Here is a 241,170-nt window from a genome sequence, read left to right on the forward strand (position 1 = left end):
TTCCCTGAGCCCATCACTTCCCCTGCTGTCTTCCTGTCGTGCTACTGGCCATCTTGCTTCCCTCCAGCACCTTCCAGCCACTTCTGTCCTCTTTTCTTCCAACGACCCAGACCCTTAGAAGTTGACACCATCGGACTTATTCCTCCCAGGTATGCTCACTCTCCTGCTCTTCAAAGTCGTGGTTTCCTCTCTTCTGTTTCCCAAAGCCTTCTCGGGCTCTTCCCTCTCTCGTCCCTATCTTTCCACACCACTGCCCCCATGAAACCACCCCCAGCAAGGCTACACTGGTCATGATGTACAACCTGGCCACTCAAATCGTAGTCTTTGGACTAGTATCGTCTGGGAGCTTGTTAGAATCCCAAAATATCTGGTCTCATTCCAGACCTACTGGACCTGAATCTCTAGGTGATTTGTGAGCCCATTAAAGTTTGATAAGCCCTGGTACACAACATAATAAGGCTCCCTTGATGACCCCCAAGGATTATACTGCATCCCCAGGTGTGGCAGTCTGGGACTCAGCTTCTACTTCACTGAGGAGCAATTCTACCCTCCCCCCATGCCTTCCTGCCTTCCAGAAGACCGACTCGCCAACAACGGCCCTCCCCCCCTTTTACTATGGATGGAGTTCCAGCTCTTTCCAAAGACCAAACCCTTTCCCCATTCTCAGACCCCATTCCCTGGGGCCAAATAACTGTAGAGCACTTGCCATCCCCATGACAGGGTGCAAATGTCAGGGCCAGTGGCCACAGCACAGAGGTCACTGGGAGTCAATGGGAATCCATGCCATCTCATAGGACAACGGAGAGCCTCCAATCTGCCTCGAATCAAGGTTTTTTGACAAGATCAGCTGTTTGCAATGTGAGATTCCAGCAGGAAGAGTTCCTGAGTCTTCCTGGAGGGTGCGATGGGTGAAAGCTGAGCTCTGTGATTTCTGTGGGCCAAGCAAAGGAAGGGTGTGTGAGATTCCGAGGCCAGAGTGTTCAGGGTAGAGGGCCGCCAGTGCTGAAGCAAGGCTTTACCGTTCTTCACACCAACCCCAGCACTCATCTCTCACTTAATTGCTCAAGGTCAGGAATATGGTGATGCTCCCTTTTCACACCTCCTTGGTCCAAGAGTGCTTCCTTCGCATCGCTCCTGCTGCCACTTCCAAGTTGGAAGCAGCAGGAGGAGAGATAGGGAGGAGTATGTCTACACACAAGCGGGCCAGGACAATCCAGCAGCGAGTGAAGGCAGGAAACGAAGTCTCCCCTTCTCAGCAGCGAAAGGACTTGGAGCCCTGGCTCCCACTGGAGAAATCAAAGCAGCATTGTTCCCGAGAACAAAAAAGTCCAGGAGAGAACAAAGGTTTTGGCAGCAATCCCGCTCCGGCAGAAGTCGCTATCAGAGGCGCTCCACCCTACTTAGATAAAGCCAGACTGTGTGGCACTAGAGAGCAACGCACAGGTTCATTTATTCCACTCACGCTCAAGAGCGGGGATCTTTCAGCAGTTTGACGAACGCTCAGTACCTTCACTATTGTAAAAATGAGAACAAAATCTGTTGAGTAAGAAGAATGGTTTCTAAGAAACCACCACCTTCACAACGTACAGACGCACAGTCAGGCGGCACACAGGGTGGCGGGCACCATGTCCGTGAGGGGCACCTGGACTCACACCAAATGGCTGCCAGTCGCAGGTCAAAGGGACACAGGACTCCCACACAATGAATTTGCTAAAACTTGTTCCAGAGACCTCAGAGCAGAGCCCTGTCCTTTCCCGCAACATCCAGAATTTTAAGAACAAAAGATAAATGAGTACCTACTTCTTGCCAAATCTTAGGTTCGGCTCTTGGAAAATAGATGAAAAAGAATCCCTGCCCTCGAGTTCACTCGCTGGTGGGGGCATATGAAGAGATTATTTCAATCAATATACTCTGAGGTTGTTCAGGGCAAAGGTGAGCAGCCTGACATACCTCACTTTCTGTAGGAGCAGATGACAATAACAGGACGCTGGATCATCAAAAGAGGGGTAAATACCTCACTTAGCAATATCATATGCGGGATGGAGAGAGGTGCAATTGAGAAAGAGTATACAGGCAGCCTCTGGTAGGGGCAGAGATATTATGTTCATATTTACTACATTACACCTTCTTCTGCATGCGTGATAAATGAATGAATGAAGCAGAGTTTTTGACAATCCTGTCATCTGACTGAACTGTCCCTTCCTACCTCCCACCCCCACATGTCCAGCACAGGACACAATCATCTTAATTTTCAAATCAGTCTGAAATAGCGTTTTCTATGGTTTATCACCCAAAACATCCTAACTGCAAAGGACTATAGAATTCAGCAAATTCAGTGTTTTCCTCACTTATTTGGGTATAGAATTTTTCTTTAAGGAGTCTCTTTTGGGACTAGTGTCCCAACATGCTGGGGGACACACTGGATTAGAGATTTAGGAGACAGAACTGACAAGAAGGTGAATTTACTAGTTTAGTGACTTCTGGATAAGACACTTCAAAATCCAGCCCCAATGTCTTGCACCTAGTAAGTGTTCTCTTCACTACCTAGCTGCGGACCGCATGAACAAGTATGGATCTGCCCCTGGGGGGCTATAGTGGTGGCAATCTAGAATACATCAGCCAGGTCAAGGAAAATGCATGAAAAGTTGAGATATTTTCTAAAACTCAGTATGTTCAGAAGGACAAATGTTACAAAACATTTTGGCTGTAGTAAACAGAATAAAGAAAAGCAAAAATCAAGAGCGAATATATATAGTTCATATGCAAAAAATATAATCTATCTGTATCTATGCAAAAACTAGGCGTGAAATAGCAGACATCGTTTCCAATTCCTTGGAACGAAAGACCTCAAGTTACTCAGGCAGTTGCAGTAGACTAGACAGTCTGTTCAAAATTCTCTGCAATGACCCTGGACTGCTTAACTTAAAAGGATCTCAAACAACCTAATTTTTTTTAGATTTTATTTACTTATTTGGCTGAGAGAGAGAGAGAGAGCGCATAAGTAGGCAGGCAGAGGGAGAGGGAGAAGCAGGCTCCCCGCCAAGCCGGGAGCCCGATGCGGGGCTTGATCCCAGGACCCTGGGACCATGACCTGAGCCGAAAGCAGATGCTTAACTGACTGAGCCACCCAGGCACTGCTCAAACAAGCTTATTTTATAGACAGGGATACTGAGGCTGCAAAGTGTAGTGCTTTGTCCCATCAGTGTGTCAGAGTCGGGCTAGAAGCCAGGGCCTGATGCCAAGTGAGGCCCGAAGACAGTCTGTTGGTTTGCTCCTCCCCAATCAGTGGATGCACTGAGGTCTAGATGAACTTGATTTGCCGGCAGTACCCTTCCCTGTGTTCCTGATGCAACATGGCGAGCATTACGAAGGACACTGCACAGTGCTAACACTCCCAGAAGACCAAAGCATCAGAAACTACCTTTAGGAAAAACCACACTGGGCTGTGCTCCAAATTCTGGTTTTAGAAGCGGATACAGTCTCCTTTAAAAGGTCTACCTTGACTCTATTGGGTACTTACTCTCCCAGGGAAGAAATTGTTTGTGAGTAGAATCAAAACAAGGGATACTTAGAAAGCTCCAGGAAAGTCACATTTCCTGGAGATTAAAAATATTTTTCTTCAGGGGCGCCAGGGTGGCTCAGTCGGTTAAGTGCCCAACTTCTGATTTCAGCTCAGGTCATGATCTCGGGGTCCTGGAATCCACACTACATCGGGCTCCATGCGCAGCCCCTTTTTCCCTCTGCCCCTCCCCCTGCTTGTGCTCTCGATCTCAATAAAATCTTTAAAAAAATATTTGTTTCCAGAGGAACTAGGCAGAAGAATTTTTTAAAGGATGATCTATGAAAGAGTAACTGACCTAGTCCCCACTCAGCCTAAACAAGGATCAGCTGTTTGCTTGGCAAACAGTACAAGACATTCAGACCCAATCAGTCACAGGCAGGACTTTCCTGGGAGTTCATCACAGGCCGGTCACTGAACCTGCCTTCATAATCCTCACAGCAATCCCAGGAGTTACGTACAGCCTTTCACTACAGTGGCAGAGCAGCCCACTTCAGAAAACTCATGCTATAAAAATAGCAATTTCAGCAAAGGAAGTGATCGAGTTTCAGTCAGAATAATGAAGTGGGTTTCCTTGCCTAAACTTAAGCAAAATTTATTTTAAAGTTTAATAGCTCCAATAGTTGTGGTACTTGGTCTAGTTCTGAATTAACTTGAAGGCCAAGGCAAATCACATTCTCGAATTGTGACAGATCCATCTGAGGCCCTCAAAACTTACGGTGTAGGAGGGGGTGCCTGGGTGGCACAGTCGGTTAAGTGTCTGACTCTTGACTTTGCCTCGGGTTATGGTCTCAGGGTCGTGAGATCGGGCCCCCTATTGGGGGCCCTGCCATGAGCATTGCACAAGGAGCCTGAGAGTCTCTCTCCCTCTCCCCACCGCGCATGCTCTCTCTCAAATAAATGAATTTTAAAAACAAAAACTTATGGTGTAGAAATGGCTTGTTTTATAAAAGGGAGAGTGACCCAAACAGGGAAGTAACTTGCTCAAGGTCACATGGCTTGTCAGTGTCACAAAGTGGGATTCCACTGGAGGACACCTGGGTTCCAGTATCTGTGCTCACAACCAGCTCTCCCCGGCCGCCTCTCCCGCTGACACCCACCGCACTAGGAAGTGGAGGGCTGAGGTGTGTGTTCCAGACGGTGACATGGGAGGATCCCGAACTCACGTCCCCCCATGGACGCACTGAATCTACAGTGAAAAAAAACAAAACAAAACCCAAACCAGCAGAACGACCCCTTCACATCTAGCACATGAGAAAAAAAAAAAAATCACAAAGTGGGTAGAAAGGCTGAGAAATCACCTCACCATTAACCGCCCCACGCCCCTACCCCCTCACCTCCCCACCCCAACCCTCTCACCCCCCCAACCCCCTTACCCGCCAACCCCCTCACCTCCCACCCCTCAACAGCAACCGACAATTGGGAAGGAACTCAAAAAGCCAGAGCTTCAACCTGAGTTGGTACCCCATACTGAGCACCCCAACTTTAAGACCCACTCCCGAAAGACAAGCCCCTCAGAACAGCTACCTTTGAAAACCAATGAGGCTCAAGCCCAAAAGACCCGTGGGGCTGCGGCAAACTGAGAAACAGCTCTTAGAGAACGCACACGTGGACTCACTCGCCCCACGCCCAGCACAGAAGCGGCCTTTGGAAAGTGCTCGGTCTTTCTGTGAGAGAAGCTCATTTGCTCATTTTTTAAAAAGCGTGGGCGGGCAGGGGCCTGCTGGGATACTCTCTCGGGAGGAAACCGGCAGGCGCTCTCTTTCTGCTGCCTCCTGGGCATCTTCGGGGCGCCATCTTCGCGTCCCCCCCCCACCCCGCCCCGACCCGCTCTGCTCCCCAGAGACAAGCTTCTACCCACCTCTGGTGCCTGGTTCTTACGGTGACCCGGTTTTTGCGCCCGTAGCCCAGGGGATGCCCCTTGATCTCCTGGCTCTGGGCGCCGGGGGGCCGTGTCCCCGGGTCCCACGGGACTGTGAGCGCGGAGCCGTTCCGGCCACTGCATAGACAGCACACTGCAACATAACCCCGTCTTGCTGGGCAAGAGGCCTGCCTGCTCGGTCAGGAGCTTCGGCCTGGCCACTGACTGGGGTCTGCGGAGCTGCACGCAAGGAACGGAGGCCGGTGGAAGCAATCTTTGTACTCTTGGCCGGGCTGCAGCTGTCTGATAGCTTCAATAGCTACCACCCTCGGGGCACAGCAACAGGCAATGGACCCAGAACTCAGTCTTCCTGTGAAAGGGACCTGTTAGCTAGTCATCACTCCTGCTGCCCGAGGCTCTGGCTTCCAATCAGCCTGAACCTAGGTGTCCTCTGGGACACTTTGGGACACTGACAGATCATGGCACACCCTCAACCACTGGGAGCTATGAAAAATAAAATAGGCGGCTTGGACAATCAGAAAGGTTTGAGAGAGAACCAAGAACTAGGGAAGGATTGAATGATGAGTTTCGAGTCACCGTGCATAGTTAACATTTTTTTTTCTTGTGATTGTAACTTTTAAGATATATTCTCTTAGCGGCTTTCAAATATGCATTACAGTAGTATTGACTCTAGTTGCCAAGCTGTCCCTGACATCCCCATGATTTATTTTGTAACTGGAAGTTTGTACCTTTTGAGTCCCTTCACCTAGTCCTCCCTAACCGCCCACCTCTAGAGACCACCAATCTGTTCTCTGTATCCAGGAGCTTCATTTCATTTTTTAGATTCCACAGATAAGTGAGATCATATGCTTTTTTGTCTTTTTTCTCTTATTTCACTTAGCATAATGCCCTCAGGGTCCATCCATATTGTCCCAAATGGCCAGATTTCATTCTTCTTTATGACTGAATAATATTCCATTATGTGTATGTAATGGAATATATCTCACATTTTCTTTATCCATTCATCCATCCATGGACACTTAGAATGTGTCTATATCTTGGCTCGTATAAATAATGCTGCAGTGAACATGGGGGTGCATGTATCTTTTCAAGTTAGTGTTTTCATTTTCTTCTGACAAATACACAGAAGTGAAATTGTTGAATCATATGCTTGTTCTATTTTTACTTTTTTTGAGGAACTTCCATACTATTTTCCATTTTTTGTCATGTGTGGTGATGGATGTTAACTAGACTTACTGTGATTATTTTGCAACATATACAAATATCAAACCATTATGCTGTACACCTGAAAGTAATAAAATGTTATCTGCCAATTATACTTCAAAAAAAAGAAAAAGAAAGAAAAAGAAAGAAAGAAAGAGAAAGGAAGGAAGGAAGAAAGAAGAAAGAAAGAAAAGGAAAGGAATCAAAGGCTGATCCTGAGGGCAGTGGGTGGCAGCAGAGCAGAGGCTTCTTGTCAGAAGGGCCTCCCCCTTCCTCAGTGGGGCATTGCCCAGTTCTTGATCATTTCTGCCATCTCCAGGCTCCCAACTGTGGCCAGAGGGGAGTCATGCCAGAAGAAACCTCGCAGCGGCTACTGATGTGGGCCCCGTGGCCAGAGAACGTTGCTGCTCGGCTAATCTGAGGGCACACCTGGAAGAAACACCCATATTGAGGTGGAACTGCTCCAAATTAGAAATCAGAACATGTACTAAAAATCACCTTTGTAGCCAAAACCTGAAGCAGTGAAACAGCATTATGTTAAATCCCTCCTCCATAAATAGCTCTCCGAAGGACCTTCTACCAACTTGCTTTAGTTACTGTTTGATGTTGAGCCTTCGGTTGGGAAACGTTTTTAAACTTAGATTCTTATCACTTGGGGATTAAGTAGTTCACCTCAGTATACATGACATATTGGAAGGAGCAGAGAGACCTGGATTCTGGTTCGAATCTCATCTTTACTAGCAGCATGAACTTCTGAATCTCAGGCTCTTCATCTTTCAAAGGCAGAAATTCACATTGCCTCTTACATTCTAGTTCCCAGAGTTGCACGCGCGCCTCCCACGGCCTCAAACACCCTCCCTTGACTCTCCACTTGCCCGGTCCCTTGAGTTATTGAAGGTCTCCCGACCTTCAGGAAACCTTGTCTTGACTTCAACCTCCCTTCTGCACCCACCACCTGTGCAAACGTTACCGTTTTCACACCATAGGGACAATGAACTTACTTCTCCATTATATTTTTGGCAGGAAAGACATTTTATCTCTGCATTCTCAATGTCTAGTATGATACTTATTGACTAAATTAATTACAGCTTTTTAAAAAAGGTTTTTATTTTTTTTTAAAGACTTTGAGATCAAAGAGTGTGTGTGTGTGAGAGACAGCATGAGCAGTGGGCAGGGGTAGGGGGAGAGGGAGAAGCAGACTCCCTGCTCAACAGGGAGCCCCATGTGGGGCTCGATCCCAGGATTCTGAGATCATGACCTAAGCCAAAGGCCTATGCTTAACTGATTGAGCAACCCAGGCGCCCCAAAAGGTTTTATTTTGAGGGAGAGAAAGTGTGAGGGGAAGAAGAGAGGGAGAGAGAGAATCTTAAGCAGGCTCCACGCCCAGTGTGGAGCCCAACATGGCGCTTGACCTCACGACCCTGAGATCATGACCTGAGCTGAAATCAAGAGTCAGACACTTAACCAACTGAGTCACCCAGGTGCCCCTAAGTTAATTACAGCTTTATGAACCGTACAGTGCAACATAAAAATGTTATTCATAAATTAATCACTGAATTACCAAAAACAAAGTAGTATTTCTGAAATTAGTACTAGTATGTACCTTAAAAAACCCCCACAAATCTATAAGGTTATTATAAAAGTTTTAGGGCGCCTGGCTGGCTTGGGTCAGTGGAGCATGAGACTTTTGATTTCCCGTTGTAAGTATGAGCCCATGTTGGGTTTAGAGGTTACTTAAAAATAAAATCTTTAAAAAAAATGGTAAGTTTTGAGTAAACAACCTTCAGCTTAGTTCAGGTTCTTCCAAGTATTTGCATAGTTGGTTTATGCTCAATTTTCATATACAAATGTATTGAGCAAATACAAAGGACACGATGTTACCCATAAAAATTGGTAAAAGAATTTTATTGTGTGGCTTATGTAGGTCTTTGCATTCTACTAACAGAAAAGCATTTTTCCACATCTTATCGACCTAACAGATTATGTATCTGTGGTCTTATCTACATGGCTGCAGTATTACACTACATTGAAGAAAACCTTCCTTTGACTTGTACTTTGGTGCAATTATACAGTAGATCTCTTTTCGTCCAGAAAATAAAAATATTCTCAATCTCAACTTAAAATGGAACAAAGACATTAATACCAAGTTTCTTGCACCACTCAGTAAAAGATTGTAATAAAAACCAAAACGGTATGCTGCTTAACATACAAGATGATGAGACATCTGCCAGTTTCAGTCAAACCTCTGTAGGAATGATTTAGCATCTGGGTTTATTTTTACTGCTGTTTTCACATATGACAAGTGGAATTGTACCATAATGAAGAATAGTCACATTCTTCATTTGCTCAAGAGACTCAAATATTGGACTCTAGCACAGGAAATATCTCTTGGGGCTTATAATATACAAATGGGTAGGAAAAAAAACTGCCTTAGGAAAAATTTCACAATTGTTTGACTAAACATCTGAAACGTTTTTATCACAGCTTTCATATATTAAAAAAGTTTCCTCCAGAGATGAAGCTTATTTATGACATAAAACCTAGTCGCTATCATCTGACCCATGTTCTGAGCCCCGATCCGAGGCCTCGTTGTTGGATCCCTCTGGTTCAGATTCATTGCCAGAGCCGTGGCCAGAGCCCTCATTATCTGAGCCTCTCTCGGAATCGTGATCAGACTCGGCGCTCGGAGAAGCTGGGCGGGAGTCCATGTCTGAGCCTCCAGAGCGGCTCCTCCCGGACTGCACAGACTCATTGTCAGACTGGTCAGAACCCGAGGGCCTTCTCTTTCTGGCAGGCTGGTCACTGTCTGAATCCTCATCTGACTGCTGTCTGCGGGGCCTCCGGGGGCTGCCGGCCTCGCTGCCAGACTTGTTCTGGTTCTCATCAGAATCGCTCTCCGAGGAGGCCCCCTTCTTCCGCCGCTCACCCTCGTCCGAGTCGCTGTTGCTGTTGCTGGTCCGGTGATGCCTGGTAAAGACAAGGGCGGGTTAGACCGGTCAAGAGGAGCTCGACGAGCACAGAGTGCTTTCAAAAAATGTCAGGGCATTTACTGTTCTATTTCTTGACCTGGATGGTGTTGACACAGGTGTTCATTTTGTGATACTTGTGCCGTGTCCTGTTTTGTAAATTTGATCTATTTCACAGTAAAAAAAAAAAAAAAAAAGGATTGAAAGGAAAAAAGAATACGGCACTTTGATTGTAACACAACATTTAAACAATAAATGAAGACTCTCATTGGCTTATATCAGGCACCTTTCATCAGAATGAAGCACTTCTCAATTTCATACATAAAATTATGAAAAGGAAGGGATAATTTATTTCTATAAACAAATTCACAGCAGCAGAGGTGAAACCCAGGATCTTGCTTGGCTGTAGAGGAATTAACCCTCTACCAAGGCTGGATGAGTGGGACTTGTCCCCGTCCTATCAGACACCTGAAGAGCAAAGGCACTGTTTCTAACCATGACCTGCACTAGGGCCCTCCACCAACACGACTTACTTAAGAGAAGAAGCTGGAGCTAAAAGGCTTCTGTAGCTTGCTTACTCCTGCTCTGAGGTCCCCTCTACTTATCAGTTGATGGGTTAAAGGGAAGGGGACTTGCACCTATGCTTGGAATGGTGGTGGCACCCAGGAAATCTTGGCTTCCCGGAGGCTCTGGGGGAAAGAGCATTCCTGTAACTGCTGTGACAGTGGCTCACAGCCCAGAGCTTTGGACAGGAGGACATACTGCTCCTGTGGCATATTCCTCAGTTTTGGTCTCCATGACAAAGATTCCAGGAAAGGAATATTAAATCCCACAGGGTTCAGTCTAAGAAGAGAGAAGACGATGAAATATATTCCTCTGTTCGGATATGAAACCATCTCTGCATGACTAAAGAAAGGCTCTTTGTGCTTAAATCTGAAAGAAGAAACCCAGACATACAATACGCAACTCAGGTCACCATGGCTGGACATGAAGAGTGACTAAGAAGAGGACACTGTATATTCATTCTGTTCTGTGTATCTGCTAAAGGCCAGGGGCCTCCTGGGATCTAATTCCCACCATTCTACCTGGCCAAATAAGCAAACACTTCGTGATGGTCAGGACCAAGTTTAACTGATACAAGTGGCTCAAATCAACATGGTCTTGACCTCAGATATAGTTTAGCAGTAGCTCAGCCTGTCACATGGACCCTTCTGCCTACACATTTTAACAATGCTCATTCTAAAACCAGACATCTCATTGCTCTGCTCGTGCATGCCTCTCACCACTGGCCAGGGTAACACTGTGGGCAAAGGGCAAAGCAACCCCAATGTATGTCAGCTAGTGTCTTCAGAGAAAAGGGGACTGCAAGTCTTTACAGATGGTTCCCTAAAGCTTGCTACCTATGAGGCCAGCACCCCCGCCAGCACCCTTAGCTCCCTCGACATGCTAACCAAGACTCAACTCAAACAGCCTTCCTTTTACAAAGCCTGTCTCCTACAACCCTCCTCTCAACTCCAAATTAGGTATAGTCCCTGGAGAGCAATAAAGGAAACCATAAGTGATAACACTTATCTCACAATAACGTGGTTTTTGGTTTATCTGTTATTCTCCACTGCCTCTAAAGCATAAACTCCTTGAGGGCAGAGTCTGACTCTTTCCTCTGTATCCCTGGCACTCAGCACACTGTCTCACAGAATTCTCAGTGGATGTTCAAGTGACTGTGGAATGAATGAATGAAATGATGGCCATCAGAAGAAATACACAGTGTGGTACAGCATTCAGAGTCCCAGTCTGCAAATCTAAGTTGGGAGGAACCTCCAGCTTGAGGGACAAGTTTAGGACAAGAAAAATCAAAGACTACTTTTCCAGGTGCGCCATGAGCTAAAGGAGAGTACTGGACAAGCGGTCTAGGAAAGCCCTTTCACGGAGCAGGCAGAGCTGAGTCACCACTGCCCCACAACGGAGGAAATGGTCAAGAAAGTCCCATCCCCACGTGAGCAGGATCAGTCTCCTCTAACAGTTTTAGCCGGTCTGGCAGTGTAGCAAAGTGATACATTCCATTTAGAAGGATGCCATCCAGAGCTAGAGCATATTAAGCTAAGTGAAATAAGTCAGTCAGAGAAAAACAAATACCATATGATCTCACTCATATGTGGAATTTAAGAAAGAAAACAGATGAACATATGGGAAGGGGGGAAAAGAAAAAAAGGAGAGAGAGATGCCATAAGAGACTCTTAACAACAGAGAACAAACTGAGGGTTGATGGAGGGAGGTGAGTGGGGGATGAGCTAGATGGGTGATGGGCACTAAGGAGGGCACTTGTGATAAGCACTGAGTGTTGTATGTAAGTGATGAACCACTGAATTCTACTCCGGAAACCAATATTGCACTGGATGTTAACTCCCTAAAATTTAAATAAAAAAATAAAAAAATGAAATAAAACAGCAAAAAACAATAATAATAAAATATAGTAAAATAAAAGCAAATTTCACTATTGAAAAAAATAGAAGGATGCCATCCAGGAAATTTCAGCTAATATCCACAGAGAAATAAGATTTCAAAATAGGTTTTCTTCTCTGAGGGAAAAACATGTGACAGGACAAAATGACAAGGTTAGAATAAGATGTGTGTTGAGGTTTCTGCCAGCTCTGACATTCTAAGAAGCTGGAGGGAAGACATTTGGCAGTGACCACTTTTATCTTTCATTAGAAGAATACACTAAGGGAACAATTCCTACCCTTCATCAGCAATTTTAAGTTTATCTTCGTCTGAAGAATCATCACTTGACGATATTATGGCTTTCGATTTTATTTTGCCCTTCATTGAAGGAGGCAGACGTTCTGGCTTGGGCTAAAGAAAGAAGACCAAACATAACAGATTATTCAAGACTCTGAGGTTACATCACATTAGGACGTCTTGTTAAACTAAGTTTGCAGTGTAATGATAACAATCAAACAGCAGCCCAATACACTTCAAAAAGAAGCATTTGTACTTGAAGGAACGTGCAGGGAAAGAATGTATTCTGGTGTAGTGCAACCCTTCCTGCCGACAACGGGGATGAAAACCACAGGAGTATAAACTTACAGCCTTCTTCTTCTCCGCTCTTGGGGGACGGCGCTTTTTTGGTTTGGGGCCATTTTCGGTTTCCTCATCGTCAGACCCTTCTTCTCCCTTTGGAGGTCTTACATAGCGGACATCAAGGGAAAGTCTGTCAAGATTCACTCATACCTACAAAGTCTAAGACTACTTTGTCGACACATTTTTTCTTTTCTTTTCTTTTTTAAGATTTTACTTATTTATTTAACAGAGAGAGACACAGCAAGAGAGGGAACACAAGCAGGGGGAGTGGGAGAGGGAGAAGCAGGCTTCCTGCCGAGCAGGGAGCCCGATGTGGGGCTCGATCCCAAGACCCTGGGATCATGACCTGAGCCGAAGGCAGACGCTTAACGACTGAGCCACCCAGGCGCCCTGATCAACACATTTTCATTCTGAATACTATTCTCTACATGTGCTCTCAACCACACTGTCCCTCCTCAAGGGCAAAGGCCATCATTTACAATTGCTGCACACAGCTCAGGAGTCCGCAAACACCATGGATTTCTGTGATGTCTACCAAATAATTACGTCTCTGTCAAGTCCTCTTATTAATCTAAGGTAAGCTTGAATCTTGCACTTGGTGGAGGGATAGAGGATGGGACAAAAGACCCAGGCTGCAGCCCTTACATCTTTCCTCTCCTCTTCCTTCCTTCCCAGCTACTCATTCCGGGCCTCCTGAGGTCCTATCACAGCTTCCATTCTACAGGTCTGTGTCTGAATGAATTCACTGGGTTCTTCCCTCAGTAGAGGCAGCAAAGGGCTGGGAAGAACAGGTCTCGCTGAGACAGCCAACTATAGGTTCCGGGACAGGGGAGCACCGTGAGACAGGAACAGGATAGCTCAGGGGCACCTCCAGATGAGGGCCGGGCAGCACACCACTTATCGTAACAGCGAATGGCCTGGAAGATTCAAAGGCCCTTCCTGCAGCTCTCACAGGAAGCTGTGGAGAGGTGTGGCAGACTCCAAGTACTCAGGGGATTTGGTGTGGAGGGGTCTTTCTTAGGATTATTACGATTAAAGTTAGGAAGAGTGGGGGAACAAAAGGCTTCACTGTCTGCAAAGATCAAGTGATCACCAGGTTTCATGAATTCTAACCCAAGAGAGATTCAGGTGAGAGGTTGTCTGTCACCTTCATGAGGCTATTCACAACACACTGGTAATACCTTCTCCTCTTTTTCTTCTTCCTCTCACCACTCTCCTCTTCTTCGCCTTCTTGTTCACTACCACTGCCCTTTCTTCTCTTCTTCTTTTTGGATATAGGCAGGTCATCGTCAGTATCATCATTGACAAATTCATCAAACTCGCCTCCCTTTTTAGAACGCTGAAATCCAAATGAGACTACGATCAGTTCTCTCCTGGCTGGTGGAGTGAGGCCATATCCTATCAGTCATTTAACAAACAAAGTGTCTTTTTTTTACCAAGTTGCAAGGAGGGGCTTGATGAAGCCCAATGTTAAAGACTTCTAATTAGGGTAAATTGCTCAGATATCAAAAATCATCAACTACTCAGGACACTACAAGGTACAGCGTACTGGACTAACACTGCAATGAATTTCTAAGGATACGACTGAAAGCACTGGGTTCAGAAACTGTCTCTTAGCAAAGGAGGAAGTCAAACTTAAGAACTAAGCACTGAGTAAATACAACCACTGATATCCGCTTCTGGGAGTCAAACGACAGGGACTGCGGCCACCAGTGTCAGCAGGAGTCCCATCTTACCCGTCCACCACCACCACCTCTTTTCTTTTCTTTTGTTGCTTCAGTCTCTCCAGTAAACATAAGAATATTTTTGGTCTTCTCTACATACTGGGCCCGCTGTTCCAAAAGTTTCTTTTGCTCTTCCTTTTCTCTGAGACGTTTCTCTTCCTAGGAGGGAAAAAGAGTAAGAAAACACTGCATCAAAATGTTATGTGAAAAAATATCATGACGACCATCAGAAGGACTTCTTTCTTAACATACAAGGTGTATGTATGCACACAATTCTTTAGTTCTAGGATAACTGCAAACACAATAAATACCTGTTCTTTAAGAAGTTTCTGCCTTAACAGTTCCTTTTCTTGCTCTTGTTTGGCCCGTAACTCCCTTTCTTCTTCATCTTGTTTACGCGCCCGGGCCACGTGGTACTGGGCCTGGCTCAGTAAGTCAGAGCATTGCCTACAACATTCCAGATTCAGAGAGACATGAATGCAGTTAGTATTTTGTTCAAAAACTCAGAGCATCTGTTTTCCTTACACAAACTAAAAAGTCTGAAGCAGGATCATTAGCTGATATCTAAGGGATATTTTAATTAGCAAAATTAACTTAAGTTTCTCAAAGTCAAGACTGTCAATTACAGTAACTTTCCAAATTATAAATATAAAGATTTTCAACATTATCTTCACATGTGACTCAAACAGTCAGGATAGATAGGAAAGTATTTTCTCCACACAACTTAAATACTTGTACTAAACTGACTTTGTCATATTCCCTGAAAGGACCCTTAGAAAAAAGCCTTGACCCAGGCTGGGGAGTCCCACAGAGGAGTGGGAAAGACTGACCCCTGGAAGGCTACCCAGTGCACATTGATATCACTGCCTCACCCAAAGTCACCTTTCAGAAGTAGTAACACTACCTGGCTTCTGTAGCAGCAAGGGCCAAATCGAATCTCATTTTGTCTCCCACTTTACTCAAGTAACTGAAGTATCTAAATGGAATGAGAAAATAAAATACTTCACTTAAAAAAATTCTAATGAAATAGGCTCTTTACATTTTTAATCTGCTCTACAAAACAGTCAGTCTGAGAATAGGTTTACTGACTTACATGAACCTGTTTGATACATGAAAGGCTATCATCTCAATATAATTATATATGAAACTCACTTAAAAAAAGACTCTCATCATTATAACACTCAATATGTTTAATAAAAAACAATTTCACTAAGTAGTCATATTTAATATTATCAGTAAATTCATAAAGAACCAAAAATCAGCTCAAGCAACAAGTATTTACTAACCACTGTATTTACTAAATATGTCAGCATGGAGTTTAGGAGGTGTAGGCCATGAAAACACAACTAATGTACCAGGGAAGGCAAGGAATGCTTATATAAGAATTTAAATAAGGTTGGACAAAACCTGAAGAGATGTCAGGCTTTGATTTCACCACAAACTGAATTACCAAATAAATCCTATGAAGGTACATAAATTTTGAGCTAAGTCCAATAAACCTATTCAATATTTATGAGGATAGGCCTTAATAATCTTAGCCCTATGAAAATTAGTAACCCATGAAAGACACACCAGTATAAGTAGTAAAACCAATATAAGTGAAGCCTAAAAATTTCAAGTGTGTAAAATGCTGGGTCATTTTATTGTTAGATTAATGAAAATCTGGGGCAAACTTGCAAAGCTAGCCAGCCAGTTCTAGGGGACGCTACATGATCCAAATTTGGCAGGAACCTGGCCACAGTTTGGCGCCACCTGGTGGCACTGTCTGCTTTGGCTTAAAAATCACTGGAATGCTTCTAATAAAAAATGATTCTCTTGAGGGAAGTGATTTTCAGCACCTTTTGAGACAAATGTTTTTAAAGAAACTAAACATTTCAAAAGTTGTTTCTACAAAATCTTTACCTATGTGCAAGCTCCAGTTCTTTCACAGCATTAAGTACTTCCTTCAGATTACTCTTTTCATCTTTCAGAACAGAGGTAGCTAATCTTTGCAGGACCAAGGCCACATTAAACATAAGTACTGTATCACTGGGGGCCACATGCCTAGCCTATAAATAAGAAACAAAGCAAATACTTCATATAATTGAAGACGTGAAAAGGATTTTAGCCAAATAGAGTGTTAGATGTATAAATATATATATTATATATGAACATGCATAAAATAGAATTAAAAAAAAATACAATGCAGCATAGAACTAAATGAGAATAATGAATTTTCCTTTTTACCTTTAGCAAAGTCTGCTTGCACTCCTGTAACTTGCCACACTTGAAGAGGGCCCGGGCCAAATACAACACAACTTCAGTGTTCTGGTGCTTATAGAATTTTCTGAGACAGTTTTCATACTATAATAAAAGAAAAAGTTAGTTAAAATGCAATAAGGATTAAATAATGTTGTCATAACAAGATTTCAAGTGATTTTAAAGCTATGTGAAAAGGTGTTTTACCTTTTGAGTGGTTAATTTTAAAGAATAATTTTAAGAATGATTTTTGACATTCTCCAGGATACATTTTCACAACATGAAAATCTGATAAAAAAAAACCCCAAAACCCACAACTAGATACTCAAAATAGTTTTTCCATTTGAAACTCGGACCAACACTGAAAGGATAAATAGACTGGACGGTCTTTTTCGTATCTCTAGCAATACTATCTAGAATCAGCTGACAATTTATTAAAAGTGACACACCTGGCTCCTTTGGGTTATACTCTCTACCACCTTTCTTTAGGATTGGTGGAACCTACTGGCAACTCACAGTTCTGGTTAACTTCTTGGTAAAACCAATATATAGCAGTCCTGGTGTCAATTTTGCCATGAACACTTCACTTTTTGACCATGGAACCTCTTCTGTCATAGGTATGATCTTTTTCAAGGAAGGTGGCTAAAGAGTTTCCTCTTGAATATCCCCAGTAATTAATTTGCATTTTTAAAAGGCAACATTATCATTCTGGAGTTCGGGAAGTCCCACCTCCAAAAACACCACCTCTGAGTCTACCATATGCAATCTGGGTTCTATAAATCTTTGTGACTGGTGCCTTTCAAATATTCTGAATTTGAAAACAATACCCACCATTCTTAGAAAAAAGGTTAACCACTTCCAGGAGCCTGACTGCGCTTGTCTTCTACCTCTGGTAAGAACCTTGTTTTTTCTGGGCTGCCTGGGTGGCTCAGATGGTGGTTGGGTGTCCACCTTCGGCTCAGGTCCTGATCCCGGGGTCCTGGGATCAAGTCCCACATCGGGCTCCTGGCTCAGCAGAGAGCCTGCTTCTGCCTCTCCCCCTGCTCATGCTCTCTCTCTTTCTATCCCTCTGTCTCAAATGAATAAATAAAATCTTAAAAAAAAAGAACCTTGTTTTTTCTGACCATACTATTTCCCATAGAGCCTAAGAATTTTTTACATTTTAATATGCTATACATGCTATATATATATAAAAGATTTTAAACTCACGACCCTGAGATCAAGAGTCACGGCTCTACCGATTGAGCCAACCAGACACCCCTATATCCTAAATATGACTCTTTTACTTCAAGTTCAAGCACTCCACAAATATGAAAAGCCTAACAAAATTCTATAGTGATGAAAACTAATCCCCATGGAGTTTTTCTCTTTCCAAAATGTCATTTAATCTGAGAAAGAAGAAACAAGGAAATAAATATTAAATCCTCCTATCTTCTGGGGATTTACTGATACACTAGGCATGTTAGTGACAAGTTTGGTATCCAGTCCTTTTCATACTGGATCCTCATACAATTCTGTGAATTTAAGGTACATGATCTCCATTTTACAAATGGGGAAACTGGCTCAGAGAGGCTGTCCTCTGCCCAAGGCATGTGATTAGGGGTAGAACCAGGACTCAAATCTCTGTCTGGACACCAAAGACTGGCCTTAACGTTATATAAGTCTCTGAACAGACCCAGTATCACACAAAATAGCACACAGCTCCACAACAGGGTCAGAATGGTTAAGAACACATTTGCTCAACAATGAACACAATATAAAAATTCTTGAAAGATAAGCTATTACCATCTGAACAGCACTGATATACTGCTTCTGTTCCACGTAGATGTGTGCTAGGTTCAACCACACATCACTGATATCTGCTGTTGCTTCTCTTACTTGGGCAAATACATCACGAGCTTCACGAAAATACCCTTTGTGGGCCAAAACAGCTCCTAAAATTATAAAAAGGCTTACATTTAAGAATTTTCTAATTGTAGCCAGAAAAACAACTGGAAGTCCTGTTTTAAAACAACTATGTTTATTACACTTAGGGAGAAATTATGATCTACAAACATTCCTTTGAAATCACTTATTTCACACTACGATGTCCATGTCTTATAATCACCTATGCCATTAGCAGCATACAGATTCTTTGCATCATTTCTGAGTACTTGTTTATAGATGGCCAGAGCACGATCTTGATGACGCTTCTCCTATAAAAAGAAATAAACATTATAAAACAAAATTCAAACAGGAGTCAAGTGTCAGTTTTGTTTTAAAGGGACAAAAAGAAATTACCTTTTCTCGATCTCGGGTGGGCTGATGCAAAGTTTGGAGCCAGACGTTGCCAAGGGCCAGCATAGAGTAAGTATCACTCTGCGTAGATGGTTGTTTTAATATCCTCTCAAATTTTTTCTGTCCTGGACCCCATTCTTGTTTTGCTAAATGAAGATTACCAATCAAAGACCAAGCATCTGGATGGTCCTGAAACACACATGTGTAAAGAATCAAAATCTGTAATTTGGATTCAGAGACATCGATCACTTTTCCATGATAGCTGACTGCTGAAGAGGTTTACAAGCTACATTTACAAATTTAGAGTGGAGATGGAAAAATGAATTGTAAAATCAATTTAGTGTGTAATTATCAGCATAAGAAATGCAACAGAATGGAATATAGGAAGGTCATCAGTGTACAGCACAAGGCAACGGCACATAAAGATTTCAACACTTTCGTTTTAGTTGTTTGTATACACTCGTTGTGTGTACTAGGCTATGATGTAAAATCTATTTCTGTGGGACACAATCAAAAAGTTTAGATGACTTCTACACTCTAGTATCTTTCACAAGTAAAAATTAAACAGGGAGATGTCAAGATACTAGAAATATGATAGACATTAAAATGAAAAACTGGGGCGCCTGGGTGGCTCAGTTGGTTAAGTGACTGCCTTCGGCTCAGGTCATGATCCTGGAGTCCTGGGATCGAGTCCCACATTGGGCTCCCTGCTCAGCAGGGAGTCTGCTTCTCCCTCTGACCCTCTTGTGCTCTCTATCTCTCATTCTCTCTCTCTCAAATAAAAAAATAAAATCTTTAAAAAAAAAATAAAATGAAAAACTGATTTACTAGGAAGAAAAAGGTGAGAAAATTGTTTTTCAAACCTAAGAGTTCATACTACCAACCTGATTAATTTGAAGAGCTTCCTTAAACCAATCTGAAGCCTCATAAAAATTTCCTTTATCTCTAGCCATGGCTCCTAGGCGCAAATAGCCTGAAAACATACATTTAAAAGTTATGTTTAAAATATTAGCTATAAAAGATCATACTTTTAAAGTCATACTTTCAAAATGACTGCATTTTATTACATTCATACAATGAACAGAAAAATCCCACAAGTGAAAAAATATTGAGCACCAAAAAAACAAATAATCTAACAAGTTAAAGAACAACTCTGTCACCATGAAGTCTCACTGCCTGAAATCCAATGATGCCAAAAAACATTTCTATGAAAAAGATCTATCTCTGCCACTCTATTTCCAAGGCTAGCACCCTGGTTCAAGTCCTCATCTCCACCAAAGTTACTTAAGAAGCTTGGAGCAGTTCTGTTTCCAGTTTCTCTCTGATGCATAGCACCGTCACTTTTTCTTAAAAAGCTGCTTGTCATATGGCAAAAGAGTGAAAGCAGAGACTACTAGGGATTACTAGTTAGAAAATCTGGGCTCTAACTCCACTTAAAGAACAGTAAGAAAGTGTCACACAAATTTAAGTTGTTATTTTCTCCAGAAAATGTCACTCTCCTCAGGCAACGAACAATGGCTTACTATTGCCTATCAAACCAATTCAAGTTTAGCCTGGCATTCAATTAAAATCGTATTTTTTTTTTAAATCACTTCTGCATCCATAACAGCATGAGCAAGGCCAAGTTAATGGCTCCTGATTTAACCAGAGTCAAAATATCATAGCTTTAGGTTCTTTTAAGGGAAGTACAGTATTGTAAATTATTTTTAATTAAAAGCTTTCCGGGGCGCCTGGGTGGCTCAGTGGGTTAAGCAACTGCCTTCGGCTCAGGTCATGAACTCAGGGTCCTGGGATTGAGCCCCGCATCGGGCTCCCGACGGGAGGGAGGGAGCTCCTCGGCGGGAGGCCTGCTTCTCCCTCTCTTACTCCCCCTGCTTGTGTTCCCTCTCTCGCTGTCTCTCTAACATAAAAAAAAAAAAAGAAAAAAAAAAGCTTTCCAAATTTTACAATGTCTAGTGTGTAAACTCAAGGTAGGATATTTTACTAATAATTATTTCAAAGTAAAACAATGCTCTTTCTTACTATTATAAACATTGCAAAAATGTTAATACAAAATCAGAGCAGGAGCATCATAAAGGTCCATCCATCACCAAATAAGTCAAGGAGTTGTTCAAAGTCTAATAAAGGTAGCTGACCCACTGAAGATCACCTACCCTATGAAATATATGGTTCAACTGGTTTTTAATTATTTCTTTTAGTTTCTAGCATAAATTTAAGTGAAGCTGCATTTTTTTTTTAAGGCCATAAATTTGCCTCAAAGGAAAAGGGGACATTATAACCTTCACATTTTTTTACTCTTGGTTCTAAGAAAGATTTTTTTTCAGGCTGAATTTTTGCTGCTGTTGTGGGAATTTTAATTCATAAAAAAAAGTTTATAATTCTTGGGGCGCCTGGGTGGCTCAGTCAGTTAAGCATCTGCCTTCTGCCCAGGTCATGATCCCAAGGATCAAGCCCCGCACTGGGCTCCCTGCTCAGTGGGGAGTCTGCTGCTCCCTCTCCCTCTGCCTGCTGCTCCTCCTGCTTGTGCTGTCAAATGAATAAATAAAATCTTAAAAAAAAAAAAGTTTACGATTCTTACAGTCAACATAATTAGGATGTTCCCGTAAGATGTTTTTATATAGTTTTTCTGCTTCATGGAATTCACACATTGCCTCATACAGCCTGGCTAAATTATATGATGTTGTAACAGAAATGGCATTATAATAATGTTCATCATGTTCAGCTTCTGCCTTTGCACGATCCAATGATGCCAAAAAATATTTCTATGAAAAAGAAAAGAAAATTACATTGTTAAAAGACAGATGATATATCTAAAAAAGTGTGCATTCAATTTGACAGTATGGAAGAAGGGGATATTTCCAGTTCCCTACCTTTGCCTCCCCTAGATTTCCAAGTCTAAAATGGAGGGCACCCACATTATTCAGAATCTCTGGCGGGACATCGGCCTGCACTTTCTCCTGAAGGATCCGTGTAGCTGTTCCATAGGCTGAAAGGGCACCCTGTATTTTCATGGTGGAGACAATAAGGGGTAAGTGAAAATGAAAGGGAGAAACATGACACCACGCTTTCAAAAAACACTTTAGGTAGAAGACCAAACACACTGCTAAAATACCTGTATGTCAGGGTATTAAAGAGGGCACGTTCAGCGTGGAGCACTGGGTGTTATGCACAAACAATGAATCATGGAATACTACATCAAAAACTAATGATGTATGGTGATTAACATAACAATAAAAAAATTAAAAAAAATACCTGTATGTCAGTCTGTTCTAAGATTTGTGCCAATTCAATCCATGCTTCAACGTCATCAGGATACTGTTCTGTGACTTTCTTCAAATGGCCCTGGGATAAAAGAAGTCATTAAGCTGACGCAGGCTTAATTCAGCAACTACAGGCTGTCAAAGTAAAAAGTGGTAGCTACTCTACCTTGTTTAATACGTCAACTGTTCGTTATTTCAACTGGAACAAGCTCGGCTAACAAAACTGCTTCCATCATATCTCTACTAGCAATAACAAGAATGAGGCATGACAGTCTAGTGATAACTATGAGAAAATAGCTACAATTTTTTAAAAGTACCTTGGCAATATCTCGTTTTTCTTGATCTTCTGAGGCAGCATATAGCGAGCCAAGAATTTTCATAGTTTCATAATTATTAGGATAAGCTTTCAAAACTTTCTCAAAGCACTGAGATGCATTTTCTTTGTCACCTCGATAAATGTACATTTGTCCCAAACCAAAAAAAGGCAGCACAAAAGAGGATGAAGCGAATTGTGTGGCTTGATAGTAGTACTGGAAAGCTTGGTCATAATCTTCCTAAAAAATGAAAATAAAACAAGACCAACAGTGTATACAGACGTTTATTTTCTTTTTCATGTACAAAAGTTTTTAAAAGACTTGAAACACTATGAAACAAAAGAATTAGATATTCAGAGAAGGTTTAAAATGATCTTACCTGAACGTGGAATGATCTAGCCAGCTGATAACAACTTTCTGCTTGCATAGCCTCCACTTCTGTATTATGGAATGCATGGAGAGCCAAGTGCTGGACTTTACTATAATCCTGAACAATGAGATCCAGAAATCAACTGAGTCAATTCAAACAGCTCTAACAGTCTCAATTATAAGGCTTCCTCAAATTTCACTTTTTAAAATGTGTTCACTGAATTACCAATAACAGTGCCATACGCAGAATTATGAATCATTTTTCTCATTCCCCTTGCAGATAAATTCATTTACTTAGAACTTAACATCTACCCATCACATCTATTACTTTATTTAATCCTGCAACAATCCTTTGAGGTATCAGTCCTATTTTTGTGATGAGAAAATCTGAGAGGTTAAGTCCCTTATTACTAGTAGAGGTAGCAGTTACAATTTATTGAGAACTATTATATACTAAGCACTGTGGTAGGTATGATACTTATAATTATTCTAGCCTCAGTCAAAAACCCTGCAAAGAGTATCATTATTACCATTTTATTGATGGGGAAATGGAGGCTTAAAGAAATAAAGTATGTTGTCTTAGGTGGAAAAGTTAGAATCTGGATTTAATTTTTTTCTGACTCCAGGGAAATGTTCTAACACACGAGGGTAGCAAGATTAAGTGACTGGATTTGAATTCAGCTCTCTTCGAATGCATGGGTCATGACTTTCCCATTAGACCTGACTTAATTTGGATTACAGAACTAATCTCCGGAGAGTCTCAAAGTCAGAGTTCATACATCAGGGGTGGAAAACAACTTTCTGATTTTAATAGGGACGTTTTATCCATTTGACTAGTAATCTGGTCTGGAGAGCCTTTGTTTGGTCAATGGTCAGTTTCAACTTTTTTTTTTTTTTTAATTAGGAATAATAATGTGACTGCTGTTTTATTTATTTATTTTTAATATTTTATTTATTTGACAGCATGAGCGAGCACAAGCAGGGGGAGGGGCCTAGGGAGAGGGAGAAGTAGATTCCCTGCTGAGCAGGGAGCCCATGTGGGGCTCAATCCCAGGACCCTGAGATCATGACCTGAGCCGAAGGCAGATGCTCAACCATCTGAGCCTCCCAGGCACCCCGTGATTGCTGTTTTAAACAGCAACTGTTTTTCATTTGGTAAGTATTTAATATGCACATGACATTTAATCCTAACTGCCACTCCTCAAATCCTATAAAGTAGATATTATTACTGTTTTACAAGTGAGGAAATTAAAGTTTAGGGAAATTATTTGCCCAAAGCCACATAACTATATAATGGTGGCACCTGAATTTGAGCAAAGTGATTCAAACTCTACAATTGGAATTATGTTGCACAGCCTTTTAGCTAAATTTACATATTGCTCCCTGGGATGAGGTAAAGGTCAAATGTTGGGTTTGGAATATACTTTAATTTTTCTATTTTTATTATTCTTTGACTCATGACACATCTTTTAGGGAATAAAATGGTTCCATTTTGAAATGTATTAGAGATTACAGTCCATTTTAAAATCCTGATTCACATCTCTTTGGTTCCCCCTCATGCTCCAATTTTTGTCCCCAGTCCCCACTGCATTTTTTTTTTAAAGATTTTATTTATTTGACAGAGACAGACAGCGAGAGAGGAAACACAAGCAGGGGGAGTGGGAGAGGGAGAAGCAGGCTTTCTGCTGAGCAGGGAGCCCGATGCGGGGCTCGATCCCAGGACCCTGGGATCATGACCTGAGCCGAAGGCAGATGCTTAACGAATGAGCTACCCAGGCGCCCCTCCCCTCTGCATTTTAGCTGCTTCTCTTTCTAATCAAAATACCAAGCTCAATTCCCAGTTTTTTCTGGAAGTCTGTGTTAATTGCTCCAGGAGTCATCATAGCTCCGACCTCTAAACCCACTTTACTACTTAATTACTGAAGTGTCTGGGATGTTAATTAATAATACCTTTCTTCCCAGGTAAATGATTCTTCTATAGGGGAGGCAATGTAGTGTGGTGGGCAGAGAATTAAAATATTACATCTCAACTGTACTACCTGCTAGCTGAGTAATTTTGGCAAGTGATGTTACTTAACTTTGCTGAGTCTCAATTTTCTTTATCCATAGAAAGGGAAACAAATATCCTGCCTACCTCCTAGGGCTGCTCTAATGACAGATCAAGAAAATATATGTTAGCATGCTCTGTAAACCTTTAGTACATATATTCACTGCCAAGATGACTTCACAGTGCTGATCACGTATCAGGTGTTCAGTAACACTCAAATAGATTGGCTTGATTTACATATTTCACATACACAATCTAAAAGGTTTTGAGTTTGTTAAAGCCAAGACTTTATCTTCAGTAGTGGAAGGGTGATTAGCATTGAAAATTAGAAACTGAATAATTTTCATTTGGTTCAAGGAAGCTGTCCTAACAGCTGTGAGTAATGATTATTAAATATGTACTCAAATATTTAGGATTATTAGTCCTTTGTTTTTCTTTTCAGTAAAAAGCATACTTGGGTAACTCTTTTATCTGAAACAGTAACACTTCAAGTACTTATAAGATACGTTTCTATCTTCTCCCTAAATAGTTGCCTTTCCCTACTATAAGAGTTACAGCATAAAGCTTAATTAATAATTCATTAGGAATGGGGAGTATGCTTCTATAGCCAGAGGGAATAAAGCATCATGGTTAATAGCTGTATGACCTTAGGCTATTACCTCTGCCTCAATTATTCATCCACAAAATGGGGATAATATTAACTACCTCTGACTATTCTACAAATTCATGGAATACATTTTTTTTAAGTTTTATTTCAGTAATCTCTACATCCAACATGGGGCTCAAACTCACGACCCTGAGATCAAGAGTCATATGCTCTTTTGTCGGAGCCAGCCAGGCACCCCCATGGATTTCATTTTTAATAATACTTGATATTTAGTAAGTATTAACTGCATATTAATAGCAATAACAGTGATATGCTATTATAAATAAGAATTGATACAGTCCTGTGAACTTTTTAAATTAAATTGCTATTTAATTAAAGTTCCTAGTACAATTTAGTACTTCCATAGGGGAAGTAAAACTTTTGTACTTACTGTATAAAAACTTTGCCAATGAAATCTTGGATTTAGTATTCAAGAAATCTAAAATACCATTGCTTCTACGGAATTAGTGGCAACTTTAAAAATTACATCTTGATCAATATGCAAAAATAAACAAAAACTTTAATGACTTCTTGGTTGCCTACATAAATAGGTCCAAACTCCTTATATCACACAAGTGCCCCACTATCTGGACCCAATGCATTATCTAGCATGAGCCCACCATATGCCATGCTTTTACTAAACCAGAGACTATTCTACATCTGTGCCTTTCCCCTTTCAACTACCTAAAGACCTCCTCCTAAAAACCTGGTTCAAGAGCTTTTCCTTCTTGGTGAAAACCCTTTTTAACCACTTGGTTACTTCCTCTTTCGTTTCTCTATCACATCAAGATAGAGACCTTTATTTCTATATTTACATTTGTTTACACGTCTGTGTTTTCTACGAAGTCGAACCGAATGCAGAAACCATACTTTACTGGTCTCCACATGTCTACTGCAGTGTTGGGTACAGTATGAAGGGTCAATAAATATTAAATGAGTGAACGAACAAACATACCCACCCCCAATTAACTATACAAATTTTAATTTGAAAAAAACTCTTGACATTTTCAATTTTTTTCCAAGTTAAAAAAATAAAGTATCAACTGCAGAAAAGAAAAACAAATCAGGATTTAAAAGCAAACAACTTTAATAAATTGGCTTCTCTGACCTTTTTGAAGAAAAAGTGATTTGCCAAGTGGTTCAATACCATGGGGTTGCTGGGATCAATAGTATAGGCTCTGGAAAGAAGCTGGACACCATTTTTTATGGAATCAGCCTAAAAGAAAAACAATGACAACAGGGTCATTACTCAATTAGCATTTTTTCTGAAGTTTTCTTTATAGTCTGAAGAAATAAGGTTACAGAAATCTAAGTTCAGACACCAAAATATAGCTCTTGTTTCAGTTAACCTTCAGCAGGGATAAACAAATTTCAAATAGTGAATTAAACTGTTAGAACTTCCCTCACAAACAGTCACCTTTGGTATTTTTATAGATCCTGGCTGTTTTCTTGATGTGGCAGATGTCTGTGGATTACCCAACAGCCAGTTTACCCCCCTTACTCTGTTTAAATAGAGTCCAGACTTCACAGCTTGTGATCTTTTAATTTCAGGAAGGAAAGTTCCCTTCTCCTCTTCTCAAGCCCCAGGGGATGAATGATGATTGATCTAAACCAGTCATGATAATCTATTCCCCTTCTCTGGGGATAAGTCTAAGGCAGTGGTTCTAAACTGGGGGCGAGGTCATTTTTCATTATCACAACAGGGAGGACATGCTGGCATTTAGTAGGCAGAGGTCAGGGATGCTGCTGAACATCCTACCAATGGGTAGGATAATTTCCCACAACAAAAAATTATCTAGCTCAAGTCAATAGTACTAAGGCTGAGAAACTCTGATAACCCTGTCTAGACAATTATATACAAGGGGAAGCGTGATGGGGATAGAACTGCTCTAAGAGAAAGCCATTTATCCTTTCCCTTTCCTCCCTCTATATAAGGTTGATGAAATAAAGAGAGCCTTGGAGATACAGCAGCTATCTTGCAACTATGAGGTGACAGACACAAGGAGGAAAATCTACATACTAAGGAAGGACAGAAAGATGTAAAATTCTGGGTTTGAGGATACTGAGGTGCTAAATCCAAGACCTTAGATAGCTGGTTTAGTAGACGATAAAAACCCTCATGTTTAAGTCACCGCAGTAGGCTTTTTGTTACTTGCAATGGAAAGCATTCCAAACTGACATACATTGCACAGGTCTTTATGTGAAATTCTGAAATCCAAAAACTTCTTAAAAAACAAGTTTGGTAATCTTAGAGCAAGCTTACATGGGGGCAAAACTTTACCGGAATTGTGAGGTTATCCTATTAGTGTGAACAGTCACTCATTCTGACAGAGAAATATAATATTATATTTTATGGTCAGTTTCAACTTTATAATATTTATATTATATTAGGACACCACCATTGGGGTGGTGTCCTAATACCTGGGTGTTATAAATTACACAGTGCAGACATCATATTACATTTCTATTATCTGCAATCTTGACCTCTAAAACACTCTGGTCTCAAGAGTTTTAGAAAAGGAATTGTGAGCCTGACAGATCAGTCACAAAAGAATTTTTTCATTCACATACCTCTTTATTGTTAAGTTCTAGTACAGCCAGTCCAACCAATGCTCCCACACATTTGGAATTGAGTTCCAGGGCTCTGCTGAATGCCAGACGAGCTTTCTCCAGTTTGTTGAGTTTCACAAAGCAATGGCCCATTCCTAAACGAACTTCCGCTAAAAAAATAGTCAATCTGTCAAACTGGGGCATTTTTTAGGGTTTGAATTAAACAAAATGCTTAAACATTCTCTATGAGTTGCAAAATCTCAAAATTAACCTCAGTATAACTACACTATAAAATCTTTTGGTATATCACAAATTTGGTTTCAGTGGATATTATACCACAGCGCCCACCCCTTCCTCACCATAAACAGAATACCTACAATACTGGTATTTTTCCTGCACTGCTGCCTATACTGTACCTTCAATATCTAATTTTCAAACAGCAATTTTTAAAGACAGCAAAAAGTTTCACAAAGGTCTTCAATATTGTGACTGACTACGTGCACCTACTGTCATTCCCTTCGGAGCTGGGCTTATATTTGCTCCCCAACTTCAAGGTCCTGCCAAAACTCCACCATGTTCCCATGAAGGGCCAACCTCCCCACTGGTTACTGGATCTTACCCTTCTCATCTATTTAAGGACACTGCTCCAGCAACCCTCTCCTATTTTTCCTGCATCATCAAATTTTCTCCCTCTACTACATTTTTCTCATCCACATACATTCTCCCATCTTAAAAAAAAAATCCTCTCTTGATTCCATTTCCCTTTCCAATTGTCAACCCTCTCCTATTCTTCCCTTGATAGCAAAACTCCTTGAAAGATCTATCTATAGTTGCTGCCTCTCTAACTTTCCTTTTCCATTTTCTGTTAAATGTATCCACCAAGCATCTCACCCCCACCATTCCAGTAAAACTGCTTTTATCAAGGTCACTAACGATTACTATGCTACTGAATTCAATGATCAATTCTGGGTTCCTATTTTACTTGAAAGAATGTGACAGTGTCTGACCCTGTCCTGGAAACATTTTACCTCTGACTTCAAGGACATTGCTCTCACTCTCTTTTCCTCTTACATCTCTGGCTGCTCCTTCTCAGGCTCCTTTGTTGGTTCTTCTTCATTTCCCTTCTACAAATGTCACAGTGCCCTAGAACAACATCCTTGAACCTCTTTTCTATCTCTACTCATTCCCCTGGTGACCTCATATTTTCACGGCTTTATGCACCATCTATATGTTGATGACTTCCAAATTAATTACTTCAGCTCAGACCTCTTTCCTGAATGACCGCCCTCCTGACCTCTCCACTTGTAGGTCTAAAAGGTATTTTAAAATTTTCATGTCTATTTTTTTTTTAATATTTTATTTATTTATTCATGAGAGACAGAGGGGGAGAGAGAGAGAGAGAGAGAGAGAGAGAGAGAGAGAGAGAGAAGCAGAGGGAGAAGCAGGCTCCCAAGGAGCAGGGAGCCCGATGTGGGACTCGATCCCAGGACCCTGGGATCATGACCTGAGCCGAAGGCAGACGCTTAACCATCTGAGCCACCCAGGCGCCCTAAAATTTTCATGTCTAAAACTAATTCGTTTTGAATTATATTTTCCAGATGTACTGAAATATAACTCTACTCTTACAAGGAGTTACCTTTGATTCCTCCTTTGTCTCATACATCACATCTACTCCATCAGTTCTTCCTTCAAAATATACATAGATTCTGATCATTTGCACCTCTACTATTACCACCCTAGTGCAAGCCACAATCATCTCTGACCTACATGACTGCAACAGCCTTCTACCTGGTCTCCCCATTTCATCCTTGCCTCACACTAGTCTCAACCCAGAAGCCCAAATGATCCTTTTAAATATAAGTCAGATCATTACTTACTCCTTTGCCCAAAGTCCTCAAATGGTTTCTTATGTCTATCATAGTAAAAGCCTAAGTCCTTATAATAACCTATGATGCCTTACATGACTGGTCCCTGGTTCTATCTCTGACCCAATTCTTACTACTTTTCCTCCTCATTTTCTCTCTCCATTCCAGATATACTAGCTTCCTCACCGTTCTTCAGACTTGCCAGACCCACGCTTTCCTCAGGACCTTTGTACCTCCTATTCCCTCTCTCTGGGAATAATCTTCTTCCATATATCTACAGGTCTATTATTTTAAGGTCTTTACTTAATTGTTACTATTCTCCTGGTCAACCTTCTTTTGGGGGGGGGAGGAGCAGAAGGGGACAGAGAGAATCTTTTTTTTTTAAGATTTTATTTATTTGAGAGAGAGACAGAGCATGAGCAGGGGGAGGGGCAGAGGGAAGAGGGAGAAGCAGGCTCCTCACTGAGCACAAGCCCAATGCAGGGCTTGATGTCAAGACCCTGAGCTGAAATTAAGAGTCAGATGCTTAACTGACTGAGCCACCCAGGCTCCCCAAGAGAGAGAATCTTAAGCAGGTTCTATGCCCAGCGCAGAGCCCAACGCAGGACTTGACCTCACAACCCTGAGATCATGACCCAAGCCAAAATCAAGAGTCGGATGTTTGACTGACTGAGGCCCCCAGGAGCTCCCTGGTTAACCTTTCTAAGCAATCTCCCAATTCTTCTCATACACCTTTTCTGCTTTACTTTCCTTTTACTGATATCTTATGTAGTATATATTTTACTCATTTTATCTTCCACACTGCAAAATGAATTCCATGAGGGCAGGGATTTTTTATTTTTATTTTTTTAAGATTTATTTATTCATTCCAGAGAGAGAGAGCAAGCAGGGGGAGGGACAGAGGGAGAGGGAGAGAATCTCCATCAGACTCCCTGCTGAGCATGGAGCACAACAGGGGGCTCAATCCCATGACCCCAAGATCATGACCTAAGCCGAAACCAAGAGTCTGATGCTCAATCCACTGAGCCACCCAGGCACCCCAGGGCAGGGATTTTTGTCTCTTTGGTTTACTGCTGCATTCCTTCAGTCTAGAACAATGCCTGGCAAATCCTCAATAAGATTTGCTAAATGACTGAGATTTTCAATAGAAAAATAGTATAAAGCAAAAAGATTATAATATGATCTGCTCGGAATGCCTGGATGCCTCAGATGGTTAAGCTTCTGAATCTTGGGTTTCAGCTCACGTCACGATCTCATGGGTCATGAGATCGAACCCTGCATCAGGCTCCATGCTCAGCAGCGTGTCTGCTTAAAGATTCTCTCCCTCTCCCTCCCACCCCCACTCATGCATGTTTTCTATCTCTAAAATAAATAAATCTTAAAAAAAAAATAAGATCTGCTATTCAGCTTTTGGATCAAACATAGTATTTTTTTTAAAATTTCAATTCTGTCATTTTAACAACCCTATAGCATCTTTTCACAACTAACTTCAGAGGCAATTACCAAATCTTCAATATTTTCACAGTTGGATCATATAGAGCTTAGACTTCAAATAAAGTTTTTTCTTACCTGGACATCCTGGGTTAGTACGCAATGCTTTCTTATAGTAAGCAAGAGCTCCTCTGTAATCCTTCTTGTTGAATGAAATGCAAGCTTTACCTATAATAATTTTTAAAAATAAACATGCATTGACTAAAGAACACAAGTCTCATATGTCCTACATGAACTCACCTAAATCAAACACATCTCTGAGTAAGAAATACTTGAAAATGGTGAAAATGATTTCATACTTAAACTTGTTTTCCATAAGGATATATTAATTTATGCCTATAAATAAAACAGTCCTGTTAAATGGTATAAAACAATTAAAATAGCTTATAGTTGTCCAAATAGACATTGCTTATTGACTCTTTAGAAGTGGATAACAAATTATTCTTAACTGGTATATTATATATATATATTATATATACAATATTTTGAAGTGACTTTAATGGTAAAGGAAGTTCTTTCCTTTTTTAAAATTTAAATTCAATTAATTAACATATAATATATTATTTGTTTCAGGGGTACAGGTCTGTGATTGTAACTGCAAAAGAAACAATGATCTATTACAGATAGTTTCATTTTTATAAAGTAAAGCTCTTCTACATTGCTGTCCAGCCCAGTCAAAGAAATATATTACAGGCATATGATGAAAGATACAGTTTCCTAAGATGGTTGCCGCAAATGACTTACCAAGAAGGGCTGGAATATTATTTGGAGATTGGTTGAGTACAAAATGAAACTGTGCATCAGCCTGATCCATTTTGTCACCTTCAAGTAGACAGAAGCAAGCTCTTCCCAACAAGTGATTCTGAGAAAGTAATATATCATCTTAGACTTGACTTTACCAAGGAGCAACCACAATTTAACAGTAACACTAAAATGAAAACCATACAGGAAGGAGGTGGAGTATCACACAAATTCCTCTGTCAATTATAATGTGTTTAAACTACCAACGGGCAATTCTTAATTACAAATCAAGAAATTATGCAGAAATGCAAGTCTTCTGTGCCAGGAACAAGGTCAAGTTCATTCTTCCACAATAGCCAGAAGATGGAAAGAACCCAGATGTCCCTCGACAGATGAATGAATAAAGATGTAGTGTGTATACAGACACACATATATATGTCTATATATACACAATGGAATATTACTCAGCCACCAAAAAGAATGAAATCTTTCGATGATGGAACTAGAGGGTATCATGCTAAGTGAAATGAGAAAGACAAATACCCTATAATTTTACTCATATGTGGAATTTAAGAAACCAAACAGATGAACATAGGGGAAGGGAAGGAAAAATAAAATAAGATGAAAACAGAGGGAGGCAAATCCTAGAAACTCTTAACTATAGGAAATAAACTGAGGGTTGCTGGAGGGGAAGTGGGTGGGGGGAATGGGGTAATTGGGTGATGGGCATTAAGTAGGGCACTTGAAGTAATGAGCACTGGGTGTTATATGCAACTGATGAAACACTAAACTCTACCTCTGAAACTAATAATGCAGCACATGTTAATTAAATTGAACTTAAATAAAAAATTTTTAAAAATATACTTGAAATTCACCTGGAGATGATGGAATTAGTGACTCAACCTGTGGATAAGTTTTATTTATTTATTTATTTTAAAGATTTTATTTATTCATTTGAGAGAGGGAGCAAAAGCACAGAGGGAGAGTGAGAGGGAGAAGTGGACTCCCCACCAAGCAGAGAGCCCAATGTGGGGCTTAATCCCAGGACCCTGAGATCACGACCCAAGCTGAAGGCACACGCCTAACCGACCGAGCCACCCAGGTGCCCCTGGATAAGTTTTATATATGCTAAATTTGCCCACATTACTTTCAACAGTACAACAACCAAAGAAATTCCAATTTTAACAGAGAATTCTTCTTCTTTTGATATTTTTATCATCAACCATGTTATTTTAAAAAAAATTCTTTCCAAAAAAAAAAAATCTGTTGCCTATCAAACACACAGTTTACTCTCATGTGGTATTTTTTCCCCTTTCATAAATTCAAAGAAATCTGACTTATTTACCTGATCATACATAATAATTTTATCAGCCATGGTATACAACAGGGTTGCCTGTGTAATAAGATCTTTCTTATTGTCCTTATTCTTTTCCTTCCGAGCCTGTTGTACATAATAGGCTGCCAATGTATCCAAGCAAGTCATCTGGTCTTTTTCATGGTCTCTATAGTCCAAATTGCCATCTATACGTGCTGCTTCCAACAACTTTACAAACTCTTCTGTTTTTCCTTGCTTGTAATATTCCAGCTAAAAGATAAAGAATCAAATTAGAATTATTAAAGCATATGTCCATACAAAAAGCTGCACATAAACATTTATAGCAGCTCTATTTGTAATAGCCAAAAACTGGAAACAACTCAATTGTTGATCAACAGGTGAATGGACAAACAAGTTGTGGTACATCTGTACAATGGCTGCTGCTCAGCAGAAAAAAGAACCACTGATACATGCTACAATGTGGGTAAGTCCAAGATAATTATGCTGAGTGAGAGAAGCCAGACCAAAAAGAGTACATACTGTAATGATTCCATTTGTATAAGAACTCTAGAACATGCACTCTTTAGAAACAAAAAGCAGATCAAGGATTGGCTGAGCACTGTGGGGTGTGGGGAAGAGTTTGGTGGAAGGTTTGGGGGTGATGGTTATATTCATTATCTTGATTGTAGTGATGATTTCACAGGTGTGAAATATGCTAAAACTTCTCAAATGGTATATGTCAAATATGTGCAGCTTACTGTAGGTGCATTATGCCTAATAAAGTTGTTAAAAAAGTGATAATCACTATAAATGTTGCCAAATTACTACTTACCTAGCAATAGTTGATTTCAAACTAAATCAGAGCCCAAGAGAAAAAGCAATAATGAGGGGGATATAGAATTCTAAACAGAAAACTTAGGTTCTGGTTCTAGATCTATCAAAATTATCCATGACTTTGGGCCTGCTAAATAACTTCCCTGGGCACGTTTCATTTATTAATACTAAAAGGAAGATCTGCCATTTATTACCCACCTACTGTGGGCCACAGATTATGCCAGGAACTTTATATACTTATTTTGATTCTGTACAATCACCCTTAAAATGAATGCTAACATTCCCATATTTTAGATGAGAAAACAGGCTCAGAAGGTAATCATTTGTCTAAGGTCACACAGCTAGTTAGCAGCCAAGTGGGAATTGGAACAAAGGCTTCTCTGATCCCAAAGCCTACACTCTTTTCTCTGTAACACTCTACAGCCCACAATGTTTCATCATTTTTACCAGAGGTGCCACACTGATCTTTCAATCCTTCATTTTTTCTGTAAGTGCTGTTAAAGGAGACATTTGTACTAAAGAAAACCTAAACTCCCCCTCTGGCTTTAAAAACTGTGTGACAACATTAATGGCTTGTTCTCCATAGACCAGGAAAACTTAACACTTCAGAAAGGCACTACTGTCACTAAAAGTATTTCTCCATAAATCCTTATCTAAGAAATTCTTTACCGTTAGGCTTGAGCACTGGATATAAGCCCAACTGCAGATCGACTTCTCCTTTCAAGATAATAGGAGGAGCCTCCTACGTATCTTTACACAAAAGTGACCTGGGCACACTTGCTTAAAAAAATGATTTTAGTATATGCTAGATTATATTACCAGAATAATTTATTATGATGTTCTCATAAAAAGGAAACATGAGGCAGTTGGTGCTGGGGAGAGTGAAGGGTGTTAGAATTTTAGGCTGAGGTGACTCTCCTGAGAATCTCCAGTAGAGTTTATGTTATGGAAGGGACCAAACAGGACAAAAAACAAGCCTGAGATAAACTTCATCCAAAAGGGCTTTTGTTAGTTAGCCTGGAATATAATCACCTTCTAGACTATTTTATGGAAAATGTTTTATTGTTATGGAAAACAATGCTAAGTAACAATGTTTACATGGTGGCACCTTGTTTTTTCTCAGATTATCTACAAAGCATAAACCAGTCTTCACTGAGTGATTAATAATCAAATACACAGTACAGAGTCCTATTTAACTTAAATGAATTTTGCCTTTACCAACATATATTAATTTACCAGTGGAGTAGTATTTAGGAAACTGGCCTTCTTGTGCTACAAATGGTAATACAATTAACTTCCATACATATGGTACTATTTATTTATCCTGCTCCCAAGCTGGCTATTACTATATCTGAAAACAGAAACCAAATATTTCTCCCAGTCAACATATAAAAAATATTTGTTACATGAACACTGACCGCCAAAGCAATCCATATGTGCAGTTGTGTGTGTTCCTGTTTCAGAATACTGATAACTTCATCTCCCTCCGGTAACTGATCGAAGTCAAGTTCAATGACCTAAAACACAAAATGCAGTTTTGACTCATATTTCTCCTTTAAATTCACATTTCTTCTTTGCTGCTTTTCAGAATATACACCAATATGGATATACATAGGGTTTGTGTTCACTCGCAATAGGGCTGAGCAAGTATATGTTAAGACGTGTTTAAGGCACACATGTCAAAATAGGTCATATGAGAATATTAAGGTAAAAGCATAGAGAAGCAAACAAATACTGCTAGTTGTCTTCAAATCACAAGAACTATAAAATGTTACAAAAGCTTTGCTTACTCAAAAAGAACAATACAAAACCCTGTCTAACATATAATCCAGGTGAAGTGCAGATAAGCACCCCAGAGACTCTGATGCCACAGGCCTGACAACTTGAGAAGCACAATCCTAGAGGCTATGTGAACCTGAATGCCACTGTACATTCATCAGGGAGACAGCATTTGTGTGTCACAGACACTCCTGAATGTGGGCACAAAATTTAACAGTAGGCAAATGTTCTGGAATTAGATGGTGGTGATGGTTTACACAACTTTACAACAATACTACTGAAAACCACTGGATTTTATGCTAAGTCAATTATATCTCAATATTTTATCTCAATCGAACAAAAATGAGAGTATGAGATTATACTGGATATAGACAACATCGATGCTGAGGGCTTTACTCAGACAAGCCACAGGCTACCCATGATGAGGCTGGGGAAGGGAGAGAGGGCTAGTTCTATCCGCACATCGTGGCGGCTATATCTCGGAGTCTCTATTTCACCGATGGAGCCGTGTGTGGGGGACACTGCACCATGACAGACTCGAGTTTCTAAGGGATAAAGGGCGACATCCTATGTATTCTCAGGGAAAGATAGTTTGAGCAGCAGAGACCACGGTGACATCAGCGCCCACCTCTTTTATCTGCGAGGCGCCTTACAATTTATCCGCACTCTCGAACCCCTGCGCCCGACAATTAGGAAGAGAGCAGAGTACTGTCACATACGAACAGGTAGGAAAGGAACTTTCAAGAACTCCTCGGCGTGGCCCCAAGGCTGCGGGGATGTGATGGTGCCAGCCTGGAAAGGTGCAGGGGCTGGGAAAGGAGGTGACTGGGGCTTCGGTCGGGGATTTCGACCTGGGCTCCTGGGGGAGAAGGTGCTTCCGCTTCGGAGGCGAAGTCGAAAGAAGGGGGAAGGAAGGGATCATCCAAGTTCAAGGCCCCCACCCTCCCCCATACTCGATACTTACCTCGTCAGTGTCCCGGAGGGGAATCTCGATGGAGCCCCGCGACATGATGAGATCAGAAGGCGAGCGGGTGTCTCGCCCTTCCGCTCCGCAGCCGGTACGCCTCTCTTCTGGCTCGTCGAGACGGTTAGCGGCGTCCCGGGCTCAGGTCGTGACTGCCGCCCCGCGGCGCCGCCGGAGCTTGGGCTTCTCCTTCCCGTCAGCCGCTTAAACAACGAAGAGCAGACGGCGTCCGGTCACTTCCGGCAGCCCCGCCCCCTGACCCGGAAGCATTCCCGGCTGGAGGGCCTGTCAGACGGCAGGCTCAGCCTGTGGTTCTGGCGTTTCCTCGACCGTGGAACCACGACGTCGAGGTTTTCGTTAGCGTGTCAGCCCCTCGGCGGGTCTGCGGCTTCTGAATCAGGCCCGCACTGGCGCAGCCTGAATGAAAACGCTGAAGGCGTAGCCGCCCGAACCCCGCGGTGGGCGGGGCGACGAATGAGGCATGGGTTCTGGGCCTGGCCACTGACTGACGTGGGACCTCCGGCCAATTCTGGCAGTCGTGTCCGAGCCGGACTCCGCCTCCGCGCCCCGGACTTGGCGGATCTTTTCTGCACAAGATTGCCGTGAATAATTCAATCATTCATTCCTCAGCCCAGACAAGGGCTCCTCGTTTAGCAGATGTGAGGTGCAAGTCATACCTGTGCTACCTTTGTGATCAGTTTAAATATAAGGTGACAATGAATTGTGTGGGTGTGTGTGTGTGTATTTTCGGTTCTTAGAAGGATATGAGAATCTGCTAGATTTGTAACCTTGCGATAGTTCCTGAGGTGTGTGTGTGTGTGTGTGTGTGTTTTCGGTGCGTGTGTGTGTGTTTTCGGTTCTTAGAAGGATATGAGAATCTGCTAGATTTGTAACCTTGCGATAGTTCCTGGGGTGTGTGTGTGTGTGCGTTTTCGGTTCTTAGAAGGATATGAGAATCTGCTAGATTTGTGATTTTAATAAAATTGTTGAAGAATTTGATTAAACCTGTAATCAGTGTTTTGATTAAATTATATAATTTGATTAAATACATTTTAATTACTGTTTTCATTGTAGAAAATGATTAAACTGTAATCAGTGTTTTGATTCAGTCGGATAATCTGATTAAATAAATTTTAAAACTTTGTCAGTTTTATCTCCCAAGTGTCTCTCAGATGTATCTTCTCTTCATCTCGCCACCTCCATTCTAGCCCAAACCAATATTCTTTTCTGCCTGGTTTACTGCAGTAGCTTCCCATTTTACCAAACACTCCAGTCACTCGCCCTAAATTCCCATCCAGCTTCAGCATTTTACACACTTATCTTTTTTTTTTTAAAGATTTTATTTATTTATTTGACAGAGACATAGCAAGAGAGGGAACACAAGCAGGGGGAGTGAGAGAGGGAGAAGCAGGCTTCCCGCGGAGCAGGGAGCCCGATGCGGGGCTCGATCCCAGGACTCTGGGATCATGACCTGAGCCGAAGGCAGACGCTTAACGACCGAGCCACCCAGGCGTCCCTACACACTTATCTTTTAAAAATACCAATTTGATGTTTGTTATTTCCTCCCGCTCCCTCAAAAACTTTAACTGGGCACTTTGTAAGCCTTTACGTGGAAACTTTGTTAAATTTATGCTTTTCATTAGTTGAGTAACTTCAGGAGCTATGCTGTCCAACATAATGTTAACCCTGTAATTAGCCATGTAATTTAAAATAAGCTAGGTGATTTAAAGTTTTCTATTAGCCACATAAAAAAAGCAAAAACAAATAGATGAAATTAATTTTACTAATGTATTTTATTTAACCCAATATATCCAAAATATAATTTCAACATGTAATCAATATAAAAACAGATAATTTATATTTTTTTCATGCAAGTCTTGGAAATCCAGTATGTACTTTACACTTATATACTTTATTCTTTTTTAATTTTATTTTTTAAATTTAAATTCAATTAACATATAATGTATTATTGTTTTCAGAGGTAGAGGTCAGTGTCTTACATAATACCCAGTGCTCATTACATCACATGCCCTCCTTAATGTCTATCACCCAGTTACCCCATGCCTCCACCCCCCTCCCCTCCAGCAACCCTCAGTTTGTTTCCTATGATTAAGAGTCTTATGGTTTGTCTCCCTCTCTGGTTTCGTCTTGTTTTATTTTTTCCTCTCTTCCCTTATGCTCCTCTGTTTTGTTTCTTAAATTCAACATATCAGTGAGATCATATGATAATTGTCTTTCTCTGATTGAGAAAACTTAGCATAATACCCTCTAGTTCCATCTATGTACTTTATTCTTAATGGCTTAATTTCAATTGGAAATACTGGAACTGTATTAGATTTCATAAAATTTACAGTTGAGAAAAGATAGATTCACATACTTGAGTTTTTCCAAATGCACTTAAAAATTTCCAGTCACTGAAGAAATTTTCAGCTTTAAATTTTAATTAAAAATAAAATTAAAAATTTAATTCCTCACTTGCATTAGCTATATTTCAAGTGTCAATAGCCACGTGTGGTTAATGGATACTGTTTTGAACAGTATTTCCAGGAAATACTGTTTACTACATACTAAGGTTTATATAGTGAGCTTTAAACAAAAGTACACATAGTGGTGAGTGTTCTCTATGCTCAAAACTCCCTGGCCTTAAAGACACTAGCAATACATTTGAATTAATTTTTGAGTTACTGACAACCAAAGCCATTCTAACTTATAATACAGACACTCTGACTGATTGAATAATAGGAGTATTGACTTAGATTGGGATTTGGAGGAAGTACATTTAAGTTGCAACTGGGAAGATGAGTAAAATTTGGCTGGGTAAAGGTTATAAGGGGAGTGTGTACCAGAGAGAAGGAATACTGTGCTAGGGAAGAGCTTGTGAACCTGAAAGAAGGCCAAGCGGCTGGAACATAGAAATGAGGGGGAGAGTAGCATAAGTTGAGGATGAAGACATAAGAAGTAGCCAGATCATGCCCAGATTTATCTTTGTAAAGCAAAATCGGCACCTTGTCCTGCTTCCAATATGAATAAGTATAAATGTCACATACCACAGTTAGGAAAAACAAAACACTTTGTGCTCCGAGGTAAGCCAAAAAAGAACAGTGTCATAATATCCGTAGTTTCCAAAATGAATGAAACTTGTAGCCTTTCTCACATGTTTCTGATTCCTTAACAAAAACAATTTAATCACTGGCTTTTATAATGCCGACTTTTGTCTTTTATAAGTCTGGTGATACACAATAATTTGGGGGAGTATGGCAATCATATGAGAAAGTTATTTTTTCCATCATGAACCATATAACCTTGGGGTGTGTGTGTTTTCTGAACCAGTCCTTCTAAAGTTGAACTCAGGGGCTCCTGGGTGGCTCAGATGGTTAAGCGTCTGCCTTCAGCTCAGGTCAGGATCCCAGGGTCCTGGGATCGAGTCCCACATCGGGCTCCTTGCTCCTTGGGAGCCTGCTTCTCCCTCTGCTTCTTTCTCTCTCTCTCTCATGAATAAATAAATAAAATCTTTAAAAAAAATAAAGTTGAACTCACTTGTAAACTTTTGCAAGTGTTTTTCTATGAAAACTTATTTTTTCTCTAAATGCTTTTGTCTCTGAGACTTCTTTTAACATAGGATATGTTAAGGAATTTGGATTTTATTTTAGGTGCAATGTAACTAAAAAGTTTGAAATGATGTTTATATGTTTCAATCAGTATGTGTGTGTGAAAGAGAGAGAGAGAATTGGTTCTATGGTTTTAAAAGATTGTTCTGGCTACATTGTAGAGAATGGATTAGAAGTATTTGAGAGGATGTGGGCAGGCCAACTGGGAAACTAGTCCTGGTGACTGTCCAGGTGACACATGATAAATACCTAGGAATAGCTTTAGGGTAGTGGAGGTGGAGAGAGATATATACTGTATCTCCATTTCTCTCCACCTCCACTACAATCAATCAAGCAATAAATAAATCTTAATCACTAGGTCTTAATAATGCATTGGATATATGCGTCATTGAAAAAGTGGTGTCAGGAAGGGCTTCCAGAGTTCAGCCATGAATTACTGGGTGAATGAAGTGTCATTTTCCAAGACAGGAATGATTATAGAGGAGTAAATTAGGGCAAGGCTAGATCACAAGTTGAGTATCAGAGGTATGTCTGAGACAGATCTCAGGCAGTTGGATATACAGATCTGGAGGTCAAAAGACAGTTTCTGAGCCGAGAAATGAGTCTGAGAGCTGCTGACTTATAAATGAAATTTAAAACGATGGAATTGTATGAGATAATCTAGAGAGAGTGTGTAGGGTGACAGGACAAAGCCCCGGACCAAGCTCTGAGGCATTCTAGCATATAGCGGGCTGGCAGGGGAAGAGGGTCTGCAAAGAATCAGAGGATTGGACAGAGAAAAGCCACCTGACAACAGTCAGGATGGAAACTGCAACTCAACTCTGCTACCTATAGGCAGTTCTTTGTATTTCCCCAACTGTAGCAGATCTGGATGAAATTAGGCATTTTTGAGCTATAACATCCAGTTTTCGAGTGAGTACAAAGATTTTATTTCCGCTGACGTGATCGTGCAATGTCCGTTCACAAAATGCCATTCTCCACATTGGGCTTGAGTGCACCAGATCCAGGTAAAGCAATTAGTGTATTTGGTCAGTGTGGGCTTTTTTGAATACATACAAAAGACAGCTAAGATTCCTTAGTTTTCTGTTATTGATATTGTGGTTGGTTATAGTGTTGGTAAATACATATGTTTAGGCAATCCAAAGAGTAAGCTATTTTTTTTTAAAGATTTATTTATTTGAGAGAGAGTGCGTGAGCAGGAGGAGGGGCAGAAGAGAGGGAGAGGGGAAGCAGACTCCCCACTGAGCATGGAACCCCAGAAAGATCTCACGACCCTGAGATCATGACCTGAGCCAAAACCGAGTCTGATGCTCAACCAACTGAGCCACCCAGGCACCCCCAAAAAGTGAACTATTTTATGTTGATACAATATGCTAATTATTAAAAAGGAGTAAAGAATATTTTCTCTTAACAAAGTACGTTTGAGACCTTAAATTAGATATCTTTTATTTATTTTTATTTATTTATTTATTTATTTTTAAGATTTTATTTATTTATTTGACAGAGAGACACACAGCGAAAGGGAGAACACAAGCAGGGGGAGTGGGAGAGGGAGAAGCAGGCTTCCTACAGAGAAGGGAGGGAGAAGGGAGCCTGATGCAGGGCTTGATCCCAGGACCCTGGGATCATGACCTGAGCCAAAGGCAGATGCCCAATGACTGAGCGACCCAGGCGCCCCTAGATATCTTTTAAATAGAACACAAAGGGAAGTATTTCAAGTAGTTTGTCGACATTAGTGAGAAAGAATTGGCAGCTGTATTAATTTGCTAGGGCTGCCATAGCAAAGTACCACTGACTGTGTGACTCAAACAACAGGAATTTATTTTCCTACAATTCTGGAGGCTGGAAGTCCAAGATCAAGGTGGTGGCAGAATTGGTTTCTTCTCAGGCCTCTCTCCTTGGCTTGTAAGTGGCCCTCTTTTCCCCATGTCTTCCCTCTGTGTGTGTCTGTGTCCTAATTTCTTCTTCTTATAAGGATACCAGTCGTATTGGATTAGGACCCACCCTAATGACCTCATTTTAACTCAATTATCTCTTTTAAGATCCTGTCTCCAAATATGGTCACATTCTGAGATAGTGGAGGTTACAAGTACAGCATATGAATTTTGGAAAGAGAATTCAGCCCTTAGCAGAGCTGATCAATAGAATAAGTCTTTGCAGGTGAAATTTTAAAATTGTGCTTTTCCCTTTCTCTCTCTGACAAATAAATAAAAATCTTTTTTTTAAAAGATTTTAAAAAATGGGACATCTGGGTGGCTCAGTCGGTTAAGCATCTGCCTCTGGCTCAGGTCATGATCCCAGGGTCCTGGGATCGAGTCCCGCATCGGGCTCCTTGCTCGTTGGGGAGCCTGCTTCTCCCTCTGCCTGCCACTCCCCCTGCTTGTGCTTGCTCTCTTTCTCTCTGACAAATAAATAAATAAATCTTTTTTTTTTTTAAAGAATCAATTGTGCTTTCCCCTGTAAAGTATTAAAGTAAGGCTTGTTTCTGAAATATTAGGATATATGATCCATAGTAAACCATTTTAGGGTTATAATTTGTCATTACATTTATCTGGGCAGTTGCTTTACAATTTATGCCATAGTTTCCTCTGGGTTTTCAACAAACATTCATCTCTAAAACATGAGCTTATTTTTAGGAGTTTAAAATTACATAAAACACTCCCTTAGGTAAGGACTGAGAATGAAAAAGATAAACAGGCCTAATTTGATTGTCAGTGAAAAACTATGATGGGAATCTTAGTTCTGGCAAATTGGAATAACCAGACAATCCTGCAGCTATAAAAGACCTAGATATGCTGGGTTAAAAACCAAAAAGAATAACCTAGTAAACATCCTTATAAATGCATAGCTAATAGATCTAATAATCTGAGTAACAGAAATTTAACCCTATATGAACACTACCCAATTAGTGGTGGGTACAAGAAGGATGTTGTTTTCCATTACTTCAAGGACTTGAGAACACTCACACAGAGACAGAATTAGAAGCTTTGGGCCTCTGCTGCAAGTCTTAAAAACTACACCCTCAGTAAAAGGGGCAGTGGGTAGGGTGGAACTAAAGAAAAAACCCTACCAAGACAGATGATGGTCTGGCCTCTGGATTTACAAGTTGCAGAGGGTGGTTGTAGTGGTGATGGAAGTGGCCAGGAGAGGGGTGGGAGAGTTTCCCTTGGGAATTTGCAACCACTGGTCTGTATCTCAGGTAGGTTTGATGTCTGACATTACCTAGTTGGTCTGGGAATTCCCAAGGCAAGACATTAGCATAGGAAATATCCCTAAGTGTGTGGTATCTTTGGGATGCCCAGGCAAATTACTTAATCTTCTTGATTGATACTTATTTCTCCTAGTGGGAATTAAATACTAGTAACTAACAGGTATTGAAAGATTATTGTGTCAGCACTCTACATGCCAAAACTCATTAATCTTTAGAACAACCCTGTGACGTGGGTACAGTAATCTGTCAATGGTGTGGGGCAATGAGGAGTGGTCATATCTGTCTTCTAGGGTTGGTGTGGAAGTAAGATGAGGAGTAATGGGAGAGGTCAATGCTTATGTGACTCTACTTTGGAAACTGTGACCATATGCTTTATCCCTTGGGGTTTTCTCACTTCAAGTAGGACACAGACTCTCAAACTCTTCTCTTCCTCCCTTTCTTGTTGTCCCCAAAGATAAGAAACATAAGATCCCTTCTTGTTTTAAGGATTTCATCATTGATTCTTGTTGAAGGAAGGAGAGAATTTGAGGTGGCCTTAAACGATGAGTGGAATTTGAATAGGCTGAATGTGGGACGAGTGTTTCAAGCAGAACAGAGAGTGAACAAAATCTTAACAGCAGGAATAATACTCTTTAAAGGCCAGTGACAAGTAAACACATCACAGCACTAAAACTTGGTAATTCCTAAAAACAAAAAGCAAAATATAAAACAAAACAAAAAAACAAAAAACCTTTGATAATTCCTTGATATCCGTCAGTGTTCTGTCTCCTCCCGGAAGCCTTCCTTTAAGATACTCTGTCCTTCCCATGTTTCTTATTGTCTCCAAAAGTAGCTTGGTATGGAGCTAAATTCAGTTTGGAAGAACAGTATATATATCACAGTATATTTAAACTACATTTTTTTGAATGTAGTCTTTTCTCCCCTCTGACTTTGCCCTTCCGGAAGGTCAGAATAGTTCTGGGCAATACTCCCTTCTCCTAGTGTAAGGAAGTTAGGAGGTGCTCAGTACATCAATAGATTTGGAATTGCTTTGTCAAAGTCACAGAAGTAAAGCAGAGGATATTGCTTCCCAAAGTAAACGTACTGATGGCATTTGTATGCTATTGCTTTGTGTAGACAAAGCTTTCTGTTTAAGTGTTTAAATAAATATTTTGAAGATATTTTCAGAACCTTGAAAAGTGAAGATTGCTCTTCACATTCATGCCTAAAAATTGTGGGAAGCATTACAAATTCAAGAAAAGATGGATTATTTTGACTGAATTATCTGAGGGTTTGTATATTAAAAGATCTTTGTTTATAAAATGAGTTTATTGCTGTTTAAAAATACTTTTACCTGATTCTTTATCTTTATGTATGTTCTAAACACATCACTGTGTTCTGGGACTTGTTAGGGCAAAGAAAAAATAATGTGCCCTCCAGTGAGAATTCTTTTTACTTAACCCTGTGGTGACTTTATGTGGAAACAAGTATGTTATAACAACTTAAGAAATTCTTTCCCAACTATCCTACCCACTTACTCACCTCTATAAGTGTGGAAAATCAGCTTGACTGTGTAGTTTATGATTCGTCAAGTAGCTTACACAGTATAACCAACCTTAGCCAATTTATCAGTTCTTTTGGCTGATGATGAGGCAAGGGCAGGTCAGACTCCTGCCTGTGAGGCCTGTTTACAAAGGCAATGGTGAAAAAAAAAAAAAAAAGACATTAGGATCAACATTTCAGCATTATTTTCATTTTAAAATAACTTAATTTCTGGGGCGCCTGGGTGGCTCAGTCGTTGAGCGTCTGCCTTCGGCTCAGGTCATGATCCCAGCGTCCTGGGATCGAGCCCCGCATCGGGGTCCCTGCTGGGCGGGAAGCCTGCTTCTCCCTCTCCCACTCCCCCTGCTTGTGTTCCTGCTCTCGCTTGTCTCTCTCTCTCTGTCAAATTGAAAAAAAAAACAAAAAACTTTAAAAAAATAAAATAAAATAACAATTTCACAGAGGAATAAAGGGAGAGCATTTCAAGTTTTGGAGAGATTTTCATTTTTGTATTTCAGAGATAGGACTATCCTTGGGAACAGTGCTTTTTAAACATTTTAGTGTAACAAGCATCACCCAGAGAGCTAGTTGAAACTCAGATTTCTTTTTTTTTTTTTTTTAAGATTTTATTTATTTATTCATGAGAGACACAGAGAGAGAGAGAGCGAGAGAGAGGCAGAGGGAGAAGCAGGCTCCCAAGGAGCAGGGAGCCCGATGTGGGACTTGATCTCAGGACTCTGGGATCATGACCTGAGCCGAAGGCAGACGCTTAACCATCTGAGCCACCCAGGCGCCCGAAACTCAGATTTCTGGGCCCCACCCCAGTTTCTGATTCAGTAGGTGTTATGTTGGGTTGGGGAATTTGCGTTTCTAATTTCTTAGGTGGTGCTGACGCCCTTGGTCCAGCGACTACACTTTGAGAACCACTGTTTAGGGAGCCCGGGATTAGAGAGGCCTAGAGTCAGAACTCCACAAGAAAAGTTTTACTTTCTTGAATACTTACACTATGCCAGGCCCTGTGCAAGTCACTTTGCATACATTTTGTATGACCAGACAGCAGCCTCACAAGCTGGGAATGAGTGTCCCTATTTTACAGATCAAGGAGCTGAGGCTCAGAACATTAATTAAGTAATCCAAGATCACACAGCTAGTAAGTGGCAGAGCCAGAGTTTGAACCTGGGCTTTCGGTCTCCAGGTGCATGGTACTCCTGCTAAAGTCTGCTTTTTCATCTGGATTAAAGTTCTAGCTCCAGCTCCTTCCTCATGCAGGAATAATTTCTCTAACATCTCGGAACCATGGTTCTTTGGCTTCTGGTCAAACCTGCCACAGGGGGCACTGGCTACTTCAGGAAGGAGGCCTCACTGGGGGAAAGCTAGTTTGCCTGAGATCCAGGGTGGGACTTTCAGTTTTAAAACGCAGACAGTACAGGGCTGCTTGGGAATAATGGGTGTCTCTGGGATGGCTCAAACCATTTCAAATACATTATAAATGAACCCAACCTTCTTTCCTATAGTTTCCACTTATGTTGCAGTTTTGTCTAACGGGGTCTTGTCCATGACAGTCCTTCAGATATTTGAAGACAATGGTCTTTCCAACAGTCCTGAAACTGTCTTCATTCCCCCAATCTTTCCCCATATAACATTGTTTACATAGCATTTACGGTGTGTCAGGAACTCTCCCAAGAGCGTTATGTATATGAACTAATTAAATCCTCACAAAAATCCTCTGAGGTAGGCATGATTATTACCCCATTTTATAGATGGGGAAACTGAGGCACAGGCAAGTACCCTCGCCAAGGCCACACAGTTATCAAGAGACTGAGTCAGAATTTTAACCTGCAGAGCATGGCTCCAGAATCCAAACCCTTAATCACTACAGTTTCCTGCTTTCCACTCATTCAACAGGGCTTTACCGAGCACCCACTATGCACAGAGTGAAGAGATACAGAAGAGAGACAGGGTCCTTGTCATCATGGAGTGTACAGTTTATCAGGAGACATAAGCAATAAGTAAATAAATAAAAGAAATAAAAGAATTGCAAATTAGAATGTGTGCTATGAAAGAAATGGGTATTAAGACAGAAAGTATGAGTGAAGCAGTTTGAGTCCAAACAGGCGACAGAAACCACACAGCAGGTAAAATGGGGGCAGTTTAGTATCAAGAATTATTAACTGTGATAAAAGAGTAACTACAGGGTGTAAGGACACTATCTGGGACCCTGGAGCTGATGGAGTATACCCAAAGGACAAACTTGGAAGGGATTCAGGTTTCATTAGGGAAGGTATGGCATTAGCTCAAGCTGCCATAGCAAAATACTATAGACTTGGTGGCTTAAACGATAGGCATTTATTTCTCACAGTTCTGGAGACTGAAAGTCCAAGATCGAAGTGCCAGTTGATAAGTTCTTTCGTGAGGGCTTTCTTCCTGGTTTTCAGCCTGCTGGGTTTTGGCTGCCTCCTCACAGTGAGCAAAGAGTTGGGCAGGGGGAGAGACAGAGACAGTGTTCTCTGGAGTTTCTTCTTATAAGGCGCTAATCCCATCATGACAGCCCCACCCTCAAGACCTCTTCTAAATGTAATCATCTCCCAAATGCCCCATCTCCAAATATTATTCTGTGGGAGGTTAGGGTTTAATATATGAATTTTGGGGGACACAATTCAATCCATAGCAGTGTGGTTCAGACATCTGATAGTAGAGAAGTTGACTGGTTTGGCTAGGCTGGGGCTAGTCTGGAATCACTGAACAAGCAGTAGGCCACCTTCTAGATGGCAGGAGGGGATGTAGGCCATCAGTACCTGGTGGTCTGGGTGGTCTGGGTGGTCTGGGGCCCAGGAGTGGGCAGGAGGCCATTAGAACATGTGGAGTGCATGGGGCTTAGTGCTTGTGGAGAGGCTGTGGAAAGGTTATCAGTGGGCTGAGGCTGCAGGGTTACAGAGGGATGGTGCTCCGGGCCCACGGCTGGTGTAGGCTTCAGCACGCATCCTCATACGCACACATCTGCCCCAGAAAACGGCAGGAAAGCCTTTTCCTCCAGCAACGTCCTTCCAGTGACTTCAACTGAGAAAGTTCACATCTTACTCCATTTAAAGGAGAAATGCATACCTTTATGGTTAGCACAGAGCGTATTTTGAAATGTGCATCCAGAGGTGAGAAGTCATAACATGATAATGAATGATTTAGTGCCAAATTTTAAAAAACTGTTGATATGTAAATCCAAGTAAAAAGTTTCAAGATCTTCCACTTTACTCTAGAAAGATACAAAATGAGAAGGGAAAATCTCACTTCTTCCCTTCATATCCCATTTTCTCTCCCCAAAGGTAAAAAGCAGTTTCCTGTGGGTCCTTCCCGAAAAAAAAAATGCATTTACTCACATACACGTCAATGTTATAATTTATACAAAAGGGATCATTTTCCTCAGCACTATGCTTTTTTTCTCTTAATATGTCTTAAAACTCTTCCCCCATCAGCACAACCAAGTCTCCTTTATTCTCTTTAATCACTGCACAGTATTGTGTCATGTGGAGGACATATAATTTACTTACTTTTAATAGACACTTTGGGTGTTACTTTTATAAAAATTCTGCCAAGAAGATTCTTGTACGTATATATGGCTGCATTTTTGCACGTATAACCATATGTAAATTCTTTGTTATGCAAAAGGTTATGTGCCTTCAAAACTTTGGAATTTATCACATTAACCTGCAGTAACGCACTGGTTTGTGGCCTCTCCCATCACAAGTGGGCAAGAGGATTCATTCCCCTCACAGTCCTGCCAGCATCAGGGAAGCCTTGTACCAGTCTGACGAGTAAAGAAAAAAATGTTTTCTTACTATTTTGATTTGTGTTTAGAAAATTATACACGAAGTAGTGCATCTTACCTTATGTTTATCATCTTTTGAATTTGTTTTTCTATAAACTATTTCTATCCCTCGCACAATTTTCTCCTGAGCTCTTCTTTTCTTAAATATTCATTTGTATCAACTCTACTTAAGGAAAAGAGCTCTTTGAGAAATCTGTTTTAAATGTATTTTCCCTGTTTTGGAACTTAGTCTTTTGATTTAAGCTTTAGGTGTTTCTTTTTCCTTTCTTTTTCTATATCAGAGTTACCTTGTTACTTAGATGAATTTATCAACTTTTCCCTTTATAGCTTTTGGATTTAAAGCCTTCTCAGAAAAGCCTCTTTTTTAGATTAGTGCTAAATTAATCCACATTTTTGGATATTTTATGATTTATTTTTTCATTAAATATTTGATCTATCTGAAATCGACTTGGGCATAAGGAGTGTGACAAGGCCCCGGCTTTGCTCTTACCTCAGTAGACATTGACTATTACAAGGTCACCGTTTATTTACTCATCTCTCTTTTCCCCAGTGATTTGAAATCTCACCTTAACACCTTTATGGCATACTAAATTCCCTTGTGCATTACAGTCTATTTTTGATTTTTCTTTGGTTCCATTAATTTCTTCTCTTATATCGAACTTCTTTATTGATTGATGTTTAAAAATATGTTTTGGTATCGGAGAGCCCTAGAAGTGGACATGCTTTGGACAAGGTGGACAGACAGGACCTTGCTAAGAGCTGACATTTGAAGAATGAGAAGTGATCAGCCTCATGGAGGTGGAGGCAGGAGCGGTCCAGGTAAAGGAAGCTACGTATCCAAATGTTGGCAGGCACAAAACAGCCTGGTGTGTTTCTAAAAAAAGACTAGTGTGGTGAGCACAGTAAACACAGGACAGAAAGAGGTGAGATGGGGTTAGAAAGATAGGCCAGATTTTGTTAGGAAAGCTTGGTTTTGTCCTAAGTACAAAGGGATGATGAGAATGGATTTGGAGTAGGGAGATGCCATGCTCCCATTTCCCAGAGCCTAACACCATCGCTCTGGCTGTTATGTGGAGCTGAGTGGGAGGAGAACAAAAGCTGCAGGGAGGAGGTCAGTTAGGGGGTCCTTGCAGCGATCTGGACCAGGGATGGTGGTAGGCCAGAGGGGCAGTGCTGCTGGGGACAAATGGGCAACTCTGAGACACATTCTGAAAGTAGAATCAACAAATTTGTTGATAGCTTGGGTATAAGGTAAGTCACAGGAAGGAATCACAGCTGATTCCCGGGGGCCTTCTTTTCATTTTGCACCTTTCTGGACCAAAGGGCAACTCTGAAAAAGTTGGGGAAGAAAGAGAGCCCTGGTCCCCGCTGCTGAACTCCTGGGCTGTGACAGCAAGGCCCCAGCAGAGGGCAGCAGAGGGCTGTGGCTCTGCTTCGCGGGCGTTGTGGGGCTGGTGAGGGGAGGGGCTGGGGAGCAGGCCAGGCAGCTAGATCGGATCCTTTCCATTTATTCGGGTTTGTTTGCATTATGGTGTCACCGCAAGTGGTGCCATTTGCTGAGATGGGGAAGTTTTAGAGGAGAGATGGGTTTGGGAAGGAAGGTGAGTGGGCTGCGGTGACAGAAAGAGTGTGGGGCTGAGATGTTCCGCTTGAGACGTCTGAGGAATCCAAAGCGGACAGCAAGTAGGCTGTTTGATATGTGGATCTGGAGCCAGAAGGAGAGGTCCAGGTGGAGCCACCACCCCACATATGAATGCTGTTTTGAATTGTGGGAGTGGGTGGGGTGATGGAGGGAGAAGAGAGAGTGGAAAGAGGAAAGAGAGCTAGGACAGAGCCTTGAGGAACAGCAACATTTAGAGATGGGTAGAGGAGAGGGAGTCAGTGAGAGACTGTGGAGCAGTGAGGGGTATGGTTGGAGGAGTGGGAGGACTCAGAACCCCACTCCCAAGTCTTTGATGGCTTCCACCGCACTGACAGTCATGCCCAGACTTCTTCCCACCCTCTGCGATGCTCTGCCTGCTCTGGCCAGTGTCTACTACCCCCACTGCAGCTCTAGCTACTCCCAACCTCAGGCACCTTCTTTGGGCCTCACAGTGGTCTTCTTGCCTCTCTGCTGGGGAGACTCAGGCCCCCCCTTATCCTGTTCTTGGTGTGTTGCTTCTTTCTCATCCAAGTAGCTTCCCCTTGTTATATTCCCCCCCAGCAGCTTATTTATTTCCTTTATGGGATGTTTCTTTTTTATTCCTTTTAGTATCCTTAGTGTCAACACGGTGTCTAGCAAATAGTTGGCATGTGATAAACGTTTGACTCATGAATGAATGCATGAGTACGCATTTTAATCTTCACTATGGCCCTCGAGGTGAGCGTTTTATCCTTCCACCTCTTTATTTATTCCTAGTTTTATAGTTGAGCATCTGACTAGCGATGCGTGGGTTAAAATACCGATATCTGTGCACCAGTGACTGGCCCAAAGGAGAAATCTGAAACATTTGGGGAGACGAGCCCCTGGTTCCTGTTGCAGAACTCCAGGGCTGTGACAGCAAGGCCCCAGCAGAGAGCAGCGGAGGGCTGTGGTTCTGCTTCATTGCGCGGTGGGTGTGCTAGAGTGGGGGTGGGGGTGGGGGGAGGGGAGAGGCTGGGCAGCAGGCCAGGCAGCTAGAACCGGAACTAGATTAGTGTCTGGGCAGAAGGGACCGTCTAGTCCTTTGTAGGAATCTAAAGTGCCCTGATGGAGGGCGTGAGGCAACCTTCCTGTTGTGTTTAGGTGGTGCTGATTCTTACCACTTTAAGTGTAAGGAAGCTGGGTATACTGTGGACTCCTTGCTGTTGGGAAGGGCAAAGGGTGTCCTAGAACCGTGATGGGGGAGGAGAAAGGGCCCCGAGTGAAGGCTGCAAGGAGTCGGGCCTCCTGGAGACTGTTCTGCAAAGCAGGGGAATAATGTGGTGCTGGTCAGTTAGAGCCAGGCAGAAGCTGGGAAGCCTCAAAGACAGCACTTTGGGGAAAGGAGATAGTTATTGGCTCAGCGATGTACCTTATCAGGAATAACTGTATGTTTCTTATGCTTTCTGGATTGATTTCCTTTCTGGCCTCCTTTTTTATTTGTAAAGATGTTTTTAAAATTTGTAACCTATCATCTGTGCTTAGGCGAAAAGGGATTTTGCACAAACACTGACCATAGGGTCAAAAGGGGAGCACAGTACCCCCTAGGGGCCAGCGGAGGTCAGAGTGAAAGGCCCCAAAAGGAAGGGATGCTTAATCTGGGCACATCGTCTTCCAACACACACACACACACACACACACACGCACACACATGCGCACGCACACACACACACGCACATACACATATATATACATCTCACACACATGCTCACACAGACACATTACATACACTTAACACACCCTCATACACACACACGTCTCACACACACTGACGAAACATAACACACCCACATCCCTACCGGATGGCAGCCATCACATTGTGTGTAGCAACAATGTGGTTTAAGTCTAGGATCAAATCAACTCTTGGTTTCAGGGGTAGGTTCTAATTGGCCTAATCATCAACATAATCCCTACCCCCTTGGGGCTCCCTTGGTTACTGGGGTTGTTTTAGGAGTGGACATACAACTACATCGACCCATTGGATGTGAATGAGTTAGCATGTAGCCAGCAGCCGCCCACCTCCCCCAGAAAAGGCTGGGTTAGAAAACGCTGATGGGGGTGGGTGGAGGTGAGAAACTCAGGCAGAGTTATAGAACCCAAAACATTGGGAGCCTCTGAACAACCTGTGCCAGAAACCCATACTACCTCTGAACTGAAGATTTCATGAACCGGTAAGTTGTCTTGGTTGTTTAAGGCCTGTAGGTTGGGCTTCCGATATCAGAAAACCTCAGAGTGGATTAACTTCTCACAGAACTCTTCTGCAGGAAGCCTGGAAGGGTTAAGCCTCTGCTTTAATAAGGAGAACTGTTCCTTCCTAGCTCTCCAAGAGGCCTCTTGGTCCTCAAAGTGATCACAATGGAGCTGGCACAGTTCTCAGAGCTTTCCACATATAATAGAGAAGAAGAAAATAATGTCCAAAGTCCATTGTAGCTTCTTTGCCTTCTACGGAAAATGACAAAATTGTAATCTATAGAGGAATAAGTCTCTAAATGGATCTCATCCTTTGCAGAAGCTAAGATGAGATTCAAGCCAATGGTTTTGAATTTCAAAGAGCAGACAAGCTTGGATGACATGGGAGATTTTATATATATATACTATCTAACCTCCCTGAGAGGTGAGCGTTCCTTACCATTTTAAAGATGATGAATGATAGTCAGAGAGAGTGTCACCTGCTCAGTGTCAAACAGCTACAAAGGGGTGGAGCTGGGCTTCCAACCCAGGGCTCTTTGGCTCTAAACTTCATGGCCTCCCTTCCAGGGTAGCATGCCACCTACCACACCCATGGCGGTCTCCTGTAGGTGATTGGGTCTAAGTGGGCTTTTTAGGGAGGAGGGTGAGGAACAGGTATGAAATTATCCTTGTATATTTCTTCTTAAAAGATTTTTATTTATTTATTTGACAGAGAGAGAGAGATAGCGAGAGCCGGAACACAAGCAGGGGGAGTGGGAGAGGGAGAAGCAGGCTTCCCGCCAAGCAGGGAGCCCAATGCGGGGCTCGATCCCAGGACCCTGGGATCATGACCCGAGCCGAAGGCAGACACTTAACGACTGAGCCACCCAGGCGCCCCTATTCTTGTATATTTCTTAACATTTCCTGGGTGTGGTGGTGGGAATAAGGAAGATAGAAAACCCCTTTACTAGGGTTCTGACTGTGGTAGGAAGGAGAAGCAAAGTGGACGTTTGAAAAATCAACCTGTGCTAGGGAGGCAGTGTGACATAGTGGTTGGGCAAGCAGCCTCAGAACCCACTAGTCCTATGTTCAGGCCCCAGGGCCATAATGTATTAGCTCTGTGACTTCAGGCAAGTTACTTAATCTGTCAAAGCCTGAGTTTCATCTCTAATAATGAGACCTACCTCCTAGGATCTTCATATGGGTTAAATAAGAAACCACAAGTAAAGCACTTATCACAGTGCCTCGCACCCCTGAATGGTAGCTGTTGTCTCACTACATTAAAGTACACAGTGCTCTGCAGACTCAGGGGACATTCTAAAGGCCATTCTGGTCCAAATCGCAATGCTCAAACATTGTATGATACAGAGAAGTCAGAGGGAGGCAGTTCATGTACAGTACTTTTCTTTTTGTAAAATTTTTAATTGTGGTAAGTTGCACATAACATCAAAATCTATCGTCTTCACTATTTCTAAGTGTAGAGTTCAGTAAAGTACATCTCGTTGTGCAACCGATCTCTAGGATTCTTTTCATCTTGCAAAACTAAAACTCTATACCCATTGCACTCCCCATTCTTCCCTCCCTCAGCCCCTGGCAATCACCATTCTATTTTCTGTCTCTATGAATTTGACTACTCTGGGTAAGTGGAATCAAACGATATTTGTCTTTTTGTGATTGTTTTATTTCACTTAGAATGATGTTCTCCAGCCACTGTTCATACATGTTGTAGCATGTGTCAGAATTTCCTTCCTTTTAAGGCTGAATAATATTCCATTGTATGTATACACCACACTTTGTTTATCTATTCATCTGTCAATAGACACTTGGGTTGTTTCTACCTTTTGGCTATTGTGAATAATGCTCCTATGAATATGGGTGTACAAATAACTCTTTGAGACCTTGCTCTCAGTTATTTTGGGTATATAGCTAGAAGTGCTAATTGCTGGATCATATAGCAATTCTATTTTTAATTTTTGGAGGAACTGTCATACTGTTTTCCACAGTAGCTGCACCATTGTACAAATGTTCCAATTTCTCCACATCCTCATCACTCGTTTTTTCCATCCTTCCCCCCTTCCTCCCTCCCTCCTTCTCTCTCTCTCTCCCTCCCTCTTTCTTTCTTTCTTTCTTTCTTTCTTTCTTTCTTTCTTTCTTTCTTTCTTTCTTTCTTTCTTTCTTTCTTTCTTTCTTTCTTTCTTTCTTTCTTCCTTTCTTCCTTTCTTCCTTTCTTCCTTTCTTCCTTTCTTCCTTTCTTCCTTTCTTCCTTTCTTCCTTTCTTCCTTTCTTTCTTTTGATAGGAGGCACCCTAGTGGGTGTGTGGGTGTGAGGTGGTATCTCATTGTGGTTCTGATTTGCATTTCGCTAATGATTAGTAATGTTGACCATCTTTACATCTGATTATTAGCATTTGTATATCTTCTTTGGAGAAATGTCTCCTCAAGCCCTTTGCCCATTTTTACAATCAGCTTACTGTTATTGATTCGTATGAGTTCTTTATGTATTCTGGATATTAATTCTGTATGAGATATATGATTTACAAATATGTTCTTCCATTCTGTGTGTTGCCTTTTCACTTTGTTGATTGTGTCCTTTGATGCACAGAAGTTTTAAATTTTGACGTCATTGAACTTACCTATTTTTACCGCAGTGCTTATCTTCTTTTTTCTCCCTTGAGAGCGAGTTAGTGGGAAGTGAGGTGACCTTAGCCATATTCTATCTCTGTTATTGGCCATTGGTGTGAAAAAGGAGAAGGAAGCTCCTTACTACAAAAGACAAAAGACCATTATCCCTCATGGAGACATCAGGACAGAGGGATTTAAATGCATCTGCTGAAGACTCCTGAGTTACAGAATGCTGGTGTAGAAGGGTTGGCTCTGAGAGAGCCCCTCTGACATCTGGCCCAGAAATCAAGCTGGAGGTGGCAGGAAATCTGACTATTGTGCTGGCCAGGACCTGTTTCCGGGACTGTCAAGGCCAGGGCTATGCAGGGGAGGTCTGCCTTGGGAGCGGGCCAGAACTAAGATGAAGTGAATGAGGTACTGAGGGCACTAAATTTAAAGAGACACTCACTTTCAGGTGCCAATCCCACATTCGCATAAGTCAGAGAGGGAATATCTCCTACAATTTTGCCCCCTGGGCACCTCCCTTGCCTCACCCCAGTCCTGGCTCGGCCTGGTGCCAAGGGGAAGGGGAGCCTGGCATCACAGCTTCTGTGTCTGAGTGAGGGAGACAGCTGTGTGGTGAAGGGCACACAGTGTGTGTGGCCCACATCACACGGATGAGTGCTCAGGCCAGAGTGTGCACCTGGTGGGCAGGCCCAGTAGATTCTGACTGTGAATAGACTCTCAGATATCTTCCCTTGGGTGGAAGATCAGACCTCAGAGTATGATGCAAAAGAGAGCATGTTCCTTTCTTCTCTTCATTCACAGAGCAAGCTGGCCCAGAAAGGGAACCCATGATACCGTGAAGGGAACTATATTAGTTATCTATTGCAACATAACGAATTTTCCCAAAACTTAGTGGCTTAAAGCAACAATATTTATGTTTTCACTGTTTCTGTAGGTGAGGAATCCAGGCACAGCTTACCTGGGCTCTCTGCTTCAGGGTCTCTCACAGTCTGGAATCAAGGTTTCACCTGGGGTATAGTCATCTCAAGGCCTGACTGAAGAAAGATCTTCATCTTAAGCTTGCTTGTATGTCTATTGGCATACAAATTTCTTCTAGCTGTTTCTTCCTAGCTGTTGGCTGAGGCCTCTGTCAGTTCCTTGCCATGTGGGCCTCTCCAGCATGGCAGCATGCAAGCCACCAAGCTGAGAGGGCAAGAGAGAGAGAGAATTCAAGTAAGAATTCCAGTATTGCAAAGGCTGGAAAGCTAAAAACCACATTTCCCAGACTCCTGTGCAATCAGGGATCCAGAGGTAAGTAAGGTAAGTAAGGCCCAACTACCAGATGCACTAGGAGAGCTGAGTGGAAGCCAGGCAGAGACCACACCTCTGCTGCTCCTGCTGCTTCTGCTGGCATTGCCATGGAGGGACTGACTGAGATTTCTCTGGCAGCATGAAGGGACATCCTAGTGTCCGGTCACTAGCCTCAAGGATGCTGGTGGCCTTGTGGCAGGGGCAGCACTGGTTCTGGAGTAAGCAGCTTCCTCGGTGGCCCAGATCTTCTTTGGGAAGCTTTTCTGAAAGCTCCACCCGAAGTCCTTTCTAAATTCCTCCTAGTAGTTCTATAAGACAATATCCTGCCATAAACCCTTTCTCACTTAATCTAGCTGGAGTGGATTTTGTTCTCTTCAACTAACCAGTACAAGTGGGATGGATGGAGAAACTTCAATTGCTAAATTGCTCTTGGAGAAAGCAGTGTGTGTGTGTGTGTGTGTGTGTGTGTGTGTGCTGGAAGGATACTTTGATAAGTGCTTGGAGAGGGTGTGGTCCCTCTCCCCACCAACTGTCACCTCATCCTTCCTGGGGCCAACATGTCAGGGGACACTAAGGCTCAGGAACTTTAAGAGTAGCTCCTGAAAGACAGGAAGAAAGGGACAAAAGTGTGGAGAGAAGGCAGAGGAACTCAGTGGATGACTGAAGGCCAGGTGCTGTATAACATGATCCCTTTACAGGACCCCCTTTCTCATGGTTCATAAAACTTGTGGTGTGACTGAATTTTTTTTTTCTGTGGAAACCAAAGGAGTGACTGACTTTCATGCTGGGGAGGATGTAGTATGGGGACAGAAGTGGTATGTGAGAAAGCCGGGATTTTGAGAGGTAGAAGGGCCAGGAGACCAAGGTCCCCACACAGAGCCAGACGAAATATTGGAGAAGGTGTGGAACTCCCTAGTCCATGGGATTCAGAAGTCCAAGCCCACCTCACTTGGACATCAAGGAGTGGAGGCCCTCAGCGGACATCTGGAGTACACATGAGTAGCAGCTGGGACTGGTTCCTTTCCGTTCTGCTTGGCCCTTTACCTTACAGCTTGATCTCTCCCTCAGGAACTCTCCAAGTCCTTACACACCACAGTCCTTCAGTGCTGATCATGTTCTCATTTATATTTATGTGCTTTTTTCTTTGTTTGTTTACCTTCTCTGTAAGACTGTTAGCTTATGGAAGGTAAAGGCCTGAGTCTAATTTATCTTTCAATATCTGAAGTTATTACATGCACAGTGTTGTGTGTACGTACCTGCATGCATTTTCCTGGGGGAGGGTACTCAGAGCTTTAACCATATTCTGAAAGGCATCCAGGACCTAGAAAATGTTTAGAAGCTGCATGAGGTCTTTTTTTGGACCCCCCTTTTATTGCTGCTGTTCAAAAAAGAGGCATTTTATGGATAAAGAAGATGTGATACACACACACACACACACACACACACACACAGGAATACTACTCAGCCATCAAAAAGAATGAAATCTTGCCATTTGCAACAACATGGATGGAACTAGAGGGTATTATGCGAAGCGAAATAAGTTGGCCAGGGAAAGACAAACACCATATGATTTCACTCATATCTGGAATTTAAGAACAAAACAGATGAACATAGGGGAAGGGAAGGAAAAATAAGACAAAAACAGAGAGGAGACAAACCACAAGATACCCTTAACTCTAGGAAACAAACTGAGGGTCGCTGGAGGGGCATTGGGTGGGGTAATGGGGTAACTGGGTGATGGGCATTAAGGAGGGCACTTGATGTAATGAGCAATGGGTGTTATATGCAACTGATGAATCACTAAGTTACCTCTGAAACTAATAATACACTATATGTTAATTAAATTGAATTTAAATTAACAAAAGAAAAGAAAGAGTCATCTTTCAAATGTCAAATTCATTTCATCCTCATGCTTGTCTTCCATCGAGGGTGTGTACCCATGGACATCCAAGGCTCATGGGCTATGCAGGAAATCTAGGCTTCTGGTTTCAAGATTCTGTCAATTAGGGCTTCAGCCAAGAAGTGTATGTTTATCGCCTCTTCCCCAGACGACACCCTTGCCTTGCCCGGCACTCAGAGAGGTTACAAGCCAGACGGACACCAGGCAAGTCCCACTGAGGGTGAGATCCATGGTTGTTGTGTGCTTTCCAGCCTGCTGTCTCTTAAGCTATATATTTACCAAGTGAGGGTGGAGATGGCAGTCTCCAGAGAGTGTCTGGGGTGGTGTGTATGTAGGAGGTGGTGCTGGGCAAGTGAGAGATGGGGGAGACTGCCATGTGATGCTGATGCATTAAAGATTGAAGATAAGCAGCTAGAGCCCTGCCCAAGTCAGTGTCTTCGCAACCCAGGGCGGGTGGCAGATGAGTCTGTACAACCTGCATATCTCAGCCCAGAAACCACAGGCAAATACCAGTGAAGCAAAGTTGGCTTCCCAGCACTGCTGAGTTTATAAACTTTCTCAAGTTCCCATCTTCATCTCTCTCTCTTTTTTAAAGATTTTATTTATTTGACAGAGAGAGCACAAGCAGAGGGAGAGAGAGGGAGAAGCAGGCTCCCTGCTGAGCAAGGAGCCCGATGTGGGACTCGATCCCAGGACCCCGGGATCATGACCAGGGCCGAAGGCAGCCGCTTAACCGACTGAGCCACCCAGGCGTCCCCCCATCTTTATCTCTTAAATGAAGCCAGCAACACCTCATATGGCTGGCAGCTTTGCCCGTGGGTATGTAGATGGGTTCAGTGAAGGAAACAGTAAAAGTCTGGAAAGGGCCAGATTAATTTTTTTGTTGTCATTTTATGGATTTTATGGAGTAATTAGTTGGTAAAATGAAATGGCTTCCCTCTCAGTTGCAGTGAAGGCTCAAGATCCTGGCCCTTTCCTAATTAAGATCACCTCTGAGTGCTTGCAACAGGGTGACCTCACACTTGCCTAAGAACAGAGAAAAGTTGAAGTTGAGGTGGCCAGAAGGAGGGGACACTGGAGGGAAAGTTTAAGGAAGCTGTCCATGTGCTCTGAGTCCTTCTACCCCAGCTCTAGAAGAGGCTCTGCAAGGCCTGAGAGTTTTTTACCCTCAGGAAGTCACCCGTCATTTGGCATATCTGCCACCGCAGAACCATCCTCACCAGCCACAATCTCATTAGCGCTTTTTCCCTGGATATCCACGAGCCTGTGTCTGAACACCGGGGCCACTGCCACGGGTGTCTCAGAAAAAGCAAACACTCCCATGGCAGGTTTGTGAGCAGAAATGGCAGAAGGGATGGGAGCTTAGCCCATGCCTGACTTCTCCTCTTCAAATCTTGCTTTTGTGCATCTTACTGGGAAATGTAGTTTTATCTTATCAGCTTCTGGAATAGGGGAAGGAGGCTGGAATGGGGTTCACTTTATCTAACACATTCCTACTCACAATCCAAGGCCCACATCAAATGCTATTCCTCTCAGAGACTCCTCTCCCGCTTGCCTCCCTTCCCCCAGTAGAAACTTCCTTCTCTGTGCTCCCAAAGCTTAGGTAAAATGTTGGTCTCCTTTGTTAAGCAGAAAGTTTCTTGAGGGCAAGGATTTTGTATGTCTCATTTCTATGTCTCTTGCACTTATACAAGGACTGTTAGGTAATAGCTATGCCCACAGATTTTTTGATACCTCTCTCTTCAAAAAGTGGAGCCTAATTCCCCTCTTTTTGAGCCTGGACTACAATGACTTTCTCCTAGAGAACAGAATGTGGCAAAGTGATGTGTGGCTTCTGAGACTAGGTCATAAAAGATGCAGCTCGATTGCTTTTGGATCCCTGGCTCCCAAGGTTATGACACTCAAGCAGCCCTAAGGAGAGGTCCAGGTGGCAAGGATCTGAGGCCTCCTGCCAACAACCAGCACTAACCTGCCAGGTGTTTCCTTCTTCCAGGAGGGAGACTCCCATCTGACCTGGGAAGACAATCAAGGACCTTCCCTCCCCAGTCCATTAAAGTGGTTAACAACCACAGCCTGTTGAGTTATCCTCTTTATTTCCTGTGAGGTGGGGCATGGTGGACAGAAGGCATTGAGACCAGACAGGATAGAAGTGAGGCTGGGAGGTCCCTGTTTTCACTCAGTGTTTCTGGTTGGCTTTGGCTAAGTCTGACCGATCCTGCCGAGAAGGGTGAGGAAGGGCACCTGCAGCTCAGGGTCCCCTCACCTCTCCTCATCGAAGAGGATCTTGTGGTCCTGGTGAACCCCAAGTTTCCAGCACAGCTCTTACCAGAGGAAGGAGAGCCACTCAAGAAGGGGTCTTTCAGCCAGGGGGCGGAGCAAGATGGCGGAGGAGTAGGAGACCTGGATTTCGTCTGGTTCTGGTCTCAGGAATTCAGTTGAATAGGGATCAAACCGTTCTGAACACCTACGAACTCAACAGGAGATCGAAGAGGAGAGTAGCAACAACTCTCTGAACAGAGAAGCGACCACTTACTGGAAGGTAGGACGTGCGGAGAAGTGAATCCGAGGCGATATTCAGGAGGATAGACGGCGGGGGAGGGGGCCTCCGTCGGCTGCTTCTGGCAAGTGCTAGAGCCGCGGAGCACAAAATCGGAACTTTTAGAAGCCACTCCGCTGAGAGACGTCACTGCAGTGGCTAAGCGGGGGGTGGAACCCTAGTGGGACAGTGGGGTCTCAGCACACTCGGGGTCACAGAAAGACCGGGGGTGCCTGAGTGCGGCAGAGCTCCCAGGTACCGGAGCGGGGAAGCCGGCTGCAGAGACGGAGCCGAGGCGTGGGCTCTCAGCTCGGGGTGGCCATAAACTGTGATCCGCGGCCCAGTTGGGCCACTGCTCCTCCAGCAGGGACCCAACAAGTGGCAGAGCCGGGGAGACTCCCCTTCCTCCCCCGGGAGGAGCGGCGCAGGAGCGCACCGCAGGGATCTGCTGGGTTTGGAGACTCCACACGGGGTCGGGGGCCAGAGATAGAAACGCTCGGTCACAGGCCGGGTGAGCACGGAGTGCGGCCGGAGACCGGGGAGACGGGAGTGACTGACTGCTTTTCTTTGGGGGCGCACTGAGGAGCGGGGCCCCAGTTCTCAGCTCCTCCGGGTGGAGATTGGGAGGCCACCATTTTCGCCCTGGTCCTACAAAGCTGTACCGAGAGCTTGCAGGGAACAAAAGCTCCTGAGAGCAAACCCGAGCAGCTTGCTTAGCCCGGACTCAAAAGGGCAGGGCAATTCCGCCTCCGGCAAAGACATTTGGAAACCACGGCAACAGGCCCCTCCCCCAGAAGATCAGCACGAACAGCCAGCAAGCCAAGACCAAGTTTACCGATCAAGGAGAATGGGAGAACTCCAGCGATAGGGGAATACTACACATAGAATTCATGGCTTTTTTTTTACCATGATTCATTAGTTCATCAAAGTTAATTTTTTTAACTGTTTTTTTTTTAATTTTTCTTTTTCCCTTTTTCAACCAACATCTTATTAATCCCCTTTTTAAAAAAAACATTTTTTATTTTTCATTTTTAGAGTCATATTTTATCCCTTCATAGTAGTTACCCTTATTTTTGGCATATATATATAAGTTGTTCTCTCTTTAAAATTTTGAGATACAGTTTCTTCTAACAGATCAAAATATACCCTAAATCACTAGTGTATGGCTTTGTTCTAGTCTCCTGCCTGATCACATTCTCTCCCTTTTTTCTTTTTTTTTTTAAATCTTCTTTCTTTTTTCAAACAACGTATCAATTCCTTTTATAAAATCTTTTATAATTTTCATCTTTACAGTCATCTTCCATCCCTTCATTGTATCAACCCTTATTTTGTACACATATGTCTTTCTTCCTTTAAAATTTTAGGAGGCACTTTTTCCTAACAGACCAAAATACGCCCAAAATCTAGTGTGTGGCACTGATCTATGCACTAGCCTGATCATATTTGATCATATTCTGCTTTTTTTGTATTGTTCTGTTTTTGTTTTTATCTTTTTTTCTCTCTCTTTCTTTTTTCTTTCCTTCCCTTTTCCCCTGGTTTCAGGTCTTTTCTGATTTGTATACAGTATATTTGCTGGGGATGTTGTTAACCTGTTAGCATTTTGTTCTCTCATTCGTCTATTCTCCTCTGGACAAAATGACAAGACGAAAAAAATCACCTCAGCAAAAAGAACAAGAGGTAGTACCGTCAGCCAGGGACCTACTCAATACAGACATTAGTACGATGTCGGACCTAGAGTTCAGAATCATGACTTTAAAGATACTAGCTGGGCTTGAAAAAAGCGTGGAAGTTATTAGAGAAACCTTTCTGGAGAAATAAAAGAACTAAAATCTAACCAAGTCGAAATCAAAAAGGCTATTGATGAGGTGCAATCAAAAATGGGGGCACTAACTGCTAGGATAAATGAGGCAGAAGAGAGAATCAGCAATATAGAAGACCAAATGATGGAAAATAAAGAGGCTGAGAAAAAGAGAGATAAACAACTACAGAATCACGAGTGCAGAATTCGAGAGATAAGCGATACGATAAGACGAAACAACATTAGAATAATTGGGATCCCAGAAGAAGAAGAAAGAGAGAGAGGGGCAGAAAGTATATTGGAGCAAATAATAGCAGAGAACTTCCCTAATGTGAGGAAGAAAACAGGCATCAAAATCCAGGAGGCACAGAGAACCCCTCTCAAAATCAATAATAATAAGTCAACACCCCGACATCTAATAGTAAAACTTACGAGTGTCAGAGACAAAGAGATAATCCTGAAAGCAGCTCGGGAGAAGAGATATGTAACCTAGAATGGTAGAAATATTAGATTGGCAACAGACCTAACCACAGAGACCTGGCAGGCCAGAAAGGACTGGCAAGATATCTTCAGAGCACTAAATGAGAAAAATATGCAGCCAAGAATACTATATCCAGCTAGGCTGTCATTGAAAATAGAAGGAGAGATAAAAAGCTTCCAGGACAAACAAAAACTAAAGGAATTTGCAAACACGAAACCAGCCCTCCAAGAAATATTGAAAGGGGTCCTCTAAGCAAAGAGAGAACCTAAAAGCAGCATAGATCAGAAAGGAACACAGACAATATACAGTCACAGTCACCTTACAGGCAATACGATGGCACTAAATTCATACCTTTCAATAGTTACCCTGAATGTAAATGGGCTAAACGGCCCAATCAAAAGACACAGGCTATCAGATTGGATTAAAAAACAAGACCCATCGATATGCTGTCTGCAAGAGACTCATTTTAGACCCAAAGACACCCCCAGATTGAAAGTGAGGGGGTGGAAAACCATTTACCATGCTAATGGACACCAAAAGAAAGCTGGGGTGGCAATCCTTATATCAGACAAATTAGATTTTAAAACAAAGACTGTAATAAGAGGTGAGGAAGGACACTATATCCTACTTAAAGGGTCTATCCAACAAGAAGATCTAACAATTGTAAATATCTATGCCCCTAACATGGGAGCAGCCAGTTATATAAGGCAATTAATAACAAAAGCGAAGAAACACATTGACAACAATACAATAATAGTGGGGGACTTTAACACCCCCCCTGACTGAAATGGACAGATCATCTAAGCAAAAGATCAACAAGGAAATAAAGACTTTAAATGACACACTGGACCAAATGGACTTCATGGACATATTCAGAACATTCCATCCCAAAGCAACGGAATACACATTCTTCCCTAGTGCCCATGGAACATTCTCCAGAATTGATCACATCCTAGGTCACAAATCAGGTCTCAACTGGTACCAAAAGATTGGGATTATTCCCTGCATATTTTCAGACCACAATGCTTTGAAACTAGAACTCAATCACAAGAGGAAAGTTGGAAAGAACTCAAATACATGGAGGCTAAAGAGCATCCTACTAAAGAATGAATGAGTCAACCAGGAAATTAAAGAGGAATTTAAAAAATTCATGGAAACCAATGAAAATGAAAACACAACTGTTCAAAATCTTTGGGATACAGCAAAGGCAGTCCTGAGAGGAAAGTATATAGCAATCCAAGCCTTTCTCAAGAAACAAGAAAGGTCTCAAATACACAACCTAACCCTACACCTAAAGGAGCTGGACAAAGAACACCAAATAAAGCCTAAACCCAGCAGGAGAAGAGAAATAATAAAGATCAGAGCGGAAATCAATGAACTAGAAACCAAAAGAACAGTAGAACAGATCAACAAAACTAGCAGCTGGTTCTTTGAAAGAATTAACAAGGTTGATAAACCCCTGGTCACACTTATCAAAAAGAAAAGAGAAATGACCCAAATCAACAAAATCATGAATGAAAGAGGAGAGATCACAACCAACACCAAAGAAATACAAACAATTATAAGAACATATTATGAGCAACTCTATGCCAGCAAATTAGATAACCTGGAAGAAATGGGTGCATTCCTAGAGATGTATCAACTACCAAAACTGAACCAGGAAGAAATAGAAAACCTGAACAGACCTATAGCCACTAAGGAAATTGAAGCAGTCATCCAAAATCTCCCAACAAACAAAAGCCCAAGGCCAGATGGCTTCCCAGGGGAATTCTATCAGACATTTAAAGAAGAATTAATACCTATTCTCCTGAAACTGTTCCAAAAAATAGAAATGGAAGGAAAACTTCCAAACTCATTTTATGAGGCCAGCATTACCTTGATCCCAAAACCAGACAAAGACCCCATCAAAAAGGAGAATTACAGACCAATATCCTTGATGAACATGGATGCAAAAATTCTCACCAAAATACTAGCCAATAGGATCCAACAGTACATTAAAAGGATTATTCACCACGACCAAGTAGGATTTATCCCTGGGTTGCAAGGATGGTTCAACATCCACAAATCAACCAACGTGATACAATACATTAACAAAAGAAAGAACAAGAATCATATGATCCTCTCAATAGATGCAGAAAAAGCATTTGACAACGTACAGCATCCTTTCTTGATCAAAACTCTTCAGAGTATAGGGATAGAGGGTACATACCTCAATATCATAAAAGCCATCTATGAAAAACCTACAGCGAATATCATTCTCAATGGGGAAAAGCTGAGAGCTTTTCCCCTAAGGTCAGGAACACGGCAGGGATGTCCACTCTCACCACTGCTATTCAACATAGTATTAGAAGTCCTAGCCACAGCAATCAGACAACAAAAAGAAATCAAAGGCATCCAAATCGGCAAAGAGGAAGTCAAACTCTCACTCTTTGCAGATGATATGATACTGTATGTGGAAAACCCAAAAGACTCCACCCCAAATCTGCTAGAACTCATACAGGAATTCAGTCAAGTAGCAGGATATAAAAATCAATGCACAGAAATCAGTGGCATTCCTATACACCAACAACAAGACAGAAGAGAGACAAATCAAGGAGTCAATCCCATTTACAATTGCACCCAAAACCATAAGATGCCTAGGAATAAATTTAACCAAAGAGGCAAAGGATCTGTACTCAGAAAACTATAAAATACTCATGAAAGAAATTGAAGAAGACAGAAAGAAATGGAAAAACGTTCCATGCTCATGGATTGGAAGAACCAACATTGTGAAGATGTCAATGCTACCTAGAGCAATCTACACATTCAATGCAATCCCCATCAAAATACCATCCACCTTTTTCAAAGAAATGGAACAAATAATCCTAAAATTTGTATGGAACCAGAAGAGACCCCGAATAGCCAGAGGAATATTGAAAAAGAAAAGCAAAGCTGGCGGCATCACAATTCCAGACTTCCAGCTCTATTACAAAGCTGTCATCATCAAGACAGTATGGTACTGGCACAAAAACAGACACATAGAGCAATGGAACAGAATAGAGAGCCCAGAAATGGACCCTCAACTCTATGGTCAACTCATCTTTGACAAAGCAGGAAAGAATGTCCAATGGCAAAAAGACAGTCTCTTCAACAAATGGTGTTGGGAAAATTGGACAGCCACATGCAGAAGAATGAAACTGGACCATTTCCTTACACCACACACAAAAATAGACTCAAAATGGTTGAAAGACCTAAACATGAGACAGAAGTCCATCAAAATCCTAAAGGAGAACACAGGTAGCAACCTCTTCGACCTCAGCCGCAGCAACTTCTTCCTAGAAACATCGCCAAAGGCAAGGGAAGCAAGGGCAAAAATGAACTATTGGGATTTCATCAAGGTAAAAAGCTTTTGCACAGCAAAAGAAACAGTCCACAAAACCAAAAGACAACTGACAGAATGGGAGAAAATATTTGCAAATGACATATCAGATAAAGGGCTAGTATCCAAAATCTATAAAGAACTTATCAAGCTCAACACCCAAAGAACAAATAATCCAATCAAGAAATGGGCAGAAGACATGAACAGACATTTTTCCAAAGAAGACATCCAAATGGCCAACAGACACATGGAAAAGTGCTCAACATCGCTCGGCATCAGGGAAATCCAAATGAAAACCTCAATGAGATACCACCTCACACCAGTCAGAATGGCTAAAATTCACAAGTCAGGAAACAACTGATGTTCGCAGGGATGTGGAGAAAGGGGAACCCTCCTACACTGTTGGTGGGAATGCAAGCTGGTGCAACCCCTCTGGAAAACAGTATGGAGGTTCCTCAAACAGTTGAAAATAGAGCTACCATACAATCCAGCAATTGCACTACTGGGTATTTACCACAAAGATACAAATGTAGGGATCCGAAGGGGTACGTGCACCCCAATGTTTATAGCAGCAGTGTCCACAATAGCCAAACTGTGGAAAGAGCCAAGATGTCCATCGACAGATGAATGGATAAAGAAGAAGTGGTATATATGCACAATGGAATATTATGCAGCCATCAAAAGGAATGAGATCTTGCCATTTGCAAGGACGTGGATGGAACTGGAGGGTGTTATGGTGAGCGAAATAAGTCAATCAGAGAAAGACATGTATCATATGACCTCACTGATATGAGGAATTCTTAATCTCAGGAAACAAACTGAGGGTTGCTGGAGTGGTGGAGGGTGGGAGGGATGGGGTGGCTGGGTGATAGACATTGGGGAGGGTATGTGCTATGGTGAGCGCTGTGAATTGTGCAAGACTGTTGAATCACAGATCTGTACTTCTGAAACAAATAATGCAACATATGTTAAGAAAAAAGAAAAAGAAGAAGACAGCAGGAGGGGAAGAATGAAGGGGAGTAAGTCGGAGGGGGAGACGAACCATGAGAGACGATGGACTCTGAAAAACAAACTGAGGATTCTAGAGGGGAGGAGGGTAGGGGAATGGGTTAGCCTGGTGATGGGTATTAAAGAGGGCACATTCTGCATGGAGCACTGGGTGTTATGCACAAACAATGAATCATGGAACACTACATCAAAAACTAATGATGTAATATATGGTGATTAACATAACAATAAAAAAATTAAAAAAAAAAAGAAGGGGTCTTCCAGACCCCCCCTTCCCCCAGACTACCCTGGTGCCCTGTGTGCAGGCGAGTGGTCTGGAAAGGCTGTTCTGTATAGCAGAGAGAGAAGGGCTCTTACCCAACAGTAACACAAGATCATTAAGCCAGCTCTCCAAGCGATGCCTCCAGCAGAGGGGCGTGTTTCTCAGCTTCTTGAGGAAGTTGGGGATAAGTGAACAGCTAGTCTAAAGCAAACCAGCTTAGGGTAAAAATTGGCTTCTCCAAGAAGGTAGAGCTTTGGTAATGCTCGGTGTGTTTTCCCCATGCTGGAATTCTATATCTTTTTTTTAAAACTTACATAATACATTTTATTGTAAAATAAAGTTCAAACTACTCCAATTATATGGAGTAAAAAAGAGAATGTTCCCTTTTACCATCCACCCCCTACCTCATCCTATTTCCTCCCCACAGGTAACTAACTACTGCTAAGAGTTGGGCATGTAGCCTGCCAGACCTCATGTAGGTGTCACATGTTATATACATTGCCCTGCAACTTGTTTGTTTTTTCATTTGATGACAAATCACCAACACCTTTGGTTATGTTAGTATGTACAGATCAAATTTGCTGTGTTTTCTAACAGCTATCTAATACACTGTAGTGAGAGAAAAAATGGAAGTATGCTAAGAATAACCACTTTGCACAGCCTTCCATGGAGTAGGGAGCAAGGATGTTGACAGGGTACCCAATGGGTTGGTGGGCAGTCAGGATTGAGTTGTGGAGAACTGAATTGCTCCTTATGAGAGCAGGGGAGGCACTTGGAGCCTGTGGCCACCTCAGGTAGAGAGGTGGGAAGGGGAGAGGGAGAGTGGGGAAGTAGGAGGTGTTGACCAGATGGAATATGAGGGCCTGCAAAGTGACCCTCTGTGCAGCCCTCACATCTTTAGCACATTTACTAAGTTCATGAACAGATATGTCCCCTATCTCTTGAATGTTTCCTTAGCACAACTTCATAAGCGTGCTATTACTGGGTCAATTTCTAGGAATTTCTTTATGGCTCTCGTGACATTGTTAAATTGTTATCCCAAAGGGCTGTAAGAACTATGCTGCTACTTATGCTGCTCCCCTTTGTGTGTGTGGGAGGTTGAAAGGAACCCCAGCTTAGGATGCACATTTCTTGAATCTGTCAGTTGAGATGCTCTTCACAAAGTCTGACAGATCAACATGTAAATATGGATGCCTGCTATGTGCCAGTCCCTGTGCCACACTATGATGCCACGGAGGCTGGGCTGGCTCAGGTATCCAGCTTGGCTCCTAGCTCCTAGCTCCACGGTGCTGACAAGCTTGGGGGTCAGGGCATGGTACAGAGGGTGGCCATAAACACTAGGGAAGCCACAGGCCAGAAGTAGTAAACGTGTGGCATCTATGCTCCACTCCCCATGTCCATACTTTTGTCTAATGATTGATCATGGATCTTTCTTGCTGATCCCAGGTGCTTCTTCAGAATCCTTCTCAACATAATGCTCCTCCAGGCAGCTACTAATCAATCAGAATGGATTGAATAGGACATATTTTCTCTCTCTTCTATAAGCTCAACCTAATATGGGATTCTGAAATTTTGTTTTTTTTCAAAATGTGTATTAGATTAGAATATACGACTAATGACATTTAAAGTGCTTATCCATGTCCCACCAAAGGTAAGTGTGTGCACTTGAGAAAATCCTGGAACGGTGTAAAGATGGGTGAGCAGAGGGGAAGCAAGTCCCCTGCTACCAACTTCCTGAAGGCCAGCCTTAGTCCCATCCGGTGAGCCCAGAAGCTCATATCTGAGACCCCAGACACTTGGGGAAGCAATGGTGGCTGGCTGATAGTTGCTAGGAAACACTCAGGAAGTGGCTGGGGCACATCTGCTGGGCCTGTTGGTACACTATCTGGTAGGAAGTGAGGGCTTGGAATCAGAAAAGAAAAGAGGAAGGGATGTTGTGCCCAGAGCTGTTAAAGGCCTTTCATGATTCTTGGACTCGAATTACAAATAACAGGGGCAGGGGAACCCCAAATGAAAGCCAGAATAGCTCTAAGTCGACAGCTGGGTGAACTGCCTTGCAGGAGATGTTTCCCATTTGCTTCATTTGCATGAGGGTACTTATTTTTCTGGTGGTTGGGCAAGAAGCCTCTTCTCTTCTCTCTCTTGTTCCCACTAAAGTCAGACCCATGGGAATCAGCTTCAGAGACCAGTTACTTCTGACCTTGGGCAGCATCTTCCCTGAGGGGCTCCTATGGCCACTCCCCAGCCCACCTTCTGACCAGCCCTGGGATCCCTTTCACCCTGAATTGAAGCCTTTTTGGTCTTTATGGGTTTCAGATCTTGCATTTCTCCCCCTGTCTTGTCCTTGTTCCTCTCCAGGCTCAATTTCACATAACTGCCCATCTGTTTCCTGCTTATCGTAGATTCTCATGGGCTTCTCTTAGTGCCCAAAACCACTCACTCTGTAGAACTGTGAAGGAGCCTGTCAGGTCCATGAATATTGGCCTTATCCTCTGGCCTCCTCTGCCAGCTGGGCCTCAACTGTCAGCCCTTACTGGCCTGTTAGCTATCCTGGCTCCTGAGTGGCCATCTGGGAGCTGCCAAATTGTTGTCTATCCTGTGTGGCATGGCAGGAAGCCCATTGTGTTGACAATAGTGAATTGAGTGTGTTCACACAGACATTAAAATAACCAGGCATAGCTCACATAAGCCTGGGACACAATATCCCTTCTGTCTGAGGCAGTGATGGATGGTATAGAAAAGAACAGGGATTTCAGAGTTAGGCAGCAGAGGTCAAATCTTGGCTCTGCAACTTAATAGCCTGGGCAGATTTTTTAATCTTTCATAGTCTTAGAGTCCTCATTTAGAAAATGAGGATATATAAAAGTACCTAACTCATTGGGTTGTTTTAAGGATTAACTGAAATTAGTGATCATGGTTTCTAGTGAGAATTTTTAAATGGTAAATGTATTAGTTTATTAGGACTGCCATAATAGAGTATCACAAAGTGAATGGCTTAAACTTTGAAATATTTTGCCTCACAGTTCTGGAGGCTAGAAGTTCAAAATCAAGATGTCTGTGGGATTGGTTCTTTCTGCAATCTGTGGGGGAAGGAGGTGTTCAGGCCTTACACGTTGGCTTGTAGATGGTCATGTTTTCCCTGTGTCTCTTTACATGGTACTCTCCCTGCATGTGTGTCTCTGTGTCCAAATTTCCTTTTTTTTTTAATAAGGATACCAGTCATTGGATTAGGGCCCACCCTAGTGACCTCATCTTAACTAATTACATCTGCAACAACCCTATTTCCAAATATGGTCACATTCTGCAGTACTTGGGTGTTAGGACTTCAACATGTGAATTTTGGGGTGGCACAATTCAACCCATAATAGTAAGCTATCATTATAAAGCCAGCCTGCCCTCAAGAATGACATTAAGGAGGAAGTTGCAGTGTCCCCAGGCTTGGCCACACCCCAAGGGCTCACTGTCCAAGCTACAGGTCATTATTTGTCAGGAGCTCTTATAAAGCCCTGATTATTGATGGGGTTTTAGTGGAATTAAATGGTGACCATTCAAACTTACGCAGTGAACCACAATCTACTTGAAATACCATTGTATCAGTCACTGGTAATGGTAGGTCTATGGGTGACCTCACAAGCCTCCAAGTTCATGTGTAGGAGCTAACTGTGAAAAGATTTTTGTTTTTCCTTTTCCCTAACCAGTGGTAGCAGTGGTCATGGGGTAGTGATGGTGGTGGTGATGGTAAACTCCCAAGTGTCAGACAGACTATACTTGAGCCTGGTGTCCATGTTGGATCTCTAGGGCTGAGGTCCAGGGCTAGCTCTTGACTCTGCTCACTTCCTCTTGTCCTACCTCCCACCCAAGTCAATATGAAGAAGCTCCATGCCTCAAAGCAAATTCCAAAATCATTGGGAATTCATTCCTTAAGAAGTGGAGGGGAGGGTGGCCCACCACTCTCCCTGTTCTGTAGAAAAGCTGGGCTCCTATGGAGGCAGGAGTACAAGCAGTACCCAGCAGCTGACAACTGGGCCTTCTTTATGCCACACCAATGGAAGTAGGAAAGCTGAAAGCAGAGGGATATTGAGGTTTGTGCAGAGTGGGATGGAAGACCTTTCATGACCTCTATAATCTTCGCACAAATATCCATCTTGGTGCTGTTCACTGGAGCCCAGTGTCATGGCTGATTCTTCCTATCCCTCCTCCAAGGGAAGCCATATTCAGGAAGTCCCTGCCCTGAGAGTGAGGCATGACAGCAGGGAGCGCAAGTGTCTGGCATGCCCACTTCTGGCATTAACATCTCAACCCCTCCACACCCCAGTGACCTGTAGCTTGGACAGTTGTCATGTCTGCTTCCCACCAGGTCAAGGCTATGCCTCTGAACATTGTGGTAGGATTTGTATGGCTGGAGATAGTTGTGAGCCCTTGGGGTGTGGCCAAGCCTGGGGACACTGCAACTTCCTCCTTAATGTCATTCTTGAGGGCAGGCTGGCTTTGAGGGGGACATGGGGACAGATCTCTATCTTTTCTCTCTTCTATTAACTATCTCAGAATTCCCTTTCTTTTTTTTTAAGATTTTATTTATTTATTTGACAGAGAGAGACACAGCGAGAGAGGGAACACAAGCAAGGGGAGTGGGGGAGGGAGAAGCAGGCTTCCCACCAAGCAGGGAGCCCGATGCGGGGCTCGATCCCAGGACCCTGGGACCATGGCCTGAGCTGAAGGCAGACGCTTAACGACTGAGCCACCAAGGCGCCCCTCAGAATTCCCTTTCTAATTTGATCTTCTAGCTCAGCTCAGTTTCAACAAATATTTATTGAATATACACACCATGCTAGCAATTCAATACATGGTACAGCCCTCAAGGAGATTAGTTCAAATAAGGGTTACAAAAAGGCAAGGAAAGGGGTGCCTGTGTGGCTCAGTTGGTTAAGCATCCAGCTCTTGGTTTCAGCTCAGGTCATGACCTCATAGGTTGTGAGATCAAGCCCTGTGTTGGGCTCTGCATTCAGTGGGGAATTTGCTTGAAGATTCTCTCCCTTTGCTCCTCCCCCAACTCTCTCTCTTTCAAATAAACAAATAAATAAATAAATCTTAAAAAAAGACAAGGGAAAATTAATTGGAACATAGGCAGAGAAAGGGATGGTTATTTTTATTTATTTATTTTCTATTTTTATTTTACTTTTTTTATTATGTTCAGTTAGTCAACATATAAGTACATCATAAGTTTTTGATGTAGTGTTCAGTGATTCATTAGTTGCATATAACACCCAGTGCTCATCACAACACATGCCCTCCTTAATACCCATTACCCAGTTACCCCATTCCCCTCCCTTTTGTAACCCTCAGTTTGTTTCCCGGAGTCCAGAGTCTCTCATGGTTTGTCTTCCTCTCTGATTTCTTCCCATTCAGTTTTCCCTCCCTTCCACTGTGGTCCTCTGCAGTATTCCTTATGATCCACATATGAGTGAAACCATATGATAATTGTCTTTCTCTGCTTGACTTATTTCCCTTAACATAATCACTTCCAGTTCCATCCATATTGATGCAAATGGTAGGTTTTCATTTTCATCCTTTCTGAACAGTAGGGAGGTTCCTCAAGATGTTAAAAATAGAGCATCCTCCCACCTGGGGGTGGGAGGATGGGTTAGCCTGGTGATGGGTATTAAAGAGGGCATGTTCTGCATGGAGCACTGGGTGTTATACACAAACAATGAATCATGGAACACTACATCAAAAACTAATGATATAATGTATGGTGATTAACATAACAATAAAAAATTTTAAAAAAACTAAAAAAAAATGGAGCTACCCTATGACCCAGCAATTGCACTACTAGGTATTTACCTCAAAGATACAGATGTAGTGAAAAGAAGGGGCACATGCACCCCAATGTTCATAGGAGCAATGTCCACAATAGCCAAACTGTGGAAAGAGCCGAGATGTCCTTCAACAGATGAATGGATAAAGAAGATGTGGTTCATATATACAAGGGATGGCTATTTAGATGATAAGTGCTAAGAGGCAGAGAAAAATGAGGATTTACTTCCAACTAGAAAGGCTTCATGGTGGAGGTGGTATTTGTCTTGAGCTTTGAAGAATGGCTAGAATTTCAATGGATGCAGTGAGGGAGAAAGGCTTCGGAGTGGAAAGAACAGATTGAGAAAAGATAGGAAGTTTAGAACATGTAGAGCATTATGGGAGAACAAGTGTTTAGGTGTGGCTTGAGCATGGGGTGGAGGGTTTATGTGGGAGTAGAATAGGAGATGAAACTAGAAAGTTGTGCCTAGATTGTGTAGGATTCCAGATGTCCTACTAAGGGACTTAGCTTTTGTTCTATAAGTGATGAGGATGTTCAGACCAAGTACAAGCTGATCCAAATTGTATCTTAAGAAGACTGATCAGGTAGCTTTCTGTAGCTATGGATTCATGTGGTAGAGGCTGTGGGTGGTGGAGGGCGGGGGGAGCACAAGCTGGAGGCTGCTGCAATGGTCCAGCAGAAAGATGGTTGGGCAGGTTTCACAGGTTAAAGACAGAGTGGATGAATGGTTACTTAGACTAGGATGAGCAGGAGAGGCTAGGGACCAGGACTGCCCCCTCTACCCCAAGCTGGGCAGCTGCTGGAGGAAGTGACACACAGAGGATTCTAACTGGCATAGGTGGTGAGCAAGGAGTAAGCAGCAATTGTCTCATGTCCTTCAAAAGCACGGGTCTAAATTAAGCGGGTGGTGAGCATGAGGACAGGAAAGCCCAAGTCCACAACAGCTGGACTTGGGCTGGAATTCTTGGCAGGTGCCCTGAAGCCAAGAGTTCTGTTATGGATCCTGCCTTGTTGTATGTTTTGACTGGGCACTTTCTCCATTCTGGCCCATACTCAGGACTCGGTCAGATAAGCAAGTATCTGGGCAAGCTTGTCTTCCATGTTTGCCCTTATTTGTTATTCCATGTTTGCCCTTGGACTAGAGTCCAAGAATTGCAAATTCCACCCTCTGGCCTGATCCCTATAGCCAGAGCTTCTTCCTCAAAGCCTCTCATATTTTCCAAGACTCAGCCTTCAGTTGTAAGAAAGATGTAATGAAAGTACTGGTTCTGTGCTCTTAGGGGTCTTCTGATATCCCTAGACATGCTTCTTGAGTCTCTTCTCACTTTTCCATTGCTCTTTCCATGAGATAGCAGAAATGGGGATTAGGGGCAAGTTTGGACAACCTCAGCAGACCCCTTATTACATCCCAGATGCAAGGTCCAGGCATGTGGCCCAGGCCAGGGCGGAGCAAGAGAACAACCACCACCTCTTCTCCCAGAGCCCAAGGCAGCTAGGCTAATACTCTCCCATGTTTACTAGTTAAATCATCGCTGGTTCTGCAGGAATGGCCCTATACTTGTTAAGTAACTTTAGCTACTCCACTTTGCAGGGATACCCCACTCCTCAAATGCTGGACATTGGATCAGGTCTTACTTTTTTTTCTTTTCCTTCACACTGTCTGGAATTTTTGCTGCTTTACTGACAAGCTACAATATAGAGAGGTCTTGATTAAGCCTTTGGCCTTCTCCTCACATAGGCTCTCCTGGGTTTCTGTAACTCAGTTGTCAGCTGGGGCTTCCTTAGTATTTGAGCTCTGGAAAAGATTGCTCCCAATCCTCAATTCCACAGTCCAGGGAATTCCAAAGTAAGTCTACTGTGAATTCTGGTGCTTCTGCTTCTGGGCTCTTGCAAGAGTCCACAAGAGATCAATTCAATGAATATTTGTGAACCTAGCAGAGGGAGAGGGGGCATATCCAAAACCTTCTTGTTGGTTCCTTTCTCTTATTTCCATCATGTCTTCCTCCAGAGTATCCAGAAGTCTCCTTTTTTTCTTTTAAATATTTTATTTATTATTTGAGAGAATGTGAGAGAGTGAGGGAGAGAGGACAAGAGGGGGTCAGGGAGGGGCAAAGGGAGAGGGAGAAGCAGACTTCCTGCTGAGCAGGGAGCCCAACACGGGGCTTGGCTCAATCCCAGGACCCTGAGATCATGACCTGAGCCAAAGGCAGATGCTTAACTGACTAAGCCACCCAGGTGCCCATCCTTTCTCCTTTACTGTGCAGAGCTGTCCCCCATCTGACCCTTCTTTTCCAGCTAACACTCAGATTTTTGACACTCTACATTCTACCCCAACAATTTTCCACGTTTTTCTCAACAAAGCAGTTCTCACCCTTGAAGGAATTCTAGTGCCAACTCTTACAATAATAAAAATTTTTCTGTCTGATTTCACATGTATCAAACTCAGAGTTGGGTTTTTAAAAGTTCCCTCTAGCCATTAGGATACTGTAGATGCAATTTAATAGAAACTTAATTCTAAGTGTCCTACATGTTAAAGACAGTTATTATGTCACAAAATTAGAAGCCCAGAGACAGGTTGGCTCCAAGCCCCAGGACCCCAGCTCTGCCTCTTGGTTTTGTCCCAAACTTGCCCTCAGACTGGTAGCAAGATGGCTACTGCAGTTCCAGGCATCATAGCCAGACCCCACAATGTGCAGAACAAGAAGGGGTGGTTCTCTTCCTACATCTTTTCCTTTTTATGGAGTACACTTTTCCCAGAAGCTCCTCAGTAGAAGTTACCTTCCCATCTAATTGGCTGGATTTGGTCACATGCCTAAACCCACAGCTGGAAAGGGGAATGGGATCTGTGACTGCTTAAATTAAGCAGAATCATCCCCTGATGATGAGATATGGTAGAGTCCATTGAAACATGAAGCTGTGTGGATGCACAAACAAAAGTGGGGTGCCTCCCGCACAGAGCACTGCTGTGGCTCTGCTTCCAGGTCCAGAATTGTGGCTAGCTGCTGTCTCCTCCCCCAGCTTCAGTCTGCTCCTACAACCCCCACCTGGAGAGGACACCTGGTAAAACTGAACATCTCTGCCCTAAAGCTATTCTTCTTCTGCACTGAGGACAAACCATCTCCTTGCAATAGAATATTCTTATGTTTCGAGGAATTATTCTCACTATTTCCTTGTTTAGAACATACTAGCAATCTTTTGCAAGTACTTGCATAGATTATTTTTTGAGAGAAGTTATAGGCATTTGGGGGATTCCAAACCTTCCATTTCACATGAGTTTGTTAGAATTGGTTGGGTTTGTGTGTGTGTGTGTGTGTGGGGGGGGTTCTTTGTTTTGTTTTGTTTTTTGCCTTTCACTAGTTAGAACAGTGGTTCTCAAATTTCAGTGGGAATTTCTTAGAAAGCTCATTAGAAATGACCGAAGTTTATATTCTACTACCTCCAACCTGGAACAGAATTTAGAAGCCTAATTAAAAGCAAGCATAGTAGGTGATCACATGTTGGGATTCACTACTTTAGGAGAAGGCATCCAGATATAAGCCTGCTTTGACAAGTTAATTGGAGGGGGCCACAATTCCAATTTCATGTAATTCTATTTTTATTTATAGAAGGGATTTTGTTGAATGAAAACCAAATGTAATATGAATTATAGGTCATTGGGAGACTTCCTTTAAGTACATTCACAAATCAGAAAAGAAAGCTCTCTCTTGGTGAAGTGTCTATCTAATTTTTGGTTCAGAGCATATGGTTACCCTTCTAAGGCTAAATGTTAGGATGCCATTTGTTCAGTTGAAATGGTGATTGCTGGCACCTGATGCCAAGTATGGAGCTGCTTGGACAGTCTGGACCTGGTTCTTGGAGAATTTTCAGTGTTTTAAAACTCCTGAGTTGTGTTCTTCACTGATAGGATTTGCTTCTTCTAGAAATGGAGACCTCTTCTTGTGAATTAGGACAAGTTGGCCTTGTTTGGAGCACTTGTTGCAGGGTCTCTCACTCCCTCTCTAACAGAGCTGGAAGCTCCCAGTGAGCGATGGACTTGAGGCAGGGAGGTGGCCATTCTTGGCAGATGAGGAAGGGGCATGAAATCCCGCACACTCCAGAGCAACTTTGACCTTTAGAGCTGGACCTGGGCAGGTTTATTTTTTGACTTTTGGGATATGGAGACAGAATGGGGGTCCTTCACTGGGCAGGATCCTAGCACTGTAGTAATAGAGGAAATGTCTAAGAGAAAAACAGACAAAGATATGAAATAGGAAATAGAGTCAAATTAGAAGAGGAAGAGGTTGAAGAGGCAGGTATCAGATCAAGGGCCCCAGAGGGAGGCAAGTGAATATTGTGATTTAGGGAGAATTCTGGAGTTATACAGATTTTGTTTTGAATCAGAATTTGGCTACCTGCTAGCCATGTATCCTTAGAAAGGATACTTTACCTTTCAAAGTCTTAGTTTCTGTAATAAGAAGGGTAATAATACTACCTTAAAACTTAAAAATTCTTGTGTGGATTAAAGTAATTCATATGAAGTGCTTACCAGTGCCTATCTAGCATAGTCACCATTGATTTACTCTATATTGTCATAACCATAGACTACCTTCTTGATTTAGTTTATAATCAGTATGAACTGCCTCCACAACTTGGAGTACAACTAAAATCACCTCTCTTAAATTTTCCAAGCACCCACATACCTATCTTTTAGCAGGATGTCCAATATTTTCCACTTGAGATATACACTCCCTTGAATTTTCTAATAACCTCAGTTGGCTCATTCAGTCCAAAGGGATAGTCAGTCCTACAGCCAAATGCTAGCCAGAGAAAGAACTCTAGAATCTCATTGGTCCAATGATGATGTTGTCACTATTTCTGTTGCCATCATATGGTGTCATAATTGAAAACAGGTCCCATGTAGTTGTGGATCATCGCGATGATATTGCCCTCATTGGTCTAAACTTTGTAGTAGATTGTCCTTACTGGGCCCTTCTTGCAAATGGATTGTATTTCTCACTCTACTGCTGTCCAGCTTGGCCCGATGACTTGCTTTGGCCAATGAGGTGGAAGTAACATGTGCTACTTCTAATCAGAAGTTTTTTGGGAGGGGTTTCTTTTCTTAAAAATTTGAATTAAATTAATTAACATACAGTGTATTATTAGTTTCAGAGGTAGAGTCCAGTGATTCATCAATCTTATATAATACCCAGTGCTCATTCCATCCAGTGCCCTCCTTAATGCCCATCACCCAGTTACCCCAACCCCCAACCCCCTCTCCTCCAGCTACCCTCAGTTTGTTTTCTATGATTAAGAGGCTCTTTAAAAAAAAAAGAGTCTCTTATGGTTTGTCTCCCTCTCTGATTTCATCTTGTTTTATTTTTCCTGGGTTTTTTCTTTTACTAACCAAAATCATGCTGTATGTATTGTTCTTTGATGTGCTTGTTGGAGATGTTCTCAATCTAGCACACTCCTTTTATCCATTATATATTGCACAGAATTAGTGTCACTATTTGGGCTGCTTCATTCTGCTCTTATAATTATGCCCACTTTTGTGCATAAACTTGAGCACAGGGGCTGGAATTTGAGGGGAAGAGTGTCAGTTTGAGCCCTTGTCAATCTGAGGTGAAGGCGTGTTGACTTGGCATTGAGCAGGTGGCAGGCTGTGCATGCTGACTCGGGCAGGAGGGCGGCTGGACTGTGAATTTGGGATCCACAGGCTGATGGCATCATGTGTGATGGGGATGTGGCTGGTTTTGCTTTTAACTTCTGTTTTTCTGGGAAACTCTATCTCTCCTTCTATTCCAAATGAAAACCTTGCTGGATAGAGTATTCCTGGCTGTAGATTTTTTTTTCCTTTTAGCACTTGGAATTTATCATGCTGCTCCCTTTTGGCCTGCAAAGTTTCTGCTGAAAAACTCACTGATAGCCTTATGGGGTTTCCCTTGTTATGTAACTGCTTTCCTTTCTTTTGCTGCTTTTAAAATTCTCTCTTTATCACTACTTTTGGCCATCTTATTTACTTTGTGTCTTGGTGCAGACCTCTTCGGGTTGCTTTTATTGGGGGTTCTCTGTACCTCCTGGATCTGGATTTCTCTTTCCTTCCCCAGATTCAGGAAGTTTTCAGCTATTATTTCTTCAGATAAATCTTCTGCCCCCTTTTCTTGCTCTTCTCCTTCTGGGATCCCCATCATGTGACTGTTGTGCTTGACAGTGTCGCTGAGTTCCCTGGGTCTATTCTCATTTTGACTATTTTTTTCCCTTCATCTACTCAGCTTGATTACTTTCCTTTACTCTGTCCTCCAGGTTGCTGATTTGTTCTTTTACTTCCTTTTGTTTGTTATTTATTCTAAGTGGTCTATTTTTATTTTCATTTAGTGAGTTCAATATCTCTAATTGGATCTTTTTTAGGTCTCCTATCTCTTGGTGGAGGGTGTCATGAAGGTCCTGCACTCCTTCCTCAATTCTAGTGAGTATCTTTATGAGCATTACTTTAAAATTCGCTATCAGACATATTATTTATCTCCATTTTGTTTAGGTCTCTTGCCATGATTTTGTTCCGCTTTTTCATTTGGGACATATTCCTCTGTCTCCCATTTTGTCTATTGCTGTGTCTGTTTCTATGTGTTAGGAAAGTCAGCTATGTCTCCCGCACTTGAAAGTAGTGGCTTTATAAAGAAGCAGGCTTATAGTGCCCCGCAGTGCAATGTCTCCTTTTCATCAGAAAATGGTGCTTCAGGGGTATCTTCTATGTGTGTTGCTACAGGGGTGTCCTACCATTGTGGTGGAGCTGTGTTTGCCTTCAGTCCAGTCTGCAATATGGCTCTCTGCCTATTGTAGGCAGAGTCTGGTCCCTGTGATGTTAGTGGGCTGGTCCAGGGTCACCTTGGTTTGAGCTGAGTCAGACTAGGTGTTTGCCAGAGATGAAGTAGCACCAAACTGCAGGACACTTTCCCTGTGTTGTCTCCTGAGAAGTTTTTGTTGGTGGGTGGGGCCTGCTGTCAGAACAGCTGCCTGTCCCCAGCCCACTGCTAGGGTCACAGTCAGACTGGCGTGTGGTTATCTTCCCCTCTCTCTGGAGCAGAACTCACTTTGGAGTGGTGTTGGCCCTTGTCTGCGCTGCTTGCAAACTGCCAGGCTTGTGGCACTGATTTGATGGGATCTTGCCAAGAGCGATCGGAGCAGGAGGATCCGCTTCACTGTGGCCTCTTGTCTACATCCGGCTGTGGAGAGCCTGTTCTGTCAGTCTTCAGGTTGCTTTCTGGGTTATTTATGCCACTGTGGGTGTTCTCTAGGTGGCCACATAGCAAGAAGTGAGCCCAGGGTCCTCCTACTCTGCCATCTTCCCCGCAGCCTCTGCTCTCTAATCAGAAGCTTTAAAATCCATCACAATCTGTCTTTTCCTCTGTCACAAAAATGGCACTGTCCCATGTAGGAATTACTCCCTCAGTTTGAGGCCTGGAGTGAAGAGTTCATGGAACAGAGCTATGGTCAAACCATAGCCAGCATGTAATATGATTAAGACTGTTTACTATTGTAAGCCACCAAGATTTTGGAGTTGTTTGTTACTATAGCATTATCTTCTTTACCTGGCTGATATACACACCTGGGTCACAGGAGAGCCTCATATTTAGGTTCTATAGTTATAGCTGTTTTAGTTCATTCATTCAACTCAGGCATTATACACAAAGCATACCACCATGCCAGGGTAGCTTAGTTGAGAGGGACCTCTAGCTTTACTACATGCTCTACCATGAATGTATATTCCTCCATGAACACTTAGGCTCTTATTAAAAGCTGGATTACCAGCCCAGACCCTTATGGTATATTCCCCTCTGGGGCACTAGTGTCCCTTCATGATTGCAGATTCCAATAGGAGCTCTCCAAATACATCAGTGATATTCTAATAATAATGTCCCTGCAAAAGGAATGGGTCAGGGGTCAATGCCCTTGTCTCCTATGCAGATTTACCCCAGTAGACAATTTGGCATACCACAGACATTTGGGAGAGCTAGTCTTTATCAGGCTCAGGAGTTTCTGTTACATCTCTTTCCTGTGTATGAGTGACTATTTACCTTATATTTGTTAGGGGAAGTCACTAGTTGATTTTTTTTCTCATAGTAAGTGCCACCTACTCCAGTGAGATTTGCTACTCCTACTTCTAAACATAGCAGAAATTTTACTTATTTTTTTTGAAGTCTACATTAGCAGCCACTCTGTTACATGTAGATGTTATATGGAGGCCTCAGTGAGAAGGTCTGGGGGAAGAATAAAGGGGTAAATGGGGGTAGATGGGAGGCATTCTACCCCACTCTCCTTTTTCCTCTTCTAAAAACCCGAAGAATAAGATTGAACCCCAAGAATTAAAAAAATATTTCAATACAAAATAAAATGAAAATGAAAGGCAGCATCAATCAGGCTTTTGTGATGGGATTTGATATTAGTACAAGTAGAGAAGGTATGTGAGGGTCCAAGGTCAGCAGTGGATCTTGTAAGTAGGAAGGAGGAGGGCTGCCTTTCAGAGCTCAGGGAGGTTTCTTGATGCAAGGAGTAGAATCCTTTCAGTCACTGGTATCTGGTCTCCCTCTGCCAGAGGGTGTAAACAACAGGACAGCACTTTGTAAGTACCTCTCTGGCTGCTATGGGGGGATTGGGGATAGAGGCAAGAGTAGAGACAAATAGACTAGTTAGGGGAAGTAGAAAATATACATGTTTATTGAGTGAATGAATAAATAAATTAATATTAAGCTGTGGATATTAAGCTGTGGCTTTGGGTCCCTGCTCTGTGGCATGTGCCATCTTCCTTAAGGACTGTGGTGTGTCTTCAGACTTCTGGAAGAATAAAACATTTCCCTTTCTGCTCTCCTCCACTGACCCTATAGATTCCCACTCCCTCCCTTCTAGGCAGGTACCTTTGGCTGTATCCCTGAGATCCTACCCTGTTTTTCTCTGAGTTCTTTGGGATTTTAAAGTTGGTCACAAGCTGGCATTGAGTTTGATTCTGTGCTTTTGTGCCTTCTACTTCTTCACCTCTGGTAGTCCAAGCTGTGTCTTATTTAATATTAGATACTATCTTTTCTCAGGGCCATTCTGGTTCACAACACATTTTAATCTCACCATAATCCCTAACATTCTACATCCACATTCAAAACACAGGCAGGTTACTTGTGGGACAGGGGATGACAACTTAGCTGCCAAAGGCTGTGTGCATTCTAGAGGGTTACCCATTCCACTGAGGCCCTTGCTACTTTGGGGGAACCCATCACCCAGGGTCTATACATCCACCACGAGGGGCCTGCCTTGCAGGTTTCCATTCCCAGAATGTTTTCATATTTATTTTAAAAAAGCAGACAACATTCCTACCCAAGAAAGATGAAGAAAGTCCCTAACATCGCTCAAAACTAGCTTTTGGAGAATCCAAAACAGGCTTAGATGCTTTAAGAAGATGTCTTTGGTTTTTAATCCAGAAAAAGGAAGGAAGAACACAAAGGAAGGGCTCGGATCCAAAGTGAATTCTTTTGTCTAGTACATGGTTTATTTTAAATGTGAAAGTTCAAGTGTACAAAAACAAATGAATTGGATGGGGCATTTGTGAATTTTGAAGCATAGACATTTCTCCATGTTTGGAGGATGTGCTCAGATATTTGTTTGTGCAATTTTTGTCATTGTTGAAATAAAAGAGGTACTGAGGCTGTGGAACACTGAACCCAGAATGCTGTGAAAAATAAGTAAATGATAGTATGGGGCCCAGAATCCCAAGGAAGGGAAGGAGAGGAAATACGGCCCTGGTTGGTATTATCCTCATGTGGTCCCAGGATGATTGAAAAACCTTTTCTGACATATCAACTCATAAATTGGATGAATTCACTGATTGAAGGGAATAAATTGAGCAAGTAAGCTGCTATCAAGAAGATAGGTAGTTATTTCTGCTTTTCTCCCATCCTTACCTATTTGCTTTTGTTAAAATCTCTTTTTATGAACTTGACTTTAGATGGCATTGACTTGATCAGGCAGCTTTGAGAAAGGGATTTCCTAGAGGTGGGGGAAAAGAGAATTCTTTTTTTTAAAAAAAAGATTTTATTTATTTGAGAGAGTGAGTGAGAGAGAGAGTACATGAACAGGGGCAGAGGGAGAGGAAGAAGGAGAAGCAGACTCCCCTGCTGAGCAGGGAGCCCAACATGGGGCTTGATCCCAGGACCCTGGGAACATGACCTGAACCGAAGGCGGATGCTTAACTGACTGAGCCACCGAGGCGCCCCTCTATTTTTTTTAAGATTTTATTTTATTTACTTATTTATTTTAGAGAGGGGGGGCAGAAGGAGAGGGTCTCAAGCAGACTCCCTGTGGGGTGCAGAGCCTGATGCAGGGCTCAATGGGATGACTCAAGGATCATGACCTGAACAGAAATCAGGAGTTGGATGCTTAACTGACTGAGCCACCCAGGCACTCTGAGAATGGAATTCTTCTTCAGCAACTGGATTGAAGGAAAGAGCATGGCCTTGAGATGTCAGGTCCAGCTCTTTCTTTTTTATTTTTAAAGATTTTATCTATTTATTTGTCAGAGGGAGAGAGAGAGAAAGCACAACCAGAAGAAATGGGAGACAAAGAGAGAAGCAGGCTTTCCGCTGAGCAAGGAGTCTGATGTGGGACTTGATACCAGGACCCTAGGATCATGATGTGAGCCAAAGGCAGACACTTAACTGACTGAGCCACCCAGGAGTCCCAGGTCCAGCTCTTTCATAGAGCAGCTGCGTGATTGGGGACAAGGTACTCTATCTCTCTAGGCTTTGTTCTCTTACTGGAAAATGCAGACTGGACATTTTTGGAGAGTATTTTTTGAGAATGAGTGATGTATAGAAATTGCTGTGTATGGTACCTGTTACAAAGTAAGTCTTAAAAGATGTAATCTAACTTATAATTGAAAAGAATCACTCTGCCTATAGACATTTCTCCGAAGAAGACATCCAAATGGCCAATAGACACATGAAAAATGCTCAACATCACTTGGCATCAGGGAAGTACAAATTAAAACCACCTCACACCTGTCAGAATGGCTAAAATTAACAAGTCAGGAAATGACAGATTTTGGTGAGGATTTGGACAAAGGGGAACCCTCCTACACTGTTGGTGGGAATGCAAGCTGGTACAGCCACTCTGGAAAACAGTATGGAGGTTCCTCAAAAAGTTGAAAATAAGAGCTACCCTATGACCCAGCAATTGCACTACTGGGTATTTACCCCAAAGATACAAATGTAGTGATCCAAAGGGGCACCTGCTCCCCAATGTTTATAGCAGCAATGTCCACAATAGCCGAACTACAGAAAGAGCCCTGATGTCCATCAACAGATGAATGGATAAAGAAGATATGGTATATGAGAAACAAGACAGAGGACCACAGGGGAAGGGAGGAAAAAATGAAGCAAGATGAAACCAGAGAGGGAGACAAACCATAAGAGACTCTTAATCTCAGGAAACAAACTGAGGGTTGCTGGAGTGGTGGAGGTGGGAGGGATGGGGTGGCTGGATGATGGACTTTGGGGAGGGTATGTGCTATGGTGAGTGCTGTGAATTGTGTAAGACTGATGAATCACAGACCTGTACCTCTGAAACAAATAATACATTATATGTTTAAAAAAAAGGAAGATAGTAGAAAGGGAAAAATGAAGGAGGGGGGAATTGGAGAGGGAGACAAACCATGAGACACTATGGACTCTGAGAAACAAACAGGTTTTAGAGGGGAGGGGGTGGGGGGATGGGTTGGCCTGGTGATGGGTATTAAAGAGGGCATGTATTGTATGGAGCACTGGGTGTTATACGCAAACAATGAATCATGGAACACTACATCAAAAACTAATGATGTAATGAATGACAACTAACATAACATAATATAATAAAATTAAAAAAGAAGATATGGTACACACACACACACACACACACACACACACACACACACACACACACACACACACAGGAATATTACGCAGCCGTCAAAAATGAAATCTTGCCATTTGCAGCGATGTGGATGAAACTAGAGGGTTTCATATGCTAAGTGAAATAAGTCAATCAGAGAAAGACAATTACCATATGATCTCACTAATATGTGGAATTTAAGAAATAAAACAGAAGATCATAGCAGAAGAGAGGAAAAAATAAAACAAGACAAAACCAGAGAGGGAGACAAACCATAAGAGACTCTTAATCATAGGAAACAAACTGGGGGTTGCTGGAGGGGAGCGGGTGGAGGGGATGGGGTAACTGGGTGATAGACATTAAGGAAGGCATGTGATGTAATGAGCACTGGGTATTATATAAGACTGAGGAATCACTGACCTGTACCTCTGAAACCAATAACACATTATATGTTAATTAACTGAATTAAAATAAATTAAAATAAAAATTTAAAAAAAAGAATCACTCTGCTTGCTATGTGCGGGGGCAGGAGAGCAGTTAGGAGTCAGCTGCATTGATGCCACTGCAAGAAGTCATGGCCACCTAGACCAGGGTGGTAGTGGTAAAAGTAGTAAGAGGTGCTCAGATTCTGGATGTATGTTGAAGATAGAGCCAAGATAATTTTCTGATGGACTCACTGTGGGGTGTGTGGGGAGCAGCAAGTGGGGAATCATGAATGATTCCTATTTTAAGCTTCAGCAACTTGAAGAATGGACTTGCCATTTACTGAGATGGAAAAGGCTGAGGGGAGAGCAGGTAGTGCAGGCTGGATGGGGTAAGCTGGAGAAGTCTATGACACACTGAAGAAGAGGTATTGAAACGGCAGTTGGATGTATGACTCTGGGGTTTGGGGGAGAGGTCCAGACTAGACATAAACATTTGCAAGATTATAGATAGTATTTAAGTATTTAAAGTCATGAACTTGGACAAGATCCCCTTGGGAGTGAGTGCAGGGAGAAGAGAATCCAGGTCTGAGAACTAAGCCCTCGAGCAGCTCAGCGTTAAGCTTCGGGGAGGTGAGGGGGAACAAATGCATCCCCCCGCCTTCCTCCTCATCATCTTTCTTCTTCTTTTATGGTTATGAAAGGGAACTGTTCTATTTAATTCAGTTAGCCTTCACTTGAGCAAAGCTGCTTACCAAATTTATTTTGGGTTTGGTCAAAAAGCGATATATGCTCTTTGCAACTTGAGAGTCTTTTAAAAAGGAAAAACACTCAACTCTGGGCTGTGGAAGTAGGCCTTGTTCGTGGTGCAGTCATCGAACCAGCAAGCTCAGTGCATCTGGACATCAAGTTCCTCTCAGGATTAGTGAAATCAAGCTTTTGTTAGCATTAAGTTAATGGTGGAATGTCAACTTGAAAACCTCAAAAATCCTTTTCTGCTTCACATCTCTTCCCCTTTTTTCATCCAAAAGAAAAACTATGTAAGGCCAGGAGGGAAAGTCTGAAAAAGGTTTGACTCTTCCTTTGGTGAGATAAACAATCTGTGTGTCATGGCAGCAGCACAGAAACCCTGTGTTTGAAGAACAGATTGAGATGACAGTGTTACTCAGGATAGTTTAGGAAAGGGCAAGGTAGGGTTAGTGATATAAATCTGGGAGTCTCAGTGGACCATGGGTTTTTTATGAGGCACATAATGACATGGTTGTTCCAGGAGCCAATATAATTGTAGGTTGAATTCAAAGCAATCTGGTGTTCTGGCCATATGAAATCAGAATCCCCTAAATAAAGAGACTGTTGGCTGGGTGACACTAGCAGCCCCCTATACTGTTCTGGGTTTTGTATTGTGAGCCAGACTTTGGCAAAGTTTGCGTTTTTTAGTGGCAAGAGGGACTGGCATGGGACAAGAGTCTAAAAAATGACAGGCTTCTGGCCTCAGCTGTCACTGTCTTCAGATATTGAAGGACTGCCAGGGTATGAGAGAGATTGCCAATCCTTTAAGCAGGATGGGCTGTAAGACTGTTTGACCTCTGTGGTGTTCTTAGACTAAGTTCACTGGTGCTAACTAGCTCCCCATTCCTTGGCAGAGTGGTCTGGTGGGAAGAACATTGATTTCAGAGTTAGACAGAACTTGGTTTAAATTCTAGCTCAGTTCCCTTCTACCTAAGTGACCCTGGGCCAGTGGCTTAATCTCTTTTAACCTCAGTTTCTTCGTTTGTAAAATAGGACGAAAGCTATCTCATAGGCCATTGAATGACATAACACAGGTCACCCAGCATGGGTTTTGGCTCATAGCAGGAGCTTGGTACATCTGTGGTCTTTTCCTCACTCCTTGTGCATGACATCCTTTGTTGCCTGTCCCACCCACAGCCTCTGAAGAGGGACACCGTATTTATCACATGGCTTCAGCTATGACTACTAGGTCAGACCAGGATACCTGCCCCTGGGGTAGTTAATGACTTATGAGACTTGGCTTAAACAGACAAGCTAGGCCAGTCAGAAGCTTTTGAGAGTCTGAAACAAGACAGTTGTCAGATGGTTGTGGGGAGGACAGGGCTGGAGCTGAGAGGCCATATGAGCCATAGCAAGAAGAGTATGCAAAAAAAAGAGAGAGGAGAAGGAGGAAGAAGACATGCAGAGAGAAGGAGAAAGAGGGAGAGGGGGAGAGAGAATCACATGGTTTGTGGGAGACAGAGGGATACAGACACAGAGTAGGGCCTCAAGTCCTGATGGCTCTCTGTTCCCTCAAGGCCGCAGTATACTTCCTTTCTTGTCCTTGGGTTCTGTGAGGGCTCAGTTATCATTGGCACAAGGCCCCTATACAGTTGAGCCAGCCAGAATGGGTTTCTGTTCTTTGCAACTTAAAGAATCCTACATTTAACCCATCTGTTCTGCCCTTAATTCTGCTCACACATTGGCCCAGCCTGGAATTCCTTCTTTCTCCTTGACTTTCCCTGTTCTACTCAGCACTTGAGGCCCAGCTGAATTTCCTACTTCTCCCACAAAGCCCTTCCTGAGCAACCCAGGCCCCAGAGGCCTCTCCTCCCCCTGAGCTGCTTCTTTGATGGATGTATGTGAGCTTGGGGCGCAGGGGAGCCCAGAGGAGGGGACAAACTCATCCAGACTTCTCCAAAGAGCAGTATTGCCTTCTCTGAAATCCTCCCCTGACCACCTCCCCTTTATGGGGATTTCTAAGGTCACCCTGGTATCACAGTCCATCCTTACCAACATCCACCCTCCCTCTTCCCACACACTCATGTGATCACTTGGTTGCTGGATGAATGAAGAACTGAGCAGTGCCTTCACATCTAAACCCCATAACTAACCTCTGCAAATTGGCTTCTGATCCCATCAGTCTATACACAAGGCTCTCTCAAAGTCCAATAGCTTGTTTACAATCTTCATGTGTGACTTCAAGCTCTCCTACAGATCCATATTCCTAAAATATATGTCACCAGTTGGGACCTCTCTCAAGCAACAATCTTGCAATCCTGCATTTCTAACCATCTTCTGGGCGTTTCCACCTGCACATTCCAGCAGCATCTCAAACTGAACTCATGTCTTCTTTAAGCAGTGTGCTCCTGCTCCTGGCTTCCCTGTGACATTAACATTCTCTCTACCTGTCCTGGGATGAAAACTTTTGAGTACATGATCCCTGCTTAGAAACCCCCTAGGGCTTCCAGCAGCTAGATCCAAACTCTGAAGCCTGGGGTTTAAGGCACCTTCAGAGTCTGACCTACTCAGCCAGCCCCATCACAGAACCCCTGTCCCTGCATTCCTGAGCACTTTCCCACTGCCATACTTAGGCCCACACCACTTCTTCCTCTAGGAACACCCTCCCTAACCCACTCTCCACCTCTTGAAACTTTGACCTCTTGAAACTTTGACCTTGCCTCAAATGCCAACTCCTGTAGGGAAGCAAATCTCCCTAAAGCCCCCACTTCTTCTTCCTTGGAACTCCTACAGCACTTGGTTTAAGTTCAATGACCTCACCCTGGCCCACCTATGTTCTTCCTTATAGAACAATTTTACTAATAATATCTCATGTAAGAGAACCAATGGATACTTTGCAAACCACTTTCACATACTTTCTATCACAAGTGTTACTTCCTTTCTCCAGTCTCATACCATAAGCTCCTAGAGGGCAGGAGTCATGTTTGGCTTACCTCTGTCACCTCACTGCCTAGCAGAAGCCGAGGCACAAGGTATGTGTGCAGTGTACTTCCTTGAAACAAATGGGTAAAGGCACGCTCTTGAGGCAGAGTGGGGAAAGTGGATGACAATTTTTCCAGCAGTTCTTCCCCCTAGGAGTGGCCTAAAGCAAAGTCAGGATGCCAGGACCCTTTCTCTTCCAGCTCACCCCAGGACCACTTGAGGGTTCTTATTTTATTCATGGGTTATCATCCTTTATCATCATTAGTTAACTGGCATATTGTCTTCGATTTGGCCAGTGAGAGCCCCTTTAGGTGGCCCTCTGTCCTTTGACATGTCACCATCATTCTGGAAGCAGTCCTTACTATTTGGCACAATCAGATGTTCCAGCTCATCTTGTACTTTCCCTATCCCAGCCCTACAAGTATTCATTTCTCTAAGGAGTCCTAGATCCTTTTATTGGAGAATGGTATTTATAAACCAATCTGTGTACAAAGTGTGCTCACTGCAACTGGAGCATGTTATTTCTGGGCCCTCTCAGTGGACAGAGCTAGGAAACAGATGTATGTCATGCACACACAACCATCTGTATGTATATAAATACATATATTTACATACACATGCCCACCCACTTATCTATCTAGACCTTCCCTCTCTCTCTCCCCCTCTATCTACCTACTTACCAATCTAGTCCATGCCAGTACCTACGGTTTCAGACCAGCACACATGGGTTTTTTGATTTTCCCTCCTTTCTGTGTTCATAGCTCCCTCCTCTCACAAGTGAGAAACTTGATTCTCATTATTAACAACATATTTACTAATATGCTCAGTCCTGGAATGCACAGGAAGTACTTTGAGAATTGATAATCCATATGAAAAAGAAATCTACCCAATATTTGTTTATAGTTCTTGTCTTCCCTTAGCCTGAAGGCATTTAGTCCAAATGCTATGTACAAAAGTTACCCAAGGTAGTTCCTTTCCAGCCCCTTCTCTCTACAGACTTTGAACCATCCGCTTGGCTCCATATCTCACTTCTGTATTTGTCACAACTGGCTCTTCAGGTACAGAGCCTTCCAGAAGCACCAGAGCAGTAGATCCCCTTCTCCATGGGTCTTCTACACTGGGCTGAGGCCGCCCCCTCCCTCCTTCATTAGGTTACCCTCCTCCCTCCTCTCGCCAGTTCCGGAAATGTCCTCACTCATGCCTCCTCCTATTCTCTTTGTGACTAAGATTTATTCCTTTTTAAGGAGTCCTTTGCTATCATTTCAGTGGGATCCTGGGAAGGAGAAAAGACGCCTTACGTTCCCATTCTGTTGGCTGTACCTTCCCCCAGGGACTCTAGAGTCAGGAAGATCTAGCTTTATAAACTGTGAGACATGGGCACACTCCTTGACCTCTGTGTGTCTCAGATTCCTCCTCTAGGATGTGAGGGTGAGAGGCCATACATCACATGGATTTAGTGAGGACTGAACTAGACCTTACATGTAAAGTGGCTGACACAGTGCTTGGCACCGTGGGCAGTAAATGGCACCTGTCATTGTCATCTGATTGACACCTGGGTACAATTCTCACTGATTGGCCACTTATTTGTTTGCTTACTCATCCCGGACCTACTAAGTGCTGGGCATAGTGGAGTCCCTGAGCATAAAAGGGGCAGGGAGGTCTCAGTTCCCATTGTGGTCACCCCAACTGCCAGTCTCTAAGCTGGCAGTGTTTTTGGCAAGATGCTGCTTCTCCAGGCTTGGCTTCCTTCAGTCCCAGGACAAGCTTTTGGTCTGGGACTTCTAAACTTCTTTCATGGCCTGGAGTCAAATGGTCTGTTGGGAGAGCTTCCCCCAGCTGTGTGCCAGTGTGCCTCCGCTGGGCACCACTTTTATGCTGAGGACATATGATTGTCTCTGATGGGAATGAGTGATGAGCTGAAGACTTTAGTAGAGTGAGGCCAAATCCCTGTGTGGCTCCAGGAATGAGGATAAAAATAGCCCGAGTAATTGCTCATGCTCTTTTAAGGATTAAAAGTCAGCTTTCAGGCAAGCTGTGAAGCTCCGTGACCAGGACAGCAAGGGACACGGTTCCTTTTTTAGAGGTTTGGTCAGCACTCCCTGTGTACTGCTGGCTCCTGGACTTCTGTGATGCTATTCTCACTTGAGTAAGGGGGTCACCTTCACTAGTCTACACTCCATGGGGGCAGGGATGCATCTGAGGTGTCCCTACCCAGGGATGGGTCTGAAGTGTCCCTGGTATGGGTCTGGCACACCAAAGGTGCTCAATAAACATTTTTAAATGAATTTATGAGCTGTGAGAAGGTTATATTTTAAAAACAGCCCTTAGAATAAGATCTGTAGTTGAGTCAATAGTAACGCACTGATGCCAACTTCCAGGTTTTCACATTGTACAACAGCCGTGCAAGATGTCACCACTGGAGGAAGCTGGGTAAAGGGTACATGGGACTCTTTGTACTATTTTTGCAACTTCCTGTGTGTCTGTAATTATTCCAAAATAAAAAATAAAAGCAACAAAAATAACCTTTAGTTACGCTCGTGTCAATACTCTTTGACACTTGGAGGAAGCCACGCTGAAAGATGAATTGATTAAATCCCTGTTCATGGCAATGCTTTTATTTCATTATTATTTTTGAATGTCAACATATGATTTATTCATATGATTCAAATTTTTGAATATATAAATGAGGTCTACAGTGGATATTCTCTGCCTCAGCCACTCTGTTTCCCTCCCCATTGGCAACTATTGTTAATGTTATTTGTTTCTTGTGCTAATTTTCCTGAGATTGTGTGCACACATACACACATGTACTTGTGAATATGTATGTGTGATCATAAGTATATTTGTGCACGTGTATATTTATATACTGTTCTGTTATTTTATTTTCCCACTTTCCCATCTTGGAGGTTTTTAATATCACTATACAAAGAGCTTCCTTATCATCTGTTATGGCTGTACCACATCATTATTTTTAGAGAGAGGGAGGGGGGAGAGGCAAAGGGAGAGGGAGAGAGAGAATCTTAAGCAAGCCCCATGCCCAGCATGGAGCTGGATGTGGGGCTTCATCTCACGACCCGAGATCATGACCTGAACTGAAATCAAGAGTCAGATGCTTAACCAACCAAGCCACCCAGGTCCCCCTGTACCCCAACATCTTTTATGGCCCCCCATTGATAGACATTCATGTTGTTTCCAATCCTATTGCTTGTATAGACAAAGCTGTAATGAATAATCTTGTTCACTTGTCACTTCCCAAGTGTGGAAGTGTGTTTATAGAATAAATTCCTAGAGGTGGAATTGGGTCAAAAGATCTGAGCCTTATAATCTTGAGAAGGCTAAATTGTCTTCTATAGAGCTTGTTCCATATTACACACCCATCAGTAATGTGTTTTATGAAATGCTTGTATTAATGCAGTGATTTTGAAAGGTATTTATTTGTGAGACTGGTGAAAGCTACGGACCTGGACCCAAGACAAACACAAATTATACAGTATTTCACATACAATTTCAATTGGCTCAGAAACTCCTGAGGGCTATCCATGAACCCTAGTTTAAGACACCCTGGCTGAGGGGGAAAGAGCTTTAGGGCCAACCCACCTAACTTCACCCCTTAACTCTACCATTTCCCAGCTGTGGAATGTCAGGCAAGTGCTTTCACCTCTTCATGTCTCAGTTTCCTTTTGGAAGGAAAAGTACAATAATCCTATTTCATAGGGCACTTGTGAGGATACATACATACTTTCGTGTAGAGCATCTAATGCAGAGGCTGGAATATAGCAGGTGCTCAATGGATGGTTTGTATACACAGCCACACCTTGCTCCCACACACACCCTCATGTGTACACAATGCCTTCTATTCCTTTTCAACCTAAGTTTCTAGTTGTCTCTGGAGTAACTCCTGCTAGATTCACAAGATCAACCCTTGGAGCATCATACCACCATCCCCACCAGGGGTCCTTAGACCAACTGCATAAGAGTCACCTGAGGGCCTTAATTAAAATGCAGATTCCTGGGTCCCACTGCAGTTAAACGGAGTTAGAACTTTTGGAAGAGGGGTTCAAGGAGCTTCATGCTTGGGGATTCTCATACACAATGAAGTTAGAGAAACAGTACCATACAGTTCGATAAATTCCTTCTAGTCCCTATACCAGAAATTCTAGTAGTTACCACGATGTGGCTTTGTTAGTGGGAGCCTATACCCAGCAAATGGATAGGTGTAGACACCTGAGAGAAAGCAGGACTAGTACGTGGGACAGTCTCTTCTGGTTCCATCTACAAAAATACTATTATTTATGGGTGTAACAGACAGCATGAACCTTATTCTCATCAGGAATCTTTGTCATAATAACCAGGACTAGATGCCTATGGTAAGGATTGGGATGGAGGCCCAGGGTGTCAGGTTTGGTGGAGAAAGCCTGCCATGGCTGGGGTGGCTGACCCATGGCCAGGAGCTGGGAATAGGACTGTATAAAGCCAGACAGTGGTCACCGGGAGGGCTTGAGGGCACAGGATTTGAAGTACCAATCTCTATAACTCTCAGAACGGGTGGATGATTCTGGGGTGGTAAGTGATGGTCTAGGGCTGGAGTTGCCAGATTTAGCAAATAAAAATACATGACGTGCAGTTCAATTAGAATTTCAGATAATTTCAGGGGCGCCTGGGTGGCTCAGTTGTTAAGTGTCTGCCTTTGGCTCAGGTTATGATCCCAGGGTCCTGGGATCGAGCCCCACATCGGGCTCCCTGCTCGGCAGGAAGCCTGCTTCTCCCTCTCCCACTCCCCCTGCTCATGTTCCCTCTCTTGCTGTGTCTCTCTCTGTTAAATAAATAAATAAAATCTTTAAAAAAAAAGAATTTCAGATAATTTCAAATATCATATATATAACAAGTATGTCCCATACAATATTTGGGACATACTTACACTACAAAAGTTATGTGTTGTTTATCTGAAATTCAGATTTAAGTGGGTGTCTTATATTTTATCTGGCAACCCTACCCAGGGCTTTTCTGAGCTGCCTCTAACCTCAGAAGAGGGCTGGAGCCCCCATGTGACTTACACAGAATCTAGAGCTTCGTGACTTTGGCCGAAGGTCAGCACTGCACCCAAGGTGGGTGAGGAGTAAGTAGGGTCAGCATGTGGACTTCCAGGAGGGAGACAGCCTGTCCTTGTCTGCGTCTGGGCAGGGGCAGGAAATGAATTTGTGCTGATCAACGCAATGAGACGCTGGCACTGTGCTAAACCTTCACTATGGTGTCCTTTAGCCCCCCTGCAACTCTTTGAGTTAGGTGTTATTGCTGTTATCCCTGTCTTAGAGATGAGGAGACTAGAACTCCACAAAGCAAAGACCACAGGACTGCTGAGTGCGGCAGCAGGGATTGAAGCCCCTGGGGCTGCTGCCAGGTCTGGAATTAGCTGAACCTCCTAGGCCCTTCTCTCTGGTAATCCCAAGGGTTTAAGGTGGGAGCAGCCCCCACCCATGAATCCCCGGGACAGGAAGTGTTCCCACTTTCTCCTGGCCTGCGGCCAGGGTCTTGTCCAGCCTCACATGCTTGCTGGGGATTCCAGGCTGGGAGGCGGATCTGCAGTTTCTTTGGTCCCCGTCTGGCCAGGACAGTGCCCAGCGGTGTGGGCTGCCCATGGGCACTGCCATCCACTGTGTGGGTGCCCATGGGAGGTACTCAGGGCTGGCTCCTGCCTCACAGGCCCACCCTGCCCTGAGTTCTGGGGCTGGCCTGGTCAGCTTCCCCTGCTGTTAGTCCCCTGAGTGGGACCAGAGGGGGCTCCCCGAGGAGCTCCAGGCTCCAAGTCCCAGCCCCTCTAGGAGGAGGCGGTGGCTGAGGCTCAGCAGCCAGAGGCTTCTCAGCTCGGAGCTCCAGAGCCAGATGTAACATTGACCTTAAATGGTAAAAGCTCCCCAGAGTGAAGAGAGGCTGGCCAGAGGAGGAAAGGGGAATAACTCAGTTTTAGGTAAGTCATTGCAATATCTAAGAATAACCTGCTCTTCAGCTGGGACGCGAGGGAACCCTTCTCCTCCTTAAAGGTACAGGGTGCTGGGTTGGGGGCGCTTGACTTTAACTTTCAGGGGAGTTGGCTTTGTTGGGTGCCATTTCAGCTGAGTGTTTTTATTGTTGCTGTCATGATTTTTAAATAAGAAGTGTATCTTGCCAGTCCTAACTTAACTAAACCGCGCTCTGTCTGCTGCTGTTGGAGGAAAGCATGCGCAAGCTAGGGTGAAAATGTGGGATCTGACTGGAGAGCCCACCCCCAGATTTCCTGTGCACCCCTCTAGGGAATAGTGGGTCCTCAGCTTATGTAAGCCCTCCGGGCAGTGCTTTCTCCCCATTGCCTGCTACCCTTTTCCCAGCTCGGCTCTGTGCTTACTTGTGCCTCCCTCCGCCCTCCCACCCAACCCTGTGCCGCAGCCCGGTCCACTTAGGACCCTGTGTGGGCCCAGCCTTGTCTCCATCCTTGACCTGCCCCTGTTTCTGTCCCTGCCCCTCCTATCCTGTGTTTTCTGGTCGCAGCCCCTGTTTTCATCTCTGTCTCTAACTCTCCTTCTGTGTCCAGCTTTGCCCCCTGTGCCCCTTTCCTCCTCCATTGAGGGAGTACCTGTGCCCAACCTGTGCCCCTAGCCATGCTCACCTCCAGGAGCTCGGTGTCAAAGCTATCCTACAATAAATGGCACTCAGACTGGCTTTCTCCAAAGGAGAGGCCGGGGCGCAGAGGGCAGAGAAAGGCCTAGCTGTCTTGCTCCCTCCTGCCCAGGAAATGTTTGTGAAATCCTGGAGATGCTCTGCAGTTTGGGTCAACAGAGTACAGGGTCTGGGATCTGTGGCCAGTGCTCCTGCCTCCCAGAGCTCAGCAGCTGGTGTCCTCTTAACACTCTCAGGCTGCTCTTTGGGGGTCTGATGGGTGGGAGGAGTAAAGCAGCCCACGGGCTTGTCTGAACTGGGTCTCCTGCAGGGGAAAGGAGGAAGCTTCCCAGAACTGTTATGGCTGGAAGCACAAGGGAGTCGGAGTCTCTGAAGGGTTCTACCATCCCCACCAGGGGGCAATGACATGCTGGTGAGACAGCTGGGGTTAACTCCCCTGCAACCTCACCCAGCCCTTTTCTGGGGAGGAAACACAGGTTAAATGACTTGCCTAAGGTTAGACCACTAAGGAAGAGCAGTTTCTAGGACTCGAACCCAAGTCTGACTCTAATGGCTGAGTCAACATAGTTGTGAGTGAGAGGGTACTCTTGCTTCTTGTGATTTCCGACCAAACGGACAATACAGTTGTCACCATCATGTTTGGTTATCCTTGATACAGTGGGGTGTGTGTGTGTGTGTGTGTGTCTGTGTTGGGAGTGACTATATTCACAGCTAATGTAACTTTCTTTATGCTTCTAGTCAGTGGGACATTCCTGCCTACTCTCAAAGGTCATCTGGGAGATACAATCAGGTGCTAATTGCTACAACACGATCAATGATCCCATAAAAATGTTTTCTGGAAGAAGAAAAAAAATAGCAAACACACCATTCTTAACGTGCATCGAACCCTGTTCTAAGCACTTCCCGTACAGTAATTCAGCATCCACACCCCTCTAGGGTAGGGATTATTGTTACATCCTCGTCTTGTAGATGGGGACATTTTAGCATAGAGAGGTCACACAGCTGGTGAGAGGTGGCACTGGCATTTGACCCCAGGCAGCTTGTCTCTGGAGGCTCTGCTCCTAACCACCACGCTCTGTTCGTCTCCAGTTGGTACCACGTCCTAGAGGGCCGTGGGGGAAGCACTGACTCTCTGTCCATGCTCTGCCTAAAGCTTTCCAGGCGGGATTTCTTGTGCTCTCCTCAGTAATGCTGTGAGGGTGGTATCTTTACCCAGTTTTATAGGGAGGACATGAGGACTAGGGGATGTTAAATGACTTGTCCAAGGCCACCCAGCCACCAAATGATGGAGCAGGGGAATTTAGTCTTGGATGAGGATAATTAATGCCTTCTTCTTGGCATTGATTGTCAGGGGGACCAGTGGGCTCATAGCTTCAGGATGAGGGGTTCTGAGTCCCTGTGAGAGGAAGCTGGATGCCTGGCCTGATGGGCTGAACTACAAGTACGGTTCTCAGCTTCTCAAATGGCCCTGCCTCCTTTCCCCAAGTCTTAGTAACGAAGGTGGCTGGATGCAGCTCACACCTCCAGCAGGAGTGGAGACTGAGCCCTGTGAGGGCAGAGACCTTGTCTCATTCTCCACTGTGTGTCCTGCATCCAGAATGATGCTGGGAGGTACTGAGTGTTCAGGATCAATTTGTTTTCCTTATGAAGAAATGGACATAATGCTCACAAGTGGGTTGCAGTTAAACGGGGCCCTCGTTTATTGTATATGTATGTATGATGATCAGATTCTTTTAGGCTGGCAAGTGTGGGTCTCAAGTTAGCCATCTCCCCTCACCCTGCCATCTCTTCTGGGTAGTCCCATGGGGCCACTGGGCTGCCTCTCAGCCATTCTCTCTGTGGTTCAGCAGTCATCTGAGGGCTTCTGACCAAGGAGGAGCAGAGACCTGGATGGGTGGTAGAGGAGAGATTTTGCCCCTGCCACTTGGGGAGCTCTTTGAATTAGTGGGAGGGAGATAGAGAACTGAGTTCTTGTGTAGTAAATGTACAAATTGATATAAATTGAGTCCCACTTGAGGTCCTTGTGCTGGGATCTGTGCTAGAACGTTATTTCACTTAATCCTTGTGATAGAGATGAGGCCACTGTGGTGGAAAGAGGTATAGCGATGTGCCCAAGGCCATGCAGCTGGTAGGTGGTGAGCAGGCATTCCAGCTCAGGCTGCTTGGGTCCAAAATGGGGACTTCCTGTGTTAGATGCCACCCTGCCTCTAGTTAGTAACACGCGTCTTGGGGAAGTTATTGAGTGCCACAGTCCAAATTATGGAAAAATCAAGAAAAGGGGGGAAAGGGATATTGTGTTTGCCCTATAAACCTTGGAGGCCAGAGCCTGAGGTTAGGGGACAGCTCAAGACAGCCTCACTAGATGGGATGCAGAGGCAACAGAAGCCCGTGACCTTGGACAAGCCCTGCCTTCTCTGCAAGGGCCTTCTCTAGAGGAGAAGGAAAGCAGGTGACAGCCAGTCAGCCAGAAGACCTCCCTCCCAGCGGGCCACAGCTGTAAAAAACAATTTTCAAAGGCTGGGGTTAATCAATTCTGGTTACTTTCTTCCTAGTACTTTTTATATGTATAGTTTTTTTTTAGATTTTTATTCATTTATTTCAGAGAGAGAGAGAGCGCACAAGAGGGGGGGAGGGTCAGAGGGAGAAGCAGACTCCCCGCTGAGCAAGGAGCCCGATGTGGGACTCGATCCCGGGACTCCAGGATCATGACCTGAGCCGAAGGCAGTCACTTAACCAACTGAGCCACTCAGGCGCCCTATATGTATAATTTTTATTCCACTTCTTTCCCTGGTAATAAAAGTAATATATGTTCTGTGCTAAAATTTCTTAGAAAATATAGAAATAGATATAAATAAGAAATACAGAAGTAAATGTGAAGAATTAAAAAATCCCTCCAGAATCCTGTCACTCAGAGATAAATATTGGTTTGTTTTTTGTTTTTTGGGTTTTTTTTAAGGATTTTACCCATTTATTTGACATTCATTTGAGAGAGAGTACAAGCAAGTGGCACAGGAAAGGAAGAAGCAGGCTCCCCACTGAGCAGGGAGCCTGACTCAGGGCTTGATCCCAGGACCCTGGGATCATGACCTGAGCTGAAGACAGACACTTAACTGACTGAGCCAACCAGGTGCCCCAAATATTGTTAATATTACAGTGTATTTCTTTCTTTATCTTTCTCCGTATTTTATAAAACTAAGGTCTTACTATATGTGATTTTCTAGTCCGCTTAAAAAATTGTTTTAAAAGATTTTATTTATTTATTTGAGAGAAAGAGAGAGGGGGTGGGGGGTGGGGAGGGGCAGAGGGAGAGGAAGTAGACTCCCCGCTGAGCAGGGAGCCTGACAACGTGGGGCTCTATCCCAGGACCCTGGGATCATGACCTGAGCTGAAGGCAGACGCTTAACTGACTGAGCCACCCAGGCGCCCCCGCTTTAAAAAATTTTTAAAGACTTTATTTTTCTAGGGCAGTTTTAGGCTCACAGCAGGAAGGAAGGTACAGAGATTTCCCACATACCCCCTGCTTCACACATGCACAGCCTCCCGCATTAGTAACACCCCCTACCAGAGTGGTTCATTTTTTACAACTGGCAAACCTACACTGACACATCATTATGACCCCAAATCCATAATTTACCTTCGGGTTCACTCTTGGTGGTGTTCATCTGGGTTTAGGCAAATGTATAAGGACATGTATCCACCATTATAGTATCATGCAGAGTAGCTTCACTGCCCTAAAGACGCCCTGTGTTCCAGCTACACACCCTTCCTCCCAACCCCAGCTCTTAGCAACCACCAATCTTTTTACTTTCTCCATAGTTCGGCCTTTTCCAGAATGTCAGATAGTTGGAATCACACAGTATGTGGCCTTTTCCGACTGGCTTCTTTCACTTAGCAATGTGCATTTGAGTCTCTTCCATGGCTTGCTAACTCATTTCTTTTTAGCACCGGATAATATTCTGCTGTCCTGATGTACTACAGTTTATTTATCCACTCACTTAACTGAGGACATCTTAGTTAGTCTGCTTTTTTTTTTTTTTTAACTGGATGTTCTATCACCATCATTTTCCCCTCTTATTAAAGATACTTCAAAACATGATGTTTTGATGATTGTATAGTAGAGTAATTTTAGCTGTGCCATGGTTTAATCATCGTTTCTCTTGTTGGGCATGTACAAATGTGGTTTTTCTTTAGGGACAGTCCCATGGGCACACACATGATGGCTTTTCTGTACATGTGTGACGTTTGGAAACTCAGGCGGGCTTGTGTGGTGGGGCCCAAGGTGTGGCTTATTCTGCAAGATGATAGTAAGTGGGATACTGACTCAGCCTGAAACACACGAACTCACATCACAAGAATGTTATTCCCTGGTCAGCTATTTCTAGTCCTTCCATGAAGAAGAAAGCCTCGATCTGAGGCTTACAGGACTTTTAGCACTAAAACCAGAAGTCCGAGGCCACTCAGGACAAGTTGTTCACCCTGGCTTGAACCGAGTGTGCCTTCAACATCTTTCAGACCCTGGCCTGTCTCCCTTCCTGACAAAATGAGAGCAAGCCTCAGGCCTGGAGCCTAGGTCAGGCAATAGCTCATATTTAGTAAGTGTTTTTACTTAATTTATTTTTATAAGTCCTCTCTTTGTGGTATAAGCAGTAGATTTTTTCCCTTTATGGTAGGGATATAAAGTTTCGTTTTTGGATAAATGTAATGACAAGGGTAGCTGACACTTACTGAGCACTTACTTTGTGCTAGGTGCTGTTCTAAGGCTTTACTGGCAGTGCCTCATTTCGTCCACCCAGCAACCCCCTGAAGTAGTTACTATGATTATCCCTGTTATACAGATTAGGAAACTGAGGCACAGAGAGGGCAAGGCGCTTGTCTAGCAACACAAAGCTGGTAAACGGCAGAGTCGGGATTTCAACCCTGGTTTTCTGGCTTATTGCTAAGGCAAATTAAAGAATGTTAAATCAATCAATGTATAGGTGGCACACGGACATGGCAAAAAATGTGAGGGTGGTGGGCAGATGACTCAAGCTTAGGAAACACTGGTGTGGAGGAAACCGGGGTTCTAGGAGCAGGGGGTACCAGTGAACGCAGGATGTGGGGGATGAGATCATACATTGCTCACAGTGAGGCTGCAGGCTGGCATGCAGTGCAGAGGGCATGGCAGCTGCCCTGGGAAGGGACACACAGAACCACATGGACTTCTGTCACTGACAGGCTAACTGGGAGGATGTTTACAGAAGGCCCAAGGTTCCTAGTTCATCAGAAGGAGAGAAAGCCTGAAGACACGCTTGATGTTGCTTATACATGTGTGGTCAAGAGTGTTGGCCCCCAGTCAGGAGGTGGGCTCAGTGTCGACCACGTCTTCCCTCATTATCAGAGTGGGAGATGTCATCTCGAGCTAGAGGCAGCACTGTGTTCTGGTGGAAAGTGCAGCCCCTGGAGTGATCGTGTGGCTCCACCATGGGCCAGCTGTCCATCTTGGCTGTACCTACTCCTGCTGAGCTTCAGTTTCTTCTCCTGTGAGATGGAGATAATGATGGTGCTTTACAGGGTGAAATCCCTTAGCCAGGGTCTGTTCTTAGCACCCAATAAACATTGGCTATTATTGTAGCTAGCCTCTGTCTGTCCTCTTTCAGATTCCATCAAGGAGATTTCTGTATGGGGTGTGAGGCTTGGCCCATAATTCTGGGTTCTATCCTCACCTCCGTTAATGCCTCAAGGACAGTAGCGAACTTATCCTCTCAATGACTGGCCACTGGCACCTGGTGGGTTCTCTAAGGCAGCCCAGTGAAAACACCTTATTCCTTCACTTAGGCTGTAAGTCTCGTGGAGAAGTCAGTCTAACATCTCCCTCATGACTGATAAGGCTGGTATTGGAGAATGGGGCTTATACTGGAAGGCAAGTAGGCTTTCTTTATTATTATTTTTAAAAAATTTAATTCCAGTTTAATTAACATAGTGTTATATTAATTTCAGGTGTACGCCCCACCCATCCTTCCACGCTCCTCCCCTCTGGTAACCACCAGTTTGTTCTCTATAGCTAAGAGTCTGTTTCTTGGTTTGTCTCTTTTTTTCTTTTTTGGTTGTTTTGTTTCGTAAATTCCATATATGAGTGAAATCCTATGGTATTTGTCTTTCTCTGACTGACTTATTTCACTTACCATTATTCTCTCTAGATCCATCCATATTGTTGTAAATGGTAAGATTTCATTCTCATTTATGGCTGAGTAATATTCCACTATATATACGTATATCACATCTTCTTTATCAGTTGATGGACACTTGGACTGTTTCTATAATTTGACTATTATAAATAATGCTGCTATAAATACAGGGGTGCATATATCTCTTCGGATTAGTGTTTTTGTATTCGGTAAATACACAGTTGTGGATCATATGGTAATTCTGTTTTTAAGAATTTTCCATACCGTTTTCCCTCATGCACTCCCACCAACAGTGCCTGAGGGTTCCTTTTGCTCCATATCCTCGCCAACACTTGTTTCTTGAGTTTTTGATTTTAGGCATTCTGACAGGTGTGAGGTAATATCTCATTGTGGGTCTGATTTGCATTCCCCTGATGTTAAACATCTTTTCACATGTCTGCTGGCCATCTGTATGTCTTCCTTGGAGAAATGTCTATTCGTGTCTTCTGCTCATTTTTAAGTTGGATTATTTGGGGTTTTCTGGTGTTGAGTTGTATAAGTTCTTTATATATTTTGGATACTAACCCTTCAATGAGTATGTCATTTGCAAATATTTTCTCCCATTCAGTAGGTTGCTTTTTAGTTTTGTCAATTGTTTCCTTCACTGTGCAGATAATTTTTATTTTGATGAAGTCCCAATAGTTTCTTTTTGCTTTTTATTCCCTTGCCTCAGGAGACATATCTAGAAAAATCTTGCTATGGCCAATGTCAGAAAAATTATTGCCTGTGTTCTCTTCTAGGATTTTTATGGTTTCAGGTTTCACATTTAGGTCTTTAATCCATTTTGAGTTTATTTTTGTGTATGATGTTAGAAAGTGGTCCAGTTTCATTTTTTCTTTTTTAAATTCTATTTCATTAACATATACTGTATTATTAATTTCAGGGATAGAATTTAGTGATTCGTCAGGTGCATATAATACCCAGTGCTCATTACATCAAGTGCCCATCACTCAGTTACCCCATCCCCCTACCCACCTCCCCTCCAAAAACCCTCAGTTTGTTTCCTAGAGTTAAGAGTCTCTTATGGTTTGTCTCCCTCTCTGTTTTTATCTTATTTTATTTTTCCTCCCCTTCCCCTATGTTCATCTATTTTGTTTTTTAAATTACACATATGAGTGACGTTATATGGTGCTTGTCTTTCTCTGACTGGCTTATTTCATTTAGCATAATACTCTAGTTCCATCCACGTTGTTGCAAATGGCAAGATTTCATTCTTTTTGATGACTGAATAATATTCCATTTGCATGTGGCTTTCCAGTTTTCCCAACACCATTTTTTGAAGAGACTATCTTTTTCCCATTGCATATTCTTACCTTCTTTGTCAAAGAAGTAGGCTTTTGAAAGTTGAGTTAAGCCAATTCACCCCATCCCTTTGGAGTGCCCTCTAGTGGAGGCAGGCCCCCCTGCAGGCAGCACATTCCCAGGAGAAAGGGAAGAGGAAAGGGCCGAGCTAGTCAGGTTGACCCTTGTCAGAACTCACTATCAGATAGACATTCTCCTGGCAGGTGGAGGTCTTCCCACGTGAATGAAACAATCATGTAGGAGAAGCATTATGCCCCTAATGGTACCACAGTGAGGCCCTAGCCCAAACCCTGTTGCAAAGCTGGTCTCTCAGGTGATGTACATTTGGCAGATGTGTCACACCCTAGTAACAGGTAGGGAGCTTTCAGGTTACAGGGGCTGCCACATAGTCCCAAGAGGGTGGACATCCCAGCTTCTCCCTTTTCCCCAGGGATGGAAAGGATGGAATCCCATCCTTTCTCTTCACGAGTTGCTCAGTGGGCACCTGTTCGAAGAACAGTCCTTCTGAGGACAAGACAAACATCCAACTAGAAGTGTGTGGTGTGAATTTGGTTTCATGCAAATTCCATTTAGGCAGCTCCAGTCAGAGAGCAAATGACCTCCTAATCACCCCTTCCTCTGGGATACTTTATATAGATAGACAATGAGAGGAGGGGTTCAGAACTACCATCGTTTGAGCATGCTGTTCATACCAGGCATTTTATATGTACTATTTTGTTAAACTCAGACCATAACCATCTAAGGGAGATATTTGTGAGCAACCAACTCAGGCCACTTATTCAAGACAACTAAGAGTAACTAGTAAGTAAAGAAAGGGGAATAAATTAAAAAGCCATCAAACCCCTAATCCACAGCAACTTCCATCTGTCTGGCTCATACACCCAGGCCATAAGGCAGAGTAAGAGTGTCCAGCCCCTGTCCCTGCTCCTGTAGTTGGAGCCCAGGAGGTCCTGGCACTGCTGCTTAGAGCAGAGGCTCTGAGCTTTTGGGCAAGAGTCTGGGCAGCTACTCTATTTAGCCTTCTCTGCTTTGTATCTCTCTTTTGTCTTCTTTCAGTATGTGACAATCTTGATCAGGTCTCATAACCTTGTCTACGGGCAAGCCCCTTCTTCTAGTAGGAAAATACAAGTTTAGAATCTCTGTTGCAAGAAATGCCACGTCCTACACTCTCCAACTCACCGTCTTGTGCCCTAAAAGATTACAGATCCTGCCATGGTCACCCAGTCTGCCTCAGAGGCAGTGTGGGGTAGTGGTTGGGACCTAAGCTTCTCAAATCAAATGACCTGAATTCAAGTCTCAGCCTTGCAACCTTCTGTCCGGCTTGGGCAAATGATCTAACCTCTTCTTACTTTCCTGATGTATAAAATAGGGCTGATGGTGACCACAATATATCTTGCTCAAAGACTGGTTATGATGATGAAATGGATTAGTGTATTTAAATAACTTATCTGTGTATAAGTACTCAATGAATAATAACTATTATTCAAGCCCAGGTTAACATTGAGCTCATGAAACTCCTCTATTCTGTGGCCCCAGATGGTCAGGTTTTTCAAAGGGCTGTCTTGTCATGATATTTTCAACTTGTTTGGGGCTTGGTTCCCTGGTAGAAAGAATATAATGTCTTCCTGGGCTTCTTACCTAAGACATCTTTTCTGTTCTCCAGCTGAAGTCAAACTGGTCCCTAATATAAGTTGGAAGGTGACGAGGCTAAGTATTGTCAGGAGGAATCTAGATGACTGTATGCCAAGAGGACCCTCTAAGAAACATCATGTTGGGGACGTTCCAAGGTCCTTAGACCTATCCCTAAGCCTGGTCAGTGGCCTGGAGTTGATTGTTCACATGGAGACTGACCCATGATAATCAAACTCATAAGAGACTCAAGTATCTAATTCTGAGCATCTGTGTGCCAATGTATGGTGAGAGATAACCCTTTCCAGTGACCAAAAGACCTGGAAGATGAAGATTTTGCTCAGAAGGTAGAAAATTCTGAGGAGTGTTTCACCTAGGCTATAATCTGGTCCGGTAGCCATCTCTGCCTACAACAGAGAGACTTTCCCAGAGCACAGGCTCCTGGAAGCCTTAGATAAGCATTTCTCTTTGGAGTCCCTTTTTATTTTGTAGAAAGATGGGGTTTGCTGGAAGGTAGTTCAGAGAATCAAAGGAAAAAGTAGACAGCTAGGTGTCAGGAAGATAATCCCCAGGGCAGTACTGGGGACCTTATAGCAGGAATTATCAACTGTTTTTCTAGAGCAAAGGTCTTCTCTAGGACAAAGGTTTTTTGATGGTTCATCTCATCAATTAAAAAAATTGTTTTAGCATGTACCTCCAATTTATGTTCATTTCTTTATTTTAAATCATATTCATGAGCTACATTAATATGCCAGTTATTTTATAAAACACACAAAAACAGAAATTTTTAAGGGTAGACAAAGATGAAATTATATATGAAAACCATGCTTTATTTTTTTAAACAGTGCCACCAGCTTTCCTTAAAAGAGTATTCCTTAGTGAGAGAGCTCATTAAGTTTTAAAATCTCAGCACTTTGGATAACCCCTGGCTTTAATGACTATCATGATAAATGAGATACTGTAACAATCAGTCTCCTAGCAAGGAACCAAATCCAACTCACCTGGCTCAAGAGACTTTAACAGAAGGATTATTTACAAAGGATGGTGCCTAGCTGGAAGGGGCAGGAGAAAAAAATAGTGAGGCCAGAATCCAGTGACATGGGAGCCAAGGAAGAAGGTCCCTCCAGAATGAGCTGTAGTTAAGGATAGATACAGCCATGCCAGAGAGGTAGTGCTGAAGCAAGAAGGAACAGGGAAGAAAATGTCCCAGCCTCTCCCTCGCTCCCACCTCTTGCTGGCCCACTGACCAATCTCAGGTAGCATGCATGGAAGCCCAAGTGGTACATCCTGTGGGTGTCATCTGAGAGCACGGGGCACAGAATGGATTGGGGGCGGCGGAGGCAAGGAGACAGGGAGGTTGGGAAGAGGATAACCAGCTCAGATAGCTGATGGAGAAGGGCACCTTTACTTACTGAATTGTAAGTAAAATTGTAAGCAGAACTTTCAGTTTGATTCACCAGTTTGCAAACACTGAGAGTTGTTGCTTTTGGTGTTAGTAGTATTGGTAGTGTCTTTATTCCACATTTTTTGCAGGAGGCTTTTAAGCCACTTGTCCATTTTATGATGGTTGGTTTGGTTAAACCTAGATAAATATATTTCACTAATCCATTTACTTGGGCACATACAAATTATGTCATACTTCACTGAAAGCAAATGAATACATGAGGGTGCTAGTATGTCAGTCCCTTAGCATTGCAGAGTTTCTCTTGTCCCTTCAGGACATCTTACAAACTGGATGTGACAGTGACCTTTCAACATAGGGACTGAATGAAGGCACCATTGTCAATCTGCTTATTTAGTACTAAGAAATTAGAAATGAGTAACAGGTTCCAGTTGTCTTCCCATTCCACAGGATTACCTTGCACATTCCCTGGGCACTCATACTCAGAGTGGAGTACAGATGTGGTCATGGAGAACCATCCCTTGTATATAGGGGTTCCTCCTAGAGAAGGGGAAACTGCCCAAAGCAAAATATTTCCAAAGGATGTCGTCACCTGCCAACTCATATTCGTCTTCCTGTCCTGCCATCTGGAGATCCCAGTCAAGCCTCTTTTTTTTTTAAAGATTTTATTTATTTAGGGGTGCCTAAATTAGGCTTGACTGGGGGCCACCTGGGTGGCTCAGTCAGTTAAGCATCCGATTTTTGATTTTGGGTCAGGTTATGATCTCAGCTTCTGGGATCGAGCCCCATGTGGGGCTCTGTGCTCAGCACAGAGTCTGCTTAAGAGATCCTCTCTCCCTCTGCCCCTCCCACCACTTGTGCATGCCCCCTCTCTCTCTCTCAAATAAATAAATACAATCTTTTTTTTGTTGTTTAATGGCTATTCATTTCATTTATTTATTTTTTATTATGTTATGTTAGTCACCATACAGTACATCATTTGTTGATGATGTACCATGAATCATGTTCCATGATTCATTTTGTGTGTAACAACCAGTGCTCCATGAAATACATGCCCTCCTTAATACCCATCACCGGGCTAACCGATCCCACGACCCCCTGTCTCTAAAATGCTCAGTTTCTTTCCCAGAGTCCATAGTCTCTCATGATTCGTCTCCCCCTCTGATTTCCCCCCCTTCATTTTTCCCTTCCTTCCCCTCATGTCCTCCATGCTGTTCCTTGTGTTCCACAAATAAGTGAAACCATATGATAATTGACTTTCTCTGCTTGACTTAAATAAATAAAATCTTAAAAATTATTTATTTATTTATTTGAGATAGAGGGACAGAGCATGAGCGGGGGGGAGGAGGCAGAGGGAGCAGGGAGCCTGACATGGAGCCTCGATCCCAGGACCCTAAGATCATGACCCAAACCAAAGGCAGACGCTTAACTGACTTAGCCGCCCAGGTGGCCCCCAGTCAAGCCTCTTAACCCTTCCACCACATTTACAGACAATTTATTGCATTACTTCCATAGATAACTAATCATATCCCTTGCATGTGGTTTTTGCACATGGTTGTATTGGAAGGCAGCCTCATTTCCCCATGTACAGACAATTCTGACAGGTCTGTGGTTCATAGGGCCTTACGCTGATAGAGGCAGACGGTTTTCTGGTCAGCTGGGCCCAGCAGAGAAAGAGGGGTGTGGGCATAGATCTCAAGGATATGGCGCATTAGAAACACTTGGCAAATTGTCCCTGTCTCATGACTCCTACAGTCTGTAAGATACCAAAGTTGCTCTGACACACCAAAAAGCAAGCCTGCCTTTTTAGAGTCCTGGAGGGGAAGATTCTACTTGCTGAAATCTCTAGGGGGCTTGTTTTGCTTGACAACAAGAAAAGTGATAATAATGTACTTATTGGTTACTGTAACAGCTATCATTTGTTGAACACCACCAGTTACATATTGCATTAAGTGCCTTATGTATATTCTCTCATATTTTTGTAGCACCCTGTGAGGTAGGTAATAATATTATCTCCAGTTTGCTGATGAGAAAACCAAAGCTTTCTGAGGTTCATTAGTTAACTCAGGATTTCCGTGGAAAGTGGCAAGGTCAAGGCTCAATTGCGCTTGGTGCAAAGTACATGCAGCCCATCAACAGATGGAATATCACACTTGGAGCTCTCAGGCCAGGAGGAGGTAGAGGCTGCACCAGTAAGACCTTTAAAAAGGTTAGGTCATCATGGATTTATAGAGTGGTATTTAGGGAAGCTAGAACCATGGCAAGTTCATAGCTGGTTCTTGGTGGATATTGAGTGAGTGAATGAATGAACAAACACTCCTAGGTTTGAAGACAGTGAATATCTTCCAATATCCATCCCTGGTGCTGAAATTAAGACAACATATAAGCAAGGGGTGCCAGGTTCTAGGCTTGGCTCTGCTTCCAACTCATTTTGTGCCCTTGAGCAAATTACTTCTGCCTTCCGAGGCCTTGGTTTCCTCATACCTCAATAGTCGTATGACTGAGGCCATCCTGGAGCACTGATTGTGTTAGTTGCTGCATCTGTGACAAGGATTGCAGGTGTGTTAGAAGAGTCAGCTATTATTGTCTGTTTTCTAAAAGCCCATGCAGTGCCTTTGTGGGCAGTCAGAACTGGCATCAGGTCCAGAGTAAAATGGAAGGCTGTATATGTAAGAAAACATTTGCTGCTGAAGGGAATGCTTATTCATTCTCTTTCTTATTAACAAGGCACTTGACTCATGCTTTGGACATTTGCTGTTCAGATCAGAGATGTGTTGTGTTTGTTGCTAACAAAAGCAGCCTCTGGAGCCTGGTTCCTCTTCCCTCACACTACAGGGTCAGCTGCTCCAAGCCCTTCGGCTCTGGGAGCAGCTGGGTGTGTACTATGGGATGGAGTTGGAGGCAAAAAGACTGGAAGTCCTTTGGAAGAGATGTAGGACACCAGAATTTGAGGACCTTCAGGAGATACTGGGTACCCCTTCAGAGCTCCCTAAGTGGAGGAGATCTTGGGAACTTGAGGAGACCCCCTAAAATGATTTGAGCAGCTAGCTACCCTCTGCAGAGCATGTTCTCAGACTGTATCTCAGGGGATCCTCCCAGAGGACCACACAGCCATATCTGTGTAACCTCACATGGATTGTCGGGATTTCATAATTTTATGCATTATATATAGCCCTGCCCCTATCACCTTACTTTTCAGAGCACAAAGGACCAACCTCATCATCATCACTTGGGAGCTTGTTAGCAATGCACACTCCCGAGTGCTGCCTCAGACCTACTGAGTCAGACTCTGCAGCTTAACGAGACCCTTAGGTGATTCATGTGAGCATCACAGTCTGAGACATGCCACCTGCTGCACTGTCCATGGTGCTACTGGGAGTATCTGAATCACAGGTCACACTGTTATTTCAAATTACAGCAAGAAGTTTCATGACAGAAAATCCCATCTGGAAGATATACCTGGCATTAAATCATTAAATGGCTATATAAAGGCCAAGAATTCCTGGATAGTCCTGTCTGCCCAAGCCCCTTTCCTTTTACCCATCTAATGCTTCCCACTTCTCCCCACCCCCATTGGAGAAATGACACTTAGGAGGAGGGGGCAATTTGTTTCTGAGTTGGTTCTTTCAGCTTTCCTGTGAAACAGGAAACAGACCTCCAGAGACATCTCAATAGAGGGAAGGGAGGAATGCAGGAGGCATGGCTCTCCATACCTCAGCCCAGAGGGGACGCATAGTCTCTTGGCCAGAGCTAGTGGCAGGGCCCCAACCACCTACAAGAGAGGCTGGCAATGCAGAAGAGCACAGGAACACTCAGAGAGTGCTAACCATCTCTGCCAGAGGCGGAGGATTAGTGAGGCCGGTAACAGCAGAGCCTGAGGCCTCCCACAAATGAGAAATTAAAATACCATAATGTGGCCAACCAGAGACTCTGAGTTTGCAGAGTCTTAGAAAAGCCGGGAGAATTAACTCAGGCAAACAGGCCTTACTTCTCCAAAAGGGGGAAGGGAGCACAATTGGGCAACAGAGGAGTACAGCTTTGGCAGCCAGGGTCATCCAGGGATTCTTGGCAACCACACACCCACTTATATACTCCACATGGGATTTTCTGTTATAGAATTTCTTGCTACAAGATGGAGGTGGGCATCTCAACTTGCATTAGACTTAACAAGATGCACAAAGACACTGAGATTTGGGGTCTGTTGCAGCAGCTAATGTTAATTATCGTTTTTTAAAAATATTTTATTTATTTACCTGGAGGGGCACAGAGGGAGAGGGAGAAGCAGACTCTTCACTGAGCAGGGAGCCCAATGCAGGGCTCAATCTCAAGACCCTGGGATCATGACCTGAGCCACCCAGATGCCCCTACTGTTAATTATCCTATTCACTACCCAAGCACCCTTGTCATAGGCACCCTCTCCCATTTCCTCAAAAGGGAACACACTTAACACCTGTCACTGGTGCTATCCTCTCCCTGCTGCTTTGCTATCCAACCCCTCTGCCTGCTTAGTGTTCTAACCACACCCTTCTCTGTGCCATGTCCTTGGATTAGAGCCTTGTTAATAGGGAAGGAAACTGTTATATGTTATAGGGAAGGAAACTTGAGATCCCATTGGAAAATGAGTAAGTTGTGTATAGAATCTAGGTTTTCTGAATCTTACGTGCCTCTCTGTAAGGGATTAAAAATGAAGTAGAAGGAGGTATTTGCGGCCATCAAGGTCAGGAAAGGTTACTCCTAGGGAACCATGGCTGGCTTTTATGGGGCTTCATGCCATCTTGGCTGAGAGGTTTCATAAACTGAGAGGATGCCGTTTGCTGGGGGTGGGGAATGCCAGGTACAGACTGCTGCTCCTGAGGGGATGTGAGGAATCCCTTTCTGCAAAGTTCATGAAGGATTCAAAACGCCAGCTAACACTTAGTGAGCACCGACTATGTGCCAAACACTGCTCTAAAAAGTTTACATGTATTATATAATGTACATGATTATCACCATCTGCATTTTACAGATGGGGAAACTGAGGCATGGACAGCTGAAGTAATTTGCCCAAGGTCACCCAGCTACTATGTGGCAGGGCTGGGATATGATCCCAGGCAGCTTGGCTCCAGTGCCCATGTGCACAACCACTCTGCTTCTCACCTCTGGGCCCCCACCAGTCCGAGAGGGCCTGGGGGCATCTTTGACTAGTGCTTTGAGGAAGACACACTGAGATACTCCTTGAAAAAACATTCATGGTCAAATATCCATTTCCCACGTTTGGGAAACATTCTATACTTTCTCTTCCTTTTGAAGGTTTATCCTGCATATTTGCTTCTAAAACCTGAGAAGCCCTGTGGTACAGAAATCTGTCTGGTGCTGATGTCTCCAAATGCACTGAAACACAGAAATCTTTATTTTCATAGCTACTAACAAAATCACAAAATCACCCAGAACAAGGGTTGCAGAGAACACACTTTGGAAAAAAGTGGCTAGGGACATCCTTGCTTGAGTGGACATGAGGTGGGGCACGTGGCATCTAGAAAGCCCTCACTACTTGTAGAACTGCCAGCATAGGTTCTAAGTGGGCCAGGTCAGCCCCAAAAGCTTCTCCCTGGGGAATCAGACAGTGACCAGAGTGGGTACAGCATGGACTCTGCTGGTTTCCAGTCCCGCTTGGACATAGGACATAGGACAGTAGGATGGGGGGCTTCCAGGGAGCAGTCTGGGGGTCATTGTGCTTTTTTTTTTTTTCTGCTCCAAAGAGGTCAGGGACTCTCCAGTCCAAGGGATAGCCTTCTCCTGGGAAGGGGAAGGAAATGCTCTTGGGTTGAACAAAAGAATAGGGAGGAAATTTTGAGAGCTGAGGTTGAGCTTATGGGACATGCTCAGATTTAGCTTCATATCAACATCAAAAGGGAGGATTAACTCAGGATTCCAAAAGGTTCCTGAAGACCTAGAAGAGCCAAAAGTTGATCTTCTAGGTACAGGCAAAATATTTAAATATAATGAAAAAACTGTTTTGATTATAAATGAAATGCCAACTGGCAGAGTGTGGCAGAAGTCTGTGCCAGCTTTTGACTGGCCTCCTAGCAAGGGGGCCTTTCTGAACAATGATGGATCTGAGAATAAATTTCAGAAGGTGATTATTTCTTACAAAGACCTTGGACAGAGAGGCTAATTGAGAGAGGGCCTCTGTGGTTGTATGGAAAGGGCACTGGGCTGGGAGTCAGCCTCAGCCTTGTCAGCCTCCTCATCTGAAAAACAGACATAATAGAATCTATTTTGTAGTGGTGTTGTGAGGAACAAACTAAAGAGAGGATCTGAAATAGGTAGACAATAGAGAGCTCCAAATAGTAAGAGGTTAATATTAAAGACTAGGAATGCCCTTTAAGGATTGCCATCAGGAGACAACAATCAAGATGAAATAGCTCCCTTCTAAAAAGCCAATGGACTCTTCCAAGATGAAGTCAGCCAAGCAGATCCAGGATGTTGATGAGAGCTGGAGATGGCAAGTGTAGGAGGCTTCCTGGTAAGTACAGAGTTCCCATATGACCCAGCCTTTCCACTTCTAGGTATACAAGAAAATTGAAAACAGGTGTTCACACAAAAACTTGTACATGAATGTTCATAGCAGCACCGTTCACAGTGGTCAAAAGGTAGAAACAACCCAAATGTCCATCAACTGATGAATGCATGAATAAAATGAGATATACCCTTGCAATGGAATATTATTCAGTCATAAGAAGGAATTGAAGTACTGATGCATGCTACAACATGAATGAATCTTGTAAACATTATGCTATGTGAAAGGAGTCAGACACAAAAGACCACATATTGCATGCTTCCATTTATATGAAATGTCCACAACAAGCAAATCCACGGAGACAAAGGGCAAACTAATGATTTTCAGGGGCTGGGGGAAAAGGGGAATGGGAAGCAACTGCTTGATGGGTATGAAGTTTCATTTTGGGGTGAAGAAAAAGTTCCGGAGCTAGAGAGTGGTAATAGGTGTACGACATTGTGAACGTACTTAATGCTACTGAATTGTACTTTTAAGATGGATAAAATTGTAGATTTTATGTTATATGTATTTTACCACAATTAAAAAAAGGTAACCTGGTGAAGAGGAAATGTGATTCAAATGTTAGGATCCTGCCTCCTAGAGTGGAGTTGAGGAGAGGATGGGGGATTGAGTTTGTGAGCAGAGAGCTGGGGTCTTGTGGCAATATATTCACAAGGGGCCTATGGCAGGCCTATGTGTGAGGGCTCCAGGAGGATCCAGAATCAAGTACAACATGTTCCCTGCTCTCAAAGTATATACATTATTCTTATGTAAGGACAGACTGATAGGTACTATATATTACAAGGGAGTAAATTCATGGGAGTGAGACATTTATTCTGCCTTGGCCATCTGTGAGGCCTTCTTGGAAGAGAAGATAGTTGAGTACGTGGGATTTTGGTAAATAGGTAAGAAGTGGAAAGTCTTCTGGGGAAATACACAGAGTGAGAGAGTACGGAAGCACTGCGGAGTAGGGGATTGGGTTGATGTCAATCAGGCGCAGCATGTGCAGAGCCATGGGAGATGGTTGTGAGAGATAAGCTCAAAAGGAATTAGGGTTGCTAAGAAAGTAGATCTTTTAAGGAGGGCATGTACTGCATGGAGCACTGGGTGTTATATGAAAACAACGAATCATGGATTACTACATCAAAAACTAATGATTTGGGCATCTGGGTGGCTCAGTTGGTTAAGCAGCTGCCTTCAGTTCAGGTCATGATCCCAGGGTCCTGGGATTGAGTCCCGCATCCAGCTTCCTGCTCAGCAGGGAGCCTGCTTCTCCCTCTCCCTCTGCCTGCCTCTCTGCCTGCTTGTGTTCTCTCTCTCTATCTCTGTCAAATAAATAAATAAAATCTTAAAAAAAAACCTAATGATGTATTTGTATGGTGACTAACATAACACAATAAAATTAAATTAAATTTAAAAAAGTAGATCTTAAAAGTTCTCATTGCAAGAAAAAAATTTTTTTGTAACTATGTATGGTGTCAGATATTAACTAAACCTCTAGTGGAGATCTTTTTGCAATATATACAAATATCGAATTGTTATGATGCACACCTGAAACTAATATAATGTTATATGTCAATTATACCTCAGTTAAAAAAAAAAGAGAGAAAACAACAGAGGAATTGGGGTCAGATTGTGGAGGGCTTTGAAGGTAGAGCTGAGGAAGCCAGGACTCGCTCTCCAGGCGGTGGCGAGTCAAGGAGTCCTCTAAGCTGAGAAGTAACGTGACTAAGCCTGTGCTGAGAATGATCAGTGTAGTGGAAGATGGACTGAAGGGAAAGAGACTGAGGATGGGGAGATGAGCTGTGGCAAAGTCTCTGCAGGGCTCAAGAAAGGCCCCTCCAGACCAATGGCAGTGGGAGGGGGAAGGGTGAACCAAATCGGGTGAGCTTTGCATTAGCCAAGATTCTTGTCTGCATGGAACAGAAACTTACTCAAATTAGATTAGACAATAACCAGAATTTTCTGGGTTACATAACCAACAAGTCTAGGGCAGGTTCAGGTGTAGCTGGATGCATGGGGCTCATTCCCTCTACCTCCCAACTGTCCTTGGTATTGGATCTCTTCTCAGGTGGCCTGTGCCTCATGGTGACAACCTGGAACTTGTGGTCCCCAGCTTACATCCTATCCTCTCAGAAACCCCGGCAGCAAGAACTCCCCCAGTCATTCCAACAAATTACTGAGATGAATTTATCATTCAGTCTGGATCATGTGCCCATTCCTTGATCACCAGGGCCAGGGCCACAGGGTGTCTGATGGGTCAGCCCTGTGTTACATTCCCACTCCCACGGTGGGGTCAACCACCCCCACCCCAAGCACAGGGACGATGAAGATGCTGCTGTTACCAGAAGAAGAGGAACCGTGGTAGAAAACAGGCAAAAACTGCAGGTGTTCCCCCAAAGCACCAACTCTGTGCCAAGTCGTTTACACATCTCATTTCATCCCGTCAACCATCCTGAGGTAGAAACAATTATCTCCATTTTGAGGGGATGAAAATCAGGCATAGACTACCTTGTCCTCCCTTCCTACCCTATGAACACTTTTTCTGTTCTGTGCTGCATGGGAATCTCTTAGAGAGGTCAAGAGTCAGCACAAGGGTCACAGCTAAGAAAAGGAGAACAAAAGTGCATGATCTATAAGCTGAGAGACACTCAAACTGCATTTCAGTTTGAAATTGCAGTGGTTATAGGTCCTGACCTTTTAATTGCTAGGAGACTAGAGGTCAGACTCCATGAAGCGGGGGAGATGCTCATGCCCTGCATCGCTCTTGTCCCATGGGCAAGGACCCGGGAATCAGGGTTGATCGGGGCTGGGAGGCCGGCATGTGTGTTCATGTGCGACTCTCCAGACATGGAGTATAACCTGGTGGTCATTCAGAAGCACTTATTGCAGACACTGTGCATGAAACAGAGTCAACTTTCCCTGTTGAGCTGAGATTTCCTCCCATGCTGTCAGCATGTCATACTTTCAGCAGTAGAGGAGCCACAAGACAGGGAAAATGGGCAACACATGATGCCTTTGTTGGGCCACGTCTGGATGGGATGGAAGCAGAGTAGGACAGAATGTGTTTTGGGAACTTTTCCAGCTGAAAGCCCAGAGGACTAGGGCTGGTGTGCTTGTAATAGATCACATTCCTCTCTGTTTCCAAAGCCAGTCCTTCCTGATGAAGGGGAAAGTGTAGGAGGAATCTCCAAACTGAGGGATGAATCCTTTCCTTGAGCCTCATTTTATAGAGACTTCAGTGTAAGAATAAAAGATGTCATTCCCATTTGTGCCCATCCTTGTAAAAACGCAACATATATTTGAATGTCTTTGCTAGCAGAATTCGAAATGCCTCAGGTGAGAAATGGTGCACCTTGCAAAATTGATTTGACTTTTGGGAATATTGCGTGTGTTGTGTGTGGTGTGAGTGTGTGTATGTGTGTGTGCACGTGTGTATGCATGCAAACTGTGTATTTCCAGAGCATCTTGAACTATGGCACCCTGGCTCTCACTGTCCATGCTTACAATTGCCTGATTGCTGCTGTGCTTCTAATTGCTGAGCTCAGTGCCTCGGTCTACCTGGTTTACTATTGAATACAGAGCTTGGCTTTGTAGGTCCTCAGTAAATTTTTGCTAAATGGAAAAATGGATGACTGATCTGCACATGCATTTTGGCAAGTTTCTTTTTGAGCATAGTCTTGCTTCTGTGTCTCTATGTATCTGTCTCTCTGAGCTCATGTCCCATGTCCCTTCATCTCTCTTTTAGTCTTTTTGTTGTCCCCTCCTTCATTTCTCTCCACATAACCCCATCCTAGACACATATACACAGATTCCATCTCTTTTCCCCAACCTGTTTTCTTAAATCATATATACTCAGGAATTTTAGAGATGGAAGGAAACTTAGAAATCAGGTAGCTGAATTTCCACATTTTCTGTTTGAGGAAACTATGTCCAGACAGATCTCCATGTATTAAGAACCAAAGGTAGTTTCTGTGTTGTTGTTGTTGTTGTTGTTTTTGAAGAAGTTTTATTTTTAACAGCTTTATTAAGCTATAGTTCACATGCCCTACAATTCACCCACTTAAAATGTATAATTCAATGGTTTTTAGCACAGAGAATTGTGCAGCCATCACCACTATTTCATTCCAGAAAATTTTCATTACCCAAAAAGAAACCCTATATTTATTAATAGTCACTTCCCATTTCCCCCATTCTTCCAGTCCTAAGCAACCACTAATCTACTTTCTGTCTCTACAAATTTCTCGATTCTTGACATTTCATATAAAGGCTATCATGCAGTCATACAACATATGGTCTTTTGTGACTGACTTCTTTCACTTAGCATAAAGTTTTCAAGGTTACCCATATTTAACATGTATCAGAACTTCATTCCCTTTTGTGGCTAAGTAATATTCCACCATATTAATATACCACATTTTATTCATCTGTTAATTAGCTGGACATTTCATTTGTTTTCACTTTTTGGCTATTATGAATAATGCTGCTATGAACATTGTGTGCATGTTTTTGTGTGGACACACATTTTAATTTCTCTTTGGTTTATACCTAGAAGTGGAATTGGTGGGCCATATTGCAAATCTATGTTTAACATGTTAAGGAACTGCCAGTGTGTTTTCCAAAGTAGCTGTATGATTTTACATTTCCACCAGCAATGCATAAGGGCCCCAAATTTTCCACATCCTTACCAATATTTGTTCTTATCTATCTTTTGTACATTTTAATGGATGTGAAGTGGTATCTCATTGTTGTTTTGATTTGTACTTCTCTGAAGGCTAATGATATTGAGCATCTTTTTATATGTTTATTGGGCATTTATGTATCTTCTTTGGAGAAACATTTATTTGATTCTTTTGGCCATTTTAAAAGTATTTGTCTTTTTATTATTGATTTGTAAGAGTTCTTTACATATTCTGAGTACAAGTCTCATATTAGATATATCATTTGCAAATATTTTATTATATTCTATGGGTTGTATTTTCATTTCTCAGTGGTATTATTCCCAGTGCAAAAGTTTTTAATTTTGGTGAAATCCAATTTATTTATTTTTTCTTTTGTTGCCTGTATTTTTGGTATTGTATCTAAGAAGGTATTGCCTAACACAAGGAAACAAAGATTTACTCCTACGTTTTCATCAAAGAGCTTTATAGTTTTACCTTTTCCATTTAGGCACTTGGTCCATTTTGATCCAATTTTTGTATATGGTATAAGGAAGGGATCCAATTTTATTCTTTTGAATGTGGATATCCAGTTGTTCCAGAACTATTTGTTGAAGACTGTTCTTTCCCCATTGAATTATCTTGTCACCCTTATTAAAATCAATTGACTATAAATATGGAAGAATCTATTTATGGACTCTCAATTCTCTTCCATTAATATGTATGTCTATCCTTGTATAGTATCTAGTGCCATACTGTCTTACTGTAATTTTATATATTAAGTTTTTAAATTGAGAGATGCAATTTATCCTTTTTTCCCTTCTTTTTTCGAGATTGTTTTGGTTATTCTTGGTCCCTTGCATTTCCATATTAAATTGAGGATCTATTTGTCAATTTTTGCAGAAAAAAAAAAGGCAGCTAGGATTTTAATAGGGATTGTGTTGAATAAGTAAATCAATTTGGGGGATATTTCTGCCTTAACAATATTAAGTCTTCTGATCCCAGGGTGTCTGGGTGGTGCAGTTTGTTGAGTGTCTGACTCTTGGTTTTGGTTCAGGTCATGATCTCAGGGTTATGGGATCAAGCCCCATGTGAGGCTCCAAACTCAGCTTAGAGTCTGTTTGAGACTCTCTCCCTCTCCCTCTGCACCCCACCCCTACTCTCTCTTTTTTTAAGATAGATGGATAAATCTTAAAAAAAAAAAAAAGTGTCTTCTGATCCATGAACATGGGATGGTGCTCCATCTTTTGAGATCTTCTTTAATTTTCTTAACAATGTTTTGTTGTTTTCAGAGTATACATTTTTAATTTCTTTTGTTGAATGTATTCCTAAGTATGTTAAGCTTTTTGATGCTAGTATTATGTCTCTTAATTTCATTTTCAAATTGTTCATTGCTAGTGTATAGAAATATAGTTGATTTTCATATATTAATCTTATATTCTGCAAACTTGTTGAACTCATTTATTAATTCAAATAGATTTTTAGTGGATTCCTTAGGATTTTATATACACAAGTTTATGCCATCTGCAAGTAATAGTAGTTTTACTTCTTCAAAACTAGAATTTTGGGGCCCTAATCCAGAGTATTTTTATTTCTTTAGAGGGTCCTGAAAGGAGCTTTGTGGTTGGCTTGAAAAATACTAAAGCAGTTATCCCCAAACCTGATACAGCCAAGAAATTCTATTAGTAGTTGCATTAGTTTGCTAGGGGTCCCGTAATAAAATACCATAAGGTATTTAAGTCTTAACCAACAGAATCAATTTTCTCACAGTTCTAGAGATGCCCAAGATCAAGATGTTGGCAGATTTGGTTTCTCCTGTGGTTTCTCTCCTTGACTTGCTAATGGCCACCTTCTTTCTGTATCAGTTAATGGTCTTTCCTCTGTGCATGCACATTCCTGGTGTCTCTCTGTGTCCAAATTTTCTCTTCTTATAAGAATACAAGTCAGATAGGATCAGGGCTCCCTCTAACAGCGTCATTTTAACTTCACTTGATCTTAGCCAAAAGGCCAAGAAGTGATCAGCCTCATTTTAACTTAATCACCTCTTTTAAGACCTATCTCTATATATAGTCACATTCTGAGGTGCTGGGGATTCGGGATTCAATATATGAATTTTGGGACACAGTTCAGCTCCAAACAATAGCCTATGGGTGTTCCTCTGAGAGATCTGATCTCTGGTTAGTTGCAACTAGGGAAGGCAGATTTGTTTAAATAATCCATTCATATGACCACTAAATTACATTGGCCTGCAGCCAGAACTAAAAGGCACTGCCTATAGTGATAAAGGATCCTCATGTGTGTTTTTGCATGTTCCCTGAGCTCAATTAGTCAATCTTCTTTACAGCCACATCAAGGAAGGTTAGTACCAGCCATCAGACATAGACATGCACATAACACCCAGAACCTCTATTTATACTGACTGCTTTAAAACAACAACAACAACAACAACAGGTGGTTCAGTCAGTTAAGCAACTGCCTTCAGTTCAGGTCATGATCCCAGGGTCCTGGAATCAAGCCCTGAGTCGGGCTCAGGAGTCTGCTTGTCCCTCTCCTTCTGCCCCTCCCCCCACACTTGTGCTCCCTTTCTCTCTCTCTCTCAAATAAATACTTAAAATCTTAAAAAAAAAAAAAAAAGCAAAAGTAATTCCAAATTGTGCTGTGTGAACAGTATGGTCATGGACTTGCATGAGGAGTCCTTCTGTGAGTAAAATTTGAAGTTCTTAAACAGAAAGACTCATGTGAAATGAACTTTAAACTTCTTAAAAAGTTCACTCTAATTTTGTTCTCTTTTGAGTGAAGGGTCAGTTTTGGAAGCTCAAGATGTAAGTATTCTTTGCTCTGTACTTTTTATAGTAGCCAAAAGCAAGATGCTACTGATCTCAATTGTATCAGTAGGAACTGAAAATCAAGATTTCCTCCCAGGTCATCTGAGTTAAGGCGTCATCCCACCTTGGCTGGTGGGCTTCTCTCCCTCTTTCCTTTGCACATTTTCTGCTCCCCTTTTTAGTCTTATTTTTAACTCTCTTGCCCTTTGAGTGTTTTTATTGACATCTGGCCATGAACTCTTTTAGGAAGCAGGCAGTTATAAATCATCCACAGAGAAATCAATAAAAACAAGTTCAATCCACAGTAAGACTGATTTGCCCCCAGATAACCAGGATCCTGCGGGCTCAGCAGTTATACCCATGGAGGTATCTAAAAGAAGGGTGAAGAATAAGGGGGCACTACATTCTGAGAGAGGTGATGAGCTGCCAGCTCCCAGAGGCTCAAGGAAGGGATGGACTTGGCTTCTATCCACACACTTCTCATCCAGCCTCAGGGGAGAGTTCTGTGTTTCCATTTCATCCAGCTCAGATTTTTCCAACCACATCAGTGGCATTTTCTTATCGTCTGTGGATCTGCTTCAGAGCTAAAGTCTCTTCTCTGAGCCTCAAGAAAGGGAAGTAGGAATGAATTGTATTTGCAGGGGATGGGGGAAGGAAGGTTACTGTAGCAGAGACATGCGAGAAGAAAGAAGTTCTATCAAGTTGTCTGTTGTCAGGTCACAGCTTTTGGTCACCATGAGTTGGGAGAGGCCATCCCTCCGGCCAGAACTCCAGAGATTCAAAAGTCTGAAAGTCACTGTACAGCAGCTGAAAGCTAGGCCCAGAGACAGGCATGACTGGACCAAGATCACAGAGTGGTTTCATAACCAGCTCACAAAGAAATGGCCCCACTGCTTCGAAATCCTAGTTCTCTTCCAAGAGGAGCTTTGCTCAGAAAATGCAAATTCATGGGGAGTCAAAACCAAAAAAAAAAAAAAAAAGTAAATCTACATAGAAAAAATATCAATCAGTTCATTTATTAAAAATGAGTATATCAAATTGCCCGCTATAAGTACCGTGAGGGTCATAAGACCATTTGGACCAACCATTTATGTCCTCTTAGAAAATGAGACTACACTAACCTTCGGAAGAGAATTTCCTATAAGGTGCTTTTCCTCTCCTCTCCATCAGCGAAAATATTCAAACTGCAAAGCCCAGGGTGCTGGGGTCAGGTGGTTGGAGACAATGAGACTGTTCATTGCACTGAGGGCAGGGCCTCCCTGAACCAGGAACTCAGAACCAAGGCTGCAGTGAAAATCTCACATCCCATGAAGGCCTGATTTTACTTCCCAGGTGTCTCTGCTTTCTCCAAGTTGTATATCTCTATTAACTCAGCCCAGGACCTACAGGAAGTCATGGCCCCTTTCCCCTCAGGGGCTTTTCTGGAGATGTGTGCATTTAAACTGGGTTAAGGAATTATTTGATTCAGTTCAACATTTGTCAAACACTAATTATGTATCAAGTGTCAGGGATACAAAGATGAGAAAGATTGGGTTTTAAAGGACAAGTAAGAGTCTGCCATGAAAACCACTGAGTTGCTATCAGTCAAGTGGGAAAGACCAACTTGCAAACAAATAATTGCAGTTAGAGCAGGGTTGGCAAACTTTTTCTGTAAAAAGCCAAATAGTAAATATTTTAGGCTTTATGAGTCAGATAGAGTCTGTCTCAGCTACTCAACTCTGCCCTTGTAATGCAAAAATGGCCATAGGCAATACATAATCAACGATTGTGGTTATGTTCCAATAAAATTTTCTTTATATAAAAATAGTCAGTTGGTCAGATTTGGTTCACAGGCCGTAGTTTGCTGAACACTGTGTTAGAGAAATGTCATAATAATATGCAAAACAAAAAATAATAACAATAGTAATTGTTAATTACTATTATTATTTTAATAATAATAAAAGCTACCATTTTGATAGCTAACTCTGCTAGTGACCCTACACCAGGCACTATCTCTATAATTCACATATATTTGCATACTTATTTTTCACAACAACTTGTGAGGACACTGAGATTCAACAGTCAAAGTCACAGAGTTAGCAAGTGACAAACACAAGGTAAAGCCCGAACCTGTTTGGCTCTACAGTCTATGTTCCCAGATAAACAACTTAAAATTCTGAAAAAAAATGGGCAGAAGGAGTTCATCTGGGGAGGATCATGAGGTGGTTCCTACAGGATGAGGAGAATCTTCCATGGAGGCAGAGAGAAGATATAGGTCTTTGAGGCAGAGAGCGGAACGGAGGTTTGAAAGCACATGGAACATTTTGGAAACAGGGGCATTAGGTGATGCTGGGGTGTGGGATACCTTGGTGGTAGTGGCTAGAGAAGAAACAAGAGAATTTGATAGCTCAGAACAGGAAGTCTGGCATACATGCCAGAGACCGTGGACTTTATCTAGGGACCAGGGATTTTCCAGCTCTAGTCTTCTAGATAGGCTGCATCAGACTCCCCTGAGGGACTATTAGCCGTACAGATTCCTGGGCCCTGTCCCCAGATATTTTGATCCAGTAGATCTGGGATGGAACCAGGAGTATGCATTTTATCAAATACCTCAGATGATTCTAGTAAGCATTCTTGGATTTAGGAATCAGTGCATGAAGAGCCAGTGAAATGTTTTAATCAAAGGAGAAATATAACCAAAGTTGCTTTAAAAAGGCCACTTCTACTTGAAAGATGGATTATTAGGAGAATGAACCTGCCCAGAGGTCCATTTCTGGTTAGTTATCAGCTTCTCTCATCTGGAAGTGCAGATGAGAAATTTCCAGAAGTTTCTGCATTTGCACAGGCTTTTAAAGAATAACTCAGCTTAAACCCTGGGTTGAACTCTATGCTGTTGACTAAACAGTTAATTTAAGGAGAGAGAGTATACAAATAACAAAATGCAATTTAGCAGAACATCTGTGATTCTGAGTTAAGGACAATACCTTTTCCATGATGAATCAAATGGTGAATCCTTAGCCAGAAAAACATCTTCTGGTCCTCTGGTCCCATGTCAATGTTTCTTCTGTGGCAGTGGTGGTTGACAACAGTGCTGCTGGGTTCTGTGTTGCCCTAGAAGCCTCAGCATGGTGTGATGAACAGAATCCTGGGCTTGGAGTCAGACTACCCTGAGCTCAAACCCTGTTGAAAGTGCTTAGTAATTGTGATGCGTGGAGCAAATTATCCTTTCTGAGCTTTAGTTTTCTCACCTATAAAATGGGAATAACAATTCCATGCAGGGTATTGTAAGGACTGAATAAGATGAAGGATATAAAGAGTCAGATTGAGCACCTGGTGCAATAAATATTGGTTCCCTTCTGCTGATGCCTCAAAATTGTTTTTATGCATTTCCCATCTTTCCATTGTGGAAAAATGACAACTCCCTGGAGAGAAATCCTCTATGGTTACTTCCTGTCTCATATTATCAAGCAGCCACTGTTGCACAAGCTTGTTTATGAGGAACACACTGAAATTCATGTGCCTCAGGCCACCAGAGTTTGCTGTTGAGAAAGCCGTTCCCAAGCTCCTGCCTTCACCTTCCTCAACACCATTTCACAACACTGTTTACCATAGTCTGTTCTCAAATGGTGTCTAAAGATTCAAATCCTGTGGCTATTTGCATAGATTTGGATGCCAAGGGAACTGCTCCACTTTACTTTCACACGTGGCTTCTTGTGGCCACAGCCTCTGTCCAGGTTCTGAGTTGACCAAACTGCAAATTCATTTCAGTTCAGATTCCCCTGATGACCCTGGCCGAGATCCACAACTGCTCCTATCACCTCCACTGTTCTCAGTGGGCAAGGTGTGAGCTTCTTCCTTGTCCTGTAAACTGGAGTTCTCACCCCAAACTGTGGGGCAAGGGTTCAGGGTGGCAAACCTGTTCATAAAGCCTCCCATTGCCCAGGTTTTGGAGCCTGCTCTCCTGGGAACAGTTAGCAGTCGGATCCCATCCAATGCTGAACTGAGGAATAGGTCGAGTGAGTTCCTGGTGGTCATCTGGAAGGAAACAACAATGTTGGAAAATCATTCGAAGGTTGAAATTTAATTCAATAAACATGTCTTTATATTCACCAGGTTATCTTTTAGGCAGGAACAAGGAGATTGGTCAAAGCTAGTTCCTCCTTTAGGACCTGAGTGTATGTTTAAATGTATACATGTATGGTGGAAGGTAGGGTGGGGGGCAGGCACTGTGGGGGTGGACGATTCAGAGGTTTGGGCTGGGGTTTCAGGGAGGACACTGATTCCATCAACATGGTCAGGGAATGCAGAAGGAGAAGCAGGTTCTGAGGAAAGGCACATGGTGATACGTTTGGGTTAGGGAATAACTTAGGGCAAGCTCATTTGCTCTCGATCTAAGCATTCCAGCTCAGACTCATGTTGGCAGCGGAGCAGCAAGGTGAGAGAAGTCCCTGGTGTCCAGAAAGACCCTTTACAAAGCCCACTTTACAAAGGCTAAGCTGTTTTTACCAGTAGGAATTCTTTATCACAAGTGTCAAAAAAGCCAACACAAACCAGTTTAAGCAAAAAGGGGTATTTGTTGGTTCTTGAAACATAAAAGGCTAGGGATTATCAGGCGATATCAGGCATAGCTTGATCAGGGCATAAGGTGACAACCTCAGGGCCTAGTTTCTAGCTCCTTGCTATCTTCTCTTTCACATTCATTCCATTCTTAGACCATAAGGATTCTGTTTCCACCCTCTTACATTTAAGATTTGCAGTTAAGACTCTCTTTTCCAGAAAAATCTCATTGTGTCTCATTGGCTCTAGGTAGGTCACATGCTCACCTTGAACAAATCCCTGTAACTGGAGGGATGTGATGCAAAGGTGTTCAAAGGTAGCCTCCAGCCCTGGGGTTGCCAGTTAGACCCCTCACCTCTGACTGATGACTGCTCTCCATAGACAACATGGATCCCCAAACTCATGCGGTAGAAAGTGGGGCTCAGGCTGGCAAATTAGTCCAACTCTCTACTGTGGAGATGGGAAGACTGAGGCCTGAGTGGTAAAGGAACCCACTGCCACACAAGTGGATGGCTTCACAGTCTGCTCTTTCCTCCCCCAGAAGGACCCTGTCAGTGAGCCTCTGCAATCCTTCCTTTAGCCTCCTGAAGTACATATTAGGCCACACTGTGCCCTGAAGCCCAGCACCAGGTTTTGGGCCCCTTTCCAAAGCTTCTGAGAGCTGGGATTCCCAGAGTGGAGATAAACAGGCAAGGAATTGAGCTGGGGCACTCCATCCCAGCAGGGAAGAGCTATCTCTTCTGCTTATCTTAGCTGATGCAGCTGCTTCCTATCTATTCCAGGGGATGCTGTGAGAAAGACTTTCAGTTCCGTGCCTCAGCCACAGTTGTCCTCGCTGGCCCTGACGTAGGGCTGTGATCTGGAACAATCAAGATTCCCCCCTAAGGAACTTTCTTCCGATATTCTTGTTCTGTCTCTGCTGAGGGTGGAGAAGAACAAGAATGGGTTCTCACTCAAGAAGGGCCAAAGACACCATTTTGGGTACAGGAGACTCAGGTTTTGGTATTGACTCTGTTTCTTGACTGTGTGATCTAGAGCAAGTCACTTTACCTCTTTGAGGCTTGGTTCACCTCGTCTGTAAAGTAGAGATATACCTTCCTCACAGAGCAGACAGGGTTCAAGAGCTAATATGTATATTGTGCTGGGAGTATAGTAGGCCATATGAAAAGTGAGGTTTGATTCCTAGAGTCTTTGCTTTCAAAGGAGGGATCCACCAGGTATTGAGCAATTGCTCTGGACCTATGCTATATTTCCACAGCTTGGGGCACAAAAGAAAGCTCTGCACCATCAGGCTTGGCAGAGGCGATTAATGTACAGGAAACAGAGACCACTGTGGGGCAGATAGGGGGCTGCTGCACCATGCTATCATAGACCAGAGAGCACACAGTATCCTGGAGAGGTCAGGAAAGGCTTCCTTGGAAAGGCAGCCTGAAGGACACATCTCAGAGCCCAGGGCCTAGCCTAGTACCTGACACTAAGGAGGCACCCACTAAGCATTTGTTGAATGAAAGAATGACTTAGGCAGGCACTGTGAAGGCCATCTTTTCCTTTGGACTTTCCAAAACCAGTTCCTGCATTTAGACCTCTATGGTCACTTCCCAGAACAAAGCTGGGAAGGGAGGAGAAGAGGGAGAGTGGGAGGGAAGAACTGGCAAAGAACTGGGAACTGGATATTTATTTATTTATGTATTTATGTATGTATTTATTTATTTATTTAGGTTGGGATTAGGGGTCTTTCTGAGTCAAGAAAGAAGTTTTATTTTTATTTGGAACAAAGTTCCCGAAGTGATAGTTTGCTGATCCTCGTTTTTCAGACAGGCTGCTCCTGGGTGGCCCTTGACACATCTCATGTCTTGGACAAAGCACCACTTGTCTTTCTCCATCCTTTCCTCATCCCAAGGAATGAATGTCTTCAGACACAGAAGCCAGAAGATCCAAGGAAGAGGTTGTTAGCTGAGATTTGGCCCCACTTTTGGCTTCTGAGAGAGTCTGCATGTGCAGTGTGGGCAGAACTAGCTGTTGCCGGGGTCCCATCAGGCTGACTCAATTCCTCTGGCCTTCTTCCTGAAATGAGACCACAGTTCTCAGAGGCCTGTTTCACAGGAGTGGAAGATTCTGGGTTCTGGATTCCCAGACCCCCAACATCAGAGTCTGTGCCCTCATCAGAGCAGGAGTTGGGCCATGTGTCCAGGTTTGGCTTCGGAGGCTATGACCATTTTGCCAAGCCTCATGGCTTAACTCTTTTGCAGGGGGGGCACGGTTCCAGAAGCGCCATGGCAACAGACCCTAGGGTGTTGACACATTTGAGTATGTGCCACTGGCAGCAATTTGGGGACTGCTTTAGCTAGTTCTCAAAGCGGAGCTGGAAGGGCAAGTGGGGCTGCTCTGTGGCTTCCTGCAGGATTTAAGTGAAAGCTGCCAGTCCCATTGGTAAGTGAATCCTAAAAGTCACTTTGCCAAGTACTCCTGGTCAAACAGAAGCATGTAGGTGGCAGAGGAGGAGGCCCTGCTCTTTGTGAGGTTTCAGTTGGTAGAATCCTATGAGGAAAATCTGCACACCTGTGTGTCAGAGAAGACAGGAAACCCACTTACATCACTGAGAGAGAAAACTCAGCTGTTAACCTGGGCAAGCTCCGTAGGAACGGGGCAGGTAAGGCCATCTACCTGCATATGCAGCTGCCCAGATGATGTGTGCTCATATCATTTAAGTAAGAAGAAAACGTCTTCTTTATCCATTCATCTGTTGATGGACACCTAGGCTCTTTCCATAGTTTGGCTATTGTGGACATTGCTGCTATTAACATTGGTGTACAACGACGTGGATGGAACTAGAGGGTATTATGCTAAGCGAAATAAGTCAATTATCATATGATCTCACTGATATGAGGAATTTGAGAACAAGACAGAGGATCATAGGGGAAGGGAGGGAAAAATGAAACAGGACAAAACCAGAGAGGAAGATAAACCATAAGAGACTCTTAATCTCAGGAAACAAACTGAGGGTTGCTGGAGTGGAAGGAGGTGGGAGGGAGGGGGTGGCTGGGTGATGGACATTGGGGAGGGTATGTGCTATGGTGAGCTCTGTGAATTGTGTAAGACTGATGAATCACAGACCTGTACCCCTGACACAAATAATACATTATATGTTAATAAAACAAATTTTAAAAAAAGTAAGAGGAAAACGGGGCTTTGTTTTCCCCACTTCTCACATGAGGAACTCCAAGGCCATGATGCGGCCATAAGTGAAATCAGCCTGGAGGGGTCATTTGACTTCCAAGGCTTCCTCAAAAACCAGGGTTTGAACTCTTAACAACTCTGTATCAGAGTCTGTGACATATTTTCTTCTGCTCTCTCACTTACTCATTCATTTATTCATCTATTCAAGAAATCCTGGCAGATGAATTCTATGCTGGCTCTGCCATCAAGGAGCCCACTGTTTAGAATATGATTCTTAATGAAGCGTGGCTGAGAAGGGGGAAGATGGATAGGGGGTGGAGGGGATAGTGCGCCCAATGGGGGGGCCTCATCAGAGTTCACTGGAGGACAATTCATGCTTCTGTACCCTGGAGATTTAGGCCCTGTTAGTTAATAGAAATTTGACATATACTTTAGGGGGACTGGGTAGCAAAAAGGCTAAGAACAGCCCGTGCAGTAAACAGATGATTGTAAGACAAGGTGAAGAGCCACAAGGCAAGGGAGAACGTGGGCCTGCCGGAGTCTAGAAGAGTGGCATCAGAAGAGAGAGTCAGGGAGATTTCCTGGTGGAAGTGACACTTGAACAGAGTACTAAAGGATGAACAATAGTTGGCCAGGGAATTCCCAGACAGGAGAGTCCACAAGAAGGTTCAGAACCTCAACCAGCACATGCTGAAGCAAGGACCAATAATGCCTAAGTAGTCCATGATCAGGCATAAACTGTCCTCTCTAAGTAATTTTTCAGGACAACAAAGAGACTCTTTTTTTTCCTTTAACAATTCCATCATTTATTATACAAGTAAGTCATGCTCACTGTGGGAAAAAAATGAAAAAATACAGAGATAAATATTTAAAAGGTGTTAAATTGATTTTATTCATAATTCCATTTGAAGATGACCCCTTTTAACATGTGGGTTTTAACCTTCTGGGCTTCCCTCCCTAATAGATAGCCATAATCTATCTATATCTATTTCTCATAAAAATATATATAATTTTGAAATGAAAGTACAATCACACCACCTGTTTTTGTCCCCCAATCAATATATTGTGAACAAAAATGATTATGTATAAAGTGTCAAACTATGCATTTTAACCATCTTGGATAGAAATGTTCTGAAATGGAACTTGCTCTCCTGTCTTTTCCAGGGAGCCAACATCAGAGCTTTGCTTCATTCATGCTCGCCAGCTTTGGGCTGGGCTATAAACCAGGGCTGAACTCAATTGACTAGGAAGGTGTCAGAGAGTGTGCCGAGCTGAGTGCTTGTATCCGCTCTTAAGAATGTGTCTGCTTCCTTCCTGCAGTCAGTTGTCCCTTCTCACTGCTTTTAAGGGCTGGCAAAGCAGAAAACCAAGCCTGTAAAGTGCATGGGAAGGAGTATACCTAGGTTGTAAGTGAAGGCCTGGGTGGCATGAAGCAAAGTGACTTTTGTTCATCAATATTCTCTTTCTCAGAGGCGAGTAAAAGAACATTTCCTAAGTATCTACTATGTACTGGATACATGCCTTATTTTATTTAAATCTCCTAACAACCCTTTGAGAGAAGTATCTTAGCTCCATCTTCCAAATGACAGCCTGATCCCAGAGAACATTCATTGCTTTGTCAAGGGTCACGGAGCTGTGAGGGCCAGAGCTCTTCTGGAACCTGGTCTATTTCACTTCCAAACCCCTGCTATTTTCACCGTACCATATCTCATGCTTGCTACCAAATCTTGTTCTGGGTTTGCACCGATGACATTGTCAGAGGCATGGCCACTGGACTGGTGAGATGCTTCTGTGTGGAGCAGGGCTTGGCCTCCCACATAATTTTTCATGACCTCAGAACTGAATACTAACTGCTCATTAGATGGCACCAGTACTCCCCGGCCTGCCACACTCTGTCTTCCATAAGAAGGGGCAGGACAGGCCAACTTTGTATGTTAGAGAAACTTCTCTGGCATCTTGTAGAGAGTGGTTGGAAAGGGCCAGACCAGAGGGAACGAGAAAAAGGAGGTTTTTGCAGTGACACAGGTCACCCAGATCCATGGCAGGGGTGGTGGCCAGGGGAAGGAGGGAAGCAGTCAAAGACATGTCTGACCTAGGACTGCCGGGACTCGGAGTCTAACTGATTGTGGGGGCAACGGAGAGAGAGGAGTCATGATGACTTCTGGGTTTTTAGTCTAAGTAGCATTCACTAGGGTACAGGAGGAGTGGGCTTGGGAGAAGGCAGGACCGGGGAGGGGAAGAAATGATGGATCTTGTTTGGGACATGGTACACCTAAGCAGCATTGTGCAAAGGTAACTGGCAATCAAATCTCTGTAATTCTGCTACCGTGGGGGTGGTATTAAAGTCATCTGCATTCCTTCCGCACCCTGGCAGGGGTGAGGAGCCGAGCCCAGGATGTAGAGGCTTAGTGGTGAGCTGGTAAATGTTTAACAGCTGGCTCTCTTGGACAAAAAGCCTTGATATGGAGCATTTGCGGATTTGCTGATTTCTGTGGCACCATGACCAATTTCAGCTACTAACTGCACATCACTGAATGTGAAGTTGGAAAGAGATGCACAGTAGCACATTATTATATAATGTTTTCCCCCCACAGATACAACAGAACTAAATCATCTCAAGAGTATAGATAACAATAAGATGTAGCAAAATAATTAGGATGTGATTATTGTGGGTATTTATTTCCTTTGTTTTTAGTGTAATTTAATTGTAACTTAATTCTTAATTAGCAATAATCATGCCTTGGATAAACCTCATTGGCTACAATATCCACTGCACAAAGCTATAATTCAATTTTTAATGATGTCTGTGTTTAACAACCAGCTCACAAAATTCTTGACAATTAGCACACCACTGGAGAAGCTCCAAGAAAGTACAAGTTGGAAGAGCTATAAATCCACCTCCTTGTCAGACCGGTTGAGGGACTCCCCAGGGTCACACATCTGGGAGGGCAGAGTCAGGCCCAGGACCTAGGAGGAGGCTCTTGGTCCTCCATGCTTCCTGTTGGCCCCTCAGTGCCCTGGTCAGCCACACAGACCCGGGGAAAACCGTGTGGTCCTTGACCCCAGGACGATGATTCATGTCACCCTGGAGTGAGTGACTCAGGGAAGAGGCTGCTGGGCAGCCTGGAACAAAGAGAACTGAACAAGATTTATTTCTGCTAGGAGCTAAATGGGAGGCTCAGATACTTTTCTGCTGTTTCCAGTGCCTTTGAACTGCCTCTGATTGAGCAATTGCACATATTTCCAAGAAGAGAAAATTTTTTCAAGTGGACTTATTTTTATAAAAGAATTGCTGAAGTGAACAAGCTGGGGAGGAAACCTGGGGAGATGTTTTGGCTGACATCCTGTTATGGCTGGGGGGTGGGATGGGCTGGAGTGAGGTCTGGCCCTGGCTTGACCATTTTTCAGGGTACTTAGAACATGATCCCAGGAATTTCAGGGTTTCACCAACCCTCTTCCTCCAAAATGGTACTCAGGGTCCAAGGAACTTCCCGAGTGCCAGGGACCTGGGGTGAAGGAGGGTGCGCTGGTGCCTGATATCATCTGTCCCGGCCCACTTTACAAGATGTCCACCATGCTTTCTGTGAGTCATTGGTCAGTAGGTGACCTCTGAATCAGCCTTCTCAAGGCACCTTCAAGTCTGGCAACTCTGCTGCTGGCTACACAGAAATGATTGTGCCATGTGCCCCCTGCCCTCACCCCTCCTCACCGCTGCCACCCCCCCCCCCCCAGCTCCGGAATGAGGAGTCTTGTGAGGCTGTCTGAAGGCCTTGTCTATCAGGTCATTCCAAACAACCATTTCCTCTCTTTGGGGTCTTTCCCTCAGGGTTCTGTCTGGGAAACGGGACCCAAGACCTCTCTGCTCTTAGAGTTCGGGACTTTCCCCCATCTCTCCAGAGAAGCAGGGCACAGGCTCTTTTCTAGTGCCTCACCAGAGTCCATACTCTCATTACTTCTATGTGCCCTCTCCTGTCTGCCCCTTGCCCCATAGTCTTTTACTAGTCCCAGGGTTTGGGGAAGACTTAACCTTACTTAGGATGCTTTTCCCAAATCTCTTTTCTGTACCCTGAGCCCTCTCTATTTCCCTAAGGGAGAGCCCTTCACTACAAATGAGGCAGAGACAGACTCCCTTTTCTCTACCCCCTGCTGCTATACCCTTCCCTGAGGCAATGAGCACAGAATGGCCTCCATGTTTGTGTGAAGGGAAAGGCAATGGGGGGAAAGGAGGTATGAGGGGAAGGGAGGGGTCAGTAACTATTTTCACTATCTCAGGTGTCCCTTACTCCAGCCCCCTGCTGAGCACAGTGGGTGCCGACTCTTGCAGTCTTCTTACTGGGGCTGACTCAGCCTCTCCTCCTGGATATTGTCCTGACACTAGTCTGAGCAGAAGCTGGTTCACTCCCGGGGCTGGAATGGGTCTGAATCAGGGGGAGGAAGGCACTCCCAGCCAAAGAACCTATAAGAGATCCTCAGGCCTGGAGAGCATGGCTAGAGGGTGCAGACCCCAGGAGGTATTGGGAAGTGCTCAGGACTAGCCTCCCTGAAGCACTGCCAGATTGCAGCCCCTGTGGTCTGCAGCCCCTGGAACAGAGGGGTTGTGTTGAGGGCAAGAAGTCATTGGGAAGTCCCATCCAGCCCCTCGTCTTCCCCTCTCTGTTGCTTCTTTCTTCTGCCCTTCTATATTCTACCCTTGCTCCCCTGAGACTGACCACAGCACAGATCTAGGGCTGACCACCATGTAGACCTGGGATGACCACAGAACAGATTTGAGATGACCACAGCACAGATCAATGGCTGACCACAATGCAGACCTGGGACTGACCACAGCATAGACCTGGGATGACCACAGTACTGTACCCTCTCCCTCTAACCCCACTGTCTGCCACCACTGGCTGCCCCACAGCAGAGTAAATGTCAGCAAGAGTAAATGTCAGAGTGCTTAGTTCCTGATGGGTTTAATTACAATCATGTCTGATGGCCTTTTATCTACTTGTTTATACAGAGAAGTCCTGGCCAGACCAGGAATATATCTCCTTTACCTGCAAGAAACAAAGCTGGAACTCTGCTATTCAGAATGAACGGCAGACTGACTGGGCCTGGTTGGATTTTTATGCCATGGCTCAGAGAACTCAGCTGCCCTATTCAGAGAGCGAGAAGGGAACTCATTGAGTACATACTGTATGCCAGCATCTTACATGTATTCCCTAAGTTAATCCTTACAACAACCCTAAAAGGGTCTCCATTTTACAGATGAAGAAACAAAGGCCAGGGGAGACTAATCCAGCAGGGAAGAGGCAGAAGAGAATTAGAACCCAATCTTCCAAGTTCCAAAGCCCTCTTGTAGCATCCCAAGGTTAGGAAGCAGGATGGTGTTCTCCTGAGTTGAGCGCTGCTCAGGCTTGCTTGTGGGATCTAGGACCCAGTTCTGCAGTTAGTCAGGCCCAGGGACCCACAGAAGAGCCTCTCAGCACTTTGACCTGATCTCTGATGCCGCAGATTTCCCAAGTGTGTCCAGGACTGCCCTGGGGTGAGATCAGGGACCAGGGAGCACCCTCTCTCTCCCATGAGAGTGACCACAAGGAGGAGGAAGATTGGGAGGCACTGCCAAAGGATGCCTGCTTTCACAGTATGGACACATTTGTTTATCATTTACCAAAAGCAAGCTGTTCAAAATTAGAGGCAGAAAGCTGATGTCTGTAGCAGGGCCTGGGGAATAGGGGTTCTGGGACTTTCTCTGACGGCCCCTCACTCACAAGTATGGCTTTGATTGAGTCTTTGTCCCTGTCTGGGCCTGTAAGATGGGAGCAGGAGGCAGGACTGGCTGAACTCCAGTGGCCCTCCCTATCATCTCTGAATTTGCAGAGGGACTGAGAGAGATGTGTGTGCAGTCACCCCAAACAATTCCCTTCATCAAATTCTTCATCTAGAGATAGACCAGTGGTATTAATAGCAACCTAATCTCTTTCAAATTCTTTGTGTTGCTAAAATGAAAGCAAAAATTCAAAGCTGGAAGAACAAAAACCCTCCCTTCTGAGAATTCTGAGTCACTCCAGAAAGGTCAGTGGAGTCTGGGTTAACCCGTTTTTTTTTTCCCAGGAGGGCCTCTGGCTCTTCCCTGGACACCCAAAGATTAACAAAGAAAATGTGAGAGCCGCTCAGCTTGTAGACTGTGCTCCTGGGACACTGTGGTTCAGAGAGGGGTTTGGTTTGCTCTGGGCTAGTTGCAAGTTTTTGGGAGAGGCTTCCTTGGGGCCATTATAAAGGCCACTGCTTGCCAAGACCACCACCCGTGAGCCGACGGGCTTGACCAGTTGGGGACTGGGGAGTCAGATAGACCTCATGGGTTTTGTGACTTTGGGTTAGTCTTCAGGGCTCTGTTTCTTCATTGTAAAATGGGACTAATAATGTTAATTATAATAGTACTTAAGAGGTTTCTGTAAAGGCCCTTGCTAAATAATGAGCCCTGATGATGCTTGCAGTGACACGGGCAACCCCCACAGGAAGCCAGGGCCCAGCCCACTGGCTGAGGGATGCAGGTTGGAGGTGTTCTGCCAGCTGTGGATGGGCATTCCTATGTTTGAATGGCCACTCCATCAGAGCAGTCCTCTCCTGCCCTCTTGCCCTCTCCCCACAGTCCACAGGGCCCTACAGTGGCTTTTCCAGGGGGCAGAGCCTGTGCAGCTGATCTATTAAGTGTGGGACTTTCTGGGGGTGAAAGTTTCAAAGGCAAATTAATGGACAGTTGTATGAATGGAGGAGTCAGAAGGCATGTGGGTGAATGGATAGCCTGACAGACAGATGGATGGGTGAATGGGTGGATTTGTCACCCTACAGTGGGGATCCTGCAACCTCAAACTGTGGGCCCACACTTTTGCCCTCATAAGACCCCTGTCTGACAAGCTGCTGCTTGCTCTGCCCTGCCCCCCCCCCCCATGGCCCCACTGGGAATGCACATTCCAGTTCTCTGTGGGGCAGGTTCCTATGTTGGGTTCTACTGCACTTTAGCAGAACTCCAGGTGGAGGAGGCAGAGGAGAGGAGGGGGAGATGATGGGTTTGGGGTCAGACTAGCCTGCGTTATAATCCTTGGCCTGGCGCTTATTAGCTGTGGGATCTCAAGCAAGTTACTGAACCTCTCTGATCCTAAGTTCCTTAATATGTAAAATGGAAATAATAAAACCCATCTCACAGGGGTTAAGAAAGATAGCACTTGAAATGCACCTAGCATGGTATTTGACACTCAGTAGGCAAACTAGAAATATCTAATGGATGAGAGAATGAAGAAAAGTATACTAGTTTGCTTTCTTTCATGAGCATGGCCAGGAGCAGATGAAATATTTAAACATGGATTAGAGACTTTTGGCCTTGTTAGTTACACAAATGATTGGAAAGTTATCCCAGCAGAGGCTTAAATCATTTGCACCAGGTACAAAGGTTACTGGATCTAGTTAAGTTGTTTCCCTCCTTTGCACCTCAGTTATCCTTCCCGTAAAATGGGCCAAACTATATACTTAAGCACTGACTGGGGACAGAATGAGTAGAATCCGAAGAGCTGACTGGCTCTTGACAATGACCCATCTAACCCTTTACTGACCAGGCTAAAGAGGTAGTTAGAAGGGCCCCGAAAATGGGTTAAAGAAGGAGCGGTTCAGAGACCAAACATTACTAAATACTTTTTCCTTTTATGGGTCGGTGCTCTAGATCACCACTTCCTGCAGATTATATTCCTAACTTTGTTGTGATGGATGCAAGGTCCATGTGCCCACAAGCGCCAGCAGAACCCAGATGTCACGCTGGGGGAAGGACTCTGCTGTTACCTTGCTATTTTAAGCAGGGAGTTTATATAATGGATGGGAGAGCAAGCAAATGGGGCAGGAGCAGCGTGGGAATGGCCTGGGAAGGCAGGGGCCTGGGGCTCCCCCTGAGGAGCTCAGGGTTCTGTCTTGTAAAGTGTGGGACCACAGACAGCCTCCACTCTGCTTTGTCCTGCAGCAGCTGACAGCTCTTAGTGCTTGTCTCACTTAATTCGTTTCTGTTTTGCTTTGCTTTCTTTTTTTCTTTTATTATGTTATGTTAGTCACCATACAGTACATCATTAGTTTTTGATGTAGTGTTCCACGATGCATTATTTGCGTATAACACCCAGTGCTCATTACACCACATGCCCTCCTTAATGCTTGGTGATAGGTATTTGCTTTGCTTTCTGACCGAGGGACTGACTGAGGAGCAGGAGGTGGAGGAAAGAAAGTGGAGGGTCAGAAAATGACAAATTTTTTATGTGACTTTGGGATACCATGATCCCAGAATCCTATGAGAGGGGACCATTATATTTGTGGTTTGTTGTGACTAAGAAGAGTCCAGGATTTCAGCAACTCCTAGAGTTAAAAATGGTCCCTGGAGTGGGTTAGGAATCCTGTGACCATTGCCCCAGCCTTTGCTGGAACTCTCCCAGGAAGGGGGAGTTTGTTACCCTAAAGAGTAGCCTGTTTCATCTCAAATAGTCCTAACCACTAGAAAGGATTCCCTTGCCTTGATCTGACTTTTCATTCATTGGTCATGCACTTATCCTTTGGGGACAATTGAATTAGAGGAATGACTTTCAAATATCTGAGAAGTGATTTTATTTTTCCCTGCACCATCTCTTCCAGGCTGAAGATCTTTAGTTCTTTAAAAACAAATTCTTGCTTCCTGCATATTGCTTCCCCTTTTTGGAACATGCCCCAATTTGTCTGAATCCTTCTTACCACTCAGAGTGCAATATACTTTGTGTAGATTAAGGTGGAAAGGAAAGTAGAACTGTCACCTCCCATATTTTGGGAACCATATTACTATTAAGACAGGCTGGACCTGCACATATATCCATCATCACTTAAGAGGTTTCAAGGGAAGTGTACCAATTTTCCCGGTAGAATTGGGGTTTGTGAATACTCTTTTGCTACTGTCAACCCCTGTGACCATATACTTTGTCCAGCACCACTGATGTCATTGCTGTTGAAATCCAAGTAAAGGTGATAGAAATTAATCACAGAGTCAAACTTTGGGTCAATTTGATGCTCATTTTATCCATACAGTTGGGATGAGAGACCTAGTATGCCTTGGCCCTATAACTCTCATTCCCAACAGACAGGTTAAATCTGTCCAGTAGGGCTTCTCCCTTCCTGTCTCACTGTTCCCTCTAGCTATTCTGTTCAGAGAAATTCCACTCAGCATTTCAGTATTCATGGCTCACCTCAAACACCATTTCTAACATGGATCTAGTCTAAAACTATATCTCACCTGTCCCAATTTCCATAGTTGGGGATCCTTTTCTGAGATTCTGTCACTTCTCACTTTCGAAGTCTTAACAGTTACACTGTTTTCATACTGCCTCCCACCACTGGACTCTGTGCTCCTAGAGGGCCAAGACCACATCTTCATCATCTTTAAGTCACCAGCACCTAGCACGTGTAAAGTGAGTGTGGTGAATTAATGAATGATTCAGTTCATGAATTTCCTACTTGAGATAAGACTTCTTGAGTTGACCAGCAGAGGTCACCCCAATTGTTTGCGAGCTGAATGGGGCTACCTTTCCACTGCAGAGATTGACAAAAATCAAGATGGTGGTCGCATTGACCAACCCCATGGCTAAAGTTCTCCAGTTCTTTAAATATAAATTAACAAGCATTTTTTGATGAATCTTCTAGTTATCTATGATGAATCAGACCCCTTGCCTTCCTCGGGGAGCTCAGTCAAAGGTGTGTGTGTTGGGTGGGGGCATCTGTCAGAGTTGTGGCTGATGTCAGATCTGAGCCTGCCCACGGCCCTCTGGCTCCAAGGCCCTCAGGCCTTTCCTGTGGGACCAGAATAATATCTAGTATCATGAGAGGTGGTGGGGCTTTCTGGCTTCCTCCTATAGCCTCCTGCAGTCAGCACCTTACATAGGACCTAGGACATAGTAGGTACTCAGTAAATGACAGTGTTCTTTGTTTCTCCTGTGTAGGTCCCAGTAGCCCCCTGGCTGTGGCTGAGGGCAGGGTCTGCATCTGGTGGTTTCCATCTGCTGACTAGCAGAGCAGCAACTCCAGGGAATCTCTGAAGTTATAGGATCAGGCTGGTTCTCCCACCCCATTAGGGGAAGGGGACCTGGAGGAGTTTAGTGGGCAAAGAGGCTAGGTAGAGGCCTTGGACTCTGGCCAAGCTTCCTGGGCTGTAGACCTCCATGCAGGTGGCCTCTGTGAGCACCTACTCTGTGCTTGGCGCTCTATATCATTTCATCCTTAGAATATTCCTGCATGGGAGGCATTCTTATCTCTGTTCCCCTGACAAGGCTCAGAGGTAAAGCCAACGTTCAAGGACACATAGCCAGTGAATGGCAGAGTGGGGACGCAAATCCAAGTATAAGGTTCCAAGACCTGTGTTCTTTCTACCTTGCTATCTTGCCTCTCCAGATTGAAACCTCACTTTTCAAAGAGGACACAGAGGGGCCAGGCCCATTGGTTCAGGTCTGTTGGAGAGATCATGGTCCTAGGTCTCTTGATTGGTGAGAAACATGAAAGAATAGTTACTAGTTACAAGTAACAATTGTTAGTAGTTACAAGTTAATATAAGTACTTACAAATTAGTAGTTATAAGTAAACCCAACCCAAACTGACTTAAACACTAAGAAATTTAATTGTTTGTATAACTGGCTAGTCCAGAAAGAATTCAGGCTTCAGGTGAACTTTGATCAGGGATCCACCTTCTTTCTGCGGGTGTCTTAGCTCTACTCCCCACCCCCCTTTATGTGTGTCAGTTTTATCCTCAGTCTGGACTTCCAAACAGAAACAAAATGGCATCAGTAACATTAGGTTTTACATCTGCACATTCTACCACCCAGAGCAAGATAAAGCACCTGGGTGCCAGAACACTACAGTGTGCTCATTGGTTTACACTGGACCTATTTTCTATCCCTGAGCCAATCACTGTGGTGCGATAAGTGAGATTATGATGACTGGGTCAATCCCAGCTGGGCCTCAAGGCTGCTATACCATGAGACAGGATAAGCCTGGCTTCTGCGGAAGCAATGAAAGGTTGCTCAGGGTGGGCACTGCAGAAGGTACACAAGATCCACCTTGGCTGAGCCTCCAGAATCACAGGCCCAGTAAGGGTTGTCCTCAAGTGAGAGAGCCCCACACTGAGGGTCAGAAAAGCTGTTGAAGGACATGAGATCAGCCATGGGGTAGAAAGTCAAGAAACATCCTCCTCTTCCTCAACCCAGGCAAGGAAGGCTATGTGGTAGAGTGAAAAGAGCCCTGGCCTCAAAATCAGAAAGATCTGGATTCAAATGCTTGATTCTTTGTATGATTTTGGCAAATGGCTACCACCCTCGGAAGCCATTCTCTCTTCTATAAAATGAGTATTAGTGCCTGCATCAGAGGTCATCATGAGGATTAAATTAGGTGATGTTGGAAATGCTCTTAAGATAGTGCCTGGCATGTAGTAGGCGCTTAATAAATGATACACAAGTACAAATCTGATCCCAATGGAGTGTCCTCCATTAGCTATGGCTTTGAGGAGTTTGAAGTACTTTTCTCCCTTCTGGGATAGCTGTGTTTACTGTAAGGACCAAATTAGATGGAAAATCTCTAAGGTCATCTCTGACTTTGTAAACAGAGCAAATGAACAGGAGGAAATGCAATTCCAAATACCCTCTCCTAGCCTAGTCCAACCTCTGGTGTTGATACAAACTCAAGCAGGCTTTTTCTGTGGCTCATGGCTCCTGGAAATGGAACCCAGCCTGGGTCAGGGATGGGAGTGGATTTGACTTGTCCTTTTGGCGTCTCCTCAGCCTGCGGAGCCCAGGCCTCTTGGAGCATCTTTGGGGCTGACGCCGCGGAGGTTCCGGGCACACGCGGCCACTCCCGCCAGGAGGCTGCCATGCCCCACATTCCCGAGGACGAGGAGCCCCCTGGAGAGCCACAGGCAGCCCAGAGCCCCACCGGCCAAGTAAGTGCCCCCTCCTTGCCTGCAGTTAGTCTGGCCGGGGCCAAGCCAAGTGCCCTGGGCTGGTGCCACATCGCTCAGCCTGGGTAGAGGGTTTGCTGACAGTCTGTTCAGGCTGCAGTGCGCACTGGGGGAAGGTGTGTGGCTACCACACTGAGGAATAAATACCCAGAGTCCATTTGAATTGGCCGAGCCCCCCCATATATCCTGAGAGCGGAACCTCCTATTCTGTGTCTGACTGAAGTCTCCTGGGAGGTCCAACCACCGTAACCCTGTAGATACCTTCCTAGAATGGAGAAAGACTTGGAGGAGAACTGTCAGCACAGAGGGCCTTGTCATGTCAGGGTTGTGGTAACCAGCAAAAGGCCATTTAAACTGAGTCAACTTAAAATGAAGATCAAAATTTTATAGTAAATAGTGGAAAAGATTTTCAGTAAAATTGTATTATAAAAAAGAAATGATGAAAAGAAATTAATTTAAAAGGTCTCATTGAGATTGTATTGTACAAATAAAATTATGAAAACAAATTATTTTAGCTAGACATATAACAAAAAATTGATTATACGCTACTTTTTTAGAAAGAACAAAGAATTAATTTTGTTGATTTTGGCATTGGTATATTTATTCTTTATACTGACATGATGATCTGTTCATATGAACCACATCCCTCACATTTTACTTTACAGCACCTCTGTTAAGAGATTGTGTGTTTAATATTTAAGGGCTTCATTCATTTTCCCAAGGACCTCTATGGATCCTTCAATATGCAAATCATTTTCATTTTTGGCCAATACAAATTATCCTTGTAATTTTTTCTTTGTTAGCTGCCCAGCTCCATATGCTCTTCACTGGTCCAAGACCGTGCATGTGAAGTTTTCCAACACTGTTTCCTTTGATTTCATGAACTTTGCACTGGTTTGCACTTGTACCACCCCATTATATCTGACAGATGTCTGAACTGACCTCAGCCCAAAGGGACAGACACTTGTTAAGTGAGGGAAGAATGTATGAGTGAGCATTAATTTGGTAAGCGGGCAGACTCTCAGTGAACATTTTCATGTTAGGATGACATTTGTTTTCTTGCACGTCATAACTGTGGGAACTCAGATAGTAAATACTTAGAAAAGAGTGGCTTCTTGTATCTCCCTACCCCAAACTCGTGGGACTGAGATGTTGCAGAACTTGGCACACTTGGGGAGCCCTTGAATTTCTAAGTGGGAGTGAGCCAAACCCCTATGCATTTGGCCACAGGCAGCCAGCTCAGTGTTTTATTGAACCTCTCTTCCAGGAATGTCATGAGCCTGGTGGATGCTACTTGTCAGTTGCTCTTTGTGGCTCTAGATTGTTCCTCTGCTCTTCTATGGGTGATGTCTGGTCTTCCCCAAACTGGGTGCTCTGCTGCTGCCCCCTTTCTACTGCTGCTTCTAACCAAGTGTGGACAATTCCCTTAAAACACTGGTAATAGTGGGTTATAAGTTTTAGCCAACAAAAAATTTGTTAAATTTGTTAATCCACTGAAAGTTTGAAGATTAAAGAAGGGAATGACAGCATAAAGCAAAACATCCACATCTGGATTCAAATGTGACTGCTCCCTCTCCTCGGTCATGACTTTCCCAAGTTCTGTCCCCTTAGCATCCTTACTCCCTAGCCCTGGTTTCCTTCTTACCACAGCCCTTCCTGACCCCTTCCACCTCACTAGTAACAAAAGTGTGCTTAAGTCAGATTCTGATGCAAAATCTGGCTCCTGAATCCTAGTCAGCTCCCCCAAACAGCTGTCATGCCATGCTCCCCAAGAATACAAGTGTTCCTAAAAAAAATAAAAATAAAAGATTGGCAACGCTACAACTTGATCGTTAGTGAAGAGATCCTTTTACACTGAGTTTAGTTTACCTTTAGTTCATCATCTCACCTCTCTAAATAAAAGAACCTTTAAGCCTTCTCAGGAGACTAAGACAAGATAGCACAAAAGCCTGCTGGCCCTTCTTACCATCACGACTTCAAACCACACCTAGGTGTAGCTCCACTGGGTCAGAGGTGAGTGTGAGTTTCCAGGTACAGCCAAGCCAGGGGAGGGAATCCATAAGCTAACCACAGACTTGAGGGTCAGAGAGCCCTAGCTGAACAGCAGGAGCTCCAGATTCCAGCTTTCCACAAGGTCACTCTCCTGCTGACCTTGAACCAGACCAGACTTCTGTAACATGAGGGGGTGGGCCCCCATGGCCTCTGAAGGTCCTTCAAATGCCATGATTCTATCTCTGTGCTTGTGGGAAGTCAAGACAATAAAGGGAATGTTTGTGGTACCGATAGCCTCTGCATTGCTGGAGCCCAGTAGGAGAAGGACCCATGAGGACTTTAGGTGAGCTGATGCCCTTAAGGGAGGACCATTAACACAGGATTTAAGAAGGTGGACTCTGGAATCAGACCAAGCTGGGCTCCTCCACATCCTGGTCAAAAGGCCTGTGAGCCTGTTAACTTTTCTGTGCCTCTGTTTCCTCATCTCTTCCTCAGGGCAAGTGTTAGTGGCTGCCTCCTAGACTCTGGTCGGCCCAGCCCTCTAGTACCTTTTTTGGCTTGAGGGACCATGGGGCTGGGGCAGGTTAGACCCTAGACTGAAGGCGACATCAGATTCAGTATCCTTTTATTCTCTGCCCTTACTGACAGGCACTAGGCCTCCTTGAGTTTTCCAGAAGCCCCCCAGCATTGTCCGTGAAGAGCACCTCCCCCTTTGCACCCATCAGACAACCGACATTGGGCTTGTCAGGCAGCCACAGCCTCAGGGGAGGGTCAGGCCTTGTGAACAGGGCTGGAGCCTCCAGGGGCTGGAGCCCAAGTCCCTGGGAGCAGCGGAAACCAGGCAGCCAGGAAAGCAGGATTGGTTAGGAGGATTTGGCTGAAATTCCCAGTACCGTGTGAACTCCCTCTCTGTGAGGCAGGCAAAGAACCAGAGCATCCTTCTGAGTTTACAGCTCCCCCGGGTCCAGCCCTACTTCTAGTTCCTCAAGCCCCAGCCCCCATTTCCCAATGCTAACATGAACACTAGCTGAGACCTTCTCACACAAAAACACAAATGCTGTAGACCTAGATCCTGTTTTCCTTTCTGCATGCATGTGCACACACACACCCTTGAGGTCCCTAATCAGAAGCTGTAATCAAGACCCACAAAGAAATAAAGCTTCCAGACAATGCACTCTGTGAAGTTGTGTCCTGAGTGTGTTTTCTGGGTTGGCCCTAGAACAGGGAGGGGCTCAAAGGAATGAGCTTGTAGCCAAGAGGTCTGGCAGGAATAAAAGCTATCAGGACACAAGCCTGGGACCTTAAGGGACCACAGAATGACAGACCATCAGAGTTAAGAGCTAGAAGGGATACTAGATCTCATCTAAGACCCTTCCCTCTCAGGCAGGCAAAGTTCTGCATAATGTGAGCCCCCAAACAGTTATCTGGAAGCTTGTTAAACCCGGATTCCTCCGCCAACCCAGGCCTATTGAATCAGAGTCTTCTGGGGTGGGTCTTGGGAGTTTATAGGAGTAGCTCCATACAGGGGAACCGCTCACCTCACAAGGAAGTCTGTGCTGTGGTTGGCCAGCTCGGCTTGCTGGTCAAGCTGGAACTGCCTCCCTGTGACTCCTCCTCACTTCTGCCCTTCACAACTGCCTATAGTGGGGTGAAAACCTACAGATGCAGGAAGGCAGTTTACACATCTTCCCAGAGTCCTCTTTCCTCTGTTCCTCCAGGCTTTGCTCCCAAATCTCTCCTCTGGGCACATACCCACCTATCTCCCCATAATCATGGGGCACCAGACCTGGCCCCGAGCCCCAGAGGCAGCGAGGCCAGGACATCAACTATTTCCTGGCCTGTGATCAGCAGCCATATCAGAAAGCTGACTCGTTGGAACAGCATGGCTTCCTGATAAGTGCTTTGCAAACCTGAGTGTGCAAAGAGGTTCAGGTCAGCTCTAACAGCTGGCTCTAGTTTCCACCCAGACAATCCCCATCCTCTTTCAGGGGTTTCTGGAAGCTCCCAGGTGTAGGTCAATGTGAACTCATGAGTAGGCCTCCATCTTTCACATCATCTGTTCCAGTAGCCCCCCTTCCACCACCCCCTGACCAACTCCCACCCCCATCTCCATTGTCCACAACACTTAATAATAATGCCAGGCATTATTCTACTGTATGAACTTATTTAACTTTCAGTCAACCTTATGAGGTAAGTATCATTATCCCCATTTCATAGCTGAGGAAGCTGAAGCACAGAGAAGTTAAGCAGCTTCCTCCAAGATCATATAGCTCATAAGCAGCAGGCCCAGGATTTGAACCCAGGCAGCCTGGCCTCAGAGCCCATACTCTTAGTCTCTACCCTGCACTAAGTACTGTTTGTCTCTGGGGCCCTCTATGAGAACCCTTGGTGCCTGAGCCAGGGGTATACTGTCCTGTGCTTCCAAAGTCCTTGTCTGAGATGGCCACCCTGGGCCCCTACAAATACACTGCCATGCACACTCCAAAGCATTGCAGGGTCTTATTTCTGCTTGCCATCCTCTCAGATGCCTAAGCCCATGGGGCCAGAAAATACAGTTCCGTGTCACACATCCTGCTGAGACACCGTACTGCCTATGCCTTTTTCATTCTTTTTCAGCCATCAGACAATAAAACAGGCCAACTCGATGCACACTGACTCCTAGAAACACAGATCACTATGCAATTCCTGGTTCAGGCTACACACGAGTTACTCTCTCTGTACATCTCCCTATGTGCCTACTTTATACTGCACTTTCTGATCCTCTAAACAACTTGATGCCTAACCGTGTTATACAGCAGCATCTTGTTGACTTAAGATTACCGCAGCACTCAACAAACCAGTGGCATCCCTGCTCCCATTCCTCTCCCTACCTCTAATTTTTAATTAACTGAAAATTAGGTTGGAATGTGCTCTGGAGAATCAGCCCTCTGTGTGTGGCCCTAACAGCAAGGGATCTGCTGTGGAGCTCCTAGAACCTCTGACCACAAAGCTGCTGGGCCTCCTCTTTTGGCTCAGAATTAGAGATCATCGTAGCTGCTGCCATGACAAATCTGGAATTCTCTCCTTGTTTGTGTCAGTGTAGTGAGGGACCCATCCTGGCTTACCAACATCAGTCAGCAGGCCAGACCCAGAGCTGAGCCTGCTCAACTGTCCTTTTAGAAGAGAAAAATACCAAGCAGCCCTCCCCAAGCAGCCAGGGAGTTCTGGAAGGGACAGGAAATGCTTCCATTTCATAGAGATGCAAGGTATAGGTAGTGTGGCAGTGTGGAAAGAGCTGGGCTTTACATACCTGAGTGGGACCTGGGGTGAGTTACTCATTTTGCCTGTTTCCTCATCTGCAAGCCAAGCCTGATAGTAATAGCTGCTAATAACAGTGAACTTTTAAGGAAACTTTCCTATGTTCCAGACATTGTGCTAGGTTTTTCGAACACTTTATCTCATTTAATGTTCAGAAAAATCTCTGTGGGATAGGTACTATTGTTACTCCATTTAGGGATGAAGACTTGAAGCACAGAAAAGTAAAATAATGTGTACTAGCTAATACAGCTAAGTCACTGAGCCTAGAGTCAAGCCCCAGGCAGCTTGACTTTAATTACCAGAATAATATATATAAAGTGTGAAGCAAGGTTCTCATCTGATAATAGGTCTCAGTCCCTAATACAGCACAAAACAGTTTTTAAAAATTTTTACAGGGGCGACTGGGTGGCTCAGTCATTAAGCGTCTGCCTTCGGCTCAGGTCATGATCCCAGGGTCCTGGGATCGAGCCCCACATCGGGCTCCCTGCTCAGCAGGAAGCCTGCTTCTCCCTCTCCCACTTCCCCTGCTTGTGTTCCCTCTCTCGCTGTGTCTCTCTCTGTCAAATAAATAAAATCTTAAAAAAAAGTTTTTATTATGTTACTGCAATTGATGTCCTAACCCCACTGTGAGGACAGCGATCATCATCCCCAGGGAAGTGGAAGTTCAGAGCAGTTAGGTATCATATCCAGATGCAGGGAAAGAAGCTAAACATGGGGCTCCTACCATGTTCTAAGCTAAACTCTTTATATTCATTATCTCAGATAACCTTCTTAATGCCCTATAAGGTAGCTATGACCATACCTAGTTTATAGATTAGGAAACTAAGGCTTGGGAGGTTAAGTCAGTTGTCTAAAGGACATAACATGGAAGCTGCAAGATCTGGATTCTACTGCCTCATGGCTGTAAGCTGAGGAAACAGGGCTAGAATCATTATTTTTTTTCTTTCTAGTCCAGAAACTACCCCACTATACCACAACAGAGTTTGAGCATACAGGGAAGGGATAACTATTCACTTACACATGATAGGAACCCAATAAATATGGTATTGAGTTGAACTTATTCAACAGAGTTGACCCTTGAACAATGTGGGAGTTAGGGACACCAACCCCGCTGCACAGTTGAAAATCCATGTATAACTTTTCAGTCTTGAAAAACTTAACTACTAATAGACTACTGTTGACTGGAAGACTTTCTGATAGCATAAACAGTCATGAACACATAGTTTGTGTGTTATATGTATTATACACTGTATTCTTATAATAAAGTTAGGTAGAGAAAAGGTTATTAAGAAAATCATAAGGAAGAGAGAATACTTTTACAGTACCATACTATTAAAAAAAAACCCCACATATAAGTTCTAACCCATGTTGTTCAAGAGTTAATTGTAAATATTTACTGAATTCATTCAACGAATGTTTATTAAGCACTAAGGTCCCACTTGCAAGAGAGTTCACCACCCCATGGATTTACAGTCTAATGACGACTTCTTTCTGATCTAATTTGCTTTGTGTTCTGCTGTGTTCTCTTCCCTGATCAGGAATTGGGGGATCCTTGGTGGTCTTGCTATCCCCAGGAATATCTAGAGCCTAACAACATGCTTTACCATGTAAAGTAAATTGCCAGCTTTTCTCTTCATTTTATCCTCCCTTGCCTGATCAGGCCCCGTCTTCACTGGCCAGCAGACTGGGGTTCAGTCTACATCTCCTCAGAGACCCCTTGAGAAATGTGTGAGAAAAAGGTTTGGGACTCAAAGAATCAATGGTCTGTAAGGAATGGGATGAAGACAAAATAGTGCACGTAAAACCCTGGGAACCTGGTGAAAGCTGTGTGGAGTGGGGACATGCCCCCACCTCACCCAGTGGGCCTCCTCATGCCAGGCTTCCTATGTAACAGGTGCTGCTCTAAGCACTTTACATGCAGTAACCTCACAACAACTCCAGGAAGTAGGTATGATTATCACAACAACTCTAGGAAGTAGGTATGATTATTATTCCACTTTACAGATGCGAAAGCTGAGGTAGGTAAGTACACTCTAAACACTAGAAACTGGCCAGTGCCTTGAATGTCCAATTGAGGGTTTTGAATTAATCCTCTCTGAGCTCATTTCCATTTGTCATTACCTTTTGCAAGAACAGCCTCAATTACAATCTTCAGTGAAATATCTTCAAGTGAATTATCAGTAAAACATTAGGATCTAATGTATGAGATATTGGAGCCATCTATTGGGCACCTGCCATGTGGTCTCATTCCCTCAAGGTAGATATTATTATCTTTACTTTATAGAAGAAGAAACTGAATTTCTACAAGGGTAAGTAATTGCCAAAGGCCACATAACTGTGCTGTGGTTGAGTAGAGATTCAAACCCGAGTTTCCTGCTAAAGTGTTTCTGTTAGCTTTGCCTCCTTTCTTAGCTCCACCCAGCAGTAAAGCCAGTGTCCTAGACACCAAAGGCCCTAGGCATGGGGGGCAGTTGCTTGATGCCCCATCCTTTATGGAAAAGAGGCTTAGAAAGGGCCAGGACGACAGTTCCACCAGTATGGCTTCTAGTGGTTCTGGTCACAGAGTAAGAACTTTGAGATTGTAGCTGTGGAAGTGCTGAAGAAAAAGCAGAAAGTGTTTTGGAAATGTTGATTGTTACAGAAGGTCAGAAATGTATGTTAAAATTATTTGTCTTTAGTTCCTACAATGATCAAAGGAGTAGCTTACCATTTTTTGTTTCTCTGATTCTCCATCTCCTGTCTCCTGTCTTATGTTACACATAAGCAACTTAGGTCAGGGGCTGTGTCTTTTATGTGTGTATCTCCAATTCTCAACATAGGCTCTAGTATGTGGTGGGAGCTCAAGGAAGGATGAATGGATGTGACAGATGGGCAGGTAGATGGATGGATGGATGGATGGATGGATGAATGGATGGATAGATGGATGATAGGTTGGGTGGATAATAACTGGGTGGATGGATGGATGGATGATAGGCTGGGTGGATAGGATGAGTGGATAACTGGCTGGATGATTAAATGCCTGGATTGGAGAGAGGAAGAAATGAAGGAACAGGAGGAAAAGAAGGGAGGAGGAGAAGTTAGATTTCCACTGCCCTCTACCCAGAATGAATGGCTAGCTGGGTGATACATGCTCCACTGAGTAGGACTAATAGACATTGCATGTATCCACACTCCTAGTGTCTGTTGGCATGAGAGTGAAAACAGTAATGAAGAGGGCAGGATAATCCAGTGGTTGTTGATCCCTGGCTTCTAGGAATACAGGAAAGAGGGTTCATCAGAGGCAAGGCAGGCTTTGGGTGCACAGGGTGATCCACAAGGTGGGCACTGGGGAGCTTAGGGGAGCCAGAACCTAGTCCTCAGTGCTTGATAGGGAAGAGCCCCATGTCCAGAAGTCTTCAGCAGAGGCATTTCTGCTCTCTCCCATGCACTTAGGACTTGCTGCTGGAATAATCATTTCCTCGAGAGTCCCCAGGGTCCTTTTATCCTATCACAAGAGCACCAACTTCTCTTTGTGGCCAGGGCCCCTCTCTCAAAGGCCGTCCCTGTTTGCCCTCCAGGCTATGAGAGAGGGACCTGGGGATACAGCCACCACAAGGCCCAACCTCTACCACTACCCTCACCATCATCATCATCATCACTATTGTTGCTTTATCTTGTCTAATCCTTAAACAAGCCTGGAAAATGGGGATTATTAGCTCCACATAATGTTTAGGAATATGAAGCTCAGAAAAGTTAAGTAAAGTACCCAAGGTCATCCAGGTGTGATTCTGGCTAGTGTTCCCCAACTTCATTACCCCACACTGGCTTCTAGTAGGATCCTTCTCTCCCAGGCTATCTGCCAGGGCCCAAGTGCAGGAGCTAAACTCCTCAGTCCTGCCAGGGCTGGAGCTGTTGCTTAGAGCTTCCTAGTCCAGGCTTAGTCATGTGACATAGGGGAAAGGAAGATAATATTCCCATCTATGACACTGGCCTATATTTATCCCTGCACCCAGGCAGTTAGGAAACTGTTGCGCATTCCTGGGAATTTATGAGTGAAATAAACATTTAAATGTTTCTATAAGGTTTATTTAAGGAGAACAAAATGTGACCTGCTGGCTTATTATAGGGTGAACTTGTGGGGAGACAGCCCAGGCTCCTAGTGCTTGGCTGACTCCAGGGAAGGGAAATGGACCCCTGGGGTGGCTGGGCCCATGGGAAGGTAAGGGGATGCCCATGCTATCTCTCTTCCAGCTGTATGTTCAAACTTGTGCTGGCTGGAGGGCTTCCTAGAAGAAGAGGTTTGTGAGGGAGGGGGCCACTTGGGAGAAGAACAGAGGAGTGTCAGAGTGTCCTGCACATACCAGGAACCAGGGGAGGTGAGACCAAAGACCAGGGGAAACAATTGTTAAGAGCAGCATGGTGGAGTGGGAAGGCCAACAAGCTTGGTGTGTTGTCCTTCTTGCCCACTATTTACCAGCTGTACAGCCCTGGACAAGTCTGTTTTTTCATTGGTAAAGTGGGGATTGAAGGGGAAAAAAGGGGGAGAGAAAAGAAATGTATCCATTGCCTATTCCATGCTCAGGGACTTCACTTTCCTCTTCACGATTTGATGACATCAGGGAGGCACGATCATCCCCCATTTGTAGATGGGTATCCTGAGGTTCATTCATAGAATTGCTGGAGAGGATGAAGTGAGGAACCACACGAGAAGTGTCTGGGACAGGGCCCCACACATAGTAGGTCTAAGAAAGGGTCACTGCCCTCTACCCACATTTGTTCCTTTGCTTCTTGTGCCTGTAACCCACAAAGGGCAGCTCTACTTGAGCTGAGGGGCAGACGGTGAAAGAGGAAGTGGAGCCAGGTGAAGGTGGCCTTGGAGGTGGGCTTCTCTGAGAGTCAATGATTACAAGACGACTCTGGGAGTCATTTATTACAAGACCATTGGAGCTTGTGTGGTCAGATGCCCAGGGGAGATGCTCTGTGGCTTCATGACCAGAAGGGCAAGGCCTTCCTAATTTAACTCTAGACGGTTGATCAGACTCAAAACTAAGAACAACAATCTCCTCAAAACCAAACTCCAAAGTAATTAATTCAGCCCCAAAGGTAACAATAACAGAATATAACATCTGACACTTAATGAGCATTTACTAAGTGCCAGGTGCTCTTCTATGAGCTTTCCATCTGGAGCTGTACATTTAGCAAATGAAAACACAGTTATGTCCATGCAATATTTGGGACACACACAACACTAAAAAAATTATTTGTTGTTTATTTGAAGTCCAAATATAACTGGACATCCCGTATTTTAACTGGCAATCTTATTTCTATATCAATCCATTTAATTATTGTAACTACCCTGTGAGATAGTTTTTTTACAGATGAGGTAACCAAGGCACAGAGAGGTGAGGTAACTTGCCCAAGGTCACACAGCTAGTAAGTGAGAAGCTGTGTCATGCATGAATTCCCGTGGCTCCCAAACCCGAGGCCCTTGAAGTCCTGAAGCCAGTAACTTCACTGGCAGACTCTGTGTTTGGACACGCTGCACTGCAAGCTTCCTTGAGGCCCTGTCTTCTGTTTGGCAGCTCAGGGTGGGAGCAGGGAGGAGTATTTACACTCATCACACACACTAAAATCTGGCAGAATTCACTCCAGGGGGCCCCTGGAATCTCTCACTCTCTCCTGGATTCCGGTCTCCCTAGTGCCTGCTGAACTGAAACAGCCCGCAGAAGACCGAATGTTCCCCGCAAAAACAGTTTTGCCCAGAGCTTGTTCAACCATTCTGTGTACCGGTTAGGGAAAGGACACTTTGATTTTATTACTGTATATTTTGCACACATCGGAAAGAGAGAGTGAGGAGCATTCCAGGACATTCCATCAGGGGATTAGAGGATTTCTCCCTGATTGCTTTATGCTTCCTGGTTTTTAAGCAGCTTTGAATTGTGTGTGTTTGTGGTTACATGCTTGGCACTTGCCACCCATGGCTTGTTTCTGCCTTTCTGTGTGAGCACCTCTGCCCTTCTCTGAGTAAGGGTGCCTACAGTCCCATACATGATAGCCACCTCAGGAGAGCTTTTCCTGAAAGTGGCCTTTAGCCAGGAGGCAGAGAAAACTTCCACCAGAAAGCAGTTCCTCCAGTGTGTTGCAGACCATTTATGTCACAGTCAACACTAAGGGCACCAGGCCCTGGGTGTTACCTGGGGTGGAGGGGGGCGGGGTTTACTTTCCTCACTCCCCATCCCACTGTGCTAACTGGGAAGCATTTCAGAGGCCTGCCTAGTTCACTTTTCTCTTCCCGGGCCCTAGCATAGACCATAGCACATAACAAGCATTCGGTGAGTTTGCTGGATGAATGAAGAGAATAAAGCGTAATAACGTGCGAAAGTGTACACAGTGACCTCTCGTAGACTCTAAGACTTTTGAAAACTGAGTCGATCATAAAAAGAAACGTTAGACAATCTGTACAATAAGTAAATTGATGGAGCTGGAAGAGTAAATTGAGGAGGGAGGGAGAGGAAGAGGGGCTTCAGGTGGGGAGGGTAAGCAAGTGAAAAGTCAAAGGGCAGAGGTGAGGGAGGATGGGAGTTAAGCATTCCATGTCCTTTGAGAGGTGAGAGTGAAGAATGGAGTTCTTTTTGTATTGCTTTTTTTGTCTGCTGAATAATTCTTTAAAGAAATCTTTCTCAGAGCCTAGACCACATGGATCACAGATTCATTAGGTTTCAAGTCCAACAGTTTAACCTCAGAGTCAAACCATGGATGGTTAGGAAAGGCATGCATTCCTCTTTATCTCCTGGGGATGTTTATATTTATCAAATTATCTCCCCATTTTTATAGCCTCCTGTTTTTATATCTTAGATTTTATTGCTGGTTGCTTCAAATTGCTTTGGGAAATAGGTAGTGTGTCAAGAAAATTAAATCAATAAATGAATTGTATTCTACTTACTCAGCTGCCTGAATATATGAAACTCTTGGAGGTATATACTATAATCCCATCAGCACTACCACAAATTTTCTTTCAGAATGCAACATGAAGAAGGTGATGTTTGGTTCTCCTGCCCCTCTTATGTAGACCTACCCTATCTGCATTAATGCCTGCTGGGAATTCATAAAAGCCCACCCTAAGGGATGGCAGAAACCATATGATATAATGAGCATGAAAATGATATGTTAGCCAAAGTGCATTTCTTCCTGTTCACTTGAGGATTCATAGAAATTCTCTAAATATGAAAAACATGAATAAGGTAATTTCTAGAGCTCAAACTGTCATGGTCAAAATAAACTCCACCCAGGGAAGGAACTTCAAACATACTGTAAGCACAGACAGTGTCTCAAATGGAATCCCCATGGTAGCAGTCACCAATGAGGCTGTATGGAAAGAAACCTCATCAAGATGATGTGGGAGTTATGCAAGATGAGTAAGTCCTAGAGATCTATTGTACAGCTTAGTGCCCAGAGTTAACAATACTGTATTGTACACCTAAAAGTTTGTTAAGGGGGTAGATCTTATAAGTGTTCTTATCACTACAACAGCAACAATAATAATAGTAGTAAATAAATAAGAAGGTAGGAAGAAACTTTGGGAAGTGATGGATAGGTTTATGGCATAAATTATGATGAGGGTTTCACAAGTGTATACTTAGCTCTAAACTCATCAAGTTGTATACATGAAATATGTATAGCTTTTCATACGTCAATCATACCTTAATAAAGTGGTTTTTAAAAAGGGTGTCACAAGTGGAAGAGGCTTTAAGCATAAACCTCTTGTGCTCCAGAAAACCATGACAGGTTAAGAATCATGCAGCACAGGGGCAGTAACTTGGATGCTTCAGGGCCAGGCAGGGAGCACAACTGATTGAAGCAGGCCAACAGAAGCAGACCAAGGTTCACTTTGCAGAAATGTAGACCCAAGATTGCTTGGTCAGGAAATCCAGAACTTTATGGGAACTCTTCCAATTATAAAATGTTGGCAACTAATATAAAAACTTATAAACACTACTCGCAGGAAATGGTCCTCCAGGTCTCTGATTTGTACCTCAGAGAATTTGTAGCTCAGAGAATAGGCTAATTCCCTAACCGAGATCCAAGAAACCACATAACAAGAAACCCTTGTAGTGACATGAAGAGAAGCCTCTGGAAAAATTTCAGCCCTTCTTTCTGCTCACTGGAGAATCCACACAATAGAAAACCTCCCCAATTCCTCCATCTTTACCCGTTTTCCCAGTAAAGAGGCACCTGCCCCTGGCCCTGCCTGCCCCAGCTCCAGCCCATGACCTGCCATTTTGACACCCCGATTCCCCTTTTGACCTCAGCAGCTCTTCTGGATACTGTTTCACTGTGTATCATCAAGCCCCACATCATGACCCAAGATCCTCCTGCTTCCCTCCTGGCCCCTTGGAAGGCCCCAGCCTCTCTGCTGCTTGCTGGCCTCCTATGAGGGGACAAAAGGTGGGAAGAACTGAGTAGAGCCATTGTTCATTTTAATGATAATTGTGATTAATGGGTATTTGTAGATCATATGAGACTTATCAAAGTGCAGACACATTCATCATTTCATTTTATTCACACAAACTTCTGAGACAAAGCAGGCCTTTGACGATTTTATAGTTATGGGACTAAGAGACAGGGTAACAAAAGGACAAAGCAAGTGACCATAAAGAGTGACCATCACTAGTCCATCACGCTTATACTATCCACCAAAGGAGCTGTTGCTTTTTGGGGAAACTTCCTGAGCATCTCTTACAAGAGGAGTCCTTGACAGAAAGATGGGTATCTGTGTTCTTGGAGGGACTGGAGCTCGGTAATTTTGAGGATAGATTGGCCAGTCCTGGTTCCAGCCGTAAGCATCACGCTGACTCCCTGTCACTCTACCTTGGCCAACTGTGGGTGTCCAAATGGAGAGTAACACAGCTCCAATTTATTGGAAGCTTCTCCAAATTCCTAGGAAGATGATGGATGCTGTAATAACTGGACATTTTCCATCATCTCAACCAATGTGCACTATGATGACCCATGAATGGATCTCCTGTCAAAATTTCTATGTTCTCTCTTTGGGTGGTCAAATTATTCCCAAACCTGACCTTCAGTATTCCCCATCTCCAAAACCACAAAGATCAAACTCACTGGGGTAACACCCAATGTCCATCAGAAGCTGGCTCAACCTTTTATGCTACTTCCATTATTTGCCTCTAAATTAGCTTCCTGGACCCAAGTCCAACATGTGTGTGTTTGTATGTTGTAGGATTCCCCTACCAAGAAGCGATTATTTGACACAAGCAGGGCGTCCAAGAACTCAGCTCAATTCTGACACTATCTACCTGGAGACAGACTCAGATCCACAGGTGAAGGATTCTGTCCTACTGCCTTCACTTCAGACACCAGTCACAAGTCCAGGTTGTCACCTGTGCCTCTGATGGACTGGCTAGAAATCAGAGGGTCCCATGATCTCCTCCTCAGGTGTGATAATTTCCTAGAGTGACTCACAGCACTCAGGAAAACCCATTTATTCACTAGGTCAATGATTTATCACAAAGGATATTAAAGGGTACAAATCAACAGTCAGATGAAGAGCTGCAGAGGGTGAGGTCCTGAATAAAGGAGCTTCTGTCCTTGTGGAGCTTGGGATGTGGCACAGTGGCATGTGGAAGTGTGCTGGTTCCCCAACATGGAAGCTCTCTTACCCCCCTCCTTTTGGGTTTTTATAGAGGTGTCGTTATGTAGGCATGATTAATTAACTCATTGGCCATTGGGGATTGATTCATCCTCTAGCCCCTTTCCTCTCCCAGGAAGTCAGGGGGTGGGACTGAAAGTTCCAACCCTCTATTCATGGCTGTTTCCCCTGGCAACCAGCTTCCATACTTAGGTGCTTTGCAAAAGTCACCTTCATTAGCATTAACCTAGTTGCGGTGGAAAGGGTTTGTTATAGATAACAAGCCACCCATTTCACCTTTATGGCTCTGAAGGGAGTTTAGGAACTAAGGACAGGAGACCAAATATTATAACAGAAGATTTTCCCATTGCTCTTATCGCTCAGGAAATTCCAAGGGTCTTGGGAGCTGTGAGCCAGGAATAAAGTGGATAAAGACCAAATGTCTATGAAAAATATATTTTGGTCATCTGAATGACCAAAATATATATGTTTTCTTATAAACCACAATACTGCAGCCCCCATCCCTGAACTTTCCTATCTTACATACCCCAGAGTCCATGCTCCGATTACACTGATAAATCCCTAATGCCCAGTTATGCCCTTTCCTAAATGCTGTTCCCTTTGCCCAAAACCTCTCCCCTAATATCTTTGTCTTACAAGCTCCCATTCACCCCTCAAGACCCAGCTGAAATGTCTTCTCCAACTCCCCTGAGGAATTTTTTTTTTCCTTTCCTTTGAGCTTTCACAGAATGTGGTCCATTTCTTATCAGCTTAAATTTATTATAACTATTCATTACTTCTCTATATCCCTTAAGCAAGGGATCTGTGAGGTCTTGAGGGTCTTTGTTTTTTAAGCTGCTCCTGACACATGATGGAAAACTAAAGTGTCTTTGTTGAATGAAAGAGAAAAGTAATCTGACAGTAATATAACTATTTATTGAAAACACCAGTCATGTGCTAGGTGCTTTCTCAATATTATTTTTAATCTTCACATCAACCTTGTGAGTTGGATTTTTATGATCATGGGGCACAGAGAGGTTAAATAACTTGCTCAAGGACACATAGCTAATGGATAATGAGCAGAAATCTGAGCATAGGTCTGTATGATTCTTACAAGAGGCAATGCTGCTTCCTACTGCTTCCTATCCAGCCAAAGTCCCTGTCCCAACTTTCTTTCCATGTGTCCAGGGATTCTGAGTGCTTCCTTCTCCTCCAATCCCTGCACCTCCCTCCAGTTGAAGAGGTCCTGGAACACAGGGATCTGGCATTCCCTGGTGGGACTCAGAGACACTTCTCCAGCTTACCCGGCCTTATGACTGAGGCCAAGGGAGGGAGGAGATACAAATGAAAACAGGAGGAGCTGGTTTCACTAAAAATTGTGGGATTTAAGAAGCTTACATAGCACTGTATGGAACCCACTTAACAAGTAATAATGTGAAAAGGAGAGAGATTCTCTTCCCCAGCTTGCAAGGAGTCAATACCTGCACACTAAGTGTTCAAGAACACAGTTCAGCCCTAGATCTGCAAGGGCAGCCCCCAGGCAACGGCTTCAGCAGGGCCAGTAGAAGTGAGAACGCTTATTGCCCAGAGGCTCCAGAAAGACAGCCCCCAGGGAACGTGGCAATGGGGACCTACTGCTCTGATGCTCCAGGAAGCCACTGCAACAGTGGGACCCGGTGTGACATGCTTGAGAGTGCTGGGAGACAGGCCTTGGCAGGGACGGTAGGGTGTTCACAGAGAGCCCTGACAACACACACCGGTAAGGATGGGCAGGGAAGAAGAGAAGGAAAATGATGAGGGGACATATGAGAAAACCCCTAGAGAGATTGCCAGACATACCTGGGAACAATTCTTAGATGGACATACTACAACAGTGGGTGGCAAAGAACTGGAGAGACTGTGTATTACTGTTACCTAGTCCTATTTTTATCCCCAGTACACTGAGGTGTGGGGAAATGCATGTTGATGTGCATCTTTATGGACCTTATTGTATATCCTATATTGCTTTCATTTTATTCTTTCACTCACTCACTCAATCAATATTTATTGCAGTCCAGATATGGTTTTACCATTCACATGGCCATCACAGTGTAATAGTACACCGATTTAACTACAACCTTACTAACCTAGAATGAAATGACTCATGTTTGCTATTAGTAGTTTTGTTTGTTTAGTGGTTTTGAAATACCTCAAAAATCTAAGGACTGGCTGATAACTTTTGTTCTAATTTCAGAAATGTGTATTTATTCAGATAAACATTTTTCAAGGTTACACAATTAAACTGCATATTCCATGACCCATTGAACACATCACCTTTATCGAAATGTCACAATTACCCAATGTGGGATCTCACTGTATCCCCACCCAATGTGTGGGTGCCACCACCTGTTCTCCTGGTCTTCCTCCTTCCCCAACCCGGCTGGCTGCAGCCTGGGGCCTCTGTACCATTCTTTTTCAAGACTGTTAGTGAGGATTAACCAGGGATGGCTTAGAGTTTCCAGAATCTTAGTTTATGAAAAGTAGGCCATGTTAAGCTCAGTGAATGTCTGCTGGGGAATGAAGTAGAAACTGCCTTTTTTCATTCTTTCTTTCCTTTTTTCCCCCTGAATAATCCAAATAAACCGTATTCAACCCTTATCAAGATAGTTTTGAGTGTCATAATACTGGAATAAATGCTCCAGCTCCTGGAAGCTTCCACCATCCTAAGCCTAACTCCATCTGTGTTTTATTCTGAACCGCCAGGGCCCTCACACTGCAGGAATATCCTGCAGTCCACCTACCATCATCCTGACTGGGGATGCCAGTTCACCGGAAGGAGAAACTGACAAAAACCTGGTCAACAGGTACATCTCATATGCCTAATCTTTGTGCTGTGAAGAACAATATTTCCTAGCACGTGAGGATTAGATAGCTATATATACTTTTTATAAATCTTCTTTCTTGATCATTTTATTGATGAAATAGAATCAAGCAGTTTTTCCAAATGAGAGCAAGAGCTTGGGACTTGTCCATTTTCTTCCCCCCCCCCCCAAATTATTTGTCTTTTCCTGGATTTGGTTCTTTGTACTTTGCTAGCCTTTAAGCACAAATCATAGCAGGGTAGTTTCCCATAATAACTGCCCAGATATTTGCAAACAGACCTGAGAGATAAGGGTCTTTGACTGGAGAATGCTGCCCCTGGTCAAAGTGGGTCCTGTGGGGAAGATGACCCCTTGGGAAGGACACTGGCTCACGTACTCAGGGATGTCACTGCCTCAGTGTGACACAGCACTAGCATATGCATTGGTCTTGCTGGAGTAAGACTAAGTACAATTTTCAAAAAGCTACAAGGATCATTCTCATACAAAAATATAGTGAGCATGTGTCAAAGATTTATTTAACTCATTGATGAGGAAATCATCCCGATGGCAAAGTCAGTTCAAAAGAGGATACAAGAAATGGAAATATATATATATATATATATATATATAATCAGTGGGGAGGAAAAGAATACTGGAATAAGATCACTAAGTTTGATATAAAATAGGTTAATGTTCCACAAGACAATGAAACCTTGTTTTTTATCTTTCTTCCCCAACAGAAATCATCTACATCTCTACCAGACAATTAGTCATATTTTATGAGTTTTCTACAGTTAGATGTTCACTCAGAGTCTGGGCCCTAATAAAAGTAAATAGCCAAAGTTACATTTCCTTAGGGCAGTTTTTCAAAAACTTTAGCAAGCATCAGAATCACCTGGGGGGGACATGTTCAATTACAGATGGCGGGGCCCCACCTCCCAGAGTTTCTGATCCATTTAGTCTGGGGTGGCACCTGAGAATTTGCATTTCTAACAAGTTCTCAAACTTAGACAAACTCGTAAGACGATGCTCTAGGATGACTTTGAAAGAATATACAGGTATCTGCCTATTTACAAGCTGTGGACAAATTTTCTTTAACAAGATGACTCTGTACTGTCTTTCAGAGCTCACAGTCCCCACAGGAGGCTTTCTCACCGACACTTGAAGGTTTCTACTGCTTCACTGACTTCTGTGGGTAAGGGCTAGTCCAATTATCTTATCTTATTTCTGCAACCAGAGATAGGGGTCCCTCTGAAAGTATGTTTGAGCAAGAAGACTGAGATCTGGCAGCTCAGCCCCTACCCCTCTTCTAATTCTCAGGCAGGTCTATACCTACGAGCCCAAGAAGGCAAAGTCAGTCTGCCCTTCTGTGTTGAGCCCAGGAGAAGTATGATATCTAATTTTAATTTATTTTGGTAAAAAACAAGGCCGGAGGGTGAAGAGAAAGATGAGGAAGTCAAAGAGACAGAACAGCAGGGTGAGGCTCAATTCTGGGGCACAGGGGGCAGAGCCCTCTACCTCCTGCTAGAAAGGCCCCCATCCAGGTAGGTATGTGTTTGAATGCAAGCATCTCTGACCCAAACACCAGCTCATTATCCAAATGATTTCTCAGGGTCTGTTCTGGACCATTGGAATACAGATACTATATAGACTTGGTCTCTGCCTTCATGTTGCTCATAGTCTATGAAGAGACTGAGAAGTGAACAGATATAATCAAGACACCGTACTATAAGGCCCTTTAAAGAAGTGTTAGGGAAACTGAGGCAAGAAGGAGACCAATTTTATCTGGGGAGGGGGAAGGCTGGATAGATATTCCAGAAGAGAGAGTATTTGAGTTGTGCCTTAGGGAGTTGGACAGATAGACAAAAGGAAGAAAAAGCATGCTGGGTGGAAGAAACAACATGGTGGGGGAGCAGGAACCATAACAGAGCAACTGAATGCTCTGCTGTGTGTATTAGTCAGCGCTCTTCCAAATGATGGAACCTAACTCAAACTATCTTACCCCCCAAAACATACATACATACATACATACATACATACATACATACATGAAAATAAAAGCCAGAGCTTGTGGTTTCAAGGAGTGCTGAATGCAGGTGCTCAAGTTAGGTCATTAGCAATTGCCTCATCCCATCTCTCAAACTTCCTTTCATGTGGAATCCTGATGATGTGAGGCAGGAAACGTGCAAGGTCAGATATGGCTCTTAGGGAGCTGACTCTGATAGGCAGTGGAAGATGGGAGGAAGGGGAGAGCGTGAAGGTAGAAGCCTAGGAAGCAGCTGTTGTAACTGTGCAGGTAAGATCTAACGGACAAGAATGGAGAGGAGGCACAGGTTCCAGAGATATGTCTCAGGTAAATTATGATCAGGACTTGATGACCAGTTGGTGGGATGTGAAGAGACTGAGGAAGGAGTGTGGAGCGACTCCCACGTTTCTGAGCAGCTGGGGAAAGTGGTGTCATTCACCCACTGAAGCGCTGCTGGAGAAGAGGCGGTTTTGGAGAAGGGTGGAGGTAGATAGTGTGAGTAGAGGAAAGAAGGGAGGGAAGGTGGCCATGATCTTTGGAGTGCTCTTTATCCACACATCTTAAGCTCCCTAGCTTGTTGAACGCTTGGAGACCTGAAAGAAGAACACACTAGGGAAAGATAGCATGGAGGTGGAGCTCCTGATGGCCTTCCCTAATGGCAGAGTTTAGGACAGTACTGGGAACCTAGGTGGCTTCATGACTATTTGTTACAGAGGACCTGCCACAGCCACAGGCTACAAACCTACTGAGGTAGCCCTATCTGTCTCCCTGGCCTGGCATTGGGCTGAAGTTTGGCTGGCTGAGTCCACTCTGGGCAGCTTCCCTGGGCTAAGGTGTGGGTGGCCAAGGATTCTGTGGTTCTTGCCTTGAGTTCACCCTCCCACTGCAGACCCTGCAGGGCACATTATTGACCTGGTCAATGACCAGCTGCCGGATATCAGCATCTCAGAAGAGGACAAGAAGAAAAACCTGGCGCTGCTGGAAGAAGCCAAGTCGGTGAGTGAACGATTCCTGACCCGCCGTGGGAGGAAGTCCAGGAGCGGCCCCGGAGACTCCCCGTCAGGTAGGATGTACAGGTGGCTGCCCTGAGCCCCTCCGAGGTGGGGTAGGGGATGGGGAGGGCCAGGACCCAGTTGTAGTGGGAGCCCTGCTTCCAAGGGGTGGCCTTTGACTTGCCTGCCCACAGGCCTGTAGGCACCAGGAGGACTGATACTTGTGGAGAGGATCTTGTGAAGACAGGGCATCTTACCCTATTTCAGAAGCTCTTAAAATACTGATGCAACTCTAGCCCAGAAAACTCTGCTTTTCCTTTTTTGGGCCTATTGTGTCTTTCTGTTTCACCAAGAAGTGTCAGCCTTTATGATACCCATGACACGGATTCCCCCTCCCTGAATCCTACATAGAGAGAAATCCCTGTATGATACCCATGTGCACAGGCTCCTGGACCACCCTGCATGGATGGAGTCCTCCTGCGGTAGGAGCCTTATATAGCAGTTCAGAATCAGCCCCTGACCTGATGAAGCAGTCCCAGTTCCCAGGGGTCAGAAATACCTGAAAGGATATCTTTGTTAGGCTGAAGTCGTAAACCTCCATGAATGCTGGCCAGTTTGTGTCTGTCTCCACAGCTGTTTCCTCAAACCTCAGCCCCGGAGCTTCTCCGACATCCTCGCAAAGCAACTCGCTTACTGTCTCCACGCCCCTTGGTGAGGTCCTGTGCCCCTGGCATTTCCTGTGCTGGCTTTTCCCTTTGGGTAGCAGCTGAGTCCGGACCCCTGGCCCCACCAGGATGCATCCCATCTTACAGGCTTTCTAGTCAGGACCCCTGTTTGGCATCCCAGCTAGGCCTGGTGGGGCTGCCTCTGAGGAGGTGGATGTACTTTCTGTTGGGGTTTTGAGCTAGTGTGGGGAGACAGGCCTAGCCCAGGATGAGTCTAGGTAGGTGAGGAAGGTTGTGGGAAGGTTGGAGGAGGCAAGGTTGTGGGAAAGGGGCTACAACTGGTGCTTTCTCTGCTAAGAGAGGACTCACAGAGAGGCCACCCCAGAGCTTATTTAGAAGGGCCTCTATTTGAGCCACTCTTTTCTTTTTGGTTTCTTCCCTTTCATTACACTGTGTACGGGGCCACACCCTCAAACCAGCTTGGAAAGGGGCATGGTGCCGGGGAGAACAGCCTGCCCTTGTCAGAGCTGTGGGGCAAGCTCAGGCTCTGACCAGTCAGCCTGGGTTCAGTTCGGAGTGCTGATACTTCCTGGCTGTGTGACCTTGACTTCCCTCTGCCTCAGTTTCTTCATGTGGTTTCAGCGCTGATTAAATGAGTGCTCACCATAGAACCTGACATGTGGAAGGTATTCAACATGTCAGGCGTTACTGGCCACCAGACCTGAGCGAACCAAGGGAGGGCATTCTGGGGAGGTAGATGTGTTTTTGCTAAAGGGACAGCTGATGGTCTGGGGTGCTGGACATCACTCACCAGTGTCTGGACCATTCCAGGTTTGGATGCATGCAGTGGCCCACAGTCCCCTTTGTCTGGAGCACCACCACAGGTAACAGGGGTCCTGATTGGGGTTTCTATGCCAACTGGTCTCTCCTCTTACCCCTTAACCCCTAAGAGGGTCTCCACGACCTATTGCGATGACGGTGCTGGGAGGGGAAAGCATCTACACCACTTTGAGGGTATTTCAAGAGGAGATAGGGTCTCTTCACATTGCTGTCTGACTTGTGTTCACTTTCTCCAGCAGAAGGGGGATGAGGCCGAAGTCTCTTCACCTCACCTTGGCGAGCCTGTGAGTGTGAGCTCTGCCCAAGTTGGATGATGTGGGTGTGGGAGACACTGTTCCAAAAGTCTAGGCTAGCCTTGGGCAGCCTGCAAGTTGGTGTACGTGAGTGGAGGGTCAAGGCTGGGGAAGCTAGAAGGTTCCTCTGTTCTATCATGACTGGAAGTCTAAAGTGGAGGGGGTAAGGCGGCAGTATTCAGTGGAGGTCACTTTCACTATAACGCTATAACCCTGCACCTTCGCTCAGGCCACTAGCCATAGACCAGGGGGACTGCTGGGCCTGGCAACAGGCAAGGCTGCTGCTTTTGTCACTCTAGTAAAAATTACGGTAAAGTTCCAGTTCCTGATTGGGATTCTTCTTGGGGGCAGCCTGGAAAATCTGGTGCTGATGAGCACTAGAAGGGTGCTCAGAGCAAAGTGCTCAAGGTGATGTCGAGGGCAGCATGAAATACAATCTCATCTAGAAGTGGGGCTAGGATAGAGTCCTCTGGGAGAGTTTCACCACTCACACAAGATAGCCAGACAAATGCTCCTCACAAAGTGGGTGTCCCTTGGGAAATGAAGTAAGAGTGCAGAATCTTAGAACTTCTGCATAGTAAGATATCACCTTTGTAAGAATCACCTGATCCAAAGATCCTTAGCCTCTTTTGGATCATGGAATTCTCTGAGAAATTGTTGAAAGCTACAGATTCTCTCCCCAGAAAAATACATACAACTTGCACATTTAAACACACATATACATTTGCAATAATTTCAGAGGGTTCACAAACCTGATGAGAAATCTGAGTCCCTAACAGTTAAGGGCCTTGCCAGGAAGAGTCAAGACTAGAAACTGGGGCAACTGAGTCAACGCCAAAATTTGTGACTGCCCCCAAGCTGTCCTTTATTCCACTGTCCTCCACAGCTCCTAGCCCTTGGGAAGTTCTTGGAAGATTGTGAATGACAGGTCCCCTTGTCCTGTCTGTTTTATAGACCTCAGACTTGTTTGCAGATCCCCTTTACTGACTCAGACTTGACTGAGAAGCCCTCCCCTTTCACTCAGTGCACACACATACACACAGGCACCTTAGCAGGTTCTGTGGGGACAGAGGCGCCACAGTGGAAGTGGACCCACCTCTTTCCTCTCCAGCCTGCTTCCAGAGTCCCAGTTCTACCTTGTCTCTTTCAGAATGTCTCCAAAGGGCTAGCTGACCGGAAGCAGAATGACCAGAGGAAATTGTCTCAGGGCAGGCTGACTCCTCGTTCTCCCACAATTGAGAAGTCCAAAGAGATTGCAATTGAACAAAAGGAAAACTGCGATCCCCTCCAGTGCCCTGAGGCCACACCCAAAGGCCCAGCTTCTGGCGTAGGCAGTGGAGGGAAAATGGCCCTGAATAGCCCTCAGCCTGGCCCTGCTGAAAATGAGCTGGGAAAGGCACTTCTGAAGACAGCCAGGGAAGGCAACCCTCTGCCTAGAGATCCAGCCCAGGGCTCTGGAGGGGTGGCTCCCCTGAGCCCCCAGGGCAAAGGTACAGCTGGAGAGCCGACAGGGTCAAAATTTGGCTCCAAAGCTGAGTTGCGGCCCCCTGCTTCGCGGCCACCCCTACAGCGGGGGGTCTCCTGGGACAGTGGTCCTGAAGAACCTGGCCCCCGGCTGCAGAAAGTGCTTGCTAAGCTGCCTCTGGCAGAGGAAGAGAAGCGTTTTTCAGGCAAAGCTGGCAGCAAGTTGGCCAAGGCACCCGGACTCAAAGACTTTCAGATACAAGTGCAGCCAGTACGGATGCAAAAACTGTCGAAGCTCCGTGAGGTAGGTTCCTGGGGGCCAGCTGGGCAGGGTGTGCGCTCCAGGTAACCCTGGGCTGAAGACCTCTGGGCTGAGCTGCTAAGCAGGGCAGCTGTGGCCTGGACTTGGGCCTTGTGGGTCCCTAAACTTCCCCACCCTGATAAATCAGGCCCACTGTGCAGCATCTTCTTCATAAATATGTTTCAGGTGATTTTACCACACTTACCAGGGTGAGGTCAGTGTGGGATATAGTTGCCACACAAAGCCACATTTTAAGGGGAAGGCAAGTGTATGGCGGGCACGTGAGCCCTCAGTACTGGGCTGTGTTTTCCCCTCCAGCCAGAGTTGGCAGCTCATAAACAGGAAGCCCTTAATAGAGTGCCTTGTCATGCCAAAGGATGGAATAGCTTTTCCCTTTGTCAGGCCCCGAACTTTTCTTCCTGATGCCTGTTAACAAAGGGCCCCAAATCCATCCTTAAGTATAATGACAGCCATGAGGGGCTGCTCCCTCTGTGGTGAATTTCTTCCAGTGTCCATGATGTCCCCAACTTTCACTGGCCATCAAACCAGGCACAGTAGTCTCCCATGGGGCTGCCACCCTATGCAGGGGGTGATTGGGAGTATCCACCAATGTAGGGGACAGAGACAGGGTGTGAGGGTGAGAAGAGATTAACAGGACAAGGAATCGTTATCCAGTCCCATTTCCCCAGAGGGCCAACCCAGGCTACAGGGGCTCCATGGGGAGGGACCTGGCACCCTCACAGCTAAAACTGGACAAGGCTCCCCTGGCTCCCCTACAGAATGCGTGTGACATGGGGAAGGAAAAGAGGTACCTTATAGCAGTAAAGCACAAGTGAGGAGGTTTCTGTGCTAGCAGGGACACATGTGTCCTATTCAGAAACCTCATTCCTATTCAGAAACTTTCTACAATTCTCTGAATTGGAGGCTCCGGGGAGCTGCTAAGGAAACAGGTAAAGGGCCCTGGCCAATTACTTCCATTTGAGCCATGAGCACCCTCTGCTGGCCCCTTCCTTTCCTTCCTTACCAGGGGGCAAACAACTCAAGTGGGCCCTGCTACGACTGAAAATCCCCTCATAAGCATAAGTCACAAGAGGCGAGGAGATCTGTCAGATGTTAGAAGTGCTGGTCTGGTGCTGACTGACCTGTGGTCAGCATCCCCATCTCTCCTGGGCTTTGACTGCTGAGGCCCCGGGCAGTATCGTGGGGCAGCAATTCGCAGGCCTCATTTGTCTGGAGAGTTTAACAACTCAAGGGGTGCCATAACCAGCCACTGAGGAAATGGGGGTAGGACAGGTCACAACTCCTGGAAATGGGCATTTACTGCCCTGAACAACAGGACAGGAAGCTCTAGCTAGCTTGAAGCACAGTCATGAGCTCACCAAAATCATTTCCAGCAGAAGCTCCATAACACATCCAGGTGACCACCCTATCCCCAGAGCCCTGGGCTCTGCTTCTGTTTGTCGTATAGCTCTCAGCCACAGTGTGGCTGGAGCTCATTTGCCCTGAGGCCCACAGCCTTATTTAAAAGGCAGACCATGCCGGGGCGCCTGGGTGGCTCAGTTGTTAAGCGTCTGCCTTCGGCTCAGGTCATGATCCCAGGGTCCTGGGATCGAGCCCTGCATTGGGCTCCCTGCTCGGCGGGAAGCCTGCTTCTCCCTCTCCCACTCCCTCTGCTTGTGTTCCCTCTCTTGCTGTGTCTCTCTGTCAAATAAATAAAATCTTAAAAAAAAAAAAAAAAAAAGGCAGACCATGCCAAGGACAATTCTTAACCCGAGAAATGTGGTGCTAATGGTGGGGTTTCAGGCAAGTTTATGGACTGGGAGAGGAGCAGTCTTCCAGGTGCCCTTCATATGTCACCATGTCATGACTGTCCACCCACCTTTGAGGCTGCCCCACTAGGGGCAGCCTCCCACATAAGGCTGAGTGGTCACAGAGCCATAAACAGAACAAGAGAAGAGTTCCGCCTGATGTTATCATCTGAAATGTTGTTTTCTTTTCCTAAAAAGGAGCACATCCTGATAAGAAATCAGAACTTAGTGGGGCTCAAGCTTCCAGAACTTAGTGAAGTGGCTGAGCAGGAAAAAGGTAGGTAGGGTTGGGGCAGATGCTCTCCTCAGGCCAGGGCTGGATTCATTTTTACCAGATAAAAGGAGGTGAACGTGTTAACACTAGACTTCTGTCAGGGTCTTTGTCCCAGTGGCGAGTGTGGACCAAACACACAGGAGGCCCTCAGTAAATATTTGCAGATAAATGAATGAATCAGATTATGTTTCCTGCCCACTCAGAGAACCTCTAAACTTGTCTCCTTCAAACCATCCCCCTCTTCCAGACCCTGCCACCCCTCCCTGAGCCTTGTTAGCACCTAGGAAGCCTGGAAGGGTGACCCGGGCCTCAACTTTTGACACTTCCTTTTCCTCTCACACCCAGGAAGTCACTCAAATAGAACAGTTCCTCTTTTCAAGACATCAGAGTCATCTCTTGCTTTCTAATCTGCTGTCACCACAAAGTCCAGACCCTAGCCCTTTCCTCCCTGGCCTGGCAAATCCCCACCCACCCACCCACCCTGCCAGACTCATCTTCAGAAAATAAGACTTTGGATCTCCTGCCTCCCTCCTGCCCCCCCCACCTCCTGGCTCACCTCTTCTATGGGTCATGCTACCTGTAGTCACTCTTAGCACAGAAGCCTTCTGCTTAAGGATTGTTGTATGGGCATGCCCACATGCCACCAACTATTTTGGAAGCCCTGATCTGAAATATAGTTAACTAACACCTATCTATTCAACATTAACAAGATTCCCAGAAGTAAAATTTCCAACTTTTTAAAACCTAATTAAAGAAAATTAACCATCTTTAGAGGAAATCTTTTGAAAAAAATATGATACACTTTTCTACTTTTAATTTTTAATGTGCAGCTTCAAAACACTAGGAAAAGATTTATCTTAAAATTTGCCCCACAACCCCATAAATTCTGAAAAAATGCAATTTTTATTCTTTCCAGTATTGACCTGCATTTGTAAGTTTTTCACAATTGATTTGTGTAGCTATAATTTCTTGTTTCTACTTTTTGAACTTCTTTCATAACTGATTCCATATATTTTGACGTCCTTTTATTTATCATTTAATGGGTGTATCTTTGCATTGATGAATTGATTGCTGGGTATTTCAGATGTTTACAGTTCTTTTAACCATGATTAACCAACCTGCCCTAAACAACTCTATACTCATAGTTTTTTTCTTTCTTCCTTCAAGTTATTCCCTTGAACAAATTCTCAGGCTTGAGATTCACTGGGTCAAAGTGTAGAAACATTTGCATTTACCAAATTGCTTCCAATGTAGACTGCTACCTGCAAAGACTGAGGAGTCTTTCTCCTAAGAACTACCAGCACTGGACTTTGCTTTGCTTTCACTCCTTATGGGCCAGAATATAGTTAGAATTAGATAATAAATGCCACTTTGTTATTACTTCAACTAATTTGCTAGCAAGCAAGTTCAAATTTAATCATTTTAAATATTTAATTACTCTGTTTTTTTCTTAGTGGGTAGATTAGCTTTTCATCTCTTTACCCAAGTGTCCATATGGGCCTTAGGTTTTTTGTTGGTTTATTTTTTGTTGGTATATATGTAAACTCTATAGATACTAACCTGTACTATACTTTTCTCTTGTAATTGATTTCTAGTTTCATACCATTACACTTGGAAAAGATGCTTGATGTAATTTCAGTCTTCTTAAATTTATTGAGAGACTTGTTTTGTTCCTGTTAACATGATCTATCCTAGAGAATATTCCATGTGCACTTGAGAAGAATATGTATTCTATTGCTTTTGGGTAGAATGTTCTGTATATGTCTATTAGGTCCATCAGGTCTGATGTGTCATGTAAGGCCAATGTTTCCTTATTGATTTTCTGTCTGGATAATCTATCCATTGATGAAAATGGGGGTATTAAAGTCCCTTACAATTATTGTATTGCTGAAAATTTCTCCCTTTAGGTCTGTTAATATTTGTTTTATATTTAGGTACTCCTATGTTGGGTGTGTAAGTATTTACAAATATTATATATCCTCTTGTTGGATTTGTGTTTTTCTCAGTACTTTTTCATCCCATCATTTTTTGCTTTTTAACAAAGCAAATGCTTAGTCCAGGACCTGGGATGCAGTGATCACTCTAGTTATAGCAATTGTGCTAGTTAGTCACTATAGTAATCCCTGTACCATTTTTTTTAGAGAAATTGTAAAGTTTTTATAATCATCTTTGCCTATCTTTTCTTTTGAAGTCTTCCATTATTTAAGTCACTATAAAAACATTATTTCTCCTTAATTGGGATAGCAAATCTATTTTCTAATAGTTTGTCTATAGTTTGATCTATTTATATTTATTTTGCTAATACCTGTGGCATTTATTTTAAGATATAGGTATTTGGAAATTTAAGATCCTGTTACCTCGATAATATTTTAATAGTATGTATATTTCTTATTATTTTGTGGCTTAGACAATCATATACTACATTCTTTTTTATATATACCAAACACTAGTTCTGAGCCCTTGATTCTCTTTTATTCTGATCAATACTGAAGCATTTTAATTACTGCTGCCTTATAATACAAAATTAATATATTATGTAAGGTTACTTCTCTCTCACTGTTCATCTTTTTCAGAATATTGATTATGTTCTAGATATAAAGATTCAATGTAAAATAATGGAAAGAGCAACTGGACAAAAAGTCAGGAGATCTGAGTTCCTGTCTCGGTCCAGGAACCAACTGAAGGAATCTTTAAATATGTTCTTCAACCTCTGTTCCCTCTTGGACTAGCTGACCTCAGAAGGCTCTTAGCTCTAAAATAAGACTCAAGGATTACAGGTCTTTTCTAATTTTGCCTCTTACCTACCTATTTCTCTAAGTGAAATTTATGCCATTTTATATAACATTTTAATTGCGATTGCTCTAAAGCTACACACTGGATTCAGAAGAACTGTCCCAGTGTTGTTTGTTTTATAGTTTATAGACTTTTAAATTACTAACTTTGAAAACATTTAGCTCTCATTCGGACACATGGTTTGTCCCTCTATTAATTTGGGTTTTCCTTTCCTTTTCCTATAAAAGATTGAGGTTCTTTGTACAGGTCTCCATATCTCTTATTGGGGCACATTCTGTATATTCTTACCTATTTATAAAGAAGACTCTTTTCATTAGATTTTCCTAGCTGACAATCAGTGGCATAGACGAATGCTGCTTGGTATTATACATGTTTCTTGTATATTAAGAAATGGTACAGGGATTACTACAGTGACTAACTAGCACAATTGCTATAACTAGAGTGATTACTGCATCCCAGGTACTGGTGTAAGCATTTGATAATATTTCACTTAATGCTCATAGCAAACCTAGGAGGTAGGCCTTACTATACCCATTTTACAGATGAGGAAATTGAAGACTGGGGAGGTTAAGTTCACATGGTTATTAATTTCTGAAGCCAGGTTTGGAACCCAGATGTGACCAAATCCGAAGGCTCTTGACCACCTTGCACAATGCCTTTTTCACGTTCATAATCTGTTATTTTTATTTTATTGAATTCACTCTTTGTCTTGGTTGTGTATTTGTGCATGTGTGTGTGTACTTCCCTTGTGTATCTGTCTATGTTTTCTACTTTGGCAACATTCTCTAATATGATAATGGTGATAAGGAGAACACTTGCCTTGTTTCTGTTTTTAATTGAATTGTTTTTGTGTTTTTATTTGAAGACTCATGTTGTGTCTGATTCTTAAATAGATGTACTATTTTATTATTTAATATTTTATATTACTAAATAGAAAAAGATATATGTAATAAGATAAAATATATAAAATATAAAAATATATTATTTCATATAGTATATTTATATATTTTATATATTTTGTTTATATATACTATATATTTTACATATATAGTATAGTATTTTATATTTTTATTATTTTAAGGAAATATTCTTGTCTTTAAAGTTTCAAGATTTATATTGAATTTTATCAATTTGCTTTGGGTATCTATTGAAGAATTATGTAAATTATATCATTTAATATAATAATAATTTTCCATATTTAGAAATAAACCCTGTGGCCCTGGAATAAAATTCATTTGGTCATGTTGTATTTTCTTTTATGTGTACTCACAAATTTTCTCCGTATTTCTTTTAAAGTATTCTGCAACCTTTCTGCATTAATTAAGATAAAATCTAAGTTGCTGTGACATAGAGGCCCTGAAGTATGATAACCTATAGGGTCGAGAAGAATGTCTCAGCCTTGAATAATGATTCTAAGGCAAGCTGTCAGGTTAGCAGGTGGCTCTGCTCCACATAATCATTCAGGGACCTTAGTTTCTTCTCTGCATTCCTATACATTCTCCTAGATGTATCTTTATAGAAATACATAAGTTTTGCCCTGGGATAATATCTTAGAAGTGGAACTGCTTGATCAAAAGTCATTATATTTAAATACATATACATATTGCCAAATTAACTTATAAAAATTATACCAATTTAGATATCTACTATGTGCCCTCGCTCTCGTTTTTCTCTCATTTCTAGGATCTGGGTGGTTAAGAGCTCAAGCTTCAACACTTAGCTGCATAGCCTTGGGCAAGTTTCTTAGTCTCTAGATGGCTCAGTTTGCTCATCTATATAATGGGTATAATAATAGTACTATAGGCTGATATAATGTTTTTATGTGATACTGGTCTTTATTCCAGCAGAAACCTGCCATGCATTTTAATTCCTATAATCGAGGTTGTAGAACTTTATCACACATGGGATGTTGTCCTGTGTGCTCCTCAGTACATGTAGGATGGTGCTGGAGATGTGGTGAGCAGCCACATGTGTTTGACTGATATCTGCCAAGTGGGGACTTCCTTTTCCTACATTCTGAACATTCTGAATCATCCCCTCTCATATCCAGGATGAAAGACTTTGGGAGCCCTCACTGAAAGCTAAAGAGGCTAGCTCTTTTTGCAAGCTCTAATTACAACAGTGTATATGAGCTCATAGGGAAAACTCGAGTCTCTTATGATGATTGTTGGCTGTTCCTTTGGGAGATGGGGGAGATCCTTATCAGAACATTCTGGAATCTTAAGAAGTTTGGCTCTCCTTCAGTTTCTGAAGATTGGTAGGCTCTTTCCTGCTGCATCTGGTCTTTCCAACAATCCAAAAAGTTCTCTTCACAGATCATTTGTAGGATGTTTGGGTCCTAGTCATTTGCAGGCCATTTCAAGCCAAAGATGTGAGGCTGACTGTGAGCTAGTTCCAGGCGGCATGCTGGGAATGCAGAGGTGAAAAAGACTCAGGCTCTGCCATCAAGAAGAGGGTCTTTTCTTGGCTGTCATTATTGGTTTCTTCAGCTACCTCAACAACCTCTGTCCCATCTCTCAGCACTCCTGACCTCCTCACCCAGCTCAATCCACTGTCCATACTCAGCCAGAGGAATCTTTGAAATTCAAGTCTGTTTCAGCAGCTTCAGGGGCCTTCATTCTGCTCTTCCCCTGTGTAATTAACCCTGTTTCCCTTTCCCACATCTTCAAGGGCCACTCTCCTCCCTCTCAATATCTTGGCCTTCCTTCAGCAACTCATTCCTCCTTCTTGGATTGGCACAGGCACAGAACCAGGAATGTTTTTCCTCTCATCTTCTTTGCCTAATGAACTCTCATTCAGTCTTTAGATTTCTGCTCAAATGTCACTTTTCTAGGGAACACTTTTCCAGTACCTCCAGATCCTTCTGTCTTTTTTTTTTATTATGTTCAGTTAGCCACTGTGTAGTACATCATTCGTTTTTTTAAATTTTTTATTGTTATGTTAATCATCATATATTACATCATTCGTTTTTGATGTAGCGTTCAATGATTCCTTAGTTGCATATAACACCCAGTGCTCCTCACAACACTTGCCCTCCTTAATACCCATCGTCCTGTTAACCCCTCCCCCCAGCTCCCGCCCCCACTGAAACCCTCAGTTTGTTTCCTGGGATCCATAGTCTCTCATGGTTCCTCTCCCGCTCTGATTTCTCCCCCTTCAGATTTCCCTCCCTTCCCCTATGGTCCTCCGTGCTATTGCTTATGTTCCACATATGAGTGAAACCATATGATAATTGTCTTATAAAATCTACCACGGTATGAAATGTGATGTTTGAGTGTTTCTCTAATTAATCTCTGTCCCATGAGGTAACAAGCTCCCAGAGGACAGTGACCTGTTTTGCTCAGCATTATATCCCTAGCTCCAAGTTCGTTGCCTGAATCATAGTAAGCACTCAATGAATACTGAAGAAATGAATGAGCTCACCTTCACCTTCTAGGAGAGGAAACACAAGGGTAGACAACGTCACTATAATACATTGTGTTAAGACTTTACAATACAAAGTACCTAGGAACACAGAGGAAGAAGCAAGCAGCTCAGTAGGGGTGAGTGTGTCAGGGCAGGATTCCAGGAGGAGCAGTTTTGAGCTGAGGGAAAGAAAGGCATCCTAGGCAGAGGAAACAGCAGGAGCAAAAGCACACAGGCACCTTCTGGTTCTCGTTACGTTTCAGGAATAGAAGGGATCCCATGTGAACTAAGTGTGCGTCACGTGTTTTAGAGAGATGGGCAGTAAGGGCGGAGTATAAGTGGGAAGCGGGGAGAGTGAAGGTTTTGAGGGACAATTAATGAGTTTGAACTTCATTCAGGACCCCTTGGAAAGCCAGAGAAACATGCAGATAAGGAAGCACCAGGATTAAAGCTGAGTTTGGGGATAACTCTTCTCAACAAATTATGAAAGCTGTCCTGAAATGGGAGAGGCTACAGGGAGACCGGTAAAAGGGTATGGAAACAGCACGGTGAGAGGTGATAAGGCTGTAGATTGAGATGGACAGGAGGAGACATAGGAGGGACAGGTTTGAGAGCTATTTGGAGGTCAGCTTGGCAGGACTTAGTGAGGAGACAGGTAGAGGGGAGGACCAGAAAGACAACCAGGTGTGTGTCCACATGGCCAAGGTGGGTGATGGTGTCATTAATGAGGATGGGGAGAAGAGGAGGAAGGAGCTCACCTGAGGAGGAAGACAGCAAGATCGGATTTGGATGTGTTGTGTTGAATGCCCATGGAGAGCAGCTTGGATGCCCCAGTCTGGCAGACCTAGTTTTGCATCTGGTTCTACCACTAATTAGCTGGGACAGTGGGAAATCTACTTAACTTAGCTGAGCCCAAGTTTCCTAGTTTACAGAAAATTGGCTTAGCAGTATTTGCCTTGCAAGGCTGTTGTAAGGAATGAATGAGAAACTACATCTAATGCAAGTTGATGTTCGATAATGGTGGCTGTTGAAATTGTTTTCATCATCTTGATCCAAGGGACAACGTCTAGAAAGTGGTTGGATATCTGGACATGGAGGTTGAGAGAGGTGTGGGAAGTCCCTCTAGACACCCCCAGTCTGAGCTCGGAGCCCTCAGATCTCAGACAGGGAAAAGGCCTCCTTGAGAAGATCAATCTGAGGAAAGTTTATCCCCGACCAGTAGCTTTGGCCTTTTGCGGGTCATCCTGAGTCTCAGAGCATCTTTAATCAGAAGTCCCAAAAGTTATTTTTCTAAGTCCTGGAGATTGCCAGAAACAAATGCTTTCATTGGAACGAGCTAATACCGGCAGATATGTTTAAAATAGTTCTGTTAAAATACCTCCTGCACATTATCAAAATATTCAACTAATAGTGCAAAATACAAAGAAAGTAAATATAGCTTCTAACAAATGCCCTCTTCCCCACAAATTCAGGAGGAAGGGAGGAAGGAAGGAGATTATGCTATATTGCTAGATGTACTTATTTTAGATAAAAAGTATGAAAATTTAATTGAACTTGAATTAAAGCAGAGTAAAACTGTGGGAATTACTGAGTTTTGGCAATTTCTTCCTCCAGAGAACAGAGATTAGTTTTTTTTTAAATTTTATTATGTTATGTTAGTCACCATACAATACATCATTAGTTTTTGATGTGGTGATCCACAATCCATTGTTTTCATATAACACCCAGTGCTCCATGCAGTACGTGCCCTCCTTAATACCCATCCCCGGGTTAACCAACCCCCCCCCCCTCTAAAACGCTGTTTGTTTCTCAGAGTCCATGGTCTCTCATGGTTCATCTCTCCCTCCAACATAAGGAATAGCATGGAGGACATTAGGAGAAGGAAAGGCAAAATGAGGCAGGGGGGAACTGGAGGGAGAGATGAACAGAGATTAGTTTTTAAAAGTTTTAAAATATACATTATGAAATGCATTAAGAGTTTGGAGTCATTGAGGTACTTTTTTTACACTACATGTTTCAAATTTGGATTATTGACTTCCTATGGGAAAAGATGAAAATGACAGCATTTCTTCCCACCTTCATATTTCTTCCCATCCTTCCATCTCCACAGATACAAATGATAAATTATTCTTTTTTTACTGTCAAGGCTTTAACATTTACATTCCATTCTGTAACTATAATTTCCATAGTTGGTTAGCCCTAAGCTTATATGTAAAAGGATTTAATGCTGACCGTCAGTCTCTTTATGATCGCTCACCATTCCCTAGTTTATGATTTTGATTTATGTCTTGTTTAGCTAGATTTTATTATCCAATAGTTTTCCTAGAAGGGCTCAGAGGTGCTGTTTCCTGAATTCTACTATGTTTAAAAATGCTATCTTTATTCCTGAAGGACAGCTTGGCTAGTTTTAAATTCTGGGTCATTCTTTCCCTCAGAACTTGGTAGATGCTACACTGTATTTAATGTTGTAGAGAAGTCTGAGACCAGCTGATTTCTAGCAGCCCTCAACCTCCACCTCTCCCGGTAGATGGGTTACTCTTTCCATGAGGGCAGTTGGAGAAGCACTTCTTTATACATATCCATTCCATAATATATATATATGGATATGGATATACATGTATATATATGGATATGGATATATATATGGATAAAGAAATATATATATATATATATATTTTTCCTTAACATGACATGCTCTTTCAATCTGCAAGTTCAGCTTTTCCCTCAAGTGAGGAAAATTTTCTTCTCCTGTATCTTTGAATATGTTCATTGTTCCTTTTGTTTTGTTCACTAGTTCAAAGACACCACAATCTGTAAATTTCTCACCAATATCTCAACTACAGGTCCATTATTTAATCTCTAAATACTTCAGTCTTTCTTCCTTAGTTGCCATGTAGTTGCCATGACATTGTTTTCATTTTATTTCTTTTTGATATGGATATTTTCACCTGGATTTTCTCTTTACCTAGATATATTGTAAAGGTCAATTTTCATTGACTCCTTCCTACTTTATCTGAGATCTCTGTCTTCTTGCAGTGCTTAGCTGAAGACTGGGTATTTTGTGTCTGCTTTATTACTGCTTGGGTAGTGGGGAAAAGGGGAAGTTCAGATGGAGCTGTGGGCAGTCGTGTTTGTGGGATTGGTTTCTACTCTTTTTCTCTAACTTTGTTCATACTCCAACACGTGAGTTTATCACCCCACAGTGTGGGCATATCTTATTCTTTTGGGTAAGCAGTAGTAGATTATAGATTATTTTCCCAATTCAGGGTAGAATTGTAGAGACAGTCAGCCCAGGTGTTTATTTTCCAGACTTGGCCCAACTATTCCCAGCAGCCATTCTCACTCCCCTGCCAGACGGAGGAAGGAAAAAGTAGACAAAATCCAAGGAGTTTGGTCGCTATGCTATTTTTCAAAAGTGGTGGTCAGGGGTAAGAGGCAGCTTCAACTGGGGCTTTCCATGTGTCTCCTGCCCGCACTTTATTGGATGGGCTTGCTTTATTTATTTTTTCTTTTGTCTTACTTTCTGGTAAATCCCTCCATATTGTTTGAGATAATCAGCTCTGGTAGAATGCTGTGCAATCATTCTGCTTTTCCTCTCCCCTCCTACTCAGTAAGAAAAGCAAAGAGCAGCACAGGCAGTTTTTTCCCTTGTTGGAGTATTGTTGTAGTAGCATGGAGAGCCTTCCTTTCTGAAGAAACTTTCTGAATTTCCTCCGGAGGCTGCCTGCTCACCCCCCCAGTCTACTTCCCTTCTCATTCTGTGGTATTACACTCTTGCCAGAATTCTTCCTCTTAACATCTTCCTCTCAGTAATGATCCTTTGAGGAAAGAAGAAAGGGCTGTCAAGGGTGGGAGCTCTACATTTATTCCTAGGAAGTTCTGTCTTCTCTAGCCATTGTTTTTAAAGATGATTGCCTTTTCTTATATTTGAGAGTTGCTGGTATATTTATGGTTGGTTTAAAATTTTTTGTAATTGTTGACTTCAGGAGGAGGGTGGCTGATTTAGGATCCACAAGTTCTAGGATCACCCTTCGGATAGCCATCTTATCAGAACTAGAAGGCCCAACTAGTTATTTTTTTGGTGGGGTAGGGGAGGCTCAACCTAGGCAACTTCTCTAGGCAAAAGCCCCTGTTATGGCTTTTACTTGATTATTATTTCTTCTATGGCTCAATTATATAGATTTCTCAGGAGTCCACTGCTTAATTATCTCTCTGCTGGGTGCCGTGTGGATACATAAAGGTATAGGAAGGCCAGAGGCACCACAAGGTTTATCATCTGTCACATGGAAATGTCAGAGAGCAGTAAGTGCCAGGACAGAACCCAAGAGATGACAGGTAGCTAAGAGAACATCTAATCCAATCTTATATCCAAAGAAGGATCACTGACTACCCCATTTCTGACAGATGGCCCTCCAGACATTGCCAGGATATCCTGAGTGTCAGCAAACTCCTGAACACTGTTCTGTTATTGGGAAATTCAAAATATTTAAATATTCTTTACCTTGAGCCAAACTATAACTCCTCTTCTCTCTGCATGGTCTCCTTTGGAGAAACTTCTAACTCACATGACTCCCAATCTTAGCTGCACTTAGATGGCTACCACAAGTATGCCTCTAGTCCCGATCTCTGGCCTGGCCTACAATTCTGGAAAATGACTGAGCTGGTTGGAAACCTGCCCATGAGAGATGGTAGAACATGGATAACTGCGGGATGAAGATACCTAATTTGGATCAAGTAAAAGATTTGAGGCTTTTAATCCTAAATGTACCATAAGCCCATAGTAAGGTACAGTGAGTCTACCCTGCATGGATAACAAAAGTTAATGCCAGGGACATTTGCCCACGTGTTCCTGAGTTAAGTGCTTGTTAGAGCATATCTGGCAACAACCAGAATGTGTGCAGGAAGGGGATGATATCTAGAGGGCACAGGCCATAGTGGGTGACAACCAGCAGTTGGAAAAACAAGGGTAAAGCCTGGAGAAGGGAAGCTTTATAGAGGTACAAGAACTGTCTTCAAAGAGGAGAAAGATTTATGGGAAAGAGAATACTTGGTTGGTTCTTTCTGCTTTCAGAGCACAGACCCAGGGTAGTTTTATGAGATAACAAAAGGCTGTTCATTGGTTCTTTTAGCTAGGAGGCACCTATTTCTGAGATCTGTAAAAGATCTAATGACCTTAGCTTTACCCTGGAAAAACACTGTTTCTATTTCTATGTTTGGGGATATGGAATCAGATTTCTAGGTAGGACACCGGTGATTGAACCACTAGGAAGAATAACTGGGCAACAGGCCTCCCGAGAAGCCTGCCAAAGAGAGGGGACTTTTCCAAATATTACAGCTAAAGAACAACTAGCTTTCAGTTGCCAGAAACCAACCTTGAACCCCAAACACGGGAGTCTGCTTGGTACTGTGGGGAGCAATGGGAAGAACTAGAATTTAAAGCAGATGAAATCGTCTGAAGTCTGACTATGCCAGTTACTAGTTTTATGACTTTAAGTTATTAACCTTGCTGAGTCTTGACTTACCTACTTGTAAAATGAGATGATTAAGTTCTAGCTCATTGGATCATTGTGAAGATAAGATAACAATGATGAAGGCCCTAGCATATAATTAGGTTCTTATAAACTGAAGCAAGGTGCCAACAGTGCTACTGTGGTTTCAGACATTTTATAAGTTAAGCACTTTGTTTTTTTTCAGGGCTCCCTTCTGAACTCTCCTCAGCTATTGAGGAAGAAGAGTCAAAGAGTGGCTTGGATGTCATGCCCAATATTTCTGATATGCTGCTGCGCAAACTGCGGGTCCACAGGTCTCTCCCTGGAAGGTAAAATTAGGGCATGGGTTGTATAGGACACTGTATTGGGTAGGCCCTGTGTTAGACTCTAGATGGGACATAGTGGAGCATGGGCCTTGATTTTTGACCCCAGAAAGGTCAAAGTCTAATGGTCCAGACAGGGCTAATGCTCCAAAATAAAAAGAATAACAAAGAGCCACATAAGGTGGTTCTAATTCAGAGCAGGTGGGTTTTATTGGTGGGCATAAGGTATCATCAGAGGCTCATGGCTGCAGAGGGTGGTGGACATTGGCCCAGGAGAAATGGTTTCAGTCCGAGATCTATCACTGACCCGTAACTAAGAGATTCTCGGTCTGATATCTGCATAAATACAGATGTAGAACATTTGGAACCACACGAAGAAGGATTGCTTGGAAAATCTACCAGGCTCTTCCACACATGGGGAGAAAGTGACTTCACTTGCCTAACATCAGCCTCCTCACCCATACAACAGAGGTTATAAGTGCGCTGTCATTGTAGAAGGCTGCACTAGCTAAAAGAGACAGTGTGCAAGCATGGTCTTAACCATGTCAGCACGATAGACCCTTGATAACTGGATTGAAAAGTGAATAGTTTGGAATATAAAGGAGAGAAGAGAGGGTACCACTAAGTAATAGGAATTGGGTGGGTGCCTGCAACTGAGGCATCCTGCCAAGCTCAAGTAACCTAGAGACTAAATTGTTGGGTGCCTGGGAAAGGCCATTAGGAGGAGAAATTAGACATAACAGAACTCCCTGATTTGGGGGAAAGGAAAACAAGTTTTGCCCAGGGGAGGTGATATTCAAACTGCCCATTATCATCACCTAAAACAGTCATCAGGGCAATACCCAGAGGGGCCTAGCAACTAAGCCAGAATCAGGAAAAGTGCCAGAAACAAGTCAGAAGCAGGTTGCAACCACAGCTGGAGGAGGGCATGGGTGGGGCCAGTTCATCTCAGGGAAGGCAGAGTGGGGCTGTCCAGAGGCAGGAAACTGAAGGAGAAGCATGGCAGCACACTGCAGGTTACAGAGCATGTTTACATGCTGTGCCTTTTGGTGTTTGTAACAACCCAGTGGGGCAGAAAAGGAAGATTTTATCTTCAGTGAGGGAAGAGAGGCAAAGCAACGTGCTAGTAAGTTACAGAGTCAGGAATTGAACTCAGGGTGGGCTGACTGCAGACTCGGTGCATTTCCATCTATACCAGGGGCCTGTTACAAGTAACAAAACTATCGCTGGTACTGTTTAGTCTAAGGAACAAAGCTGGTGAATAGTATTATTGGCTTCTTTTTCCTCAGTAAAGTTGAAGATAATTAGTATCGTTAGAGCTCACCTCCAGCTAATTAAATTCCCCCAGCTTCCCCAGGAGAGGGAAACTGAGCAGTTCTATCTTCTGTAAGTTAATAGCTACTAGCTACCAACCATGAGGTCAGACTGGGTCTGTGTGGGCCTGCATGGTCAATGAATTAAGATAAGCTTCTGAACCTGTGGTCCAGGCTCTCAGATTGAGGTCAGTGGCTCTCATGCATTGTGTCAATAGCCACATTGTCCATCCCCAAACTCCCTGCTCCAACCACTATAACAGGCTCCCGGCTCCTGGCCTCAGTAAAGGCTCTTTGCAGCTTAGGCCCTTGGCTGGGCCCAGAACTCTCTACCCCTGGTTTGGGGCTTGGGACAGATAGGCAAACAGTTGCCCAGCAGAAGGAAGCCAGAACTTCAAGATCCCTTCCCTTAGAAAAAATATGGGGAAATTACACTTGAGTTTTAATATGAAGTGATTGGTTTCATGGTCTATGGGGGCTATGTGAATTGGGACTGGACCATACCAAGAAGGAGCTCATAGAGTCAGCAAGTTGAATGAATTCAGTAGAAAAATCAGGTCTGGGGATGCCTGGGTGGCTCAGTCAGTTAAGCGTCTGCCTTCAACTCAGGTCATGATCCCAGGGTCCTGGGATCAATCCCACATCAGGCTCCTTGCTCAGCGAGGAGCCTGCTTCTCCCTCTCCCTCTGTCGCTCCCCCTGCTTGTGCTCACACTCTCTCTCTCTGACAAATCAATAAATAAAATCTTTAAAAAAAAAAAAAGAAAAAACAGGTCTGGAACCCAGATTAGGGACATGGTCAGTGGTTGATTAACAAGAGTGCAAAGAGGACTTATCACTGGATCAAACACCAATAGGAGCAATAAATACGCACTTAATCAATAAGTAGTCATTGAGTGCCTATTATGTGCCAGACATTAGAATGGAGAACAAGCAAGCAGACTGTTATTATGGCATTTACATTCTAGGCAGAGAGACAAATAATATTCAAGTAACTAAATGAACAATTCCAGATAGCAAAACTGCTAAGAAGACCATGAGATAGGCACATACAGAGAATGACACAGGAATGCAACACTGGGTAGAGGGTCAAGGAAGGCCTCTATAATAAAGTAGTAATCAATATGAGACATGCAAATGACAAAATGAAGCCATCCATGCAAAGATTTTGGTGAAGACATTTCCAGACAAAAAGCACAGTAGTTTCAACAAATGGTGCTGGGATGAATGGATGCAAAAGAGTAAAGTTGGAGTAACTTTAACCTCACACAATACACAAAAAATTAACTCAAAATGGACCACAGGCCAAAATGTAGAGCTAATGCTATCAAACTGTTAGAAGAAAACATAAGAACAAATCTTCAATACTTTGGGTTAGTCCATGGTTTCTTAGATATGACACTAAAAGCACAAGCAATAAGAGAAAAAAATAAATGAATAGCATTTCATCAAAATTAAAAGCTTTTATGATGCAAACAATACCATTAAGAAAGTGAAAAGACAACCCATGGAATGTGAGAAAATATTTGCAAATCCTGTATTTCATAAGGGATTTATTTCCAGAATATACAAAGAACTCTCTAACTTAATAAAAAGATAACTAATTTTTTTTAAGGGTAAAGGATTTAAGTAGACATTTCTTCAAAGGATATATATGAGGTGTCAATAAGCACTGAAAGGATGCGCAACGTCATTAGTTTTTAGGGAAATACAAATCAAAATGTTAATGAGATGCCATTTCACATCTACTAGAACAGCTACAATAAAAAAGGTGGACAATAACTAAGTATTGGTGAGGATGTGAAGAAACCGAAGTTCTTGGTAAAATGGTGCAGCCACTTTGGAATAACAGTTTGGCAGTTCTTCAAAAAGTTAAATATGGAGTTACCATGTGGCCCAGCAATTCTATTCCTTGGTGTATAACAAAGGGAAATGAAAATATGTGTCTACACAAAAACTTATACACAAATGTTCAAAAACAGCATTTTTCATAATAGCCAGAAAGTGGAAAAAACCCAAATGTCCCATGAATGGATAAATAAAATATGATATATCCATACAATGGAATATTATTCAACCATAAAGATGAAGTATTGATATATGCTACCACATGGATAACCTTGAAAATATTATGCTAAGTGAAAGAAGCCAGTCACAAAAAGCCACATGTTGTATGTTTCCATTTATATGAAATTTCCAGAATAGGGACATCCATAGAGTGAGAAAGTAGATTAGTGATTGCCTAAGGCTGGGAATGGGGGCTGGGGGAGATGGATCACTAATGGGTACAGTGTTTCTTTGGGGGTATGATGAAAAGTTCCAAAACTAACTATCGTAGATTGATGGCTGTATAATTCTGTGAATATATTAAAAATTGCTGAATTATAAATTATAAAAGGGTAAATTTTATGGTATGTGGACTATATTTCAAATAAAGCTTTTATGAAAGAAAGTGGGGATAAAAAAGGAAAGAATAGTAAATGCAAAGCCCCTGGGACCACAATGAAGTCTGTTTGAGGAGCAGAATGGTCAATGGGTCTGGAGAATGGGAAAAGGAAAGTCTGGTAGGGGCTCGTTCACAGAAGACCTTGATTTTATTCTAAGGTCTATTTAAGGGAGTTTAAATTCTGAGGCAGGCATTGCCATCCCAAAGAGTCTCATTGTACATCACCTGCTGGGTTCCGTCTTTTTTGAAGGCCCACGGCTCTGGCCCCTAGCTGTCTATACCAGTTCATAAGATATAGCTCTCTGCATCAGGAGCTGGCCATGTTATGTGGCTTTTTTTTTTTTTTTTTTTGAGTCCTCAGGGCTTCACACATTTGAAAACTCGTGCTCTACAGCAAAAAAGCAGAAAGTGAATTATCAAAATAGTAAGTTTGGTTAATAATGAAATCAGTATATTTCACATACTATCCAAATAAAGCTAGGAGTCAAAGGCAGCTTAAATTCGTTTAAGCAATATGTGCTCTATATGACAGTCAAGATTATGTTGGCTGACCCACAGAGGAAAGGTCCTGGCGGGTGGGGTTGTGACAAGCATTGTAATACAGCATCAAACATCTTTGCAGTTGTTTTGTCCCATGCTCTGTACTCTGCTGACTTGATGGCCATCAGGTCTTGTTGCCTCATCCTCACAGGAAGGCTCTCACAGTCCTTTGTCAGGGGTGAGAACCAGCCCCTTGCAGAGACAGCTGACCCCTACCTTTGCTCTTGGGGTCCCTCCACACCCGTCAGAGGGAGGAAGCTGTGTTTCCTGAGAATCTTATCGATGGCGCACTCTGTTGCCAAGTCCTGTGACGCTGGTGGGACCCCTCCCAGTCCTCCCACCCCAGCACAGGAAAGGGCCCATGCATTATTTACATTGTCTGGGTTCAGAACAGGACTAGCTTTAGTCAATAGCAAGAGCAGCAGTAGCAAGTGAGTGTGCAGATAAAAGGACTGCTAACTGTGGGAATCATACATGAAGAGGAACCTCTCAGAATGACACCTGTGTGCTGGCTGGGACTTTCTTGCCTGGTCTCTGATTCCAACCATCAGAGGAGGTTCTCACTATGGGGAAGAACTCTGGCCACCCTTTCCTACCTTGCATTCTCTGGTCTACGTGCACTCATGTCACAATCCTCAGAGACAGGAGGAGGGTCAGGCTTTACAGACCTGGGTAGCCCTGAAAAAATTATAAAGGCTACTCAGATGTGTACAGTTTATAAAGTATATAGCACATGCATTTTCTTACTAAGTCCTCACAACAAGCCTGTGAGTTAGTCATAATAATAGCTAGCATCTCCTGAATGCCTACTCAGTGTGGATGTCATGTATAATACAAATATGTACACACACACACATTTACACATACATACATAATAAATACGTGTGTGGATGTCATATGTGTATGAATATATACATACATGCATTTATACATATATATGTATGTATACATACTTATAATGCTCCTGCAAGGTAGATATTATTCCCATTTTACAGATGAGCAAACTCAAATAACTTGTCCAAAGTCACAGATAGTACAGGTGCTGATGGAGGACTGATGCCAAGATCTAATATTTTCCACCACCCTTTCTCTGTAGGAGTCAATATCTGGGCAAATATCTCATGGTTACAGAGCTCACACAAAGGGTACCCTGCATCTTTTCCATTTCACCAATTCTTCTTACTACATTCCTGGAAAGACATGGTCTGCTGGTTGTTCAAAGTCACTTTTTTGTTTATTTCATAGGTTGGATATAGTTCATTTGCATGTCTTTTCTTTTTCACAGTGCCCCTCCACTCACTGAAAAGGAAGTTGAGGTAAGTGATTCCAGTGCTTTATGAAATTTAGTGCCTGGGTTTGACTAGGTTTATTGAAAACATTCCCTTCTCTAGCCTCTGGCCCTGACAATTCTGTACAAAAACAAGAATGTGTGATTGTGGGGTAATATGGACATTGTGATCAGCCCTACCGAGATTGCTGAGATTCTCATCCCAGGTAATGGAAGATTTTGGCAGTTTTGGTCAGAGATGAGAAGGTAGCTGGAAATTCCACATTTCTTCAAGGATGGTTTATGCTCTTTAAAAGTATGACTTAGATACACAAAGTTAGCTGGGAGGCTGCAGAATTGAATTAAATTTATTTCAAAATTATTAACAGATGGTCAGATTTCAAGTTTTCAACTTTGGTCCAGAGGAAGAAGATTCTTTCTGAGGGTTCCAGACATAAGGAAGGTAGCTCAGCCAAGGTGGGAGGCTGTGCTGTTAGCTCACCAGCCTTCCCTGATTCCTCCATTACTCCCCTGGGGCCTCCTCCTTTCTGTAGAGATGCCATCCCTATGGGGTTGGTGAGTGAGCTGAGAGGAACATGTCTGTATTTCATTCTGGTGAAAGGGTAGGGTAGATGGACAAAGAGAGTGCATCCCAGGTGAGGTGGTGAGGACCCCAACACCAGCACTAGTTTGTTTCCAAGACAATTACGTTGGAGTTAATGGAAGGAAGGAAGAACCTGGATGAGTCCAGAATCTCTCTTTACTCCAGGTTGGGAGAATAGAAGGTTTTATAGTCTTTGTAGCATGGTTTGCCACTGATAATAAGAAAATGAACATGCCCTTTCTGAGACTCAATGGACTGGATAAGCAGAGGAAGACAATGTGAAATGTTTGCCACAGATAGTAATAATTACCTTGCACACAGGTATTGCACTTACAGTTCATCACACACTCATATCCATCCTTTCAACTGATCTTCCAAGCAGTTCAGAGAAATTGGTAGAGCAGGAATTAGAACAAAGGAGGAAACCAAGTGATGAACTAATTTACCCAAGGTCCCAGACCCAGTGCTTAGCAGAACCAACATTTAGACCCAAATATTCTAACTAAATACAGGACTCTCTATATCACACTGCCATGAAGGGGATAACTCAGGTATAGAAAAATAAACATTGAACATTACTGATAAACTTGACTGGACTGAGGCTTGGGTAGGACAGAAAATCCCCACCCACTGACACTGGTGAAGATGGGCTATGGGCAGTTTGTTTAATGGCCAGTTTGTTTAATGGCCAGCTCCTACCTGCAGATGTATACTGACACAATCAGTGCTCAGCATGGTGACAGTAGCACAGGGTTTAAAATCAAATAGTGTAAGGTTGAATCCTGGCTCTACTACTCCATGTCACCTTGAACAAGTTAATGACCTCTCTGGTCTCAGTCGCTTTACCCATAAAGTGGCCATAACAGTTCCTATTGCAGAGGCTTTTTGTGGGATTGAATGAGTCAAGGTGCACAGAACTCACAACAGTGCTAGCATATAGTAGATGCTTAATGAGGAGTAGCTTCCAATGTTGCCATCAATGTTGTTATTGGGTCAGCTCAAGGCCTTTAGTTCTAGCTGGAGATGTCTACCCACTGTGGGCCATATCACATGAACTCAGAAGTTCAGACAGAGTTAGCTCACGCCAAGGGTATAAATCTGCTACCACTTGACTCAGGGCAAATGAATGGTATAAAAATGAAGGCCATTGCTTCTTCCTGTGTAGAGTCCATCTGTCTATTTCTCCTCCCCAGTAGTTTCCTATCATGCCAGGAGTTTCATGTTTGCTCAGTCCACCTTGCAAAGTTTCATTCATGCATCCTGCATTTTTGGCATGGAATATTTGTTCCAGAAAACTTCTCCTAACAGAATCATACCTGGCCTTATTTAATCTCCTGGTAGCTTCTTAAAGCTGCTTTCTGTGTAGGATTCATAATACTCAGACAAGATGCTGGTTGAAGTTTGCTTTAAGTCAACAAGACTTACATTTTAAATGGAGTTTCTTTAAATACAGTGGTTCCATGCAAAACCTCCAAAACGCATGTGCAATAAATCCTAGCATGAATCCAAACTGCTTACATAATCAGCTATGTTGGCCTGAGTTTACCTAAACCTAAACACAGGATGCTATTTTCTTGAAATTTGGGAAAAAGCAAAGTGTTATTCTCTTATTATTTTTCAGTAAAATGCATTTGGTCTTCTGGTTCTGGAAAGGACCTAGCATGGACCTCAGGTTACTATTTCACCATCTTTTGTGTAGTTTGCTATGAAAGGAGAATTTCACTTGTACACGGCTGTTTTGGTGACTGGTTCCAGGAGCTGATGTAAAATGCTCATGCAAGAAACACACCTGTGACTTTGTTCCTTGTAATAACTCCTCCTAGCATCTCTCCTATACTCTTGTTCCCAACAGAATGTGTTTGTACAACTGTCCTTGGCCTTTAGAAATGACAGCTACACTCTGGAATCTAGAATTAACCAGGCTGAAAGGGAACGCAATCTGACAGAGGAGAACACAGAGAAGGAACTGGAAAATTTCAAAGCTTCCATTACGGTAATTGTGGAGCCTGATGGGGGAATCCTTGGAGGAGGGACTGTCTTCTAGGGCTATGCCAGATGTCCTGCTTTTCTCAGTCACCAAGTAGAGTACCCTGACATGAGAAATCAGGCCAGATAGTGTCTTCCTCAGAGAGCTCGGAGGAACTAAGGCAGAGACCTGAAGGCCTGGTTAACTTGGGGCTGTGAATAAGGACTCTTGAGTCCTTGGAAGCTTCTCAAGAGGAGGTTGGGTGACCTGGGATGGCAAAGAGAGCTCCTTAGGAACTAGAGACCTGGATGTGATTCCCTTATTTCAGGTCAGTCAGGTATAGTGTCCACATTGGGCTTCTCCAATCCCCAGAAGAAGGTATAGCCCAGACCCTGCAGAGGCCATTCTTTTCAGCCAGGATGGGGACCAGGGCTTGTCTGTGACAGCTCAAGTCAAGTCTTGGTATGTGAGGACCCCAGCTGATGTTCCTTCTCACTTCCCAGTCCTCAGCTTCACTATGGCACCACTGTGAGCACCGAGAGACCTACCAGAAGCTGCTGGAGGATATTGCTGTCCTGCACCGCTTGGCTGCGCGCCTCTCCAGCCGAGCTGAGATGGTGGGGGCCGTCCGCCAGGTAAGCCTCTTCAGCTCCCAGCCCTCTGACTAGCTCAGCTCTGTCCACAGTAACTAGGGCAATAATGTAAGCAATGACAACTACAGATCCTACTTACTGATGGCTTCTTCTGTGCCAGACATCCTATGTACATTATTATGTTTTACTAAGAGTATTTCTGGTGGACCTCTAAACCCTTGAGGTGTTTCCTGGAAAAAGCTTTCTGTGAACATGTAAGTTGGGAACTGCTATGTACTACCTTCCTTTCTTGGAGATTTCTAATACATACTGGCACCATCAAGGCTTTGAGAAATCTTATAGTGAAGAAGCCTATTTAAAACTACCTGTGTGTTTCCTAAATGCACTTGACTGAAGAACCATAAAATACCTATTTTCTCGTAAAATACCTATTCAACTCCCATGGAACTAGTATTTAGCAAACATGCTTTTAGGAAAAACTGCTTTGTTTCATTTAATCCTCCCAGCAACCCTGTAAAGTAAATATCTTTTCCCCACAACGAAGACAGGAAGCTTCAGAAAGGTAACAGCACTAGTGAGTGGCAGAGCTGGGGTGCAGGCCCAGGTTTGGCTCCCTCTCAGCCACTTTGAAGTCCTAAAGCACACAGGGCAGCGCCCTGATCCAGGATGGTGTCATGAGATCACACTGCCTGAGGCCTAATCTTGGCTCCACCAGGATTCACTGTGTGACCTCAGGCCAGTTATTGAGCTCTCTGTGTTCCAACTTCTCCAACCAATGCGGATGATGATAGTGTCTGTCATATAGGCTTACCATAATATTTGCAAAGCACCTAGAGTTATTATCACTGCTGCTAGCACTGTGTTCGCTTGTTATGCTGCATTGGTTGCATCAGCAGGGTGTTCCTGGGACAGAGCCTAGAGCAGTTCTTGTAGAATGAAGGAAGGACAAGCCACTGGGCTGTCCCACCCCTGTGTTCTTCCGGGGAAAGGGCACTGACTCAGCAGCACACCCAGGAAGTCACTCTGGCCGGGAGAGCAACAAAGGGAGAGCTCAAGGCAAGTGGCTACCTCCAGGAAGCTTCCCCATCTCTCAGCAGAGATGACTTTTCTACCTCTCATCTCCTGAGGCGTTGTGGTTGTGCTTGTTCTTGTCTTCCCTGAGTGCAAGTGCCGAAGCCCCCTCTCAGCTCACATCACAGACAGCAAACTCTTAGAGGGGAGAGCTGCATCTTTTAATTACGTCCTTTTAATTCTCCCAGCCCACAGGCTAGCTCAGAGCAAACAAGTGCCAACAAGTCTTTCCTCCAATTGCCCTGTGTGCTCATGCTCTCCTTTCCTGCAGGAAAAGCGCATGTCAAAGGCAACAGAGGTAATGATGCAGTATGTGGAGAATCTGAAGAGGACGTATGAGAAAGACCATGCAGAGCTCATGGAGTTTAAAAAACTTGCAAATCAGAATTCAAGCCGCAGCTGTGGCCCCTCTGGTAAGGAACTGGGCTTCTGCCCCCATCTTGGTCCTGCAATGTTGGTCCCTAGTGTCTGTAGGCCAGGATCACATCCATCAGTGCAGCCTGAGGAGTTCTAGTTGAGCAAGGCTCATTGTCCTGCCTAGTGCTGCCCATAGGGGCCTCACAGCAGCTGTTCTGGTGAGCCTAGGGACCTAGAACCAGGAAACATGAATAGTCCCAAAGCAACTCCTGACACAATTAACCAGAGCAGTTGACCACTGATATGAAGCCATAGGCTGAAAGAGCTCACTCTACTTTATGAGAAGGACAGACCCCAGACCTTATAGTCTTTGTGCTTTGGGGCCAACACATACTAAGGATTTTGGACTTTATTCTAGAAAGTATTAGGGATCCAACCAAAGATTTTAGTCAGGGAAATGACATTTCATATATGGAGTTTAGAACGTTCCCTCCGATTACAAGGTGGCAGCTACATTAGTGGGATATAGCCAGAGACAGGGAAACCCACAAAGCTGCTATTACAATAGTCCAGATGAGAGATGAGTCTGGGCAGTGGGGATGGCATGAGATCCTGGCTAAAGGAGATATTCCTGAGATAAATAGCAGACTCATGGGAAAGACAAATGTTTTAAAGAAATACTCTTTAAAAAATGGTCTATACAATTGCTATAGGAGCACAGAGGTGATTCTGCTTGAGGGAGTCAAGGAAGGTTTTACAGAGGATGGCATCTGGGCAATGTTTCAAAGTAAAAATAGGCATTCTCCAGGCAAGAGGGGGAAATATACCCCAGGTAGAGGAAACAGTGTGTACAAGGATGTAGGGTTGGAATGGAAAGGCTATGAAACAAAGGATTTGATGTGGTTGGAGTGTGATGATGACAGGTTGAAGGTAAGCCCCTGGTAGGCCAGGGCCACATGCCAGGTCATCCTAATAATTTGGGCCTTTGTCCTTGAGGCTATAAGGAGGCACTGGTGAGTTTATACCATCTAACATGGTCAGATTCTATTTTCAGAAGATTTGTCTGACTTCAGAGTGGGCAATACATCAGGAGAAGGTAGACACTGAGGTCTAGAGAGACAGGTCAAGAGGCACTTGCTGCAATCCTGGATGAGGAGGATGGTGCCTTGGACCAAGATCCCTCCTTGAGAGCCAGGGTGTAGGCTCTGGCTGATGAGGATGGTGCAAGCAGGAGAAAACAGACCTTTTAGTGACAGGAATCTCTGTGGAATGCAAACATCCGTGTTACCAAGAGCAGGAGGAGGGAAAGTATAACAGATGGAGAAACCTTTATAAACAGGAGGTTTCACAAGTTTCCTGGGGAATATCAGTGACACTTTCCAGAGTCCAAAGGCAGTGTACACATGCTCCAGACTGTCTGCTTTTGATCTTGGCAGCAAAACTCCTGACCCACATGCATCTGGGCCTATAGGAAACTAGTTTCTGTCAGTGTTGGGAGTTGGGGAAGTTGCCACTGAAGAAATCCTAATATGTGGGATCTTGCATTATTGTCCTGGAAGGTGCAAGGTCTCCTGTAAATTGCCCTATCCAAGATTTATGAAAGGAACAGTTACCCATGAGTTTCATTCATTCATTCTAAAGACATTTATTGAGCTCCTTTGTTGTGCCCCACATGATACTAAATATAGAAGTAAAGGGCACATGGTCACTGAGATCCAAAGGAACTCCCAGCCGGTGCAGAGGGCAGAGCAGTATAACCAGCCCAGTGACAAAAGTAAGCAGATTCTTATAGGGAGCATACCGCAGAGTCCCACATTCAGTCTGGGGACATAAGAAAGTGCTTACAATAAGAAGGGAGATGGTAGCTGAATCTTAAATGGTGACTAAATGTTTTTCAGACATTTGTTCCCATTCCACTGTTTCTCAGCCTGGGCTGGTGTAGAGGGGCCAGCATCCACCTAACAGGTGTGTCCATTGGATACTCTGTGACCATTCCCTAATAATGTTGGTTTTTAAGCCTTTACATGACTTCTGGAAATCTTTGTCTATGCCTGAAACTCTGAAGACTATAGTGAAATAAAAATATCTCTGATTTAAAGAAAGTTGATACACATTTTAAAAAATCAAATTTTTTCCTGAATATGAAACATACTGGCTGTCTACATTTTGGATTATTTCCTTAAGATGAATTTCTAGAAGTGTAAATACTGGCTTGGAGGAAAGAAATTTTTATAAGGCTCTTAAAGGAAACTATTTTCAAATAACCCATTGATATTTCCATTTAATGGGAAACAATAGCACTCAGTTCACTGTGCCATTGACATTCTTGTCCTTTCCTTTAAAACTATTTTTGACTTTGATGGGCCAAGATTATATCTCATCTCATAGTTTTAATTTATATTTGTTACCTTTTCAATTGTTTACTGGACCATTTGTAGTTCCACTTTTATAAATTCTCTAATTATATCTTTCGCCTGCTTGTAAGATCGGCATTTTATTCATTTGTATAAATGCTTCAACATATAAAAAATATTTTCTGGTTCTGCTATTTTGACTGACTGGAAAACTTGAAACTCCTTGACCACAAGTACTTAGACATTTCTGCTGGATAAAATAAAGCAAACAGTCTAAAAGAATAGCTGAATCTACAGGAAAAGAAATTGAAATACTCATATACCAGAAAAGAAAAGAGAACTGAAACCTGCAGCTTCCTTGGGGACACGAGTCAGCTTCAATTATCTGGGTGCTGAACTTTTGCACTTGCATGCAATCTGAGATATCTTGGACACCTATGACAGAGAGTTGACTTTGAGACTCCCATAGAAAGTTAAGATTTTCCAAGGACTGGGCATCTTTAGATAGAACTTGAACAAGAAAAAAAAACAGTTGCCAAACAGCAGAGACACAAATCAAGGAAGTCTGTTTCACCCTGTAGTAGGAAAAATACTTTCTGCTTTCTCGTAGGAAAAATATATGCCATGACAGAAGTTGTGGTGCAATATGCAGAGAATCTGAAAAGAACATCACAATAATGTCTGCAGGAACACTGTCAGAAACAAACATAAAGCCACTCTGGAGAGGCACATGCTTCACCCAGGACACACAAGATTCCTCTAACTGAAGCCTCATTAAAGATGATTTTACAGTATAAAATTATAAAATACACAAAACAATCCACCTTGAACAAGAATCATCAGACACACTAAACAATAGGATTATATCCTAAGGATTGCAGAAACTAAAACAATCTGATACTTTTTTTTAAAAACATAAAGGTATGTTTAAAAATTATTAGAGGCATCAGACAATGAATCAAAAACATGAGAATAAAATACAATTATCAAAAAAAGTAAAATAGAACTAGAAATGAGGAACAGAATCATGGAAATAAAAAACTCAGTAGTTTAGGTGTGGTAGGTACTATAGTGGTGGTAGTTACTCTAATGGAGATTCCAGATTTTCTCCTTTTGGACACACTTCTCCATTCCCTTGAAGTTAGGTGATGCCATGTGATTTGGCAAATAAAATGTGAACTGAAGGACATGTGTCACCTTTGAGTTGAGGCCTTTAAGAAACTAGTGTGCAGGGGCGCCTGGGTGGCTCAGTCGGTTAAGTTCTGCCTTTGGCTCGGGTCATGATCCCGGGGTCCTGGGCCCCTCACTGGGCCCCCTGCTCAGCAGCGAGTCTGCTTCTCCTTCTCCCTCTGCTGCCCCCCTGCTTGTGCTCTCCCTCTCTCTCTCAGATAAATAAATAAAATCTAAAAAAAAAAGAAAGAAACTGGTGTGCAATTTACCCCATGTTTCTTCCTCTTCACATGACAATCATCACTGCTCCAGAACAGTAGAAGCTCCATTAATATGACTCCAAAGTGAGGAAATGCAGAGCAGAGCCTGCTGCCAACTCAGAAGCAAATGGACATGTAACATAAGGAAGAAATAAATCTTTATTGTTATAAGTGACTAAAACTTTGGGGTTGTTTATTATGGTAGCATAACCTAGCTTATCGGTACAACATTTAAATCAGATTGGGCACAGTTGAGGAAAAAAATTAGTTAACGGAAGACAAATTTGAGGAAGTTGCCCACAATGCAGTTTAGAGGGACAAATTGATTAAAAATATGAAAGAGGGTGCCTGGGTGGCTTAGTCATTGGGCGTCTGCCTTCGGCTCAGGTCATGATCCTGGGACCCTGGGATCGGGCCCCGCATCGGGCTCCCTGCTCAGCCGGAGGCCTGCTTCTCCCTCTCCCACTCCCCATGCTTGTGTTCCCTCTCTCGCTGTCTCTCTCTCTGTCAAATAAATATAATCTTAAAAAAAATTTAAAAAAATAAAAATATGAAAGAAATGTTGTATTATAAGATATGGGATACAGAGTATCAAATGAGAAAGTTCCAAATACATTTATTAGCAGATCCACAAGAGGAGAAAGGGAGAGAGAAAATATTCAAAAAGATTTTCCGGAATCTGACAATTTCCCAGAACTAAAGAAAGACATGAATCACTGGATTCAGAAAGAACAGTGAATTCCAAGAAGAAATAAAAACACATAGAAGATGAAGTGAAAATTTTAAAAGTAACCAGAGAGAGAAGAGAGAGGATTTACAAAAGACTGACAATTCTCAATAGCAATAGTGGTACCAAAAGACAATGAAGTGGGGCAGGGGGATGGGGTAACTGGGTGATGGACATTAAGGAGGACACATGATATAATGAGCACTGGGTGTTGTATAAGACTGATGAATCACTGACCTGTACCTCTGAAACCAATAATACACTGTATGTTAATTAATTGAATTTAAAAAAAAAGACAATGAAGTTAAAGTCTTCAAAGAGCTGAGAAAAAATAACTATCAACCTGGAGAAAATATAACCAGCTAAACTATGATACTAGCTTGAGAGCTAGGTAAAGATATCTTGAGAAAACAACTGAGAAAGTTTACCTCTCACAGATCCTTGCCAAAAGAACAAGTAAGGGTGTACTTAGGGAAAAACAAAACTGAGATCAAATAAAGGAGCAGGATGCAAGAAGGAATGGTGATCAGACATTTGTAAATGTGGGTAAATCTAAACAAGTATTTATTATATAAAACAACAGTCATAATAATATCAGATTACAAATACAAAGTAAAACAAAAATACTGAAAAGCAATGTAGATTCGAGGGAGTTATTGTTTTAAGGTTTCATTAGGAAAAGAATAGAAATCTTGATTAATTTAAAATTTAAAGTCACGTAATATGTTACAAATTTAAGTGGGCACATTAAAGATTAGAACTAAAATGTATAACTTCTAAATCAATGTGCAGGGTGGGAAGGGTGGGAAGGAAAAAAAAAGTCAATGAAGTGAGGTATATAGAAAAACAGGGACAATACATAGATAAGAGGGATAAACAGATATACAAGCTAAATGATATTGGTCAAACTGAAACTGAAATTGAGCTTTTAAAAACCTTTCTCTGTACATTTTGGTGTTTTCTGGTGGCAGTATTATCCAGGTGTGGTGCAAAACATTTTATATAAATTATATCACTTAATGTATGCACTAAGACGTTGAAAATCCTGGGGTGCTGGTTTCCTTTGTTCCAAATTGTTTTAGAGATGACTTATTGTAACCACTGTGCCAACAAGTTTGCATTCTTTACTGATACCACACCTTCCTTGCTCATAATTTCCCTGAGTGTACATCTCTTAAATGAGCAAGAAATGACCCAATAAGCCTTGGTATGGCTACAAGTAATTTTTCACACACTCTCCAGGGCATTACCAGAGACTGTGCAGTGTGTCAGGTGGATATCAGAGGCCCAAGATGGGTTTCTCATATTGCCCAGAGGAGTTAAGATAAAAGTTATGTCCAGAAAAGTCCCACTCTGCAGATAATTGTCTCAGGGGGTAGTGTCAAACTTAGTGTTTCCAACACCTAGGCTCTTGGGCTATCTCTTGAGGGCCAGTTCTGACCAATCAATACCTCAGCTTAGTTTCAGACTATCTGTTTTCTGCTGGAGACTACTCTGAAAATTTACCTGAGTTCTCTTCTCTGTTCCCCCTTGCTGCAGAAGACGGGGTCCCTCGAACAGCGCGGTCCATGTCCCTCACACTGGGAAAGGTATGCATGTTCAAGGAATACCAGGATTCCCGGGGGATTACAACAGAAGTTTCCATAGTCACCAGAAAGTCATTCATGCTTGAATCCACAGGTGCCAGAGAACCTCTGGACAGAGTCTTTAATTCAGCTTACCACACTTGTTAGTTTGTCCTTCAGCCTTCCCTTCCCCATGGTTTCCCTGGTTAGACCATCCCCCAAATGAACATGGAATGATGCATAAACCTTGGTGTTCCTATCCTTTTCATATACTTTCCAGGTGTTACCCAGAGACTGGGGGTCATTTCTGTTCCATTTCTTTAGGATATAAGCTAAAATAAGAACATGTTAAGAAATCACTCACCACTAACAGAAAACTTGGGTCAACTTTTGGCCACTCTTTCCAAACCAACCCTCAACACCATCACTACCCCAAAGCCAAAATACCCAATGAATGTAATTACAGCATCAGGAACTAGTAGGCATTTTCCAGGCCTTTCTGAACTGTGGGTGCTGCTCCCTCCCTGACAGTGGGCCTGGTCACATCTCTTCCCACAGAACATGCCCCGCCGGAGAGTCAGTGTTGCAGTGGTTCCCAAGTTTAATGCCCTGAACATGGCCGGCCAAACTCCCAGCTCATCACCCATCCCCTCCTTACCAGCCCTGGTGAGTATGATGATGCCTACCTCCCAGCCCTTTTCAACCTCTCCCTCAGGCTCAGGACTATGAGGGTGACCTAGGTGGGGGCAGGGTCAATAAGGAAAGGAAATTCCCAGCACAGATTTTGGAGTATGGGCTCAAAAAAGCTCAATATAGACCAGGCCCAGTGTCTTCCACTGCCCTGAGAAGACTCAGTATCCTTGAGCAAGGTGCTGGCAGCTCAAAGAGTGTTCTTTGAAAATGGTATCTCTTCCCATGCTTAAACCACAATCCTCCAAGGTGGGTGTAGTGCCCCGCCCCCCCCACCCCGCTCTGCAATGGATTTAAATACCTGAAGGTTGCATTGTGTAGTAAGTAGTAGGGCTGAGCTTTTAACCCTAGGCTTTCTGATTCCAGGGTGTGGGTTTGAGAAGAAACTACCAGACTGCCCATTAATAAGAAATTGGTTAAATATAGACAGCCCTAAAAAGGGATTTCTGTGCAGTTGTTAAAAGTAACATGAAAAATGTCCATAATAAAAGGAATTAAAAACAGTATATGCAGTAGAATTCTGTTTTGTAGGGTTTTTTTTTTAAGAGTATTTTTCTATGTGTAGATATAGCAGATTCTGGAAGAATATATGTAAAACTATTAATGGATACCCTGGGCAATGGTAAAACCACAGGTGATTTTTATTTTCTTCCTGATGCCTTTTTATATTTCTATAATATGAATCTATTGCTAATAATCAGAAAAAAATTCATTTCAATTATTTTAAACATACACAGTTCCTATATAACAAAATATTTTCTACATCCCAGGCTTTTGTGGATCTAGTTAATATTATTTAAAACTTTTCTAATTCTTTCTTCAGTTGCTTCTCTATTCTGTGTTCATGACCAGCACTACTCTATAAGGCAATCTGATTGTGTAAGCAATAGGTAAAGTAGATTCAAGCTCTATTGTGCCAGTATGTAGCAATAGCTTCTTTCACCTCTCTTTCAATCATCTATGAAATTATCCTAAACTCCCAAATCACTCACTAAAACAACCTAAAAAATTTGTTTTGTTTAAAGGAGCTTAGGGAGGTCTAGCTAGTGTGTTTAATGGACCTATTTCCAATACTATACTAAATGTAAGAATATTATTTCCAAACATGCAGTTGGCCCTTGAACAATGCAGGGGTTGGGGGCACCCACCCCACACAGTTGAAAATCTGTGTATAACTTTTGACTCCCTAAAAACTACTGATGATCGGAAGCCTTACCAATAACATAAATAGTCAATTAACACATATTTTGCATGTTTACATGCATAATATTTACATGTTATATGTATTATATAGTGTATTCTTATAATAAAGTAAGCTAAAGAAAATGTTAAGAAAATCATAAGGAAGAGAAAATACATTTACAGTATTGTACTGTATTTAAAATCCATATATAAGTAGACCTGCACAGTTCAAACCTATGTTGTTCAAGGTCAACTGTATATTCCTTTAGACTAAAAGTTGGCAACCAGGGATATGCATTAAGATCACACAAGGTACTTCTAAAACATTGCCCAGGCCTCACCCCAAGATTCTGAATTGGATCAGTACTTTAAATCTTCCCCAGTGATTCTAAGATGCAGCCAGAAGTAAGAACCATTTCTTAAACCAAATCTGTTGTAACAAAACAATGAGGTAGTCCTGGGGGGTTTTAGTAATGACAGGCATCTCCTGAGTATTATGCTTGGAGCTATATCCCCAGGGCAGAGAAGGGCCTCTGTTTGCTAGGAGGCCTGCTGGTATTTAGTCCAAGTCAGTAAACCTGAGAATGAGGAAAAACTGAGGCTCTGCTCCAGAATGGGGCCTCAAAATGTAAATTCTTCACTCAGGAAAACTTAGGAGGAGAAGGAAAAGGTACAAGTTGCATGGGCCTCAGGGGGCACTAAGGAATGGAGGACAGGAAAGGCCCAACGCCTGGGTTCAGATGCAGATCAGAAAGCATGGTGGTGGGGGAAGACCTGGGAGAGCAGCAGCCCCTTCCCCACATCATCAGAGACGTAGCAGCTCTGGCTTCTTCCTTCCTACCTGATCTTCAATTGTCTGTCTCCTGTTTTTCATCCAGTCAGAATCACCCAATGGGAAAGGCAACCTACCTGTCACCTCAGCACTGCCTGCACTTTTGGAAGAGTAAGTTTGTTGATCTTCCTCTTAACTCTGGGGATCTCTGAGAAAATTTTCCCTAACTCACTTTTCCTCCCATCCTTACTCCCAAAATGTGATGGAAAGCAAATTAAGTTCTAAGGAAAATACATGGGACTTTGAGACCCACAAAGATTTCAGAGTCAGTTTGCAATCTGGACCAGGAAGATGCTGTGGCTGAGTCCAAGTGTACCTCAACCTCAGAAGAGCCCAGAGAAGACAGACACTTTCTCTCTTGGTTAGGATTCTTTGGGCTACAGATACAAGAAAGCCCCAACCGGAAGGGGCTTAAATAGTAAGTCCAACGTGAAGTAGAGTGTGGGATGGGAGCGGAGGGTATACAGAGGTAGGAATTTTCCAGGTATAGTACAGCAGGGCCCCAGCTCAGCCTCTACAATTTCCTTGCTTGCTTCTGCCCACTTTGTACATTGACTTTATCAGCAGGCTTGTGGCAAATGGCTACTATTTTCAAGTATTCATCCAGACATGAAGTATTTAGAAGAAGAGGACTATCTCTTTCCATGCTTCTTTTTTATGAACAAACCCAGAAACTTTTTTTTTTTAGTCTCCCTTATCTTGTTAGTAAATCTGGAACATAGTTCCTTTCTAAACCAAACACAGGCTTTGGGAATAGGATTGTCATCATGGGTTTAAACCGTGCCCTGGAGATGGGGACAAAGAGTCAGCTTCCCATGAAGCAAAGTGGCTCTGTGAAGAAGAATAAATTTCTGAGCAAAATCACATTTGCTGTGAGGAAACAGGTAGGAGGATTGAGTACTGGAGTGGCAATGAATAGTGTCTGCCATGCAGACACTATTTTTCTAGGCATCTGTGCAATTTGCAGGTCTTTTCATCCTCAGCCAGAGCAAGGCAGGCTGTTTTTACACTCAGAAGAGTTTATAACTTGCTTTTCAAATTCTTTCATTAGCTTGCTGGAAAACATCTGGATCACAGCTGTCACCTCTCAGAACTTTCACCTTGTGTCTTTTCTCACTTGGTAGAATATACACCTTTATTCTTCCTTCTTCTTTGCCTTAAGACAGCTTTAGTCCTTCATTTTTCATTGCTGTTAGAACAGTTTTGCTTGACCTGACTAGGAAAGTCTATGTTGGGTCCCTTTTCAGTACAGACAAGCTCCCAAGCTCCCCACCCCCAGACTCAGCCTGTTTTACTCACCTCTCAGTATGTGTAACCACTAACCTATCACTCAATGACTCACCTACTTTAGTCTTGAAGTTTGTCCAGGAATTCCTTACTTTGACACCTCACCCTCTGTAAGCATACAGGTCCTTCATGTTGTGTAGGGCATTTTTGTTTCAATCTTTGTTTCCTTATTTTCTAGATCATTACAAAGAAATTGTAAAGGGGTGAAGAACTAACAATGATGTGGAAATAACCAAGGTTACAAAGACATATCAAGTCCCTAGAGTCATAATATTTACTCCACGATCTCTGAATCTCTCCAGAAATGGTTACTTGATGCCCTGAGTGAGAAGACACTAAAATTCTCCCTTCCAATCCTGCCTTTGGGTGCATGAACCTCTTCTCCAAAAGGGCCCCCAACAAGGCCCCATTCTCTATTCCTGGCCTATAGAACCAATCAGGGACAAAGATCTATGTCCTCACTCTTTGAAAAAGACTCTAATCACGATGGAGCAGGGCCTGGACTCTGTAGAACTATTGATCATGCCAGCTGACAGCTTCCATCTGAGGCAGTGGAGATCATCAAGAACCTGAGCTATCCTTGGTAAGAGAAAGTGAGATACAAAGTTAAGAGCAGCAAGCATTGACCCCAAATCAGAAGCAACAATGAATGAGGATCAATAGTGGCATCACCATTCCAAGAGTTTAGAACCAGGAGAGACAGGGACAGAGTGAGGATTGAGACAAGTTAAGCAATAAGCTCAAGGAAGGTATCTGCAGCTCACTCTTTTCTACCCAGAGAGACTACCATGATTTTTACCCATGCTGTGGCTGACTTGCCTATTGGGAATATACCCAGCCTATAAAGATGGCTGCAAAAAGGGGAGGACATATTCAAAAGAGGAGGGATTCTAACACTAACAGTAGCTTCCCCCTCCTGGATTTATGAAAGGTGCTAAGTGATTTCCATCTGAATTCATGAAACTGGAAATATTAATAGATTGCCAAGAGGCTAACAATGAGACAATCTGTGAATTAAAATAAATTCCTATCTTCTGTTTCAACACAAGTACAGTCAATTCTAGCTACCTTCTCCATATTGTTAAAGAGGAAAAAATGCATTATAAGTTAATATACATTGCTTTCTAGATTGTTATATTTAGCTTGATTTAAAGTGATTTCACATTTCCCTAAGTATACAGTGACCAGGCAGGAAGGGAATTGGCTAAGCATGTGAAAGTTGATAAGAAGATCAAATTACCTGTAGCTAGTTCTCAAGCAAATACCTGAGAGCTGATTGCACTGCCCAATGTGATTTGAGAGAATTCTGAGTGTTGCTATTGTAGGTCACTTCATAGTAAGTTGTTCTTCACTCAGGGAAGATCTAGGGATATGCAGAATTAGAGGAAAATACACAGAGTAATATTTAAAGTTAATCTTAAAGATTAAAACAGAATAAAGCTCATGATGAGTTCCATAAATAGGAAAACTATTTATAGACTTATTCATTCATTCTTTTGACAATTAATCACCAAGGTCTAGGTATCTAGAATATACTCAGGAGTTCACAGTCTGATGGAAAAAGCAGATGGGAAACAGCCTATTATAATACAATGTGATGGATGATATCATAAGGAAGTACAGGTTGCTAAGGCAACAGTAGACAAGAAAATGAGCACCTTAACCCAGATTTGGTATAGGTGGGGGAGGGGTGCCTCAGAAAATATTTCCTCTAGGAATTTACTTTTAAAGTGAAACCTGAGGGACGCCTGGGTGGCTCAGTCGGTTAAGCATCTGCCTTCGGCTCAGGTCATGATACCAGGGTCTTGGGATCGAATCCTGCATTGGGCTCCCTGCTCAGTGGGAAGCCTGCTTCTCCCTCTGCCTGCCGCTCCCCCTGCTTGTGCTCTCTGTCTCTCTCTCTGACAAATAAATAAATACAATCTTTAAAAATAAATAAAAATAAAGTGAAACCTGAAAGTTTTACATAGTGAACTGGAGGTTAACAACATTCCAGGCTCTGAAGTGAGAAAGTATGGAGTAGTTAAGAAATAATAAGATGATGGTGATGGGGCACCTGGGTGGCTCAGTCATTAAGTGTTTGCCTTTGGCTCAGGTCATGATCCCAGGGTCCTGGGATCAAGCCCCACATCGGGCTCCTTGCTCAGCGGGAAGCCTGCTTCTCTCTCTCCCAGTCCCCCTGCTTGTGTTCCCTCTCTCACTGTGTCTCTCTCTCTGTCAAATAAATTGAAAAAAAAAAATCTAAAAAAAATAAAAAGAAAGATGATGGTGATAATTACTATTTACAGCATGCTTACTTTATGCCAAGTCCTGTTCTAATTGCTTTACATTAATCTCATTTAATCCTTACAATACACCCATGAGGTAGGTATTAATATCAATATTAACTATTAATATTAACTACTAATATCCCTCTTTTATAGATGTGGAAATAAACTCAGAGAAATCACTTGCCTGAGGTTACACGGTAGTAGATAACAGAACTCATGCTCCTAACCTCTTAATAGACACTCCAACTAGAAGAATAAAAAGAAGTGCAGTATGACTGGAGACAAGAGGATGCATTTAAGGGCTATTTTTTTAAGAAGTCTTCTTTTTTTTAAGATTTTATTTATTTATTCATGAGAGACAGAGAGAGGCAGAGGCACAGGGAGAAGCAGGCTCTGTGCGGAGCAGGGAGCCCAATGTGGGACTCGATCCCAGGACCCCGGGATCATGACCTGAGCTGAAGGTAGATGCTTAACCAACTGAGCCACCCAGGCACCCATGAAGTCTTGCAAGCTATTTTGAATGACTGGCTGGGCATGAAGTACAGCGTGGGATGGGAGCAGAGGGTGTACACAGAGCAGTTCACTGAGGGATTAGCAAAGCCATGGATGTGAATGATGCACAGCATTAGTTTCACAAAAGGGGCAATTATAATGATGTATCACAGAGAAATTTTCATTATAATCTCTAAAATAACCATTTTTCTACATTTTGGAAGCAGCCAGGGTAAATTGCCTAAAGGTTTTGTATGACATCAAATATGTATAGTGAACTCCCCTTTGCTGATAGTATTCTGAAATGAATTAGCCCTCCATCAACTAGTAGTGTACCCCAGGAATCTTAGACTGAGTAACAGGAGTAAGGAAGGTCTTCTAGCTCAGTTCCCCTGGGCTGGGCTTGTCTGAGGTGATCAAGACATCACTGAACCCAAAATGGTAAGATCTGCTCACTGGAAAGAATTGCAGTCACTTTCAAATATTGTTTACCACATGGGAAAAAAAAAAAGACTCTAACATAACTCCCAGTTAAACAATACATTTTGACTGAAGGACCCCTCACATTACTGAGAACTAAGCACAATGACAAACAATTTTGACCCAGTGGACATGAGAAAACAATGAACCTAATTTTAATGAATCATCCCAGAAAGAAAGCACGCAAGATTTCAGGCTAGGAATAGATGCCAAGATCCATCTGTGTTTGGCCCAGAAATCTCTAGGGTGGGCACAGGCCGTGCTCAGCTCCACGTTTACAGCCATGAATAGAGATTCCTTCAGCTCAACCCAAACACTGGGTTCTCAGGAAATAGCCATTTACAGAAAGGACCTGCCCATTTTACAAGATTAATAGGCAGACTGGATAAGCCACAGTGAAGTCAGTGTAACTCAACAAACACTTAAAGGAACTTACTGTATGCTAAGCAAAATTATAACTCAAGCACAGTCTCTCTCTCTGTGATCACAGTCATATGGAGGAATGGATAGGTATATAAAACATAAAAATCCCCTCTCTCTGAGTTATGCTGTAACAGAGGCACAATGAGGACATGAGGGAAGGAGAGATCAACTTTAACCAGAAGATGTAGGAGAGGGGAAAACACTGGGAAAGATTCTACAGAGGAGAAGGTATTTGAGCTGAGTTTTAAAGATACACAGCAAGAAACTTCCAGGTAGTTAGAGAAGATATATAAGGAACTATTAGCTCAGTCTAGGGATCAGGAGATAACAGCAAACATTTTACATATTGTGTGTTTCCCCTACTTCCCGACCCTACTTTCAATATTAAACCAAAGGCTGTCCCAGCCCATCTCACATTCTAAACAAGCACCCTTTAAAAAAAGCATCATAAAATAAAAAATTTAAAAAAAAATAAAATAAATAAATAAATAAAAAAAGCATCATAAGCCATGGTCCAGCCTAACAGCAAGAATGGCTTCACTCAGCAGATACCCTGGAACCCCACACACCACTCAGAGCCCCAGGAAAACTCCTACTGAAAGGGAGGGCTCAGGGAGGTGTGAAAAATGCATCTTGACATGAATTTGGAAGACCAAGGTGAGAGTCCCAGCCAGGCCGACTAAGTACCAATAATGTGAACTTAGGCAAGTCACTTAATCAACCTGAGCTTGGGTTTCTCATCTCACAGATGGGATAATATCCTGCGTGGGTGGCAATTAGTGCAGTCAAGAGCATGGGCAGGTGTCAGATTACCCAGGGTCAAATCCAAACTCTACCACACACTGGTTGTGTAATCTTGGGCTGTTATTTAACAGCCCTGAGCCTTGGTTTCCTCACCTGCTAACCTGAGCACAATAGTATTACCTATCTTATGGGTCATCCATGAGTCTTAAGTGAAATCTTACCACAGAGCCTGATACATAAGATAAATGTTAGCTCTTCTTATCATTGGGAGGATCAAGTGAGGCAATGTATGTAAAAGCATGTTAAGAACTGAAGCCCCATAGGTGAGTGAGTTAGACAAGGTGATCAATATAACCTGGGACAGTTGGGCCCTGGACAGAAGATCCTTATGTTAAGGGGTCACTGAAATGGGCTTCCTGGCTGTACCAGAGAAAAGTTTTAGTCTCTAGAGAGCAGTGACCCGAGGATAGTGGAAGTTTGGGTTCCTCTGATTCTGAAGTGTCACAGTAATATAAATCAAGTTCTCCTTTAAAGATATAAATAATCACCTGGTAATTTATCAGCTTGGATTTTTTTATGGATCAGGTTTGGAAGAACCTCAGACTGCTCCCCAAATTTACCAATAAATTTATTACATAAGTAATAGTGATGAGGAGGAGGAGGATAAACATCATTTGTTGAGTACTATATTCCAAAAAGTTTACTTACATTTCTTCATTAATTCCTACACTACCATCATCAGGTACATATTATTATCCTCATTTTACAGTTGAGGAATCTAAAGTTCAGGAAGTGTTAAGAATTTGCACGTATTGCAGCTGGAATTTGAACCCATGTTTGCCTCAGGCAGGTTCTTTTCCTCTACACTCCACTGTCCTCCTTCATACATATTTGTCACTAACCTCTTAGGTTATTCATCTATAGATAAAAGAAATTAAAAGGCTGATACCAATATTTCATTTCTAATATATAAATATATTCATAAAAGAATTGCTTTCCCTGCCCTTGGCCTGTAGCTATGTTTTTCTGCTCTGTTCCAATCATTTGGACAAATAGGAAACTGCACATTAGGCAAAGGTCACATGGAAGGGAGTGGATAATATAATTTGCAAAAGGAGAAATGTTATGAATAGCTGATATTTTTAGAGTGTTATCTTTCTTGTTCACAATGGGTTTTGGTTTCCAGCCTGATAAAATGTAAATTTTACAAGGTCTGAGGAAAACTAAGGGATGGGAAGCTGAAGCCAAGAATGAGAAAATATAAGGCTCACTGGTATAGCCTGCGAGGTTGGGGAGGGTAGCAGCTGCAGTCCTTCAGAGTCCTGGCTGAAAATCTTTGCTCACTGTTTTGCCTTGTCCGAGGGCTCCTCCCATGGCATGACTCCCAGTGGGAGTCCCAGACACCTTAGGTGGGCTATAGGATTTATAGGGAAGGCATGACCATCAGGATACTTCCTTTAAACTCACGCTTCCATACTTCAAATGGACTCCCAGCACTGCCTAGCCATCCTCCTATGATTTTCTAGCATATTTGTTTTCCCCCTTCTCACATGACTCGTTCACACCTTCTCCTCTCTTCTCAAACCTTCCTAGGCCTATCTACCTCTCACTCTTGGCATATGACTTTGTCTTCCATTTTATAGAGAAAATTTAAGCTATTAGATAGGAGCCCTCTCATCTTCTTTCACCAGATCCCCAACCCACCATCTTCATCACCTTCTTCCCTTTGTTATAACTGAGAAGTTTTTCCACCTTTCTAAGGTCTGTCTCTACTTCTCTTTTCAAAGAATTTTTTCCTTTGGTCATCCGCTTTCTCTCATCCCCTCTTGGGATCACTTCTATCCACATTCAAATGTGCTTTCATTCCTTGACCCACTTCTTCAGCTATGTATCCCACAACATACTCTTCTACTTCCCTTTTTAGTCAGATTACTGTGTCTAGGTCTTCCTCTTTCTTGCCTCTCATTCTTTACTAAGCCCATTCTAATCTGTCTTTGGCTCCCACCATTTCACCAAAGCTCCTCTTGACCTCCATATTATCAAATCTAATAATCTGCAGATTTCTATACTCATCTGACTTGGACTCTCAGAAGTGAACCTGTGACACAATCAACTCCTCCTTGACATGCTCTCCTCTCTTGGCTCCCAGGACTCTATATTCTCCTGGTTTTCCTCCTACCTCTCTGGCTGCTACTCCTCTGTAGTTTCTTCTCTACCTGAGCTAAAGGCAGAGATGCCCACGGCTTGGTCCTGGGTCCTCTTCTCATATTTCCTCATACTGTCTCCCTAGACAATCTTATCCATCCCCTTGGCTTTAAATGTCATATATATTCTGATGATGCCAAATGTTATCTCCAGCCTCTAGAGCTCTTCTCCAACTCAATTTGGTATAGCGAACTACCTACTTGACATCTCCATCTGGATATTTCACTGGCATTGAAAATTTATCTTGTCCAAAAGTTAACTACTGCTTCATTGCCTCTTTTCAGTTCCTCAAATATCTCTGCATCTTTTGTGTCTCAGGGTCTTCCACATCGGCATTCTCCCCCTAGGATGATCTTCCCTCTGCTATAGATATGGCTGACTTTTCATCTTTCAGGTCTTTGCTCCAGTTAAACCACCTCAGAGAGATCTTTTCTAACCACTCAATCGAAGTAGATTCTCCCCTTGTTACTTTCTGCAGTGCACAGAGTTTTTCTCTTTCATACAAGTTATCACAATTTGTAATTAACTACATATCTTTTTCTTTCCTTTTTTGGGCATTCTTTCCTGCTAAGCTCCATGTTGGCAAAGACTATTTCTTTTATCATCTAATGTATCCCCAGTATATTACAAGGTACTTGTGACTTAGTCAGTACTCAGTATATACTTAAATAAATGAAGCAAAAGATGGACTACAGGAATGGAATGACTGACTGAACATTTGACCCACCTCCATCTTCCTCATCTTAGTGCTATAGAGCTCCCAACAGTTGTCTGTCCACGTATAGCGTCTCGTGGAATAAGAGTAAAGGTGGATTTGAGTGCATGAAGAAAAAGGGAGCTAGCACATTATTTTATGTTTGGAGGTCTAGGAAGGATTCTTGGACTACGGCCTTTATAAAATCTTGTCTCAGGGTAGAAGGATTGAAATGAACTCAGCCTAGAATGAGTTTCCTCACTTCCGAAAAGGAATCAGGCCAAAGACATGGTTTGGTTTTCAGACACCCAATGTGGCTAAAAGGACACCCTGTACTTCCCTCTTCTCACTAGTGGAAAGACAAATGGGGACCCGGATTGTGAAGCCTCTGCTCCCATGCCGACTTTGAGTTGCCTGGAGGAGATTAGCCAGGAGACCAAGGCCAGGATGGAGGAGGAAGCATACAAGAAGGGGTGAGTCAGACTTCGTCCACCCTGAGGTCACCTGGTAGGTCTCAGAAGATACCTTCCCACGGGCCTTTCCTGTTTCTTAGAGGATTTAAGGAAGCAACCAGTGGCCCTAGGACCTCCTCACCTTAATAAAGAACTACATAAGAAAGGACAGTACTGTTCCACAGGAAGGACAAGAGGAAGCAGGGTGAGAGGGTGTGGTTAGGCAATAATTAGACTGCCCTCTTTTTAGGCAGAAAGCCACCAGAATGCCACTGCCCAGAATGGTCTGGCAATAAGGCCCCTGGGTGGGTTCCTCTTGGTGGTGCCTGAGGCTTCCTGACACATGCTCAGAGGAGTGATGTTGCTCTCAACAATGCGCAGGAGAAGCTGTAACCCTACTTCCTAGAACTGCCAACTGCCATCCCTTCTTTCTGTAAACTGGAGTCCCCTCAACTTCCAACTGTCCCCTTTTCTGATTGAGCTTCAATAACACCTTTGGCCCATTGTCAGCCACTAAGGGGACAGAGTACTAAGCAGGGCCCAAGCCCAGCCAGGTAGAGAAGTATTTCTGACCAGGCATAGCATCCTGAGCTTCTTCTTTCTCCATAGCTCCTGAAGAAGACACAGCTTCCCATCATTATAGAACCTGTGAGCTTCTGTGTGGCAGCCATATATACTGCAGTGGGGTTGCCCTAGCCAAACTGTGCTTGTCTTAAACATTCAGCTATAGGATAAGCAAAAAGAGTACTGATCCTGGGAGAAGGGCATCAGAAGGGTATCTCTTGGGAAGCCTATCTTTTCACCCACAACTATCTTTGATACTAAGCATGCATGGGAGTAAACACCTCGATTGGCTTTGTAAACATTTACTGAGTACCTTTATAGGCCTAGTATGTGCCTGCCACTTCCATAAAACTTCCCAACAAGCCAATGTGATGGGTATCACCCTTCCTAGGTCAAGCTATATGCCTGGCCCTTCCTCAGAACATTCCCATACCCTGTAAAATAGGGGCCACACTTTCCATTTTATAGGTGAAAAGCTGAAGTACCCAGGTTACACAGAAAGCAGATATACTGTTCTCTCCACTGAACATTTTGTAGGATAAGAACCCAGTCAGGATTCTGCACCCACACTTTTTCCCTGTCAGTTTTGCCACACATTCACATATAAACAGGAAGGATGACTGAGGAGTGAGGGGAAATTGTACTGACATGAGCCACCTTGGGATTCAGTAGAGCTTCCCAGCTTTTTCCTGTTGTGTAGAACCACAGGAAGTGTTTAATTATTGGAGGTGTTCAAGTCCCCACCTCTAGGAACTCAGGAAAGGATGCTCTGTGCCTGGCCTTTCCAGACTCAGTTGTTTCTTTTTGCCCTGCAGATACCAGGAAGGTCTAAAGAAGACCCAAGAGCTTCAAGACCTGAAGGAGGAGGAAGAAGAACAGAAGGGTGAATGCCCTGAAGAAGCGGAAGAGGCAGAAGAAACTGAGGAAGAGGAAAAGGACCAAAGAAGCAGGTTGGAGCCCTTGCCATTGCTGAAATGGGTCACAATTCATTTAATTGCACAATATCCCTAAAGGTGCCCACTCCAGGGCAGCAGTGCGTCTGGGGCCCAAGTGAACAGTTAACAGAAACCAAGGAGGGCACTCATGTTGAGGGAGGAGTCAGAGGAAGGAGCCAAAATAGTTAACAAGGAGATGTTTGCAAGATCCAGGAGGTCAGAGGTGGTCAAGAGTGAGGCCAACAGCAATCAAGAGCTCGTGGGAGCTGAGAAACTACAAAGACCCTGACTGGAGTCCCCCGCTAGCCCAGCCACAGTTAGCTCATTTCCCAACTATCCCCAGGAGCCAAGAACCAAGGTCAAGGGAGCTGGCCTGAAGCCCTAGTGTGGGTTTCTTACAAGAACAGGGCAAAGAGAACACATGGGGGTAGGGGAAAACTCAACTCATTGGCAAAGGCGAGTCTCCAACAGGTTCCATGCTGACCAGATAAGCTTGGATTTTCACTTGGATTAGAAAAAGTTGGGCCTTTCTTTTTTAATGTACTCTATATTTCAAGTGTATTTTTCCCTAAATAGGGGAAAATATATAACATGTAGATAAAGATAGTATAGATCCTGCATTTTGTCATACCTGTGCCCTCATCAGTATCTTGAATTTTAACCATAGCCCCAATTCCATACATTCTGTCTTATGTCACTATTAGTTTTCAATTTTGATTTTTAAAAATGTGGTTATAGAAAACTTGGAACACTTCACCAAAGTCTTTGTTTTTAGACCCCAGGCTATCTTGGAGTCCAGTGTGGCTCCAGCCAAAATGATTGTCTAATCAGCTGCTAAACTTGAAACAGGGTATGTGTCTGTGCCTCATTGCCTGCAGACTCAAAATCACACGCATGCAGTGAATAAGGTAATAAAATGAAGATTAGACGTGAGATGGACATGCTTCAAAGCACATAGGAACAGCCAATAGAGCCCAGTTGGAGAAAGATTCAGCCAGAGTGAGAGGTCTCAGCCTACCTGGATCAACCCTACTGTTCAAGGGAAGAGCGGTCTAGGAAAGCTGGAGAAAATGCTTCACAGTTGAAAGCAAACCTATGCTAGGATATACCACCTCCCCTAATGAAAATCCCCAAGTTTTTTTGTTTGTTTGTTTGTTTTATTTATTTGCGAGAGAGAGAATGAGAGCCAGAGAGCACATGAGAGGGAGGAGGGTCTGAGGGAGAAGCAGACTCCCCGCCGAGCAGGGAGCCCGATGCGGGACTCGATCCTGGGACTCCAGGACCATGACCTGAGCTGAAGGCAGTCGCTTAACCAACTGAGCCACCCAGGCGCCCAATAATCCCCAAGTTTTAACAATGAAAGTACAGTCCCTACTCCAAGCAGCTGGATCCTATTCTCCTTACATCTTCTCTCCTTCTTGGGGGTCCTTTGCTCTTATATTTTAGAGGTCACTAACTATCTTCCTCCCCTTTAATGCAGTCAAGCCCAGACCTGGACAACAGCCCTTTCTTCGGCTTCTTTGCATATAGCCAAGACAAGCTAGAGCTTCTAACACTTCCACGTACTCAGAAAGAACAAAAGAGAACTAAACAGAGTACATGGAATATAAACAGTCTAGTTTACAAAGCACAAGACTGGAATCCTTATCTAGCTAACTTGATCTCAAATCTGAGCTGCTAATCACAGCTCCCTCCCATTTTGTGAAACTACCAGGGAAAGTAAGGCTCTCTGTCCAGCTCCTGGTCCGCAGCACGTAGCAATGGCTGCCTTTCACATCCACCACCCAAAGCATCCTCTTGGTCCTACTGATCCTGAGAGGCCTCGTTCTCTCTCCTAACCTTTGCTTCCTCTCGGATTTACTTTTTGATCTTGAGAACACGCCTGTACCTCAGGTGATGAATACCAGACATCAGCACATAGAAGGGTCCTCGTCCTTTATTACAGGGCTGTAGCTTCCCCTTTTCAGGCCCAGTACTGAGGCATCATCTTCTCCGTAACAACTGACACTGCTAACATATGAACTGCCCGCTCACAGTTACAGGGTCCCTTCCCCTGTCACCAAAGCCAGACTGGTCCTAAGAGCCTGTTGTCTTTAATGCGAGGCAATCCCCTCACTCATTCCTGAGTTCTGTAGACACACAGTTCCCTGCAGGCACCTGCACTCAGACATGATTTTCCCCGTTAAATTTTGGCATTTGCCTGTTTAAATCGGCTCTATGGAGTTTAGACAATATTAGGCAGATTCCTTTACTTTTCCAGTAACTCTCAGAAAGCAGAAGTCCTCTGGTCAAGTTTAAGTCCCAAGAATAATCTCATTTCATTAATTAAAATGCCCAGTTCCCCAAAATAGTCAAAAGCCTGAACTTACAAAGATCAACGTTCTTTTTTCCTGCAGTTTGTCTGCTTCAGGAAAGAAGGCTGTAGTAGGCAGGGGGAGTGTGGTTTCTTTCTCTCTATCCCACTTGCACTTCTACCCTCTCTTCCAGTTTTGCCAGTGCAGCATCTGACCTCTCTAGGATCAATGCTAGGAAAGGGAACTGAGATGAAGGGATTGGGAAGGTATTACTTGAATAGATTGTGAGTAGGCTCCAGGGCTTGGCAGGGGTTTAAAGCTGACTTGCTGACTTTGGTTAGTGTGTTGCTTTATGGGACCTCTAGAGAAAACCACTCCTCCCATCTCCCAGCATACACACACATTCACACCATGGCTGAGGTCCTCTCAGCTGCTGGTCCCTTTATGAGATCAAATGCAAGTCTTCTAGCTAGCCACTTAAAATCCCTCTCAGTCCCTGGGCAGCTGGAAGTATACCTTCCCTGTTCAGCTTCTAAGTAGCATTTCTGGGCAGGATCTGTGATGCCCCATGTCAGCTCTCCTTCTCCTGACTACAATCAGTTGAGGTAAAATGTGTACCTTTGGCTCACTATTGGTAGAAGGACAGCTTTCCCTATCATGGCCCACCACTCTGATGCCATCAAGCACGTCAGCAAGATTCTTGCTCTTTCAACTGCTCATGTGTGAGGCACGCACCAGTCCACTGTGTCCCCTAAACCTCAACATATCGAGCTCTCCAAACAGCATCTCTGAAGCCCCTCTTCCCTAGGCCCAGGTGAAAAGGAAGCCACCTCACCCCTCCCTATGGGAGATCAAAAATCAAAAATTGATTTCCCCAGAGATTCTATTTCTAATCTAATTCTATTTCTAACTCTTTCATAGGCTAGAAATGGGGGACCAGCTAAGGTTCACAAAGCCAGATCTTGACCTCCTCCTCTGCAGTCCCACTTCAGAGTGGGGTGACAGTGGGATTTTCCCCACTCTAGCAGCTTGTTCTGAAGCACGGAAATACAGCCCCAAAGAAAGACTGCATTTTAGCATCCAATTATATCTAAGTAGAAACTAAAGAATCTAAACAGGGCTGAAAGAAAATAAGCTTCCATTTCCAAGCTGTCCCTCCCCAACAGTTGTGAAAATAACCAGATTTCCACCTCAGCTAAGTGCTCACTGTTTTGCTTTGCCTAACTGTTCCTGAAACAATCATCAAATGGGTCCCATGTGGAAGAAAAACCAATTGGTACCTTAGCATCTGAGGCAGGCACTCTGAGCCTCTGGTCCTTTTCCAAGGAAGGTATTGTTGAGTCTTTCCATCAGTCATAAGGCATCTTTTTTCTACTGACTAAATTAGAGCTGTCTATTTCTCAGCAAATGGCCTGCATATTGCAGTGTCTGTGTGTGCCTCCAGATCTTCAGAAAGCCCTCCTGTCATTTTCCTCACCTCCTCCATTTTTAAAAATAGATGAGGGATTGGAATAATCTCAGGAAACAAACTGAGGGTTGCGGGAGGGATGGGGGGCGGGAGGGATGTGGTGGCTGGGTGAGAGACACTGGGGAGGGTATATGCTACGGTGAGCACTGTGAATTGTGTAAGACTGTTGAATCACAGACCTGTACCTCTGAAACAAATAATGCAAGATATGTTAAAAAAAAAAAAAAAAGAAGAAGAAGAAGAAGAAAAAGAAGTATCTTCCTATCTCCCTATCTTGCAGGAAGGGAAAAATGAAGGGGGCGGGAATCGGAGGGGGAGACGAACCATGAGAGACTATGGACTCTGAGAAACAAACTGAGGGTTCTAGAGGGGAAGAGGGTGGGGGGATCGGTTAGCCTGGTGATGGATATTAAAGAGGGCACGTACCGAATGGAGCACTGGGTGTTATACGCAAACAATGAATCATGGAACACTACATCAAAAACTAATGATATAATGTATGGTGATTAACATAATAAAATTAAAAAAAATAGGAAAAAACTCTAGCCTAGTGAAAATGTCCAGGATTTCACTAGAGAGCTTGAAGAATGGATTCTGCAAAGCAGGCCATATGACCAAACGTTGTTTCACTAGGCCCCAAAGAGAGAGGGAAAGTTGAAAGGCAGTTGAGAAGAGACGAAAAGGGAAAAAGGGAGTGAAGCAGCCAAAAAATGGGGGCGGGGGAGGGAGATGAAAGGGAAGGAAGAAAGAGAGAAAAGGGAGAGTGAAGAAGGGAGAAAAAGGAAGAAGGAAAATTAGGGAGTGAAGATTACTGGGGTTGAGAAAACATCTGGACTAAGCCACTGGGAGGTTGCTGGAGGCTACTAGTCCTCTGGTTGCCCCTGGGATGGTTTGAAGTGAGCTCTTGAGGTTGATCTGGTTCCTTGTCATTTAGCATTGAACATGGAGAGTTTTCTGGGGGTTTAGGACAGTTCTTCTACTCTGAACACAGTCAGATGTGGAACTGAGGACAATAAAGTATGCATCAGAACTTGAAGGCAGGGGACAGATTACTTGAAACTGATCACTAAATACCACTAAGTGCAGAAAAGATGCTGGTCCCATCTACATGCATGGGAGTATGGGTCAGCCAACCTTCTGTCCTGGGGACTGAGAGAGTTCAGATATCAATGAACATCTCATGAATAGATGAGGGCATGTATGAATGAATGAATGATCAAACGAGTAAGAGGAGTGTTCTGGCCCAGTAGCTCCCAACATCAAGGTTATGGACTGGTGGCATTAAAATCACCTGGGGAAAAATTTTAATGTGCCTAATATACTAAACCCTTCTCCTATTTTTTCATTTGACAGCAAACTTGAAGAATTGGTTCATTTCTTACAAGTCATGTATCCCAAACTGTGTCAGCACTGGCAAGTCATCTGGATGATGGCCACAGTGATGCTGGTCTTGACTGTTGTGCTGGGGCTCTACAGTTCCTATAACTCTTGTGTGGAGCAGGCTGATGGGCCCCTTGGGAGATCCACTTGCTCATCAGCCCAGAGGGACTCGTGGTGGAGCTCAGGACTCCAGCATGAGCAACCTGCAGAGCAGTAGGAAACCTGACACCCAGTCAGTACCCTGCTCCAGCACGCAGCTGACTGCCCTTTCCCCAAGCATAGTGTTTCAGGCCGGGTGTGGGCATGGTACCGCTAGCCCATTAGGAAATGAGCAGGGTTCTTTCACACTCAGCACCCATGTGGGAGCTATGCATACACAGAAACTGATGTTCTTGGAGGATCAACAAAACTGCCCTTGTAAAGCATCTGGTGGATGAAGTCACCTTTATGAAGGAACGCTAATAGAAGGGAAAGTCATCTGCCCCAAGCTCAGATGGCTGGGGAAAATAAAACACTTTCACTGCAGGAGATAGTAAGAAGCTCACTCTCCCTTCCCTTTTTTCCTCTCTGTAGTCAGAAATCAAGAAGAATTAATTATTCCCAAAGGCTAACACTGACCCTGATGATCAGACCTAGAATTTGGAGTCACAACATGACTATCATCCCATTTCCATCTCATCCTCAGACTCTCCTTCAGCCTCCCCTCCTCCCCTTTGGAACCGGAGTTTCTCTTTACAGAAGTAGGAAAGGTTTCTCAGAAAAATATTTAGGCTGAATTTAGACCAGTGCTTGGAATGAAATGGGGAGATGTGAGTTAATATATATGCATCTGTATACACACACAACACATACATACACACAGCATGCATGTGCATGAAGCCAACAACCTTCCAAACATGTGCTCTCAGTGTGTGTTCTGGATAAAGCCAACCCACAGAATTTTCACTAGGTGTGGGGCAGTCACCAGGCACCTGTTCAATGAGCTCTCCACATGGATTTAAGATGTTTGAAAAACACTGAAAACTCATGGTTTCAACAGTGAACTTGCTGGTCTCCATTTCAAGTGCTAATTCTAAGCTGTTGTACAACACAGTCTATTCCCTATTTGTCCTCTCCTATTGAGAGCAGTTAACCCACCTCTCAGGTGAAGGAGGAGACAGAGTGTGCTTTCAGCTCCTGTGTGCCTACATGCAAATGTGCAGTTGCACCTTAGTGCTTTAAACGGGATTTCCAACCCAAGTATGTTTCAGAGCATTCATAATTGTTTAGCATAAAACTGAAGGAGCACATCTCATCTCCAATTTGACTTCTCCCTCCACCTTTACAGCCACTGCTTTCATTCATCCCTCATCAGTTTTGGGGGGTGTTGGTTTCTTGTGGGTTTTATTGTGGTTGTTCTGCTCTTGTTTTTGTTTTGTTGTTGATGTTGTTTTGTTGCTAACATTCATATAGAACTTACTATGAGCCAAGCACTGTTCTAGGTATTATATAGGTATTAATTCATTTAATCCTCAAAAAAAAAGGAAAAACCTATGAGGTGGGTACTAATCTCCTCATTTTCAGATAAGGAAACTGAAGCACAAAAACACAACTTGCCAAGTACATCCAGTTAGTAAATTATGGGCCTGGAACTCAAGTCCATACAGACTGGCCCCTGCAAAAAATTGCCTTTTCCAGTGGTCTTCTAACTGCATGCCTTACATTTCAGTCCCACTTCCCCAAGTAGCCCTTCAACCACTCCAGATTATTTCTGGTTCCCAGACTAAGTCATTTTCTCATAGTTCTATTCCTCTACTCACCAGTTTTTCTTCTGCCATTCTCCTCTTTTCTACTGGTTACTCTTCAGAACCAAGTGCAGAAATTATCCCCTCCATACAAGCTTTGATGACCTCGCTCCAACTCCCTACCATATCCCACATAATAGGTCACACCCTCTTCTGTACTTTCTGACACTTTTTAAACATCTTAATTATTGACAATTGTGACAGTATATCACAATAACTTTTTGTGTGTCTATCTCCCCTAATATTTTCCTCAAAGACAAGAACAATATCTTACCCATTCTTTGGGGTAAATACCTAGCATGGTGGCTGATACATGGGAGGGTATCATTAAATGCTGGTCAAAAGAACAAGTGAGAATTCAAGGTGGTAGAGAGCAGCCTAGAGACAGCTGACATTTTGCACACTTCCCAGTCCCAGTACCATCACTGCCACTATCTCAATAAGAAAAATATCTTTATTAGTCTCAACTTATTCTATTATTTTTCAGTCTACTCTGGGCAAGAGCAGAAATGAGACCTAACTGGAAACACCATTTCCAAGCTCAAGGACTGGGCTTGATGCAACCACTCCTTTCAGAAAGACCCACCTAGATCAGCCCTATTGTAAAACAGCATGTCGTTTTAAGGTGGGGTGGGGGGCATCCTTTATAGTGGCTGGAAAACCACTGTGAGTGAAGCCCAAGCCAGGGTTGAGCAAGAATGTGCCATTAAGGTAAAGAGGTGCAGATCAAGGCAGAGGGACTTTGGGGGCCTGGAAGGATGGTTTTCCCTGATGTACCAGGGGTCTGGACACACTGAAAAATCTTTTAGGCCTTCAGAGTCACAGGCAGGATGCAAATGGAGTTCTAGAGACAGTAGCTGTGGAGCAGGACTCTCTACTGGCAATGTCCAGTCTCAAAGTCCTCTTAAAGGACAAGGTTGAGCTGGCCCACTGTCCCCTTGGCTACAGGGTTCCCACCTTTGTTACCAATTAAAACAAAGGCAGGGGAACAACTACAGTGAGCTCCTGAACCTCCAGCTGCTCCATAGAAAAGCCTGCAAGAGTACTTCCAGACATAGGCCCTCACCCAAAGTACTCTGTAAGAGAGGTTGAAGAAAAGAAGAACTGTAACAGTAACCACATTTCCAAGGGCATTCCTGAAAAAAGTACTCATCGGCATTTCTTTTATGAAAAGCAAAGTTTGATCTGAAGCAGGTGGAATGTTACTAAAGCAGCAGTGAAATGGAGAGAAATGGGCCCTGTCTTTCCAACAGTGATATTGATCTAAAATAAAAGTTCCCCTCAAAATGCCTCCGAAGTCTGACATTTCTGCTTAGCCCTAGGACTCTGGGTGCCTATCTTGAGTTTCAGTGATGTGTAGTTTGTGTCATTGTTGATATCACCTCCTTAAAGGGCCTTCACTTTCTGGCTGCCACAAAATCCATATATATCATTCTCTGTGTACAGCCTGGCAGAGTAAATGGAGAGGGAGATACTGGATTTGTGTATCACTGGCTGTCAGTTCCTAATGTTGTTAAACCTCACACAGGTGTGCTAGCATTGAACTATAGAGTGTCACATACCTGAGTTTGAAAATAAAAGCACATTTCCAAACCAATGGCAGTAGCCAAATGCCTCCTTATTTTATGGAGCTAAGCCACAATCTTGCCCCAACTCTGAATTAAATCCCCTTAGATATTAGTGCTTCCCAGAACCAAGCCAAAAGTCCCCAGCCCTTGGGTCACTGTACTATGGGCTACCTCTTAGGGGTTGGATTGTTTCCTCTCTTTCTTCTTAATTCCTGATCTTAGTTTCCTACACCATCTCAGCCTACAATTTTTTTTTTCAGGTGTACAATATATGATTCAACAATTCTTTTTTTTTTTTTTAAGATTTCATTTATTTTAGAGAGAGAAAAGAGCATGAGTGGGAGGGGCAAAGGGAGAGTGAGAGAGAACCTCAAGCACACTCCTACCTGAGCACAGAGCCCAACGTGGGGCTTGATCTCACAACCTTGAGATCAAAACCTGAGCCAAAACCAAGAATAGGATAGTCAACCCACTGCACCACCCAGGTGCCCCTGATTCAACAATTCTATAGATTTCTCAGTGCTCATCAAAAGAGTGTTCTCTTAATCCCCTTTACCTATTTCACCCACGCCCCCACCCACCTCCCTTCTAGTAACCACCAGTTTATTCTCTGTATTTAAGAGTATGTTTTTTTTGTCTAATTTTTTAAATTATTTTTTTTAAGATTTTATTTATTTGACAGAGAGAGCACAAGCAGAGGGAGAGAGAGAGAAGCAGGTTCCCTGCTGAGCAAGGAGCCTGATGTGGGACTCGATCCCAGGACCCTGGGATCGTGACCTGGGCCGAAGGCAGCCGCTTAACCGACTGAACCACTCAGGTGTCCCTTAAAATTAATATTTTTGCTGTGCTAGAGACTGCTGAATTTTCACCAACATGATTTCCACAGCTAGACTATATTTTTCAGTCTTTTTCTAAAAATGTTTTATTATGTTAGTCACCTTACAGTACATCATTAGTTTTTGATTTGGTGTTCCATGATTCATTATTTGTGTATAACACCCAGTGCTCCATGCAATACGTATATTTTTCAATCTCTCTTGCAGCTAGATGTAGGGGAATGTAGACCTTTCAGAAAGTAATGTCCTAAAAACAGACTCTCCTGCCCAATATTTCACACTGTCTTTATTTCCCCTCTTACCAAATTCAGAGGATTTAGTTGAGGACCTGAGGCCTGAGAAGATGGAAGCCGTACCTTTGAATGGGCACTCACAGAATTCAGCTGTGACATGAACAAGAAATAAAATTTTAGTGTATCAGGCCACTGAAATTCAGGAATATTTGTTATAGCAGTTAGCCTACTTTGATTAATGCATAGATTTGAACCACGAAGGTGGTGCTTCAATAACAAGTTTTCAAAATATGAGGCACTGGCTTAGCAGTCAAGCAGCAGAAAACAAGAAAACTAATTTCAGGAGCTAGAAATATGGTGACTCATGTAGTGAGTAAAACAAAAATATTTGGCAAAGGATTACCCACGATAATTTGAAAGGCAGCCCATGGGCAGCCTATAGCCCTAGGAGAAGTGGCTGGAATAAATCCATGTGAGGCTTTATTGGCTGCCTTTGGCAAGATATTGTAAGAAAAAGAAGCACATGGGAAAGAATTAGCTATTTGGAAGTAGAAGGAAAAAAATACAGAGGGTTCAGACTGAAGGCTTAGAAAGCCTGACTGCTTCTAAACTCCAAACAGTAAGAATAAAAAGAGCTTTCAGTGGGAAAGAACCAATAAAATTTTTCAGTTGAACTCAGATCAACTCAGCTTATGGCAAAGATCGGATTAAGGATATGGCCCTTCCATCTGTGGTTTCACATGAACTCAGTGTAGGCACCATTAAATTAGAGAAAGAGAGAGAGGAATGGAGTGAGAAAACAAAGAAATGCATCTTGCTAATTATGACTGGGAAAGGATTTGGGGTATGGTTATTGGGAACGGAATCAAATGGAACCAAAAAGGTCAGAAATCTAGGTTTGTGAGGGAATTGTATTTACAAAGAAACATGAGCCAAGATGAAAAAGTTCAACTGTTCAAATTAGAAAACAACTTTTGGGATCTTCAGCTTTATACCAAGAGAAGGCAGATTGCAAAAGCTGTGTTACCCCCCAGGAGGGCATACTCCTTAAATCCTACTTCAAATGTGGCCAAGGAAGATTGTATACAACGAAGGGCTACAGAATCAGTGGACACATGGGACACGGGAGTTTCTCCCAGGAAGCTGAATCAAGATCTAATCAAAGGTAAGTAACTATAGTAGGAAGAATTTCTAAAATACACCCCCCAAGATGTCCCACCCCAATCCCTGAAACCTTTGCATATGAACTATTACTACTGTTATGTTATATGGTAAAGTTGACCTTAAAATAGGGAAATCATCTCAGTGGGCCCAATGTAATCACATCAGCCCTTAAAAGCAGAGAGCTTTCGGTCGCCTGGGTGGCTCAGTTGGTTAAGCGACTGCCTTCGGTTCAGGTCATGATCCTGGAGTCCCGGGATCGAGTCCCGTATCATGCTCCCTGCTCAGCAGGGAGTCTGTTTCTCCCTCTGACCCTCCCCCCCCCATGTGCTCTCTCTCTCTCTCATTCTCTCTCTCAAATGAATAAATAAAATCTTAAAAAAAAAAAAAAGCAGAGAGCTTTCTCTAGCTAATGGTAGAAGTCAGAGAGATTAGAGGTGTGAGAAGGACCCAAAGTGTCACTGCTGCTTTGAAAATAGAGTGAGCCCATGAAAAGAAAAGCAGGCAGCCTTTTGGAGCAGAGAACAGACCCCAGTTGACAGCCAGCAAGAAAACAAGGACCTCATTCCTACAGCCTCAAGGAAATGAATTCTGCCACCAACCTGAATGAGCAAGAAAGTGGATTGTTCCCCAGGGCCTCCAGGTAAGAGCACACCACTGCCTACACATTGATTTTAATTTTGTGAGACCCACAGCAGAGAACCCAGCTGAGCCCACCCAGACTTCTGACCTACAGAATTCTGAGATAGTAAAAGGGTGTTGTTCTTTGAGAAGATCAACAAAATTAATAGATTAGTAGCCAGACTCAGAGAGAGAGAGGACTCAAAATCAGAAATGAAAGAGGAGAAATAATATGATTTCACTCATATGTGGAATTTAAGAAACAAAACAGATGAACACTGGGGAAGGAAAAAAAAAAAAGAGAGAGGGAAACAAACCATAAGAGACTCTTTTTTTTCTTTAAATTTTTTATTGTTATGTTAATCACCATACATTACATCACTAGTCTTTGATGTAGTGTTCCATGATTCATTGTTTGTGTATAACACCCAGTGCTCCATGGAGAACGTGCCCTCTTTAATACCCATCACCAGGCTAACCCATCCCCCCACACCCCTCCCCTCCAGAACCCTCAGTTTGTTTTTCAGAGTCCAACCATAAGAGACTCTTAATGATAGAGAACAAACTGAGGGTTGGTGGAGGGAGGTGGGTGGGAGATGGGCTAAATGAGTGATGGGTAATTAAGGAGGGCACTTGTTATGATGAGCACTGGTGTTACATGTAAGTGATGAATTGCTAAATTCTACTCCTGAAACCAGTATTACACTATATGTTAACTAAGTAGAATTTAAATCAAAATTTGAAAAAAAAGGGGGAGAAATAACAACCAACTCCTCAGACATACAAAGGATTATAAGAATATTATGAAAAATTATATGCCAATAAATTGGACAAACTAGAAGAAATGGATAAATTCCTAGAAAACATATAACCTACCAAAACTAAATCAGGAAGATGTAGAAAATTTGAACAGATCAAATACCAGCAAAGATACTGAATCAGTAATCAAAATATTCCCAACAACAACAAAAAAAGTCCAGGACCAGATTTTCCCAAATTTCCATGGGAAAATTTTACAAAACATTTAAAGAAAAATTAACACTTATTCTTCTCAAACTATTCCAAAAAACAGAAGAAGAAGGAAAACTTCCAAATTCATTCTATGAGGCCAACATTACCCTGATACCAAAACCAGATAAAGACACCACAAAATGGGGTGCCTGGGTGGCTCAGTTGTTAAGCGTCTGCCTTCAGCTTGGGTCATGATCCCAGGGTCCTGGGATCAAGCCCCACATTGGGCTCCCTGCTCGGCGGGAAGCCTGCTTCTCCCTCTCCCACTCCCCCTGCTTGTGTTCCTTCTCCCACTGTGTCTCTCTCTGTCAAATAAATAAATAAGATCTTTTTAAAAAATTTTAAAAAGACACCACAAAAAAAGAGAACTACAGGCCAATATCTCCGATGAACATAGATGCAAAAATCCTCAACAAAGTATTAGTAAACCAAATCCAACAATATATTAACAAAATCACTCACCACAATCAAGTAGGATTTATTCCCAGGATGCAAGGGTGGTTCAATATTTGCAAATGAATCAATGTGATACACCACATCAAGAAAAAAAAGGATATAAACCATATGATCATTTCAATAGATGCAGAAAAAGCAATTGACAAAGTAAACATCCATTCGTGATAAAAACCCTCAACAAAGTAGATTTAGAGGGAATATACTTCAACATAATAAAGGCCATATATGAAAAACTCACAGCTAACACCATACTCAATGGTGAAAAACTGAAAGCTTTTCCCCTAGGATCAAGAACAAGACAAGGACCTCTTTTATTCATCATAGTACTGGAAGTCCTAGCCACAGCAATCAAACAAGAAAAAGACATAAAAGTAATTCAAATCAGTAAGGAAAAAGTAAAACTTCCACTATTTGCAGGTGACATACTATATATAGAAAACCCTAAGACTCCACCAAAAAAACACTAGAATGGATAAGTTAATTCAGTAAAGTCACAGGGTACAAAATCAATATGTAGAAATCTGTTGCATTTTTATACACTAATAAGCAGCAGAGAGAGAACAGTACCATTTACTATTGCATCAAAAATAATAAAACACCTAGGAATAAGCATAATCAAGGAGGTTAAAGACCTGTTTGAAAACCATAACACACTGATGAAAGAAACTGAAGACAACACAAGAAATGAAAAGACATTCTATGCTCACGGATTGGGAGAACAAATATTGTTAAATGTCCAAACTACCTGGAGTAATCTACAGATTTAATGCAATCCTTATCAAAACACCAACAGTATGGTTGGAGCTCCTGGGTGGCTCAGTCGTTAAGCGTCGGCCTTCAGCTCAGGTCATGATCCCAGGGTCCTGGGATCAAGCCCCGCATTGGGCTCCCTGCCCAGCAGTGAGTCTGCTTCTCCCTCTACCCCTCCTCCCTGCTTGTGTTCCCTCTCTCTCTGTGTCTCTCTCTGTCAAATAAATAAATAAAATCTTAAAAAACAAAAAAACCAACAGTATGGTGACTAACATAATAATAATAATAAAAAAACCAACAGCATTTTTCACAGAACTAAAACAAATAATCCTAAAATTTGTGTGGAACCCCCAAAGACCCCAAATAGCCAGAGCAATCTTGAAAAAGAAAAAAATTGGAGGTATCATAATCCCAGATTTCAAGGTATACTACAAAGCTGTATTAATCAAAGCAGTATGACACTGGCACAAAAACAGACACAATAGAACAGAATAGACAGCCCAGAAATAAACCCACAATTATATGGTCAATTAATCTACAACAAAGGAGACAAGAATATACAACAGGAAAAAGACAGTCTTCAGTAAATGTTGTTGGGAAAACAGGACAGCTATATGCAAAAGAATGAAATTAGACCACCTTCTTACACCATACACAAAAATAAACTCAAAATGGATTAAAGACCTAAATGTGAGACCTGAAACCATGAAAATCCTTGAAGAGAACACAAGCAATAATTTTTTTGACATTGGTGGTAGCAACATTTTTCTAGATATGTCTCCTGAGGTAAGGGAAATAAAAGCAAAAATAAACTATTGGGACTTCATCAAAATATAAAGCTTCTGCACAGCAAAGGAAATAATCAGCAAAACTAAAGACAACCTACTCCTATGGAATGGGAGAAGATATCTGCAAATGATAGATCCACTAAATGGTTAGTATCCAAAATATATAAAGAAGTTATACAACTCAAAACCAAAAAACAAAAATAAAAACAAAAACAAAAAACAACCAAACAAATAATCCAATTAAATAATGGACAGAAGACATGAACAGACATTTCTCCAAAGAAGACATACAAAGATGGTTAACAGACACATGAAAAGATGCTCAACATCACTCATCATCAGGGAAATGCAAATCAAATGGCAATGAGAAATCACCTCACACCTGTCAGAATGCCTAAAATCAAAAACACAAGAAACACAAGTGTTGGTGAGGATGGGGGGAAAAGGAACCCCCCTGCACTGTTGGTGGGAATGAAAACTGGTGCAACCACCCTGGAAAACAGTATGGAGATTCCTCAAAAAATTAAAAACAGAACTACCCTACAATCCAGTAATTGCACTACTGGATTTACCCAAAGAATACAAAAACCCTAATTCAAAAGGATACAAGCACACCTATGTTTACAGCATTATTTACAACAGCCAAATTATAGAAGCAGCCCAAGTGCCCATCAATAGATGAATGGATAAAGAAGATATGGTGTACCACTCGGCCATAAAAAGAACAAAATCTTGCCATTTGCAACAACATGGACGGATCTAAAGGGTATAATGCTAAATGAAACAAGTCAGTCAGAGAAAGACACCATTTGGTTTGACTCATGTCTAATTTAAGAAGCAAAACAAATGAACAAAGAAAAAAGATAAAAAAAAAAAAACCAGACTCTTAAATATAGAGAACAAACTGATGGTAACCACAGAGGAGGTGAGTAGGGAATGAGTGAAATAGGTGATGGAGATTAAGAGGTATACTTATCATGATGAGCACTAAGTAATGCATGGAAGTGTTGAATCACTATATTGTACATCCAAAACTAATATAACACTGTATATTATAGTAGAATTTAAAAAACAAATTAAAAAAAGAAAATGGGTCTGGATATTCTGTTTCCTACTTTCCTTTGCAACTTCATTGCTGTTCTCTTCATTTCATGTAACTTTTCAAATTTCCCTTCTAATTCTACAAATTTTTTCTTTAATTGTTGATTCTCCTTGATTATACCGCGAGCTTTATTTTATTTTATTTATTTATTTATTAGGGCAGATTGCTACTTTATTTTTTTAAACTTAAATTTAATTAATTAACATATAGCATATTATTAGTTTCAGAGGTAGAGTTCAGTGATTCATCAGTCTTATATAATACCCAGCGCTCATTACATCCCATGCCCTCCTTAATGGACATTAAGCATGAGCTGTTATTTCAGAAGTGGATAGTGCTGCTGGGTTTTGGGGTTTTTTTCCCACATCCTAAACACTGTTTCTCAAAACAGTGAAGAGAAATTAACTGGCAATACTTTCTTTATAGCTCTCCAGTTTAGCTTTTAGCTTCTGGCAACTAACTCTTCAGAAACTTGCCTGGAGTGAGAGGCCTACAGCTGAAGACTCAGAATATTCACATTTAACAAGAGAGGCAACAAGTTCCTGTCAAGCATTCTCACATTCCAATGGTGGCTTAACTTCTCTCAATATGGATATCCAAAAAATAACATACCAAAACAAGCAAGAAGAAGTAGAAAATTTGAACAGATCAAATAAGATTGTTTCCTCTTCCAGAAACTCATTATTAAGCACCAGCACCATGGTGCAGACTCCTTTTATCTAATAATTCCCCTTCTAGAAATTTGTTTCCAGAATTTAGGTCCTTGCTTTCCATGATTCATTTTTCCCTTCCTGTCTTCCTTCTTTCTTTTCAAAATACTTTAGCAAATACTTGAAGGCTAACTTTCTTTTGGCCATGGTGCTAGGCTTTAAGGATAATGATGAAAAAGACATGATTCCTGCCTTCTTGTCTACCTGGTTCCATGGTGATAGAATCACATATGTTTCTGAGGTACCTGTAGCCTGGGGCTCGTGCTCACCCAAGTAATGAGGTCTACAGATATTTAAATATTAGAGTTATTTAAGAGTTATCCCCTGGTCTCTTACAAGTTACCTAAATGCAGAGCAAATTCTTCTTTCATTACTGGTATTTTCTATATAGATATCTAATTTTATGACTGATACCACTTGTACAGAAAAGAAATTGTTATCCATACACCATTCCTATAAATAACATTCATTTTGGAGAAAACTCATAAACCATTGCTCAAGGCATTATTCACAAGCCAGAATTCCAAAATTGCCATGGAAGACAAACCACTGAATATCTAGCTGGGATACCAGAGTGCAGTCTGCTCATATATAGTACAGATAAACCTCACATTCATCAAAGATGAAAGAGGAAATCTAAATTGAATTTTGGTCTACTGGAATACAAGAGAAGTTATTAGAGAGTTATTATATAAAGGACCCCTGTGGTTATTCCTATTATAAAGTCAAAAATCCTTTTGTAAAGTGAAAAAAGACTAAAATTTCATGAATTGTCCCCCAGTTGTGTTTTCTAAATATGAATTGTATGTCTTGTTTCTTTGAAGAAAAAATCACTTGCAGTGGTGTAGAAATTTCAAGTGTATAAAAGAAAAGGGAGGCATAAACACCCTGTACTCAGTACTTAAATGGGCGCTTGCTTTCATGAGCCTTAGCATCATTCCTTCCCAGATCAGAAGATAAGCAGCTGGAGAAAAAAAAAAAAAATCACTGACTGTGGGAGGAAAACCCATGCTCAATCTCCTTTAGAGACGGACATTCCTACGAGTAGATAAATGAATAGGCTCCACAGGTAATAACAATTAACTGTGTGAGAATGAGCTGGTGAGGGAAGCGGGAGGTGGCAGGGAATATGGGAATTGGGGAAACCTCCAGCAGTTCATGCTGTGCTATCTGCCTTCCTCATTCGTGTGTTTTCTGAGTCAGCATTAGCTAAATTTTCCAGAAAGCAATCCACAAAGTACAGCCTGGGCATTTAAGGGACGTCACTCATTTCCCCCAGTGACCTTGACAAGTCAGAAGCTTGAAAGCAGGGAAATCCGGATGTCTCAGTTATGAAGTGGAGCAGTGGGGCTCCAATATATTTCCAGAAGTCTCCATCCAGACTGGTGATTGTCTGCCTCTGTTACTGCCAGTGACTATCCAGGGTGTTTCTCTGGCTGAGAAGGGGTTGGCATAATGGCCAAATGCTTCAGCCTGGTGTTGCTTCTTGCCTCCATCTGGACCACAAGGCTCCTGGTCACATCTCTCCGTGTAGAAGGTAGGTTTCTTACCAGATTTCCAACCTGCGGCAAGGCAAGATCTTGCAAACTTGTCCTAAGCCTACTTAATTCTTAACTGTGGATTGTTGGGAGTAGGGGTTATCCTCAATGTCAACAGAAGATCTAGTTGGTAGGATTGCTCTGCCAGAAATGTTTTCACCATATTGTCGACTTCACCAAAATGATTCACATTTATCTTTATGTAATCTTGACTTTCATTTTTGGTTGCGGAATCTTTTTTTAATGGGAATATCTTGAGTCAAAACATTGAGGAGAGATCATTTGATTTTAAAAGTGTTTCATTGCAGAAACAAACCATGACTGTAATGAATTTTAAGCTTGGGGAAAATGACCAACTTTCACTAAATATTGACCTGTTTTATATTTTTGGAAGTGTCAGCATAATTATTTTAATTTCAATTTTACTATACTACCATATATGTTTTTAATATGAAGTAAACAGCCAATTGACTGAGAAAAAAAAAACTGTGAAAATGTAGGCTTGAAAATTAGTCATTAGCTCCCTACCAATGGAATGACTTTAAGTGATTTCTGGGCTTTTGAGATGCCTAAGGAGTAACCTCATTCTGCAATGTAGGCAAAAAAAAAACTGTAACCACAAATCACTCAATTACAGCTCCAGGCAAATGAAAATTTGAGCACTTTAAAAGGAAAATTTTATATTCCTATGCTGGAAGATGTTCTGTAATATAACTATTTTAGAATCAGATATCCTGATTTGATTCATTTATTGTTGTATTTAATTTTATGAGAGGCTACAGTTATATAATTGATTTTTTTTCAAATACCAGAACTGTTACTCTCAAATAAGTTTTGTCCTCTTTGAAATTCCCCTGGGGATACTATTCATTGTTTCCCCCAATGCTGCCATTACTCAAACTTTTGAAAATTATTCTTTAGACCATTCTCTGATGATGGCAAAAATTTCCTAAGGAAATTAAACTATATATTACATATAATTTTTATATATGTAATATATGTAATATATAAATTTCATTTAATCTTCTCAAGAAGACATTTTATAGATGAAGAAATAGGCTCAAATAAGGCTCAAGTAAAGCCAAGTGACTTGCCTAGTGCCATATAAATGGTAAATAATAAAGCTTGGCTTTGAATTCGGCTCTGTCTGATCCTAAGCATACAATATTTCCCTGCTGTTTCCTAAAAAAATCTTAAGGAAGAGATTAGTGGAGTAGCTCTTGGATTCCAGCTCCCTCTTTTTGTCTTTAAATGAAATAGGAAAGCATAAAAATGACTACTACTTGTTGACTACCTATGATGGACCCAGCCCCTGCTAGGTACAAATTATCTATTCTGACAAAAATTCTGTGAAGATATAACCATCTCCGTTTAACACTAACTTGCCCAACATCCCAGAGTCAATTAATAACAGATGAAATAATCAAGGCTAGGTCTATTGCCCAGAATAGGTCTATCATTACTCTAAATAATAACTTTTAAGGTAAAAATGAGTTTTGATGAAAAAGTAGCAAGACCACTTTATAGTGTAATTAATAAACCTTCTTTGCAGGTATTCCCAAAGAAGCAGCCATGAGATTTGAACAACAGCAAGCTCATGGACTAAATAAGCCAAATTCCAGGACACGTGTGTTTGGAGAGTCCAGTTCTAGTTGTATTGTGTGTGTGTGTGTGTTCATCTCCCCCATAATACAGCGGGAAGCAGAATAGTATCTTAATTAAGAACTGGGGTTTCAGAGTCAGTCATAATTGGGTTTGTGCCCCCAATCTGCCCTATATCCTTGCTTTATATCCTTGGGCTTGGGAAAGTTACTTAATCTTCCTGAGCCTCCACTTTTTATTAAAGGAGACAGGGTTTGGTACAGAGTAGTATAAACAGATGATAGATGTTAGAATTAATACTAGCATTAGTATTAGTATCAGTATTGGTATAGGTATTAGTATAAGTGCATATAGTCATAAGAGGCTGTTTTGTCACAAACACTCATATTGGGGTGTTGGCTCTCTAGTTTCTCTTTTGGTGAAAGCAAGGTCTGGAAGCAAATAAAGCCATCTACAAATACTGTACATCGTATACTGTATGATGACTAACATAACATTAAAAAAAATATTGTATATCATATACATATCCCCTCTTCCCACCCCCGGCTCCAGAGCATAGCAAGGTCAATGGAAGACTTGGAAATGTTCCTTTCATGTTTGCAAGGAGAAACTTTATTTTTTTTTTAAGATTTTATTTATTTATTTGTCAGAGAGAGAGAGAGAGACAGCAAGAGAGGGGACACAAGCAGGGGGAATGGTACAGGGAGAGGGAGAAGCAGGCTTCCCACTGAGCAGAGAGCCCAATGCGGGGCTAGGATCCCAGGACCCTGGGATCATGACCTGAGCCAAAGGCAGATGCTTAATGACTAAGCCACCCAGGTGCCCCTGCAAGGAGAAACTTTAAATACCAACATAGAAAGTGGTCAAAGCATTTGACTGGGCATCCAATGCACAGATCTGTGTACAAGCAACTTCTTGGAAGACTGTAATGTCCTCTTAAGGACTTTTGTGGATAAAGCCCAAAAGGAATAATGTACCTGAATGCAATACAACTTTGCAGTTTCATACAGGTCTATAAATCCCAGAACCAAGAAAGGGGATCAGAAGAATTCTTGGATTCATTAACTTTTGAGTAAAATATAATCACAACATATCTGTTCAACTGCCTCAGCTTCCCTAGGGAGATCAACCATTAGCTGGCTAAAGCCAAAAAGCTTTGAAGATAACATAATGATGTTATTTATGATTTACTGAGCATCTACTATGCGGCAGGCACTATCCTAAGCATTTTTATTTGAATTAACTCAACTCTCACTACCCTATACAATAGATACTGTTACTTTCTCAATTTTATAAATAAGGAAACTGAGTCTCAAAGAGATGAAGTAACTAGCCTAAGATCACAGAGCTAGCAAGTGACATAGGCCAGATTTAAATACAGGTCTGACTCTAGAACTCAACTTTATTTAGTTTCTTTGCCATGCAAGGTTCACTGCCCAGTTCCTACAGGAACTTCTGAGTAAGCCTGCCCCCCAATGGTCAGAGAAGACCTGGGACTGAGAAAGCTCACACTCTGTTACACCAAGTGCAATATTTTTCAGCCCATCTCAGAAATAGTGGTGTTCCCAAGCCACACTGGTTTGGAGTATTGTTAACTATTCTATTAACCACAGCCCTGAATTCTATCTTTCTCAAAGTCTCAGACCTTTCATTTTATAGACTCCAAAAAGGTTTGCAGCAACTGCATCACCTAGACCCAACCCCAGGAACTGGTAGCCAAAGCCTCCACATAAACAACAAGGCACCTTAATGCAACAGGGCACAATAGACTCAGATCTGATGAGAGTTACAGCTTGGACAGGAGCAAAGACCCAGCTAACCCAGAGGGATGTCCTTGTGGGAAATGCCTGGCCTGTGTTCTGTTATTTCTAAACTTCAATCCCAGTCACGAGGACCTCACTGCTATATCAAGACAATAATGCTCTACTAGGAAGAACAGCCTACAGGCTGGGAACAAGGACAGCAGCAAATTGAGGACTTCTGTGATTCCTTTGCAGAACTTTCCACCTCAGGGCCATGCAGAATTGTGGGGGTCACCCTTGTGAACAAAAAGACAGCTCAGCAGCTGAATTTTGCAGAAGCCCAGGAGGCCTGTAGGCTGATGGGACTAACTTTGGCCAGCAAAGACCAGGTTGAAGCAGCATGGAGGTTTGGCTTTGAGACTTGCAGGTGAGAAACAACTAGAATAAACACTCCTGGAGTTCTTTCAGCGTTGTGTTCTTGTTCAAGCAATAGAAATCAATGTATTCATTCAAATACTGTGCATTCTGTTATAGCTATGGATGGGTTGCAGATAAGTTCTTGGTCATCCCTCGGATTCTCCCAAACCCCAAGTGCGGAAAGAATGGGACAGGTGTCCTGGTTTGGAGAAATTCAGTCAGCAAAAAGTTCTTGGCCTACTGTTACAACTCATCTGGTAAGTCAGATCTACAGTCTCTCCATGTTTTCTCTGGTTCTGTGATCCGTCTAAGAAGAGTAACCCTGAGCAGCAGTAGAAGAAATCATGGTGATGGTCATTTAGTACTCCAAGAATGCCTCTGTGACCGGGCTAGAGGTGGCCATGTGCCCCTCAGAGAAAAAAACTTAGGGAAAATATGACTAAATGGCAATATAGGGAGAGGGCATCCCAGGAGGCTCCATTACCCATGCCCCTCCATCTTATAAGGTAAGGAAATATCCACTATAGACAAAGCAATGTACTGAGTTACCACACTGAACCTTGACAATCTTTCTCTGAGGTACACTTTGTCACCCTCATTTTGTAGAGGGGAAAATTTAGCTCAGAGGATGTAAGTACATTTGTCTAAGTTCTCACTACTACAAAGATTTTAACAGAGGTCTAACTCTCAAACCATGCTCTTTCCCATAACCTTCATTTTTTTTAGAAGAGAAGAAATTCAGACGCTATACTTGACATCTTCAAGGATAAGATCATTTTATGAAGGAAGGAGTTAAAGCTAGAAAATAGAATTGGTTTGCTCATGGTCACACAGTTGTTCTTTTAACCTTGCTTGGAGACCACAATCATTTTATCCCAAGTGCTTTACCTAAGGAATATCTCAGGAAGTTTTTCTTTCACTAAATACTTGCTCTCAGTTGATCGTAAGAACCTCTGCTGATTTATTACTCTTCACACATACTCATAAATCTGACATTCCAAAGGTCAGACAGCTAAGTGGTCACATACAAGGATAGATTCCAAAGTCATACTCTAAGATCCAAGAAATAAATGTGCACTAGCAACACTGTGTTGCCCAAAAGCAACATAGGGTCCAAGCAGTTCTCTGAATCAGGAGGCTTTGACCTAAAAAGAGACCTGAATGACACTTTGTCCTCTTTCCTCATTTCATGGATGAAATGATAGTTCAGATTGGAGGTCTGGCTTGTTCAGTTGGTGGCAGAGTCAATACTGGAACATAAAGCTTCTTTCAACATTTGTTTTACCATCATCCTCCTCTCCTCTGCCTCTTCTGCCCACCACTTTTGGCTGGGGAATTGGTGGTTCACATGCCTGTATATCTCATAGCCAGCCCATGCTTGTCAAATGACCTGGTATTGTAACTTTCTGGCCTTCCTCGCAGCTGTCAGTGTGATGATATGATACCCAGCCCTCTGGACTTCACAAAATGGGATCAGAGGAAGAGGACTTGGATTTGTGTGTTTCCTTGTGGTTTCATTTAACTTGTACTTCCATCCCCTATCTTTCCTGTATAATTAAAGTTAGATCTAGAGGCTTGATTCAACTCTTGTTCAATATTTTTGGCAAAAAGACTACATCAAAAACTAATGGTGTACTATATAGTGGCTAACCGATAATAATAAAAAAAAAGACCTCATAGATGATACCGTGTACTTTAGATTACCATGTACTTTAGATCACTTCTCAACAAAAGGCACTTAATGTCAGTATGTCCCATTATTAATATGCTAATTTTGATCATTTGAATAAGATGCCAGACCTCTCTAAATGAACTCATAAATATATGTTTTTCCCCTTGCAATGAGTAGGTAATCTACAATGTGATATTGTGGCACCATGCAAATATTCTGACTCGAACTATCTTGTACCTAGTAGTTTAAGCAGCCATTGGTAATTCTTGCTGGAACCAGTTATTATATGTAGGGCTACAAGATGGTGACTTTCTAAATCTCCCTTCTACATTTGTTAGCTGGTATTCTTTGATAAGAAGAATTTCTCTCTCTCTCTCTCTCTCTCTCTCTCTCTTTCACACACACACACACACACACACACACACACACACACACACCTCTTCCCTCCTCCTTATACTACTATGGACACATGACATTTTACTTATTCTGTGTGTTCAACATGTTATGATCAATTTTACAATTATTATTCTTTTATTCTTTTGGATGCTCAAATTGTCCCAAATTTGGTGAATAGGAGCCCCTTCTAGTTGACTTTTGTGCCCTTTATTCCATTAGTATTGGAGCAATTCCTTTCTTTCTAACATAATAATAGCATTTCCCAGACTTACTTTGTACTTTCTCTGCCCCTGATGTGGAATCAGCCATTTATTTCTCCAAGAAGCCCAGGTTCTTTGTAATGGAAAATGTTAATTAGAAACCAAGATCTGGATTCAAGTAATTTTCATTACCACTGGAGTTTTCATTGCTTCTCAGTATTTTTAGTGGATAGCTATGTGTATATTTACACATACATACATATATCTAAAAATTATGAATTTGTATTGATATTTCCAACTCAAATTTAACAATTCAAATTTTTTCTTAGTTTGTTTTATACCTGCATCTTTTTTCTCTTACACAGAAGATCTTAGTTCCCAATAAATAATAGTAATATACTTTCTTATCCTATAATAGTTTCAAAATTATAAAACAAACATTATTAGGAATAATGAACCTATTGAGTGAAATTTGAGATTTCTTTGCATTTCTTTCAGTCCCCAGAAGATAGCCCTCTAAGGTTGTACTGTCAAAAAAACTATGTACAAAGGTGACTTGAAAAATTCACAACTCTGTGTGGTTATATTATCATTTTGAAATAAATTAGGCTCATGTGCTTCTGTTTGCCATCTTTGTGAGGATCAGAGTTAACCTAACCCTTATCCTAACACTACTCCTAAACTTATCCTATGTTTCTTTGTTTTTGTAACTTTCTTTTTTATGGCTATCTTGTGAGGTCTGGGGATTAGAATAACCCTAAACCTGACCCTATACCTTATCCTAATTGTCTTTTTTTATTGCTATCTTTGTGGGTTCTGGGAGACCAGACCAAAGTGCTTTGAACGCTCTGCATGCACCATCTGTTTCATGCTGTTCCCTCTGCCACAGTGCCCATCTTCCTCCCCACTTAGCTAACTGCTACTCTTTATTCAATTCTCAAGTGCCAGCCTCTTCAAGAAGCCTTCCCATATCCCTTACTCCTATCTTTCCTCTTGGAGTCCAACCACACTCTGTGTTTAATATCAGAGTACTTGGCACATTCTAAAGAAATTATATTCATAGTTTGCAGGGGAAGGAGAGCTAGGTCCTGACACTCCTAGGTGTGCCTTCAACCCGGCAGGGATCACAGGATCAGACTGCTGTTGCTCCCTCACACTGTGGCCTTTTTGGCTACATTTAATGAACAGAGAGGCAAAGGAAACTAATTCTTAGATAGATCCTATCTAACATGCCCATCCATTATGCTAGGCCCTACACATTTATTATCTCATTAATCCTCAGTAAAATGACACAAATGTATCATTTCTATTTTCCAGGAGAAATAACTGATGCTTAGTGTGTATTTCGCTATGGTCATAGTCAATAAGGGAAAGAGCCAGGATTTAAGTCTTGAGCCATACTACTTCCACATAGCACCTCCCATGGTAATGAATATACATCAATAACATACCAGGCCCTGGTCAGGTTCTGAGCATCAGTGTTTTTTAAAAGCTCTTCATATGATTCCAATGTGTTAGCCAGGGTTCAAAATCACTCTTTCCTAAGAGATCGCTAAGATCTAAGTTTTAGGATTCCAGGTACTTCTAGATTCCCCTATTTCTTTGTAATTGCAATAATCTCCTTCCTTGTTCCTGGATTGTCCTCTCTCCACATTGCATTTCATCCTCCACATGCATCCACTGATAATTACTCCTCTGCTCCACAGCACTTGGGTGACTTCCTATTTGAGAATATAATGTAAACTATGAAGCCTTTTACACATAAAAATGAGCATGTATGAGAACTCCTATATCAGTTAGGAGGTTTGTGGACCCAGTATTCCAACTCCTACAAAATAAATTCCAAATGCTTTAACATGGCAATTATGAATCTCAATACTCTGGCTCCAGGCTATCTTCCCAGTCATCTCCTACTTGCAGTCTTTCATGCTCCCAATCATATACACACCCCATTCTCCAGCCACACTGTACTCCTTGTCATTTTTCGATATAACTACTTTTTCAAACTTCTGGATTCTTGGGTCATGCTATTCCTATTGACTGGAATATTGTATTCCCTCTTCCATACTAGATGAGCTACTGCTGTGTTCCAGCCATACTGGTCTTTTACTAAAACATCAAACACACTGAGTTCATTCAACTTTGGGCTCTTGAACTTCCTGTTCTCTTTACTTGGAATACTTTTGCCCTAGATCTTCAGTGACTGGCTACTTTTTATCACTTAGGTCTCAGTTTAAGTACCACCTCCCCACTTTCTCATATCATCCTATTCAAAGTATCCATTTCCCATTCCCCACCGCTACTGGTTTAATCTTTATCCTGTTTAATTTTCTTCTTAACACTTATCACCCTTTAAAATTTCTGCCTTTTTTTTTTTAAGAGCGATGGAAAGGAGCAGGCGGTTGTGCAGAGGGAGAGGGAGAGGAAGAGAGAGAATCCTAAGCAGGCTCCATGCCCAGCATGGAGCCCTACATGGGGCTCGATTGCACAACTCTGAGATCACGACCTGAGCTGAAATCAAGAGTTAGATGCTTAACCAACTGAGCCACTCAGGCTCCCCTGGCCTTTTTTCCCCCTCTTAAATCTATCCTTCCATTAGCATATAGGGCCCTTAAACGTAAGGACTCTCTCTTCTTTGTACCATGACCTTAGCATTTGGAACAGTGTTTAGCACAGAGTTGGGGCTCAATAAATATTTGAACAAACACGTCAATTCTCCATACCATCTCCTCTGTGAATCCCCAGTGACCTCCTCCTACCTTTATCAAAATACGTCTGTCCTGGAAACTGAAACTATGCTGTATGTCTCTGTATTTTCAGTTCCCAACATAGTATGTTGTACTCAGTATTTCTTTCCTGATATTAAAAAATTTTCAATTTTTGAAGGAAAAACTTAGCATGTGCTCAAGAATAAGAAATGTAGCTAGAAGTTCAAGGCAAAAGTCAAGGATGATATGTGTTTGAATAGAGATGTTTTCAAAGTAAAATAAATATTATAAAATTCTGACTGAATGTGTGTATAGTCAAAATGTTTTATCAGTAGTATCTATGACCTTGATTGGTAATTTATTGTATTTTTCAAAAATGAATGGAATAACTTTTTCTTCTTAACTAACATTCCAGCTGATGCTACCTACTGCCAGAAATAAGTAGGAATTTAAAATAGATGCAAATTCTTATTATAATATATTACATGGATCTGTCATTTACCAGCTACGTGAATTTCAGCAAGTTATTCGATTTCACTAAACTTCAGTTTCTTCCTATAAAATGAGAGTTTAATAAAATTGTTAAATGAAGTGTCATGATTGACTCAGATAAGATGCTCAAAAAAATGTTGTTTCCTCTCTATCATATTCATCAGATTGGAAAGCAAATCTATATCCCTCCTCTGCTCCCCTCCTTAAAAAAATTTTATGTTGAAGAGCACAGAGAAATCTGGTTTTTGATCTCTGTCCTTAAGTGTATATTGTCATGTGTGTATATTCAGTCTCCCCATCTACTCTTTCCATCCTGTCACTTCTGCATCCTTTCTTTATTCATTAAATATTTATTGAGCATGAACGATGTGCTAGACACAGAGAACATACCATGATGACCAAGACAGATGGGGTTCCTGCTTCTAGGGAGCTCAGTCCAGTGTAGAGCAGTGCAATGAGAACCTTGACAAGGGAAGTATAAGGAGGTACAAAAACATATGCCTAGGGACCCAATCTAGTCATCAAGTCTGCCTAATAAAGAGATATTCAATCTGAGACTTGAAGGATAAGTAAGAATTAAGTAAAGAAGGGGCAAAGAGTCTTACAGGTAAACAAAGCATCATGGTCAAAGGCTTGGATATGAAAGAAAGCATATCAAAGAACAGAAGAAATGTGAGAAGGCAGGAGGAATAAGAGACACACTGATCAGATAAGGCTAGCCATGTCAGCAGGGGACAGATCACAGGGGGGCCTTATAGGCTATGCAATTGAGGCAGTCACTGAAGAATTCTAAGGAAGGAAGTGATATGATTAGATTTGCATTTTTGTAAGATCATTCTGGCTACACTGTAAGGGGACTGGAGAGGAGTAAGACTAGAGGCAGGAAGAACAATTAGGAGGCTGTTTTAATACTTACTTGTTACTTTATTTTTCCCTCCCCCAACAGATACTTGGATTAACTCATGCCTTCCAGAAATTATCTCCACCAACGACCCCATATTCAACACTGAAGAGGCAATGTACACGACAGAAATGATTGTCAGTGACAGTGCGTACTCATCTTCAACTACTGATGCACCTTATTCTGCTACACCTTCTCTTGCTCCTACTTCTGCTCTGGCTTCCACTTCTACTCGACGGAAAAGAAAATTGATTTGCGTAACAGAAGGCTTTGTGGAAACTAGCACCATATCTACAGAAACAGAAACTGAGTCATATACTGAATATAAAACCACATTCAAGAATGAGGCCGTTGGGTTTGGAGGTAAAAGCTTTCTGTGTTTGCATTGTATGTGTGTGTGTGTGTGTGTGTTTATGTATAACAGACAATACATAAAAACCATGTTGTCTCCAGATTAGGTACTCAGGACCTGCCAAATACAAGTAAAGCCTGAATGCAAACTCAGTTTTCATAAAGTCATAGAACTTGAGAACTCTAAAGAAACTTAATGATTAAACTAAAAATCATGAGTATAAAATAGCTTCACTTTTAAAACTCAAAGCCTTTTAAAAATAAATCGCTATTAATACATCAAAGTTCTTTTAAAAATATATACCTTAAATGATTAAAAATGATTAAAAAGTTTGTCTTCCTATTTAAAAGGAAGGGTTTACACTTAATTAGCTCCAAACATATCATCTCAAGGCCACAGAGAGGAAATGGACTCTGTCATATTGCAGTTTATAAAATAGAGAGAGCATGTGAGGCAAGGCCAAGGATTTCTATAGGCAAGAAGCAAAGCAGATGTGGGCCCAACATTCTAAGTAGCCTCTTTGTGGTCACAGAGAAGGCTTTTCTCCTGCATTATCTGTTGTCGGGCTTGGTGTAAAGAATCGTTACGAGAGCCACACCCAACAATGCATAAACGAAGGACCAATAGGCTATGTCTCTGTTTCCTCCAGGTGTCCCCACGGCTCTGCTAGTGCTTGCACTCCTCTTCTTTGCTGCTGCAGCTGGTCTGGCAGTTTGCTACGTCAAAAGGTAGGTTTGTGGCACATTGTTGGTTTTATAATCTATGTCACATTCCTATCTTGTGTTTTTCCAGGGTTGTTATTGGCATTTTCCTTGTCAAAACAGAAATGATAGTCTTCTTATATCGTAAATTTTCTCCCTCATCTCACCTTTCCTCCCACACCCAATCTTTCTACTATTTCAGCATGTGCCTGTCATCCAGCCTTTAGAAACAGGTCAATGCTGTCCCTTGGAGAATCAAGAGATAAAAAGAACAGACTGACATCTAGGAGGAAAACAGATATTTTATTTTGATTCTCAGTTCTTTGTTGTTGGTGGGAGGGTTATGAGGTCAGCCTCAAGTCTGGCCTGCAAACTTACTGTCTCATCTAAATGAATCCACTGCAGTGGGGATGCATTAATGTATTTGAGTGTGCATGTGTTAGCATCTCTCTGAAATAAAGGTACCCAGTGTACTGTGCTAATATGGGCTATCACAGACAAAGCGTTATCTATTGGTGTATGTGTTACAAATAAATCTCTCACTTTAATTTTATAATTATGCCTATAGGTATGTGAAGAACTTTCCTTTTACAAACAAGAATCAGCAGAAGGAAATGATTGAAACCAAAGTAGTAAAGGAGGAGAAGGCCGATGATAGCAACCCTAATGAGGAATCAAAGAAAACTGATAAAAAGCCAGAAGAACCCAAGAGTCCACCCAAAACTACAGTGCGATGCCTGGAAGCTGAAGTTTAGAAGTTTAGAAGAAAAAGAAATGAGAGGACACACCAAGGATGATTTCTTTCCTGATACATATCCTGGCCCCAGATGGGGAAACTTAAAGGGCCGAAGAACCAAACAAGAATGTCCACCCTTGGTTCCTAAATGGAATCAACTCAGGGCTACCTTTGGACTATGGAGTTCACCAAACAGAATTCCCTTCTTCTTACTGCAATCCTTTCTGGATCCTATCCTCCTACCTCCAAAGCTTCCCACAACCTTTCTAGCCTGGCTATGTCCTAATAATATCTCTGTGGGAGAAAGGAGCTTCGCAAAGCACAGGGACCTAAAACAGCTAATCAGAACACATTTATAAAGAGGCTTCTTAGTTGGCCGAGAACAGGTGAGTTGAGAACCAAGAAACCACCGAGACCAAGGCTTTCTCTATTGATTCCACAGGCCAGATCCTTTCTTCACTCTGAAAAGGTAACATACATCATCTGGCATGCCCTTCTGAGCCAGGCAAGAACAAAAGAAGGAAAGAAAAGTTCAGCATCTGAAGGCCATGGAGATTCCCATGACTTGAGACTTGATCTCTGTAAAGCCAAAATAAGTAGAGAAAAAGAATGAGGCCAAGGATGTTGTCAGCATATTGCCAGCAGGGACTACAAATACAGATAGGGTCAAAGTAGTCATCTCTGAATAATCTGAGTTGGAATCACTTTTTAGAATACACACACACTTTCTTTTCTTTCTCTTGCTGCTATTTTCTCTAGAAGTATACACTTTTACAAGGAACCAAAACAAATCTCTTACAAATTTTTATTTTTATCTGAGTTTTATCCGAGAAATTATTACTGAGGAAAATTACTGTGTTAAAATGCAGTAAAATTTAACAAACGTTTATTGAATATATCAGGTGCTGGGTAAGGTATTACATTCTATAATTGAATGTTATTTATCAAAAACTTGTATACAGTAAAATGTATGAAGCTAATTTTTCTGTTTTGATATCCCTAGCTTATCTACTTGCAAAACTAATTTTTTACTAAGACTAATCTATTCATTATTTTCTCTAACATGGCAGCCATTATAACCTTAATTTATTATTAACATACTTAAAAAGTACGTTATTACCTCTATGCACTGAAGCACATTTTTTAAATGTCATTAACAAATGTATCACCAGTTCTCCTTTTTTCAGCAAGAAGAGCCCAAAAGGTGCAGAGATATTTGTGTCAAAAAAATAAAAGTATTTAGAAAATTTCTTTGCTCTCTTATTTACATAGATGCATTATACCTTTCATGCAAAACTGAAGTAATCTGTTTTTTTGCAAAAATAAGAGGAACAATTTTGGTTGTCGAAAAACAAATATTTGTAAACCAGGTAGTACATATATCACCATATGGGGCTATTCTTGCTTCAGGTGGTCTTATTTTAAGCATGTCAAGTACGCACACATAAAACAGTCCTTTACTTAGGATTTGGGTCCTACATTATAATGCATTTCAGAGTTCACAGGGAGCTGAGGATTCAGGATTGTTAATTTGTCCTGTTTCTCTAGCTTTCTCTCTCCCTCTCTCTGGTCTTCCCTTTTGGACTGCTAATATCTTCTTCCCCTCACCAGTGACCCCACAGCTAGCTAGCTCCATGATCCTTTCAGCTCACAGACCATAAACTGCTAGCACAGTCTTTTGTGGTTGGCCTACAGAGTATTATCTTAAATTTTGGTTTAATTGCCAAGAATGAAAAATCAAGTGGTCCCTGCCTGGCTCAATCAGTAGGGCATGTGATTCTTGATCTCGGGGTTGTGAGTTCAAGCCCCATGTTGGGTGTAGAGATTACTTAAAAATAAAATCTTTTTAAAAAATCAAGAGTTTTCACATATTTATATTCCCAGTTTCCCTTGAAAAAATGGGAAGATCTGGAGATAGAGAGCCCATATTCCCCCACAGCAATAATTATCTCAAACTAAGTAGTGGCTGTCCCCTTTAAAAAGGGGTCCACTTGCTTCACTTTATCACAGTCTTCGTGCTCTATTGCGTCTTCATGCCAAAATAAAGGTGCCATGTCCTATGGATCTTATTACTATTGCCTTTTCCTTCACACCCAGCCCATTTCACTCATTTACAATCTTCCTGGCACTGAGGTCTGTGAGTTTGAAATTCTGGTTTGTCAGTCCTTAAGTTTTATCAGCCTCATCTAGTTCTTAGGGAGTGAAGAAGAAAAAGCAGAAAGAGCATAAGTAATGGCCTTCCTTCTATCTATGTTAGCTGAAAAATAATCAGATCTTCCACCTTAGATCTCCCATCTTGTGAGCATATACTATATGTTAGGATACTATCATCTACTACTTGTTTTTAAAGACTTTATTTATTTATTTATTTATTTATTTATTTGACACAGAGAGAGACAGAGAGACAGTGAGAGAGCGAACACAAGCAGGGGGAGTGGGAGACGGAAAAGCAGGCTTCCCACTGAGCAGGAAGCCTGATGCGGGGCTCGATCATGGGATCATGACCTGAGCTGAAGGCAGACGCTTAATGACTGAGCCACCCAGGTGCCCCTATCA

General features: G+C 42.8%; 3 protein-coding genes and 1 pseudogene across 3 annotated transcripts; 2 read left to right on the top strand and 2 right to left on the bottom strand.

The window, feature by feature from the left end:
- Nucleotides 1–8,530: 8,530 nt before the first annotated feature.
- CTR9 (CTR9 component of Paf1/RNA polymerase II complex) lies at nt 8,531–37,320 on the bottom strand. The gene is made up of 25 exons (XM_028116815.2): nt 37,103–37,320; nt 35,778–35,876; nt 33,556–33,795; nt 32,214–32,331; nt 31,548–31,637; nt 28,135–28,283; nt 26,672–26,779; nt 22,881–22,988; nt 22,505–22,741; nt 22,180–22,269; nt 21,798–21,926; nt 21,506–21,689; nt 19,812–19,900; nt 18,931–19,116; nt 18,758–18,845; nt 18,436–18,584; nt 16,639–16,755; nt 16,315–16,460; nt 15,317–15,388; nt 14,724–14,859; nt 14,425–14,571; nt 13,870–14,027; nt 12,695–12,791; nt 12,348–12,460; nt 8,531–9,611 (listed from the first exon to the last, which is right to left on the bottom strand). Exons 1-25 carry the CDS (start codon nt 37,145–37,147, stop codon nt 9,185–9,187), a joined length of 3,522 nt encoding a protein of 1,173 aa, XP_027972616.1. The 5' UTR covers nt 37,148–37,320; the 3' UTR covers nt 8,531–9,184.
- Nucleotides 37,321–96,083: 58,763 nt separating this feature from the next.
- Nucleotides 96,084–215,180, top strand: IRAG1 (inositol 1,4,5-triphosphate receptor associated 1). Its single transcript, XM_028116978.2, has 21 exons — nt 96,084–96,150; nt 140,911–141,068; nt 158,743–158,843; nt 159,965–160,035; nt 161,756–161,929; nt 162,492–162,569; nt 163,355–163,407; nt 163,603–163,647; nt 164,807–165,424; nt 167,428–167,506; nt 179,396–179,519; nt 185,097–185,127; nt 187,535–187,675; nt 188,152–188,283; nt 189,584–189,725; nt 195,720–195,769; nt 196,304–196,411; nt 198,496–198,560; nt 207,398–207,517; nt 208,876–209,010; nt 214,111–215,180. The coding sequence occupies exons 1-21, from the start codon at nt 96,084–96,086 to the stop codon at nt 214,352–214,354; spliced, it is 2,736 nt and encodes a 911-aa protein (XP_027972779.2). The 3' UTR covers nt 214,355–215,180.
- LOC148162640 (U4 spliceosomal RNA) lies at nt 131,808–131,888 on the bottom strand (annotated as a pseudogene).
- An 11,432-nt stretch (nt 215,181–226,612) lies between the features above and the next one.
- On the top strand, nt 226,613–238,633 carry LYVE1 (lymphatic vessel endothelial hyaluronan receptor 1). The gene is made up of 6 exons (XM_028116976.2): nt 226,613–226,694; nt 230,295–230,466; nt 230,574–230,713; nt 236,871–237,188; nt 237,827–237,905; nt 238,447–238,633. The coding sequence occupies exons 1-6, from the start codon at nt 226,613–226,615 to the stop codon at nt 238,631–238,633; spliced, it is 978 nt and encodes a 325-aa protein (XP_027972777.1).
- Nucleotides 238,634–241,170: the final 2,537 nt, after the last annotated feature.

This window comes from Eumetopias jubatus, unplaced genomic scaffold (genome assembly GCF_037043125.1).
Source record: "Eumetopias jubatus isolate StellerSeaLion01/CBP00866 unplaced genomic scaffold, mEumJub1_p1.0 scaffold_13, whole genome shotgun sequence".
Classification (NCBI taxonomy): Eukaryota; Metazoa; Chordata; class Mammalia; order Carnivora; family Otariidae; genus Eumetopias; species Eumetopias jubatus.

Excerpts from the sequence above, each read along its gene's own strand:
- CTR9 (XM_028116815.2), bottom strand. The coding sequence starts at position 37,147 with ATGTCGCGGGGCTCCATCGAGATTCCCCTCCGGGACACTGACGAG. Across the intron at positions 32,332-33,555 it reads AAATTATTATGTATGATCAG|AATCACTTGTTGGGAAGAGC; the intron begins GTAAATAAGTCA and ends TTACTTTCTCAG. Across the intron at positions 19,117-19,811 it reads AAGCTCTTCAAATTAATCAG|GACCATCCAGATGCTTGGTC; the intron begins GTTGGTAGTATG and ends TGTGTGTTTCAG.
- IRAG1 (XM_028116978.2), top strand. The coding sequence starts at position 96,084 with ATGGTAAAAGCTCCCCAGAGTGAAGAGAGGCTGGCCAGAGGAGGAAAG. Across the intron at positions 161,930-162,491 it reads CCCCGGAGACTCCCCGTCAG|CTGTTTCCTCAAACCTCAGC; the intron begins GTAGGATGTACA and ends CTGTCTCCACAG. Across the intron at positions 162,570-163,354 it reads TACTGTCTCCACGCCCCTTG|GTTTGGATGCATGCAGTGGC; the intron begins GTGAGGTCCTGT and ends GGACCATTCCAG.
- LYVE1 (XM_028116976.2), top strand. The coding sequence starts at position 226,613 with ATGGCCAAATGCTTCAGCCTGGTGTTGCTTCTTGCCTCCATCTGGACC. Across the intron at positions 230,467-230,573 it reads TTTGGCTTTGAGACTTGCAG|CTATGGATGGGTTGCAGATA; the intron begins GTGAGAAACAAC and ends ATTCTGTTATAG. Across the intron at positions 237,189-237,826 it reads TGAGGCCGTTGGGTTTGGAG|GTGTCCCCACGGCTCTGCTA; the intron begins GTAAAAGCTTTC and ends TGTTTCCTCCAG.